Genomic DNA, 287,958 nt, shown 5'->3' with positions numbered 1-287,958 from the left:
GCTAGCATCCATCATTTTTCTGCAGTCCTGCCTCAGCTTGCTGGGCTGACTTCTATTATAAAGATAGCATGTGCCAGTGAAGCCACCTGGAGACAGCCACACACCACCACTCATGTGTCAAAGCCACCAGCTCCAAGGCAACAAATCCCCTGTACTGTCAAGCTCTCCACGCCCTGCCAGATTCTGAGGAACAAGTCACTTGGGTTTAACTCTTTCCTTATTGCAGCCCTTTCTCCCTAGGACTCAGATACCTATTCTTAGTGCTGAGAGGGAGAACCATCTACATTTCTCTGCACCTTTCACATGGACCCAGGTTTGTATGACCCTGCACGTCACTCCTTAAATTGAGCTCTTTCCTGGACGGCCCCTGCCAGGCTTCTCCAAACGTGCCCAAGGATGTCTGAATCCAAAGTGAACGAGGTTGAGGTTCAGGTTGAGACCCTGTCACTCCTTCAGGTGGACACACGTGGGAACATAAGACATCACCTGGCGGTTCTGAGAGGCTCACGGATATTTCCTTGGCAAAGCAGAGGAACACAGGGTAGTTTCCCGTCTGTTCTGAATCAAATCTTCAGATGGAGCTTTTGTTATCCAGGTGAAGAAAGAGTAGAATATTATAAGAGGGAAACAGGACAGCGGAGATCTCTAGTATCAATACTGTTAATGAGTGTGGCCACGTCATTTCTTCTCCGTCGTCTCACGTTCCTTACATATAAACCCAGAAGGGTAGGTACTCTGTCTAGATCAAGGCTCAGCAAACTTTTTGTATAAAGGCCCAGATAGTAAATATTTAGGGTAAATATTTAGGGGTTGTGGTCTCCTCAGCTCTGCCCTTGTAGCATGAAAGCAGCCAGAGACAATATGTGGCTGTTTCCGTAAAACTTGACTTACAGAGACAGGCGGTGGACTGGATCTGACCCCCACGCCATATTTTGTCATCTCCAGGATTGGGTGATCTCTAACGTCCCTTTAAGTTTCAACCACTCCTTTAGATTAGAAGTGAATTGCTTTGATACCACACACACAATACATTTAAATGTAAGATTTCAACACCAACAATTTACTCGTTTGTTGGTTGGTTTTTTTTTTTTAGGTAAAACCTTTTCTTTTTTCTTCTCCAGGGATAAACTGAATTTCAGCAGCATTTATTAAGAACCTGAACGTGCCAGATGGTGCTCTTGCTGTGGAGGAATCTAACAATACAGATGATTAAATCGTACACCCTCCAGGTATTCGCAATGTAGTGAAAGAGACATGTAAGTAATTACATAATTACAAAGCATTACAACTATTTCTGTAATTGTGCTATCATCGATTATCAAAACTTAAATCGCTCCATCCCGTCCCAGTTTCAGATGCTGGCAGGGGCCAGGTTCAAGGACATTGCAATGTCACATGTGTAGGCTATACCAAAAATTGGGTGGGCCATCTGAAGGGCATTCCGATGAGAACTGACAGTTAGGACTTCTCAGAGAAGCCCTGATCAGACCCGCAGAGCAATGAAGGGGGTCAGGCCTGAAGGGGGTCAGCTGTGGTAAAAATCAGACCATTGCTCAACTGCAAAGAAGTATGGAGTAGCTTATGGTGCAGCCCATGTGAAGAGAGCTTCTGGTTCTGCAGTGTGGCACGTTGCCATTCTGTGCGAATGGGAAATAGTGGTGCAAACTGTGTGTGTGTGTGTGTGTGTGTGTGTGTGTGTGTGTGTTTTTTATTTTTTTTTTTTTGTATGGGGGGAATATTGGGAAACAGTGTGCTTTTCCAGGACCCATCAGCTCCATGTCAAGTCATTGTTTTCAATCTAGTTGTGGAGGGCACAGCTCACTGGCCCATGTGGGAATCGAGCCGGCGACCTCGGTGCTATGAGCACTGTGCTCTAACGACTGAGCCACCCAGCCCCCCACAGGCAGCTCAGCTCCAACGAGCTGTGTTTTAACATTCACAAGGCACGATCCCCAGCTCCCCAGAGCTTTGTATTTCTTGTTATATTTGTTTTTTCAAGGGAGATGAAGTGTTAATCGAGGAGATGCTTGGACCACTCGCAGGTTATTGTGTCAAGAATGTTGTCATTGACATAAAATGTTATCATGACTTGATAGATCGTTTCCCTAAAACCTGCAATAAACTTAAAGTTCCTTTAACAGTATGGCTAGATCGATCAAAAGGCTTAACTTAGTCAAGTCTTAGGTAGCCACATGGGTGTCACTGGGAGAGAAATTACACAGGTACTTCAAAAAAACCCTCAATCCATTTCTAGTTGACTTTGGGATGTAAGACATTTTGTAGGAATGAATTTATTAATGACATTTTATGGAATCACAGAAGCTTAGAATTTTACCAGAGCCCTTCATTTGACAGATGCTGAAAGTTTAGAGAAGGGACATTAAGTACTTACTTAAGGTCACATAGTTAATAGAAGAACAAAAATTAGAGCCTCAGTCTTCTAATGCCAAATTTAGAGTTCCATAAACTGCAGTTAAGAACTACATTTTACATTGTGACCCAGTGTGCGTGCAAGAGCACACCTACAGTCATAAGCTGGTGTTTTCCGTTCTTTTCTGTTCCATTATTTCCTTTTAAAATGTGCTGGTCATGACCCACTCAATTGACTTCACAACCCGCTGAAAGGTCTCAGCTCAGTTTTCGATAAACACTGCTCTAGACGACAGTATTACTCACGTGCCATCATGACCCTACACCAAACAAAGAGGAACGCTTTCTCACAGCAGTGGGAACAAATATTTCCCTTTAAAAGCTTGTATTTCTATGCCACTTTTCATAGGTGATTAGAAGGAATTGGGGGCTATGTGGTTTTCTTGGACAAAAAAAGTTCAAATATGCATAAAGGGAGCCACAGATCTGTCAAATATTTTCAAACTACGTTCAAAACTCACTTTCTCCATGAATTCTTTCCGGACTAGACTAAGCGAGCTCTGATCCTCTCAACACTGATGTACATTTTTGTAGTACATTCAGCCACTAGTCCTAAACCTCATCCTTATCCCCTTCTAGGAAAATTGGAAGAAAAAGAAATCCCATTGGTGCTTAGGGGTCTCTCGCCCTGCTTATCCCTGGATCTATGAGGGGGATGGAGGCTCCTCTGAATGACAGAGAATGATACATCATCTCTACAGATCAAAATTTTGTGTATTTGAGTGCTCAAATTGTGATGGGAATGCAAAAACAATGTCAAAATCTTTAAAAAATAACCAGATTTCCATGCAATTTTAGAAACTTTTCAGCCTCTAGACAGTAGAGACCTCACTGGATTCTACCTCTTTCTAATCCTCCACCTCAGACAATCCTTCAGCTTTATATACTCCCAGCAAGGATCCCTTTGAAATTCACTTTGTGTTGTCAGCCACCAGGGCTGCAGGAAGTAACAGCTAGGGGCAAGAGCAGGAGGGAGAAGTACAAAGAGCCAAAGGCTTTAAAAATCCTTGTGCTGGAGAGTCAGGCTACAAACTGGAGAATCACAGCCTGAGAAGGTGGGCTCTCGGAAGACCTTACAAACTGGCCCTCAGGCCTGATCTGTCTCATTGCCCAGCTCAAACAGTTCCTTCCTAAAGTGCTTTCAGTGTCCTCCTTCTCCAAGAGGCGGCTGCAGAAGGGAGGGAGCCAAAAAGGCAGAGGCCAAATGGTCTTCTCAGTAGCTGCCCCAGCTGAGCTCTGACAACCGAGCTGATGGGAAAATGGCTCCTAATTAAATCACTTCATAAAAAACAGACCGTGTTCCATCTGAATGCAGTCCGCAGTTCTCATGTGGGGTAATTTGTTGTTTTAATAAGCTGGAGAGGTTGAATTCCGAGGTTGCAGCCACTGATGGTTTACGGGGGACCATGTTTTGGCAATGCCCTTGGCCCTGTTGAGTATACTGAGGAAAGCTGACAAATCGTAGTTCCTTATAATAATTCTGTTCGCTGGAGACCTGGGGCCTGAGATTTGTGTTTCCCAGTCTGTAGGTTTAGGATAATTTCATGCCACTGAAATAAAACAAAAACAAAGTAGAAAAAGTCCCCTGTGCCTTTTGTTAATTGAAAAATAAGCAAGGGAGGGCTCTCCTTTCATGGATCTTGGTGTGATGGGGAAGGAGCATGCTCCTTGAGCTGTCGGTGAAAAGAAACATGGAAAATCTCCATCTTTGTTCAGCTCTGCAGTTTTCGGACAGCCAGAGTGGCAATGCCACCCAGCTTGAGGCTGTGGACTCTGACGTTAGACCAAGCGTCCATTCCAGCTCTAACACTTTCCAGCTGTCTGACCAGCACAAATTGTGGCAAGCTCTCTAAGCCTCATTTTCCTGATCTGTCAAAAGACAATAATAATACCTCTTTGGGTGGTGGCAAAGAGTAAAACAGATTGTATTTGTAGAGTACACAGTGTCTAGCAATAGAAAACACTCATTAAATGGTAGAGAGAGAGAGAGAGGGAAGGTTTTTTTTTTCACTTTACAGATGAGGAAATGGAAGATGAGAGAGATTAAGTAGCTTGACCAAAGTCATAAAAGCAATGAGTGGTCAAGATTCTGTTTGCCACTACACCCAGGCATCATGGTTTCATTGTTGGTACAGACGAAAGCAAGCTTTAAATGCATACAATTTTATTAGCTGTGAACTGAGCAGAATTATTTCTGATATACTTGTCTAAAGCAGGCCAATCCCAGAGTATACAGCGTATACTCCCTAAGGTGTATCTTGGCAAAAATGAATGCCAGTTTCCTTTGGTTCTTGGGCCAATCTTCCTCAAGGATTCCATTGCTCAGAGTAGCTGAGCCCATTTCTTTCTGAATTCTGGAACATTTGGTCTCTTGGGTTCCCTGTAGCCAGAGTCTGCTGCTTTACTTTTCTTCTTTAGCAACTAAAAAAGATTTCTTCTTTTATTTCCTGAGACCCAAAAAGAAAGTGGTGGGCCTGGCTCCCTGCCTTCTGACCTCCACTTCTCTGTCAAGTTTCCATTTTAGTTTGGCTTCAGTGGAAAATTCCACTGCAGCCTTCTACAGATGAATGCAGACTCTTTAATTATATTGAATCTACAGAGATCAATTTTTATAAGCCTAACAGGGTTAGTTCCTGAGTTCCTGTGATCGTTAGATATCTTGGACCTGTTTTTCTGGGTACAGGGGCCTCTTAGGAAGGCTAATTGACAGTGGCCAGTCATCTGTCATGAGTCATTTATATTGGGCTGGAAAATAGAAATTTATGGCTTTGATCAATATCTTTCCTTAGGGCTTGGCCTCTTCTGGCTCCATTCTCTTGGTGGCAGCAGTCATTTTTTTTTTTTTTTTCCCTTTCCTTTTCTATTGGAATAAATTCTTCCTTGCTACAGTTTCTCTTGAGGGCCTTGACTGCAAAAGAAATCAGAAACTATACCATAATTTGGGATGTGTTTAATTCTCTTTCTCATTCTGATTTCCTTTCCTCTCCTTTCCTCTCTTTTCTCTCCTTTCACTCCTCTTGCTCTCTTTTCCTCTCCCTCCTTCCTCCTATCCTATCTCTCGGTATTTCTCTGTTCTTCTTAATTCAATAAATGTTGATTAGGCACCGAATTGATTGGGTTATATAACAGCACCCAAAAATGAGATGGACTCTGCCCTCAAGGAATTCACAGCTTACAACCTGCAGTGTTTCCCCGAAAATAAGACCTAGCTGGACAATCAAACCCAGTCTTATTTTGCTATAAGACCGGGTCTTTAATACAATACAATACAATACAATATAATATAATATAATACTTGTTCTTATATTAATTTTTGCTCCAAAAGACACATTAGAGCTGATTGTCCAGCTAGGTCTTATTTTCAGGGAAACAGGGTAGTAAAAACTTTTCCTATTTCCTTCTTTTTTCCAATTTATATTGAGGACTGAAAAAACTAGATATCATTTATGGTTAGTAAAGATTCCCTTACAAACACTCTTTGAGGATTACGTGTGTTAGTTATACACACATTTGTATGAATTAATTCAATAAAATTACTTTCTCTCTCATACCTGGTTAAGCAGCTGCCCTATAAGAATAAAGATTCTGGTGGGAGAAGGCGAAGGAGGGGATTTGGGTTCATAAAATAATGTAGGAGGTTGGCAGCTTTAGGAAAGCATTTTGAATAGCATAAGGGCACTGTTCATCAAGATAGAGATTCTTCTCACCTAAGGATTGTCAACATCTCTGTGACCTATAGTTATAATTTGAACCAAGGACGAATCAGAGAATTTGAAGGGCTTATCATTTTTACTTCTTCAGCTGTAAAAACATTCTATTCTCAGCAACAATAGGTAGAACCTGTTTACTAAAAATCTTCCCCCACTAGACTGTAAGCTCCACGAGATCAGGACATTATTTGTCTTGTTCATAACTGTCCTCACTGCCTAGAATAATGCCTGGTCTACACATAGTAGATGCTCAATAGATATATCTTGAATGAATGAATGAGTTAGTAAAGAATGAGTGACACAACAGTAAGATACAAACTGATATAGAAGAACAAAGGAGGGGAAAGCACATCAGGTTGTAGGGTTTCGTTTAGAAAGAGCTGCATGGAGGAGTTTTCAATGAAGAATTAGTGGACTATTTGCCTGGAGCCAGGGACAACCGAAGAAGAAAATAACTGTGCTGAGAACCAATAGGGAACAGAGCCAGTTGGAACCATAACACTTTGAAAGAATGAACACTCTAACAATTAACTCTTTTTTGAATACAATGGGAAGTACAATCAGATGTATGCATGTGTGGGCTTATGAGATGATTCAGCCTCTCTTCTGACCAGTCTGAGAATTGTCAGGAAAATGGAGGTAGCTTCAGCCCAAGAAGGGATTGCCAGGGGAACTGCCTGGTGGCCTGTAGGGTCACTTTATGCTCCACGTGGCAAGTCATCTCATTGAGGGCTCCACTGACCACTGGAATGCTCACAGGTGATCATCGGTGCTGTGTTTTTCTCAAGGGTTGTCACTCCTTGAATCCAGGAACCCTTCTCAAATTTGTTCTACAGGGGTTATTCCCACCCAGAATGAGGGACAAGGTGACTCCGCAGTCTCCTTTCAGGGACGTTCTTCCCAAGCCAGGCTGGCATGGGTGTGGAGATGACTTAGACCCAAGGTAGGGAGGAGACCAAATGTCTCTGAGTGAGCCCATTCAGCCTGAGAATCCAGGGTTACCAGATGCAACTGGCTGCTTACTGATGACTCATTTTCCAGCTTCCTGAGTGATGGCAGGTTTGGTTAACTCCACGATCTTCCATCTTCTGCTGTGTATTACCCTCCTCTCTCCCAACTTTTAAACCTAGAGATTATTCCTTTCTGTTTTCCTTTTTTCCGTTTGTGTCAAAAATAACAAGATGTCATGAGTCTGCCATACATCACCCTGTCAGCAGCAAGTGGCGACTTCTGATTAGTGGGGACACCACAGGAGCAGCGGGAGAGACCGTGGCAACACTGGCTGCTCCGCCTGGCAGCCCTGTCGTTTCTCAGAGACTGGTGTTCTGTCTGTGTCAACAAGACTCTGTCTGGAGATTATTCATGTAACTGGACATAATGAATTCAGCTGTTTGCTGGTGCAGCAAATGGGTTTCTTGCCAGTGATGTTGGGATCCAGCTGAGTAATAGGATGTGTCCGTACCAGAGTAATGTCCATTTATTAGCTTCCGTGGAAACACACACATTAAGAGAATCACATTTTGTGTAGCTCTGTAGCTGAGAGAACTGCTCATTAAAAATTTCCACTCAAGCAACCTCGAGCTAAGGATTTGTATTTCAAAGAGCTGGATTTATTTCACCAAAAGTATTAACTTGAGAAGTAGGAAAATCCCACAAGCTCAGTGAGCACAAATGACTGTCTTATGTAAAATCTCTACAGAAAGTTAACCTTAGTGGAGAAAAAAAAAAGCTGTAGGTCTGCAGAGAGGGCAACCCAGGGCAAATGGCTGACACATGCCATCCTTCACATCATGGCAGTTGGCATTTTTTAAATGACAACATGGGATTGGCTTTAGTTGCCTATGAGGTTACATGGGGAGCAAAACTAGCCTTCTAAGTCGTCTGGAGACGTAGCTGTCTACTTGATTTCAGGGACTGAGGGAAGTTTCCTTTGGTCCTTGGAAACCTCTTATCTGCTCAACTGATGCCTAAAATCCCACCATTTCAGATTTATCCCTCAGCTTGAGAGTTGCCTTTGCCCAGGGAAAACTATCACCAGGAAGCATTACATATTAAGCCTCTTAGGATTGTACAGTGCCAGCCTGCACAGCTGCCTGTGGTGGCTCTGTAACGCATTATCATCAACATGAATGCTTTGAAAGTATTTCTTGTGGATGAGTTTTAATGGAAAGCTCTGGAACTTACCTGGTAGACAGGAAGAAGAATGTAGACATGATAGAGAGGGGATGAGTATTGTCCCAAAAAGCAAGAAAACAAGTAGATTTGAAGACAAATTTTGCCTGTTTCATAGTCCTTCAAAGGATAAATTTAGTAAGAAGTCCCAATCTCTGTCATTAGGGAGCTTACAAGTCTAGGATACTTTTAAAGGTATTACTATACCTCATGCAGCCTTGACAGCTAGCTGCCACAAAACTGAAATGATAAGCTTAAAAGTGACTCAATGGTGTATTTTCTCCGAGCTGGGAAGGAAAAAGCAGACGTGAAGGTGAAAGTTCTGAGATGAGACAAACCCACCTCTTCTTCCCCAACAAAGAGGGCCTAAGTCAGTTTTAGGGGAAGCAGATTCCATGTTTCTCCATGAGTCTATCAAGCCCTGTCAACCAGAGAAGGAAGCCCCTTGGCACCAACTTGGCATTGGTAGCCGTCAGTTTATTGTGACCTGGTGACATGTTCCCTGGAAGACAATAAGGCAATTCCTTCAGCTCAGTGGTCTCCTGCCAGGCCAGCACTTCTCTCGGCCCAGCCCCAGTGGCCTTGGTTTCCCTTCCATCATTCCCTAACGAGTCCCTTCAGGGACCAGATTGTGTTCTTCCCCTTTACAGATGTTCCTCGTACCTACCCTTCTCAGACTCTTCTTCTCAAGACTAACTTCTGGGTAGGTTATTAGCTCATCAGCTACCCTCTTCCTTGCTATCCTCAAAGACAAATATAAGGGCCTTTTGTGTTTCTAGCCAGTTGCCACCAGGAAGAAACAGCCAGGATGCAAAGATATTTCAAACACAGATGCAGATGTTTCAAACACAGAGTGAACACAGTTCTCCTGGGTGTTGTCCCACTTTGCAGTTACCAGCTTATCCTCCCCTCTTCTGCTCCGTCCTTGGCCGTCTTTTCTTCTTAGACCTGGACAATCACATGACCCTACTTCATCTCCAGCTCTAGTCTCAGCTCTTTCTCTCAGCACAAATCCTCCATGTCCAACTGCACGATCAACAGTCTTAGTTCATTGTTCTCCATCCAGGACCGACTCAGCGTGTACAAAACGGAATTCATTAAGATTTCCCTCAGAGTCTTCTCTTTCATCTGATTATTTTTATTGGCTGCAGTGTCAACCCAATCGCTTAAAGCCTGGGAACCTTCCCAGACAACTTCTCCTTCGTCCCCATGACCCCTTATCTCCCTACAAAATCTTACACCTTCTGACTGTCTCTGTTCCTGACCACTCCTTTTTTCTCTATTACTGTCCCCAACCTCAATTTAAGCTCTCATTATCTCTACTTTGCACTGGTTCTGTAGTAAGAGTTGTCCCTGATCCATCTTTTGCACTGCTAACTCTCCAATTTTATCTGTGGTGAAGACCCCTACCTGCCTTATCCCACTTCCCTTGGCCATCTTCCAGGCCATCCACCCTTCTTTCAGCACAAAAAGTGTTGATGAAACAAAAAGTGATAACACTGAGTGCCTTCTGCCAAGCAGTGTTATCACTTTTTCCAAGAGGGCCTCCTTTTCTGGCAGGTAAGTCTGAAATTAGATTTGGGGTGCAACAATAACTGTGATGTAGCTGGCTAATAGCTCAGGACAGTTCAACTACCTTCCCAATCTAAGGGCTGTTATGATCGTTAGGCGTAATGAAGGAAGGCGAACCCTCTACTTCTACTATAAATAGAAATACACTTTAGCTTAGCTAACGTAAAGGTAAGGAAGCAATCTCTGGAGTCAGAATACTCAGGTTCTAATGCTCGTAACTTAACCCTTAGTTTCCTCATCTAGGAAACTAAGGATAAAATGATAAAAAACCTACCTCATAAGGTTGCTGTAAGAGTAAAGAAATTAATGCAAGTAAAGATCTTAGATTTTAGAACAGTGCCTGACAGAGGGCTTGGTAAATACAAGCTGTTGTTGTTATTAGTAGCGGTAGTAAGATTTATGGAATTCCATTTCTCTATCAAATCATCAAAAGGGTCCCAGCCCATAACTGTTGGCAAGATTATGGGATGGCTGGGTGATTCAGCTGTCATGTTTGCATTCTGATTGATGGCAGAAACAGATTGACAGGTGCAGAGATGCAAATGGAAACACACAACCCATTCCTCCCCACCCCGCTCAGCTTTATATTCAATGAAGGGAATTCATGGCCTGGCAGACCTAGTGTTGGGTAAAAGTACTTCCTGCCTATTTAGGCTTATGTGCACCAGGCTTCCACAGTTCAGCCAGAAGCCAGGCCACTCGGAATCACGTCATGGTCCTCCATCTCTGTAGTCTCCAGTCTATAAAGCACTTCTATCTCAGTCACCTCCTGTGATTCCCACGTGTCCTCCCCACCCACAGGCAGACTCTGTCACATGCCTCTGGAAATGCTCTCATTGCTGCTCTGTGATGGACACTCAGAAAACACCTCTTTTTGATCTAAAATATTTTCTTTGGTGGTTTTGTGCAGACACACCGGGAGATGCTTGGCAAGTAGGCTTAATGCAAACCACTGGGCAGGGAAAATACCTGGGAATTTGGTCTGGCTTTATAAGAAGAGGCATATTTTTCAGCTGAATAGGAAGAATCGTAAAAAGAGAATAAAGGAAGAAAAGCAAGTAATGCGATTCCTCACAGATAATGGGGGCTGCTCACCAAGTAGTCTGCAGTGGCTATAGCATCCATTACACTTCAGCGACAACCAAATGCCTTGGAGATAAGGCAACAATTATGAGACCTGAGAAGAAATGAAAGAAAACCCAGTAGCAGCCAAATAACACTGCTATCTATTAACAAATTATTATAGGCTGAGGCAGGCTTTAATGAGATTTTAACAAAAGAAATCTAGTCATGTTCCTCTGGGGCACAGAGATTTTATTATGATGTGAATGATTAAGCGGGTAAGAGGCCCTCCCTCGGAGCTTCAATAAAGAGGAAATGCGTGAGCCTTGTGCCCTGGGTTTCCAAGGGCTCTTACATGCATTCAAGATGAAGAGCTCTTGGAGGAAACGACCCACGGAATACTGTTCCACAAGAAGTTCCTTTTTGGTACCTCGCCTGGTGCTAAGCGAGTCTTCAGGAAAAGTGTTCTAGACATTTGTATTGTGATTCCAATACTTTGTCGTGCTTTTGGCTATCTGAAATGACATCATGAAATTCTTAACAGATTCTTAAGTGAGAAGGCATAGTGGCAGCGTTAATTTGGAAGAACAATGAGGCTGTCTAGAGTCAGGACCTGCCTGCCCGTGACCTTGTAAAACCACCAGGTGTCAGAAGAGAAGGTGATGAGTCTACTGGTTTAAGAGAGGAAAGAGAAAATAGGTTGCATGGAGTAGGTCAGAGGGAGGGAGGAAAAGGTGCAATTCCGGAAGTCTGTGTGCACTCTGCTCAGATGTGCTGGACCGCTTGCATGGAATGGATTTTTCCTTTTACTTCTATTATCCCTTTCATTTATCCACTAAACGAAAACTTATAATATTGGGGAGAGGTATAACCATTTCGGTACTGTCAACGTAAGAATATCCAAACGTGTAGAGAAATTTAATGAGTTTATTTGAGCCAAACTGACGACAATTGCTGGAAAGCAAAATCTCAACAGATTAAGAAAATGCTCCAGAGAATGGCAGTTTTGCAGCTTATTTAATACATTAGAATCAAAGGAGGAGACGTAAGGAGGGTTACACAAAATCCATTAGTGGTAGATTAAGGGGGCGCGAAAAAGCAAAGTGGGAAAATCTCTGGGATTGGATAAAAAGTAAATTGGAGAGACAGGTACTTCTTTTACATTGCTGAGTACAGGATAGTTAGCAATCAACATTTTACAGCGTATAGAGATGCTATTCGGGAAACAAGATAAAGATAAAAATGAGGGGTTCTGTGGTCTCTCCTGCAGTCTCTCATACTTTGGTGCAGTAGGCTGTGTGTGCCCTGAGGGGTCCAGAAAAGGGGATTTTTCTGACAGTTCCAAAGGTATGTTATCTTAGATACAGAAGGACAATAGACAGGCTCACTTAAGGTAAAGAGTGACCTTTATCAAGGAAGCTACAGGCCTAGGATGTGACTACCAGCCATGACCCACTTTTACTTAGGAGTTTTTATGTTCAGACCATCTTGTGTGGTTCATTTCGGTCTCTGAGTCTGTAGGGCCTGCCATGCGGGCCTCCCCTGAGCTTGTCAGGATTAGTATGTGGCCCCTTTTTCGTCCGTAATACTAATATTTCTGTTAGACAGGAATTTGTTTTGTTTGAAATGTGTGCTTCCAATGCCTCATTGAAGGAAATTGAGGAACAATTGGAATGATCTAATGATGCCTGGACTATTAAAAGGCCTAATTTTGAGGAAAGGGACACTGGACCACAGAAGGATAGTGAAGGAAGCAGTCTCCTTCTGACAAAGATTCTTTGCTTGACCAAACGTCAGTCAGACTCCTAGACCTTCTCCCTAAGTCCATCTGTGTACTTCCTGGTAAAATCCAGTTTTATTAAGAATCCCTGCCCCTTGATATCAGATCCGGTTCCTCATCTTCCACATCCCCCAGGTGTTGTCTGGTCCCCCTGGCCTGTGTTCAGCAAGATCCTTGTTAGGTCCATTTAGCCAGAACCCCCTTACCCATGATGTTGCCTCTTAGTAACTTTTCATCCACCGACTTCTAAATTCCCACTTGCTCGTGTTGTATTTGGAATTGAGCCTGGTTCTATGCTGTCATCTCTTTTCCCTGATTTCAATAATCCTGAATAAAATTGGTTTGGGCCACTTTAACTCCTGTCTACCTCTGGTTTTCTTTGACACCTACCTGATTAGTTGATGATGAGTCAGGGAGACTGATCCAATGGCAGCGGGGCACAGTGTAAGACTGTCACCTTTTGTGGCAAGGTAACAACCAGAATAGCTATATGCTCTGCTGGTTATACTCCCCTTGGGGCCAGTGGCAGACACTGGCTGTTAAAATATTTAGTGTCTGATAATATATGATAAATGAGTAAGGAGTATAGTAGCACTTCCCTTAATGGCTTACACTGTAGGAAAGAGATTTAATAGAATTGAAGATGAACTTAAAATGACATGGAAAATAAATCTCAGGAACATACATCTTTGGGATAGATAGCTCATTTTGTTAGAATATAGTGCTATTATTACTATTAGCTAACATTTATTAAGCACTTGGTAAATGCCAGGTGCTTTTAAACTGTTTGCACATGTTAACTCTGTGGTTCCCATACTATCTGTGATGATAAACCAATATATGTATTTTTAATTTCCTATCTGTCATGGACAAATACTTTTGTTGAATTCAATAAAAATTAATTACTACAAAGTGAGTTTTTTTAAAATGCAAAATTCAAGCTCACTTGTTTTTCATTCTTTTTTTTTTTTTTTTTTTTTTACTGTTAGATTTAACATACATAAGATTACTCTGGAAAATTGCTATAAAAATTTCTAAATGTTTATTCTTAATTGCTCTACTTATCTCCCCCATGGACCAGTAACAAACCCTTACAGACTGGCACCTGTTGGAAAACACATATATTGAAGAGTTGTATTAATTCATTCAGCCCTCATAAAAATCCTACGATGTAGTTAATGGCGCAGTCTACAGATTAGGAAACTGAGGCACAATGCACTTATCTTGCTAGTGAGGCCAATTCAGATCCTTTAGCAGGTCAGTTAGCTTTGCAAAGAGAAAAAAAACAACACCTATTTTATGACCATAAAAGTGTAGCCCATGTAGTCATTGTAAAATTAGGAGTAGCTTAAGAAAAGGAAGCCTTAATGGGAAGATGTGAATGGAGTTTTACAATCTCCTCTATCAGGAAAATCGTTAAAGGAATAGACCAATTGTAGGAGTGTCATCTTTACTATATTGAACAATATGGTGAGTGTTTAAGACTGTGTCTTAGGAGCGAGGCTGTCTGGCGTGGCCAACTACTTGCTATGTGAACTTGTTAGTTCCTACCTATCATAAAAGGGTGGTTGGGAGGAATAACTGTTAATATTTGTAAAGTACTTAGAAAAATGCTTAGCGCGTAGTGAGTTCTCAATACATGTTATTATTTTTGCATTTGGAAAACAATCCACTACAAGAATTGCAGATTCCCTAAATGCCTCCATCTATAATGGCCTGACTTCTGACTGAACAAGCCAGTTCTCCCTGCCTTAAACTAGAACCATTGGCATAACTCAGCGATGCTGCAGTGGTTGCTGACAGACCAAAGGTACACAGTGGGGTTTCCTAGCCGTGGCACTACTGACATTTTTGGGGGGAGGGGCGATGCTGTGTGCGTTGTAGGATAGCAGCATTTTTAGCCTCTACCCATGAGATGCCAGTATCATCCCCTTCTAGTTATGACAACTACAAATGTTTTCAGCCATTGCAAATGTCCCCTGAGAGGAAAAATTGCTCCCAGCTGAGAATCACTGTTACAGAGCAAAGAGAATATTAGTAATTGTCTCTTGTGTTTCTATAGTTTTTCAGTTCAAAGACTCTTCTGCACGTTTTAACGCAGTCGGGAAAAAGAAAAAGAGAGAAAGGATGAAAAAGATTAGAAGAGGAAAAGAGAGAGGGTAGGAAAAGAGGAAGGAGGGAGGGAGGCGGGAAGGAGGCAGGCAGGCATGGAGGGCGGCACAGAGGGGATGCATAGAGAGCACAGAAATGGAGAAAGGACAGGCGCTAAGCACAGGCAGGGATGACTGAACAGAGGTGCGTTAGCGTGATCTCCCCCGAGCGCATCCACCTACATCTGTACATCCTGCCAGCACCTCCAGCTCAATGTGACCAAACCTAAACGTGCTCCTTCTTTGTTGTTTCAGTTTCTGTTACTGACCGCACACCATCCACCTGATCACCCAGGTCTGGAAATGTGTGTCCTCTTCAAAGGATACCTCCCACTAGCCCTCCAACACTTAGTTGATAGGTTTGCCGATGTTACTTCTGGTACCTCCCTAAGGTTCAAACACTCAGGCGTGCCCCGAATGTGACCGCCAAAAGGAACCTCAGACCTGGGCCATTACTCTCATTTCATAGATGAGGAAACTGAAACCCATGGAGGTCGAGGGCGTGACCTTGGACAGACTACTACTCTGAGTCTAGTTTCTTTGATTGAAAAATGGGGATAATGCCATGGGCCTTACAGGGTTGTGAGCTGGCACAGAGCTGTCTCCTGGCTGGAGCCAGAGCTCTTGGTTCTGTACCACACGGCCCCCTGGAGCATGCTTCCATCCCTATCCTGCACCCACTGCACCTGTCTATTTACCCCACCATCCTGTCCCCTTGTACTGCCTCGCTCACGGCCAGCGCTCAGGACTGTCCACCTAATGTGCTGTGAGAGTCCTAGGTGGACTTCCTGGCACCAACTCACCCAGGTCAGTCCGTACACACTGCTGTCAGGTGAATGTCCTAAGACAGTCCTGGGATGAAGTTGCTCTTGTGTTTTAAATTCTCCACTGGTTCCCATCACAAAGCCTCAACTTCTCGGCTTGCCATTAAAAGTCATCTTCCCCTCTCCTCCCCACTCTCTGACTCTGACCTAGCTTTGTAATCCTCACTGTCCGTTTTGCTTCTTACCTCTTATCATGCTGAAACTGCGGCTGGTTGCTTTTGTACACCCTCTGCTTCCCTGCCTCTGCCGTTTGCTCGTGCTGGATACCCTCCTACGCTCGCCCAGCCCTCAAGGCCTGTTTCTCCTCTTTTCCTTCATGGTCTAACCTCACCTTCCTGGTGAACACACACTCAGTTCCTCTCTTCTCTGGATCCTTACAGCATGTTGTCCACTTCTATTGTATGGCATTTATGTTTTTCCACCTGGTGTCATAAATATCTGTGTACTTATTTCATCCCCCCCACCCCCCGTTTCCGCCACAAGCTGGAGGCCCCTTGAAGACCCAGTATGTAGAGATTGATTTGTCTTTGTGTCTTCCATGGGGTCTACTACTATAAATATCCGGTATATATAAGCCACATAAATGACATGAACTGTCACATTTATTTATCCTTTACAGAACCCCTACCTATTTACCTATCTATCTAACTAAACTTGGCAGTGGTTAAAAAAAAACAACAACAGAAAACAAACTTAGGGTACCGTAGCAGCATGAAAAGAGTCCCTATGAAAACAGATTTATAAAAGAGACATGTGTAAGTCAAGAGTTTGTGCATCTCACTTATATGTGGAATCTAAAGAACGAAATAAATGAGCAAACTAATAAAAAAAAAAGGTTTGTGTCGTATGAACAACCGTGTATGTGTGAGTGCATGCGTGTGTGGTAGTACAGGGCTCTGAAATCATTCAGGGCTGGTTTCCATTCTCAGCTCTAATACTTGAGAGCTATGTGACCTCAGATAATTTACTCTGCATGTCTAACTTAATTTCCTCATTTGCAAAATACAGATAGCAATATATACTTTATAATGTTGTTTTGATCATCATTATTCATTTCATCAACAAGTATTTACTGAGTCTTCACTAGGTGCCAGGTTCCTCGTAGAAACAAAATAATATACATAGTATAATAACCAAAGTACCTGGTACATACTGAATACTTCAGTGTGTTTAGCATTCAGCGTTAGAGCAATCAGGGTGATATTACAGCAGCTACTTTCTTAAATATACATGTAACATAAGCAGAGAGAGCTGCAGGTACTGATTAAGGGTCTTTATTTTAAAATCTAGACAGAGTGATATACAGTTTTATTCTCTAGTCAGATTTTTTTTCTTCTCCGGTTATCTTGAGTATGTTTTTTCCCTTTCATTCTCTTAGTATCCATATCCATGGAAAAAATCAGGAGCCGTTAGTAATGCTGTTTATTGAGTCTGCTATGTGCTATTAATCTTGCAACAACTCTCTAAGGTGCATTAGCTGGTCTCCATTTTATGAATGAAGAGACACACTCAAAGAGGGTAGTGTTTTCCAAGGGGCACACAGCTTATAGCTAGTGGAGACCTTCTCCAAATTCCGCGTTTCATCCTTGGTTCTTCTGGTGAGACATCCCTAAAGCCACGGCAAGGTGAAAAACTATCATCCGCTCTCTCATTTCCCCAGGAGTTTCCATCAATAATTCTTCTGGATTCAGAATTCTCTGAAATACTGAAATAATGTAGATTCTAAATCCTGTCTAAAGAGGAAACAACATTTTCAGTTGGAAAGAGACTTCATATTACTTTCCCTATGTTCTTTCTTACCTATTCCTAGAAGAGGTAACTTCCATCAATGGTTCAAGTCTCCACTCTCTACTCGTCCTTCCCCAGATGGGGAAAAAGATTAACTCCTGACTTTATAGCGAGCAGGGTTATTGCCCTCAAAAACGGGAATAGTCCGGGCATGTCATCTGGTGCAGGCTTCCATGTCTGTCTTCCCAGAGCCCATTGCATCGCCCTTGTTCATGTAATAAAGAGAATGGAGTTTGCCCTGCTGGTAGTGCTGTGTGGCATCTACAGTGCTCAACCTGTGGCAGTTTGCCTTAGTGGGTTCACTTTCGACCCACAACCCCCCCACCCCCACCTCACCTCCCGGATCCTCCTGCTTATCCCAAGGCCCAGATTCCAGTGCAGAGGTGAAAGTCCGCTTCTGGCATTAGTTCTAGGCAGCTGGTTCTAGTCTAAGTTGTGCCATAGATTCCCACGTTGTGGAGATTATAGGGCACTTGCCAAGCCATTAATAAACCTGATATTTTTGTCCCTTTTTTGGCTAGTGGCACTTATATGTATTACCTAACAATCAGACTGCAGAGGGAGAAAGAGGGTCATTTTAGGGCCAGAACTCTTGGCTCTAGGACTAAGTCAGAGTCTTCCTGCATCGCTTTATGCTTCTTTGTTCTATATCGAAGCTAACCTTATTTTCACAGGTCAGCTCAGCTGCAGGACTCTTCAGTGATTTTAAGCCATATACATAAACACTATCTAACAACCCTCTAAGATGGCCTACCATGGCAAATCTATTTATTTTACAGTTAACAATGAGTGGGAGGATGGAGACCTTTGGGTGATTTTTGTTTAGGGGCTCAGAACTCCAAACTAAAAACCACTTATTCTAATTTTGTCAGAAATAGCTCATACGTGTTATCCAACTTAAATCTGACTAAAGTCGGATTATATTTCTATAATCCGTCACTTATATTTCTACTTACCATCTTAAAAATAAAGGTGTAGCTCCAACCTCGCCATCCAATTCCTGTGACTTGGACACAAGGCCTTTTTTTGGGCCTCAATTTCCTCCTCTGAATAATGAGGGCTTTGATCCAGACCATCACTGACACCCGTCCTGCTCCCATATTCTATTTATATTCAGAAGTTAGTATTTGGGCCTGGATTCCTTCAGGGTGTGTTGGTGGTTCTGAGAGGTTTTAGAAGATGAGTGAGTCTAGAGGAAAAAACCCTAACAAATAAAAAGGGAGAAGCTTGCCAGATGCAAAGTGGGAGTTAATTCTAGGCATATTAAATTATCATGAAGCACATCCATCTACATTTATTAAGAACAGGAAACTCAGCTCTGCTTGCCTAAAGCCTTCATTTCCAAAGCACTAACAAATTATTCATTTCCCTCATAAGTTCTTCAGTCCTTGGGGTATTTAACACCAGGAGTTTGACCATGATATTACTTATCCTCATAACATGTGATAAAGACGATACTAAATATTTCACACAAATGACAGTGGATAAGGCTTATGGGTCCTCATTAATTTATTTTGCTTTTAGCAGAATAGCTTAATACTTTACCACAGACATTTTTTTCCCCCACCCGAACCAGAACTGGTATGTCTTAGATTTGCAGTATTTTCATAGATAAATACCGCTGACCACATAACACAAACATTCTTTTTTTATTGCAAACTTGTGTCAAAGATTATTCATATGAGAAAGCATTTTGCTTTCTAAGCCACTTAAAAAAATAAGACTTTAAAATTGGCAAAATAATACTATTTAGCTGTGTACTCTGTATTAGTTTTCTATTGCTGCATAACATATTTCCACAAATCAGCTGCTTGAAGCAACAGTCACTTATCAGCTCACACTTCCGTAGGTCAGAAGTCTGTGTGAGCTCTACAGAGTTTTCTGCGTAGCGTCCGACAAGGCCAAAATCAAGGTGTTGGCCATCTGACTCTTGTCTGGATGATCTGAGGAAGAATCTGCTGTGAAATCTACATTTCAGTTGTTGGCATAATTTGGTTCCTGTGGTTGTAGGACTGAGGTCCCATCCCTTGCTGGCTATTGGCAGGGAGCAGCTCTTAGTTCCTTAAAGTTCCTTAGCATGTGACCCTTTCCTTCTTCAAGCCAGCAATGGTGTGTCGAATCCCTTTCATGCTTTGAAGTTCTGACTTCCTGTTTTGCTGCTAGCTAGGGAAAACCCTCTGCCTTTAAAGGGTTCATCTATTGGATCAGGCTCACCCGGATAATCTCCATATCTCAAGGTTAACTGACTTGGGACTTTAATTGTGTCTGCAAAAGTCCCTTCTCAGCATCATCTAGATTAGTATTTGGCTAAATAACCAGGGCACCAGAATCTTTAATGGCAATTTTTCGAATTCTGTCTATCATATCCTCTAAGACAAATAAGCAAATTACCGAATCCCTACAAGCCCCTGTTGTTTTAATATCCTACTCTGACAGTTTCGATGACTAGGTCTTCAAAGGGGTTATACCTACTATGACTTTACAGCACCGGCTAATTAAAAACAAAACAACTAAAAACAAACAAAAAAAACCCCTCAGACAAGGTCTACCAGACTTCAACACATGAATGAAAAACAATCATATTTAATTATTATTAGTTTTACTCATGGCTGTTTACCTTCCCTTACAACAGTACCTGCCACAAAGTAGGTGCTGATTAAATATAGTGTTTGCTGAATGAATGACTATATAGCACTAAATAGAACCCTTTAGTCAACTCTTTATCAAGTGCATTTGTGCTGAGTTCAGGGACGAATACAAAGATTCATAAGGCCCCATCCTCACCTGTGATGGTAGTTTTATGTGTCAACTTGACCAGGCTATGGTACCTAGTTGTTTGGTCAAACACTAGTCTAAATGTGGCTGAGAAGTTATTTTTAAGATCTGATTGACACATCAGTACACGTTAGAGACGAGAATGGTCATCGAGAGGGGCTGGGGGGAGGGGGAAAAGAGAGATGTCGGTCAGAGCACAAACTTCCAGCTATAAAATGAATAAGTTCTGGAGATCTAATGTACAGCACGGTGATTATAGTTAATAAGACAGTATCATATACATGAAAGTTGCTGAGAGACTAGATCTTAAGTGTTCTCACTACAAAAACGAAATGGTAATTAGGTGACATGATGCAGATGTTAGCTGACACTATGGGGGTAATCATTTTGCAACATGTACACGTAAAGTGCATCCAATCAACACTTTGTACACCTTAAACTTTCACAATGTTATATGTCAAGTATATCTCAAGAAAGGTGGAAAACATTAATAATTCAGTAGACATTGAGTATGTTATCCTCCATAATTTGGGTAGGCCTGATCCAATCGGTGGAAGGCCTTAAGAGAAAAGACTGAGGTCCCCCAAGGAAGAGAGAATTCTATCTCCAAGCTTTCACATTCAAGACTGCAACATCAATCAACTCTTCCCTGGGTCTCCAGCCTGCCGGCCTCCTCTGCAGACTTCAGACTTGCCGCTCCTCAACACTGTGTGAGCCAATGCCTTAAAATAAATCTCTTAACCTATGTACATACATATGTACAAACATCCAATTGGTTCTGTTTTCCTGGATGACCTTGACTAATACACCACCCTTAGAGGTCAGAATAACATTGGGAATACTGAAATGTGTACAAGGGAAAACAACCAAAACCATGTGATGGCTCATAAATGGATGGGAATAAACTGTGTTGGAGTTAGAAGGATGGGTGGTCAAAGAAGGCTTTATGAGCAAAGTAGGATTTAATCTGGAGCTTAAAGAATGGATGAGAGATGAACAGATAGAACAAAGAAAGGAAGGTGTCGCACATAAGCAAACCGGGGAGGTGGGCAGAGAGTGTTGTGTTCTGTTGCAGGGAGGAGAATAGTCCAGCTAAAGAGCCCTAAAGGCTAGAGGGAAATGCTCTTAGAAGGAGCAGAGAGCCCTGATAAGCCCTGAGCAGCACTGGGCATAGAACAAAAAACAGCAATGGACCATAAAGGCTCTCCTTTTAAACAAACAGCATGAAGTGCCTCCCCTGCAGCAGGCTAGAGTTCACATCATCAAGTTTCCTTGCAACAAGGAAACTGAGACCCAGGGTGACCGCTCTCAGGTCACACAAATCATCAGCAGCAGAGCCTGAGGGAGAATGCAATCTCCCAATGCCTCAGCCAATGCCCTGGCTACCACCTCTTTCTGCTTCCTACTTCTCCAAACTCATCTCCTACCCTCTCCTCATCGCTTGTTGCATTCCACCCACACTGGCTCTCTTGCTACCTCTCCAACACTCCACATCCATTCCCACCTCAGAGCCATTGCACTTGTTCTCTGTCCAAAGGGCCTTGCCTCGGGATTTCATGGGCTGGAGCTTGTGTCAGATCTCGGCTCACCTGTTCTCTTCTCAGAGACGCTTTCCCTGACCATCAGTTCAAACGACACCTCCTCCAAACCTGTCCTATTACCCTGATTTCCTTTCTTTACAGCACTTATCAATATATACAACTCTTCTTATATTTTTCTTCTCAGTTGTTTGTCTCCCCAACTAGCCTGTATGTCCCGTGAGAGAAGGATTCGTTTACTCATGTGATTTGTTTACCACTTTAACTGCAGCACCTTGAACAGTGTCTAGTGCACATTAGACACTCAGACGAACTGAATGAATGAATGTCACATATAGACCTCAGTACATCCTCGCTGAGTGACTGAAATGGGGAAAGGGATCGAGAGACACAAAGAGGCATGCTCACAGGATAATGTACAGCGGAGGTGCCTATAGCCATCCCATCTGGGCCCAGAGACTTGCTCTTTGTCTTCTTTGACTTTTTCTCCAAAGCAAATGCCTCTAGATTGTACTGCTGAGGTAAAATCTTGCCAGTAACATAAAAAGCCTTAATAGCACTGATTTGGGCAGATCACTCAGATTCCCCAGGAGGCCAGTTTCACACCAAACTGCTTTCCTCCTGTTTGTTTCTTACTAGAGAACTTACAGACCATCTAAAATTAACCTCTGGGCTTCCCTCGCCTCGCTTCACTTTTCTGTCTCCTTTATCACCGACTCTTTTTTCCCCACATAGTTTTTTTGGAACACAGCTGTGGTCATTCATGACAAGTTGTCTACGCTGCTTTCACACGACAACAGCTGAGGTGAGTAGTTGTGACACACACTGTATGACCCGCAGAGCCCAAAGTATTTACTATGGGGCTCTTTACAGAAAAATTTTGCAAAACTCTGAAGTTGAATAAACTAAGGAGTTAAATCTGAGAGGACTTTTACTGTCTTTATCACCAACTCTTCATTTTTCCCTTTCCGCCTCAAAGGAAGATGTGCCCTACTTCCTTTCAAAGCCTTTCCTCTTCACCCCTTCCCAGTGACCTTTCCCTGGCCCCCCTACTCTTCACATTGCTGTCCACGGAGCCTCACTGACCCACATCTCCACATGTTGCTCTAATATCTTCATCAGCTCCTCAGACTGAAATTCCTGAGTACAGCCTGCAAGGCCATCATGGTGGGCAAAGCCCACTTACCTCTTCAACCTTGTTTCTTCTGCTTTCCAGGCGTACGCTGGTGTCAAAGCACACAGGGTATAACAAATCACCTGCAGTTTCCATGGAGTGAGCTGTGGGCCTGCAGCTGTGACAGGAAAAGACATTTGGCCACAGAGCATCTGGTGCAAAGGCGTTCTAGAAAAGCAAACGCCACCACCTCGGCTTTCCTGTTTCCCATGACTATCCAAGCCGCCCTTCAGAGGGTCTGAATCAATTGACTGCTTTCTCAAAAGTCTTCCTAGTAGTCTAGCTGTTTGTTTGTGGCTGTGTGACTACATTACTGAGTATACAAAACCTTTCCAATACAGGAGTTTGGGCTTCAGAACAGTCAATTATTTTAGAGGAGCCGAAACCTCCTCTCCCCTCCACTAGCATGGGTAACTGGAACCTAAATGAGTGTTAGAGTTGCACAAATGAGATAGTCATTCAACAAAAATTCAGCAAACCCTTGGTAAATACCTAAGGTATGCTATTGATGGGTAGCAGAATATGCCATCCCCAAATATACCATTTTGGTATATTGATTGTATTGAACAAGAAAGGTGCTCTGACCTCCCCTTTTCTTCCTAAAAGCAGGAAATCAAACTCACATGTGAAAGATGCTCTCCCTATACCAGGAGGAAAAGAACATTCTTATCACCGGAGATGGGGAGTTGAGGCTGAGAGAAATCTGTACTAACAAGTCTTGTCAAAATAGCCCTTATCTTCCTTTAATCTCCCCATATATTTCCGTTACTTCCCCACAATTACTGCTCTTTGTTCAACCTAGTATATAAACACTTAGGCCTAACTGCCTAAGGGTCTTCGTTTTTCTGTGAAGATGCCCAGGTTTATGTAAAAATATTAAAGAAAATTTGTATGCTTTTCTCCTGTTAAACTGTCTTATATCAACCTACTTCTTAGGTTCAGGTGCCCTAGGAGGGGTAGAGGTAAACATTTTGCCTCTCCTGTACTACCTTGAGAAGCTCATAGTGTGGAGGGAAATAAAAACATGTAAGCATCATTACTTTGAAAGAACAACTACTGTAATAAAGGTTTGAGCAATAGTATACACGCTGGGGGAGCTCAGAGACAGAGCTTTTCTCATAGGGTGTAGAGGACAGCGAAGGCTTCATGGAGGGACCAGGACGTGGAGGGTGTGACTTTGAGGCAAAGCTAGAAGGGGAAGTAGGTGTTGTAGATTTCAACCATATCATCAATATAATTTGAGTAATGTTTTCAAGCTTCATGACAGAACAGATTTTTTAGTGCATTGCTTTGGCCATGTGCAATGATGTCTGCATGCCTTTCTGCTCTTCGACCAAAGTGCGGGCAGAGGTTTGCAAACAACAGCGAAAAGGACGTTTACAGTATATCAAGATGGAATTTTGAATTAGAGGCTTTCAGGCTGTGCGGAAGCTCGTGGTCTTGTAAGCTGAAAAAAACACGTTGCTAAAGCTGTGAGAGAGAAGCAGAAGGAAACACAGCAGGGCAAAAGGCGGAAAGCGCCCATAGCAGCCGTAATGCTGCAGAATTATAGGGCTGGAGCCGGAGTCTGAGTTATTCAGGGATTTTTTAAAAAAGCAGATGCGTCATGCTGTTTCTGGAAGAGCATATCATTTAACTGAGAGCCCGTACACTTGTGAATTGTAAGGCTATGATTAACCACACAGACGAGGAGCTGGAGGAAGGGTGCCTTCTGTTAGAGATTGGCTCTGGAATGCCTATGTAACAAAATGACTATTGGTTCTTTCGCAGGACTTGGGGTGAAAAGTAAGAACAAGAGCTCATGAAACATGGCTTCTGGGTCAAACTAAGTTTGTTGCCAAAGAACGCTTCATGGCATTAGTACTAGCTGTCCCTAAGGTTATCGTCTTGGGTCATAGAGGTACCCTGTACATTCCTAACATCTTTCCATGAATTTCAATTTTTAAATTACTGAGTCAAAAGCAATAAGCATTTAAAACATTTTTTGGTAACTATCCCATATGGCGTTTGAAAAGGGCCATGTGGGGACAGAGCCCCAGAAAGCAGTTTCCAGGCTCTCGGCCTCACATGGAAAGGTGTTGGCTCAGGTAGTAAATGGCAATCAACTGTGATTGGATGGCCAACAGCTGTGGCTAGTTGGCCGTCAGCTGTAACCAGTGAGCCATTGGCCACTAATATAACTGCTGTGGCTACGCTAGCAGCAAGAAAATGGGGGGCTAGCGAGAAGATGGTGGCTGAGCCTACAAGCGACGCAGTGAGGATTGAGAATTGTGTGGCTCCTGTTTCCTGTTTCTCCAACCCAGCCACCAGCGAGAATATAGTGGTATGACTCCCCCATCTATGGCTCCGTGGGTGTTCCTTTTTGGCCTCACCATATTCTGCGTTCTTATGTCGGGAGCGGGAGCAGAGACCCTGCAGGCCACCCCACATGACAGACCATATTCATTCACCGTGCCACCAGCAGTGGACATGTACACCAGCTTCACCACAACCTTGACTGCATTTAGCGAAAGTAAGTTGTTGAGTGAATAACGGATGGTTAAATATATTTAAAACAATAACGAACACTGGTTGAATATGTATTTCTTTGGTCACTGGAGTTATCTCTTTGGGCTGGTACAAAGCCACCAAACGTTTTCATGGGGAGACACGAGAGTTTCCATTTGAATAGGGTACCTCTTGAACAATTCCCCTGTTTGATGATTTCTCCCTTTCCTTACCATGTTTCCCCGAAAATAAGACCGGGTCTTATATTAATTTTTGCTCCAAAAGATGCATTAAAATCATACTATTTTATGATTTTTCCAGTTGGGTCTTATTTTCAGGGAAACACGGTAATTCATCCTCCATAGGAATCAACACATGCAGTCATCAAGTTCTTATTCTTTCTGTCAAAGGGCTCTGACATCTATCCATCCATTATTTTTATTCTCACTACCATCAGCATAGTTCAGGTCTTTAAAACTTAAATCCTGGGCTGCCACATGGTCTCCCACAGGTCTTCCTGTCTTTAATCTTTCCCATGGTAATAATCATAACTCATTTACCGAGCAACCTCCGTGAGCTAAGCAGACTGCTAGGTGTTTTATAGACATTATCTCAAAACAACTCGATAAGGCAGGTGCTATTAATTCCATTTTGAGAAAACTGAAAACACAGAAAATTAAGATAACCACCAAACTTTATAACCACTAAGCAGAAGACAATTTTAACCTGAGTCTCACTGATTGCAAAACCTGTGTCCATGTTGGAACACTTCTGAAATAAGTTCTTTAATCTATCCTGTGCATTTTTGTACTCATTATTAAGTCATTGTCTCTTAGCTCCAAACTCTAGCGTTTACACTCTACTTTGTGTTGCTGGAGCTGGGACCCTGCAAACCCATATTCTGCCTTGCCAGGTGTCTCTGTGCTGGGCTCTGTCAATAGGGGCCCTAGAGAGAGAACCCAAGGCCGGAGGAGGGAGAACTGTCTCCTTCCTGCCTGTGAGAGCGTTAAGTCCCTGCGAGCTTCACCCTCGTACCATTTCTTCACTGTGGCAGCAGCAGGTCCTTCCTACAATAGCAGTTAAATTTGGTTTGCAGTCTTCTGAGTAAGTTTCATCACATCCTCCTCAGAGACTCCAGCATCAGCCAGCAGGCACCCCTTTTCTGAGGTTTGGGTCCCAGCCCCACAGAGGCCCTCATCCTGACTCAGAGACCCCAGCACTAGCCAAGCAGTGTCTCCTCCTCAAGGTCTGAGTGTTTGCTCCTCAGAGCTGCTCCCCTTGTTTCTAAGATTTAACAATTCCCATCTCTCTCTTCCACTTGTTTCCTTAGCCCTCGGGGTGGTAGTGCTTCCGGCCACTGCTCACGTCATAATACCTTAGTGTCCTCTTCTACCTAGTGAACAGCTTGATACCTTGTTAATTCCAGAGAAGCTGTTGCCAGGGACAACTCACTCTAGGAAGCAAGTGAACCCGAGGGATGCAAGGAGTGAGGTGTGTTGGATGCTCTGTTGCTCTACCCAAAGTCCGCCTTCAGGGTCAAAGCAGCCATCGTCCAGCTGCTGGGAATCTCAGCTGTTGATGTCTCAGCGCCATGGCCCCACAGGGAAAGTGCCCTCAGCTGCAGGGAACTCACTCACTCAAAGCTACATCACTTGCCAAAGCCGGCTCGTGGCCAGTGATTGGCTGAAGGAGGGGACATAAAGGCCAGCCCTGCCTTGACTTAATTTGGGCTCCAGGTTCCCTGTAGGATCAGCTGAGAACTCAGGAGCTACCTCATTGTGTGTCGCTTTCTCCCTCTGCCCCATCCTGCTTTCCTCAGTTTCTTCTAGGTAGGTCTTCCTAGAGCACTGAATAAACCTTCTGGAGGCAACTGTCCGTTCAAATTTCCCCTCAGGTACTTCCAGTATGCCAAACTAAATGAATGATGCTTGGCTCTAGGGTCTGCAGAGATTCAGATGGGCACTATGATTGAGCTTGGCGTGGTGGAGGCAAATAATGAGAAAAAACTACAGCTGCAAGAACAGCTCGCAACTGCAGTGCCATAAACCCCAAACAAAATAAAAACAGAGCATAGGGTCGCAATTCCTAAAAAAACAGCGTAATACAGAGAGGGTGTAGGTAGTCGCACTCCAGGAGTACTCAGGATATTTTTGTTGTTCTGTTTTCACTTACTTTTTGGCCCTAACAAGTCACATTGCCTTGCTCCCCTGGGGCCAGTCCAGAATGCATATGCCAAACGGGCACTACAGAACATGTCTTCTTTTTCTTTTCCACTGCCGATAATTCTATAACTAAAAGGGAAAATAATGGATACAATTGCTATTTATTTTCAATTCATGTTACAGAGAAAAACGTTAACTTTTGTGAGAAGGAATCATTTAAAATTATTAAAACCCTAAAAATGCTAATGAATAAAAAGAGTCATCTCCCATAACAATATGCAGTCTCAAAATTTGCTACTTGAGTTTTTCAAAGGGTTATTCAAGAACTAATTTTCTTAGTTTACAAATAAATGTAAGTGTTCATAAATGTCATGAGAATTATATCCTGCAGTTTTGAAACAATATTCAATTAGGTGTTTTTTTTTTAAAGTAAAGTTTATTGGGGTAAAAATTGTTAGCAAAGTTACATAGAATTCAGGTGTAAAATTCTGTATTACATCATCTATAAATCCCATTGTGTGTTCACCACCCAGAGTCAGTTCTCCTTCCATCACCATATATTTGATCCCCTTTACCCTCATCTACCACCCGCCCTCCCCTTACCCTCTGGTAACCACTAAACTATTGTCTGTGTCTATGAGTTTTTGTTTCTCATTTGTTTGTCTTGTTCTTTTGTTGGTTTTGGTTTATATACCACATATCAGTGAAATCATATGGTTCTCTGCTTTTTCTCTCTGACTTATTTCACTTAGCATTATAATCTCAAGATCCATCCATGTTGTCACACATGGTCCTATTTCATCTTTTCTTATATAGTATTCCATTGTGTATATATACCACAACTTCTTTATCCATTCATCTATCGAAGGACATTTTGGTTGTTTCCATGTCTTGGCCACCGTAAACAAAGCTACAATGAACATTGGAGCACATGTGTCTTTATGTATAAATGTTTTCAGATTTTTGGGGTAGATACCCAGGAGAGGGATTGCTGGGTCATACGGTAATTCTATTTGTAATTTTTTGAGGAACCTCCACACTGCCTTCCATAGTGTCTGCACCAATCTGCATTCCCACCAACAGTGTATGAGGGTTCCTTTTTCTCCACAGCCTCTCCAACCCTTGTCACTATTTGTCTTGTTGATGATAGCCATTCTAACTGGGGTGAGGTGATATCTCATTGTGGTTTTAATTTGCATTTCTCTGATGATTAGTAATGTTGAGCATTTTTTCATATGTCTATTTGCCATTTGTATGTCCTCTGTGGAGAAATGTCTCTTCAGGTCGTCTGCCCATTTTTCAATTGTGTTGTTTGTTTTTTTGTGTTGTTGAGTTGCATGAGTCCCTTGTATATTTTGGATATTAGCCCCTTATCGGAGGCACTGTTTGCAAAAATCTTCTTCCATTCAGTTGCTTGCCTCTTTATTTTGTCGATGGTTTCCTTTGCTGTGCAGAAGCTTTTAAGTTTGATATAGTCCCATTCATTTATTTTAGCTTTTACTTCCCTTGCCTTTAGAGTCAATGCTCTTTGAACCCAAGGTCCGTAAGTTTTGTACCTATGTTTTCTTCTATGCAGTTTATTGTTTCAGGTCTTATGCTTAAGTCTTTGATCCATTTTGAATTAATTTTGGTACATGGTGACAGATAGCAGTCCAGTTTCATTCTTTTGCACATGGGGCTTCCAATTCTGCCAGCACCATTTATTTAAGAGGCTGTCTTTTCTCCATTGTATGTTTTTTGCTTCTTTGTCAAAAATTATCTGTCCATATTTATGTGGTTTTATTTCTGAGTTCTCAATTCTATTCCATTGGTCTACGTGTCTGTTTTTCTGCCAATACCATGCTGTTTTGATTATTGTTGCCCTGTAATACAAGCTAAAGTCAGGGAGTGTGATACCTCCAGCATTGTTGTTTTTTCTTAGGATTGCTTTGGCTATTCGATTTTGTGGTTCCAAACAAATCTGATTTTGTGGTTCCAGATTTTGCAGTTCCAGATCTTGTGGTTCCAAACAAATCTGATGATTTTTTGTTCTATTTCTTTAAAACATGCCATTGGGATTTTGATGGGGATTGCATTGAATCTGTATATTGCTTTGGGTAATATGGCCATTTTAACTATGTTGATTCTTCCAATCCATGAGCACGGAATGTCTTTCCATTTCTTTGTGTCTTCTTCAATGTCTTTTAAAAATGTCTTATAGTTTTCAGCATATAGGTCTTTCACATCCTTGGTTAAGTTTATTCCTAGGTATTTTATTCTTTTTGCTGCAATTGCAAAAGGAATTTTTTTATTTATTGCTTTTATTGAGATTTCATTGTTAGTATATAGGAATGCAATGGACTTTTGTATGGTGATTTTGTAGCCGGCAACTTTACTGTATTCGTTGATTGTTTCTAATAGCTTTTTGGTGGAGTCTTTAGGGTTTTCTATATATAGCATCATGTCATCTGCAAAGAGTGACAATTTAACTTCTTCATTCCCAATTTGGATGCCTTTTATTTCTTTCTCTTGCCTGATTGCTCTGGCAAGGACATCCAACACTATGTTGAAAAGCAGAGGTGATAGGGGACAGTCCCGTTATGTTCCTGAACGTAGAGCAAAGGGCTTCAGTTTTTCACCATTAATTATGAGATTAGCTGAGGGTTTGTCATATATGACCTTTATTATGTTAACGTATTTCCCTTCTATACCTATTTTATTAAGTGTTTTAATCATGAATGGATGTTGTATCTTGTCAAATGCTTTTTCTGCATCAATTGATATAATCATATGATTTTTGTCCTTTATTTTGTTTATGTGATGTATCACATTGATAGATTTGCAGATGTTGAACCATCCTTGTGCCCCGGGGATGAACCCCACTTGGTTGTGATGAATAATCTTTTTAATGCATTGTTGCATTTGATTTGCTAGAATTTTGTTTAGGAATTTTGCATCTGTATTCATCAGAGATATTGGTCTGTAGTTTTCTTTTTTTGTGCTGTCCTTACCAGGTTTTGGTATCAGGGTAATGTTGGCCTCATAAAATGAGTTGGGGAGTACTGTCTCTTCTTCTATTTTGGAAGAGTTTGAGCAGGATTGGTATTAGATCCTCTTTGAAGGTTTGGCAGAATTCACTAGTGAAGCCATCTGGTCCAGGACTTTTGCTTTTGGGAAGGTTTTGGATGACTGATTCAATTTCGTTACTGGTGATCGGTCTGTTTAGATTTTCCAGTTCTTCATGGTTCAGCCTTGGAAGGCTATATGTTTCTAAGAACTTGTCCATTTCTTCTAGGTTATTGAATTTGGTGGCATATAGTCCTTCATAGTATTCTTGGATGATCCTTTGTATTTCTGGGGCATCTGTGATAACTTTCCCTCTTTCATTTCTGATTTTGTTTATTAGTGTCTTCTCTCTTTTTATCTTAGTGAGTCTAGCCAAGGGTTTGTCAATTTTGTTAATCTTTTCAAAGAACCAGCTCTTTGTCACATTAATTTTTTCTATTATCTTTTTGTTCTCTATTTCATTAAGTTCTGGTCTGATTTTTGTTATTTCCTTTCTTCTGCTGACCTTGGGTTTCATTTGTTCTTCTTTTTCTAGTTCTTTAAGCTGTACCATGAGGTTATTTATTTGGGATTTTTCTTGTTTCTTGAGATAGGCCTGTAACGATATACATTTCCCTCTTAAAACTGTTTTGCTGCATCCCCAAAATTTTGGTAGGATGTAATTTCATTGTCATTTGTTTCTATGTATCTTTTGATCTCCTCTAATTTCTTCATTGACCCAGTTGTTCTTTAAAAGTATGTTGTTTAATCTCCATGTGTTTGTGTTTTTCCCGCTTTCTTTTTGCAGTTGATATCCTGTTTCAAAGCCTTATGATCAGAGATTATGCTTGGTATGATTTCAGTCTTCTTAAATTTGCTGAGACTGATTTATGTCCCAATATATGGTCTATCCTTGAGAATGTTCCATGTACACTAGAAAAGAATGTATAGTCTGATGTTTTAGGATGAAGTGCTCTATATATGTCAATTATGTCCATTTCATCTAATGTGTCATTTAGGGCTGCTATTTCGTTATTTATTTTCTGTTTGGATGATCTATCCATAGCTGTCAATGATGTATTTAAGTCCCCTAGTATAATTGTGTTTTGGTCAATTTCTCCCTTTAGTTCTGTTAGTAGTTGCTTGGTGTATTTCGGTGCTCCTTGATTGGGGGCATAAATATTGATGACTGTTATGTCTTCTTGTTGTATAGTCCCCTTTACCATTATGAAATGTCCATCTTTGTCTCTTGTTATCTTTTTCACCCTGAAGTCTGTTTCATCTGATATCATTATGGCTACACCTGATTTTCTCTGGGTACCATTTGCTTGGGGTGTCAATTTCCACCCTTTCACTTTGAGTCTATGCTTGTCCTTGTAGCTGAGATGTGTCTCTTGGAGACAGCATATGGTTGGGTTTAGTTTTTTGATCCAATCTGCTACTCTGTGCCTTTTTATTGGTGAGTTCAGTCCATTTACATTTAGGGTGATTATTGATATGTGAGGATTTCCTGTCATTCTATCTTTAGTTTTCTGGTAAGGCTGTGTCTCCATTGTTTCTTTGCCTTTTTGTTGTTGTCTATTGTTTCTGTGTGGTGGTATTCTATGATGTTTCCCTCTGTTTCTTCTTTTATTACAGTATATATTTCAGTTCTGAATATTTTTTGTTTTTTGAGTGTTTGCCCTTAAGTTTATGTGAAAGAAAGTTTGATATTTAGAGTATTCCATCTTGTTCAGCATGCTTACTTTCTCCATTCCCATATTCTGGTTCAGGCTTTTACTCTCCCACTTTTTATGTTTTGGTTGCCACAAATTGTCCCTGATGCTGGTGGTCAAATAGCCTCCTTTAGTATATCTTGTAGTGCAGGTCGTGTATTAGAAAATTCCCTCAGCTTCTGTATGTCTGCAAGGGTCTTTATTCCTCCTTCATATCTAAAGGATATCTTTGCTGGGTATATTATTCTTGGTTCATAATTTCTCTCTTTCAATAGTTTGAATATTTGGTTCCACTCCCTCCTGGCTTGTAGAATTTCTGCTGAAAAATCTGATGATAATCTAATGGGCTTTCCTTTGTAAGTTATCATCTTCTTTTCCCTGGCTGCCTTGAGGATTGTTTCTTTGTCGTTGATTTTTAGACAGCTTGCTGAAAAAGGAGTACCTTGTCTCCTAGAAACTGATCTACGTTCCTGTCCTATCCAATCACTGGCAGGAGAAGCCTGTGGGAGGTGTGGTCTCAGTGCAAACATGGAGATGGCTTTCAAAGTGCAGCAACTGGGGCCCTTAGTCAACTGAGCATTCTCACGGCTGCATTCATTCCTCTCCAGAATCATACAGCTGGTGTAGGAGATGGGCAGCTCCTCGAAAGAAGGGGTAGATTTTTCTGGACAGATAAAACAATAATGTCTAGTACATTAAGTGTTGTCAAAATCCTTCTACCATGCCTCTCCAAGCCAACTCTTTCTTTCCATTCCCACAACTGCTATCATCGTCCCTACTTCATTATCTTATTCTTGGACTACCAAAGGTTCTTCTATTTAGTTTCTACCTTTAGTCTCAAACTTCTTCAACTAATCCTATGCTCCGTCTTATAATTTTCTGAACAGAACATTACTGTGAACATATTACTTTGTTCCTAAAAGCACTATAAGATTTTGGGGGAGTCTCAAATTCTCCATATGGCATTCAGAGCCTTCTAATATGACTCACACTATTCCCTAATGCAACTTTTGTATCTTGCAAATATCCTTCATGCACTCCATGTTTATTCCCTGCCCCCACCCCCCCAAGCTTGTCTTAGAATCATAGAATCTCAGAGGTGGAAAGTCTCAATATGAGCATCAGTTGTGTTCCACTTTAGCTTCTTGACTTAAGAAGATCAGAGGTGAATCTTTGGGGATTAAAGCAAAAGTATAAATGAAGAGGAGGGAGTGGTAAGATAGAAAACGATGAGGGGGGCGCAAAATCTAAGAACCTGTCTATGTGACAAAACCAGCGTGTGGTCCTTAGGATTTTGCTAGCCAGTGGCTGGAATAAAATGAAGGCTACTGGAAAGCTGGACTGTGGGAGAGGAAGGGATGGAGAAAGTATGGGGTGGGTTCCAGAAAGAGTCTTGTGGCAAGAAGAAAGCCCACCTAGGGAAACATCATCATCTTCAGTTATCCTAAGAGCTTCTACCAACACAGGGTGAAAAAGGGGGGGAAAAAGAAAAGAAACAGAAAAGAAAAGAAAAAAAAGCCAAGTGAGTAAAAGGGGAAAGGAATGGAAGGAAGGAGGGATGGCAGCTTCCCAAATCAGCCATCTATCTAATGTTTTTGTTGACTAGGCCTGTTAGCATAATTCTGTTCCAAAAGAGCTTACATGTAGGGTATCATTACAATCTGGCTTATTGTGGTTAAAAAAATCCAATTATTTTACACACTAAACCAAGAGGGATTATCTGTAACGATAATACTGGTCACCAGTGTTTATCACAAGCCAAGATCCATTTCAGTGAAGCTGCCAACCACCCACTAGTTTTGGCGCTAACCCTTATTCTGATCATACAGAATAAGTCTGACCCCTTTTCATCTGGCAACGATTCAAACATTTGAAAACAGTTCTCATGGAGTCCTTGAGTCATTTCTTTTTCAGACTAAACGTTATGAGCTTTTTAACCTTTGTTCATAGAATATAATTAAGAATATCTTGCTGCTGAACTACTGCAGGTAATTACTACCAGGGCAGAGAAGAGTAGGATTATTGCCTTCTTTGTGATAGATAATAAGCATCTAAAATTGCAGTCTAAAATCACATTAATAATTTTAGTAGGTCCCCTATATGTGACAATTAAACTTATTCTCAGTGAAACCTCTAGGTCCTTTTCACTTGTACTGCTTCTAGCCTACGTCTTTTCTATTCTGTTTGCATTCATTTATTGGAGGACTTTATGGAAGACTTCTCATAAATTAAATACATTGTTCCTAATAAGGAACCACTGTGGGCTTGACACCAGGAGTGGAAAAGATTGATCTCTACTGAGATCCTCACCCATTACTGTGACCCAGGGAGGCTAGAGATGGCAGAACCCAGGGCCAGGACTAAGGGCAAGGTAAGCAAAATGTCTAGGGTGCAAAACTTAAGGAGGCACTCAGTCCCCTGTTTGTACAAGTGTATTCTGGATAGAGTTTTTATCTAGTCCTCTCTCTGGTTTACTGCTTTGGATGATCCAAGAATATAGATCAGGTAGGCTAGTACAGGTATTGGCCATTTTAACTACAAAATAAAGTTTTGTATATTCTGTACAAACAACCACGGGAGCATATAGTCTTATTTAATACATACTGGGGAAAATGATAGTCATTATGTGGTATATGGTCAGAGTAAGGGAGTTCAGAACACAAGATTGGGTTTTTTCTTGGATCTTCCCATATAGTAAGGAGGGAGAGAGAAGCATACCAATTCAACCTTTGCCCCTAATTTGAAGGTGTTTATACATAGGGGTTTCCTTTGGGCTGTGGATCTTTAGTATCATCGTCTAAATTTTTCCTTCAAATTATCCGCTGAATCCAGATTCTCCCATTCTGCAGAGATATAGCTCAGAATATTAAATGACTCCCCAATGACCAGCACCAAAAGAAAAGCCCTACGTAGGAAATTTGGAGAAAATAAAGAGCTTTGGCTCTGATTATATAACTATGCCTCAGACATAAAAGGAACCTAGATCAAAAGAGAAGGCTCCCTAGCAGCGAGCAGTAAAACCCTTTCCAGGAAAACAAAGAGAAGGAGGGCACAGGCAAAAGTGGGTTGGATACATACCTCCTCCCACAGGTTAGGTTGCCCTGTCTAGCTCAAACCAAAGCTATTTGAGGAACTCCCCATTTTAGCCTTCTCGGAGAAAGGGGACCAGGAAGAGGAATGAAACAAAGTCTCTGTGTGTGCGCTCATTTAGGATTCAGTCTAGGGCCCTTGCAATTATGAGGAGAAACTCTAAATTTTATTATATATGTAAATGCAAAATATCAGGAGAGTTCTTACCTCTGATTTGGATTGGAAAAGCATCACAAAGAGGGGGAGGAGCAATTTGAAAATTTATTTTCAAAATATAATTATATGCTTTTAATTTTAAGTGCTATCCTTGTTAGTTGTGAAAAATTCAAAGACCACAGACTGATAAAATGAAAATGAAAGCCTATTCCATGCTTATGGCCCCCAGAGGAAACAACTGTTAACAGTTCGGTATATATCCATCCAACACTCCTGTGCCTTAAAAATGCTTTGTGTCGTATGTGTTAATCAAGATTCTCCAAAGAAAGAGAACCAAGAGACAAAGGCAAGAAAAGACTGATACCCCAGCTCAAGGCTGTCAGGCAAGAGGAATTCCCTCTTCCTCAGCCTTTTTGTTCTATTCAGGTCTTCAGCTGAGCAGATGAAGCCAACAAATATGGCATCTGCATATACAGTAGATTCTCAGCCACTAAATTCACTAAAATACTTTTAGTGGATTGAGTTGAAGCTCATCAAGTAAAATTCAGGCTTACATATGTAGATTTAGCTATGGAAGAAAATGAAAATTGTGGCACAAGAATATCTTGTATGGTTGATATTTTTTTTTCTTTTCTTAGAACAGTATTTTGATTTTGTGAATTTGGTTGGCAAAAGCCAGTTTCCAGGAAGCTCAGCAAATTTGTATATATTAACAACTGATTCTCTGAACTTAATTATAAAGATGCCAGGCCCTGAAATAATGTGTTAGAAATGAGGAAGCTGTAACATAAAAAGATCAGTAATTATTATTAAAGAACTTTAAATGTAGGCATGATGGTTATAGGAAAGAATGTACATGTTTAACCTTGAAATAGATGTCATATAATAGTAAAATAGTAATTTAATGAGATAGGAAAAAAACCACTGAGCTTAACAGCAATTTTAGAACTGAGGAATGGGGCAAGAGGGAGATAGAAGCTTAAGTGAACTAATTTTCAAAACAGAGTCTATTGATGGTGCTTCATTTTGTAAATAGATAAATAATTGTAAAAGAGCTGTAAGTATTTTTTTAAGACAGTACGGTAGCAACCCAAATAACCAAAAAAAGTGGTATAAACTTACCAAATTATTAAAAAAGTAAAAAGTGAAAGTTAAATGCGTATAGCAAAAGTCGAAGACAAAGAAACAACGAAATACTTCCTAAAACAGAGACATAATGAATTTTGATGATATATTTAAGCCCAAGCATATCCACTTCTAAAGAAAATAAATTATGTAAATTAGAATTTTAAATTATCAGGTCTATAAAACCCTCCAAGTATATACTATATACACATTTACTCACATAAAAATTAAAAAAATATTGTTAGAAAAAAAAAATCACATACAAAGGTGAAAGAGGAATGACGAACTGGGTAAAATATTCACTACATGTAATTTAGATTAGGACTAATTTCCTTACTATACTGAAAGCTGACATAAATCAATAGCAACACTATTTTAAAATGCTTTTAAAAATGAAAAATGGTAGAGGTTGTTAAGATTTAAGGGAAAAATAAAGACAAATTGTGAAGAAAAGCTGGAGAGATGGTTAGCCTCCCTCATTATGACAGGGATGCAACAAATCACAATGGGATGCCTTATTTTATTCCTTAGATTACAAAAGACTTAAAAATTTGCAACTACATATGATCGGGGTGGACAATCTGCTTTACTCAGTCCAGCAATTCAAATGTTAATTTCATCCAGAAACACCCACACAGACACACCCAGAATGATATTTGACCAAATATCTGTGCACCCCGTGGTCTAGTCAAGTTGATACATGAAATCGCAACATGTGTTTCTCATATGTAATAAATAGGCTCAGAGCATATGAACTGTGGCATTGACGTCAAGAACATGGGCTTCAGCGTTAGTGGGCCTGGGTTTGCATTGTGAGCTTGGTAAGTCACCAGATGGTTATGAACTTTCGTTTCTTTATTTGTAATACTGATCTAATGACATGATAGAACTTACAGAGTTGTGATGAGAATTAAATGAAATGTTGCAATTAAATTGCCTGGTGGAGAGTAAGCCCTCCAAATGCTAGATTTAACAAAAAGAAATCCTAATATATCATAAATGTCTTTGTATGTCAATGTGGCTCTACTTACCCATTTTGGATAAATGCATGACATTCTACTATAGGGATGAATCCTAATTTATGTAACTGATTCTTATTGATGGACATTTAGGTTATTTTTAATTGTTTGGTGTTCTAAACAAAAAGAGATAGTCTTGCCAATTTATTTATTTCGGAAAAATTCATAAAACTAGAATGGCTGGTTCAAAAATATACTATGTATCTTTAATTTTCATTAATATTGCCAGATTGGTCTCCAGAAATGTTATACCAGTTTTTCCCTGCCACTCCCCTTCCATACCCCCACATGCTCCTTTCCTGTATTTTTGCCAAAACTAAGCACTACCAATCATTTAAACATCTGCCAATCTGACATTTAAAAGAGGTCTCATTTGTTTTAACTCCCATTGCTTTTATAAATGGTAAAAGAGCAATTTCACATACATATTATATAGCCCATTAGTACTTCTTTTTTTTTTTTTATTGGGGAATAGTGTGTACTTCCAGGACTTTTTTCCACCTCAAGTTGTCCTTTCAATCTTAGTTGTGGAGGGTGCTGTTCAGCTTCAAGTTGTTGTCCTTTCAGTCTTAGTTGTGGAGGGCGCAGCTCAGCTCCAGGTCCAGTTGCCGTTTTCTAGTTGCAGGGGGCGCAGCCCACCATCCCTTGAAGGAGTCGAAACCGGCAACCTTGTGGTTGAGAGGACGCGCTCCAACCAACTGAGACATCTGGGAGCTCAGCGGAAGCTCAGCTCAAGGTGCCGTGTTCAATCTTAGTTGCAGGGGGCGCTGCCCACCATCCCTTGCGGGACTCGAGGAACCGAACTGGCAACCTTGTGGTTGGGAGCCCACTGGCCCATGTGGGAATCGAACCGGCAGCCTTCGGAGTTAGGAGCACGGAGCTCTAACCACCTGAGCCACCGGGCCGGCCCCCCATTAGTACTTCTTTTGTGAATTGACTCTTCATAGCTACAAACCCTTTTCTAGTGAATGCTAACATATTGTTTTCTTATTGATTTTAAATGTTCCTTAAAATTCTCAACAATATAATAATATCTAAAACTTATATGCCACTTAGCATATTCCAGGTGCTGCTCTAAATGCTTTACATGTACTAATTTATTCCTGAAAAACATTCTGTAAAGTTGGTACAATTATTATTCTCATTTTATAGATGAAGAAACTGAGGCACTTGCAAGTTAAATAACTTGCCCAAGATCTTGCAGCTGTTAAGTGGTAGAGCCAGTTTTTAGGCGGGCATTTTGGCTCTGGAGTCCATGCTCTAACCACTTCCTCTACTGCCTTTCAACCCATTGTCATATATGCTGCAAATATTTCTTTTTCCAATTTGTATTCATCTTTAAACTTTGTTTACAGTGTCTTTCTTCCATACAGAAGTTTTAAATTTTAATGTCGGATTTAAGTTTCTTCTTTTATGATTTCTTGCTGATTTTATTCTTAGAAGATGAATAGAAATTTCCCTGGCAAAGAAGATCCCTATCTTCTATCTCAAGACAGAAAGATATTCATGTGCAAAAGACATGCACGAAGTAGTGAAAGCAGGGCACATGCAGGAAAAAGGTGATCAGGTGTATGAACTTTGGGAGACAAGCTTGAAAAGGTCATTGGAACTAGATCGTTAAGAACTTTGTAAGTATGGATTTTGTTCTGAGGGCAGTGGAAGTGGGAGCCACTTAACTTAATGTTTTTGTTTTTCATAAAAATAAAACATACTCAGGTATAGAATGGCATAAAACAAAAACACTCACTTTCCAATTGAGATTTTCTATATACCTCACATATTTCCAAGAGGTAAGCTCCTTCTTCATGTTTCTGTTTTGTTCTTGCAATTATCACCATACTTCTAAAGAATATACTTAGAATTATATTTTTTGATTTATAAGTTTAGACAATACCTATTGACTCCAGGTTATGAAGGAAGAGGAATTTGGCTCATACATTCTATTTCCCACCTCTTCTCCTTTTGACTTCTCCAAATAGATAGATAGTAGATAGATGACAGATAGATAGATAGATAGATAGATAGATAGATAGATGGATGGATGATTGATAGATAGATGATAGATAGATATAGATGAAGAATATATATACTTATAAAATAGAAGAATGTATGTATATATTCTTCTATTCATTTATATCAATTAAAATATATAAAACTTCTATTTATATTCCATCAATTTTTTAAAAGTGACTTCTTAAGTCTTCATTAGGTAAGATGAGAGAAATTACCATTCCTAAACTATTCTTTATCTCTCATCCCTTTGCTTCATTTCTTAGCCTCTGATGGCTATGTCCTTACTTTGATGTCATCAGGATTGATAACATTTATATACTTTTTCTAACACTTTAGAACAAGCAAGTGGTATTTATAATATTATGATTAAGTAAATATTATTTACTGTGATCCAAGTTGTATGATTGGAATCTTAAACTGGAAAATGTAGTACTATATGCTAAATCAGTGCTGCGCCAAAGAGACCATTCCAAATGTCAAGGTCAAATGGATTTTATTGCCTTAAACTCTGACAACTACTCAAAATCATGCCATATTTAATTTGCTTCATATGTGGACCAGATGGCTTTCCCACTCTGCAGTATCCCATTGCCTTTCTTTTTTCTACTGAGAGAAGAAATATATTCCTTTTCCATGACAACAGTAACATCTTGCAACTTTGTTGTTGAATGGAAAGACTTTTTTTTTTTCCTGAACACGTTCTTCAGACTTTCTTTTCTAATTTGAATGTGTTGCTTTCTAGGCCTGCTGCCCAACTGTCATCTATGATTTCTTTTCATTGTAGTCATTGGTTAGATTCACTATTTCTTGGATCCATATCTCCCTCTTCCTTGGATTCTGTTCTCATTTTGTTGGGCTATATCATCAAGTCAAATTTAAAAAAATCAAATGTGCACGAGAGTAGATATTTTTGAATTTTTTTTGTTTAAAAATTATATATTTTATTAAATTATATACTATTATTACTAAATTAGATTAAATTGTATACATTATATTAAATTATATACTTTAAATAACTGAATTTTGTCCTCATTCTTGACTGAGTTTGATTTACGTGGAATTCGAGTCTCGTCATGTTTTCTTCAGTGTTTCGTGGGCATTGCTCCATTCTCTTCTAACATCCAGTTTGTTGTTGAGATTTCTGGTGCCGATTTGATTCTCATTATTTTTGGAATTGACATCTTTGTTTTGATTTTACTTTTTTCCATCTCTGGAACTTGTAAGAATTTTCACTATTCTTCTTGACATTTTGAATCTTGATGGGATGTATCTAGATGTGGGTGTTTTTAAAAAAATTTTATTGGGGAAGGGGAACCAGTGCATATTTCCAGGACTTTATTGGGGAACAGTGTGTTTTTCTCAGGACCCATCAAGTTGTTGTCCTTCAACCTTAGTTGTGGAGGACACAGCTCAGATCCAAGTCCAGTCACTGTTTTCAATCTAGTTGTGGGGGAGCGCAGCCCACCATCCCCTGTGGGAGTTGAACCAGCAACCCTGTTGTTCAGAGTTCACGCTCCAACCAACTGAGACATCCGGCTGCCCCTTGGCAGCTCAGCGGCAGCTCAGCGGCAGCTCAGCTCAAGGTGTTGTCTTCAATCTAGTTGCCCAGGGCGCAGGCCACTGGCCCATGTGGGAATCAAACCAGCAACCCTGCTGCCCAGAGCTGGCGCTCCAATCAAGTGAGCCATCTGGCCGCCCTAGATGTGGGTTTTTATTCATTCATCTTACTTTGCTTTCAGAGGTCTCCTTCCATTTGAAGTCCAGGGGCTTTCTTTAGATCTGGGAAATATTTTTCCGTTGTTTCTTTAACCATCTGTGCTCCATATTCTCTGTTCTTTCCCTCTGGAACTCTTATCACCTAAACACTAGACTTCCAAGATTGATCTATGAATTTTAATTTCTTCTCATATTCGCCATTCATTTTCCTTTTTTCTCTTCTAGCTCTTCTTTTTATTTCCTTCATATTCTGTTCTTATTTTTTTGTCCAAACAGTTTTATTGAGACATAACTTACATATAATTATAATTGAAATGTAATTGACATAATTATTTTTTCATATTTAAAGTGTATGATGTGATAAGTTTTGACACATGTATACACTCATGAAACCACCACCACAATCAAGAAAAGGAAAATATCACCACCAAAAGCTTTCTTCTGCCCTTTTATAATCTCTCCCTCCTGCCCTTCCTTAGATCATCTTTCCCCTTTCCCCCCAGGTAACCACTCATTTGATTTCCATCACTATAGATGATGTAATTTGCATATTTTAGACTTTTATATAAATGGAACCATATAGTATGTATTCTTCTTTCTCTCTGACTTTTTTCACTTAGCATAATTACTTTGAGATTCATCCATGATGTTGTGTGTATCAATAGCTCATTCTTTTTAATTGCTAAGTATTATTGCATTGTATAGATATACCACAGTTTGCTTATCCATTCACCTATTGATGACCATTTCGGTTGTTTCAGTTTTTGGCAAATAAAACAGCTGTGAATATTCATGGACAAATGCTTTCTTTTCTCTTGGAAAAATACCTAGCAGAGGTATAACTAGATCATATGGTAGGTGTGTGTTTAACTTTTTATAAAACTGCCAAACTGTTTTCCAACATCCTGATGTCATTTCCATCCCTTTTCATAACAACCATATTTTAAAATTTCATTAAGTCTTCCTTGTTCTTGTATTTCTCTCTCTCTTTTTTCTTTTAAATAGCCTTTGCTTAATGGCTTGTAATATCTTTTTGGAACTCACTGAGTTTCCCGTGGGATCATTTATCCAGTTGTTTACTTTTGTCTACAGATCCTTGCCTCTTTAATCATATTTTAAAATAAAGAGCCAGGTTAAATAATATAGGTAGCTAGTATATCAAAATATGGAGGGCTTTATTTTGGGGTGCCAACACTAAGAGCCTTAATGCTTCCTAGGCAGATTTTCAATTTCTCTATAGTTCACTGATTTTATCCTAAGTGCAAATTCCACCTCTGAAGTTAAATTTGATGAATATTTAGTGATATAGGAATAAATTCAACCAAGTATAATTTGGTTGGGGAAGGAGTCTGAGGGAAGAGGGAAAAAAGGCTTAGCATCTGGAAGTACATATTTTTCCCATGTAAATTGATAACAATGAGATGCAGTAGACAGAAAATGGTAGAACTAGCAACAATCCTAATAGCATATCTATTATTTTTATATCATCTTCTCTATTGAAAGTTAAGCAAAATATCTGTGCATATTGGTTTAGGAGATAAATTGGATTGCTTAAGAAGTTACTAACAAGTATTTTTCTAAGCTTATTTTTTTAAATTCAATGAGCATTTTCATGAAATAAAAACTTTACCAGATGAGATAGATAGTATAGTAATAGAAACATATATTATGTTTAGAGTCTTTACTTCCAAACCTTAGCATATCATGTAAAACTAAGAAATTGTGCTCTTATAAATCATCATCCTATAATTGTTTGTTGTGGCCCATCTTTCTGAATCCTCAAAAGACGTTCCATAATTTCTTTAATAAATTGCTTTACCGTAAAGTAAAAACACAAATTTTTTTTTGTATGTCAAAGCATGGCATATCATACTATACTAAACTCTATGGAAATGTTTCCCTTTTATTCATAACAGTATATAGTTAAGCAAAGAGAAATTCTATATTAGGAAAAATAATTGGGAAGATGATAATGAGAAATATGGTTGAGAGATATGGTTCTAGATAAAGAATTCTTTAAATTTCTTAAATAATTCTTTTATGTTTCTCTTTATCACAATCATCAATGGCATCATCAGTGGCATTTTATCTCAGTGTTGTGTAGATGAACACATCAAATTTAAGGACTACTGACATAGCTTTTCCAGCTCTGGACCCAGATGCAGGAGCCATAGAGATGTGAGTGCCCAAGAAGAACCGGATTGCCATTTATGAGCTCCTTTGTAAGGGGGAGTGACGGTGGCCAAGAGGATCCTCACAGGCCTACACACCCTGAGCTGGCAGACAAGACTGTGCCTGATCTTCACGTCTGTCATGAAAGCCATGCAGTCTCTCAAATCAGAAGCTGTGGGAAGGAACAGTTGGCCTGGAGACATTTTTTTAAAAAAAACACCTTTTATTTATTTTAAGTGTGTTTTTCCAGGACCCATCAGCTCCAAGTCAAGTAGTTGTTTCAATCTAGTTGTGGAGGGCGCAGCTCATAGTGGCCCATGTGGGGATCGAACTGGCAACCTTGTTGTTAAGAGCACCGCGCTCTAAGCAACTGAGTTAACCGGCTACCCTATGCCTGGAAATATTTCTCCTGGGGCCTTACCAATGAGGGTATCCAGTATTTTTGCGATTATCTCCACTGCCTATCCCCTTACTCCCCTACTCCTTCTCGGCAACCGTGCCTGCCACGTTGCGCTACAGCGGGCCTGAGACAGACAGGCCAAGGCCCAAATGTCTGGAGGGCAAGCGACCTGCAACACTCACACGAGGGGAAGCTGACAGAGACACCTACAGACAGAGCACTGTGCGTTCTGGTGCCAACAAGAAAGCAGAGGCTGGCGCTGGGTCAACAATTGAATACCAGCTGGGAGATGGATTTGGCTGTGGACGTGGCCAACCACCTCAGTAAAGCAGCAGCAATTATTAGGTGTTGAATAAACTTGTGGCGAGAAAATAAAAAGAACTACTAATATAAAGGATCCATGAACCTAAACCTATTATGATTTTATAAAATGATTTTATATAAACCTATTATATGATTTTATATAAACCTATTATTCATTTAACAAAAATTTATTGAGTATCTACTTTTATACAAAGAATTATGTTTGACATGCTTGTATTTCATGAATGTAAGCAATTATATAAACTAAGGAGATTTGAATGACTTTTTTGCAGAAAATGATTTTTCTCATCTAAGATCATCAGTGTATTTTCTTACGTGTAGGATTCAGTTTCCTTCCTACATATGTACATTCTTGAGGCTTTCTACAAGTTGCCTCCTGCGTTGTACATGATATGTAGCTGGTTTATCGATGTGTGATATATTATGTGATTTAAAAGGTTTGTGGCATATTTTTTGACCTTTAAGTGAAAATTATTGCATAACTGTCCCTTGTCATTATCATGGGACCATCCAGCTGTGAAAAGGGTTTTAAATATAATCAAGTACTCCTACTAGAACAAAACAATGTACTTCTTTCTTTTGAATAACAATGGTTAACTACTGTAGTTTGTATCCTACGAAGTATGTACTTGTTGAACATTTTTGAGTTAAATTGGTCTGTATGTTTGGAAATTCTGTTCACTCCTTCACACTGACAGGCCAGTATTATGCTGTGTTGTAATTGGGTCAACAAACCACAGTGTACTGCTCTAAGCTTTCAGCTAATAGAAATAACTTCATTGATCAATGAGAAGTTATAGCAGAGATTATACAGGAGCACCTCATATTTAGAGAGGAAAAGGAAGAGAGGTGAAGGGCCATTCCGCTTGCATGAAAGGCTCAGGAAATACAATGGAAAGGAAGTGTAAGGTACAACATTAATGTCTGTGCTACTTGCTCTCTTTTTTCTTTTCTTTGTTAGAGCTCATGCAATCTCTAAAGCTTTAGGTGGCAAGAAGGCTATCTACCACTTGAGCTAAATGAATGAAAACAACTCTAGAATGCACCATGTTTAGTTTTTCTCTTAGCTATTACTGTGCTATGTATAGTGGGGGAAGTGACGAGTCTTAAGGAAAAGAATTGCTGAAGAAAATGGAAGAGAAATAAGAATTATTCTGATTGTTTATTCTCTTCCTATTTCAATCTTTAATTACCCTCACACAACATGATGGATCCATTTCTTACTGTACCAGGTCATCAGATAGAATATCCACACATGGGAAATTACTACTGTTCTCCTCCCACTAGAAACATTACAGTGTATCCCACTAAGAACCTATTAAATAATCTTTGACAGTTCCTTCCTGAACACCTCCATGCCATTTCTATTGCTCTAAGACTGTGCTGTCTGATACAGTACATACGATCAGTGGCCACTGTATGACAAGGCACAAATATAGAAAGTTTTCATTATCACAGACAGTTCTTCTGAACAGCTCTGTTCTAAGGGAACCTTGGGGAAATGTGCTGAGGTAGAGTGCCCTTGTCATCACTTGGCTTTTCTCTGTCCAAAAATCCCCTTTTGGGAACTTTTTCCCTCTTCCCAGTTTATCCATACAGGTCCCAGGGGGCTGCTGTATTCTTCCATAGCCCCGCCATTATGGCCACAGAGGTTTTGTCAGAGGTATGCATCTGACTGGGGCTGGACCAATTTTAGTACCTGGCCTTCTGATTGGTCTGGGGTAGGATACCTTATTTAAGTAGAGCCAATGACAACCCACCTTTTTTTGGAATTTATAGACTTGGGGTCCAGAAAGTTGGTAAAATCTGTGAGCTGAATTTTTCAGGGGTCAAACAAGTAGAGATGAGGTAGAAAGTATAGTAACAGCATTCAGGTTCCCAAGTTAGGCTGATACTGAGGCCTAGGTTTATTTCTGTACTTATATCTTTATAATTAACTTTCCATTTTCCTTAAGCTAGTTTGAGTTGCTCTAACTTACCAGAATAAAAAACTAATATTATAACTGTTTACATGACATTATGATTCATGAAAGAAATGCATTATTAATGGTTCTAAATAGATTTTTTTCATTAGATCTTTACATCCAGCTACGTCTTCTCAGATAATTGTAACTGCTAACAAAGTTTAAAACTGTCTCTTGTACTCAAAGACTCAACATAATCTAACACCTACTGAATTTTCCAAAGTGTAAGTTTTGGTACAGGTACTTGTTAAGTCTTTGTTTTTATGTATGCAACTATATATTGCTAGAAAGTATTTTTTAAATTCTTTTAGTGATTTTGATCTTTTTTCAATTGAATAGCTTAAATAAAGGAAGGTTCCAACTTCAAAAATCATTTGTTTCTTAAAAGTACGTTGGTTCTCTCATATGTGGGATATAAAACTGAAAGCAGCAAATGAACAAGACAAACAAACAAAAAAAACTTCATAGACACAGACAACAGTTTAGTGGTTACCAGAGGGTAAGGGAGAAGGGGGGGTTGGTAGACAAGGGTAAAGGGGGTCAAATATATGGTGATGGGAGGAGAACTGACTCTGGATAATGAACGAAAAATGCAATACATAGATGATATATGACTCGCATTATAGAAATATATACTTGAAACCTATATAATTTTACTAACCAATGTCACCCCAATAAATTTAATAAAAATTAATAAAAAGAAAAAAGTACATAGGGAACTTTTATAACTTGAAACATACTATTCCATCAAGATAGTATCGCTATTAATGATGGAGGGTTTTTTTTTTTGATTAGCACATGAAAACTACTTAACTAGTGCAGGTAAGATTACTTTTCACTTTCCCTTTGACTTGGTCTTCCCACATGATTCACCTTCAGTGCTTTCTTTTTCCACTGATGTTTTAGCTACACCACTGGGTAATTAAACTTTGTGGCCTCTCTGAAAATCAAACTATGATTTAAAATCACACTTCTATAAAATATTGAGTTGAAACTTAAAATACCAAAAACACATTTTCATTTCCTAGTCTCAGGAGAGGGAATTACTTTGACTTCTTTTATTTCTATTTCCCCATTTCAGCCCCTAACTATCTCCACAACACATGGTGGGCAAGTTAGGAAACTGTTTTGCAAATAATTCATTAATAAAAAACTAAAATCACAGCCCTTCTTGAACATCCCCTGGTGCATAAAGGTGTATACGAGGTTGAAAAATTAAGTTCGCAAACTTGTTGCAACGATATTGCTAAACTTTTTTGATATCAGAGAAATTGTTCATTATGAATTTGTACCAACTGGACAGTTAACCCAGTGTACTATTTGGAAGTGCTGAAATGGCTGCATGAAAAAGATGAAAACAACCTGAACTTTTCGCCAACAATTCATGGGTCTTGCATTACAACAATGCACCAGCTCACATGGCACTGTCTGTGAGGGACATTTTAGCCAGTAAACAAATAATTGTATTGGAACATCCTCCCTACTCACATGATCTGACCCCCAATGACTTCTTTCTTTACGCGAAGATATAGGAAATATTGAAAGGAAGACATTTTGATGACATTCAGGACATCAAGGGTAATACAATGACAGCTCTGATGGCCATTCCAGAAAGAGTTCCAAAATTGCTTTGAAGGGTGGAGGTGGCGCTGTCATCAGTGCTTAGCTTCCCAAGGGGAGTACTTGGAAGGTGACCGTAGTGATATTCAGCAACGACACATGTAGCACTTTTCCTAGGATGAGTTTGTGAACATAATTGTCAGATCTCATACTAAAGATAACTTAGAGGTATAAGACCAAAGTTAGAAAAAAAATTGTGTCATAAGTAAGATGTATAATTAATAAAATGTAAAACTTTTAAATGATAAATAATTGACACTCCCCCAAATTGAAAGTATCACCCATAGCATATTTTAAAAATAAGCTAAATCTTACCTCCAAGTGGCTACTAAGCAAACTCAGAAGCTATATGAAATATTACAAAGTTAAGGTAAGCCATATGACATTGTCTCACACTAGTCACATAGAAATTTTCCAACTAGCATTTGCACAGCACAGTTTTCTTGTTGTTGTTGTTGTTGGCAGGGAGAATTTTGCATTCTAATCTGGGGGGAAATGTCATCAGTATTGAATAGCCTTGGCCTAAATTCCCAGTTTTGACAAGTTTGAAGCTCAAATTCACCACACACACACACACACACACACACGCTCATTTTCTGAGCAAACTGTGGTAATAACCTGGGTTATGGAAGCTCACATAACTTGGGCATATATATAGCAACTTACATAATTGGTGATGAAATGATAATTAAGTCTTTCTGGCTTTCAATACAAAATTCTTACAAAAGGTTGAACAATTGGATTATTCAGAGCCAGCCAGAAACCACAACCCAGAACTGTGGTTTCCAGTTTAAACCAATGCCTTGGAGTTCAAGTTTTAAGGAAGGTTGCCTGTAGGAAATATCTTTGGCACTATACGTATTTTGCCTGAATCACATAGATATCTGTGGTGAACACACACACACACACACACACACACACACACACACACCTTCCTAAAATACAGATATTTTAATAAATATTTTCTGAGTAGAACGGTATTTCATTTGATCCTTCAAAAACAACTCTTGCTTGTAGCCAGCTGTTAGCACTGTGTCCGGGTCAATAAATATTCACTGAACTAAAGAAAATGGTAAAGAATGAATGTCTATTGAACATAAACCATTCCTGAGGGAGAGATTATATAAAAACACTGAAGACAGTTCCTGCTCTAGATTTACAGTCCAACTTCGCTTATGTAAGTGCAAAATATTTTCTTTTGTGTTACTCCCCAATGTAGCTATTCTGCACTAGGAGTTAGCATTTTCTTCATAAGGAAGAATCACTAACTCCTTTTTCCTCCGTTGCTTATGCCATTGATTGGCTAGGTGCTCAGAGTACCAAATGCTGTTGAGTGGTTGAAGTAGCTCAGGTAAAAATTAAGGGGCCAATTGTTGCTGTGTTCAGGGTTGGTTTATGACTATTCATAATGCTCATAGGTTTGTGAATTTTTTTTTTTTAAAGGCATGTGTCATGCTTCCAGGTCCATTTGTCAAACGTTTGTCTGATTCCTACCCTTGTATCGCCTCAAATGCGTGTTTATAATGTGTAGACAAATGCATGCCAACTCATTTTTCTGAGCTCAGGGTGGTGACAAGCTTTATCAGGATCACGACTAAGGGGTGAAGTGTGCGTGTGCCTCTGTGAGTGTGTGTGACAGAGGAGAGAGGGGAAAGAAGGAGAGAGAGAGAGAGAGAGAGAGAGAGAGAGAGAGAGAGAGAGGAGGGAGGTAGAGGGAGAAGGAAAAGGAGAGAAGGCTCTGTCCTCAGGATGCCTCTCTCCGTTTGCTGTTTGCCAACTAGCTGTCTCTCCACCCCACAGCGGAGGTCTAAGGCGAGTATGTGGCTGATTCTGGCAAAGCAAAACAAAAACAGAACAGGTTTCCCGATTACAGAATGTGAGGATGTCACTGGGTGGGAATCCTTGAGCCCAGTTTTTAACCGACGAGACCTGTCCATGGTCCTGACCACATCCTTCCGTAGCGGACGCCTCCGCCCGGGGCCCGGGGCCCCGGGAAGCTCGGGGCCGAGAGGGTCGTGCCGCCCGCACATGCTCAGTGCGCCTGCGGCGGGTCTCGGGAGCAGGTGCAGGTGCTCTCCGGTCTGGGCACCTGTTTTGAATCACCGCGCGAGGCTCTGTGGGGGCGGCAGGTGGGGGCGGGGTGCATCACGTGCCGGCGGCAGCAGCGGCGGCCCCGGAAGGTTCCATTGCTTCCGCGCCGGCGGAGCTCGGAGCCCCTCCTCCGCCCCACCCCAGCGCGCCTCGCCCGCGGCTCCTTCCACGCCGCGCAACCCGGCGATTGCGGGGCCGGCCCCGCCTCTCCCGTGGGCGGCCTCGGCGCGTCCTCTGCTCTCTCGCCAGCCCGCCGCCCCCGCTGTCCATTTGGTGCGGTCCATGGCGAGCACATCATGGCGATTGAAGGTAAGTGGAGGCCGACCGCGGTTGGGGAGGATGGGGGCGCCCCGGGAGCTGGGACTCGGGGGCGCCCCGGAGGCCCGCGGCGGCGGCGGCGCTCTCCTGAGGGCGGGGAGCGGACTGGGGACGCGCAGGGGTCCCGACAGCGTCTCGGGAGGGGACTGGGCGGTGCGGCGCCGCGGCTCCATCGGCCTGGACCGGTGGCCCGGCGGGCAGGTCCAGTGTCGGGGCCTCTGCTTCGTCCCGGAGGCGCGGAGTGGGGCTCCGCTGCGGTCTGGTAGACCCCGCGGGACGTGCTGGGGGAGCCAGGGACCGCGGCGTGTACCCCTGTCCATTGACCTCACCTCCGCAAACCATCCTCCCGCAATCCCGCCTTCCTGCCAAACTGGGAGTCCAGTTGTGCTGTCCCGTTCCTAACCCTCCTTACTCCCTACTCTGGAGCTGATGTTGGGCTGCGCTCCCGTCCATCCCCCTTCTGTTTGATGTTTTAGGGGACCAGGAAATTTGGGGTGAGATTAATTTCCTCTTCAAGTGTTTTTTATCTTCCAACACTCAAAACTGCTTTTTCTCTACGGAAGAGAAGTAAATACATCTTTATAAAAAATACTCTTATAATCCTGTTTGTATTTCAGTCCATTTAGTACTCGTATTTTAAAAAGTAGTTTAATAAATTAAGTTCCTAGATAAGGTGGTTGGCACTAAAGTGTATTTTTTTCTTGTTTCAAAAACATGCAACTGGAATGAAGTGTCTTTATTTTGCTTTGTTTTTAAGGAGGATATTGTGAAAATTAATATCACATGTCTAGACTGCAGCACCTTCCAACTGCTATCTTTTAGATGAACTGAGACAGTGCAAGTAGTTTGTAGAATTGCCCCGCTTGTGTGTGTGTGTGTGTGTGTGTGTGTGTATTCAGCTGTACAAATGTGCAAAGGACCTATAGCTATATCGTTATTAGCCTAAATTTTATGTGTGATCCTTTAAAACTTTTCATAGCACTTTCCATCTAGGTGACCAATCACTGGTAGTCTGCATCTTGGGGGCTCCTTTTTGTCAGATCCTGTGGACTCTAAAATTGCTTTAGCTGTGTGTTTACATTTATCTTATTTGTTTAAGAGGTTGATTGGACATTCAGACAGTTTTAAATACCTACGTTAGCTAAAATGATGGAGAGCACCAGGGAATAAGAGCTACCTGTAACCTGATATTCCTGTTATTCAGAGCAATAATTTCAACCTCTTTTCCTTACTCGACTTTTTAGCAGAGGTTAAAAATCGAGAAACTAAATCCACTGATTTACGTTTTATACTTTATTTCCACAACCAAACTGGGGTGGAGTTTTTTATGTGATAAAAGGTAAAAAGGTTTATGCAGAAGGTGAGGAGGAATTAGCCAAATAACATCCAGATATGATCCTATAACTTGTAATTTCTTAAAATATTTTGCATTTTTCCTTCTTTTTCTCAGTCCTTCCCTTCTTTCCTCGGCAGTTAAATGTAATTGATTCTGTTTTCATATCAACTGATGGCATTTTGCTCTGTGTGCTACTGTTTGTATGTTTAAAGAAAAAGATTTTTAAAATTCTCATATTCTAGAGATTCTTTTGTGTTTGAGGTATTCTTGTAAATAATTTCATACTTAGGCATTTGTACTGCAGCCTTTTCCATATTAAAACATATACTTTATGCTGTGTTAGGAAGTAAAATAAGCTTTGTATTAGGGACATCTTAAAATTTTAGGGGCCCGAAGGGACATCTCATTCAACATTCTCCCCTATGAAGTAGTTCTTAAAACACCCAATTACCTTATTCACCTGTTCATTCAATAGACTTGTTGAGCACTAGTTGTACTGAGTGTTCTGTGCTAGGCACTGTGGGGATGAATGAGACCACATTCCTGCCCTCAAGGAGCACATGTTCTAGTGAAGCAGATGCAATTATTTTTTTAACTTTTATTTATTTTGTGTGTTTTTCCAGGACCCATCAGCTCCAAGTCAAGTAGTTGTTTCAATCTAGTTGTGGAGGGCGCAGCTCACAGTGGCCCATGTGGGGATCGAACCTTGTTAAGAGCACCGTGCTCTAACCAACTGAGCTAACCGGCAGCTCTCCGGCAGACGTAATTTTAAACATGCAGTTACGTTATACTGTGAACACCAAGAGAGAGATCTTCTTTCTTTTGTATAAAAACATTCAGTGATGATGAGTTCATTGAACTCATATGCCCGTGAACATTGAACAGTGTATGTCAGTGTGGAACTATAACCCTTATAGTTCATAAAGTCTTTGTGTTTGACCCAGAATCTGCCATTAAGTAACTGCTCTCTCTCTGCTCACCTTAGTTCTGCTTTCTGGAGCAATAAACTACAAATCCACTATTCTCAGTGTACGTGACATCCCTTCTACCATTTGAAGACAACTCTTGAGTGTTTTCTTTTCAAGACAGAATAGCTAGTTCCTCCTCCGGATGGCCTGTGGATGTATGTTTTAAAGTTTGGAACATGGTATTCCATTCCAGATGTATTGTTGAATAGCATACATTAAAACTTAGATCACTCCCTGACTTGTGCATAATCCTGTTGTAGCTTAATATTAGAATAGCCCTCTTGGAACTTTATGTTGGCTCAGGATGAAGTTGTAATCAACTGAAACCACAGAAAGAGTCTCTTTCACCTGGACTACTTTCAAGACATGTGTCTTCAGTCCTTTACACAGCCAATCATTGTTGTGAATTGTAAAACAGATTATTTAAATCTGTTAAGCATACTCGTATTAGCTCTGGCCCAACATTTTAGCCCAAGAGTTTAGACTTTTAAGTACTAAGGGTTACTTTTAATTTCCTCCTCTGGGTAAAGCCCTTGTTTCACAATACCAAATAAGTATTCATTGTCTTTTACCAATCAGGCAGGTAACCGCTAATCTGTACTTCAGACAAGTAGGATGGTGTTACAATACTGAGCTAATGTAATTCTAGTCAGAGGTGAAGAAGTTTGTCCTCTCTTAGGGAAAGGTACCGTTTTTAGAAAACATTTTGAAATAATAAGAGTAGTTTACAGAGCCTTATTTTTACCCTAAAGGTTTAGTGATACCAGGTTGGGAATCATTGGTCTAGCGTAGCCTGTCAAGACCTGTAATTGTTATCAAGCATATTAACCTTTCCAGTGTTCATTTCTGTCAGTCTGACATTGTTCACTATTTCCTGTTTTTTGAAGTTTTCTCCTCTCTTGATTACTTCTCAGTCTTCTTCTTCCTAACTTAATGTTCCTTGTGTTTCCATTCTCAACCCTATTTTCATTTTCTGTACATACTACTGTAATTGCACACATTGAATAATTTTGTAATAACTTGTTTATAAATTTGTCTCCCCAGTGTGACTGTAAATTACTAGGGGATAATGTCTTACTTGGTTTTGTACTCCTTAGATTTTGTACCACATCTGAATGTGGTATGTACACAACAGATGGGTTTTGAATTGTTATAATGGAATTCTGTACATTACCTCCATGAGTTGCTTCCACTTACCAGAGGTGGTTTGACCAAAAATCTGCCATTCAGTAACTTCTATCTATCTACTTTTCCTAGTTCTGCTTTCTGGAACAATAAATTAAAAGTCCACTATTAATAAAAGTACACAGAATTTTCCGAGTTTATATTTCCAGATAGTAGCTAGATATCTTGGGTGCCCCATAGTAATCAAAAATGTTTTGCTTAAAACATTCAGAATGTCCTAAAGTAAAGTTGTCATCACAGCCACCAAATCCAGCCTCCGTACTCCCCACTCCATGCAAATTTACCATCTGAGTGGCATTTTTCAATAACCAGACATCTGAGTTAGAAATCTGGAAATCAACTCTGTCTTATAATTAATCTCTCCACATGTTGTTGATCACTAAGTTTTGCCAAGTCTACACCTCAAATTATAATGTTTAGTTCATTCCCTTATTTAGGGAGTTTTACTCATTTTCTAGGTCGTCTTCTTAGTGCCAATCTTAAGGTTGCTTGCAATCCATTTTCTAAACTATTGTTGGTTATCTTTGTAAAATGCAAATCTAACTTATTTAAAACCTCAGGATAAAGCTGGTCTTTAATGATCTAGCTTCTGCTCTTCTTTTATCTAGTCCACATTTTTCTCTCTTTCATAAGGCTATCAAAAGACTCCTTGCAAAACATTTTGCTGAAGTAAAATTATTCACCTTTATTGTTAATTTGCTATATTAATCTCTCTGGGTAGTGTTTTTTTTAAAAACGGTAGAAGAAGAGTAATTAGAGAATCTCTCTCTCTGTGTGTATACACTTTTCATTCATAATGCATCCTATAGTTAACCACACACTTGCACATATATTACATTTTTAAAATCATCAGTATAATTCTGAGATGCTCTTGAAGACTTGCTGTGATTCTAAGATTTCTAGGTCAGAATTTGGACTTCCAAAAGCCATTTGAAATATTAAATTAAAATCCCAATACAAACATGTTACATTATTGGTCTTGAGGGCGACTGTCACACTCCTTTTCTGCTTTCTGTGTTTTTGTTAGAGAGAGATCATTACAAGGTAACGGGATAATATAATTAGAGCATCACACCTATCCACATCCTGTGGCAGAGTGAGGACATTTATTGAACAGTTTATTTTTGAAGGATTTACAGTTCAGTTTAATCAGTGATGTTTCTACGAGGGGTACTTTGACTTTGAGCAGGAATAAAATTTCTAATATTTCACATAGATTTAAGACGTGGATATGAGGTAGATTTGTTCAGAGACCTCTGCAAGTACTTTTGAGTAATTTACAGTTCATTTAAGGTTCTTTTTCTAATTCACTAAACAAAATTAGAAAAAAGTAGGGAACACTGGAGAAACAGTTGTATTTCATTTTTTTGTTGTTTTAGGTAGTATTAGCATGCAACAGTGTATGCCAGTGTGGAAACCAAAGAGAGCCACATATTAATTTATTTATACAATTTGTTGAGTAATACTATTTGCATTATTGCTTTCTTTGTAACGATTACAATGTTTCTACATAGCATATGTATAGTAGTATAGTAGGTTGTCTTCATGGATTTGTTTTCCATACAACTGACTTCATTCTTTCCCCCGCAAATCCTAGCCAGTTAATACCTAATATGAAAATGCCTGTATAGGGTAACGTAAGATTGGACAAACTACTATAAATAAAGCATTACAAGATTTTGACTGAAATGATTTTATGCATATATTTACCCCCCCTTTTTTTCGCCTCCCCCCCACTCCGGTTCAAGCCTTTATTTCTCAGTCTTGTTGTGAAGGACACACCCCCTACTGCTGGGATTATGAGCCTTGCACTCACCACGGCTCAGGTCGTAGGTCGGCTGGCCACTCACAGCTGCTCAGGGCAGCTCTCGCGGGCTGCTGGCTGCTCAAGCTGGCTGCTGGCTATATGCATATATTGTATGTACATGTAGTAAAATCTTAATTGAAACCTGACCAGTTGGAACCCTTGACGTACCATATTTTGGAAGGAGAAAATAGTGATAAAAACAGCAAGCTGATACTAGGAATTTATTTAAAAACAAACTTCTAGGATCCATATGTATATTCAAAACAGTTTCTTATTTTCACACTTTGAGGGCTGTATTAGAATTAATATTTACAGTAATATTGTGAGTCATCAAGTAGAGGATTTTAATGAAATATTAAATTATCTTCAGTATTGTAAACTTACTAATGCAGTAATATATATTAGTAGCTTTAAAAAATGTTCTGGTGCAGTAATAAAGGCAAAAACGTGTTCTCAGTTCTCTAGAAAATTAAGTAGAACACCTTTTTGTGAGCATATACTGGGGGTGCCAAAAAAATGTATACAAGTGGACACTTTGGTCAGCGTTTCTCCAGCAGTAGTTTGCCATAATCAGAAGTGTCTGGATGCTGATGGTAACCACTTTGAGCACCTCTTGTAATTGGAGAAGTCAAACGTGACTTGTATTCATCATTTGTTATCGGTATATATCGAGTATTACAATTTTAATACAGTTTTCTTAAAATGTGTATACATTTTTTTGGCACCCTCTGTTTATTCAAGGTTTTATGGTATTAATGAGCTTCCAACAGTCAAAAACATAATTAATTAAAATACTGAATTAAAAGTGGCTCAAAAGTGGGAAAAATTGATTACATTTGTGAACAGTAATTTTATCTGATAAAACTTACACCTCTTAGAAAAAATCATTAAATAAATTAATAGGAATGTAAATGGATTAAAAGAGGTACTTAAGGATCAAAGAGAGCATTTAGTATGCTTTGCAAATTATAAAGTGCTCTAAGATATTGTTCTGAAAAGAAATATAGTTGGTTATTCTATGTGATGCTGGATTGGTGGTATGTGCCTCAGAATTTAGGTTATTGGATAAGAATGTTACGTGGAAAATGAGTTTGTAAAAGTAAATATAGAAAAAACTAATTCAGACTATTCTAACTCTACAGTAATTGCAGAGTAACAACGACAACAAAAAAAATAGAGGAATTCTAATTTGGGCGGATAACTCCCAGACAGTTGGAAACCTGAAAGATTTTCTTAAGAAAACATCTAAAAAGAGGACAAATTAAGAAATATGAAAAGATTAACATTTATTTTGCAATATTTACATGGAAGAATGTTTGAAATAAAATGATACATGATGCTGTGGAAGAGAACTAAACATATGGAGTCTTCTCTGTTTCCAGGGTATAAATGTAAATTTTCATTGAATTTTGTGTTCTACTTGGTGAGGAATACAAATGACATTCACATATTTTGGGTGCTCACCATGGGCCAGGCTTCATCTGTCCATCATTTCAGATGTGGGATAGCAAATGGACGACACTACGTCTCCCTGTCTTGACTGGAGCAGACATCTGCTTTGTTAAAATATGTTTTTTCCTACCTGTTTTGGACTTGGTTTCAGAAGCCTTCTCAACATTGCTCTCCACCCCACTCTAGCAGCTACTTTTACAGAATTGGTATATAGGATGAAAACTGTTTTCTATCCTGGGGTGGTTATTATTACGACTTTACAAATGACTTAGTTATTTTTATTTATTCTTACTCCAAAGATTAAGTAACATGACTCTAAAATTGAAGAAAACCATGATCTTTCCAAAACACTGTGTTTTTCAATTAAGAACTAAGTATGGTTATTATTCCTTGAAAGTCTTAATTAGGAACAAAACTAAAAAATGTCCAGAAATTATTGACTAGTCTAAATGGGTTAAGTTGGTTGGGGGCAGTTGGCAACATTAATAGGAAATATTTTTCTTGGAAACTTTTCAGATTTAGAGATTTAAAAAAAGCATTTGTACAAAGTTCACTGTATTGCTGGCTGAAAAAGTATTTAAGTCTTTTGACTCCCAAACATATACATTAAAACATACACGTTTAACATATAGAATGCATATATTTTTCCTTCTATTCTTCTTGGTCTTAGGTAGGATTGGGGATAAAAGGAATATTGATTTCAGTGTTTGATACTATAATGAAGTTTATTTAACTTTTTGTGGGTTTTTTTTGTACTTTTAAAAGTAAGGGTTCCCCCCCCAAATTTTACTTCGTTGTCTGGCATTTATTTACCTTTAATATTCTTTTCCATTTCAGTGATAATAGTGATTGCTCTTGAGTGCCACATGTACATCAGTGAAATCTCACTTACTTGGAATTTTCAGAACAAATATAAAGAATAGTAGAGCACTGTCTTACTGCTTTTTCTAGTTATGTGATTTTTATACATACTTTGGCAAATTTGACAAGTATCAAATTGGCTGTAAATTAAAACAGTAATTATTTAATTGGGCTTCTTATTTATGCGGTTCTTTCATTTGATAAATTGAATACTTTTGAAAATGGGAATTAGCTTTCATTGTCATTCTGCAGTGTTGAAAAAAATCTTAGAATATAATAATTGTTATTGTTACTGTTAATACTAAGCCTTGAAAAGACTATGCAGTTATGTTTAAGATTAGATGTATGCAGTGAAACCTAACCAATTTATGTTAAATGTGGGGGGAAATCTAGTTTTAATTACAGGCTTTAAAAACTGCAGTCTTGTTACATGAATTAAATGCATAACTCAAACTAAGCTACAAGTGGTCCTGCTAGAGAACAGGCCTTAATAACTGTGAGAAATGCTTCTAAGTGTATGCAGATGTTAGTGATAGCATCAATACACATTATTGTTGTGTTATTGTTATTACATGATTCATCTACATTTCTTGAAAATAGTTTCGTCTTATAATTCGGTAAATATTCTCCTTCCAGTCATTTGTGTCTTCTCCATTTTAAAGGTATGTGGTATATAGGTATAGTTCATTCTAGCCCTTCACCAAGATGAATGGTTGCTCATTGGTAATTTTATAGTTAATAAGGTCTCACTGTATTTACACACTGAGGTTTGCTGCATAGTAATTATTTTATAATCATAGCTAAGTTAGGTGCTTCTTGCCAAATTTGTATCCCGGGTAACCTGTGATTAGTCTGTAATGTTGATAATAAAGACACAATGGCACTGTTACAACCAAGTTAGAATGTAGATCTAACCTACTTTAGTGATAGAAGTACTGTTTTCTAGTTTTTTAGCTTGCTTCCGGGATGACCTACTTTTTTCCTTTTTTTAGTGAATATCATGCTTTTTATTTCTCATTGCTGTAAGAGATTTCTATTTCTTATAACTCAACTGTTCATAAGGAGCTTTATAATAAGCAAGATGATTAAATTATTTAATATTTTTATTATTCAAAGTTTAAACAATTTACAGTAGAATTATAAGGTCATGAATATGTAGAACAATACAAAATTTTATTCAGCTTGCATTCATTTAAAGTAGTGGCACTATGTTTCAGGGTGGAGGAAGTATCTTTGTAGTAACTAATAAATAATATTACTCTTATTATAAAGTAATTTTTGATAATTATGATAAAATAACTTTTTGGTTAAATTTATTTATCATATTATCTATAAAATGTGTCTTATTTTAGACTTATAATAGTGGGTTGCTAGAGAATGGGGAAAGGATCACATTTCATTTTATGCAATATGGGTGTATGAGTATGTGATAAATTATAACTAGTGTTTTTATTTTATAAGAGAGTTGACCCTTCCATAATGACTTATCTGTATATGTTAAGGCTCAGATACAAAAGTGGGGCCACCCTTGCAGTGCTCCCTTCTAGTTGATGTGAAGAGGTGCTTAGGAAATGATGATATGCTTTCTGCTCTTGAGAAGCTTGCCATTTAGAATAAATACTTGAACAAAGCTTCTTCACTCCAAAACTTTATAAGATCTTAATTTATGGCTTCAGGGAAATTCTGAATATCAGGTTACCATATTCATATACTAGTTAAGTTTAAAGAGAAGAATTAGGAAACTTTTTTCTTGAGGTAATTTCTAGAAGCTGATTTAAAAGTGTTCTTTGTAACAGTCAAACTCAGGTTATTTTTTGTTTTTAACCTTTAACAAAATTTTTCTTTTTTTTTTTTTACAGGTGGAGAAAGAACCTGTGGAGTACATGAACTTATCTGTATTAGAAAAGGTAAGTCAATGCTCTGTGTGGATATTTAAATACAAAATGAACACTTAATAGCGTATGATAAATTTTAGTAATATGGCAGATAATTTGGACTTATGAAGTATAAAATTTAATGAACATTAATATTTATTATTTGTGTTATAGATTTAAGCATCCGTAAAGTGCATATTGCTTCTTACATGGTTATTGAGAGTTGTTACTATGTATTTCGTTTTGATGGGCTGATAATGCCTGGTTTCTAGCATATTGGTTATTAGACATGGTGAAGAGGCAAAGAATGGAGGGTTTGATTTTTGTTCCCTTTCAGAATCTGGAATCTGAGTGCATGCTGATCTCCCATTGACTTCTGTTCTATTACTGTCCCTTATCAGAGAGATGTGAGGAGTTGGTTGAAATTCAAATCGGGAACGTGTCCAAAGACCACAACATCTTTTGACACCAACAACTGTCTGTGCTTCCTTAGAAGGAGCCACCTGACATCCGGGTGGTTCAACAAGGTGGTCCCAGGAAAGGTAATGCAGTTATTAGGTGGGAGGCAAGGAATCAGGTCTTCTCCTTATTTGGAAGAATCAGGAGAAACTTGGGAGTCCCCACACTCATAAGGAATCACAAATCTATGAAATGGTGTGAAGAAAGGAAAAGATACACCCGGGGAGGACGGGGAAGAAATCCTCGTAAATTGAGTACTTTTTTCTCTTTAACTTGGGGAACGTTTTTTTTCTTGCATCTTTCTTGAAAACTGACTTGACCCTCCTGAGTCTGGCCAACTAGCTGCACTCCGCTTCCTAATATTTTATCCTAAGGAGGTTTGAGATGGTGTCAGTATATGTGGTACATGAGTATGATTGACACGCCATAGAAATGGCAGCAAATTTTCAGTAAGTCTTCAATAGGTCTGAAAAGCCTCAGCTTCTTCAGTGTCAAAAAAAATAATGTTATCATTTTTAGGTGAATTTGACATGGTCAGACTAGTTTATGCCACTGCTTGTAATTGCTGTTCATTTAAAAACAATCTCTTTTCTTTAGTAAAGTGTAGTTTATCTATGTACCTTTTCTCTGGTACCACAAAGGAGAAAATTGAAATCAGTTCCCTGAAATCTCAAATTTAGGATTGTGATTTTCATGCTATAATCACTGTTGATTTGTGCTTCTTATCTAAAATGGGACAGAGAGGCACACATTTATACAGTTTTTTTCCTTTATGGAACCATTTTTAATCTTCTATAATATATTAATCTGGAATTAATAAAAATGTTTTAAATAATTTTATAGTTATTACCTATCTCACTAAAACTTCTTTCTTCGTCTCCTTTGCTGGCTTCACTCCTCTGCCAGACCTCTGAATACTGTAATGTACCAGAGTTTGGTCTTGGGTTTGCTTTATTTTTCCATCTTTCCCCTCTGTTTGATTTTATCTAGTTCTGTTGTTTTAAATGCCACCCAATTTATAAATCCAGCTTTGAGCTGTCTTTGAACTCTCTGCTCTTAATTCAAACTACTTGATATTTCTGTCTGGATATCTGTGAAAATAACAACTTGGCATGACTAAAATGCAAGTCTTTATTTCTTCGCATGAGCCTATAGCTTCCTCAGTTTTCACCATCTCAGCTGGTAAATAGAACAGTATACTCAGTTGCTCAAGTCCTGTATTACTTTCATTCTCTTTATCTTCCACATTTAATTTATTAGCAAATTTTGTCAGCTCTACCTACAAAGTATATTTCAGTGTATCCTCTTTTTTCCTTCCTGCTGTTTACATTGTAGTTTGGGTCCTATCTTCTCTTGCCTGTACACTGTAATAGTTTTCTAACTGGTTTCCCTGCTTCTACTCTTATCTCCTCACAGTACTTACCAATGATCATTTTAGATGGTGATGTCTCTTTGCTGGTTGGAATTCTGTTGTGGATTCCCATCATGCCTGGAATAAAATAAAAGTTCCTTACTCTGATCTACAAAGTTTTATAGCATCAACTCCAAGTCCAAAATGTCATCTAAATACCATCTGGAAGTCTCATTGTCTAAATCATTTACATCAAGTATGGGTGAAACTCATGTGATCCATCCTGATTTCAAAATTCCTCTCCATCTGAAGACCTGTGAAACTAGGAAGCAAGTTACCTGCCCTCAAAACACAATGATGGAACAGGCATATGTTAACAATTACAGATATTTTCATGCCCAAAGTGAGAAAATGGAAGGAAGGAAGGAGTCACTGGTTCCAAGGAATTTTGGAATCCAACTGGGAAAAATCTGCCAGCTTTCACAGCCTGGAAATTGTACTCTGTGGCACGTGGTCCTGATTTCTGAGGCTCCGTCCTCGGGGTGTAGAACTACCCTTAGAGCCATCTTTCCTTTCTCATGAAAGGTGGTTATATTTGCACCTAAGTAGTTTTTTTTCAGCCTGTTTCCTGCCAGTAGAATTTTGGTAGCCTGTCAGTCTTCTTTCATTTTATCCTCTCTCATCCCTTTCAGTACAAGCTGGCAGTGTTTCTGCTGGTGTAATATTCTCAAAAATGATTCTTGCGAGTCTTCTCAGTATGTCATGGGGATTGAGTCCATTAGACAAGATGCTTCTCCACAGGGCTTTCCTAGATAATTCCCTCTCTGTTTTTGGCTTCTGCTGAGATGGCTGAGGAGAATCCATGAGTCACATGTCTAATCTCTTCAGAGAGCCCTCTGTGTCACTGAATATTAGGACCTTTTTTTTATTTTGAGGCAGTAGCAAAAGGTTGTCTAGCTACCAATCTGGTAGATTTTAGAATGTCCGACATTCTGGGTTTGTTTAATGTTTATACATAATTTAGAAAAAATATATATAAATATATATATAAGAAATATATAATATATATGAATATGAGGTCTGACAATTAAGAGCAAACTTGTCACCATACGCTTACACTGGCAGCCCTGTACGAACAGCTCTGTAAGGTTTCATAACCTTGGTGTACCAGTGTCTCACAGCTGTGTTTGTGTCGACGTGTGGTGGTGTCTTGCTGAGTGGCGTTCATTTTTGTTGTTGTGTGTTTTTGTGTGCTGTCTCCATAATATCTGAGTTTGAATTAGAGCAATGAACAACTATTAAATTTCTTGTTAAACTTGGCAAGAGTGGAAGTGAGATCAGGGACATGTGAATCCAAATTTATGGGGATAATGCCATGAAGAAAATGGCAGTGTACAAATGGATTAAACATTTTTCTGAGGGGAGAGAACGTGACACTCACTGATGAAGAAAGGTCAGGGTGGCCAGTAACGAGCAGAACTGATGAAAACATTGCAAAAATTCATCGAATTGTGAGTCAAAATCGTCGGCTGACCATGAGAAGCATAGCAGACCTAGTAAACATCGGTAGAGACAGGAAAATCTTAACTGAAAATCTTGGCAAGAGAAAGGTGTGTGCGAAAATAGTCCCGAAGGAGCTCACCAGTGAACAAAAGCAAAGGAGAGTTGAAGTTTGCCAAGACCTTTTGGAGAGGCAAGATGATGTTTTGGGCCATGTTATCACTGGTGATGAAACATGGGTATACCAATATGACCCTGAGACAAAGCGTCAAAGTGCACAATGGGAGTCAGCCAGTTGTCCACAACCAAAAAAGTTCCATTAGTCCAAAGCAAGAGTCAAAACTATGTTACTAACCTTTTTTGATATCAGAGGGATTATTCATTATGAATTTGTATTAACTGGACAAACAGTTAACCCAGTTTACTATTTGGAAGTGCTAAAAAGGCTGCATGAAAAAGTTAGATGAAAACAACCTGAACTTTTTGCCAACAATTCATGGCTCTTGCATCACGACAATGCACCAGCTCACAGGCACTGTCTGTGAGGGAGTTTTTAGCCAGTAAACAAATAATTGTATTGGAACACCCTCCTTACTCCCCTGATCTGGCCCCCGATGACTTCTTTCTTTACCTGAAGATAAAGGAAATACTGAAAGGAAGACATTTTGATGACATTCAGGACATCAACAGTAATTTGACAACAGCTCTGATGGCCATTCCAGAAAAAGAGTTCCAAAATTGCTTTGAAGGGTGGACTAGGCACTGGCATCAGTGCTTAGCTGCCCAAGGGGAGTACTTTGAAGGTGACCATAGTGATATTCAGCAGTGAGATATGTAGCACTTTTTCTAGGATAAGTTCATGAACCTAATTGTCACACCTCATATGTATATTCATATTTCTCCTTCTTTCTACAAAAGGTGAAATACTACATATTATTTTGTATCTTGCCTGTTTTTAAAAAGCAAACAAACACCTAATTGTATATCCTAGGGTTAAATTCAAATAGGTAGAGATGTCTCTCAGTCTTTTTTTTTGGCTGAATTGTACTCCATTATGTGAACATACCATAATTTGTTCAAGTAATTTCCTACCAATGGAAATTGCTTTGTTTTAAATTTTTAGCTATTAAAATAATGCTGCGACGAATACCTTTATGCATGCGTTATTAGTGGTCTGTTTTTAGGTAGATTCTGAAAAGTGGGTTGCTGAGTCAATGTAATTCTTACATATTTGTATTAGAAATTGCAAAATTCCTGTTCTTATGCATTTTGCATTCCCACCAGAAACATATGAATCCACAGCCCTGCCAACAAAGTGTATCTTAAACTTTCGAATTTTTTTGTAATCTGGCAAATAAAAAGTTGTAGTTTGGTGTCATTCAGATTTTCATTTCTCTTACACGTGAGGTTAAGTATCTCTTTAACCTCTGCTTATAGAGTATACAAATGTTTGCACGGTATGATTTGAAGGACAGTAAAAGAACTTGCTTCTTCTGAAATGTCTTTCCCATCACTGTTCCATGGTTTCTTATCCCTTGATATTTACTACAATTAGGATCTATCTAATCTTTAGAAATTCATTTAAAAACACATTACGTGGGAAGAGAAGGTGGGGAGTTATTCCTTGGTCCTCTAGCATTTTCATCGAAACACATTAGCATAGTGTATCAGATTATTTTACTTTCATTGTGGAAAGTGGGAAATTAGAGACCCGAAGGCATGATACATAGGACAATATGTTAGGTGGGTGAAAAGCAGAAGTGAGACAGTATAGGACAGTGTCCAGATGGGCAAGTTTTAGATGCCAAGGTCAGTCTAAATAGAGGACACTAAGACACATTGCATCTGTACTGTCGTTTTCCTGCGAGTTGCTTTTCCTGCGAGTCTCTTTTTTCCAAGTATAGAGGAGACCCAAACCCCCCTGGGTATTCTCATCTCTTTCTTGTCTTGGGGTGAAAAAGGGAGTCTAAAGTTTGAAGAGAAAGGCTGTATTAGGCATGGGGTCCTATTGGTTGTGTGTTATTGTAACCTCTCCAACCCTTTCTCAACAACCTCGAAGTCTAAGACCCTAGAATTGCAGGTAGGGCCTGGCCTTTCTTCGTTTTTTTTTTTTTTTTTTAAATCTTGCTTTCCTTTTTGTAAGTTGGCTTCTATGGCATGTTATTGTATCTTCTACCCTCCAGTAACATTTTACTCTTTGGTGGAAGAGGTGGTGGGGTTTATGGGTTGTAGTGCATGAAAGAGGCAGCAGTGGCGGGCAGGGAGCCAGTTCAGAGGTAGCCAGCCATCTCTGTGTGTAGTGGCTGGAAACCAAAAAGCCTATAGAATGCCTACTGGTTATGCAGACGGGAATGAATTTCTTGGTTACCTTTCTCTTGTGTGTCTGTATATTCTTGTATATTTAACCTATTCAGCAAATGGTTAAGTGCTAGGCAGTGTTCTAGGTACTGGAGATATTGGGGTGAATAAGACAATTTACCTGCTTTCAGGTAGCTTATATTCTTGGGGCTGACAATAAACAAGTAGCATAATCCTAGATAACCATAAATGCTATGAAGACAATAAAACCCAATGGTGTGTGTGTGTGTGTGTGTGTGTGTGTGTGTGTGTGTGTGTAAGAGAGGGAGTTCAGATAGAATAATCAGGTAGGAAAAGCCTCGTTGAGTGAGGCTAACATTGAAGCTGTTATCTGCATGGTTAGAAGGAGCTAGAATGTGAAGATCAGGGAAGGTCATAGTTACAGAAGAGGGCACTGCAAAGGCTCTGAGGTTTGAATAAGGCTTGGCCTGTGCAAGATGCTGAAAGATGTATGGCTGAGGAAGTCGTGAATGAGTGTCAGGAGTCTCACAAAATGAGGTGGGAATGGTAGGTACTGCCCAGATCAGTATGGGCTTACAGACCATGGTAAGCGGTTTGTGCTTAATTCTAAACACAATGGGATGCTAAAAGAGGGCTTTAAGCAGGGGAATGATGTGTGGTATGCTGGTAATATATGATCTGTAAGAGGTTTCTAGTGGAAGTAAGGAGACCAGTTAGGGAGCTGTTTAAGTTGTCTAGGTGAGAAATGATGGGGCTTGGGTTACGGTGTTTGTAGTGAAGAATTGAGAAGTGCTTAGATTTAGGGTATATTTTATAGGTAGAACTGACAAAAATTGAAGATAGATTAATGCTGGGGAGGGGTTGAAAGGGAAAGAGAGGCAGACCTTAGGTTGTGGTGTCACTTCTGAATGGTGGTGCTTTTTGAGATGGGAAAGACTAGGGGAGGAGCTGGGGGAGCTGGGGTGATGGTGCATAGAAATCAGGTCCTCTGTTTTGGACGTGTTGACTTTGAGATACCTATTTATTGAAGATGTCAGGAAGGCAGTTAGTTGGATATTTAAGTTTGTAATTCAGGGGAAAGGTCAGGGTGGGAGATACAAGGCTGCGGGTATATCATATTTAAAGCCATGAGACTAGTTGAGATCACCCAGGAAGTGTGGCTCAGTAGAAACGAGGTGACCAAGTACAACATTAGCATAAATATAGATTTACATGTAAAAATTAAAAGGTAATTTATGTTGTAGTTGTTGAACATGAATAGTTTATCTCAGTGAATTTATTATCTTTGGAATTAATTTTAAAAAGATAAGTAATGGTTGTCTTGCATTCTGCTAGGGATAATTGTTTGAGTTTTCACTGACTTTCTCATCTCAAAGCATCTTGCAGGAATAAGTGTTCTCAGTTGATTTTAATACAGAGAGTAGGCAAGGTAAGAAGCTATATAGTTTGTGTACTAAGAGAATAGAAATGGTATAGGAGCCTGTGGTGTTGGTTTGTCACTAGATCCACTTTTAAAAGTGAAGTTGTAGAAGGTCCACACTCAAGCAAAATTATGATGTAAGTAACATTTGCTTTAATTATCTCTTTTCTTTAGAAAAAGTGAAAGGTCTGATTTTTAAACCAGAGTAATACTTACATAGTTAATAAGAGCATCCGTTCTTCATACCATTCCCGTTCTCCAGAGGCAAAGCCTTTCCACCCTTTTAGCTGTCTTTCTTTCTGCTTACCTTCACATTCTAAATAAAGCTGCTCTGCTCGTTCTTGATTTTGAAAATATTTTTCAATCTGTTGTTTTCCTGCTACGGTAGGTGAAGAGTTCTAGCAGATTAGCGTAGTGGTTAGGTAAGTGGTTCTGGAGACAAGATTGCAGGATTCTGATACTGGCTTTCTGTCGCTTATTGACTGTGTGACTTGGGCAGGTTACCGAGCCCTTCTGTTCTCAGCCATAGAATGGGAGAACAGTAATATCTTCCTCATGTGTTGTTGTGAAGATTAAACTAGTTAATATATATGAAATAGATATCAGCACATTTGTTATGCCGATTGATGAAAGTAAATAATAAAATTTAATAATATTAATTATTAAAATAATAAAACTTTATTTCATCCTCCCCATGCATTTGTCCATATCCCATTTCCCCAGTATAGTTGTATTTCAGTTTTGGTTATGTCAATTTTCAGAATTTAATTTTTTATGGTTAGTATTGTTTGCAGTAAAGACATATTGTACAATACTTATATTCCCTTTTTTTGTACAATTTTCACCTCTCCTTTTAAAATATCCTCTCTCTTTACTGACCAATTTCAGGCACCCACCTCAGCTCCTCATTAAGCAGGGTTCAGAATCCATGTTGGTTTCTCTGTCATTCAGATTCTACTTCTGCCACCACCCTTCTCATACTGATGTATACCTTTTCTATATCGTATCATGGCGTTTTTCTGCTTCCCAGGGAAATAATTAGCCGGCATATTGTATTACTTAAGATACTGTTAGCTGCTGGACCAGGCAAACCCCAAACAGACAGTCCCCTGAACAAGGCAAAGGTTTCTTTCTCCCTGGGCTGAAGCTCAAATCAGATGTAGCCAATTGCCACATGGCAGTGCAGCCGGGGCCCAGGCTCCTTCTGTCTTGTGGCTCTGGCATCCTCAGTGTGTGGCTTCAGAGGTTGCTGGGTTCGTCTGCATCAAGCAGGGGGTGCACAAGAGGGACAGACGATTGTGCCTAGGAGATTATTATGGGCTGGGCCTGGATGCAATGCACATCGCCTAAGATTCATATCCCATGTTGATAATTCAGTCACATGGCCACATCTAACTTCGAAACAAGCTGGGAAATGTTAATGAGCCAGTGAGCCCAGAGTACAATGAGTTACATTCTCTCATTTATCAGTTAATCCCCCTAATACAATATGCCCACCTCTCCTTAGTTTTACATGTTCCATTTATTTTAATGGTGATCATCTAGATACATTCTCTCTAGATGGAGTTGTGTAACTTAAAGGTGTGACTTCAGTGAGAGAATTTCAGGCTAGGTAGAAGAGGAGGGTGACATGGAAAGATACAATAGGGGTTTGGGTTGTATTATGTTTTGTCAATCCTGTGATTCTCTTTTGTCAGGCAGGACTCTATCCCATTTTGCTTTTTTCCCCTTCTGTACCCAATTGCAAGAAGACCGCCTCCTTTCTTGACTTTTTTCTTGTCCAGAAACTATGAGTTACAAGGACTGTTCAATTACCCCTTTAAATCATACTTACCTCTTTAACTCATATGTACTTCTAAGTTCCTTCCCTGTTCTCTAATCTCGTTTATTTATTTTTTAGTATTTTCAGATTTAGGATGGACTTACCTTTCTGACAGTAGTTTCAGATCAACCCTTGGACCCCTTGCTATTTTCTTTCTTCTGTCTTCTCAGCCTTTTGTCTTCCTGTGTTGGCAACCAAACCTTTCAGTGGGGTTGGATTGGATGGGAGCATGAGAGATTGTGCCCTACAGTTAGGAAGTTTTGTCCTTTTACTAACAATTATTTTGAAATTTCAGCATTCTCTATACTTAAGTTATTCTGAAGAAATAGTTTTATGTAGATTTACCTTTTCCTTCTTGTTTTGTACAGTTTGGGGAGGAAAGGTTGGGAGGCATGGAGCTTGCGTCGCTTCTATTTTCTTCAAATACTCAGAAGTGTCAGTAGTGTTTTGATGAACAAAAGTCTTAATATTAGTTTAGTCTGACTTTTAAGTATTTTTTTTTCTTTTTCTTTTCTCTCTCTTACTCTCACTCTTTGAGACTTCTTGAGGAAATAGCAGTATGTTATTTTAAAAAGTTTGAAGTCTTGCCTTTGACCCCTAAAGTCATATTAAGTCATTAATCCATCTAAATTTGTTGTGTGTGTGAATGGTTAATATGTCCAAGTCATATTAACCTGAAAGGTGGTGTCCAGTTTTATGATACAGGACTCCCTCTTTCTGTCTGTATGGTATTTTCTATATACTTTGTCTACCTTTATTTCCTTACTGAATTGAGTGTACTTAGTACAGTTGATCCTGGAACAACAATAGGGGTTGGGCTGCCAACTGCCCACGTAGTCGGAAATCCACATATAATTTAAATCAGTTCCCCACATACGTGGATTCCCAACCACGGATCAAAAATATAGTTGACCCTTGTACAACGTGGGTTTTTGAACTGTGTGGGTCCACTTAAAGACAGATTTTTAAAGTACATGTGTAAGTGAACCTATGCAGTTCAAACCCGCATTGTTCAAGGGTCAACTGTACATGCAAATCAACATATAATATGCCAATGACATTGCAAATAACAATTTGTTTAGGAAATTATACAAAAAATTCTTGTAGTGACTAGAGTATAGGAGATATAAGTGGTTAACATTTTTTTACTTTAAAAATGAAAATGGCTTTATTGAGTCCATGGGGAAAATGTATAGATGTTCAAATTTATTACCTGGTATATATTTTTTTGACTATAAGAAAATCACTTATTTAAGTCAGTAAATTATAAATATCTGGTCATACTTGACAAATAGTAACAGAGACCAACTTTCTAATCTTCTATCCCATTTGAACCAAAGATTGTCTTGAAGCTAAGTGGACACCTGTTGTTCTTTGTGTGCTGCTCGTCTCGAGTCTGGAAGATTTCTTCCAAATATGATCCTAAATAATAACTTAAACCTCATCAATTTACATCTTAGGGGGAGTCGTTATCACCCATCAGAGAGCAAAACCCTAGATGATTGTTGACATAGGGTTATGCTTGGTAGCGGTAGGTTACAAATTCTCAGGCTGAATTAAACAATGTTTATATCTGTTCAATTGTCATAGTTTATTATCCTAGTAAAGTTGTAAAGAGAGTGCAAGATGTAAGAGATAAGAATTTGCAAGCAATAGGTAGAATGATTTATAGTCAATAGATCTGGTGGGGAAACTGAACTTGGTGCTGCTTTTCCCAGCTTATGACAGTTAAAGGAGTGTTGCTGTATGTGTTATCCTTTTTTCTTTCAGTTGGCTGCTATGGCTTTGTGGCTTAATGATAATCCAGTTAGTTTTTAATCCTTTCCTGCCTGTGCCTTTAGAATTCTACCTTGTAGCTGGGTAGACAGATTTGTTCTCTTTCTTTCTCTGTCCCCTTCAGTGCATCCTGGGCTTTTCTGTCTTTTGGTGGTGGTTTTAGATGTCTTTTTTTGGGGAGAACATTAGTTATCTGAAAACAAAGGTGATAATTTTGAATATACACTTTGCACTCCCAAAACTATACATATATATAGGGGAGTGAACAACGTATAATTTGACATTTTGGAGGCTGGAGTTTGGTAGGAATATTTTGGTTAGTGACCAAACTTCACTTTTTAATCTTTCGTAGTTGTAATGATCCAGAGTATAAGAACAATAAAGTACTTTTTCTTCTTTCTATTATTTAGTAGAAAGAATACAGGATTTGGAATCAGGAGACATGGCTTAAGTTTTCTAATTTGCTTCATCTAGGCACAGCCACTGAATAAGTCACTAAATTGGTTGTCTCAATTTCTTACATGTAAAATGGTAATACAACTAATCTCACAAAAATTTATGAAGACCAAATGAAATAAAGTATATGCCACCCTTTGTAGCCGCCAGTAAGTTGGTATATACATATTATTATCTTGAGGGAGGTAGGGAACACGCTTGGAACTTGTAGTCTCTTAGGGATGGGCCAGATGTACTCTGTACGTATGATTTTGCGAGGTACGGTCTGATTGTTTCTGTTGCTCATTCTTTCAGTGGTTTAACATTCAGGATTTTGAATATATGAAAATTAACAGTGAGTTTGTAATTTGAGCTTTCCAAAAATGTTGCAGTAATTCATTTAACTGATGGACTATATATGTAGGAAGCACTTTGCTGATCTTTGAACAAGGAAGTGATTCCTAGCATGAAAAATTCTGACCACTAGTCTTTGGATTTTGGCATATAAGCAGACCTCCATGTTCATGTTCATGTTCAATGCAAATCCAGTAAAATCATTCTTCTATTGTTAGATCAACACTCAAATATGAAATAGTAAAAATTATGTAAAAATCATAATTCTGTCCTATTCCTCTACTTGTAAATTTTTTTGTTGTGGCTAAACAGTATGTTATGAATAATGTGCTCTTTTTTCAGCATGTGATTTAGTTTCAATTTGTTTTTAAAAAATAAATTTGTGACAACATGGATGGATCTTGAGATTATTATTCTAAGTGAAATAAATCGGACAGAAAAAGTCGAGAACCATATGATTTCACAATAATATGGGATATAAAACTGAAAGCTTTAACAAAGGAACAAGACAAACAAATAAAGGAATGAAAATTCATAGACATAGACAATAGTTTAGTGGTTACCAGTAAGGGGGAAAGGGGTGGTAGATGAGGGTAAATAGGATCAAATATATGGTGATGGAAGGAGAACTGACTCTGGGTGGTGAACGCACAATGTGATATATAGATGCTGTATTACAGAATTATACACTTGAAACTTATGTAACTTTACTAACCATTGTCATCCCAATAAACTTTAATTAAAAATAAATAATTAAATTTAAAAAATAAATTATTTTTTTTACTTTTTAAAAATCTAATGTATTTCTCTCCATTTATAATATTTTCAGTTTGTCTGGTTCTTAGGGTAGATATCTTTCCTTTTGATATAGCTCAGTGACAGCTAAGTACCAATAAGAAATTTTCTTGAATTGAGGGGACGGATATATTTCAGCAGCTCTATTGAAGTAGACTTTAAGCTTTTTTTTTTTTTTTGCTCAGGAATTTTCAATTAGGTTGTGAATTTATAGAACCTCGATGGTAACAAAGAATAGAGCTTTTGCTACTATAATTAAAATGACACTTTCATTTACAGTTTAATAGAAGGTGGAAATCGTGGAGCTGTATTTTCTTTGATTCACTCCGAGCTTCCTTGAACTTCTTAATGAGAGGTTCTTGTGCACCCAGAGGGAAAAGAGCCTACCGCATTGACTCATGCTTGTTATTTTTAGTTTTATATTCCAAATCGAGGCTGCTGTAAATTAATATCAGCATTAAGTAAGGCAGACCCTCAGATTTGAAAGGGTGGGGGTCTGCGAAGTTCAGGACATAAGGGGAAAGAATATATTGTAAAAGTCACAGAAGTACCGAATCTGGAACAATCATCATAAAAATGGAGAAAGCAAAGTCGTGATAAAAACTCTAAGAGCCAGTCCTGTACTTCACTAAGTTCTGCCTGTCTCTGAAATACTTCCGTCTAAAAGTACCATTTTCTCTCTCTCTCTCTCTCTCTCTCTCTCTCTCTCTCTCTCTCTCTGTCTCTGTCTCTCTGTCTCTCTGTCTCCCAGAGCTCACAGTGGCCCATGTGGGGATCGAACCAGCAACCTTGGTATTATTAGCACCACGCTCTAACCAACTGAACTAACAGGCCACCCCCTCTTTCTTTTTCTAAAGCCTGTATTAGTTGGAGTTTTGTGAGTATAAAACTAAGGTGTTTTGCAGAATTATCTGTGGACTAGCTTCAGAAAATTAAAGCCCATTTCAGTTTATCCTAACCCTTATGCATTATTCACTTCTATTACTTACTCTTTAATAACTGACACTGAAAAAGGAAAATAAGAAGTTCATTTATTGGTACTAGGACAGAAGGACCAGAATGCCAGAATGTTTTTAACTGTCCAGCCCTTGGTCCAAAGGAAAGTGGTCTGTGCATACTTTTGCTCAGAATAGATGTCTCACTGATCTGAAGCTGAGATGGCCAGGATGTGTGTATCTATTCTTTTTCACTTTTGTTTTCTAATCCTTGAGAGAAGATCAGGGATGGATTCCTGGTATCCTGACAGCATGGAGTCTACGCATTTTACAGAACACCCCATTACCTATTTAGTTGGTTTCGCCTAACGTTTTATTCCTATTAGAAGCAGGGTAGGGGAGAAGGGAGAATTTTTTTCTTTATGGGCCTATTTTATCCTAAGACCCAGGCAGCAGAGTGGGATATATACTGATTAATATTGGCCTAGGTACTTATTTTACTTAAATGAATTTCATATATAAAAATACATATATGGTTGTGTTCTTTTGATCAATAATTTGATTTTCTGGTTATTGCTGGCTTATAACCATTTCAAGAGGAAGGAAAATATTTGCAGAAGACAATTTCTATATATCAGCTGAAACATGCTTCATTTTTTTCTACCTTTCAATCCCCAAACCACAAACAACCTTTAAGAAATATATCCACAAAGTTAGAGCAATGTATCTGGTGATCTGGCTTAGGTTTGGAGATTATTTCCCTAAAGAATTGGTTGTTCAACTCAGTGAATCTCTAATTACTGTAAAGTGTGCGCATCATTAAACATTTAAGTCTTTAATCCACTTGGAATTTATTTCAGTCTAAGGTATGAAGGAAGGATCCAGCCTTAACGTTTATCTCTAAGTGATTAGATAGTTATACAAATACCAGATATTGAATAATTCATTCTTTCCTTGATAATTTGAAATGCCACTGCTATACTAAATTATTATACATATGTGGGTCAGTTTAAATTTTTTCTTTCACTGATCGGTCTTTTCTGGAACCACAAGTACACTGCTTTTATTACTGTGGCTTTTGTTATCTGACAGAAAAGGGTTTCTTGCATTAATGTTTCCTTAAAAAACTTCCTGGTATTCTCTTATTTATGTTTCCAGATAAACTTTGGAATCACCTTGTCAAGTATCTCCTCCTACAATTTATATTCCACTTCCTTCCCTTAAAATAACCCTAATGGGACAAATTAAATTCCTAAATATATTTCTTTAGATTCAGAAACATGGCAACTCTCTATGTTTTTTCCTTATGTCTCCCATTAAAGTTTTATAGGCAGGCACATTTTTTTTCCCTTAAGATTTTATTGGGGAAGAGGAACGGACTTTACTGGGGAACAGTGTGTACTTCCAGGATTTTTTCCAAGTGAAGTTGTTGTCCTTTCAGTCTTAGTTGTGGAGGGCACAGCCCACCATCCCTTGTGGGAGTCGAGCTGCCGAACCGGCAACCTTGTGGTTGAGAGTCCATGCTCCAACCAACTGAGTCATCTGGCCACCCAGGAGCTGAGCGGCAGCTCATTGACTTCATTCTAGTTGCGGAGGGTGTAGCTCGCTGGCCCATGTGGGAATCGAACCGGCAGCTCCGTTGCCCAGAGCTTGCGCTCTAATCAATTGAGCCACCCGTCCGCCCCACATTTCTTATTAAGTTATTTCAATTGCATTTTATTTGTTTTGTTGTAAATGGGACTTTTTATTTCTACCTATTTTTTGCGTATAAAAAGTTACTGATTTATATATTTATTTTGTGACTGACCTGGCCTGTGGATAAATACATGGTTTAGTTAGGGAACTCTAACAGCATGCTATGGTGTTGATGTGATATTTTTGTGTTTATAAGGTTTTGAGGTTCCCCAAGACCAACTCCTGTGTTTGAAGATTTTCTAGAAGGACACCTGGGACTTAGCATATACATTTGACCCCTGAACAACACTGGTTTGAACTGCGTGGGTCCACTTATATGTGTATTTTTTTTCAATAAATAAACAGTTGGCCCTATATATCCTGGGGTTTTGCATTTGCAGATTCAACCAAACGCTATTTTCGATCCATGGTTGAGAATCCACGGATGCTGAAGGCCAATTCTATGCATTGTTCTGTGCTGTTTTATGTAAGGGACTTGAGCATCTGCAGATTTTGGTATCCGCGGGGGTCCTGGAACCAAATCCCGTGGATAATGAAGGGCGACTGTGGTTAAGTTTTTGAGTAGTCAAAAGTTATTCATGGATTTTTGATTGCGTGGTCGGGGTCAATGCCCCAACCCCCACGTTGTTCAAGGGTCAACTGCAGTTTACTCATGGTTAAAATTTATTGCAGTGATGTAATAAAGGTACACACTTGGATTATAAGAGGAAGAGACACAGGTGGAATCGAATTCATGTGCAGGCTTCCTTATGCTGTCCCTCACATGAGAGGTCATATACAGGACATACATCCCAAAGCAACAACAGAAATGCAGCAACACATGTGCTGTGTTTCTTTTTGTCTGTTAAAAACTCCCTTAAAGACTTAGAACCTAAGGTTTCTATTTGTGATTGGTCACATATGTACCCTCTATCTAGCTTGTAGCAAGAATCCAGACTTTCAGAAAAAAAACAGAGTTCAGCATAAAGCCCAGTGTCTACACAGTCTTAGCACAGGGCACCACTCTCATCAGGTAATTGTTGACCGGGAACACTTAAAGAACCAAGTTCCCAGATCCAGCCAAGGGCCAACCTTGCAAGCAGGCCTTTGTAAGTCCTGCTATGTTAACTCTTTTCTACACAGAAGGTCAGTGCCAAAGGGCGTATTTTGAAGAAAGCCATTCTGAGTTAATTTTTATATATGATGTGACATATGGATCAAAGATCACCCTTTGCATATGGATATCCAACTGTTTCAGCAACATTTGTTGAAAAGATTATCCTTTCTCCATTGAAATGTCTTTGTTTCTTGGTAGAAAATCAATAGATCATATATTTATGGGTCTATTTTTGTACACTGTCCTGCTCCACTGATCTATTTGCCTGCCTTGTTTCCAATGTTTTGATTATTGTAGCTTTATTATCAGTCTCTTTATAAATTGCGATGTGTGGCGAGCCAGCCGCCACGAGTCGAACAGTTCCTGACAAGGGGAGTGGGAATGAAAAAAGGCACTCACACATATGCTAATGCGGCCGGTCTTCAGTGGTCCTGAAGCACCAGGTTTATTTTCTCTGCTGAATTTATACCTTTTGAGTACGTGCAAGCTCACAATCACAAAAATGCATTACATCATTAACAGTTGATTTTTTAACTTTTTCACAGAAACTTTACTTAATCACTGAAACTCCCCAAAACGATTGTCCCATGACAGAATCCATCAATTACCCTGATTAGCATCACTATGTCTTGAAACTGGTTGTTCCCACTTCATACCTTAGCAGTTCGTAAGCACCCTCCAGGTGCAGGCAAAGACAATGCCTCAGGAGCACAAACCGGTTATGCATTAGCAGAGCCATTAAGGCTTGCAATTAGCTTTAACCATGGCTCCCCACACGATGTAATAGACATATGACATTGTATTAGTTTCAGGTGTACAGCTTTATGATCATTATGTATATGTTGTGAGGTGATCACCACAGTATGTCTAGGTAACATCTCTTACCACACAATTTTTTTTTCTTGTGCTAAGAACTTTTAAGAGTTACTCTCTTGGCAACTTTCAAATATACAATACAGTGTTATTAACTATAGTCACTGCGCTGCATATCACATCCCCAGGCCTTGCTTATTTTATAACTGGAAGTTTGTACCTTTTGGCCACCTTCACCTATCTCGCCCAGTCCCATTCCTGCCTTTGTCAACCACTGCATTCTATGTATCTATGAGTTTTGGTGTTTTTTTTTCTTTTAAGATTTCACCATGTGATACATAAGATCCTCCGAACTTATTCATCTTACAGCTGGAAGTTCGTTCTAACATCTTTGACTAATATCTCCTCATTTCCCCCACCCTTGAGGCCCTGACAACCACCATTCTCCTCTCGAGTTCTATGAGTGTGACTCTTAGATTCCACACATGAGTGACATCATATGATATATGTCTTTTTCTGAAGTTTCACTTAGCATAATGCCCTCAAGGTTCATCCGTGTTGTTGCAAAAGCAAGATTTCATTCTTTTTTTATGGTTGAGTAATATTCCACTGTATATACATACCCCACATTTTCTTTATCCATTCATTCATTGATGGACACTTAGGCTGTTTCTGTGTTTTGGCTACTGTAAATAATGATGCAGTGGATATGGGGTGCAGATATCTTTTTGAATTAGTGTCGTCATTTCCTTCAGCTCAATTGCCAGAAGTGGAATAGCTGGATCATTCGGTAGTTCTATTTTTAATTTTTTGAGGAACTTCCATACTGTTTTCCACAATGGCTGCACCAAGTTACAGAAAACTGGAGTTTTCTTTGTGGGAAGATTTTAAACTACACGTTTAGGCCTATTCAGGTTATCTATTTCTTCTTCAGTGAGCTTTGATTACTTGTGTCTTTAAAGGAATGTGTTCGTCTTATTTGTTGGATTTATGGACATGAAGTTGTCCATAATATTTCTCATATCCTATTAATATCAGTAGACTCTCTACTAACATAATCTTTTTATTCCTGATATTGGTAATTTTTGTCTTCTCTATTTTTTCCCTGATAATTCCAGTTACAGGTTTATAGTTTTCTTGGTGTTCTCAAAGAGCTAAGTTTGGTTTCGTTGATTTTTCTCTAGTGTGTGTCTGTTTTTTCAGTTCATTGATTTCTGTTGTAATATTTACTATTTCCTCTCCTGTTTACTTTGAGTTTTATTTGCTCTTTTTTCTGGTTTTCTACGGTGAATGTTTAGGTTATTGATTTGAGACCTTGTTTTCTAAACTAGGCACTCAATTCTATAAATTTTCCTTGAAGTACTGTTTTAGCTGCATCACACAAAATCTATTATTGTCATTCTCTTTCAGAGAAAGACTAATTTTTGAGTTCTTCTTTGACGTGTGGGTTGTTTAGAAATGTATTTTTTACTTTCTAAATACTTGGTTATTTTCCAGATATATTTATGGGTTTGATTTTTAATTAAATTCCATTGTGGTTAGAAAATTTATGATTTGAATCTTTTTAAATTTATTGAGAATTTTTTGAGTAAGGATATGATGTATCTTGGTAAATATTTTGTGTGTGATGGAATAGAAAGTGTATTCTGCTGCCGGGTGGAGTGTTTTATAAATGTCAGTTACAGCAAGTTGATTGGTAGTGTTCTAGTCTTTTGTATCTTTAATGATTTTCTACTTGTTCTGTCAATTATTAAGAAAGGGTGACTGAACTCTCCAATGATAATTGTAGTTTTGTCTGTTCCTTACAGTTTTGTTGTTTCACGTATATTGAAACTCTGTTATTAATATAAGCAGGATTGTTATGTCCTTCTGATTAATTGACCCCTTTATCATAATGAAGAGACCCTTTTATTTCTGGTGATATTCTTTGAAATGTTCTTTATCTGATATCAGCTGTTTCAGTTTCCTTTTGATTATTATTATCATGGTATATTTTTATTGTCATTTTACTTTTGAACCTATTTTTTAACTTTAAATTAGATTTATTGTAGTTAGATCTGGCATTTTTATTTAGTCTCATAATTTCTGCTTTTTAATTGGAATGTTGAGACATTTTCATTTAATGTGGTTTTTATAATGGTTGGCTTTAAAGATCTATGATTTTGCTATTTGTCTCATCTTTCTTTTCTCTTTACTCTTTTTTGCCTTCTCTTGGATTAATCAAGTATTTTCTTTATTCTTTCATTTTATCTAATTTTTGTCTTGTTAAATTTTTTTGTATTATTTTAATGCCTCCTTTATGATTTATGGTATTAATATTCTTATCACAGTTTAAAATTAGCCTGAAATTTTATTACCTCATGAGTAGCACAATAACCTTAATACGGTATATTTCTATTCCTCCCATCCCAACCTTTGTTCTATTATCATATATTTTACTTCTGCATACAATTTTGCATTACATTATTATTTTTTTGCTTTAAAGAGTTTATTATCTTTTCTCCCATTTTTGTGATAAATTTTTTGAGATGTGATAAAAAGTATGGTGAATATTTAAATTTAAAAAATTTATTACAGTAAAAGACACATTGCCATGTAATCCCCCCAAAATATTCCCCTTTGCTTCAAACACACTTATCGCACATCATTTTTGCCACTTTCTGAAGCAGTTCTGGAAGTCCTTTTTCATGAATACCTTGACTTCATCCTCTATCGTGACAACGCTCCATGTCACACCCATGTCGTACCAGAATCTCTTCTGGTATGGCAGTTTCTGTCAAATAGAAACATTATGGTGTGTCCTCATCCACCTTATTCACTGGATCTGGCACCGTGCAACTTCTGGCTCTTCCCAAAGTCAAAATGACCGTGAAAAGAAAACATTTTGAATTGATTCAGGACATCGAGGCAGCCACGACAGCGCAACTAAAGACACTCACTAAAGAGGGCTTCCAGAACTGCTTCAGAAAGTGTCAAGAATGATGGGATAATTGTGTTCAAAGCAAGGGGGAGTATTTTGAGGGGGATTAATGATAATTTATCTTTTGCTGTAATTTTTTATTTAAACATTCACCATATTTTTAGATCACACCTCGTACATAATTTAAAATTTCCTATTAAAATGACCTTTAAATGTATAATTCACTGGTCAGAAGTATATTCACAGTGTTGTGCAACCATCACCAGTTTCCAGAACTTTTTCATTACCCATTAAGTAGTGACTCCCAGTTCTTCCCTTATAAGCCCCTGGTAACCTCTAATCTAGTTTCTGCCTCTCTATATGCCTATTTAGGTATTTCATGTCAATAGGATCATAAAGTATTTATCCTTTGGTATGTGGATTATTTCACATTACGTAGCGTTTTTCAAGGTTGATCCGTATTGTAGCGTGCATCAGAACTTCATTCCTTTTTATGGCTGAATAAGATTCCATTGTAAATATGTACTACATTTTGTGTATCATTCATGCTCTAGTGGACACTTGGCTTGTTTCCACCTTTTGGCTGTTGTGGTTAATGCTGCTATGAACATTGTAGGGAGGTATCTGTTTGTGTCACTATTTTCATTTATCTGGGGTATTACTTAAGTGGAATTACTGAGTCACAGTAAACTATCTCTAAACATAGAGATAATTCTATGTTTACCTTTTTGAGGACCATCAAACTTTTCCACAGCCGCTGCACCCTTTTATAGTCCTACCAGCAATGCACAAGAGTTTCAGTTTCTTCATATCCTTACATACACTTGTTATTTTCTGGGTTGGTTTTTGTTGTTGTTTTGTTTTGTTTTGTTTTTGGTGTGCGGTAATAGCTATCCTAGTAGATATGAAGTGGTATTGTGGTTTTGATTTGTATTTCTTTAATGATTAATGATATAGAACACCACTTCATGTGCTTGTTAGCTGTTTGTATTTCTTCTTTGGAGAAGTGTCTTTTCACGTCCTTTGCCTATTTTTTAATTGGGTTGTCTTTTTGTTATTGAGTTATAGGGGTTCTTTATATATCTTGGATATTAAATCCTTTTTATATATTATTTGCAAACACTTTCTTTCATTCTATGGGTTGTCTTCTCACTCTCTTAATAGTGTTCTTTGATGCACAAAAGTTTTTAAATTTTAATGGAGTCCAGTTTATCTATTTTTCCTTTTGTTGTCTGTGCTTTTGGTATCTTATAAAAACCGTTGTCAAATCCATGGTCATGTAGATTTGCCTCTATTCTAAGAGTTTTATAGTTTTAGCCCTTAAGTTTATGTCTTTATTTTGAGTTAAGTTTTATATATTGTGTAAGTTATGAATCCAATTTTATTCTTGTGTTGTATGCAGTTTTCCTAGCACCAGTTGTGGATGAAACTTTGCTTTTCCCATTGATAGGTCTTGGTGTTCTTGTTAAAATGAATTGATCATACACATGGGGGTTTATTTCTGGACTTGAATTCTGTTCATTGGTCTATATATCTATTCTTATGCCAATACCACACTGTTTTGATTACTGCAACTTTGTAGTAAGTTTTGAAATTGGAAAGTGTGAGTCTTCCATTTTTGTTCTTCTTTGGAGTTCCGTGAAATTCCATAGACATTTTAGGATGGGTTTTCTATATTTGCAAGAACAAACAAAGAAAAAGTCAGTTGGATTTTTGATACAGATTTCACTAATTTTGTAGATTGCTTTGGGTAGTATTGTCATTTTAATATTAAGTCTTTAAATCCATGAACAGGGAATGTTTTTCCATTTATTTCCATCTTTAATTTCTTTCGTTTTCATTGTACATGTCTTGTGACTCATTGGTTAAATTTATTCCTAAGTATTTTTAATCTCTTTGATGCTTTTTTCCCTCTGGTACTCCGCCATGCCAACTTTAGTCCCCTTGGCTTTTTTGTACTCTCAGGTTCATCTCCTCCGCTCAGGAGATTATTAAGCTCTACTTGCATTTCTCTTCTCTTTGCCGCACAATCTGGAAACTTTCTCCAGCCAGTAAGTCTTTAAAATAATAACTCATTTTTTTTCTTTCATCAGTGATCACTGCTGTTTTTTGCCTATGTCGAGTGTCTTGTGTCTTGGTGCCATTGTTTCATATGTTTTCTCTGATGTTTTAGTGTTTTTGGGTGGTAGGGTAAATTTTATCCCTCCTATGTTAACTGGAAGTGTAAAAAGTGAACGGGGTCATTTTTATGTATATAAAATGTATATAAATAGACAAAAATCTGGAGCACAGGATTTTAGGATAGAGACAGGGAAACTAAACTTTAAATTGATAGGAATTGAGAGAGTCTTGGATAAGAGAATGAGATAGGATGAAATTTATTTAAGAAGAGTAGACAGAAATTTGATTATTGAGAAGAATTAGAAGAAGGAAAAGGAGGTCAAATATATGGTGATGGAAGGAGAACTGATTCTGGATGGTGAACACACAATGCAGTGTGTAGTTGATGTATTATAGAATCGTACACTTGAAACCTATATAATTTTACTAACCAATTTCACCCCAGTAAATTTAATAAAAATTAAAAAAAAAGAAACTGGACAATGTAGATTTATGAATGAAAAGAAGTAAAAAAAAAGAAAATTTATTAAGGTACAAAATTAGTTTTAGCTTAGATTGAGCCTAAGGGAAGACATTCTGTAGCTGGCTGACATTTAACTTTTGAATAGTTGTCTTAGAACATTCTAGTTTGACTTCTGAATTGGATTATTTATTTTAAATTGTAATGTGATGCAAATGTAATTGCTTATATCATTTTTCTTCACTTTAAAAATTAAATTTTAACTATCGTAAAAGATAATGTGTATCATATTACTTAAAAGTTAAATATACTTTATAATACGTTTTAAACATGTTGGGGAAATTAGTGCAAGTTATGTTAACTATGTAGGTATATGGTGCCATCTAATGGCTAATATGAAAATCGGTTTAGTAAATAGCATAATGCTTAGCAGTTTGTTTATATGCTGATTAAATTTAACACTAAAATGTTTGGTGCTTCAAATGTCCAAGGTACAATTTTTATTTAAACACTAAGGTATATGCATATTTTTATTTCAGTTTATAGTATTTTTAAAATTCAGCTACATCAGTGTTTGATTTTCATCACATATACAGGCATATGTATGTAATTAGCTTATTGTAAGTTATATTCAATATAAATTTTGCATGTAAAAACCAATCGTAAACAAGCAAGTCAAGTTTACAAGTCTTGCCATTTGCTATCTTCTTTAGTTCTTTTACTCTTTTCCGAGTCCCAATATATTATAAATTAATGCCACGCAGAACCTCACCTCACTTACAAGCAGAGAATTCATTCTTCCTCTCTCCCTCTTTGTCTCTTTGTATGTTTTATAAAATATGCCCAGAACATGGTAATGAATAATTAGATTGGCAAGTTTTAAGTGGTTCTCCAGTTTCTTAGGTTTCTGTGGCGCCAACTCCAAGAGCTGTCATGGAGATGTCGCAAGTTAGAAAAATCAGAATTTTGAAGGCTCTAGAAGCCCTGCACTGAAGAAGACTATTCAACTCTGTTCAGCCCAGTATTTCCTGAATATATTTCATTATGGAACCCTTATTTTCCCTTTTTATATATAATAAAAACATACATATATATGTATTTGTTTTAATGGAATATAATTTTTTTTGGTTTTTATCTGTTCATACGTTTGTTCATTATCAAAAATTTAGAAAATGCAGAGAAATGTTTAGAAAATGTATAACACATAATTCCACCTGCCACAGATGACAACTATGAATATTTTACAATGTTAGCATGTAGCATATGTATATGTGTGTGTGTATACACACACATATATAATTTAAATAAATTGGGTATCATATTCTGTAGATTGTTTTGTATCCAGAATTTTCACTTACCTAATTTTAAAAGTATTTTCGCATGGTATTGACCATTTTTCACTTTATTTTCTTATTGTTTATCTGATTTGTTAATGATCATCCGGTATTCTATTGTACAGGCATACTATTATTTAATAGCCAACCTGCTATTTCTGGATTTTTAATGTATAAATTCTTGTACTGTTACTAATAGAGCTTCAGTGAGTACAAAAAATTTACAATTTTTGTGATAGATTTATTTCCTCAGGAAAAAATCCTTTATATTGACAGAATGGGTCAAAGAATATCCTTTTTTTTTTTTTTTTTTTATTAGCCAACTCATTTTTTTTTTGTTTATTGGGGTGACAATTGTTAGTAAAATTACATAGATTTCAGGTGTACAATTCTGTATTACATCATCTATAAATCCCGTTTTGTGTTCACCACCCAGAGTCAGTTCTCCTTCCATCACCATATATTTGATCCCCCTTACCTCATCTCCCACCCCACTCCCTCCTTACCCTCTGGTAACCACTAAACTATTGTCTGTGTCCATGAATTTTTTTTTCTCATTTGTTTGTCTTCTTCTTTTGTGGTTTTTGGTTTATATACCACATATCAGTGAAATCATATGGTTCTCTGCTTTTTCTGTCTGACTTATTTCACTTAGCATTATAATCTCAAGATTCATCCATGTTGTCACAAATGTTCCTATATCATCTTTTCTTAACGCCGAATAGTATTCCATTGTGTATATATACCACAACTTCTTTATCCATTCATCTATCGAAGGACATTTTGGTTGTTTCCATGTCTTGGCCACCGTAAACAAAGCTGCAATGAACATTGGAGCACATGTGTCTTTATGTATAAATGTTTTCAGATTTTTGGGGTAGATACCCAGGAGAGGGATTGCTGGGTCATATGGTAATTCTATTTGTAATTTTTTGAGGAACCTCCACACTGCCTTCCATAGCGGCTGCACCAGTCTGCATTCCCACCAACAGTGTATGAGGGTTCCTTTTTCTCCACAGCCTCTCCAACACTTGTTACTATTTGTCTTGTTGATGATAGCCATTCTGACTGGGGTGAGGTGATATCTCATTGTGGTTTTTATTTGCATTTCTCTGATGATTAGTGATGTTGAGCATTTTTTCATATGTCTATTTGCCATTTGTATGTCCTCTTTGGAGAAATGTCTCTTCAGGTCCTCTGCCCATTTTTCAATTGGGTTGTTTGTTGTTTTGTTGTTGAGATGCATGAGTTCCTTGTATACTTTGGATATTAGCCCTTTATTGGAGGCACTGTTTGCAAAAATCTTCTCCCATTCAGTTGGTTGCCTCTTTATTTTGTCGATGGTTTCTTTTGCTGTACAGAAGCTTTTAAGTTTGATATAGTCCCATTAATTTATTTTAGCTTTTACTTCCATTGCCTTTGGAGTCAAATTCATAAAATGCTCTTTAAACCCAAGGTCCATAAATTTAGTACCTATGTTTTCGTCTATGCAGTTTATTGTTTCAGGTCTTATGCTTAAGTCTTTGATCCATTTTGAATTAATTTTGGTACATGGTGGCAGATAGCAGTCCAGTTTCATTCTTTTGCACGTGGCTATCCAATTCTGCCAGCAGCATTTATTGAAGAGGCTGTCTTTTCTCCATTGTATGTTTTTTGCTTCTTTGTCAAAAATTATCTGTCCATATTTATGTGGTTTTATTTCTGGGTTCTCAGTTCTATTCCGTTGGTCTATGTGTCTGTTTTTCTGCCATACCATGCTGTTTTGATTATTGTTGCCCTGTAGTACAAGCTAAAGTCAAGGTGTGTGATACCTCCATTACTGTTCTTTTTTCTTAGGATTGCTTTGGCTATTCTGGGTCTTTTGTGGTTCCAAACAAATCTGATGATTTTTTGTTCTATTTCTTTAAAAAATGCCATTGGGATTTTGATGGGGATTGCATTGAATCTGTATATTGCTTTGGATAATATGGCCATTTTAACTATGTTGATTCTTCCAATCCATGAGCATGGAATGTCTTTCCATCTCTTTGTGTCTTCTTCAATTTCTTTTAAAAATGTCTTATAGTTTTCAGCATATAGGTCTTTCACATCCTTGGTTAAGTTTATTCCTAGGTATTTTATTATTTTTGCTGCAATTGCAAAAGGAATTGTTTTTTGTATTTCTTTTTCTGAGATTTCATTGTTAGTATATAGGAATACAGTGGACTTTTGTACATTGATTTTGTAGCCAGCAACTTTACTGTATTCGTTGATTGTTTCTAATAGCTTTTTGGTGGAGTCTTTAGGGTTTTCTATATATATAGCATCATGTCATCTGCAAAGACAGTTTAACTTCTTCATTCCCAATTTGGATGCTTTTTATTTCTTTCTCTTGCCTGATTGCTCTGGCAAGGACTTCCAACACTGTGTTGAAAAACAGAGGTGATAGGGGACAGCCCTGTCATGTTCCTGAACGTAGAGCAAAGGGCTTAAGTTTTTCACCATTAATTATGAGATTAGCTGAGGGTTTGTCATATATGGCCTTTATTATGTTAAGGTATTTTCCTTCTATACCTATTTTACTAAGTGTTTTGATCATAAATGGATGTTGTATCTTGTCAAATGCTTTTTCTGCAACAATTGATATAATCATACGATTTTTGTCCTTTATTTTGTTTATGTGATGTATCACATTGATGAATTTGCAGATGTTGAACCATCCTTGTGCTCCGGAGTAGAACCCCACTTGGTCGTGATGAATAATCTTTTTAATGCGTTGTTGTATTCGATTTGCTAGAATTTTGTTTAGGATTTTGCATCTGTATTTATCAGAGATATTGGTCTGTAGTTTTCTTTTTTTGTGTTGTCCTTACCAGGTTTTGGTATCAGGGTAATGTTGGCCTCATAAAATGAGTTGGGGAGTACTGTCTCTTCTTCAATTTTTTGGAAGAGTTTGAGCAGGATTGGTATTAGATCCTCTTTGAAGGTTTGGTAGAATTCACTAGTGAAGCCATCTGGTCCCGGACTTTTGCTTTTGGGAAGATTTTGGATGACTGATTCAATTTCATTACTGGTGATGGGTCTGTTTAGATTTTCCATTTCTTCATGGTTCAGCCTAGGAAGGCTATATGTTTCTAAGACTTGTCAATTTCTTCTAGGTTATTGAATTTGGTGGCATATAGTCCTTCATAGTATTCTTGGATGATCCTTTGTATTTCTGTGGTGTCCGTGATAACTTCCCCGTTTTCATTTCTGATTTTGTTAATTAGTGTCTTCTCTCTTTTTATCGTAGTGAGTCTAGCCAAGGGTTTGTCAATTTTGTTAATCTTTTCAAAGAACCAGCTCTTTTTCACATTAATTTTTTCTATTGTCTTTTTGTTCTCTATTTCATTTAGTTCTGCTCTGATTTTTGTTATTCCCTTTCTTCTGCTGACCTTGGGTTTCATTTGTTCTTCTTTTTCTAGTTCTTTGAGGTGTAACATGAGGTTACATATTTGGGATTTTTCTTGTTTCTTGAGATAGGCCTGTAATGATATAAATTTCCCTCTTAACACATTGCGTACGGCGGGGTTTAAATCCCTCATACCCCTCTGTTCTGGCAGGTTTTTAAAAGAAACTACTTTAAAATGCACTCTTCTCTTTAAAGCGTAAATGCTTCTATGTCATTTATTATTTTTCTATAAATAATAGATTCTATAAATAAATTATTCTATAAATTGTTCTATAAATATTCAAATAATTCAATAAAATATGCAAAGTAAAAAGAGTCAACAATAAAAATGAGAATTCTCGTTATCTGTCCCTAACGCATGGCTCAGAAAAAACGAAGATTCTCGTGATCCGTAAGCAACGTGTTAAAACTGCTTTCGCTATATCCCCAAAATTTTGGTGGATATATTTTCATTGTCATTTGTTTCTATGTATATTTTGCTCTCTCCTCTAATTTCTTCTTTGACCCGGTCGTTCTTTAAAAGTATCTTGTTTAATCTCCATGTATTTGTGTTTTTTCCTGCTTTGTTTTTGCAGTTGATATCCAATTTCAAAGCCTTGTGGTCAGAGAATATGCTTGGTATGATTTCAATCTTAAATTTGCTGAGGCTGATTTTATGTCCCAATATATGGTCTATCCTTGAGAATGTTCCATGTACACTAGAAAAGAATGTATAGTCTGATGTTTTAGGATGAAGTGCTCTATATATGTCAATTATGTCCATTTCATCTAATGTGTCATTTAGGGCTGCTATTTCGTTATTTATTTTCTGTTTGGATGATCTATCCATGGCTGTCAATGATGTATTTAAGTCCCCTAGTATAATTGTGTTTTGGTCAATTTCTCCCTTTAGTTCTGTTAGTAGTTGCTTGGTATATTTCGGTGCTCCCTGATTTGGGGCATAAATATTGATGACTGTTATGTCTTCTTGTTGTATAGTCCACTTTACCTTTATGAAATGTCCATCTTTGTCTCTTGTTATCTTTTTCACCCTGTTCATCTGATATCATTATGGCTACACCTCATTTTCTCTGGGTACCATTTGCTTGTGGTGTCAATTTCCATCCTTTCACTTTGAATCTATGCTTGTCCTTGTAGCTGAGATGTGTCTCTTGGAGACAGCATATGTTTGGGTTTAGTTTTTTGATCCAGTCTGCTATTCTGTGCCTTTTTATTGGTGAGTTCAGTCCATTTGCATTTAGGGTGATTATTGATATGTGAGGATTTCCTGTCATTCTATCTTTAGTTTTCTGGTAAGGCTGTGTTTCCATTATTTCTTTTTCTTTTTGTTGTTGTCTATTATTTCTGTGTGGTGGTATTCTATGATGTTTTCCTCTGTTTCTTCTTTTATTACAGTATATATTTCAGTTCTGGATTTTTTTTTTTTTTTTTTTGAGTGGTTATCCTTAAGTTTATGTAAAAGAAAGTTTGATGTTTAGAGTATTCCATTTTCTTCAGCACGCTTACTTTCTCCATTCCCATATTCCAGTTCAGGGCTTTACTCTCCCCCTTTTTATGTTTTGGTTGCCACAAATTGTCCCTGTTGATGGTGGTCGAATAGCCTCCTTTAGTATTTCTTATAGTGCAGGCCATGTATTAGAAACTCCCTCAGCTTCTGTATGTCTGTAAAGGTCTTTATTCCTCCTTCATATGTAAAGGATATCTTTGCTGGATATATTATTCTTGGCTTATAATTTCTCTCTTTCAATAGTTTGAATATTTGGTTCCACTCCCTCCTGGCTTGTAGAGTTTCTGCTGGAAAATCTGATGATATTCTAATGGGCTTTCCTTTGTAGGAATGAAAGTCTTCTTTTCCCTGGCTGCCTTGAGGATTCTTTCTTTGTCGTTGATTTTTGACAGCTTCAATACAATGTGCCTTGGAGAAGGCCTGTTGGGGTTGAGGTAATTAGATGTTCTATTTGCTTCTTGGGTTCGAGGATCCAGTTTTTTCCACAAGTTTGGGAAATTCTCATCGACTATTTGTTTGAATATACTCTCTGTTCCCTTCTCTCTTTCTTCTCCTTCTGGTATGACCATTATTCTTATATTGCTCTTTCTGATGGAGTCAGAAAGTTCTTGTAGCGTTCTTTCATTTCTTTTAAGTCTCAAGTCTCTTTCTTCTTCCATCCATGTCTTTTCCAGGTTTCTATCTTCGATGTCACTGATTCTTTCCTCCATCTGGTCAACTAAGCTGGCTATTTCATTCTTAATTTCTTCTATTGAGGTCTTAATCTCCAGAAATTCTATTTGGTTCTTTTTCAAAATTTCAATCTCTTTCATAAAACGCTCATGTTGTTCTTTGATTGTGTTTCTGAGTTCATTAAACTGCCTTTGTGTGTTTTCTTGCATCTCGTTGAGTTTTTTCAGAACTGTAATCTTCAATTCTCTGTGATTTAAGTCACATATTTCCATATCTTTAAGTTCCTTTTCTGGAGACTTTTCACTTTCTTTCTGAGCTGTCTTGTTGCCTTGGTTATTCCTGCAGAGATTCACCCAAACAGGTGGGGCCAGGGGCAGGTGAGTTGTGAGAGGTGGCCCAGAGCAATGGCAGGGACCACCACCACAGCCAGTCCTGCTTCCACAGCTCCCTCCCCTTTGCCGGAACTAGTTGGGCTGCAAATCTGTGTCTGCGGTCCACAGTTCTCAGAATAGCAAACATTCTGTTCTTTTGCTCTGACACTGCCACTGTTCCACTTCTGGCACCAGGCAGGTGGGGGCGGGGTGAGCTCTGGGAGGGTAGGGAGAGGGCGGCTAGTCTCAGTGCCTAAGGCTTCCATTCTCTGCTTGGCAGTGAGGGCTTAAACCACTGTTTTCAGCCTTCTTCCCTCAGTCTTTTCTCCGAGGTCTCTGCCATGAGCGTTGGGTTCAGCCATGTTATATGCTGTCCCCTCAGCTCTATGGGCCATAAGCGGAGCCCTAGTAGTCGGAGTTCTTCCCTCTCCTGCAGCTGCAGTAGTTCCGGGATGCAGCGAGCTCAGAGCACTGAGCTAGGTCTGTGTCCTGCGCCCGTGCGCCTCTGTCACCGCGCTTCTCCCTTCCCCCCTCCCCCACTCCTGCGATTCGCCCACCTTTAGGTGAATTCAGTATGGGCCTCTTCGTCTTGCCTGTCTGCTGTGCATGGAGTCCTTTGTGGAGTTATTGTTGTTCCATTTGTTGTAAATTCCAAGGGAGATTTACAGAGGCTTACCTCACGCCACCATTTTGATGATGTCTAGAATATCCTTATTTTTAAAGGTCTTTTGTGAAAGTTTTAGCAGTTTACATTGATGATAATCTCATATAAGACTGGTTTTTTTTTTATCTTGGTGGGAAAAAACCTTTTAAATTGGTGTATTATTGTTTTACATTACATTTCTCTGATTATTGTGCAGTAATTTTTCATGTTTCATGGTGGTTTATGAAATTGCTCTTGTAGGTTTATTAATTTTCTTTATTTAAAAATATTATTGTGTTAAGATTGATACATTTTTCTTTTTCTTTTTTGCCATATGTTAATTTTTGCCCTCTCTTTATTGTTTAACTTTGAATTTGATTTTGGCTTATTTTTTTAATTAAGCATTGCAATATTTTTTTATCAGTTTCCAGTACACAAAACAATGTTATAGTTAGACATCTATCATTTATATCCCTCACACTATATCAACCCCCCTCCCCCGATCCACTATGCCTCTGACATCGCACACAACCATTACTTTTCCACTGTCTCTTTTCCTAATGGTGTACTCCGCTTCTTGTAACTACACACACACACACACACACACACATATAAACTTGTAGTTGACATTCATTATCGTTCAACTTCAGCTTCAGGTGTACAGTGCAGTGATCAGGCATCTATATCTTCCCTTAGGTGGTCTCCCTAACGAGACAGGAGTTGATTTTGGCATATTTTGATCATAGGGTTTTCATATTTTTTATGTAGGGAGAAAGTATTAATCATTTTATTTATGGTTTATTTGTTTTATTTTATGTTTATATAAATTTTACCTAAAATCAAAATTTTTCTTAACAGTTTTCTCAAATAGTTGATACATTTTTTTCTGGTTATAAAAGAACTATAAGTTCACTGTCATCAAACATTTGGGAAACAGATTAAGAAAAAATTGAAAATGACATGTATTATCCCTGTATCCAGAAACGACAACACTATTTATTGAATATCAGCAAATTAATTTTTCTCTACTGATAGGAAATTCCTTCTTTATTATATGCCAACTTACTATGTATACTGAATTATATTGAACTTTTATATTGTTTCACTGTTTTATCCTTTTGTTACTATAATTATAATTTGGTAATATGTTTCAATATCTGGTTTAATGAAATCTCATTATATGGCTTTTTAAATATCTGAAATTGATTTATATGGAAACTCATTTCCCCCCTCAGAGTCCTGGTTTCCCTACAATGTATTGAAAAGATGATTTCTCTCTACTTCTCTGCAGCCATCACTGACATATATCAGAATACATATGTGCATGTGTCGGTTTCTGACGTATCTCTTCTGTATTATTGGTCTATTGTCTATCCCTGTGCCAGGACCACTTCATTTTAATTCTAGTTTTAAAAGAATTCTTTATGTCGGGTAGAGCATCACCAGACAGGTTTTTATTTTATGCTCACCAAGCAACTTTTTAATTACTGTTTTAGCTTTTTAGGTACTCTTATACCAGGAAGAGTATCCTCATTTGACATTCTGTTAACAGTGCTGTTATTCTAAAAGAGTTTTCTCCAGTGTATGTTTTAAGAGTCATTCATATATCTTCTTCCCATTTGGATTTGGCTACTATGTACCAGAATCTGAAGATAAATTGATTGCTTCTATGCCTAAATTCATTTTCCCCCCCATATACATCCTCTGGGCCCTGATAAAAGACAAGTTTTTGACTTCTAACGGTGAGGACAAGACAATGCTATTCTGAAAAGCTGCTTGCTGGCCAGTTGCTTGCTGGCAATGCTCCCTTTGAAACCATTACATTATACTTCTTAGGGGTGTTAGGATTTGTAAGTAAAATGTCTCAATGTGGATTTTTTTTAACATAGAGTATGATTTTGTTTATGAAACAAAGTTGTTACTTATTCCTAAAACAAATACTTATTGAGTACTACCATATTCTAGGTCCTGTGTTAGGGATTGGGAAGGGAACTAATGATGTATTTGAAAGTTCCTACTTTTATGGAGTTCTCTTTTGGAGGAAGCAGACAAATAACTGGACGGTTTTGATCCATTGTGATAAGTCTTATGAAAGAGTATGTTCAGTGCACTATGAGGGCATGTAGTTAGGGCCTCTCACCCATCCATAAAGTCTGAGAGGGCTTTCTGGAGGAGTCCACATCTGAGCAGGCTCCTGAAACATAAGAGATTTGAATTGGCAAGGTCAAGTGAAGAGAGAAGGGAGGCAGAGAAGGGCAGTTCAATCAAGTATGTGGGAAAACCTGGAGTTTTGAAACCTGAAGTTTCTTCTTCACAAACAAGAGCCTGGGACATGCTGGAAACATTATAATACTTTATATGAATTAGCAACTCTGTCTTAGAAATTTTAATTCCTGATTTATAAGGAGTAATCAACAGTTTATCTTGGATAATTAGTAAAAACTGTTAGTTTTAACAGTGATTTTTCAGGGGTTCCGATTCCCTTTTTTTTTTTTAACTGTAAAAGATGATTTGCATGTAAAGCATGCAAAGGAATTACTATACAATAGTATTCTACAGTCATGTGCCACATAATAACATTTCAGTTTATGATGGACCGCATATATGTGGTCCCATCAGATTATAATGGAGCTGAAAAATTTCTGTTGCCAGGTGATGTTGTAACCATTACAAGCCATCATAATGTTGTAGTGCAGCGTGTCACTCACGTTTGTGGTGACGCTGGTGTAAACCTGCGCTGCCAGTCATACAAAAGTATAGCACATACAGTTACGTCCGGTGCCTAATACTAGATAGTGTTAATAAACACCTGGGTTACTGGTTCATGTATTTACTATACTGTAGTTTTTATCATTATTCAAGCGTGTACTCTTTCTACTTACAAAAACAAAACACAAAAAACTTGCTATTAAACAATCTGTCACGTTACACTGGCATAGCCTCATGCATGTTATACGGAGGGTGCCAAAAGCATGTATACACATTTCAAGAAAGGAAAGCAACTGTATTAAAATTGTAATACTCAATATATACCAATAATAAAAGATGAATACAAGTCACGTTTGACTTCTGTGCAATTACAAGAGGTGCTCAAAGTAGTTGCCATCAGCATCCAGACACTTCTGATTATAGTGACCTACTACTTGAGCAACATTGACCAGAGTGCCTACTTGTATACAGTTTTTTGGCACCCCCGGTATTATCTCAGCACTCACTCAGTACACAGCTATTTGCTATTCCCTGACTTCAAGTTGCTGGGCCAGAAAACAAGAACATTCGGTTAGGGAGGGAGTGACTCAAATAGCCTCTTTGGCCTTAGACCTAGTCACCAATAAGGGCAAATGTGATAACCAGCGAGGTTGGCACAAGGCAAAAAAGCAAAACTGGCTCTAACATCAGTATGTGCCCGAGAGATATCCTAGGTTGTACAGCTTGCCAAGAAGCCTCGTGGCTTACTTGTTGGGCTTTCCAATCTTAATCTAGAATCTAGATCCTATCTGTAAATTTGAAGTTTTATTTTAGAAAAAATTGTGAGATTTATTTAAGAAAGCTAGATGTCATATACAAGTATGTTTTCCTTGTCTACATAACTAGCCATTCTTGCATGGAAAGAAATTAATAAGTTATCTTGACATATTTTACTGAGACATAAAGATTACTCCTTGGTGTCACATGTTTTTCTAGATAATTGGAAGGTGGTATTTTCATAACTTGTATGAGTATTTTCTCATGTAACTGCCATGGTTGTTTTTTAAAAAAATAATGACATTTGGAACCTACAATCTATATTCATTTACTTGAATATCAATATGATCTCTACGGAAGGAAGATCTTTTGGTAAAACGTGAATGAACTTGAACTACTGCCTTTTTAATATGTTCACAAAATCAGTAAATAATTTGTTTCGTTAGATGATTGTGATACAGTGTCATGGATTGGAAGGTCTCTGTCATTGGAAATAGAAGCATTAATGGAGCAAGTACAGAAACAACATTTAAAAAATTACTATAGGGTATGATATGTGTGTTGACACCTTTACGAGTTGTATATGTGAGACAGCTTAAAAGGTCAGCTCCAAGAAGAGCCTCTATCTTCCAGCCGGTTCAGTTGAGCTACCCAGCATGTCAGGCTGTCATCATTTCTTGCTTGAATTATTGCAGTTACCTTATAAACTGTCTGTTACTAGTTCTCCTCCATTCCCATCCTTATTGCTACACAAGAGTGATTTTATCACTTCGATACTTAAAATACTTTATTGAGTGCCCCTCATCGTCAGGATAAAGTTCAAACTCCTTAACAATTTTTACAAGGACTTCCGTGGTTTTGGCCTTGCTTACTATCCAGCTTCATCTCTTGCCATTTTACACCTTTTGTTCTGTTCCCTTTGTGTGTCATTATCTCTTGCTGGCCCTTTTTACTATAAATAATCTTCTTTCTTTTTGTTTTGCCCCTTCCTCTTATTCTAGAATCTTCCTATATTAGTTTAGGGGACACTTTCTTCAGGAAGTATTCTCTTATCTTCCAAGTCAAGGTTAGGTGCCCCTGTAGCATTTTATTACGTCTCTGAGTTCAGGGACCAATTTGTTTGTTCAGGCCTCACTCCTATTGCTTGGTGTTTATTGAATAAATTAATGTAAAGTTAGTACCTCTCAGACTTTTCCACTGACAGAAAAAAGAACGTCTATCCCCTATGGGTACACAAAAATATCTAGCTGCTAAAGGCACCAAAGTTTCTTAAGGTTTCGCGTTTTATTTTGAAATTTCAACAATTTTTTTAAAATTTGGTTTTATTTTTATAATTTAAAATATAAAGACCTGTCCTTATTAGTTAAGTTATACAGTATTTCCTTAAATTTCCAATTAAAATAGACACTACTGAAAGATGTGTCATGGTACACCACCAAATTTTCTCTGAATTTTATCATTCCAAGCTTTTCTTTCTTTTTCTTTTTCTTTTGTTTTTTGATTGACATAGTCTTTCTTCTGCTATGTGATCAATGCTGATTTTGTTACGGGTGATCTGGTTAACCTGTAGCACCACTACTTATTTTATAAAACAATTTAACTTGAAAGTAGTCCCTGCTTCAAGGACTTAAAATTTATATTTACAACCTCTAAAGACCAAGACTCATGTTGCTTCCTACTTGATTCTGTTCTGACTCTGTCATGCTTGTTCAGTGATTGTTCAGTAACTATATTCACAGCTGAAATTAGAGGGAATGTGTTGGAACTCTTGAAAGCTTTTAAGTTTTCTTTAAAATTTTAAATATTTTTGCTTTCATTATATCTGTTGATATATATATATAAACAAAAAAGGTAGAAAGACATCACTTTGCAAATGGAGCTCCACAGTCTTTATTTTCAGTGTGCATTAGGAATTCAAGTACATAGTTCTTAACATTTAAATTGCTGTATGGAAGTAGGATCACAATATGATGTTGAGCTCTTATCATCAGTATTGTGTGCTGGACCTGTTAGTGGTAATAAGAAAACATGTGTTTTTAAGGTAGATGGACTTTTGATTGCATACTTCAGACACAGTAAATCCACATACCTTGAACTGTGCTGTATTTTCAGCAGAGGCTATGTTTTTCAAAATGGATCAAGTTTAGGGCAAAAAAAGATGTTTTAAGGGTGAGCAAAGGATATTTTAATCACTCCAGAAAGAAAAGTAGTTAGAGAGTGACATCAGCAAGATGACAGACTAGGAGGTCCTAACACTTGCCACCACCCCCCCAAAAAAAAAAAAAGATTAAGGAACTAATGATGAAAATAGTTGTAGGACAGCTCTGGAATGCAGTGAAGAAGCTGCAGCAATCCTGTGGCGCACAGAAACTGAGAACAGCTGCATAGAAGAGCATAGGAAGCATTTTACCTGCACGACCTCATCCTTTGGTCTTGCAGAGCTTGACACCAAGAGGGATTCCCTTGGCCATGACCTCCCCTTAGCCGGAAAAAGAGGAGCAGGAAGACTCCAGCAGCTTTCACCACTGCCCTGGAGAAACCCAGAAGCTTTTACTACTGCTGTGGACACCTATAGCTTTTGACACAGAGGACTTCCACTGCCTTTGTAAACACTGACTTCAGCTGATGGAGCTATCCAGACTCCACCTCACTAAGCCCCCCCTCTCCCCCGGGAGTAGCCACCTCTGTGTCTCCCCCTTCCCCACTTCAGGAATACAGCCACTGCAGCGCCCCCACATGGGGTCTGGAGCCATCTCTTTGTCTCTCCTCAATTCCAGGCTAGAGTTGTCATCATCTCCCTCATCCCCCTATCCTGGTGCCACTGTGTTCTTGCCCCAGGTCCTGATTCCATAGCCATTCCACATGTACCCAGACACTGGGCGCTGCAGCTGATCTGCCTGTGTCTGTACCTTAGGCACTGGCATTGCTGTGCAGGTGGCTGGCACACCCATGCTCTGGCCACTGGTGCCACCACTGAACTCATGTGCATGCCCTGGTGCCAAGAGAGATCCTTGGACACAGCTTCCCCCTTCCCCTCACTGCGGAGAAGGACAGCAGAAGGACCCCAGTTGCATTTAAAATTATCCAGTCAGAAGAGAAAAATGACCCCCCCCCAAAAAAAAAATAATGAAAAATGATGAAGAAAGCCTATGGGATTTATGGGACACCATCATGGGAACTAATATATGCATTATTGGAGTGCCATATGGAAGAGGTGGTTGGGGGAGGGGACAGAAAGCTTACTTAAAGAAATAGTGAGTAAGAACTTCTTAAATCTGAGGAGGGAAATGGGCATCCAGATTCATGAAGCTCAAATGTTCCCATACAGGATCAATGCAAAGAACAGTGTATTGAGACACATTATTATCAAATTGTCAAAAGTCAAGGACAAATAATTTTCAAAGCAGCAAGAGAAAAGCAACTTGTCCATACAAGGGAACCTCCACAGAACTATCAGCATATTTCTCAGAAGAAACTTGTAGGCCTGGGGAGAGTGAGATGATATATTCCAAAAGCTGAAAGAAAAACCTGTCAACCAAGAATACCATACCTGAAATGAAGCCAGGATAAAATCTTTCCCAGATAAACAAAACTCAAGGGAGTTTGTCACCCTTAAATCTGCTGTAGAAACCAGCAGAAAACCAGAAGAAACCAGGAAGGGCTATACTTACATCAGGCAGAATAGACTTTAAATCAAAAACTGTCTCGACAAAAATTTTGTTACATAATGATAAAAGGGCCAATTCAACAGAAAGAAATAATCATTATAAATATATATGCCCCCAATATCAGAGCACCAAAATATATAAATTAAATATTGACAGATCTGAAGTCAGAAATTGATAGCAATACAATAATTGTAGGGGACTTGAATACCTCACTTACTATAAGGGGTAGAAAAATCAATGAACAGCTAGCTTGAGCAGTGCTACAAATCAAATGGACCTAACAGACATATACAGAACGTTACACCCAACAGCAGAATAATTCATGTTCTTAAGCACATGCAGACATTTTCCAGGATAGATCACATGTTAGGTCACAAAACATGTCTTAACAAATTTAATAAAATTGAAATATCAAAAATCTTTTATGACCACAATGAAATAAAACCAGAAATCAGTAACAGGAAGAAAATGGGAAAATTCACAAATACGTAGACTAAACAACACACTCATGAAAAACCTTTGGGTCAAATAGGAAATCAAAAAGACATTTTAGGGGGCAGTCGGATGGCTCAGTTGGTTAGAGCGTGAGCTCTTAACGACAGGATTGCTGGTCCGATTCCCACATGGGCCAATGAGCTGCGCCCTCCACAACTGGATTGAAAGAATGACAAGTTGGAACTGATGGGCCCTGGAAAAAGAGTTTCCTAATATTGCCCATTAAATAATAAAAAGATTTTAAAAGTATCTTGAAACAAAGGAAAACAAACCACAACATACTGAAACTTACAGGATACAGAAAACGCAGCTAAGAGGGATGTTTAAAAATGATACATGCCGACATTAAAAAAGCAGATGGATCTAAAATAAACAGCCTAATTTCACACCTCAAGGAACTGGAAAAAGAAGATCCAAACCAAATTTAACAGAATAAATGAAATAATAAAGATTTGTGCAAAAATTGAGAATAAAAACAATAGATAAGTAGGAATAATAACGCTAACAATTATTTTTTGAAAAGATAAACAAAATTGGCAAATCCTTAGCTATAATAAGAAAAGAGAGAAGACAAATAAAATCAGAAACGAAAGAGGAGACATTACCACAGAGCCTCAGACTGTTATTACTATTATGAATAATTGTACACCAACAAACTGTATAACCTAGAAACATGGTTCAATTCCTAGAAACATACAATGTATGAATACTGAATCAAGAAGAAATAGAAAGCCTGAACAGACAGATAATAAAAGGAATTTGAATCAAAAATCTCCCAACAAAGAAAACCCTAGACCAGATGAGTTCATGGGTGAATTGTACCAAAAATTCTAGGAAGTATTAATACCAATCTTTCTTAAAGTCTTCCAAAAAGTAAAAGAAGACTGAATACTTCGCACAAAACTCATTTTGTGAAACCAGCATCCCCATGATACCCCTTGACACAGACACTTCAAGAAAATAGAACTATAGACCAATATCTTTAAGGAATATAGATGCAAAAAAATTATCAATAAAATACTAGCAAACTGAACTCAACAGCACTTTAAAAGGATGCTGCACCATCACCAAGTGGGATTTATCCCTGGGATACAAGAATGGTTTAACATACACAAATCAATCAGTGTGGTACAATACATTAACAAAAGGAGAGAAAGAAACCACATGATCAACCCAACAGATGCAGTGAAAGCATTAACAAAGTCTGTATTCGTTCATGATTAAAACTCAATAAAATAGGTATAGAAGGGATTTACCACAATAAAGGCCATATATATAAACATATATATATATATATACATATATATACATATACGTATATACATATGTATATATACACACACACACATATGTATGTGTATATATATATATATATATATATATATATATATATATATATATATATATATAATCCACAGCTAACATTATAATCAATGAGGGGAAACTGAAAGGTTTTCTTCTAAGATCTAGTATAAGGTACAGGGGCAGGATTCTCAGTTTCACCACTTCTTTTCAACATAGTACTGGAAGCCCTAGCCAGAACAATTAGACAAGAAAAAGAGATAATTAGTATTCAAATTAGGAAGAAGTAAAATTATGTTTATTTTTAGATGACATGATCATGATCATATACATAGAAAACCGTAAAGACTCACCATCAACAAAAAAAACTTTTAGAACTAATAAAGTAAGTCAAATTATGGTATACAAAATCAACATACAAAAATCGGTCATGCTTTTATCACAAAAAAAAGAACTATCAAAAAGGAAATTAAGAAAACAATCCTATTCATAATCACAACTAAACAAATACAATAATTAGGAATAAACTTAACCAAAGAGATAAAAGACATGTACACTGAAAACAGGTTATTATTGATGAAGGAAAATTAAAGAAGGCACAGATAAATGGAAAGACATACTGTGTTCATAGATTAGAAGAATTAATGTTGTTAAAATGTCCATACTACCCAAAGTGACCTATGCATTCATTGCCATCCCTATCAAAATCTCAGTGGCATTTTTTACAGAAGTAGAAAAAAAGAATCCTAAAATATCTATGGAGCCGCAAAAAAACCCAAATAGCCAAAGAAATTTTGAGCTAGAACAACGAAGCTGGAAGCATCATACTAACTAATTTCAAACTATATTATAAAGCTACAGTAATCAAAACAGTATGGTACCAGCATTTAAAGGGGGGGGGCATTATTAGACCAATGGAAAAAATAGCCCAGAAATAGATCCATGTACATCTGCAGTCAGCTGTTCTTCAGCAAGGGTTCCAAGAACGCATAATGAGGAAGGATAGTGTCTTCAGTAATGGTATTGAGAAAACTGGATATCTATATACAGAAAAAGGAACTGGGGCCCTTATACAAGAATCAACTCATTATCGATTTAAGACTTACATGTAGGACATGAAACCATAAAACTGCTAGAAGAAAACAGGGAAGAAGTTTGACATTGGTCTGGGGAATGATTTTTCTTCAGTATGACACCAAAAGCACAGGTAATGAGAGCAAATATAGACAAGTGGGATTGCATTAAACTAAAAAGCTTCTGCACAGCAAAATAAACAGTCAACAGAATGAAAAGGCAACCTATGGAATGGGAGAAAATATTTGCAAACCGTATATCTGATAAGGGGTTAATATCTAAAATACTACAACTCAATAGCAAAAAAAAATCAAGATTGATTTAGAATTTTTTGTTGCTGTTAATGATATTTGAATGAAATTTCAATTTATTATATCATACTTATAAGACATATCAGTTCAACTTGGTTTAACGTTTGAAGCAAGTTGGATAGCATTTATCTTACTAGCTTCCTCAGGTAACTTTTTCCTACAGGGCAGTTTTATTTCTAAGATCCTAGGTGATGTCCTGCATCACTACTGCCATCTGTGCCTTTCCCTCTGTTGTCTCTTTAAGCTACTCAACAGGGAATTATATCACTTCTAAATAAATGCTTTTTTTTCTGTTCTTTTTTTTTTTTCACTGATTTTTATAAATAAAATCGAGTGAATAGTTTTATATTACTATATTCATTTCTTCGATTTATGTTTTTCCAGCTTTGTGTAACTTATATCATAATGTAAAAATTCAAGGGACATTTTATTTATGGAAGTAACTGAGATGTTACAAAAGAATATTTAAACGTCAAAATAATCTTTTGTTTTTCTACATTGTTTCTTGGAAATACTGGTAAATTCTCTATTTTATGTCCAAAGCAGAGCAAAACAAATTGTGGAGTTTTTCTGATTGGAATATCAGAAAAAATATTTAGGGCTATTAAATAGAAAGCAAGTGTTTCTTTTAAAATGAAAATTGAGCTTCTTATATAGTTCACATTTTGTTCAAGAGATAGAATTGCATCTATTAAATAAATTATTAAAGTCCCCATGTCATGTAGTTAGAGGATTCGTGTTTCATGCCCAGCAGAACAAGTCAGCAATACAGACTTTATAATGTAAATTGTAAGTTGTTTCCTTTTATTCCTTTTTTAAAAGAATTATAAGAAGCATAGATACTTTTGTTTAAATTTACATGTAAAATATAATAGAACAGTTTTGTAAAATTTATTTTATAATCGTTTTGATACAGATAAATTTTATTTAGAGAAGAATATTGTACAAAAAATAATATTTTTCTTATTTTTATGTATATCCTAATGTTTTCCTCATAAATTTTATATAGAAAATGTTCTTTTGTGGCAAAATGCAAATAGAATTAAGGTGGATTGTGCAATACTTTGAAGTCAAAATGGATTTGCTCTTGCCTTTATTTTGTAAGACTATAATTTTGTCATTTTCTTTCCATGACCAATTTATCTGTAGACATTAAAATGAATTTTACTTTTATTGTTGAAGGTTGAATTTTGACAAAAATGGTATTTCTACAAGTTTAGGTTTTTAAATATATAAATATTCATTTCTAAATATATAGTAAAGATAACTACTGAAGCCCGTTAAGTATATATAACATAAATAATCATTAAGCTAAACTTTTTGTTATTTTTTAGTGAGATATTATACCTGTACCCTTTTTTTCTTTGCAGTATTGTCTTTAGATACTTTATACAGAGGATCATGTTGCTCACAGAAACCTTACCTACATTTTATCGAGCATTACTAATGAACGTCGACTTATGTTTTATAGAATACTTTTAGTTTTTAAACCGTTATTTATTTTATTAACTTTTCAAACATGGTATATTATATAAGGACGTACCATTGATTTTGGTTTCTAAACATAGTGCTAAAATTAACTTTAGATTATTTTGAAGAGTATCTCGAATAGAAAAAAAATTAGGATTCCAGTATTATAATTTATATATTTATTTTGAGAAAGCTGAATTTACTTGCTGTCTTTTAACGTGTAAAAGCTAACCTATAACATAGTTTCTCATATTATATGTAGTAAATTATGTTACTTTGATCACATAGCTTTGCCGTCTTTTCTATATTGCAGGTTGGTAAATAAGGAAGCGATATTGGTGTTTAAGACCATGGGCTCTGGCGTCAGAATGTCTGGGTTCAAAATCAGGTTCTATCATATCCTAGATTTGTGACCTTAGACAAGTTATTACTCTCTGGGCCTCAGTTAAAGGCTAAGATAATATATAGTACTTAACTATCATAAAGTTGTTTTGATCATTAAAGTTTAAAATGGAAGAGATTATAACAGTGCCTGGCAAATAAGAAGCAATAAGGATTACTGTTTAACATTTTGGGCTCAGGAGTCAGTGTGCTGCATTCAAATCAAGATTCTATCACTAAATAATAATGTTAAGGTCTGGAAAATTCTACTTATTCTGAGCTTGAATACCCATAGCTGTACAGTTGGATTGTATTGAGATTGTAGCTGTGTGCTGTTAAATAGAGATTGTGAAGGTCCTCCTGAAGAGGTAATATGCATTTTTAAATAGCATTTACTTGCTTGCCATGGATGATCTAGAATGTTTCAAAAAAGTAGGTTTATGTGTAGATAAATTAACCATAATCTTAGAAATACTTATGTAGAATGGCTTTATAAGCAAATTCATAGTATAAATAAGATTTTAGGGGTAAATTCCATTCATATCTTGGATGAAAATATACTCTATATTAGTGAGATCTAAGTTAGTATAATTTTATTTATTTATGATGCTACAGCATTCATGTCTTTAGTTTAATTTCAGTTTATTTCCATTGCAGTTTTATGTACAAGTGGGATTTATCAAATGCTTCTATACTTAAAACTATTAACCAGCTAACTTCTGGTATCATGCCATTTAAAATAATAAATATTGGAGTGGTCCGTTACCTCAGTTGGTTTGAGCGTGGTGCTCGAGGTTGCCAGTTCAATCCCCACCTGGGCCACTATGAGCTGTGCCCGCCTTAAAAAATATAAATAAATAAATAAATAAATAAATAAATAAATAAATAAATAAATAAATAAATAAATATTGTTTTAATACTGAGATAAAGATGAAAAACAAATTTGAAGCTTTTTAGTACTTTGTGTTAGAAAATATGTTTATTTCTTGTCTACAACCATATTACTGTTTTAAAATTATAAATACATAAAATATTTTCAATGAATGTAGACAAGAGGCGTTTAGTCAGGTATTGGATGCGAAGGGAGTTGTGTGAGTACTTCATTTACATTAGGCATCGTTGACCTTTTCCTAGTGGGAAAATATATTTTTTTAAATTTGTCCAAAGTCACAGTATATATTTATCTAAAAATTAGTTAAGTAAGAGATTTACCATTAATAAAGCCTCTCATTTGCCAGTTTGATTTGTATTTAGTCACTGAAATCTTTCACATGGAAGAGGATAAGCAAAAGGGAAACTCCCATCTTTTATAACTAACGTGACCTTCGCCATAGCTCTATACTCACACTATATTTCCCTCTCTTTACTAGGCATCCACACTGAAATATTCTGCTGGCTTTTCTAATGTAACATGGCAGACACTAAACCCATTGTCTACCTCTCTCCTTCCACTTCCCTCCCTTGCCCTAACCCGCATGCCTTTCTTCTGTTCTTTCATTTTGGTTAATGGTGTTGCCATTCACTCAAGCCAGACACTTCAGAATTATCCTAAACGTCTCTTCATCCACATCCTCTACATCTGTTTGATTAGCTTATTGTCAGTTTTCCTTGAACAAAGACTAGAAGTCACCCCCTTTCTGCCACCACCGTTAGCTGCTTGATTTAAGAACTCATATTTTGCCACCATCCACTCCCTACTGTATTCCAGTTTTCTAGTTGTTTTTTAAAAAATAGTTCAACAAGCACAAAATCTTTAGGAGGGCGTTCAAGTTTCTTTGACATTTTGGACCTTGCTTTCATCTCCATTCACAGCTCCTCTGGTGTGTCCTTGATCTTTTCTGAACACACATTCATTCATTCATTCATTTCCAAATGTTTATATAATGTCAGCTATGTGCCATGGTGCTAGGTGCTTTGAGAATACAGAGGTAAGACAGCCATGGCTGCTGGTCATTAGTGCTTATAGGATGCATGCACGTTGTTTCTGTGTCTTTGACCATGCTGTTTCACCTGCCCTCTCAGTGGTTATTAATTTTTCATGCCCTACTCAAGGGTCATCTCCTTTCTGAAGTGTTTGTAACTTCCCCAGGTAGTATTGTTCTTTGTGTTCCAGTAATACGTTATAGTCATACCTCTATTATAGTGCTTACCATATTATATAATACTTGTTTATAGTTGATCTTTCCCCCTAGTTTAAAATGGATGGGAGGGAGATGGAAGAGGATCACAAAACTAAGGATTGAGGTACAGGATAGACAGAGGCAAGAAGGGAAGGATAGAAGGAGAAGCAGTATGAACAATAGGTAAGCACACAGATTCTGGAGCCAGAAGGATTTGAATCCTGACTTTGCCCCTTACTAGCTGGGCACATTGTTTAATATCTTCACAATTCATAATGGGGATAATAATAGTATACTTGTGGACATTAAAAGGGTTAACAGATGTAAAGTGCTAAAGCAGTGAATAGCACATAATATATGCTGTACGTGTTTATTGCTACTTTTATTAGCAATAATTAGCTTTCTTAGGTGAGCTATGTTTTCTATCTCATTTAGTTTTCTGAGAAGTGGGAGATTCTCACGGTGCATAATATCTTACCCTGTGTGTTCTCTTAAGGCATCAAATTTCTGAGTGTTTTAGGCCTGGACTAAAAGGAGAACTGTACATATTTCCCATTTACAGTGTAATATTGAATATAAGTATGTTGAGCATTTTGATTCTTCATAAAATACATTGAGCATTTCGCCTCTTTGTACCAGATTCTATTCTGCTTTTGACCTTTCTAACTTTTAGAAATCATGATGATAATTCTTCTGTTTTCATTTTTACCTCATCCTTCTAGTTTGATACATACCACTGTATTTATGTCCTGTACCTGAGATCATTTGATTAAAATTTTATTCTCTTTCCTGACTGTTCTTCAGCCTTAGAATGAGATGGGCAGTGCTAACACCTGGGCGTAACTTCTTGGTTCTAGTAGCAGGAACTGTTCCTCAACACCAGCCTGATGTTCAGATAGCACTTGTACCATTCCTGCCACCTCCTCCCCTCACGCTCATTGCCTGTCCCTAACAGTGTCACTCTGCTCCATCCTCTACCACAATACTGTTGACCCAACTTTGAATAGATACGTCGTAGCGTATCTACGACAAAGCTAGGGATGCCTGGCTTTCGCAAGTAATGCAACGCTAGGAGATTAAAGCACTCATCATTGACTGGTTGGTGACTTCATTTTAAACAAATGAGTTAGATGCTAATTGCCATGGATCTTCTGATTAAAGAAAGAATCTTGGAGGAGATGACATCTTAGTTGCTGCTTGAGCAGTGGAGGAAGAAACAGTAGGTTACAGAGGGTATTTGAGGCTTAGGATTCATTCCCAACTAATACTTGAGTATTACCATGTTTCCCCGAAAATAAGACCTAGCTAGACCATCAGCTGTAATGCATCATTTGGAGCAAACATTAATATAAGACCCAATATTATATAGTATTGTATTATATTATATTGTGACCTGGTCTTATATTATGTTACATAAGACCAGGTCTTATATTAAAATAAAATCGGGTCTTATATTAATTTTTGCTCCAAAAGATGCATTAGAGCTGATGGTCCGGCTAGGTCTTATTTTTGGGGAAACACAGTGTATATATATATATATATATATATATATATATATATATATATATATATATATATATATATATATATATATATATAAGGCACTGGGGAATACAAAAATTTAGTTCCTGTTAACTCCAAATGACCAGTGTGGTGACAAGTAATGCAAATGTTGAAAGCAAAGAGAGATTGCTGAGGAGTGGAGAAGTTGGAGAAGATTTTGTCTGTTCTCACTCTACAAAATCTCCATGAGTGATTTCATGCAGTCTCTTGATACCAGATTCAATCTGGGAGTTCATCATAACAAAATTTCATTGAGTTTCTGGCATATCTGTCTCTGGACCGTTGCACATGCTGTTTCTCCTGCCTGGAGTGGTGTTAACTTGGCTAATTTTTACTAATTCTTAGAATATAGTCATAGAGACCATAACTTTCAGGAAAGCTTATTTGATCTTTCAACACTGGATTAAGTGTTTCTAAAAGGTCTCACAGTCCCTGTTCTTCCCCAGTTGTAGCTCTTATTAAGCCATGTTGTAACTGCCTTCACCAGACTGTTCAGGGAAGACAGTAAGTGTGTATATGATGATACCTGGCGTATGGCTGCTGCCCCAAAAATATCGGTTGGTTGAGTGGATGAGTGGGGTATGATAGAAAGGAGACTTGGTCAGTCTAGGCAATGGGAAGAGGATGAACAAAAACAAGGTGTGTGGTAATACATATAGCTGATTCTGAGGCAATAAGTGGAACCATTTGGTTGGAGTGTGATAATTGAAAAGAGACTGGAGCTTTGAATGCCAGGTTAAGAAGCCCAAAGTTTATTTAATAAAAAAGGGCATTGAAACTTTTAGAAATAATAATATACATTCTCACAAATTTGATTAAGTAATATACTTATGCACGGAACATAATATTTTGTAATTCTTGTGTTAAAATTTTCGTAATGTCCTTCAATTAATAAAACATGTAACTACCTATTTTGTAAACTCCTGTCTTTTAAGGTTGTTCCAACATAATGTGTAGGGAAACTTTTAGAAGATTTCAATAAATTACAATAAATTACTGTTGAATGAATTGAACAACTCTTTAAAAGGTGCAGTTTGTTTTTCTTATAAACAAAACTCTTGTGAACTATGACAGTTTAAAAATATAATTCAAATAAGGCAGTAATCTAACATTTCTATGGGGGTTTCCTTCTTATTTGTAGCTTAAAGAAGAATAAATGCTTACAGCTGTGACTTTTTTTTCTCTAGTATCTCCAGAGGCATTTGGATTTTTGTCAGCTGTTGGGGTGTTTATTATCTTGATGCTGCTACTTTTTCTCTATATTAATAAGAAGTTCTGTTTTGAAAATGTTGGCGGGTTTCCAGAGCTTGGTTCAGGATACAGTACAAGGAAGAATTCACAAGATAAAATTTGTAAGTATCATTATTGCTTTTCTTGTTTGTTCTCTATATCTGTGCTACCCTATTATTTTTTTAAATATATGATAAAAAGGTTGGTTTTGACATACTGTAAACTAACCTTTGAGCCAGATTCTGTGAGACTAAAAGATTTACTAAGTAAATTATGTTCAATTATCTTTCTGTTGCCCACAAGTTACTAATATATTGCATAAAGATTAATTGTACACTATCATAACACTTTTGTTTTTCATATGTAAGATTTGCTTTTTAGATTAAGAGTAGACGTGATTTAAGAAGAGGGAAGTATCTTTTTGCTTTATATAGCTTAAATCTATTGTCCAAATAACTCTCTAGAGAGCTTTTTCCCCATGTCCATAGAAGGCTTTTGAAAGTATTTACCCCTTTTTTTTTTAACCTACTGTTGAATTCTCAGCTGATAGATAATTTTATTGTTTGGAGCAGGTGGTTTTCTTTAGTAGCTTAGTGTATAGTTAAAGTCTGGTTATAACAATTAGCGTTCCTCTCCCTTCCTTGGTGTCATAGGCATTATATCACTTACTATTACTTGATACTAGGAAAGATGACGGCTATAATATTGTTCGTTCTCTTATGGAAAAGTTTTCCATGGAGTTATTTTTTAAAAATTTTATGAGTTCTTTATTTGCTATTTCCAAAGACTGGTTTATATAAATGATAGCAGGAGCAGGTTGACAATTGTAAAAGAAAGGTGTTAATTTAGTAGAATTTTGAGGAGCTATAGCAGAGAAACTTTGCATTTCTTGTCTATGTACATATGCTGGAGAGATGTTTTTCTCTTACTACTGATAACTTAAAAAGTGGTAGTCTCATTGATAAAAAAAAAAGTCTATTTGTTATTGAATTACATCTGTGACTTGCATTAGGGAACTATAGTACTTGATGTGGTTTCGATTTGATTAAGTTTGTGTTTCTCATACTTAAGCCTTGCTTTTTGATCATTTGTATAGAATGAACTGTTAAAGAGGTCTCTTTGGGGAGCCTCCAATAATTCAGCATTTCTGGTGTTTCTTTGGTCTAATGACCCCTTTACACTCTTAAAAATTATGGAGGATTCCCAAAGAGCTGATGTTTATGTGAGTTGTATTTATTGATATGTAGCATATTAGAAGTTAAAACAGGAGTTTTAAAAATATTTTTATCAATATATTTGTAAAAAAAAAAAAAGACTATTACATGTTGGTATAAATAACATTTTTTAATTAAAAAATATTTGTTAAAACAAAAAATGTTTGGAGAGAAGAGTGGCATTGTTTTACATTTTTGGAAAATATCTTTAATGACTGGCATAGTAGAAAAACAGCTGGATTCTCATATCTGTTTCTGCATTAATTTGTCATGTAGCCTCATGTAACTTTTTTACTTTCATTGTGAGCAAATGAAAGTGAAAAAGTTAAATATCTTCTTACTATTATTATAAAAATAGTTTTGACCTTGAGGACCAATGGAAAGGTCTTGCAGACCTTCTTCATTTTTTCTAAGCCTTGTTTTTCTTTCACTTATTAAATAGGAATAATACTTACCTCCTAGAGTTATTGTAAGATCAAATAAGATAAAAATTTTAAATCACAGTGCTTTGTATATCACAGCTACTTAGCAAGTGTTCACCCTCTGCCCTCCCCTGTTCGTCCTCTATGCACAATTGTTTAGATGTTTTCCCCTTAATATTTTTCTTAATTTGAAGTGATATTGGCAGTTTGTTAATAAGATAGAGTAGTTCCCCTACATAAGCTACTAATAAATGAACTAAAAGTATATAATAAAAATCCTTTTTATACTTCTTCTTGCAGGTATAGAATTAAAAACCAATAATATTTGAGGGGAAAATATTGCCTTGCTGCTGTTATGATAGCTATAGAGTGGGAAAAAATGTCATTACATTTAAACCACGTGGTTTGATTTTTTTTTTTCTTTTTTGGAAGAGTCTTTGCTTCAACTTGTTTCTTTCAATACATAATACATTTACAGAAATATTTAAAAAGCCACAATGTGAAATACTAATATCAAGCTCATGAGTAGCAACATTTGAGTAAATGTTTAATTCAGATTCCACAGTGGTTATTTTAGAAGAGAAAATGTAATTATTGCACCTTTTAGGGACAAGGAAATAGAAAATGGCATTTTTCAGAACTTTTCAGCAGAATCTGCCTTCAGTGTCCTCTCTGGTGGACACAATCAGTAATGCTGTAGAAGATTTGACCAGTGCTGTTGGGGAAGTCAGCTATGCTTTGACTGACTCAGTTGCTGAACAGGTAACAAGTATGATAAATGGCTTTCGCTCAGAAGAGGAAAGGTCAGCAGCAGAAGAAGTAGATACTTCTCAACCAGAAAATGCCATGTTACCGGAAGTCTCCCAAAACATTAGTTGTCAGAAAACACAATCCAATTTACAGCACAGAACAAATCAAAGAAATTGTAATACTTCAGTTTCACAAAAGCAAGATCAAGGACTAAATGAAGAAAGAGTATTTAAACATATTAGTGATAGGCAACAGACTCTATCAAAATATCAAGAGACCAATAATGCTGGTGATTCTTCTCTGAAAGACCATGGGAGGGATGGCAGGATATCCGCTATCAAGCAGAATGCAAGGACAGGATCTGCTTCTCAAGAACTTGGACATACTGACAGTTATAAAAAAATTGGATTAGGAATTTCCAGTAATGGTACGAATGATTTAAAGGAGGTAATGTATCCAGAAATGAAAGAAAAGCATTTAAAGAAAGCTGAAAAACATATGAAAAGTAAGAGATCCAAAGGGAATGAGTATTCAGGAAATGAATGTTCTCCAAAAGGTATTTTATCAAGCAATAGACGTATGATACAGAAATCTGTTACGAAAGAAGACATACATCCAGCCCGATCAACTAATTCTAAAGATGAGTTACGTGGAAGAATAAAAGAACAAATAAATCCAACAAAATGCTTCAAAGTAAAAGGAGACATAAAAAGAAAGAAAAATGAAGCCATTTCTTCCAAGAAAGGAACAGCAAAGAGTAAAGATGAAAAATATTCTAAGATAATACCAGAAAAAGGTGAGGTCTCCTAATATGGGTTTGAGTGATAAAGTTTTTCTTACTTTTTTTTTTTTAATTAGGAAAACACTATCCAAATTTATGAACTTTCCTATACATGCCTGTATATCTGTTATAAGACTTTCTTGAATTCTGTTTCTGGGAGATGTTTTTAAAGTCATTCTTTTCTTTTATCCCTCACAATCATTACAAAAGCATGTATGTTATTTGTACAACTCTTTAAGTTCAATATCGCCCTTGGTCCCTGCCTTATTTGGCCAATTTTTCAGCAGCCCTGATTTTTCTTAATGTCCATTTATTTTACAACCAGAAAATCCATGGTGTGCTGTAGTAGTTAGTATGCATGTGTAAGTTGGAATTTATTTGGTGTGCTGGAGTTGCATTTTAAAATTCTGCGTTTGTGCAACCCCTAAGTCCTTTGTACAGTGTTGCTCAAGTCTATCCCAGTAAGTGTCTATATCAAATGTCTTATATTTTTCCTTGAGAGCAATACGTTTTCTTTTATTGAGTAACATGCTTCCAGATATGTGTCTGTTCATTTAGCCATACATTCAGAATTTTATGACTGTTCTGTGTTTACAATGAGTAGACATGCACAATCTATAATTAGTTATGAATTCTCTGTGTAGAATTAAGAGTCTAACTAAGTTATCTATAGTTTTCAACCACAATGTTTTTGACAATTTACAAAACAATTAGCCAACAGTTACTTGGTTTTGGTTGCAGAATTGCTTCACACTGTTAATGACTGGTAACACCTCAGTCATTTCCACTTATTGCTGATTTGATCACAAGGCCAGAAGTGCACTGGCTTTTATTTATAAAACACGCATGTGGAATTTTTCTGTAAATTTAGATTCTTATAAAATAAAAAAATCTGAGTAGCAGTAGAAATGAGGGAGACTTTTTCAGTTCTGCTACATGACTTTATATGCAGTTTTCTGGTTGGGGTCTGCTATCTATCAATTACATAAATGCTTTTAAATGATATAATAGAGGCTGATTCAGGATGAATGAGCTAAGTCATTCATCTTGAACAGAAAAGGAACACCAGTTTTTGGGAATATAGTCAGCCCTCAGTATCTGTGGATTTCATATCTGCGGATTCAACCAACCATGGAACAAAAATGTTTTTTAAAAAAATTTGTGTTCTCACTAATATGTGCTATGTATGTAGTTAGGTCTATGGTGATTGCACTGAACATATACACTTTTTTTCCTTGTCATCATTCCCTAAACAATACAGTGTAACAACTATTTACATAGCATTTACATTGTATTAGGTACTATAAGTAATCTAGAGATGATTTAAAGCATACAGGAGGGTGTACATAGGTTATAAACAAATGCTATGCTATTTTATGTTAGGGACCTAAGCATCCTTGGATTTTGGGATCTGCGGTGGTTTTTGGTAGCCTTGATTTAGTTTTGGTAGTCTTATTACTTGAAGTAGCAGAAATAAATAAAATTAAATAGAATAGTTCACATATTATTTTTATTCAGAAAATAGCAGTAAAATGCATGTTAGTAATAAATACTTCACAAGTAGCAGCACAGAGTTTTTAATTTTGTTTTGATTTGTTTTCCTTAAGAAGCATGCTGCTACCCAAAGAAACCAAATACCTCTCAAGTATTCTAGATTGTAGTCAGTACTAAACTGAAACAAGTTCAGTTCTAAAAATCATTTTAAAAATTATTTGACCCATAGATTATACTTTCATATAGCTGAACTGTAGTATCACTAGTTCCTGGGTTGTAGGTTCTGACATAGAGCTTATAAAGCAGAAAGAGGAGGGAGAGTTTCCTTCTCTATTTCTGAATGCAGGGCTACTTTCGGCAGTATTTTATAATAGTTGAAGTGTGACTATAGAATTTCTAGTTATTGTCCTCAGTGCTGATCTGCTGCCGTGGGACCACCACCATGGTACCCTACAAAGTGCTGAAAGCTCTGAACTGGGAGTCACAATGCATCCGTTCTAGACCAGATCTGCCATCATCTCAGCACCATCCAGCAGAACTGTCTGCATGAGGGAAAAGCTCTGCATATCCGTATGGCTCCATATAATAACCACTAGCCCCATGTGGCTATTGAGCACATGAAATGTGACCAGTAGCACTGGGGCACTGGATTTTAAGTTTTATTTTTTTTTAAATAGCTGCATGTGGCTCGTGACTGCATACTGGGCATGCAGAATATGTTTTATCCTTTTATGGTTTTATTTTACTGAACTAAAAAGTAGGACTTAGATTGTTGACTTAGAAGCTCCCTTCTTCTAACTCTAAACATTCACTTTCTATCCCGTATTTTAAAATTACTTATTCTATGTCCCCCCACTTGAATTTCAAACCTTGATTTCTTTAGTACAGATGATCTCAACTGAGTATAAAGAGAAAAACATCTAGACTAAACTCATAAATTCCACCTGTTGTGGTCGCTTCATCCTTTTAGGTTGATTTATAATTCTAAGAGGGTTGCATCTCAGTTTAAATGCATCTCAACATGCGACTGTTTCAAAATTTTACTGTTTTAAAAGGTAATAACTAGTGCTTTTTGAAATAATAAAAATATATATATACCATCTAAAATTTTACATGAAATTTAGGTATATGTAAGGAAAATTTTCCTAGTTATTCTACTGTTCATAGATAATAAGTATTAAGTTTGGTGTTTATCTTTCCACATATTTTTATATGTGTGTATAAATATATGCTGCATGTATGTGTGTATATATTGCATGTAAGTGTGTGTGTGTGTTTAAGTGAGAATATAAATATACCTTCTATCTTATAACCCTCTCTTTTTTTTTAACATGATGTTACTCTTTCCCTGTACTTGTAAGTTCACCTCCTCATTTTTAATGCTGCATAGTGTATCATTGCATAGACATAACATAATTTACTTAACCAAGGCTCAGAGATGGATGTTTAGGTTATATTTTATTTTTGTTTTCTTTTAAACATAATACAGTGAATTGTCTCAAATATATATCTTTGCTCACCTGTTAATTATTTTGTTAAACTGAATTCTTAGGAATGGAATTGGTAAATTCCTAGAAATGGATCAAAGACTGTACAGATTTAAAAGTTTGATATGTATTTCAAAATTGCTCTCTAGAAAATTTTGACCGGTTATAATTTCATCAATAATATACATCTGCCTGTTTCCCTGTTGCACTCCCAGCACTAAGAATTGTTAGTGCTGAAAATTTTTGCCAAGATTACAACCAAAATATCACTTATAACATGAATTATTTGAATCAGGTCCATATGTACTGGCAATACTTATAACTACCTTTGTGTACTACTAATCCTTTAAAAAAATTACACAAGATAGCAAGCCCTATTTTTTTTTTTTCATGTGTATCATTGTTGGAAAATCACTGTCACTAACATTTATATAATTAGAATATAACGATTCAGTCTTTTTCTAGTAAGACATAAAATCTAAATCTTGGGCTTCTTAAATGAAAAAAATTATACTTCTCTAATGCTGAAAATTCAGGTTGTGTGTATTTATATATATATGTGTGTATATATATGTATATATATTTGTGTGCATGTGGATATCTATGACATTATATATGTATCTCGGTGAGTATATTAAATTCATCGTACTTTATTGCATTAAGATTTTGATTTGCCCTCTTTATCATTGCAAATAGATAATTCCTACACGGACAAAGATGAGCACGGTTCCTCCTCTGAAAGTGAAGATGAAGCCCTGGGTAAATACCATGAGGCCTTATCCAGGACACACAACTCCAGACTGCCGCTGGCTGATTGCAGGCAAAAGAACTATACTTGGGAAACAAGACAAAAATATAGTCCTCTATCTGCAGAGTATGATGGATACAGTAGTGAAGCATCAATAGATGAAGGTAAGACAGGCTAATTATTATTATTTTGTTTAGATGACAAGTTAATAGTATTAGATTATTTTCCCCCAAAATTCTAGGCATCTGGGGTTGCACAATAAACCAAGTAGCCCATACAGTAGAGTCACAGTTCTGGGATTATAATTTATACAAATTCAAATCTTTGCACTCAAGCCAAAAACCAAAACACCCAAAAGCAAAACACTAAATTAAATACAATAGTAACACTAGCTCTCTTTCCACAATGAACATATGCCTAGCAAGCATGAGATGTGAATCTGTTGTTCTCTCAAATGGAATCAGTTCCTAAATACCTGTTACAAGAACTGATGATGGTCTAAGTATCGAAGAGTGTTGAATGTGATTCCAGCATGTAAATGTATGCTCCTTCATTCAATATGGCCCCTAAACGTGAGCCAAATACTTCATGTGGCACATAGCAGAAGAAATGGTGGTCTGTTCTGTGAGGGAGGAAAAATTGTCTGAGATGAAATTTATTGAGGCTAGTACTGTATTATGGTTGAAGGATGATTTAAGGAATTTTCAAGGATTATTTTGTCTCTAATTGATTTGTCTTCTGTATTGACATTAACTTTAGAACTCAACCTATGTAAGAGATACAAGTCCACTCTCACATGTTTTTATGTCTTTCTATAAGAGACATAAAAGAGGTTTTGCCATTAATTAAAGCATATTTATTTCCACATTCAAGTAAGTTGTTCACGTGCTTGATACAATATATGATTACTCATACAGTAATTATTTATACCCAGATCTGAAAAAAGAACAGTATATCTTAGACAATGTTTTTTTTTTTTTAATTATTCTACAGAACACAGACTATCCTTAATTTAATAGCTGTGGTTTGTGTTTTAGGGCCTATTACGATTGATGACTTAAAGTTTTACCTCAGTACATACAGTTGTCAAAGGATCTGCATTGTCTTTGTTTGTAATTGGCTTAATACTCAGTAAAGATTGATATACTTCCTTTTTATTTCTAGTTCCTTTTTATTTCTATAGGTATAATAAGAAATTAATCAAATACTGAGTGATTACTATATAGAAAGATCATTATGTGATGCTAGGGAAGAAATACAAAATATTAGACATGAACTTTACCCTCAAAAAAACATTTCTAGCACTAGAGAAAATAAGACATGTACTTGCAAAGATAACTAAATAATGCAAAGCACTAAAGCCAGTTCCCAACTTAGGTACACCCCAGGCTCATGAATAGTAGAGCAGAAAGAGAATGGGTTTTGAAGCCTAACCTTGTTCACATTCTGGCTCTATGACTTAACATATTCGCTATGAAACCTTGCTAGTAGAGTTAATTGTTTATAGGATTTTATTGTTTTATTGTGTCTAAAATGTGGCTAATACCTTCCTGATAGGGTTGTCAACATTAAATGACATATGTGGCCGTTTTTAGCACAGTGTCTGACACCTGGTAGATAAGTGATCAGTAAATAATAGTTGTAGATGAGAGCAGTGAAAACAGGAGGCTGATGGTAGTGAGTAGTCATGAACAAGCCCTGAGTTTGTAATCTGTGGCCCTAGACACTTCCCTTTTTGCAGCTCCCATTTAGGATTTTTATTCTTCCCTATTTATTCCTCCTTTTCCCGCATCTCCTACAATTCTCTGCTGCTTCCTTGTGGTCCTGTTACTCTGTTATGGCTCTGTGTCTGGCAGAAGCTGTTAGAACAGAAGCATAACCTTAGTGTCTCTTCGATTCTTGCCCTAACTCTAGAACTGGTTGGTGAAAGTGTCCTGGAATCACTTTGTCATTTCAAGACCCATCTGTACTTTCCTACCACTTCTCCCCCACCGCAGATCATTTGCTGAAAACATCCAGGGTTGATTGATATTAGGCATTCTGAAATTAGATCTATTTATTTCTCAAACATTTGTTGAAAGCTTTTTATGTGCCATACTAGATACTATGGATTAAAAAAATGAATAAAACAAGCTTGTTTCAGAGAGCCCACAGACTGAAGGAGGAAGACCATGAGTGTATGTATAACATAATGTGGTAAGTGGCCTGTTAGTTTCATGAGCACAGTACTGTAGAAATGCAGAGGCGGTGACTCAGACTTTGGGAGGTGGGGATACGGAGAAGTCTAATTCAGTCTTCAGAGAATAGGTGAACTGGACTTAAGTGAGAACCGTTTCAACAACCATGGAATGGTGATTGCGTGAAAGTAGAAGGGTATATTTCAGTGTCTTTAATTTAGTATCTGTGTTTGGAGAATGGGCACATATTAGGATTGAATGCCATGCTCAGTAGTTTGGACATTGTCTTATAGGAAATATAGAGTTCTGGAAGATTTCTAACACGGACAGTGTGGCACTTTTAGATCAATGTATCTAAGAAAGATTATTTAACTACTGTAACAGAAAATTAATTGGAGGTAGGAGCTCTTGGAGGCAGAAAAGACCAGTCATATAAACAGTGATGAAATCCTCATTGGCAGTGAATTTAGGGGTAAAGAATTCATAGATTTAGGGATGGTTTCAGTATATCTTGGTGAATGACTGTGTGTAATGAGTGAGGAATCAAGATTTTTGTTTAGTTTAGAGAGCATTAGAGAAGTAAGTTTGTGGGAGGAGATAATTTAGGTTTGGTCATGCTAAATTTGAAGTGTCTGTGGAATAGCCAGGTGGAGGTGGACATTCTTATTGTTAAAACGCTGTCATGGGGATTTAGGATGGGGAGATGACCAAGTGATAATATAAGGTACAGTAGACTAGGAGATTGGATTTTGTGTCATAGATTATTGCTATTGAAAAATCAAAGATCACTATGAGCAATTCCGTGGAGGAGGGGAAGAATGGGAGAATTTGATTGGAGAGGGAGATTTCAGAGCTCAAGATCTTAGGGAAAAGCAATTTCAAGTGATAATAAATGCTGAACATGCGTACAGGCAAAGATGCAGACGAACTACATATAGAATGCTAAAAAGTTTTAAGGAAGGGAGTAAAATACCATCTGTTGGGGAATATGAAAGAGCTTCAGAGAAAATGGCATTTGGCCTCAGCTTTGAAGAATGGATAGAAAGTATGTGAAAAGAATAAATGGAGGTATTTTTAGACAGAGGGAACTTCACAAATCCAAAATGAAAAGTGGTAAAATGTAGGGACTATTTCAGGAACAGAGAGAATTCTGCTTGGCTCCAACATACATGTATATGAGGTGTGATCAAACAGTACAATTTAAATTTGAAAAATTTATTACAGTAAAAGACACATTGCCATTAATTCCCCTCAGAATACTCCCCCTCTCTTTGAACACACTTTTCCCATTGTTTTTGCCACTTTCTGAAGCAGTTCTAGAAGTCCTCTTTTGTGAGTGTCTTTAGTGCGCCTGTCATGGCTGCCTCGATGTCCTGAATCATTATGACTTTGGGGAAGAGCCAGAAGTCACATGGTGCCAGATCCAGTGAATAAGGTGGATGAGGACACATTGTAATGTTTTCATTTGACAGAAATTGCTGTACCAGAAGCGATGTGTGACAGGGACCCTTTCTGTTTTGATCACGAAATGCAGTGAATGCTGCTGCCGAGTACCGTCCAATGGAAAGACAAGGATATTCAGTACGGGAAGTGGTGCATCAAACCTTAGTAACAATGTGTGACAAGTTTTAACTTGTTCGGTGCAGTCAGTTGGGTGTGAGCTACGGTTGAGAGAAGGTGTGTTTTAAAGTATGTCATAAATCATCCTCCATCATGACAGCACTCCATGTCATACACCACTTCTGCTATATGGCAATTTCTGTCAAATAAAAACATTATGGCATGTCCTTATCTACCTTATTCACCAGATCTGGCACCGTGCAACTTCTGGTTCTTCCCCAAAGTCAAAATGAGCATGAAGGGTAAACGTTTTGAATGAATTCAGGATATGGAGGCAGCCACAACAGCACGACTAAAGAACTCACAAAAGAGGACTTCCAGAACTGCTTCAGAAAGTGGCAAGAATGAAGGGATAGGTGTGTTGGAAGCGAGGAGGAGTATTTTGAGGAGGATTAATGGCGATGTGTCTTTTACTGTAATACATTGTTTTCATTTAAACATTTATTGTATTGTTTGTTACACCTCATATATGATAGGTAGGATATTTAAAAAGTTGGAAATGGCTATGGAGGTTGAAATCATGATTGGGGTTAGGGGAGAGGTTTTCAGATCATATGTACTTAGAGACTAGAAACCATGGGAATGGATTAAATTGATGAGGGAGAATATGTGATGAGAAAAGATCAATGAATAATTTCCTTTCATTAACAGTAGAATCAGCCCTAATGCGTCTTTTGGAGCAAACTTAATATAAGACCTGGTATTATATTATATTGTATTGTACAATATTATTATATAATAGACTGGGAAAGAGATTTTATAATATTATATTATAGACTGGGTCTTATATTATGGTAAAATAAGACCAGGTCTTATATTAATTTTTGCTCCAAAAGAGGCATTAGAGATGATTGTCCAACTAGGTCTTATTTTCAGGGAAACATGGTATAAGACCAGGTATGATATGATATAATATAATATAATATAATACCAGTTCTTATATAAATTTTTGCTCCAAAAGACACATTAGAGCTGATTGTCCAGCTAGGTCTTATTTTCAGGGAAACACGGTAGTACCCTCCTCTGGTATATATTCGGGAAGGAGGAGGATTTGGTTAAAATATACATTTGAGTCTCCATGAGGTGGTTGTGTCTGCATAGGTGACTCAGCAGAAATATTGCTCACTTTATGGCTGGTCTCCTAAGAGGACTACTGAGTACAGGTCTCTTGGTAGGATTTGTTCATTTTCCTGAGGTACAAGTAAAGGGATGAGTAGAGCAGATTAGATTTCTCTTTACTGCTCTGACCCTGTATTTGGCATATTATTTTGCAAGTTCATAAAGATCAGACTTGACAAATGTGGGTTGAGGTAACTAAATGAAACGAAAAATATTTTTAAATACACATTTTTTATATGACATACTATTTCCTCATTAGTGCTAGTAAGGAACTGTAAGTGTATTTCTCAGCAGTGAATAATTCCAGTAGAGAAATTTTGGAATAGCCAACATTGGAAACATACAAGACTAGAGAAGAGTCAGGGAGGGCTAGAGATGAGGAGAGACTAGAGCAGGAGAACGTTCTGAGCAGGTAGTAAGATTGAGATCCTTCTGTGTGCCTGACCCTGCAAGTTTCTGTACACATTGTCATACTTAATCTTCACTGCAGCTCCTTGTGGTAGCTAAGATTATCCCCAGAAGAGATTTTAGATTGAATACGTAATTTTTAACCTAAAGTCACACCGTAAGTTATAAACACTTGTCAAGTCCACTGCAAAATGAATGTCGGTTTAGCTCCTGTTAGGTCAGCACTGTGACTTTAATATCCTCCCTAAGTCTGTTTCACTCATGATTAACCCCTTCAGTTGAGTCCTTTACAACAGTTTATATATTGTAAGTCTGAAATACAGGTATTCTAGAAAAAGCAAGAAAATGTGATGGCATATTTGTTGATCAACTTTTCTCCTCTAGATGGCCATATTAATCTTCCATTCTTTTGGAATGACATAAGAAAATTGTCTAGGAAAAATAAAATAATGTATCAAATTTCCTTTGTTAATAATTTTAATTCATTTTTGCTATGTTCTTAAAATTAAGGGCATTTTCTGATATGCTCTCTTACTTTAGGTAGTGCATATCTTGTTTAAGTTGGTAAGATAAACTAACCTCTGAAATTCCATTCACGCTAATTTATACTTTCCATTTTTATATTAGATAGGAAAAGCCCATTGAAGATGATATTATATGAAGAGCAAATTTAGTAAAATTATTAGAATGTCTTTCTATTATTTATAGCTTTTCTTTTTTAGTTCACCAAAGAGATTACCAAGTTATATTTACATATTGTGGCATAGCTATATTATTAAAATCGTGTTATTTTGGGGGTGAGTTCATTTAAAATGCTTTTAGAAAATAATTTCCAGTATCACTTATGTCTTAGGGTATGTAATACATATATGTGTGTGCACACACACACACACACACACGACATGTGTCATTCTTATATGTCTTCTTTACAAGCTCCATAATTTTGATACTACCTTTTTTTTTATGAGTATAATTTTGTTAACATTTTTAATAGTAAGATAACAGCAGTAAATCAGCTTTGTTCAGTAGGCAAAACAACTGTAACCAGGTGAACCATAAACCATTTTGTCCAAAACTGACTCCCAGGAGCAAATATGTAACAGGAAAGCTAATCAGACCTTTGCTCTTACTGTACTTTGTCACCAGGGACACTGTTTTGATATCTAAGTGCATCTCTTTCCTGGGCCCTTCCTGGTTGCTTATGCAGGTCACTAGATCTTAAGGTTTTACAGATTTTTATCAACTTATTCCTTTTGTAACATTGTTAGTGACTAGCTGGTAGTGTTCTTGTAAGATGGCTAATGACAGCGTCTCCAGCCCTCTGCCCTGTCACAACGGCAGTTGACTCAGGGGGTGGCATAGCTCCCACTGCTCTTGTGGACTGGCCGGGGTGATGCCATGTGGAACGTCAGCTGACCCAGAAACCAAGACATTAGCAATTACGGTGGTGTCAGCACAATAAACACCTGCTGGACTTCAGTGTCCATAAAGTATGTTCTTTGTACATTAGATGATCCAGTGTGTTGGCTTTTAGCTCTTGATGAAAACTACGTATCATAACCTTTCCCTTTCATATTTGCTATGGGAAAGCTCAGAGCTGAGTTTTTTGGGGGTTTGTTTTTTTTTTGTTTTTTTTTTCTTGGTTCAATCATAGTAACTAATTCCTCAGTGTCTTTAATATAACAATTTCTGTGCTCCTTCCAATGTTTTCTTCTTAATTTCAGGTATACAAAACAGTGTTAGACATTTACACCCCTCACAAAGTGATAACCCCCCAGTCTACTACCCCTCTGACATCAAATATAGTTGTTACAATTCCATTGACTATATTCCCTATTTTAAGTGCATTATAACTGTCTTATAAAGATAGCCCTATTAATTTCCACAATTTAAGTGCAAATAAATCTATATTTTTTAGTTGCTTTTAACAAAAAATATTTAGTGTCTTAAAAATAGTGAAAGTTATATATATTAAATGGTTTATTTAGATTTTTGTTAAACTTTTTCTTTGATTTCAGTTTTTTGTTCATGAGCATTTCTCTTCTGAAGACTTCTTTATTGTGTATGTGTGTGCTTTAAATATGGTCAATTTGAAGAGAAACTAATCTTGAAGACTTGTCCTGCATCTTTGTGTTTTGGAGCTCTTTTTGTGTGATGAGATCATTGCTCCCAGAAGTGTAAACTTCTTTTATTGTGCTACTTTGCAGGCCACCTCTGATTTCTAAGATGAGATAGATGTGTTTGTGCAGTTTAGGTAAAGGTATAGCCTGCTGGGTAAATGAATTAGAAAAAGGCATCACCTGTGAGCAGACACTATGCCGCGAGAATACCGTTCAGTGAACAGCTAGCACCTGTGTAAGAAGGGCAAGGCATCCCTTCCTCCAGGTGTAAGACTGGGCAAACCCACCACGGGCTGAATTTCTGCCCCGCCTCAGGCAGGTGCCTTCGGCATGCACAGACTGCATAGCCATGCACAATGCCCCTGAACACCAGTGTTTATACACTTTCAATCTCAAAGTAAGTTGGTGAGATTGCTGGGCTTTCATGGTGAACCTATATACAGTCTTCACAATTTGGAGGGGGGAGCGGGCAGGAGCTGCGATAACTTGTCTGACAGTGGATGAGTAGAAAAATAGAAATTAAATGATAGACATTAAAGGTATCCTACTTGATTGATTATAAAACTGACACCCAGAGACATGCGATTTTACTGAGACCATACAGTTCATTAGTGGCAAAACTGAGGCTGTGAGTGTTTGTAACCAGAGAACAGGTTTTTAAAAAGAACTATTTAGTAACCAAGTGAGTAGAAAGTGATACACTATAAGTTGAACATGGGCTGTATCCATTGCTAGGGGTTGAAACACGTCTGGTAAGTGGAAGAATATTGTAACTGCCATCAAGCAGCACTGGGACCTGACATTTCATCACAGGTTTCAGTTAGCAAAGTCTATAGGAGATCGATCTCAGATACATTTAGGGAGCATTATATAGAATCACAAACAAACCGACAAATAATTGTATTACCTGAGGGCAACAGTGGGTGGTTTAAACTGACTAGTGTAGCTGTATTAACTGTAAGTTCAAGCCCACCAACAAGATAGATCTTATAGAAAACTGTACCTAATGAAGGAGACAACTCTATTTGTTCTCCAGGATGTGAGATAATCTTTTTAAGGTGATAGAATGGAAAACTTGGAGCTATGTCTAAAGACCTTACATGGCTGTTAACTCTGGAGCCTCGGAAAAACTCTCACTGATTTAGAGTGAAGTGGAGAGCTGGGGGACAGCACGGCAGGGAGATCCTGAGATGAAGGAGCCCTCAGACAGAGGGATACTCGTTAATGTGGCTGGAGTAACATTTCATTTTACCTCCTTTCGTGCACTGCTAACATGCTTGTATAGAATCCTTAATGTCCTCTTCACAGAAATCTTGTGGTTTGCTTAATTAATTAATTAATTACCATGTTTCCCAGAAAATAACACCTAGCTGGACAATCAGTTCTAATGCGTGTTTTCGAGCAAAAATTAATATAAGACCCGGTGTTATGTTATGTATGTTATGTTATGTTATGTTATGTTATGTTATGTTATGTTATGTTATGTTATGTTATGTTTGTTAGATAAGACCCGGTCTTATTTTACAATAAGACCGGATCTTACCATAAAATAAGACTGGGTCTTATGTTAATTTTTGCTCCAAAAGACGCATTAGAGCTGATTGTCCGGCTAGGTCTTATTTTCGGGGAAACACTGTGTGATCCCAGTTGCTTGAGAAAACAGCAGCTTAGAGAAGAATATTAGCATGCCCAGTTTACACAGCTGTAAGAGCTGGAAGGCAAATCCAAGTTTAGTGATTCCAAGCTCAGGTGCTTGTCCACATCAGGACTCTCCTATGTAGTATAAGAACAAAGAAAGTAGTTTGTTTTTTCCTTTCGAGCATGCTGTCCCATTGTTCTAAGAGAATTTCCTGACTACTTTGGCGACTTAGGAAAAGGAAGAACCATACAACTGAGAAATAGCTGGGTTTTCATCTCAAACTCAGATGTGAAGCATTTATTATGCCTGCTGTACTTAGCAAAAAACTTGGGCAGGTTTTCTGCAGGCTGCACAGAGCAGTGAGACTCTAGAGCAGGGGTGTCCAAACTGCAGCCCGCGGGCTAACTGTGGCCCGCAATCCATTTTTAATTGGCCCGCAGCAAATTCCAAAAAATATATTTAGTTTACTTAAATAAACCAGGTGAGGCAATACATACTTCACCTCGAGTGAGTGGCCCGGCTGTTTGTGTATTTTACTGCATATGGCCCTTGGTGAAAAATGTTGAAAGAAGTTTGGACACCCCTGCCCTAGAGTTTGTATGCAGTTCTTATCGTTGGGACCCACGACATAAAGTTTGGGGAAATACTAGTGACTTCTCACTTTATCTGCTAGGCTTGTTCCAAAAAAGCCAGAAGGCGTTTATTGAGATACTACGAAAGTTCACCATGTCAGACTCTTGTTAGATTTCACTTTGCTAAGGGGAGAGATTTCAGGAGTTGGTTCCCGTGGGAAGTATTCCAGTTACCTAGGACACAGGCATCTGCCACAAGCCTCCTGTCACCTTAAGGATATCACAGCAAGGGCAAAAGCGTCTGTACCAGCAGCATACTGCTGCGACACACCTTGGCTTTATTAAATATTATTTTCAATGGCTTGGCTGGAATCTTGACAGTAGACCTCTTCTTTAGAGTGTGTGATAGAAGATTTAGGAAGCCCCACCTAAGAGTTGAAGTGTTTGCAACAGCCTCAGCATAATTAAATGTATCACTGACCATGTAATACACAAGTGTAGTTTCAGGAACAGTAAGAAGGCAGCTGTTACGACTGTGGTAAGCTTAAACTAGTCGACCAATCAAAAGCCTGCCTTACCTTGGGATGGACTGGGGGGAACTTACACAGTAAATACAAAGAAGTGAATGGCTTTCACTCATCTGCATACCACCCAGAATGAACCATCATTATTTTCATATACTTCCTTCCAGAAAACTTTTATGGTTATAATTTTAAAAAGTTTATATAACTATACATAAGTACATTTTCTTTCAAAAATTTAACCTACTAGAGAGAGCAAATGTTTCCTTGTCTTGAGCCCTTCCCCCTTTTCCAGAAGCAGGCTTTGTTACAAGTTTGGTATCTATCCTTCCAGTCCTGTTTTCATGTTTTATGTACACATATAAAGTGTTCATAGAAAGAACACTTTGGGGTGTTTTAAAACTTTCGTAAATGGTTTCATCTTAGGCCCAGGGAGGGAGAGAGGGAGAGAGGCAAGGGGGAGAGAGAGAAAGCAGTGGACTTGGGCTCTGTTGAGCTGCCTGTGTTTGCATCCTGACTCTGCTGTCTTCCCCTTTGTGCTAGTGTTTTCTTATCTGGTAAATGGACATGGTGGTAATAAATATAATACCAAAGCAAGCTAATATTTACTTACAACAGTGCCAGTCACTGAGCAAATGATAGGTAAGGGTTAACTGTTGTTTTTATTAATAAAATTAATATTATTATGCCAGCTCGGCTAGGCATTCAATTTGTTTGTGAAACTCAGCAGAGTATTAAAAGAGGGTTCCCTGTCTAGGGCATCTCCCCAGCTTCAAATTGCCAGGCTTCCATGAGGTTCAGCCCATTATGGCAATGCCTGCAGTGCAACAAGAAGACAGTGCCTACAATGACTGCATTACCACCTACCCCTCTGTAATCCTTAGATCCTTCAGAGGCAGTAAGTGCTATAGAGACTGCAGCCGGCATCAGGATGAGGGGCTACAGCTACATGAGGGGCTGTAGACAGGCAGGCAGCTGGTAGCCATGACCTAAGTAGACCAGATGGACGGTGAGCATTTTCCCGCTGGGGTGCCAATGCCAAGGCTTCTCCCGGTCTGGTGTCTGTGGGAACATATAAGGACAGGGCCTGGAGCACTGGTGGGTGTGGAGGCAGTGCTGACCCAGGGCTCCTGAGGGAGATGGATAGGAGGCCGTAGGGCAACCCTCTAGAGGCCTTGTGGTTTCCAGGAAGTGGGACTTGTAGGGGCTCCTTGCTTCGGCACCAACCAGCCTCAAAGAAGTTTCCAAATGCAGAAACCAAAGCTGCACTGGTACCACATGGCTGAGTGTCAGCCCTGAACTGGTTACTGATGATGGTTTCATTTCTCGTGAAATAGGTGAAGCCTTGTAATTGACCAAAGCGTTTTTTCCTAGAGGAGGAATGTGTGTTTCTGTGTATATGTAATATATGAATGTTTAATATTTATACTGTGAATTGAGAGATGTCTAGCATGTAAGTGGAAAAAAAAGTAAGATGCTGAAAAACTTTTGTACTATGCTATTTTTTATCTAAATAATAGGGAATATGTTTCTGTTTGCTTATATTTTAAAACAGTGGAAGGATACTTTAAAATATAGTTACATGTGAGGGAGGGAATGGGGTAGAGAGGACAGGGATGGAAACTGGACTTCTGACAAACCTTGTTTTATATAATTATAAACCAAAATTGAATTTAAAACCATATTCCCTGAAAACCAAAAGCACAGTGAAACAAAGGAACAGTTAACCGAACCATGCAGAGAGGGATGTTTAATTTTTTTTTTAAGTAGAAGTTGGGTTGATAGAAGGATGTTGTTACTCTAATCCAAGTGGCATATCATGGTTGTCTTGACTGCAGAAGGAGCAGTGGGGATCGAAGTGGGGAGATTTGAGAAGTGTTTTACAACAAGGATCATCAAATTCTCGATTCATTATTTGGGGGTAACAGGAAGTGAAAACTCTAGGATAGATTCCTGGTGTTTTGGTTAATCAATGAGGATGGTATGGAAAAACTAGGGTAGGATTAAGGATTCGGGGAACATTGAAGACAGCTTTGCGATATCCACTTCGAACTATGTCAAGCTGGTAGTATGAGTCTGATTACTCAAAGAGTAAAGATCTGGGCTAGAAATAGGAACGTAGGAAACATAACTATAGATGGTATTTAAAACCAGGGACTCCATGTTAGTAATGTTTCCTTATTATAGACTATACTGCAATCAAACCTGCATCACAGATTATTCCAGATTTTTTATTAGGATGATATTGAAAAGGTAAATTTCAGTACTGTGGACATGGAATGTGTTTGTGTGTTTTAATATTATAAAATATTGTACTCCTTTTGTATTGGCTTCTCCATTTAAAGCAGTTCCTCCTTCTCTGGGAACTATCTATCATTTCTAGGGGTGGACCCCAGCAACTGTGTCTGTATTTCATGACCTTACCTCTGTGGCTGTCGCTGGTCGATCCCATGTTCTAAAGACAAAATGCATTAACTTCTGTTTTTGGGTCTCGGGAGGGGTCCTGGTTCATGCCCTTTTTAAGACTTAGTCTTTCAGTCATTTCTTAGATCATGTGACATATCCTTGCATTTTTCTTATACATTTATTTTCTTCAACTCACTGTAGTTCTAGTTGGTTTCTGTTGCTAATGAATACAGAAATGTACATACGGGTAGAGACCCTTGTTTTACAATCTGAAGCTCTGTAATGAATTTAGATCCTTTAGAAATTAGTATTTTAGATCCTTTAGAAATTTCACCTCAATTTTTCCCCATTTAAAGTCATTTGCTGGCATCTGTTCTTCAGTGGAAAGGTTCTGTTGATTAAAACAATCTTTCAGTGAGTCAAGGCCATAGGAATCTCTTGTTTCAGTTTCAGAACTTAACGGTGCTGCTTCTAGGAAATGTGATATATTTATTCCTTCTGGATCTAATAGCACTGCTATTAAAGATACCTTGCTGTTCAGATATTTTTATTGTAAGGGTAAAAGTATCTTAAAGTTTTCCCCTTCCTTGGAATTTCCAGAAAGTGATTCTCTTTAGTAATAGTTCATTTTCTTATTGAATACTTGTAATTTTTTTCACACAGTTTAGATTTTAAAATAACAGACGCATTCACTGCTACACACATGTGGTTGAAAGTTTCTATTATAGTGGAAATTGTGGAAGTTAATTTCATTAGTGTAAATTAGTCCACAGTATATTTGTTTAATGTATTGTAAAACTTTGTCAAACTGAAGATTTGTTTATTCAAGATAGTGCTAAATACAAAGTAAATGCTTTTCCCAAATTAATTAGGTTTCTATTTTAAAAATGGATGCTTTAAATGCAGTTAATTTGAAGTTCATTTATTTTAGAACCTTATATTTCAAATTAACACATTTTAAAATTTGTAAGTTTAGTATACTGTAAGGAAGGACATAGCGTGTGTGTGTGTTGCACTCAGATACATTGAACTTTAAAAACAGAAAGAATGCTCTTTTCTATGAGGTGAAGTCTTTGAAAAAAACTTCCTCTAGCAATTTCATGTCTCTGAAGTAATAGTAAAGTTACATTAATAAACAAGGATTTTTACCAAATGAAACACACTTCTCATCTTCCTGAACTTCGGTTTTAAACAGCATTTAGATGAGCTCTACCCTCTTAATAAATTTTTTTTAAAGATCTCCTGGTTTGTTCTTACCACAAGACAAAACAGCAAAGGGGCACAAGGAAACTTTTGGAGGTGATGGATATATTTATTAACTTGATGGTCTGATAGTTTCATGGGTATGCATATGTCCAAACTCATCAAATTGTATGCACTATGTCCAGTTTTCGGCATATCAGTTATACCTTAATAAAGCTGATAAAAAATAAAAAATAGTAGAGTGGCATTTGGAGGTACCATTTTGGAGGTAATAACTAGTAGACTGTGTATATGAAATCAAAGGTAATAGTAAATGAGTAAAATCATGTTAAACAGAAACTAGTTTTAACTTTGTAAGTTTTTAAGAACTATTTAATGTTCTTTATTTCTATTCTAAGTAGAACATATTCTGTATGACTTTAGAACTTCTAAATCTTTAGAAAATTATATTTTAATTAATCTTCCAATATTTAGCAAATTTTATTGTATGTTCTATTTGTCCTTGGGAAAATATTTTTTATATTTTGTTTGCTAAGATAAGTTACAAAGAAAATTACTTGATTTATGTTAATAATTACTAAAATATATTGAACACATTTTTCCATATTTTTTTAAAAACAGCTTTTTTGAGATTATTTTACATGTAAAATGTACTCATTTCAAATGTATAATTCAGTGATTTTTAGTAACTTTACTGAGTGGTACAACTATCACCATAAATCATTTCTAGAACGTTTTCATTTCCTAGTAAGATCTCTCCTGCCCACCTACACAGTTACTCCTTACTCTCACCCTCAGGGTCAGGCCATCACTAATCTACTTCCTATGAATGCGCCTATGTGTAGTATTCCGGACACTTCATAGAAATGGAATCCTACAATATTTCATCTCGTGTGTCTGCTTCTTTCACTTAGCACCATGTTTTTGAGGTTCATCTATTGATGTAAACGTGTCAGTAGTTTGTTCCTTTTTATTACTGAGTTGTATTTTGCTGTAGCAATATACCACATTGTCTCTCTCCAGTCATGTTGGTGAACATAGAGCACGTTTCCGTCACTTGATATTACAAATAATGCTACTGTGCACATTCACGTGATTGCCAGTAACTATGCTAAGATCGTGAGTGCATTCACACACTTAATCTTCACAACATCTCTATAAATGAAATCGTGTTACAGATGAGGAAACTGTAAAATTACAGTGGGCCCAGGATGCAATCAGGCAGTCCAATTCTGTTTTTAATTACTATATTTTCTACTCTAATGAATCAATTAATATATTGGTTGATATAAATAATGATTCTAACTAATTTAGATCCACCATTATATAGTCTTTTAAATCCAGAATTTAGGTTAATATTGTGTTTTCATTGGATTTATTATGATTAGAAATTTTTATGGAAAGAATAAAGGTGGCAGGTACTTTGCCAGATTCATCTTTGTTGGCCTGTCACCTGTTGAAGAGTATAGCACACAGAAAGGTAGCCTGTAAATGTATATTGAATTAATGTAGCCAAAAAATAAAAACATTGTCTGGGTTTTTCTCTAGCTTTAGGTATAATTTTTCCACTTTCATTGTTTATTCACTCTTTTTCTGTATATCCTGATTTAAAGAATTTAATGTAGATCATATTTCCAATAGATTCTGATTAAATATCCTGAGAATATTACACACGTTTTAAAATACAAACATAGGTTGGCAAACGTGGGTTAACTATAGGTCTAGAATTGGGAATGCAAGTTATACATTATGCAAAATATGATTAACAAAATGCCTTTTTTTTCAGGTTAATATTTTTTTGCAGAAATATATGGAAATACTACAGTGTCCTCAGTGTGTTACATTAGGGGTCACATGATCTCAGTTTGTCGCTATTATTGGTGCTACTAACGTTGTTCGATTTAAATGGTGTGGTGTCCATTAGGTTGCTCCCTTTTAAAGTTTTTTTCCCTACTTCCTAATGAGTAATAATTTCTGAGGTGGTACACTGAGATTTTGTGAATATCCTGTTCCACAATACCCAGTGGTTTTAGCATTCATTGATGAGTCTTACCTAAAACAATTATTACCATATATATATATATATATATATATATATATATATATATATATATATACACACACACACACATATACATATATATGTATATGTATATATATATTTAGCATTAGTACTCATAGGTTCTTTTTGTATTCAATGTTATAATAATCCATTCATTTGGATGCTCAAATTGCCCCAAATTTGGCTGTTGATTGCTTATTCAAGCTGACCCTATGTCTTTTGTTGTTTTTTTTAAAGATTTTATTGGGGAAGGGGAACAGGACTTTATTGGGGGAACAATATGTACTTCCAGGACTTTTTTCCAAGTCAAGTTGTTGTCCTTTCAATCTTAGTTGTGGAGGATGCCATTCAGCTTCAAGTTGTTGTCCTTTCATTCTTAGTTGCAGGGGGCGCAGCCCACCATCCCTTGTGGGAGTCGAACCAGCAACCTTGTGGTTGAGAGGGCGCACTCTAACCAACTGAGCCATTCGGGAGCTCAGCGGCAGCTCAGCTCAAGGTGCCATGTTCAATCTTAGTTGCAGGGGGCGGGGCCCACCATCCCTTGCGGGACTCGAATTGAACTGGCAACCTTGTGGTTGAGAGCCCACTGGCCCATGTGGGAATCGAACCGGCAGCCTTCGGAGTTAGGAGCATGGAGCGCTAACCACCTGAGCTACCGGGCCGGCCCCCTGTATCTTTTTGACATGTCCTCATCAAATCTTTCACACTTCTTTACTTTAAATACTTTTTGACACAAACTATTTTCCCCTTGTATTTTCCCTGCCCAGCCCAAGGATCAATAATTTTTTTAAAGTAGCCCTGGTTCCTTTTTGTGAGGAATGGTATTTAGAAGCCAAGATCTAGATGTGCTTCTTACCACTGGGTGCCATTGCTTCTAGGTTCTTTCAGTGGACAGAGTTCATTCTGATACCACCGATTTGAATCCAGAACCACAGGGTTCTTCCTCTCTGGTCTCCATTCTGTGTTTATATCTCCTTTCACCCGGAGTAAGAGCTGTGGTTCCTATAGCAACATGCTTGTACTTATTTTGCTCAGTCCTACAATGCACACAAGATAGTTTGGGAATTGCTATGCTAGGACGACTTCCAACAGTAAACCTATTAAATAAAATTCAAGAATTGTTTGCATTTCATTTATTCTTGGAATACATCCCACTAATAGGGTCTATAAGTAATGTGTTCAAAAGTTACCTGGATTAATTCTTCCTGTTTTCCTCATTATGGTTAGTTATCTATTTGGTATAAATACAGTTTGGTTCATATTTTTTGTTTCATATTTTGTGTTGGGTTTGTTTTCCATCTTTTCAATTTAATTATACTTTTGAATATGTAAAACATTAACAGTTTAAAAATAAAAGCTAGGTAAGAAGGTAAACTCAGATAAATTGCATTTCCTTTTTTATTCCTCCACTTCATTCCCACTTACTTGTGTAGATAAACACTTTTCATTAGTTTCTGGTTTATCCTTCTTATGTTTTGTTTTGCAAAAATAAGTATGCATTTTGTTATTTCCCCTTTGTTGTTATATAAAAGGCAGTATACTATGTATAAGCATATGTATTTTTTTCTTTTTCATCTTCCTTTTGTTACTTAATAGTTCTTGGAAATCAGTCCATGTGAGGTCACAGAGATCTTTCTTTTTTACATCTGCAGGTTACATTCTTGCATAAGTACATAGTTTATTTAACCAATCTATGTATACGTAGAGGAAATACCTTTCAGACTACTTTCTATAGAATATTAACATCAAATTTCTTTGTAAGACTAGCCTTGTATCTGTTAACTTTGTTTCGTTTATACTTAATAGAATAGAGATTGCTAACTATATCTTAATTATTTTTAGCAGATTATTGAACTTTCTTGTTGTCTGCTATGTATGTTAAACTTCTGGACCCTTTTATGCATATGTAGTCAGATTTATTGGCTTGTATTCTGAACTGAAATCCATTAGGAGCATCTTGGTTTCAAATAAATTGATAACAGTAACTTACTGAATTCTTTTGAAGCTCTTGTCTGTTAAGTTGTTCTTTAAGAGCAATTTATTTGAACTCTAATTACAGAATTTTTAGTATATTTAGGCTCTTGGGTTTTTTTCTCCCCCATAGTAAACTGTTTGTGACCAATTTTCAATATTAAATGCTCTCTACACACAGGAACAGTGACATTCTTAGGGATTTAATGAATAATAAAGAGTTGACAAGCAGGAAGCATTATAGTTAGGGCTCCTAACTTTTTAAAAAATTCAATCCATAATGTGTTATCTTTAAGTTTTAAGTGTGTAATTAAATGCCAAGCTCATTCCGCTGGATTCTCTACATTTTCTTAATGATTTCCAATATTACCTTTTTTTTTTTAAAGATTTTATTGAGGAAGGGGAACAGGACTTTATTGAGGAACCGTATGTACTTCCAGGACTTTTTTCCAAGTCAAGTTGTTGTCCTTTCAGTCTTAGTTGTGGAGGGCACAGCTCAGTTCCAGGTCCAGTTGCCGTTGTTAGTTGCAGGGGGTGCTGCCCACCATCCCTTGCGGGAGTTGAGGAGTCAAACCGGCAACCTTGTGGTTGAGAGCCTGCACTCCAACCAACTGAGCCATCCGTGAGCTCAGCAGCAGCTCAGCTCAAGGTGCCATGTTCAATCTTAGTTGCAGGGGCGGAGCACACCATCCCTTGCAGGACTCGAGGAGTTAAACTGGCAACCTTGTGGTTGAGAGCCCACTGGCCCATGTGGGAATCGAACCGTCAGCCTTCGGAGTCAGGAGCACAGAGCTCCAACCACCTGAGCCACCAGGCCGGCCCTGCAATATTACCATTTTTTACAATAACTGTTGCATGACTACAAATTTTCTACTTTCATTTATTTACACATAAATATAGATCAGAGAAGGCCAAATTACAGCAAAACATGGGAATTTGATATCCATACATATAATACAGATAAAAATATTTTTCCCTTTTTATGTTCATACATAGAGGATATGATTATATTGTAAAGGACTCTTCTTTGCTCTTGTACTACAGTGAATCACTAATTTGTGCCACAGTATTTTTTGGCATGTCTGCTGTATACTGTGATTAAAAAAAAAAAGCTTTTTAAGAGAAAATACACTTCTTTATGCTGAGCCTGAGAAGCGGTAGGTGGTCATATGTGGCTGGAAAAGTAAAACATGAGACTGACAGGTTAACGTGGTGTGGATCATTTAGGACTTAGCTGTTGGGCTGACAATTTGGACTTTATTTTCAGTCATGAAGAACCATTAGAAGATTTTTAAATAGGAGTGCTACATGACCTGACATTTTTTCTAGGAAGATAACAAAGTCTATAAAAGTCTACAAAGTCTATAACAGATTAGAGATGTGAGAAATTAGAAGTAAGAAGATAGGTTAACTGTCCGGGCAAGAAATTTTTACGATTTCGTTTAGCAAGGGTAGGAATCTTGTCAAGTAGCTAACTGCCAGTTCCTAGAGTTCATTAGGCAATTCTGTGGATTGTGTCTGTAGAATGAGTGTCTAATGTTCAACTTCTGGTACCAATCTCATGAAAACCTAAAGCCATTAACCATTTTTCTAACCCTGGTCTTATTATCGGAACACCTTTTAGTTTTTATGAAAGTAATTCATGTGGATAAAAGTACATAAAAAAATCAACAGTCTTATTTGGTTTACTTTCCTCATTTTGGTGTGGAATGTATCTTCCAGAGAAATGTTGTATTGGAGGTGAGCTTTTTGAAATGCTGCACTTAATGAAAATATCTTTATTCTAACATTCTAGTGGCTAGGTGTGGAATCCTAATTTGAAAATCATTTTCCCTTAGAATTTTGAAGACATTGTTGTCGTCACATTTCAGTGTTGCTGTAAGAAGCCTGTGCCATTTTAGTTCTCGGTCATTTTCAGATGATTCATTTTATCTCGAAATTTTAGGATGTTCTCTTTCTCCCCTGTATTATAAAATTTTGTAGTGATGTACGTTGGGCAGAACTATATTATAAGTGTCGTCTCTGAGGCCATTCTGTTTTTCACAATAATCCTCCATTATCCTTTCGGTTGGCATGCGGTATATGCTTGACTGCCAGCGCCCTTGGAACTGAGAAATAAAAGGTAGCTGAGCATCTCACCACTCCTCAGACAGATTTGTACTAAATTCACTGTTGTCAGTACGATGCCTCTCCTGCACTTCTTCCTATGCCTGATGTGCCTTAATTGGATGCTTAGTATGGAGGATGCATTTTGGAGTAGCGGGTGTTGTTAATTGCATATTATGCAGGCTTTCATTTGCCTTTTGTTGTTTTTAGCACACACCTCACCTACTACCTTACATAGTACCTGAGCCTTTCTGGAGCGCCATGGAGTTAATTGGTTTGTTTCTCACCATAGTCCAACTTGGTCGCGTGAGTCAGGAAATGAACACACTGTGGGCAAACTTAATTCATGTTTATATTTGATCAGTATTATTTATATGACATAATTAACTTTTCTGAGTCTAATTTGTTGAAAAAAAGTGAGAGTTCATAAACTTGGAACTATCTTAAAAAAATAGGAACAGCTGACTATTTATTGATATTTTATTAGTCAAGAACGCAAAATAGCTCATTTTTTCCCTATCAGAATGTTACTCTTAAAAATTTAAATTGAGTTTCCATTTACCACTGTCACTTCACCTCAGACAAACCTTTTAGAAACCATTTCTAAACAAGGATGTCATCCTTCTTACAGAACATTTGGAAACACCATATAAGTTGTCTGATGCTATGTTTAAAATGTATTGTGCTCTTGTGCTTAATACTAACCTGGATTTTGGTAAAAGTTCTGTAATTATACAGGTAGAGGCAATGTTTGCTTACTTTAAAATCACTTAAAATATTGATATAAATTAGACCCAACCCCTTATTTTCATAAGTTTATGTTCTTTAAAGTACACTTGATAATGTTGTGTTACAAAGTTGTACTGACTTAAATGTTTCCAACATTTAACCTTCTGGAGCCGATGTCTCTCAAGAGCCTACACTGAAACCATGAGTAGAGGAATCTATAGGCTATGAAGTTCAATGAGAATTGGAGCAACTGAAAGTTAGTTGAGACTCACAGTATATTCCGCCATAGTTTTAAACCTGGGCTCCATGAGTGAGTCCTGTGGCTTGTGGGTAGTGGTTTGCTCTTGGAGTAAGATAAAAACGAGGAAAATAGAGCTGTAGCTCCTTATCTATTCTTTGATTGGTTCAAAGAAGTTAGATTTTATTTGAACAAAGGCTTCTGTAACTAGAAAGCTTTTTGCTGAAAGACATGTAGTTAATAGTATTGATAGCTGAAATGAGAAGATTGAAGGTACAGCTGAGCGTGAAGTAGTATAAATACCTAAAACAAGCTTTCCTTGTTCTCCTCCTGGGTTTAACACCTTCTCCAGTTAGTCAGTCTCTTCCTTGTTCCCTAAGGGCATCATGCCCAGTCCTGACTTTGTACCCTTGTTGATATTATACCCTAATGTGGAACATCAGTGTCTCTTTCTATCTGTTTAACTCTACATTTCAAAGCCAAAGTTAAGACCAGCTATTGCCGTGAAGGTTCCTACTAACACTCGCACACATTCATCTTGCTGTTCTCAGAATTTCTATAGCTCTTCACTATGTTGCTCTGGGTTCTTTTGTTACATTACAATAATTTATTCATTTTAGTGTGAATTTCTGGTTTTTACATAGTGCTCACTGGGCACAAATTTAATAAATGAATATTTTTTATATTGAAGCAAAGTCATGAACCTCATTTTCCCCATTAAAAGCTATTTCCCGCATCATGAAGCACTGCTTTTGTTAATGATTTATATATTTTCACTTCATGAGTATGATTCTTTAACATGCTTTATGCTCTTTCTCATTTTGCATTCATTTTGATTTGCCCACAGCATGGGATAATAAATCCTTCATGTTGGACGGCTCTACTCCTGCTTCCCTATAGGTTGACAACAGAATCCTCCTTCACATATGTAGATTTCTTGTGACTCTTTAGGGGTAAAGAGGATCACCCTTCAGAATATACCAAATACATACACTTTCTGTCCCTGTCTGTCCTCACATAGCATTTTGATCTTTTCACTTTGTGCATCAGGACCTATATGTACAATAGGTTACAGTGATGTTTGGGGAAGATAGTTTATCCCTGAATTAGGATGACTAATGGGACTTTTCTTGGGACATTTGTCATTCTGGAATTGGTGACGAGGGACCAACGATGGAATGAGGAGGTGATACTACTACATCCCCCACAACCTCCGCTAAATCTGGAGCTAACATCCACTGGCAGTCCATCCTGAGCCAGACCATCCACAAGTATTTATTCCAAGGTAGCAGGTAGCTCAGAATGGTTCTGTTACCCCCGAATATCATTCTGTCTCCCACATCTCCACACCCATCCCTAATCAAATAAACAGAGACTACAGAGGAAAAAGAAAAGAGTGTTGTAGTTTGCAAGTTAGGAGATGGTATTTTTAACAGCCCTTTCTCCCCATCCCACTTCACAGTGGGCACTTGAGTTCCTGGAGGCCTTGGGGACGTTTCTGAGGAGCATGGAAAGCAGAGGAGGAAGCAGGAGCTATGGCGGATGGGCACATCAGGCCACCAGCAAGTTAGGAGATGCCCTAGCTGTGAGGGGGTTGGGAGCCAGGAACGCTGACCACAGGGAAGCTGGGATGAAGCCGAACAAATGAAGCATGTGCTTCACCTGTGAAGGACCGCCACATCAGCAGAGGCTGCAGCGCTGAACAAACCTAGAGTGACTTTTGGGGTACCTTCCTACCACCTGCAGGCAGCTAGTACCGCAGTCCTAGCCATTTCGATGATTCCTTTTCCTTGCACATCGTAGTCATTCGAGTTGGAAGAGCGAGGGGAAGAGAGTGCCCCAGACCTAAGTTACCAGCGTGCTGGGCGAGAAGGAGGGTGAACAGTGAAGACCACCCTTTGTCTCCCACTCAAGTTCCGTGAGCAAAAGCTTAGTTGGCATTGGTTGGAAGGAGTAATAAAAGCTAGTACTTAAGAGTGCTTGCTATGTAACCAGTGCTGTGTTAAGCTTGTATGTTAATTCATTTACTCTTTTAACAGCTCTATGAACTGTGCACTGTTGTTAACTCTGTTTACATCTGAAATTTAGGTATGGAAGTGAGATTTGAGTTAGACCTGGGAATGGACTTTTTAAAGTCTACTAGCTTGAGATTCCTTCCTAACAGAAAGTGGGAATGTATGAACTCTGCCCTGCAAAGATCAAATTAAGGGCAGTATGGGGAAATTCAATATTATACAATTAAATGATAGAGATTAGACTGAAAAGTAACTGCTTCATGTTATATTCCACTGAATTGAGACTGTTTAATAAAACTGTTTGCATATTTAAAATCAATTGGACTCAGCTTTAGTGTATTTAAAATATGTGTAATAAGTATAAATATATAGTATATCATGAAAAACCACCTATGTTAATCTGAAATTAATGAAATCCAGCATTAAAGTTATATAAAGCACATAATATTTAGTAATTTGGGAATGAATTTGGTGGTTCAGAATTGATCAATTCTCTGCTGATCTGAATGAGGTAACATAAATGTAACCGAAATATTACCAAGTTTCTCCATTATATGGACATGAATAGATCACATTTACATTAATGTTCAAATCTTAATAGTGCCAGCTTCGCATACTCATTCATTAGGACACTCCAATATCTTGCATTTCCCATTCTTTCACCTATTTTAAGGAGCTCTTCAGAGGTGCCATTCTTTAACTCACGATTAAGCTAGGTGATATATGTATATATTTTTATTAGTTTCAGGTAATAGTTAGACATTTCACCCTTCACGAAGTGCTAACCCCCCTCCCTGAATCTATTGCCCCTCTGACATCGTATATATCTATTACAGTTCCATTGACTCGATTCCCTATGCTGTACTCCATATCCCGTGACTATATATATGAAATTTTAGTTGACATACGATACTATTCAGCTTCAGGTGTACAGTGCAGTGGTCAGGCATCTACACTGTCCATGAAGTGGTCTCCCTAAAAAGACATGTGCCTATCTGACACGCTACAAAATCTTTACAACATTATTGATTATATTCCTCAGTGTTGATTTTTGACAAACTTTGTTGCTCTAAACTGTTCTTCTCTGGCCAAGCCTGCCACCCAAGACAGATCAACACTGCTCTTAACTGTACTAGTTGGCCTCTGCCACCATGACACTCAGTTATCCCTGAGACATGACAGCTCAGCATTCTTTTTTTTTTATAACATATTATCAGAGATAACCTCTTTTTTGTTTTTTTTAGCTTTTATTTACTTAAGTGTGTTTTTCCAGGACACATCAGCTCCAAGTCAAGTAGTTGTTTCAGTCTAGTTGTGGAGGGTGCAGCTCACAGTGGCCCATGTGGGAATCGAACCGGCAACCTTGCTGTTAAGAGCACCGCTCTCTAACCAACTGAGCTATCTGTCTGCCCCTAGCATTCTTTTGCAAGTAAGAAAAAGAATTCTTCTCATGTGCAATGCTTAGTTTGGTGAATCCTCTATCAGAGTTGTGGACTCCAAAGTGTTAACAGAGTTTAAAGGGGCCGTTCTTTCACTTCATGAGCAGCATGTTTTCTGCCCAGAGTGTGAATACACAACCCATTGTTTGACAGGATGGGTTCATTTACTAGCCATTACCTTGTCTGAGGGGCTCTACTCGTCTCTGACTTCACGCCCTTATAGCTAGAATGGTTTTCTGACATATACCTCCTTCCCTCATTGTGACTGTCAGAGTCTCTTTATTCCTTTCAGAAATTTGGATTGTCTCATTCACTTCACCCTCCAATATGCCAGACATGTTTACATGTAGTCTTAGTTTAAGATGTTTTCCCAGGAGGATTCTCACCTCTGTATATAAATCAGTGGGTACAGGTAGGTCCACAGAGGGTGGAGCGTGGAGAAATGGAGCGTGCAGTGGGAGGTGGAAAGTTGTGGGATAAGGGTGTCGTCTAATCCATCTATGAGCTGCATTTCAGCTGTAGTCTAGCTTTGGCTTCAGCTATATCTGTATTACCTTTAAAACTTTATACAAAATTTCTTTATTTTTTTGCTTAAACTTAAGATAAATGGTTCAAGCCACCACGTATGGTTGTACAGGTCAGTACTCAGCAGTCCTATAAGTGACAAACATAGCTTCTGATTTTACCCTTCCTATAAACTTATTTTGGGCATGTCACAGGCTCTCTGTGCTTCCTTTTGCAGACATGATAGGTTTGGGCAATATGAGTTAATAATGTTCCTTCTAGTTCTCATATTCTGAAGTCCCCTGTTCCTAAGTAGAACTGTTAAAATTTCATTTTATTGCCTTCATAATTTCCAGTATCATATGTAAAGTTTGTTATGAAAAATAAATTATGTATACATTTTATAGTCTGTAATCATTCTTGTAGTTATTTTTTTTTTGTACTTTTTTATTGGCTACTTTTCTAAAACTTATCATTAGTCTCTGTCAAAATGACTATGAAGATACTCTGCTTTTCGAACTCCGTTGCTGTACTACAAATATTCTCCAAGATAGGCATGAAAATAAATGGGAAAAAAACCCTCTGAGCTAATAATGTATCTTTGGAAAGCATTAAAAATATCACTTGGTTGTAATTGTGGGCAAGAAATAATGGAAATTTAAAGGGAGATATCCTCTAAAGAAAGGGGAAAAGATTCAGCCCATTGTTCATGTTACTATTACTGGTAGGTAAGATTGAATTTCTGTTTTTAGGGTAGTTTATTCATTAGCGATTGCTATTGTAATTTTGAATTTCTGTGTATCAGTTTCTCCAGCATCAATTGTGGTTGAAGTGCTACAAAACTTTTTTTATTCTACTTTCTTGCATAGTAGTTCTTGGACAGATGTAGCTAACAGTGTTATCTATAAGGTCCTAATTAAATTCAGGTCTTAATCAATGAAGACATCTTTGATTTATCACACTTTCATTTGAACTTTGGTTTAAATTTTCCAATTCTACAAGAAAACTGAAAAGATACATTCTATGTACCTGAACTAGATTGTCTCTCTTCATTGAAAGGACTTTCATGCCTTTACCGTATTTCCCAAAGGCCTGCCATTTAATCTTTTTTTTCATTATCTCAGATACCATTGAATCTTTTCTCGCTATCCCATTAATTCATCCTTCATATTACTGCACCTTGACATTAATGGACTGTCATTGTGGAGGATATTATGTTTGGTATGTCTGTAATATTGAATAGGACTAAGATGAAATTTTCATAATTGAGTTGAGTTGCCCGAGCAATGATGTCGTTCATATCTGGAGGGTTTCTTCAAATAACGAGTCAAACTTGAAGCTTCTGAGAGGAAAAATTATCAAAATATACACATTTATTCTTGCTTATGAGAATTTTAATCCAGAAGCTAATCAATTATGTGTCACATTTCAAGTTATTGGTAAATATTTATGTTTTCAGTAGCCTCAAAAATAGACCTAATTATGGACCGAGTTATCTTTCTTTTCTTGTTTTTTAAAAAGCAAATATCCACTGTGATGGTGAGAGAGAGTAGAATCTGGTACAGTAGATATTCAGGGCTATATCTTGACATACTTAGCCAATAAACTTCAATTTAAATTTGATAGACTTTTCTAGACCTATGCCATTTCTAGACGTATCACTAGTTAGAGAACTTTAGTAAAGGAGTTTTTATTTAAGAAATATAAATGAAACTAGCTGTACTGATACTAAAACTATAATTTGAATTTAAGTGTAAAATGTACCCCCGAATTTACAGTATAACGTATATCCTTGATTTTGTAATTTTATATACATTGTGGTTGTTGGCAAAACTTCATAAAATCTATTGTTACATTGTGAGTGTTGCTGTTTGAATGTTGTTCAGCTTTATCTCTTTCACTATTTACAATTAATTTTCTAAGACTACTGTAGTTGCCTTATTTATTTTTTCAATTATCTCTTTTTTTCAATAGTGTAAAGATCTATTACATGGTGGCTTTGCATTTTTGGCATTTCATTGCAGAAAGTATCAATTTGTCACATAAAAAGAAAAATTAGATATACTTTATTCATGTTAAAGTCACACCCTAGCTTTTTTAAAGGCAGCTTTGACTTAGAGTTGCAAGCCTCAGGATATTGATTTGAATTATGCATGACTGTCTGGTGTGCAGTTGCATTAGCCTGCTGGATGGATAATGTAAACATGTTCAGAATTTTAAGTACATGACAGTATATGAGTGGCAGGTTAAAAATAGAACTAATAACCAAGTGCATATTTGGAAATTTGATTTTTACAGTGTAAAACTGTGCAGGAATGATCTTTGCAAATAGTTGACTGCCAATATAATAACTTATTTTGTATTTTCCAAATATAAAAGAGGTTATCTGATAAGTGTACTAGGTCAGTGATTTTATTTGTAATTTGTTGAACTTTTGACAGTAGAAAACAAAACTACAGTAATGTGCAAGGGAATAGGATTACCTTTCACAGATTATGAGGTGATTGTTCAGGCATGCTGTTTCTAATATATTTTTTTAAAATAAATAGGCAGGAAGCTTTTTGTTACTAGTTATAGTACTCTGCCATCAGCATGTCCATTTTGAATTCTAGAATTCCAAGTGGCTACAACTAAACATTGCAGTTTACAAATGAAATTTGAAGTTTTAGTCTCATCACATTGTGGACTCCCCTGGAAGTGGGGAAATAAGTCAATTTGAAGCACAGTCCATATCTTTGACACCTATATTTTATTTTATGTTTCTAAATACCATTTTCATCTAAACTATAGTAGCTCTTTAATTGTGAAAAGAATTGCTAGTTCTAGACTTTGGTATTTAATGTTTTGGTTTCTAATGTTTTTGTGCTTGTGTATGATGTGTGTATGTATATGTTTGTGCCTGTTGGTAAATTTGACCCATTTTTCTTTTGCATTGATATTATTTTTCATATTGATTCATAAGAGCTTATGATGCTCTTTGTTGTGTATTAACAAATATTTTTGTAGTTGGATTTTTATATTATTGATAGTGATTTTCCAACCCAGAATTTTAATATGTTACGATTTTTCAGTCTTTTCATTTATGGCTTCTGGATTTTATGTTATGTTTAGAAAGACCACTCATATTTTAAGGTCTGGAAATTCTTTTCATGTTTTCTTCTAGTATTTTTATGGTTTTATTTTTTACAGCTGGGAAATATTTTGATGCAAGGACTGAAGTAGAGATCTAGCTGCTTCTTTTCCAAATTACTTGCCATTTATCACAGTTACTTACCTAAAAATGTAATACTTAAACCACTGACCTGAAGTACTATTTTTATCATACACTAATTTTCTTTTTGGACTTTTGTTTATTTCTGAACATTATTCTGTTTCAATTACATCCTCTAGGACACTGTCTAATGATATACTATAACAACGTATTATTTTTTGACAGTTTTCTTTCTGGTTAATCTTGTACATTAATTCTTCCAGATGAACTTAAGAGTAATTCTCATGCTATTTTGATTGGGATCACTTTGACCTTATATCGAGTATGTTTCTTGATTTCTTATTAACACTGATTTTAATTATCAGTGTGAAGTTTTTCAATGCCACTTCTTTCATTTCAAAATATTTTTTATTTTTACCTATCATCTCTGTATTTTAAAGGTCAAATAACACACCTTTGCCTTTGCTACATTCTCCATTTGGCCTCAGTCAGCTAGGATCGTTTATTAGCAATCACTTATCCATTTAATTATTTCCATGGTTAACTTCCTTGTATTCTTAAACACTCTTAGGTCTCCCTACACGAGCAGTGTCCATCCTTCTGATCTTCTTCTGTGTGTCTTTATTTTTGGGGGGAGGAGGGGTTAGTATTTTTTTTTTTAAATCAACTTAATTGAGGTAAACTAATCTCTTGAGTTACTCTGTACTAAACCCTCTTTTCTTTCCTTATAAATTCTCTTTAAAGGCTAGTTACCAACACCAACATATCTTCCCTAGCCATTATTTTCAGTTACTGGAAAGCTGCATTTTTAACTCTCATTCTAGAGAAATTTTTAAAATGCAATGTTATTATTGTGGTAAAATGTACATAGCAAAAAATTTATCCCATAGAAGTAGAACCTCATATAAATGGAATCATACAATATTAGTCTTTGTGTATCTGGCTTATTTTACCTAACGTAATGTCTTTGAGGTTCTTCCATGTTGTACGACATATCAGAACTTCATTTCTTTTTATGACTGAATAATATTCCATTGTGTGTATATACCACATTTTGTTTATCCATTCATCTGTTAGTGGACACTTGGGTTTCTTCTACCTTTTGGCTGTTGTGAACAATGCTGCTAAGAACATCTGTGTACAGGTACCTGTTTGAGTCTTTGCTTTCAATTCTTTTGAGTATATACCAAAAGTGAAATTGCTTGATTCTGTCAGTTTTTGCTTCATGTACTTCAGTGCTCTGTCATTAAGTACGTATATGTTTAACGTTGTTATATCTTTCTGCTGGATTTAGCCTTTTATTATTTTTAAATGTCCCTCTTCATCTCTAGTAACTTTTTTTTTCGGTTTTGGAGTTTACATTTCTGATATCGGTATGGCTACTCCTACTTTCTTGTGGTTGGTTTGGCAAAATATATATTTTTCTAACTTTTTATTGTAGTCTATTGGTATCCTATTTTAAAAAATTTTTATTGGGGAATGGTGTGTTTTTCCAGGACCCATCAGGTCCAAGTCAAGTCATTGTTGTTATTTTCAATCTAGTTGTGGAGGGCACAGCCCAGCTCCAAGTCCAGTCGCTGTTTTCAATCTTTAGTTGCAGGGGGCGCAACCCACCATCCCATGGGGGAATTGAACTGGCGGCCTTGCTGTCAAGAGCTTGCTCTCTAACCAACTGAGCTATCCCACCACCCCTCCAGAAGCTCAGCGACAGCTTGTTATCTTCAATCTAGTTGTGAAGGGTGCAGCTCACTGGCCCATGTGGGACTCGAACCAGCAACCCTGTTGTTCAGAGCTCACGCTCTAACCAACTGAGCCATCCGGCCACCCTTGTATCTTTTATTCTAAAGTGTGTCTCCTGTAAAGAGCATATAGTTGGAGCATAGTTTTTAAATCCAGTCTGACAAGCTCTACATTTTGATAGGGTTATTTAATCTATTAATGTTAAATATTATTGATAATGATTCGGATTATGTCTGCAATTTTATTTTTCTGTGTACCTCAAATCTTTTTTTTTCTCTGTTCCTTCTTTACTGCTTTCTTTTGCACGTGAGGTACTTACAATGTAGCATTTTAATTTTTTAATAATTTTTAAATTTTTCTTATTATTTATTATTTGAGTATTTTTATTGGCTGCTGAAGGGTTTACTATATACATCTTAACTTATCCAAATCAGTTTCAAACTTAGCAAACTTAATTCCAGTAATACATAAAAATGTTACTCTTATATAGCTCAATTCCTTTGCCCCTTGCATTATTTTTATATATGTCACACTTACTAATGTTACAAACCAAACAATACACTGTCATAAATTATTACCTTACCTTTGTAGTTATTTCCTTAGCCCAATACAGTTTTGCTTCTACCTACCCCCTTTGTGCTGTTACTAGTAAATATCTTACATTTGTATATGTTATAGGCCTGGGAATATATTATTTACACATTTTACACTTTTGCTTTTTAAATAAAAGAATAAGTAGAAAATATGCATTTGTATTATCTTTTATAATCAATTACCTTTACTGTTATTCTGTATTTTTCCTTGTGGATTAAAATCACCATCAAGGGTCACTTGCTTTCAGCATGAAGAACTTCTTTTAGTAATTTTTGTAAGGTGAATCTGCCAGCAACATATCCTCTCAATTTCTGTTTATCTAAGAAAGTCTTTATTTCATTTTCATGTTTAAAAGATAACTTTGCTGGATATAGGATTACTGATTGACTGTTTATTTTCTTGGACACTTTGAATATATTGTCCCATTGCCTTCTGGCCTCCAGTATTTTTGCTTAGAAGTCAGCTGTTGATCTTATTGGGTTCTCTTGTATGTGGCAAGTCATTTTTCTCTTGCTGCTTTCAAGATTTTCTCCTTGTCTTTGACTTTCATTATTTTTACTAGTATGTGTCTGTCTGTGCATCTCTTCACCTTTATACTGTTGGGAGTTTGCTGAGCTTGCTGGATATATAGGTTGTGGTTTTCCAGTAAATTTGTGATGTTGACATTACATCTTTGAATATTTTTTTCTGCTTCTGTGTTTCACTTTTTATTATGATATTCCCATTACTTATGTGTTTGTGCACATAACGGTGTTCCACATTTCTCTTCATTTTTCTACATTCTTTTTTCTCCTGGTTCTTTAGTTTATATAATCTCTATGGATCTAGCTCATGTTCATTTATCCTTTCTTCTTCCAGCTCATATCTACTGTTGAACCCTTCTAGTGAAATGTTTGTTTCAGTTATTGTAATTTTCAAGTCCATAATTTCCATTTAATTATTTTTGATTATTTCTACCTTTTAATGATATTCTCTATTAGATGTAACATTCTGATCATACCGTCCCTTATTTCTCTAATAATGGCTTCCTTTAATTCTGTGAACATGTTTATAATGGCTGTTTTAATAGGATAAATCTGACATCTGGTCTCACTCACAGACAATTTCTGTCACCTCCTTTTTTTCTGGTGTGTGATTTATACTTCCTGTTTTTTTAATGCCTCATAATTTTTAGTTAAAAACTATGCATTTCATATAATATAGCAACTCTAGGGAGCACTCTTGGTTCAAATACCATATACTCTTTTCTTCCTTAGTAAATTTTCATAGATATTCTTAAATAGATGTTTCTTCATTTGTTGTTATTTGTAGACACTATAAATGGTCTTTAAAAAAATTGTTTTCACCAGTTTCACTGGGGAGCACATCAGTAGAGCTCCTCATGCTGTCAATGCCGAAAATTGGTCTTCTGTTAATTTGGTTTTTTAATTAAATGCTTTAAGCATACAAATAAGTATAGATAATTTCATAATGATGATTGCATTCTCTAGTTCAAGAACTTTTATAAAGAAATGAAACATGAGATAGATTTGAAGACCCCTATATACATTTCTGTAGTCTATAATTTGGTGTTTATCATTTCCATGTATTTTTTTACATATTTAAAAAATTTACCCTCCCTTAAGAGTGTGTAAGAATTGTTGCTGATCAACACTTGTAGTTGCCACACTTATGCATTTTTGGCAATTTAGTAGATGATATTAAACATTGTGGTGGAGTTCCTAGGAAGAACACGTAAGAGAAAAACTGAATGAAATGTGTAAAGTTTTGAAAGGAAGAAATAGACATTATTTGGAAATGATATGATTACCTAGAAGAAGAAAGCGATTGTATAGGCGTATTATTAGAAAAGATATGTTATCCAGCAGCTTTGCTCATTATTTCTAATAATTTGCCTCTAGCTCTGGCTAGGAACTCCTATACAATGTTGAGTACTAGTGAATGCTTCTTGTTCGTGTTTTAAAGGGAATGTTTCTAATGTTTTTCTTTTACGATGTTTGCTGTAGGTATTTGGAAGATATCATTTATTAAGTTAAGGAAATTCCTTTCTGTTCCTGGTTTTCTAAGATGACTTTTTTTAGTTTATTAATTGATGGCTTAATTGTATCAAATGATCTTTCTAATCTCATGAGATCACATGGTTTTTAACTTTTAATCTGTTTGTTTTAAATTATATTAAAAGATATTCCTGTGGTCAACCGACCTGGCATTCCTGAGATAGAATCAAATTTGTCTACTCTTTTTTTTGCAACTATGTTTCTAAATAAGCTTACTGTAAATTTTTCCCTTCTCATATTGTTCATGTTTGAGTTTTAGAATCAAGTCGCATTTCATAGACTAAGTTTGGGATTATTTCCTCTTTCTCGTTTTTCTGGAACATTATATAAAATTGAGAGTATTTGTTCTGTTAATGTTAGGTAGCATCAATCTGTATAATCATCTTACCCTATGATCTTTTTGTGTGTAGATTTTTACTGATTCAATATTTAAATGTAGGTGCAGTTACTTCTTAAGTCAATTTTGGTAAATTTTATTTTCTCAGGAATTCTCTATGTTTTCAGGATTATGGTTAAAAGTTATTAATAGTATTCTCTTCTTTGCTTAATCTTATTAGGGTTTTTTTTCCCCCTCAGTTTTTTCAAGGAACCTGTTTTGGGTTTTATCAATCCTTTCTTGAATATATTTCTTAAATTTCAACTAATTCTGTGTTCTTTATTTCCTTTTTTCTGTTTTCTTTGGACTTCACATTTCTTTAGCTTCTTGGACTAAATACTGTCTTTCAGGTTTTATTCTGTTCTATCATATACATTTAAGGATATATATATATCTCAAAACTTTAGTTTCTGTATGTTTATTGCAACACCTATTATAATTGTATGTTTCAGTTTATTTCTGCCATATTATTTTGTTTTATTCACTCCACTTTTTCTATGCTACGTTTTCTTCCTTTTTGCCAGTGTCCTGATGTAGTTTTTAGGGGCAAAATGTAATGTGCAAAAATCTTTGATGGTCTTCACATTTAATGGCATCTATATCTCTAGAAATATCTTCAGGAAAGAGGATATTTCTAAACATTCTAAACAGCTTTAGAAATTTAGAAACATTGAAAGAAAACACTGTTCACATTAAAGTTGAAATTACTCATAAGAACTAGCATAATATTATGTACTATACTTTATAATTATTAACAATTATTATAAACAAAATGTCTGCAATGTAGTGGTCACTTACATGGTTTAAACATCTTTTTTTTAAATTAAAGTTTATTGGGGTGACAATTGTTAGTAAAGTTACATAGATTTCAGGTGTACAATTCTGTATTACATCATCTATAAATCCCATTGTGTGTTCACCACCCAGAGTCAGTTCTCCTTCCATCACCATATATTTGGTCCCCTTTACCCTCATCTACCACCCCCCTGCCCCCCTTATCCTCTAGTAACCACTAAACTATTGTCTGTGTCTATGAGTTTTTGTTTCTCATTTGTTTGTCTTGTTCTTTTGTTGTTTTTGGTTTATATACCACATATCAGTGAAATCATATAGTTCTCTGCTTTTTCTGTCTGACTTATTTCGCTTAGCATTATAATCTCAAGATCCATCCATGTTGTCACAAATGTTCCTATATCATCTTTTCTTACCGCTGAATAATATTCCATTGTGTATATATACCACAACTTCTTTATCCATTCATCTATCGAAGGACATTTTAGTTGTTTCCATGTCTTGGCCACTGTAAACAAAGCTGCAGTGAACATTGCAACACACATGTCTTTATGGATAAATGTTTTCAGATTTTTTTGGTAGATACCCAGGAGAGGGATTGCTGGGTCATATGGTAATTCTATTCGTAATTGTTTAAACATCTTATTTTCAGGAGGGAGGCTTTTTTTTCTTTTTTTCCTTTACCCCTTACCTGCAATCTTTTTCCCCCCAGCTTTCCATCTCTGCATTGTGCAATCACCGTGCTTGTGGTTGTAGGATTACAAGCTAGATAGGATCTTGAGAGTTACGTCCTTATGCAGGAGAATCTACATCTCAAATATCAAAAGTTAAAACTCTGAGCAAACAGACTTCAAGGCAATTCTCTAGTACCCTTTCATAATCCATTGTATCATTACCAATTTTCACTTTAAGAAAATTAATCCCTTATTTTATACCAGTTCCAAAATGGAACTGTTAAATGCTATGGATTTATAGTACAAATTGCAAGGATCTTTTTTTTTTTTAAATTGTAAGGATCTTAGTGATCTAGCTCGCTCTCTTCATTTAATGTACACAGGACCATAGTTTAAATGCTACCTTAGTTTCTTAGTGACAGACCACGAATTCAAGCCCAAGTTTCCTCCATTCCTGTTCAGTGTTCCTTATTTATTCTCCTTATACCTGATGTGAAAGCTTCACAAATTAGGTTTTCTTCTGACGTACCTTGCATAATGCCTAGTATAAAGTAGATACTAAAATAAATACATGTTGTTTTCCATTTTCTGTGAGAGAAAGATACGTAACTTGGAATTACTCTGTTTTACGTGGTTTGTGCTTTGTACTATGTGTGCACAGAAGAGGCGCACTGAAATCAGATGGGTGCTTTTCAATATAGGTCTACATGTTACTCTCCCAGAGCACTCTTAACAGAACATGGCGTTGGGTCTCTGTGGCAATCACAAGAGAAGCTGATTGAGGTGAATACATTTTCTCTGCTATTTAACTCAATTCAGCAAGGATAATTTGAATATAATTTTTTCCACAGACTTTTGCTACAGTCCTTAGTGATAAGGAAACCAGATATTAAACATTTCCTGTGAGTCCTGATAAGACTTTCAGAGATGTATTATTTTTCTCTCAGCTAATTCTGATTTAAACTGAGTAATCCCATTTCCTTTAGCTGTTCTTATGTTTTCTATTTAGATATTTTTCAGTCTTTCAATACCTACCAAAGATGCTTTTCTGCTCTATAAATGGAGAAATTGAGGCCTTTTGAGTTTTGACTTGGAACCTCTGTATGGAATTCACTGTATCAGACTGAATTTGTATGTTGTATGTGCTGCTTACAAATTCAAGAGCTTTCCCTAGTAAATCAATATTCACATATTAGGTAATAAAAATATTTGTGTTTACCCTATACATATGATCATTGGGTCACAAATCCTTGTAAAAGGAGCTAGATTGCTAGTTTACTAGTTAATGTTTTATTACTAGATTAATGTTTATTAATTATAAAACTTAGAATAATTAAACATTCATTAAAAGGACATATCTATTCATATTTAATAATATAATTCTTGTTAATTGTTATGTCATGTGAAGAGAATGAAACTTACGATTTGTCCATGTACATTTGTCTTTAAACGTAAAATTATACGTGCTCGCTTCGGCAGCACATATACTAAAAGTAAAATTATATATCTCTGATAGGAAGTTACCTCACCAATCCCTTACATATTTATACTGTTTTTTAAAATATAAGTCACAAAAGGAGATGCTGAAAATACTTCTTGTTAGAAGTCAAATTTTATATTCAATTTCTAATTTCTAAAAAACGTTTTCCTTAGTAAATGTTTGTACGTTATTAAGAAAATTAGATTGCTACAGTAAGAAAGAAGTATAGATAGAATGAGATGATTTCTGACATAGTCCAAATACTTTTTACTGGTAATTTTGCTTGATAATAAAAACAAATGCTATTCCATTTTGCAGTGTTGTTTTGTTACAAGCAGTTAACCTTGGACATTCTATATGTTCTCATGAATGATTTCTGAAACTTTTTATTATGGGCTATTATGATATGAATGTTTCTATGAGATATTGTCTTTAATATAATTAGAAGTTTTCATTGCTGCAGACCTCAAAACCCAAGTTTATTTTGGGCTTCAGGTTTCACTTTGGACCCTATAAGTCCCTGATGGACTTTTGTATTGGTTTATTTTAATATTTGTACCTTTTCTTTTTTTAATCCCTCTTATTTTTTACCTAGTGATTTGATGTCTACTCAAATTTTTAAAATACTTTTCCAGTCAGCTAGTTTGTTTAATTTAAAAGGTACATAAACTATTTTTTTAAAGCATGAATAGTGGTACAAGCAATTAGAAATTCATAGTGTCTAGATGTCTTTATTCCTGCCATGTCAGTTTTCTTGTGTTTGATGAGACACATAAAGCAGTTGTGGGAGAATACTTGTCACTGGTATCCATGGTAACTCCAAAGATACTTTGGAACTCAGATGGATAGAGTAAGCCACAGTAATAGGTCTCATTATAAGGGCAAAACACATAAAAGGTTCAGGCATATTCTTTTAATTAGTTTCCAAAAATAGCTAGAACTGGAGAGGATGCAGTGAAATAATATTTTTCCCTGTTAGAAATAGTATGGGCGACATTTTTAATGATTGTCTTTTGCTAAAGGAAGAAAGCTGTACACTCTGAATACGCACAGTAGCGTGGTTTCTCACTCATAATTTAGACATGGGAGTGCACACTAGTATAGGGAGGCTTAGTTTCCTACTGATAGAAATGTAGAATTTGCTTTCCATTTTTAATTCCTATCCCTACAACATAGTTTATTTATAATAACACCCTTAAGGCTTTTCCTTGTAGATTCTAATGTACTTAGGAAACGTACTTTCTTTCTTTTTTTTTTTTTTCAGGTGGTCTCCCTGTACTTTGTCTATACAACGTGTAAGAATCAGTCCATGCATTTTTATTTTAAAATGCAAATAAAAGAGTAGCCAAAATTCTTATTGTTCAGATGTATTAAATTTTCGATCTCTTTTGGAACATACTAAATTTGACTGAGTTGAAATAGGATTCAGGGAAAGTAGACTATAATAATTAAGTATTTTCTGTTAGAGAATTATTATGGATAAAAGATTAATAATTCTCTTAAGACAAAATTCTTTAAAGATTTTCTTTTGAATTGCAATCTGTAAAGAATAATCTTCTATTGCTTGCAATTCAACACATTGTTTCTTCCTGTTGCTATAGAAACTAATTCTGGTGCAGCTGTGATTGCTAATCAAAATTCTAACATTATACAACCTTTTTCTCCCTTAGTGCTTCATTTTATTTTTAGTTGCAAAATAATAAATTTGAACGGTGAGTCGATAACAATGGTCAAAACATTAATGCAACGATTTTTAAGAAGTTGAGCCTTTTTCTGTGAAAATAAAGAGGTATTCTTATTGTATAGCTTCAATATGAGTAACAAGAAAACAAAGCCTTTTGCTGAATTACAAAGGTCTGTAATTGCTGTATTACATCAACATTGTGAAGCACTTAACTGCTTCATAATCCTAAATTGCTACAATTTCAACCATCTAGTTTTAAAATGTCTGGTTATTTAGTGTTATAAAAATGAAAAAATTAAAAGTCTTCAGAATGCCTGAAGTCTTTTAACACAAAATGGGAATGAAAACTGCTTTATTGTTTTATCCTCAAAGAATTATCACATTTCCAGTTTATGTCATAAGTAAGAGCTAATTAAGCGTTCTCATTTTTGTCTTTATTAGTATATCACCACCACCACCACCCCACCGAAGTACACTGCTAACATCATCCAGTGTAAATCTATGTATATTTTACAAGCCAGAACTGAATTATATATTTTGTCTTTCTAAGAACATTGGTTCTTTTCCATTCATAGAACAAATATGATAACTTCTCACCAAACTACTCATAGCAAAAAATGTAATATATAAACTCAATAGAGTCTGAGCTGATTCTGAAATTGAACCTTTGGTTACATGTTAATAGTTTTTATAGTATATTATTGCATATGTAACACTTAAAAATTTTATTTTCTGATTTGGTATATCAAATAAGGTGAAGCTGAAATTTATTATTTCAGATTATTGATTGATTTAAATTATAACTCAGACGTGAAAAAGCTATTTGTTATATGAATAAAACAATGGGAAATGTAGCAGATATGATTTAATGTAACTGTGCTAATTTTTTGCTTCCATTTACTGATGAGTGTATTTTATATGCTGATGGACAGCAGCATATAAAATTGTAGGAGCACATAAAACCTTGGAGACTTGAGAAAGAACCAGGTATCTAAAAACTTAACACTTGGAAATATAGTCAGCTATATTTTATTCGATTTGTTGCATCTTGAATATTGTAAACCCTTGGTTATCTATATCCCTCACAGATAACTGGGAATTCATTCCGTAAGCATGAGAATTCTTTAATTTTTTAATGGAAATCTTTCTGATTTGTACTTTATAGTTACCTTAATTAAGTCTTTAATGATAATTTAGGGTCATGATTAATATATTAGGTAGAACCAAAATAGAGCTGGTATAGTCAGATGCTCATGATAATGTAGATGGCATGGAGCATATTGCTAAATGACTCTGACATGAGCAGTAATCCTATATATTGCATTTTTAAAAATCCTCATTTGATTACTTTTTGTTATGTCCTCTTTCTTGTGAGTTGGAATAAGGCGACATAACATTCTGTACAATTTAACAGGGTAGAATTCCTGCAAAATTAATCTGCGAACAAATTTAGAAGTTTTGTTGTTTTTTCTTAACAACACTAAATAAGGAATGAAATATACCTGGGTCAAATTCATTTATGCTTTCTAAGTCTCACCTACCTTATAGGGTTGTTGTATTAATCAGTGCTAATATAATAACTAGAATAATATTTACTGTTACTGTGAAACACTATGCTAAACACATAAAACATTAACTCAGGTAATCCTCGAAATTTCCAGTAAGATTCGTGGTACTTTTACAATTCCTCATTTAAAGATAAGGAAATGAAGGTATCAGAGATATATATAAATTGCCCATAATCAAACGTAGTAAATGACCGAAGTAGAGTTAGAACCAGACAGTCTACTACCAAAGCCGACATTCACGTATACTAAGTATCAAGTATAAAGTTAAGTATTATTAAGTATTGTACAGACCACAAGTTAGTGTATAAGCATAAGGTATTGACGCAAACATAGGCATCTCTTTATTAGCCTTCTCAACTGCTGTTCTGTCATTCGCATTGTTTATTTATTGTGTTGGAGAAAGTATGCTACACTCTTTCAAAAAATTCTGTTAGGATGTTCACAGGTGACTTGGGTCCAAATTTTATAAATTATTTTCTATCAAAAGGAAAATGCCCCCCCCCCCCAGAAAGCAGTACATTTCTTCTAATTCTCCGTAGTGTTTCTTTTGTGTAGATTTTATGATACCAAGGGTGTATCTTTGATGTTGATATGGGACTTAATTTGTATATAGTAGTACCTGCATCATAACATTTATTTTTAAATATTGTAAAGTGTTATGTTTTATATAATTTCCTTTCCCATAGGTTCATCCCTTCAGCAAACAACTTTAAGCATTTTGATAGCTTAATGAGGCTTTCATCTTATTTATTTAATGTTGCCTACAACTAGCATATATTTGGTATTCATAAAATACTTATTTATCCATTGAGACCTCACATTTTAGACTTTGAGAGTATTAAGAGTCAGTTTCTCTACTCAGAATCTCAGAACAAGTAGGAGAAATATATTTTTAACAGCTTTATTGAGATGTAATGCACATATCAAAACGTTCACTTATGTACAATTCAGTGGTTTTTAGTATATTTAGAGTATACAGTCATCGCCATAATTTAATTTTGGAAAATTCTCATCGCCCTAAAAAGGAATCTTGTACCCATTAGCAGTCCTATTCTTCATTACCTCTCCCCGCACTAGGCAACTGCTAATCTACTTCCTGTGTCTACATATTTGTTCCCTACTGCTCATATAAATGGATTAAGACAATATGTGGCCTTCTGTACTTGTTTTTGTTACTTACCATAGTGTTTTTAAGGGTCTTCCATGTTGTAGCATGTATCAGTAAATACTACATTAATTTTTATTACCAAATAGTATTTCATTATATAGATATACCACATTTTATTTATTCATTCATCACTTGATGGACATTTGGGTTCTTTAAACTTTTTGAATAATGCTTCTGTTAACAGTTGTGTACAAGTCATTGTATAGACATGTTTTCATTTATCTTAGGTACATACAAGTGTAGGAATGGAATTGTCTGGGTCATATCATAACTCTATGTTAACATTTTGAGAAACTGCCAAATTATTTTTCAAAGTGGTTGTGCCATTGTACATTCAGTTTTTTCACATGTTGTGAACACTTATTATCTATATTTTTTATTATGCTATTCTAATGGGTGTGAAGTGGTGTCTCACGGTGATTTTGGGGAAACACTTTTTAAGCAAAGAATTACATAGTGTGTTGAATGCTATGGAAATTAGTTACAGAATGTTGGTACAAAGGATGGATTTTTTTTAGTTTCAGGTGTACAAAACAATGTAATAGTTAGACATTTACACCCCTCACAAAGTGATAACCCCCCCAATCTACTACCCCTCTGACATTGTATATGCTGTTACAATTCCATTGAGTACATTCCCTATGCTGACGTCACATCCTGTGACTATATATGTATATGTATATATGTGTATATATATGTTAAATTATAGTTGACATACAGTATTATTCAGCTTTAGCTTCACGAAGGCAACCATCAATAAAACAAAAAGGCATTCTACTGAATGGGAGAAAACATTTGTGAATGATACATCTGATAAGGGGTTAATATCCAAAAGTTATTAAAAAACTCATTGAACCTAACACCAAAAACAAAAACCCAATTAAAAAATGGGCAGAGGACATGAAGAGACATGTTTCTAAAGAGAACATACAGATGGCCAAAAGACATGAAAAAAATGCTCAACCTCACTAATCATTAGAGAAATGCAAATAAAAACCCCAATGAGATACCACCTCACTCCAGTCAGAACGGTTATCATCAATAAATCAACAAACAACAAGTGCGGGGGAGGATGAGGATGGAATTGTTAAACAGACCAGAAAGGTTTTATGTTAGAAGTGGAGTCTTGGGTATTGGAGAGAAAAAAAGGATATCCCTAGTTTGACATTGGAAACAAAGAACAATGTAGTGAACACCCTGTATAGTATCAGTATGGTATGAAAATATATGTCTATGAAATAGAAAGGGAACCATAAGTAGTTTTGCAAAGCTGGTACTTTCAAATTACATCTGGATCATGAAATCAATTCAGTGGATCTTGACAAACATTTTTAAAAATGAAATTGTCTTGACTATAAAACAGAATTTTTGCACATAGTGAGGATAAACATTATTAGTTACACATTTTCCTAGGATTTAAAACATATTTGTAAAATGTATGCATTTTGGAACCCCTGGTCTAGAGTGTATGTTGAAGGACAAGAAGATGTGAAAACATGTTTCCCTAGTGTGTACTCTGGAATTATCAAGTAATTGAGTGGAATGTCAGGAAAAAGTTTCATTGACTCTCTGGGTAAAATGCGGCACATGTATGAGTGCTTAAAGCTCTAGGATTTTAACAGTTTTTATCACTGATATTTTCAAGCCCAGTTGAATGACTTTAACTGGTCTAGATAGACCAGTGTTTTTAAACCTTTTCCCGTTGTTGCCTTCCTATACAGGTAATTTAAATTTAATTTATATAACTCAACTTAATTTGAATTTAATTTCTACATAACAAGGAAATAAATACTAAGTAATTAAGATTTTGTCAGGTAGGGTTAAATTTTGATTGGTCACAAAATTTGTGATAGCTATGATTTTTACGCCCCTCGCTTAAGCTAATTTTAACCCCCCTGAGAGTAACATTGCCCCATTAAGAATACATGATCTAACTTAGTACTATTTTATTCAAAATTAGAAGACTTGGAATTTCTACTTCAACTCATGAAAGAATAACTGCGATGGGACTTGGTTTTCTGATAAATAATTAGAACACTGGGAAAAAATAAAAGAAACAACTTTTCAGAATTTGGACAATAGACAAGACAAGTATGACAATAGCACAAAGGATAGGAGAACTATTCTGTTGTAAGATTTTGATGTTATATATGGAATTATTTGCAGATAAAGTGTGATAAGGTAAAGATATATATTGTAAATCCTAGGAGAACCACTGGAAAATAAAATACGTATAACTTTGGCTAATAAGCAATAGTAGAGAGAAAATGGAATCAAAAGTACTCAATCCAAAAGAAGTCAGAAAAAGAAAAAACACACAGAGAACAATTAGGACAAATAAAAAGCAAATTACAAAAGGGTAGACTTACACTCAGCCATGTAGACCAGGTGTTGGGAAAGTGTATTCCGTGGGCCAAATTTGACTCACAGCCTGTTTTGTATGGCTTGTGAGCTAGAAATGATTTTTACTTTCTTTTATATTGTGGAAAAATAGAACAAAATTTACCATTTTAAGTGTAAAGCTCAGTAACAGTAAGTAAATTCACAGTGTTGTACAACCATCACCACCATCCATATTTTTTCATCTTCCCAAGCTGAAACACTATATCCATTAAACTAAAACTCCTCATTCCCTGCTCCCCTGAGATCCTGCCCATCACCATTATCCTTTGTATCTCTATAAATTTGACTAAGTAACTCATGTAAGTGGAATCATACAATGTTTGTCTTTTCTTTGGCTTATTTTACTTAGCATAATGTTTTCAAGAATCATCCATGTTGTGGCATGTGTCAGAATTTAATTTTTGTGGCTGAATAATATTCTATTTTATGTATATTCCAGATTTTTGCAGTTATAAATCATAAAACACACACCCACAAAGAATATGTGGTAGATACTATATGTGGCGTACAACGTCTAAAATATCTACTATATGGTCTGTTACAAAAAGTTTGTCAGTCCCTGATATAGATAATTACACTAAATATAAATGGTTTAAATATGCCAATTACAATTGGCACATTTAATTATGCCAATTATTGTCAGATGAGAGTTAAAAAACAAGACTACATATACAATCAAGATTCAAATATATATATTGTATATGAGAAACCTAATTTAAATATAAAGGCATAGGTAATTTAAAGGATTGAAAAACATGATTTACCATGCAAACATGAATTCAAGGAAAGTTGAATATCAAACAAAGAAGACTTTAGAACAACTATTATCACCAGGTATAGAGGGACATCTTCACAGTAAAAGTCAATTCATCAAGAAGACAACCCTAAATAACAGCTTCAGTAAACTTGAAGCAAAGGAGAAATAGGCATTCACAATATTTTCAGAGATCTCAGTACTTCTCTCTTGGTAAGGAATAGGAGAGTAAACAGAAACTCAGTAAGGATACAGTGGATTTTAGCGACAGAATCAACCAACTCTTCCAATTGACATTAACAGAATACTCAATAATAGCAGAATACACACTCGTTTCAAGTGTATATATACATTTCCAGAAACACCATATTCTGGATCATTTAAAAAAAAGTCATTACATGAAAAAGTATCGAAATCCCAAAAATTCTGTCCATAGTGGAATTAAGTTAGAAACCAATTGTAGTAAGATATCTGGAAAACCTATAAATATTTGGCCATTAAATAAAAATACCTCCTAAATAATGTTCGAAGAAGTAATCACAAGGAAAGTTATTATATGTTATTTTGAACTGAATGAAGATGAAAGTACAACATACCAATATTTGTAGGATGTAGTTATAAGCAGTGTGTAGGAAGAAATTTAAAATATTAATTGCTTATAGTAGAAAGGAAGAAAGGTTGAAAATTAGTTGTGTAAACTTCTGTAAGGAATTAATAAATTGAGGGCCGGCCTGGTGGCTCAGGCGGTTAGAGCTCCGTGCTCCTAACCCCGAAGGCTGCCGGTTCGATTCCCACATGGGCCAGTGGGCTGTCAACCACAAGGTTGCAAGTTCAATTCCTCGAGTCCCGCAAGGGATGGTGGGCTCTGCCCCCTGCAACTAAGATTGAACATGGCACCTTGAGCTGAGGTGCTGCTGAGCTCCCGGATGGCTCAGTTGGTTGGAGCGTGTCCTCTCAACCACAAGGTTGCCTGTTCGACTCCCGCAAGGGATGATGGGCTGTGCCCCCTGCAACTAGAAAACAGCAATTGGACCTGGAGCTGAGCTGCGCCTTCCACAACTAAGACTGAAAGAACAACAACTTGAAGCTGAACAGAACCCTCCACAACTAAGATTGAAAGGACAACAACTTGACTTGGAGAAAAGTCCTGGAAGTACACACTGTTCCCCAATAAAGTCCTGTTCCCTTTCTCCAATAAAAAAAAATGTTTAAAATAAAAAGAAATTAGTAAACTGACAAACAATGTAAGTATAGAAAGGAAATAATAAAGAGTGGAAATCAATGAGATAAATAATTGAACAAACAAAATAGAAAACCACTGAAGCCAAAAGATGGTTCTTGGAAAATCAATAAAATTTAGAATCCTCTACCTACAATCACCAGGAAAAAAGAAGACATAAATAATCAACATCAGGAATGAGGCAGGTACATCATGGTTGATGCCATGAACATTGAGAATATTAATAGAGAATATCATGAATAACTTTATGCCAGTAAATTTTACCTAATGATATAGACAAATTCCTTGATAGACGCAAATGACCAAACCTCACTCAAGAAGAGAGGTAACTTCAGTTGCCTTAATGTTTATAGTTAAAAACCCTTCTACAGAGAAAACTCCGGACCCAGATAGCTTCATTGATGAACTCTATATATTTCAGAAGAAATGTATTTCCAGTTCAGTACAAACTCACCAAAAAAAAAAAGGAAATTTTCCAAGTCATTTTATGAGTCTAGGGTTACCCTGTCAGGAAAAAAACAGACAAGGACATTACAAGAAGGGGAGGAAAAAACAACAAAAACCGCAATGTTTCTCATATACTAAAATGCAAAATCCTTTAAAAATATTAGCAAATTAAACCCAGGAATTATAAAAAGACCACATCATGACCAAGTATGGTTTATCTTCGGAATGCAAATGTAGTTTAAAATTGGGAGGTCAATCAATGCATTTCTCTCCACATAACTGAATAAAGTAGAAAATCATATAACCATCTATTGCACCTGAAAGAAAAATACATTTGACAAAATTCACTTTCCATGCATGATAGAACCTTCCTGCAAACTTTCTCAATCTGTGATTATAGGTTCTAATAAACAATGGCAAAGTAAACAAAAATCACGTAAGGCTAACAGTGGTGAAATAGTGAATTTTTTTTTTTTTTTTTTTTGGTAAAATCTAGTAGTGTATGGCAAGGATTTTCATTCGCACTACTTTTTTCAGTGTTTTGGTCAGTGGTCTAGTGCAAGAAGACAGGAAGGAGAAAAATCACAGAGATTGGAAAGGAAAAAGTCAAACTATTTGCTGATGACTTAACTTTGTAAAAATTTCTAACAAATCTACAAGGAATTTTTTAGGATAACAGGTCAATGTGCAGATTTCAAATGTATTTCTCTATACTATTAAAAACAGCTGGAAAGTTTAGTTTTAAAAACCACATCATTTGTAGTAGCATCATAAAACAGAATTCTTAGGAATAGAATAATAAACAAGACTTTTACACTGAAAACTGCAAAACATTGTTGAGAGAATATAAAGAAGATTTATCTGTCGTGGTACAGCATGTTCATTAATTGGAAGACTCAGTATTGTTAAGATAGCTGTTCTCCCCGAGTTGGTCTATAAATTGAATATGATCCCAGTTAACATTGCAACAGCCAGCCAGCACCATGCTGTTCGGATTACGTAGCCTTGTAGTATAATTTGATACCAGGTAGTGTGATACCTCCAACTTTGTTTTTCTTTCTCTAGATTGCCTGACGATTTATAGTCTTTTATGGTTCCATATAAATTTTAGGATTATTTGTTCTAGTTCTTTGAAAAATGCCTTTGGTATTTGATAGGGATTACATTGAATTTATAGATTGCTTGGAGTAGTATGGACATTTTAACTATGTTAATTCTTCCTATCCATGAGCACGGTATGTGCTTCCATTTATTTGTATATTCAATTTCTTTCTTCAGTGTCTTATTGCTTTCTGAGGACACGTCTTTCACTTCCTTGGTTAAATTTATTCCTAGGTATTTCTTTTGATGCACTTGTAAATGGGATGTTCTTAATTTCCTTTTGATAGTTTATTATTGGTGTATAAAAATGCAGCTGACTTCTGAATGTTAATTTTGTATCCTGCTACTTTACTGAATCATTGATCAGTTTTAGTATTTTTTGGTGGAATCTTTGGGGTTCTCTCTATTTAGTGTCATGTCATCTGCAAATAAGAACAGTTTTACTTCTTCCTTTCTAATTTGGATGTCTTTTATTTCCTTTTCTTGTCTGAATGTTGTGAATAGGACTTCCAAAACTAGGTTGAATAGAAGTGGTGAAAATAGACATCCTTGTCCTGTTTCTAATTTTAAGGAAACTGCTTTTAGCATTTTCACATTAAGTGTGATGTTAGCTGTGGGTTTGTCATATATGGCCTTTATTGTGTTGAGCTATTTTCTCCATTCCCATTTTGCTGAGCGTTTTTATCATAAACGATTGCTGGATTTTGTCAAATACTTTTTTGGCATCTGTTGATATGATCATATGATTTTTATCTTTCATTTTGTTTATATGGTGTATCATGTTAATTGGTTGTGGATATTGAACCAACCATGCATCCCAGAAATATATCCCACTTGATCAGGGTGTATGATCTTTCTCATGTATTACTGTATTCGGCTTGCTAATATTTTCTTGAGGATTTTTGCGTCTATGTTCATCAGTGATATTGGCCTATACTTCTCACTTTTTGTAATGTCTTTATCTGGTTTTGGAATCAGGGTAATTGTGGCTTCATGCAATGAACTTGGGAGTCTTCCCTCCTCTTGAATTTTTTGGAATAATTTGAGAAAAGTAGGTATTTATTCTTTTTTGACTGTTTGGTGAAATTCACCTGTGAAGCCATCTGGTCCAGGACTTTTGTTTGTTGAGTTTTTGATTACTGATTCTATTTTGTTCATGGTAATCAATTGATTCAGATTTTCTGTTTCTTCTTGATTCAATCTTGGAAGATCATATGTTTCTAGGAATTTATTCATTTCTTCTAGATTACACAATTTGTTGTGTCATTTCTTATAATATTTTCTTAAAATCCTTTGTATTTTGTGGTATCTGTTGTCACTTCTCTTTCACTTCTGATTTTGTTTTTTTGAGTCCCCACTCTTTTTCTTGATGAGTATGGTTAAAGGTTTATCAATTTTGTTTGTCTTTTCAAAGAACCAGCTCTTGGTTTCATTGATCTTTTCTGGGGGTTTTTTAGACTCTATTTGGTTTATTTCCACTCTGTTCTTTATTATTTCCTTTTTTAAGATCACTGTGGGCTATGTTTACTATTCTTTTTCTAGTTCCTTTAAGTGCAGCGTTAGATTGTTTATTTGAGATTTATTTTGTTTCTTGAGGTGGACCTGTAGTGCTATGAATTTTCCTCATAGGACTGCTTTTGCTGTGTCACATAGATTTAGGGTCATTGTGTTTTCATTTTTATTTGTCTTAAGGCATCTTTTGATTTTTTCCCCCCTTGATCTAATTGTTAATCCATTCATTGTTTAGTAGCATGCCATTTAGCCTCCATGTGTTTTCTAGTTTTTTTCTTGTAATTGATTTCTAGTTTAATAGCATTGTGGTCTGAGAAGATGCTGGGTATGATCTAAATCTTCTTAAATTTATTGAGATTTATTTTGTGGCCTAAAATTTTGTCTGTCTTGGAAAATGTTTCATGTTCATTTGAGAAGAATGTATATTCTGCTTTTGGGGTAGAATGCACGAAAAATATCAATTAACTCCATCTGGTTTAGTGTGATAATTCTCTTGTTTCCTTGTTGGTTTTCTGTCTGAAAGATCTGTCAATAAGTGTCAATGGGGTGTTAAAGTCCCCTACTATGACTGTATTACTGTTGATCTTTCCTTTTATGTCAATCAGTATTTGCTTTATATATTTAGGTGCTCCTATGTGGGGTGCATACATGTTTACTAGGGTTGTATCCTCTTGTTGGATTGATTCCTTTATTATTATGTAATGTCCTTCTTTGTCTCTTATTATAGTCTTTGTTTTAAAGTCTATTTTGTCCAATATAAGTATTGCTACCCCAGATTTTTTTTTTTAATTTCCATTTGTGTGAAGTATCTTTTTTTCATCTGTTTACTTTCAGACTATGTGTGTCTTTTTATCTGAAGGGGTCTCTTGTAAACACATACGTATGAGCCTTGTTTTCATCTGCATTCAACTACCCTATATCTTTTGATTGGAGTATTTAATCCATTTACATTTAAAGTGATTACATTTAAAGTGTTACATAGTTATTGCCATTTTATTGTTCATATATTTTATCTTCGTTACTTTGTTTTCTCCTTTCTACTTAAAGAAGTCCTTTAGACATTTCCTGTAATACTGGCTTGGTGGTCATGAATTCCTTTAGCTTTTTCTTCTCTGGGAAGCTCTTTATCTTTCCTTCAGTTTTAAATGATAGCCTTGCCGGATAGAGTAGTCTTGATTGTATGCCCTTGCTTTTCATCACTTTGAATATTTCCTGTTACTCCCTTCTGGCCTGCCAAGTTTCTGTTGAGAAATCAGCTAATAGTCTTACAGGAGCACCCTTGTGAGTAAACTAGTTGTCTTTGTCTTGTTGTTTTTAGGATTCTGTCTTTATTTTTAATCTTTGCTATTTTAACTGTGATGTGTCTTAGTGTCAGCCTGTTTGGGTTCATCTTGTTTGGGACTCTCTGAGCTTTCTGGGCTTCTATGTCTATTTCCTTCACCAGGTTGGAAAAGTTTTTGGTCATTATTTTTTCAAATAGGTTCTTGATCCCTTGCTCTTTCTCATTCTCCTTCTGGTACTGCTATGAAGCGAATGTTACTGTGCTTGATGTTGTCCCACATGTCCCTTAAACAGTCTTCTTTTTTTTTTAATTCGTTTTTCTTTTTGTTGTTCCAATTGGGTGTGTTCTGCTACCTTGTTTTCTAAATAACTGATTCGATCTTCTGCTTTATCTAATTGTCTGTTGATTCCTTCTAGTGTAGTTTTCATTTCAGCTATTGTATTCTTTATTTCTGGCTGGTTCTTTTTCATGGTTTCTATGTCCTTCATTATGCTTGCTATCTCTTTGCTGAAATTCTCACTAAGTTCCTTAAGCATTCTTATAATCAGTGTTTTAAACTCTGTCTCTGGTAGGTTGGTTGCCTCCCTTTCATTTAGTTCCATTTCTGGAGGTTTCTTCTGTTCTTTTTGAGGGGTACACGTTTTTTTGTTTGTTTCCTCATTCTTGCTGCCACTGTGTTTGCTTCTATGCGTTAGGTAGATCTCCTGTGTCTCTCAGTCTTTGCTGAGTGGCCTTACATAGTATGTGTCCTGTGTAGTCCCGTTGTGCAGTCTCCCTAATCTCCTGGGAGATTGTGTTCCAGGAGTGTCCCTTGTGTGTAGTATGTATTCTCCTGTTGTAATTGAGCCTTGATTACTTTTGGCACATCATTGAGTGGGATTGACTCCCAGGCTGACTGACTGTGAGGATTGGCTACACCCACTGTGTATATGAGCTGCTGTGTGGGGTCTGACCCCTCAGAGGGGCCTTTTCCCTTGTGGGATCGTGTGCCTGTTGAGACCCCCCCTTTGATTGTGCTGCTTGTGGGACTAACCAGGTAGTGCTCTGGTGTGGTCTGAAGCTGGCCTCCGGATGTGTTGTTTCTGGTGTCTCGTGGGTGGAGCACCCATGTAGGTCAGTTTCAGCCTTGCCTGTTACTGGCCTGTGGCTATGTGATAGGAGCCTCAAAGCTATATGTGGTTGGCCACTGCCTGTGCTGGACCTGGAGGCATGTGGGGGTGGCCTTGCTCTGAACTGAGGCTGGCTTCCACCAATAGTGGATCTGAGGCAGCACAGCAAAATGCCCAGGACCCCCTAGGCCTATTGCCACCCACCAGCTGCCTGTAAAGCTCAGCCATTGAAAGAGCCTCCTTAGCTGCCCATGCTGGGCTGGTTGACCCAGTGTTGAGAGTCCTCTTGGCGATGCAGCACTGGCTGGGTAGGGTGGAGTTCAAGGGAGTCACTAGTTTTGTCACAAAGTTAATGCAAATTCATTTCTTACACCATTGCCTGGCCTGTGACCACCTTGCACAGTGCTTCCAGAAGTCTGCAGCCAGCCACTACCTCAGGCTTGCAGATTCCTGAACGCTGCCCCTGAGTGGCTGCGGTGCAGTTTTTCGGTCACTGTCCACCACCAAAATGTCCCCAGGCCATTGTGGATTGTCCACTGCTGTGAAAGGCCTCCACAGCTTGTGGGGCAGGGCCAGCCACCCAGGTGCCCAGAGTGCCACTGGCAATGCAGCTCTACGTGGGCAAGGCAGGGTTCCAGGGAGCTAAGGGGTGTGGTCGGTGTTTCTACAAAGTCAGTGCAGTCTTGGCTCCTACACCGGTGCTGCGTCCAGGACCACCCACCAAAATCCCTGAGAGCACTACAGCCAGCCACCGCCCATGTATGCTGCAGCACAGGTCTTGGGTTACAGCCCACCAGCAAACGTTTCCTGGGCCATAACAGGCCCTCCATCCACTTTAAACAGGTTTCTGTAGCCTGTGGGGCGGGGCCAGCAGCCCAGTAGTCATGAGTTTCCTGGGTGACTTGCGTAGCACCAGCTGTGCGGAGATCAGGGACCCAAGGCATCACCAAGGAAATGAGCATGCATGGATTCTTCCAGACCAATACGGTCCCAGACTTAGCCTTTTTGGGGGAGGGTTTAACACTGAAAAGATGGTGAACTCCTGTGCACCACACATGTGTAGGCTCCACGCAGGGCCAGCTGTTCCCCTTTCCTCCAGCTCCCCTGCTGAAGCCACGCAGTTGTCCTCCGCACGTCCCTGGGCCTCCCGAGCTGTCACCCTCCACCAGAGACCAGGAGAATGCCCACGAGCGAGCGAGTCCGTGTGCCAGCTCTACAGGAGGTGTCTGGGTTTCCAGCCACCTTCCACCCCACTGGGAAGGGCAGACAGAGTCCTTGCTGATTTTCACTGCCAGATGCTGTGGGATCTCCTTTTCTCAGCACAGGACCCCTGGGCTGGGGAGCCCGGTGTGGGGCTGGGGGACGCCTCCCTCTTCAGGGGGGACCTCTTAGTTATAGGGGTTCTGTTCAGCTGGTGTTCAGATGATTCTTGATGTTGATTGTTCTATAATTTATTTGTAATCGTGGTGTGATCCTGGGTTGCAGTAGGCATATAGCATTTACCTAATCTGCCATCTTGAACCTCTGAGATATTGTTCTTACACCCTCTCAGTGGACAGAGCTAGCATACTCTGTGTGTGTGTGTGTGTGTGTGTGTGTGTGTGTGTGTGTGTGTGTGTGCGTAATATAAACATTTATACTATAATGGCCTTTACCTGTTACTTAAAAACTGAGTTCATACTGATACCTTCAACACCACAGAGTTTGTTCTAGTTTCTTCCCTTTCCGTATTTGTAACTCCCTTCTCCAACACTGAAGGCCAGAGACCTGGCTTTCATTGACCTTGATACTTATTATTTGCTGGCTCTCCCTGTGCCTGCCCCCCTCACCCCATTTGGGTTCTGAGATCCCATGCAGACTTTCACATATCCTCTTGGCCCTGGTACCCCGGGCCCGCTCACCTTACATTGGATGTTCTCATCACGCTCCCTAAGCGCTGATTTCCCGCGTGGAGTCTGACACCTCCTTTTTTGCATAGTTGCCTTCCTTGCCCCACTTGGGTTCTCACACCACCTTCCAGGTAACCCTCATACGTGGGTACCTCCCTATCCTGCGTAGGCTCTGGTTTTCCTGTCAGGCACCTCTCTATGTGGATGCCTGCCTCCTTCACCAGGTACACCTCTGTGTGCGTGCCCTCCTCAGCCTTCCTGGGCTGTGACAGTCTGCACCAGTCCCTTCCATGGCTCTGATCCTACTTGGGCTGTGACTCCTCTCACAGGCTCGCTCCCCTTCCCTCACTGTAGCCATACTCCTCGCCCTGTTTGAGCTCTGTTGCCCCAGGCTAGGGTGCCTCTCCATGGGGAACCTCGTTATCCTGCTGAGGCTCTGGCTCCCCACACTGGGCTTTCTCACCCATCCTGGGCTCCAACGTGCTGCATAGGGCTGCCCATGGGTGGATGCCCTCTTTACCCTACTTGAGCTCTGACACCTCACATCTGGCCACTTCCTGAATGAAGGCCCTCCTCACCGCACTTGGTTTCTGACACGGCATGCTGTGTCTGACACCCCATATTGACATGGATAGCCTTTTGATCTCTCCTGGGCCCCGAATAGCACACTGGGCTTCCTCCACAGGTAGAGCATCACCCTTATCCCACTTGTGCTCTGAGGTAGGACTGGTCCACTTCAGCTTCCCTTGCCACTCTCAGTGCAGACTACTGCCTCCTTCTGCCCCACTCAGTAGCTTTAGGATTGAAATGTCCCGAAAGGGAAGGATAAAGGGAAAATCCTTTCAATAGTTGAAGGATTTGAAATTATGTCTTTTTCTATATTCCTGATATTAGTAATTTATACTATTTCTCTTTTTCTTCCTGATTAGTCTCTTCTAGTAGTTTATCAATTTGACCAGTGTTCTCAACACATTTTATTTTGGTTTGCTAATACTCTCACGTGTGTTTTCTATTTGACTTCTGCTCTTTATTATTTCTTTCTTTCTTTTGTGATTTCTTCTTTGATCCATGGGTTATTTAGAAGAATGTTTTAATTTATAATTATTTAATCTAGATTTCTGTGGAGTTTTTTTAGTTATTTTTTTCCCTGATTTCTAGTTTAATTCCATTGTGGTCAGAAAACATCCTCTTTACATTCCAGTTTTGTGAAATGTGTTGAGCCTTAATTTATTACCCACTATATAATAAATTTTGGAAAATTTCCACAGGCACTTGAAAAGTAAATTCTACAATTGTTGAATATTCACCACCTTTTTAGAGCTGCAGTTCTCCAACTTTGAAAACCACTGTCTCAAAACATAATGTTAAGAACTACAGGTTAGGAGTATATTCTGGTTATGTATGCATCCTATCTTTGCCTAGGGTTGTAAGATACTTTGTCTTGTTTTGTAGGTGCTGTGCAATATGCAGATGGTAAATTAAAATTCTTAAAATATATCCATGCATGAACCTTTTATGAATATATCATTTCCATAAAATAACATATGAATCAGATTGTAAAACAAGGGATAAAATAATAGTAGGGCATCATCATTTTGGTGTTTAATCATCCCCACGAGAAATTTCTCTCTAAGTTTTGATGTTTACAGTGTAACTTAATAATCATAAATTGTGTTACTTTGTAAAACAATTATCTTAAAATGTTTCCAATATCAATTAAATTTAAGCCAACTCGTAGTTACTACAGTATGTAGACAGTATAAAGTAGTTGTCAGAGAAAAAAGATACTGAAAAAGTTTTGAGAAATCCTCTTAACTGTATCTTTTTAATGAAATTTCTATTTCACATACATTTATGCCAAAGTAAACAGAAAGGGTGGTATTATTATTTTCAAAACTTTGAGGATTTATAGAACAATTTATAATTATAAATTTATATATAGCATATATTCCTACGTATAACATATAATTTTTATATTCAAAAATGACTTACATATTTCAATTCACAGCTTTTCAGTTGTTTCTCTCAAATCCAGAAACAGTGAGATGTACGCATGGAGTTTACTTAGCATCTTGAAATGTCACTAACCCTGTTTAGGGTAACTTGTACCTTGGTCTCTGGAGCACAGTTACACTAAATCTAAATTGTAACTCAGCTTTTTAAATCCTCTAGTTGGCAGGCAACTAGACAGGGAAAAGTAAACCAAAGGAAGTAAGGTGTATAACATTATTACCAGATAGAAATTAGATTGTGCTGATAACATCAAAAGGAAGTTCAGAGAACTGTTATTATAGTGGAAAAGGAAAAAGAGTCACAGTGTGAGAAGACATTTTAATAAAGATGAAAACTGAAAGCAAATTGCCAGATTGAAGGATAAGGAAGGTGAGAACTTGATCATGTTGGTTTTTCTAGCCTACATTCTATGTTCCTCCTTCCTAGACTCTATATTCTTTTTTTTTTTTTAATTTATTGGGGTGACAATTGTTAGTGAAATTACGTAGATTTCAGGTGTACAATTCTGTATTACATCATCTATAAATCCCATTGTGTGTTCACCCAGAGTCAGTTCTCCTTCCATCACCATATATTCGATCCCCCTTACCCTCATCTCCCACCCCCCACCCCCCTTACCCTCTGGTAATCACTAAACTATTGTCTGTGTCTATGAGTTTTTGTTTCTCATTTGTTTGTCTTGTTCTTTTGTTGTTTTTGGTTTATATACCACATATCAGTGAAATCATATGGTTCTCTTCTTTTTCTGTCTGACTTATTTCACTTAGCAGCATACTCTCAAGATCCATCCATGTTGTCACAAATGTTCCTATATCATCTTTTCTTACCGCCAAATAGTATTCCATTGTGTATATATACCACAACTTTTTTATCCATTCATCTATCGAAGGACATTTTGGTTGTTTCCATGTCTTGGCCACCATAAACAAAGCTGCAATGAACATTGGAGCACACGTGTCTTTATGTTTTCAGATTTTTGGGGTAGATACCCAGGAGACAGATTTGCTTCTTGGATTCGAGGGTCCAGTTCTGTCCACAAGTTTGGGAAGTTCTCATCGACAATTTGTTTGAATATATTCTCTGTTCCCTTCTCTCTTTCTTCTCCTTCTGGTATGCCCATTATTCTTATATTGCTCTTTCCGATGGAGTCAGAAAGTTCTTGTAGAGTTCTTTCATTTCTTTTAAGTCTCAAGTCTCTTTCTTCTTCCATCCATGTAATTTCCAGGTGTCTATCTTCAATGTCACTGATTCTTTCCTCCATCTGGTCAACTCTACTACCTAAGCTTGTTATTTCTTTCTTAATTTCTTCTATTGAGTTCTTAATCTCCAGAAGTTCTATTTGTTTCTCTTTTAAAATTTCAGTCTCTTTCATAAAATGCTCATATTGTTGTTTGTGTTTCTGAGTTCATTAAACTGCCTTTCTGTGTTTTCTTGCATCTCGTTGAGTTTTTTCAGAACTGCAATCTTGAATTCTCTGTCATTTAAGTCACGTATTTCCATATCTTTAAGTTCCTTTTCTGGAGACTTTTCACTTTCTTTCTGAGCTGTCTTGTTACCTTGGTTATTCATGGCAATTACTGATTTATTATTTCTCTTCCTAGACATCTACAGGAGTGGCTTCTGCAACAGGTTGATAGGAAGAGGTCTTTCTTTTGTTTTCCAGTATTTGTTGGTAGAATGTTTTATTTTCTCTCCGACTGCATCCTTTTTTTTCTCTCTCACACGGTAGTGCTATGTTTTCTCTGCCCTATTCCAGCTTCTCACACAATGGGGGGATTCCCTGGGAGACAGGCTTCTCCTCTGTTAATAGTTCGCCTGGGTCACTGGGCGTAGTGTCCGTGTGGGGATGCAGAGAGTTTTTGAAGTTCCAAAGGTCTTCCTGCACCAGATTCAGAGCCCGTGTGTTTCAGCAGTTCTGTTTACTCCTGCAGGGATCTGCCCAGATAGGTGGGGCCAGGGGCGGGGTGATTTGTGAGAGGTGGCCCAGAGCATTGGCGGCGACCACCACCACAGCCAGTCCTGCTTCCACAGCTCCCTCCCCTTTGCCAAACTATTTGGGCTGCAAATCTGTGTCTGCGGTCCACAGTTCTCAGAACAGCAAATATTCTGTTCTTTTGATGTGACACTGCCACTGTCCTGCTTCTAGCACTGGGCAGGTGGGGTCGGGGCGAGCTCTGGGAGGGTAGGGAGGGGGCGGCTGGTCTCAGTGCCTAAGGCTTCCGTTCTCTGCTCGGCAGTGAGGGCTTAAACCACCGTTTTCAGCCTTCTTCCCTCAGTCTTTTCTCCGAGGTCTCTGCCATGAGCGTTGGGTTCAGCCGTGTTATATGCTGCCCCCTCAGCCCTGTGAGCCACAAGCGGAGCCCTAGCACTCCGAGTTCTTCCCTCTCCCACAGCTGTGGTAGCTCTGGGAAGCAGCGAGCTCGGAGCACTGAGCTAGGTCTGTGTCCTGCGCTCCACGGCTCTGTCTCGGCACTTCTCCCTTCCCTCCTGCCCCGCTCACGGGATTCGCCCTCCTTTAGGTGAATTCAGTAGCAGGCCTCTTCGTCTTGCCTGTCTGCTGTGCAGGGAGTCCTTTGTGGAGTTACAGTTGTTTGATTAGTTGTAAATTCCAGGGGAGTTTTACAAGAGGCTCACCTCACGCCGCCATTTTAATGACGTCCGACTCTATATTCTTTAGTCATCTACTCTGTTGTTTTTTTTTTTTGTTTTTTTTTGCTTTTGTTTCATGTGTATGTATTTTTATACTCCCAATTAGTATATAAGCTTTTGGAAGGGAAATGATGTTGGGTCTTCTTTATTTTTGCCAGTTTTATTGAGATATAATTGACATGAAAGATTGTATTAATCCAAAGTGTACAGCATAATTTGATATATGTCTGTATTGCAGAATGGTTACAATAGGTTTAGTTAATATGAGTCACCTCACATAGTAGTTGTATTTTTTTCTTCTGATAAGAACTTTTAAGATCTACTCTCTTCGCAATTTCATATGTACAATACAATATGGTTAACTAAAGTTACTGTGCTATACATTATATCCCCAAGTCCTGTTTATCTTGTAAATGGAAGTGTATACTTTTTTGACCACCTTCATCCATTCCTCCTATCCCCCACCCCTCCTCTGGCAACTACCAATCTGTTCTCTGTGTCTATGAATTCAGTTGTTTTAGATTCCACATATACAGTATTTCTCTTTTTCTTTCTGACTTGTTTTGCTTAGGATAAGGCCCTGAAGGTCCAACTGTGTTGTCACAAATAGCAGGATTTGTTTTTTACTTAAGTTGTTTCCGTGTCCTGCATATGAACATGAGGGTACAGATGTGTTTTCAAGATAGTGATTTCGTTTCCTTCAGATAAATACCCAGAAGTGGAATTGCTGGGTGGTATGGTAATTACTTCTGTTTTTAGAGGAATGTCCACAATTTTTCATAGCAGCTTCACCAGTTTACATTCCTACCAGCGGTGCACAAGGGTTCCCTTTTCTCCACATCCAAGCCAGTACATGTTACCTCTTGTCTTCTTGATAGTAACCATTCTGACAGGTGTGAGATGATATCTCATTGTGATTTTGATTTGCATTTTCCTGATGATTAGTGATGTTGAGCACCTTTTCATGTCAATGTCACCTATTTGGACATCTTCCTCGGAAAAATGTTTGTTTAGTTCCTCTGCCCATTTTTAAATCAGATTTTAATTTTTTTTCTTGTTCTCTTTCTTTCTTTTTTTTTTTTTTTTTTGCTGTTGAGTTGTTTGAATACTGTATGTATTTTGGTTATTCACCTGTTATCTGATTATAATTTGTAAATATTTTCTCCCATTCTAATAGGTTGCCTTTTCGTTTTGTTGATGGTTTCCTTTGCTATGCAGAAGCTTTTTCAGTTTGGTGTAATTTCATTTGTTGATTATTACTTTTGTTGCCTTTGCTTTTGGTGTCAAATCCAAAATACCATTTTCAAGACCAATGTCAAGGAGCTTACCATCTACGTTTTCTTCCAGGTCTCAGGTCTTACATTCAGCTCTTCAACCCATTTTGAGTTATTAGGCATTAAAAGGTTAAAAATAATTGCAAAAACCGCAATTACTTTTGCACCAACCTAATACTTTTTTATTTGTATGGCATAAGATAGTAGTCCATTTTCATTATTTTGTATGTGACTGTCCAATTTTCCTAGCACCATTTATTATAGAGATTATCCTTCCACATTGTATATTCTTGGTTTCGCAGTCAGTAAATTAATTGACCATGTATGTGTGAGTTTATTTCTAGGCTCTCTGTTCTATGGATTTGTATCTGTTTTTATGCCAATGCCATTCTGTTTTGATTACTATAGCTTTTTAATATAGTTTGAAATCAGGAAGTGTGATGTTTCTAGCTTTGTTCTTTATCCACATTGCTTTGGCTATTTGGAGTCTTCTCTGGCTCCACACAAAATTTAGGATTGTTTTTTCTATTTCTGGGAAAAATGCCTTTGGAATTTTGATAATGATTGCATTGAATCTGTAGATTGCTTTGGGTAGTATGGACATTTTAACAATATTCTTACAGTCGAGCATGGAATATCTATTTATGTCTTAACAGTTTTTAGTGTACAGGACTTTCCCTTCCTTGGTTAAATTTATTGCTAGGTATTTTATTCTTTTTGATGCAGTTGTAAAGGGACTTTTTGAAAATTTCTTTTTCTGATAGTTACTACATAGACGTGCAACTGATATTTATATTGATTTTGTATTCTTCAACTTTACCACCAAATTCATTGATTAGTTCTAACTCTGTGTGTGTGTGTTTGTGTGTGTGTGTGAGTGTGCGCGCACGTGGGTGTGTAGTCTAGGGTTTTCTATATATAATATGTCATCTGCAAATAGACACATTCTTTTGCAATGTGAATTTCTTTTGTTTCTTTTCTCACCTTATTGCTCTGGCTAGGATTTCCAGTACTGTGTAGAATAAAAGTGGTGAGAGTTGGCATCCATGTGTTGTTCCTGATCTTAGAGGAAAAGCTTTCAGCTTTTTATTATTGAATATGACATTGGCTGTGGGTTTGTCATGTATGGCCTTTATTATGTTAATGTATGTTCCTTCTATACCCATTTTTTGAGAGTTTTTGTCATGAATGGATGTTGAATTTTGCCAAATGCTTTTTTGCATCTATTGAGATGATCATATGATTTTTATCCTTCATTTTGTTAATGTGGTGTATCACACTGATTGATTTACGAATGTTGAACCATCTTTGCATCCCTGGAATAAATCCCACTTGATCATGATGTGTAATTTTTTAAATGTATTGTTGTGTTCAGTTTGCTAATATTTTGTTGACGCTTCTTGCATCTATATTCATCAGAGATATTGGCCTGTCATTTCTTTTCTTGTAGCATTCTTTTTTTTTTTTTTTTAAGATTTTATTGGGGAAGGGGAACAGGACTTTACTGGGGGAATGGTGTGTACTTCCAGGATTTTTTTTCCCAAGTCAAGTTGTTGTCCTTTCAATCTTAGTTGTGGAGGGCGCAGCTCAGCTCCAGGTCCAGTTGCCATTGCTAGTTGCAGGGGGTGCAGCCCATCATCCCTTGCGGGAGTCGAACTGGAAACCTTGTGGTTGAGAGCCCACTGCCCCATGTGGGAATCGAACCGGCAACCTTCAGAGTTAGGAGCATGGAGCTCTAACCGCCTGAGCCACCGGTCGGCCCTCTTGTAGCATTCTTGTCTGGCTTTAGTATCAGCGTAATGCCAGCCTAGTAAAATGAATTTGGAAGTATTCCTTTATCTTCTATTTTTTGTAAGAGTTTGAGAAGGATTGATATTAATTCTTCTTTAAGTGTTTGGTAGAATTCACCAGCTAAGCCCTCTGGTCCTGGACTTTTTATTTGTTGGCAGGTTTAAACTCCTTACTAATAATGGGTCTATTTGTTTAGATTTTCTGTTTCCTCCTGATTCGGTCTTGGTTATGTTTCTAGGAATTTGTCGATTTCTTCTACATGGTCTAGTGTGTTGGCATTTATTTGTTCATAGTAGGCTCTTACAATTCTTTGTATCTGTGGTATCAGTTGTAATAACTCCTCTTTCATTTCTATTTTTATTTGTTTGAGTCTTCTCTCTCTTTTCCTTTGTGAGTGGCATCTACTTTCCCATATAGACATGAACAGTGAAACTGACCCAATCGCCAGCTTTAATTTGATGGCTTCTGGTTCATCTAAGCTACTTATAGCAATCCCATTGCCCCTACCAGAGATGGGGTTGAAAATAGATGTGTGATTCAGTTCTGTCCAGAGAGGTCTGTGGGGTAATATCCTGAGAGATTTCTGATAAAGATCATCTCTCTTAAAAAAATAAAGGAAAAGGTGGTATGCTGACTCCTAGAACCAGTGCATTATGGAATTCTTAATTGACTTCATGTTACAGTAAATATTTATGTATCACCATTCAATTTATAATTCAATAGATTAAATATTCATTTTTAATGGAGAGGAGGGTATTGATTTTAAAACTATCAGAGAATATATTTGGAAAAAACAGAAAATCCAACTATCAGTTGTTTGTTGCTGGGCTTTTTTTTATTATTAGTGTTTGTTTGTTTTTAACAAGTGGGGATTTATTTGTCTCAGGCATCAAGAAGTTTGGAGACACGGTCTTAGTGATGTTTGAGATACCCAGGCCCTTTCTATTTTCTCCTTCTGCATCCTTAGCTTTCATTTCCGTGCTTGTTACTTTATGGTCAAAGATGGCTGCTGCACCTCCAGGCAGAGGGTAGGGAGAGGCCAGTGGACAAAGGGCATCCCAGTTGAGTCTGCCTACTTTTATCAGGAAAACAGAAGCTTTCCTGGAAGCTCCAGTCTGATATTGTGTTTTATTGGCTATTACTTGCAATGTATCTATTTAACCTCTCTTCTCAAATTTAGCTCCAACTATATTCAGTAACTTTTCTATTGTTTGCTTATGTTTTGTAAACCAAAGTTAGTATCTTAGACTCACTAAGGAAGACATTTAATTTTCTTTTGCCAAAATTAGGATTTCTGAGTGAATATGTAAATTTAGGTTAAGTTCCTACAAATTACTCTTTTTCATTTGAACCAGACATTGTGATAACTTTAAAATGAGTTTTATAGTCTTGTGTAGTTTTTCTATCTGAGGAAGAACAGAAGACCCATTGAACATTTGAACTAAACGCCATTATAAGAATTATAATACAAACTGCCTTTTTTCAGGGTCCCTTTTGAGAAAGGAGATTCATAGTCCATTAAAAGGAAAACTGAGCAGTGTTTAAATTTAATATCTGATATTGCATTCAGGATTTCTCTACACAGACTTCGCTGTTCTTAAATTGTGTACTGAACTGTTCCCTTACATCCTCCTTCTGCCATCACCTCGGTCCTGGTCACAGACATGTTTATCTCAGTCATTGAGATAAATCGTTGTGGTAAAAATTCAAAGGATAATTTAAAAGTGAAAGAAAATGTGGTTTCGAGTTCACTGCTGGAGGTGGAAATGCCTGCTGTAGACAAGGTGGAGCCACGCTTGAGAAGGAGCAGGATGCAGACCAGGCTGGGGCAGGGAGTGACCTCCCGGGAATGGAGTGGGAATCGCATGGCACGCACGCAGCCTTCAGTCTTTGCTGATCGGTGGGGAGGAGGCCTTGATTCGCAGGACCCCTCATTTTAGGATTCTGGATCTAGGATAGATGTGGAAAAATAGTTTCTGGCTTTGCTAAGCTGAATGCTAATGTAAGTTCACCTCAGTAATTGAGGAAAATAAATGAAGTTTTCATGTTTGTTTTACCTCCCGCATTTTTACTTACTGGGGCCTGAGAGGCCACAGATCATAAGGGAACAGGTGAAGTGTGTATGCTTCAGGACATTTGGGAAGAAAGAACAGAATAAATATGGGCTTTCACTAATATTTACCACTCTCCCATTTTTATGGTAACAGGATCTCTCTTCGTATATGACTTTTACTCTCCTGATCTTATTGTTCAGTAGGAGAGGAGTAGGAAACCAGATTAGTTTATTTCTGCATCTGAACCAGAGAAGAAGTAAACTCATGAGTCAATCTAACAGTTACATTGCCACAGATTTTTAATCCAGTGTTTAAGAAGTTACTGACAGTTACTGTGGACTGTATTGCATGTCGAAGCTAATTGGAAACAGTGACCAGATTCTTCCTCATTATCAGGAAACTGCATTCAGAGAATGAGAAGAACACCCCCACTGGATGAATTGCAGCCACCACCGTATCAGGATGACAGTGGTTCTCCCCATCTCTCATGTACACCCTCAGAAATTGGGGACAGTAAATGTGAGTTTTCCCACTGCAGCAATAGCCCAAGATGCTCATACAACAAGTGCCCAAGTGAAGGAAGCACAGGTCATGAAATAGAAAGTTTTCATACTAAAGGATATGAAGAAGATGTGCCAAGTGACAGCACCGCAGTCCTGAGCCCGGAAGTAAGTACAAGCACACAGAATTTATTAATGAATGTTATTTGGAGGATAATAATCCTGTGCCTCAACTCTTGATTAGGAGCGGGGAGGGGGAAGATAGAAGAGGGTGAAGGAAAAAGGAAAACTGGTTTCTGACACTGCTAAGATCAATGCTAGTTTAACTATTTTCATTTATTTCCTTCAATCATCAAATATATGGTGACGGAAGGAGATCTGACTTTGGGTGGTGAACACACAATGCAATATATAGATGATGTATCAGAGAATTGTACACTTGAAACTATATAATTTTCTTAACCAATGTCGCCCCAATAAATTTAATTTAATAAAGAAGGTTTTATCACTCTCTTGTTCTTTCTGGTACCAGTTTCTATCCTAGATCTAATCTGTATCCAGCAGACTTATCAAGGGTGTCCCAACCATCTTTCAATTCCTCGCTAAAGGAAGATGGTACCCAAAACTGAGAGCAATACACAAGATATTAAAAAATTATCTTCCCCCAAGTGTCAGCCTCAAGATAGTTTTTTTCCAACATTTCATATAAAACACTGAAATTATTTACCTGTTTCTTTCATCTTGAGATTACTATTTATGTTTGTGTCTTTTAAAAAATTATTTTATTTTGGATGTTTTTACTATTGGGAGGCTTCCCATTAATGCTTTACAAGTATTTCAAAATAACATTTTTGCATTTTCATATCATAGAATATGGAAGAGATAAGTCATGCTCAGTTTTACTAATGAAATTCGAATTCATAACATCATGCATTCAGAATGGTTGATTGGTTGTGTTTTAAGCTATTTCCTTTTTTGGAGCAAAAATGTGAAAATGACAACAAAAATAGGGCTGTTACACTTTTGAAGTATTTCCATGTTCTAAAAAGGATTTGTTCTAATCTTCCTATAATGATAAAAACTATAAAGTTAATCTAGAAGTTTTCATAAGGCAGTATTTACTTTTACTGTGTTTTAGATTGCAAGTTTTTACAACTTTTGTCCCAGGCAGCATTTTGTAAAACTAGTGTGTTAGGGTTTTTACCAGGTGAATTTTCATCTGCTGCCGAAATTCAATAATGGAGGGAGAGCTGTGAATAGAATTTTCTTAATTTTTAATTTATCTTACATCATTTCTAAAAATACTTATTATCTGTCACTACTTTTCTACTGCTTCTAGTATTATAGTATCTAACTTAGAAGAAAATTCTACATTGGTATTTTAAGTTGAATACATCAGTATTTCATGATTTTTCACAAAGAATATTTATCTTGTGTTTTATATCTGAATACACTTGAGGCAGCTGTTTTGTAGGATTGCAGACTGTGTAGATTGTTAACGAGTTAATGGTGAAGCCTGGAGTTTGGAATTAACAACAATAATACCTATCACCAATTGTGGCAGAAATTTTGCTGTGAATTCATTTAATGCATAACTCATTTAATTCTGACAACCTCATCTTCAGGAAGTTATTATTTCTATTTTACAAATGAAATCATTACGATTCAGAGAGTTAAGCAATTTGCCCAAAGTGTAAGCAGTCCTTAAAAACTTTAATTCGAACCCATGTGTGCCTGACTGCAAAACAGTGCTCGTAACAACTGTATTATATTGCCTCTCTTAACCTAAATTGTGTGGGAAATTCCAGGTACACCACCAGGCAAGCTATCCCAGAGCACTCACAGACCAAATTAAGATGCTCACATTCTACTTCTGTGCGTGTGTGTGTGTGTGTGTGTGTGTTGGCGGGCGCACACATGTGCATGTTTTAATCTAGCTCAAATAAAAAGCAAGAAGTATGAGGATCATGATGAGGGAGGCTAACACTTAGGACAGGATGCCGAGAGGGACAGGTGGCAGGACCACACTATGTGAATGCGCAGCCATATGTCCTGTCTCACTCTGTGGAACGTCTCACTGTTCCATCCGTGTTACCCAGTTACAGTGAGGTAACAAGGACAAGAGTTGAGATTTGAACCAAGGTGCCAAGGGCCAAAAACACATAAGTTGTTTTATGGGAGAGATGCAGGGGCAAGTACTGCTGGTCACCAGTGAAACTTGCCAGTTAGCCTACGAAATAAACATAGGTTTTATCTGCATTTCTTAAATAGATCACATGGGTGATAGAGCTGTCAGCCCAGAGGTGACATCATGGCTTGGGCTTTTCATCGGTAATACTCATTTCTTCTATCATATTTTCTATTCCGTCTATCTTTATCCTATCTTACAAGTTATTAACTATCTATATTTTACTATCTATATTTAACACATCTTCAGAATTCTGCCTGTGTCTCTCAAGTTACTTCCTTATTCATTATCTATAGCTAACACAGCCTGTGAGTTTTGCCCACATTTCAGAAGCTGCTAACTTGCTATTTGTGTTAACAATACTTACGAGTTTCCTCTACCCTACTTGGTTTTGTGTCTTTTATAGCAGCACTGAATGTATTCAAACAATAGAACAAATGCCCATTACATAAATATTTAGATTCCAATAGCATATGTTAGCATACAATTCACTCATGTGTTTTTTCAAGTTTATTTTGCTTCCCACCATTCCTTTAATACACATTGGTCAAACACAAAATTCTTACTTCTGTCTTGGTTTCATTCAGTGTGTAGCTATCTTAGGACCTATCCACGTGCATTGTTGAACTGGGACAGGAGTTGAGGGTCCAGAAGAGCTCCCTGGCAAGGAGATCATAAACTCCATTGATGACCTGTTGCTAGCTGAAGAATGGTCAAAACTTTGATTAACACACTTTGAAAAGAAGGATTATTTTCTAATTGCCTATTTGAAGAATACAAATATTAGCTCAGTCTCCAAAGTTCCCACTCTTTTAACCCTCGGTTTCACGAGAATTGTCAGAATGCCCAGAAAAAAGAAAAAAGAAAAAAAAAAGGTGCCAAGAGAAAATTCAGAAATAGCTATCTACAACCTTATAAAAAATGTTATTGCCTTGAAAATCTTAGCTGTTGTGACACTATTTTAGAAAATATTTAATTGAAAAATCAAAGTCATGTAATTAATCATCTTTAATTACCATTATGAGTGGCATGCATTAACACATTTTGCTCCAACTGTAAATTTTTTTACAGAGTAAGACTACATTTACCTTGATTCAATCGTACTGCATAAAAGAAACCCAATTATTTTATGAGACTTTGTTCCTTCTCCCAAGTATTGTTCTTCATTTGTCATCTTTTTTTTTTTCATACATGTTATTAAATGGGTCACTGAAGGCAGACATGTAAGATTTATAAGGTCAGACTTGGGTCTTTTTGATTCTTTGCTGTATCTCTCCCACTTAAATTAGGACGTGGCACACAGGAGGTGTAATAGTTAGGGAACGTGTTAAGCTGCTATAACAAGGAATCTAGTGCAATGGCTAAAAACCACAGAAGATTACTTGTCTTTCACTAACGACAGTCCAGGGTGAGGAGGTGCTTTTGCTCTGCAGTATCATTCAGGGGCCTAGTTCCTTCTTTTTTGTCACTCCGCCATACCCTAGGTGTTGCTGTAATATACATGGTCCATGCTGACCCATACATCCCATATGTGTAGCTGCTCTTCCGTGGGAAGAGCAAGAGAGAGAGTGAAGGGCAAGTAATTTCTTTATAAACCTGATCTGGACGTTTCATACATACATACCTTCTATTTGCCTCCCATTGGCCAAAGCTGAGTCTCATGGTCATATCAGCTATAAGGAAAGTTTTGAAGTATCATCTCCTGCGAAACAGTGTGTTTCTGGCTATAACTCGAGTAGTTCTTTTGAGAACTACAAGAAGAGATGCCTGGGAGTCAGTAGTAGTGACTACTCGTAGGCATTGAGTAAAGTTAAGAAAATTTTAGTAAATTATAAAATTGGTCCACATTGGAAAAATGAAAAGCATTTAAGATTTATTAAAATACTTGAAGGAGCAAGTGGTGTAGTTGAAAGGTCAGAGGTCAAGGTTTGGCACTGTCAATAACTAGCCTAAACTCCTGTTGCATTCCAGATAGTTACATTGGCAGGAATTTGAGACAATTCCAGGGGAAATGGGTACAATTCCTTTTAATCTCATAATTAAAATGAACAGATTTGGTCTTTCTTGAACTTTTGAAATGTGTCTTCTTCTGCCATTTTCAACAGTAATTCATATTAAAAATAATATGTAGTTTACATTTTGATGTAAAATATGTTTTGGGAAATAAATATTGGGCTGCAAATATTTTTGAGGCTTTGTATTTATACTTTCATATTTCACATTTCCATTGATTTTCAAACCTAAATGTGTTTACATTCTATTATAGGTGGGGATGTTTTAGAACACACTCTGAAAATGGAACCAATTTTTTCAGTAGCATTATACATTTACGTTCTGTTTCTCCCCTAATATTGAGCTGTCAATTGCATTGTTTATAATGTTGAAAATAAAATTTAGTAGTTTCCTACAAAGGAACAGAGATACACTTTGAAGTACGTATATATTTTCGATTCTCATTGTAAAAGCATACATCCAACTTTCTCAAAATTGTGATGGTGTGTTCACCACCCAGAGTCAGTTCTCCTTCCATGCAATACACAGATGATGTGTTATAGAATTGTACACTGGAAATCTATATAATTTTACCAACCAATGTCACCCCAATAAATTTAATAAAAAATTTTTAAAAGGGAAAATAATTGTGATCGTGAATATTAAATTCTGTGTCTTAATGATATGTTTTTTAATTTAACTTACAACTTATACTACTCTGGCCCTATACGGTAGCTTTTGATTGTAGTTGACTGTTAATATTATTACTTTCTTTGTGGTAGCAAATCAAAACAGTTTTCACATCCTCCTCCTAAAAAAATATCAGGTATTTATTTACATGCTAGATTAAATAATAGCGTTGAAAACAGAACATCTTTAAATTTGTTTTTTCAGGACATATCAGCTCAAGGATCATCGTCACAGCTTCCTAAACCTTTTGATCCTGAGCCAGAAGCTAAATACGGCACCCTGGATGTGACTTTTGACTATGACTCACAAGAACAGAAGCTTCTGGTAACAGTGACAGCTGTCACAGATATCCCAACATATAACAGGACAGGTGGCAACTCATGGCAAGTACACCTTGTTCTTCTACCTATAAAGAAACAGAGAGCAAAAACCAGCATCCAGAGAGGACCATGCCCTGTCTTCACAGAAACATTCAAATTTAATCATGTTGAATCTGAGATGATTGGAAATTATGCAGTTCGGTTTAGACTGTATGGTGTACATCGCATGAAAAAAGAAAAGATTGTGGGGGAAAAGATTTTTTATTTAACAAAATTGAATCTTCAAGGGAAAATGTCATTACCTGTGATATTGGAACCTTCTTACAATCATTCTGTGAGTATCTGATCAAATAGCCTGAATACAGTTTAAGTTCATGGTATATAATGCACAATTGAAAAAATCTACGCTAAACCCGACAACTTTTTCAATCTATTTTTCACATAGTAATTATACCTTTACAACATTTCTAAGTCCTGCATAGGTAGGTACAATTTTTTTCTCATCTATGAAAGTGACCCTTGAAGATTATGTATGATTTTTAGGTTGGTGCAAAAGTAATTGCGGTTTAAAAGGTTAAAAATTGCATAAACCACATTTGCTTTTGCACCAACCTAATATTTTATGTATTTTATTTTATCCTTTAGAGTCTAGCCCAGTGTTTTAAACATTTGCTTTTTGCTAAACATTTATTAGGTGGTTGATTATGACACCATCTGAACTTCTTACAGAATTTATTTTCTTTCCAGGTTAAAATTAGGTGATACATTAAGAACTGTTTATCTCCGTATCTTCTTTGGTATACTTCCAAAATTATTTGCCCTTATAGAATATGCACTGCTGCCTAGGTTAGATTATCTTTCCAGAACTGCTATGAAATTATTTTTAAAGCTTAGAAAAAAATAGCCTCTTTTCACCCCTTTAAATAAAGATTTTGTAGTATTTCTGGGAGAATACTTAAGTTGAGTACGATGGTCTGTTCTCCTTTTTCTCTTTTTTCCTCCAGGTTCTAATCACATACAAGTCTCTCTCACCATATTTTTAACTAAATTCCCGCAAGCCATTATGGTTCACAGGAGAGCTGTACTGTTTATTTAAACCAGGGAGATACATTATGCCACATAGTTATTTAGATTATGAGAAAATCTGTGATACGCTGTAAATGTAAATTATGAAAAATTATATTTACTCCATTCTGTTATACTGACTAAAGACATTTTTATAATATAAACGCAGATTTTAGAATAGATTTCTATTTTTAAATAATGATATCATATTTCAGGGTTGTTTTAAGTTTTTAAATGTGTAAGCTTAAGTCCAAGGTTAGTCTCATTGAATTCATACCACGCAGCATTTGATCTTACAGGCCCTTCATTCACAATAGAACCATCCCATTTTAGCTAATGATCACTCAGACCAAATAATCAGAAAGTTTATAAATTATATTAGGAATGGCAGAGTATTCAATTTGGCTTTTTCCACTGAAAAATTGCCTGCACCTTTTCTTTCCTCTGATAAACTACTGATAATTGTTTTAAAAAAGCATTTCCCAAAAGTGTCAGTTCTGAAATTGATACCAAGTTGTCAATTTTCCCAATAAAAGCTAAACATTATCCTACACACCCATAGGGATGTACTATGTTTACTGTCACCTTTTAGTTTTTAATTTTTAAAGGTTGGAAATGTTTGGGGCAGATAACTTGTCTCTTTAGTTACATAGGTCCATATGTCTGAAGAATTTTGCACAGAAGTTGTGCTTAATGGATTGTATCAAGAGCTATATCCTCATCGGGTTTAGATGATTTAGGTAAGATTTTGGACTTCGAGGTGATGAGATTTAGATGCAAGTGTTGGGACTTTTTACTTTGAACTGATAATGTAATAGGATGCGACTTTTAGGAACCTTGGGCTGGGGTGAATAACGTTTTACATGTGGGATGTGGGTGAACCATGGTAACCAGGGGGCAGACTGTGGTGGACGGAATTCTAAGATGGCCCCCTTGACTGTCATTCCCTGGTATTACTCCTGTGATTATGTTATGTCACATGGCAAAGGGATTTTGAAGATGTAGTAATTAAGATAATGTATTTTCTGGGTGGACCTAACATAACCCAATTATGTGAACCCTTTAAAAGCAAAGAGTTTTCTCTGATTGGTAGCAGAAAAAATAGATTTAAAGCGTGAGAGGAATTCAACATGAAGTTCTCTGGTGCCGAGATGGAGGGGTCCATGGTAGAGGGCCTGGGAGCAGCCTCTAGGAGCTACGAGGGAGGCCTCTAAGCGCTGGCCAACGGCCAGCAAGAATGTGGGAACCTCATTCCTACAACTGCAAGGAACTGAATTTGGACAACACCTGAATGAACTTGGAAGACGATTCTTCCCCAGAGCCTCTAGACAGGAGCCCAGCGGAGCCAAAATCTTTATCACAGCCTTATGAGATCCTTAGCAGAGAACCAAGTTAAACCCCCCAGACTTCAGTCCTACAGAAACTATGAGATAATTAATGGGTGTTTTAAAAGCTACTAGTGGTAACTTGTTACACATCAATAGAAAAGTAATATAGCCCAGAGGGCCTAAAATATTATGATCTAGCTCTTTACAGAAAAAATTGGCTGACCTCTCCTCTAGAAAACTAGAAATTGAATATCAGATGTGCACATCACTTCTTTGAGGTGAATACTCATATAGTCAGATAACATTCTGTAAGTTTCCTTTCAGATTGGCGGAATGTTCTTTACCAATTTGTGAAGTCTTCAGCAAATACCTTTATAAAACTGTAAACAACTCTGGAGCTACCCCCTGCCTGCAACTTACTTACACCTCTTTTATTCTTCTCCATGGCTGCTTCCTCAGCATAGATGTATTAATTTAGAGAAGTGTCGTTTATTTAGAAAAATAACCTCTCTGTGAGGAAGGAATATTTATGTAAAGTTCAATTATTTAAATTGAGTCGTCAACATGTTCAGATAAACCTGATTATTTTAAATTCTTACTAAGTTCTGTACAACAATATCCCTTGTTAGGTACCAGTATCTTTAAAATAGCCTTATTAGGAATCTCTTAGGACCTGGAATCAAATAAGTATGCAACTCAAGGCAATTAAATAGGAACCCATCAGGAATCATTGTATTTTTAAATAATAATTAATTAGGGACATATATGCTTATGTAATTTCTCATTCAAGAGTATAATGACACAACCTCCTAAAAGTGATCAGGCTTCCTCAAGACTTAATGTAATGATCTTCTTTTAGTTACTTGTAATTTCAGCCTTTAATTTCTGAAATCCTTGTGTCTCAAAAATAATCTCTCTTTATCTTAATGGATTGAATTAATTTAGTTTGGTAGTTGTACTATTACTTTTATTTTTAAGAGAGGTAAATTATTGCTTTTATCTATAATTGAAATCTGTATCCCTCTAAAAATCATACTTTAGGCTATATTATTAGCAAATACTTTTACAAACTTAGCTTCACCTATTCACTATAATTCACATACTACCATTATCAATAAAATATACATTTTCAAAATGTAGATAAAGCATTTTAAAATAAATACTTTATGGTAAACTAATGATCACAGTTAAAAATTACTACAAGGAAGGGAAAGCTGCGTGTGTGCAATTCAGTTCCCTAGACAACAGTAATATCAGTCATGACTCACTTTAGTATAAAACTAAATGGTTACAGACCTATTTAGAGACAGTTATTCAAAAAGAAATTAAGTGAGCATGCAGATGTTATTAGCAGAGATGAATAACTAGTCTCACAAGAAGAATTGTTATTAGATAAATCTTTCAGTGAAAGGGAGAAGCTAAATTAGAGCATAAGAGGAAGTTTTTGTTTAAATGAGATTCATAGATCGCAAGATAAAAAAGTCAACTTTAAATGTTTTAAGTGTGAAGACATTTTGAAAATGTGGGGAAATTGAGTGGGAAAACTGAAATTTTTCTGACTAGAACTGTTTTTTGTTTTGTTTTTTTTTTTAATATTTAGTGTAAGGAATAAAAAACATCAAGCAACTCACTGGGATTCACTTAGTTGACCTATCCAAGTGCTAATCTGTAAACTACCAAGGGTTACCCTATACTTCATTCTTGTTTAGTGTGCATTATTTTTTCAAAAATAAACCAGAAAATTAAAGAAGAAGTTTCAAGTACAGGTATTATTTTCCTCTTCTGCTATATTTTATTTCATGCAATTAACTTTTCCAAGATACTGATCTCAGTTGGTTGTAATACTAATGAGAGAGATGAACAAAAATTTTGTGGAAAGAGTACTATTTGATCATTTTAGACTGGAGTAAGGATTGTGACACGTTGATTTGAGTCCAAATGAACAGCATATTCTATAATTAAGGACACACTAAAATGCAGTAAATAGAGCAAGAAGGGATAAAATAGTATTCTTTACAGAAACATCATGGGGGGAAATATATAACATTCAAATTCTAAACATTGATCACTATTTAAAAATGATTCCTTTGGAGGATCTAAGGATGGTGACTATCCTGAATACATGCCCTTATTACCAACAGCTGTGAAATTATATGTGTTCTACTTCAAAGAAGCACTTTATTACATTACCGTGAACAATTATTTTTCTCCTGGATTGTTTCACAGTAATAGAATAGTTTTATTTGTATCCACTGTGCTTCTTGTTTATTATCTTGCCATTTGGTGGATGGATAATAATTAATGAAGGATAACATTGAATGCGGTTGTTCTTTTGTATCCTTTACGAAAAAGACAAATAGCAAAGAGAAGCAACATTGTATCTTTTCTTGTTATTTTCCCCATCGTGTTAATATTAAATAGCAAGACAGTATCCACTGGGCAAATGTGTTTCAAAACCCAAATCCTTAATACCAGAATTTTCACATTTAAAGTTTTGAAAGATAATTTAAAATAGTAGATTCTTCACTGAAAAATTATTTAAGTAGTGCTAGTTTTGAAAAATGGTAGATATATAATGTATTTCATCAGAATATATTTTCTAAACCAACCAATAGTAATGATATTGCTTATAGTCTTTCCATCTGAATTAATAATTTCGAGGATATTTCTTCCAAAAGAATTGTGGTTATATCTGCTGACATTTATTTTAAGGTTGGTAGGGTTTAATGCAACTTTTACAAAGTAATGCCAATTTATACATGCAGTGAGAATTTGAAGAGAGCTGATAAATACTAATTACAAATTTTTTTTCTTTAAATAACTTGAAATTTAATTTAGAAAAGAAGAAGCTTTATACTTGAAGCATTTATGTTTTTATGGTAGACTGTGAGCTTAAGAAATACTGAAAACAGAGCATTGTAAATAGGTAAGATCTAGCCTATAAACAAGGAGAAGCCTAGGACAAGGAAATTTAATTTTAAAGAATTGAAGTTGAAGGAAATCTTTTATTAGTGGGTTTTCAGACTCAGCATCGCATTTGTTCTATGGATGCTGTAGGAACATGTAATGAGCCAGTAAAAAATATCTATTTGAAAGTTACCTTTTATTTTACTTTATTCAAGGCAAAGAATAATTTTGGTCATAAAATGTGTGTATATGATAACCCTGTATATAAATTCCTGATGCTGTTTATATTAAGTAGATAGATTTCAGTGATTTTTATCACTGAAAATGAGCATAGCCCTGCAAATACTCATTCACTGCCAGGAGCTCCTGTTCTAGCTAAAGAGCGTTTTTAGGTGTTGAGCATACAAAGATACTGAAAAGGCTGACTCTTCATAGAACACATATTAGCAATTGGGATAATAATGCCACCTGACCTGAGTACATCAGGTCCTCAAATAATGTCGTATCATTCAGCGTCGTTTTGTTATAACATTGATGAGATGCTACAGGAACTTAACTCCTGTTTATATCAATTAAGCAACGGTAAAATTGGTTTCATTGTTATACATCATTTTGCTTAAAGTCGCATAACCTTCCAATGACAGTAAGTGAGGACTTACTGCATTTCACGAAGTTGTGATGATTAAATGTAATGAGGTATGTGAAACTCTTTGTAGAATAGAAATATTAGTTGTTAACCTGAAATAAAATAGGTATCCTTAGTTTAATTTGAATTATTCTACCATAATTTATTGTTTTATAGTATAAAGATATTTTCTGGTCTTACAAAAAAAAAAAAAGACTTTTGTCTTTCCCTTATCTCATTGAATTGTTAACATAGGCTATATCTTACCTGTATCCAATGTTCTTTTTATAGTCTTTCACTTTTGGACAACTGATGCTTAGAATGGTACTAATTACATTTTTTTCTAGTAGAAAAGCTAGATGAGCTAATGGAAACTGAAGACTTACTAAGCTTGGTGCACATAGTTTTTAAATTATCTAATGAATAATAAAATTACATGATTTATATAGTCAATGTTATATATCTTACTATTTACATGAAAAAAGTGAGCTACTTGAACTTGAATGTAGATCCTTTTTAAAGGAATAAGACACCATGTAGGTCATGGAAAACAGCACGTATTATTATAAGTACATTTTTCATATTAGACAGTTTATTTTGAGGGGTATATTTTCCCTTGAAATGAGAGCTGACATTGTCCCTTAAGTCAGGTTCAAGTTATAAAAGTGGTTTCTTTATACCAACTCGTTTGTGATTTGTCATAACAGAGTCAGTAATTACAAGATAGTGGACGTCTACTGTTTTTAATGCCGAAATTATTAGGCTTTGAAGACCAAGCTTATATTTGCATTTAGAAGAGTTGGTGTAGCATTGAGACGGGGAGCAGGGAGGCTCTGCAGTCCCTGCTCCCACATCTTCGTTCCCTGCTTTTTTTTAGCTGTGTGTTCTTGGGTGCATAATCAACCTCTCTGTTCCTCATTTTCTTCCTTTGTTAAAGGGGATGAGAACAATAATAGCTGCGTCATAAAATTTTTGTGAGGATTAAAGGATATAATCCATGTAAATGATTTAGAACCTCTCTGGCAAAGTAGGAAGTTGGTAAATGTTAACTAATGTTGTTTATTTGGTCTTATTCATGTGCGAATAGATTTAGTGTTCTAAAGTTATCTTAGTTAGGTGCTAGTCCATGTGTTTTTCAAGTTTCAAAATTAGAAGGAGCATAGCAGTTGGAAAAGAAGAGCAAAAGTATTTAGTCCAACAACGCAAACTGTTCATTCCAACAATACAAGCAGCTAGTAAAATAACTTGTTTCAGGAACTAAATATAATTCAGGCCTTGAATATTTTAAAGATATAACGTCTTAGAAATATATTTAAGTAATGATGAAGAAATCTGAATTATAAATAGTCTGTAAGTAAGTGCAGTTTTATTATTTTCAGGCATAGAGAGTAACTCATATTATGTTAGTAAAATATATCAGACAGCACAGGCTAAATTAATCTGAGACGACAAACCCTGAAACTTTCAGTGGCTTGTAAACAGCAAAGGTTTCTTTCTAACCTGTGCTGCATGTCGTCTTCACTCTGGGATTCAGACGGATAGGGGAGGTTCTTTCTGAAATGTTGCTGGTCGTCAGAGGATACAGCAAACTAATCCTTGTCGCTTAAGTTCCTGCCCAAAATTGACATCTGCCAGTTCCACTGACATTTCAGTGACTATAGCAAGGATTGGCAAACTTTTTCTATACAGTGCCAGGGTTAATTTTTTTAGGCTTTGCAAGCCACTGGTTTCCATCGCATATTCTTTTGTGGTTATTGTTTTAGTTCCATTTTATAAAATATAAAACCATACTTAACTGTTTAAAAAAAATAGCCCACAAGTAACATACAGTTTGAGTGTGTAGTTTGCTGATTTCTGGTCTAAAGCAAGTCATGTGGTATCTACATGAGGGGCAGTGAATAATTTTGAACAGTATCCTATACAAAGAATTGCTAAGACTAATGTTATCTGTAGATTAGCATTTGTAATTTACATATCAGTAGTTTGTAAATAAAGTTTTGCTTTCGTGGTATAATAACTTGCTCTCTTGGAGCAAACATTCTCTTTTAAATCATATTTAAGTAACAAACGTGCATAGCAAAGTCTTTTCTTAAGACAGCCTTGTCCAATTATCACAATTCCCAAATCCAGGTTCTTAATTAATAAAAATACTATTGCACTTGAAAACTTAAATATATGACAAGTCTTAGTATGTATTAAACAAGTTTGCCTAAAGTGGCATTACCAGTAAAAGATACAAAGAATGGTTTGTTTATCCTTAACGGTTAAAGATAGTGGACTAATCACATACATTTATTTCCTCTTCTTCTTGCAACCGCCACTAAAATCATGGTATCATAGTTTATAAAAATAAATTCATATACACGAGGTCAGACAATTAAGTTCGTGAACTTGTTGCAATGATGTTGCTAACCTTTTTTGACATCAGAGGGATTATTCATTATGAATTTGGACCAACTAGAAAAACAGTTAGCCAAGTTTACTATTTGGAAGAGCTGAGATGGGCTGCATGAAAAAGTTAGACGACCTGAACTTTTCACCAACAATTCATAGCTCTTGTATCACGACAGTGCACCAGCTCACACAGCACTGTCTGTGAGGGAGTTTTTAGCCAGTAAACAAATAACTGTATTGGAACACCCTCCTTACTCCCCTGATCTGGCCCCCGATGACTTCTTTCTTTACCCAAAGATAAAGGAAATGTTGAAAGGAAGACATTTTGATGACATTCAGGACATCAAGGGTAATAGGACTACAGCTCTGATAGCCATTCCAGAAAAATTCCAAAATTGCTTTGAAGGGTGGACAAGGTGCTGGTGTCGGTGCATAGCTTCCCAAGGGGAGTGCTTCGAAGGTGACCATAGTGATACTCAGCAATGAGGTAGGTAGCACTTTTTCTAGGGTGAGTTCACAAGCTTAATTGTCAGACTGCGTATGTACACATTCACGTTTATACCCACAAGGTCAAGCAGAACTGGAATGAGGGCATTAGCAGATGTGAGAGGTCAGTCTCTGGAAGACTGTGTGGATGGATGGTGCAGCTGATTAAGCAGAATAATGAAAAGTGCATATAGAAGACGGAGAGAGCGACTTCCATCCGCAGAACCATATATACTTCTGAGTACAGTGGATGGTGGATAGGCTGAGTCCGGGTTAGAAGTAAGAGTCACTAACAGCCTATAAAATACGCTGTTATGTCTCCTTCTAGCATGAAGAGTAGTGGCAGGCTTGTGACTAGACCTTGGCCAGTAAATATCACAGGTTTCTTCTCTGGAAAAACAGTGATTCCGAGCAAAGACCACCTCATACTGATACTTAGGGTTCCGCAAGGAAAGTCCCTGGTCTCCATCTAATCACATGTATGCTGATCAGAGAACAAACTGTGTTTACAAGTGTAGGGTTTTGGGTCAGCTTTTCAGTAATGCATTCTTAAATATGAACAGGTAGTCATGGATCAGGAGACATTAGTGGAAAATCTCCCATGGGGGGAGAAAAACTCAGGGTAAACAAACATTTTTAAAAAAATTACCCTCCAGGAAGAGTATATAAAGCAAAGATGAGAAGAAAATTAAAAACTAATTGTAATTAGTTACTTTCAGGAAGAGTTCATGAGATATTACATACAATTTTTTAAAGTACTCTGAAAAAGAGACAATCGTAGAAGAAAGTGCATTTGTAAATTACAAATATGATTGCCAAAATAAAGCAAATAGAAGAGTCAGAGCACGGACTGGCAAACTGGCCCATGGGCCTGATCCAGCTCACCACCTGTTTTTGTAAATAAAGTTTTATTGCAACAGAGCCATGTCCATTTGTTTACATATTGTCTATGGCTGCTTTTGTACTATAGCAGCAGAGCAAAGTTGTGATGACAAGATCATATGGCTCATGAAGCCAGAACTATGTCTGTCTGGCCCTTTACAGATAAAAACCTGCTGACCCCTTAGTTACCGTGTTCCCCTGAAAATAAGACCTAACCAGAAAATAAGCCCTAGCATGATTTTTCAAGATTATCCCCTGAACATAAGCCCTAATGTGTCTTTTGGAGCAAAAATTAATATAAGACCCAGTCTTATTTTGGGGGAAACATGGTAGAAGACAGAAATGAGAAAAATCTGAAATAGAAAAGAAATAGATGGAAAGACCAAAAAAACAGAGTAGAGACTTAGACAACCTAGGAGGATTTGCTATATGACTAAAAGGTGATTCATAAAGAAAACAGAAGGAAGGAAGTTGTATTAAAATACAAAACAAACAAAATAAAACCCAAAGCTAAAAGGTTTGTCTCCATATAAAGGACCTGAACAATAAATGAAAAAGTCCAGACTTAGATGCATCAGAACACCAAGGGTAGAGAGAAGATCCTCAAAGGTCCCAAGTAACATAACAATGAATGAGGATCAGAATAGCCTCAGAATTCTCAACTACAAAGTGAGATGCTCGAAAACAGTGAAGCTAAGGCTTCAGAATTGCAAGAGTGAAGTTAATTTCACTATATTAAGTGTTTTATATGTATTATCTCCTTAAATCCTCATTACATCCCTATTATGGGTGTAACTATTTATCCCCATTTTGCAGATGAGAAAATTGCCCTTTAATGACTGACTATTCCAAAGTCACTGTGTTACATTTGGTGGCTTGGCAATCTGTAAGTATTCCCAGACCTTTCTAGTTTCTTTCCTGAACTTCAGAGGAGTACATTTCCCAGATTCCCTAGAGCTCAGAATGCTAATCAGGTTCCACCAATTAAATGCATTCATGCATGATTTACAAGGTGAAAGTGAGGCAGAAGCCATCTTCGTTCTGCTTCAGGGCAGGCAAGTCCAAGAAAAGATGTCCCCCCTCCAAAAACATTCTAATAGCTAGTTTTCAGCTTCATGGATGCAGAGATCATTGCAATGGCAGTGATAACTTCCGGATCCTTTGATCAAACTAAAATAATTATGTTTTTTTTTTAACTCGTATCTCCCCATCTTCTTGGTAAATATAGTACCGCGTTTCCCCAAAAATAAGACCTAGCTGGACCATCAACTCTAATGCATCTTTTGGAGCAAAAAAATAATATAAAACGCGGTATTGTATTATACCTGGTATTTATATTACATTATACCGGTCTTATATTAAAATAAGACGAGGTCTTATATTAATTTTTGCTCCAAAAGACGCATTAGAGCTGATGGTCTGGCTAGGTCTTATTTTGGGGGAAACACGGTAGCGCCTTTGGTGGGTCAGTTTTCCGTGTTCTAGGAGTCATGCCTGCAGACCCAGCCGAAATAGACCCTGCTTCTCCAACTCTCCCCACAATTTTGTAAGCACCTGATTTCAGAATTAAATCTCTTCCTTCTACCTAAAGTGATTTCATTTCGGTTTCCTTCACTGAACCCTGACTGACACAGCTCACAGTCAAGTTTCAGTGTTCACAGGGGAATGAGAGATCTGAGATTTTTCAGATATTTAAATTTATAGCTAGGCAGTCCATGCTATACCAGGATACTGTCAGTTATCACTAGGGTTTGAGTCTAGCAAAATAATTTAACATAATTTCTGAGAATAATTCCATCAGTAAAAGATGAAAAGGAAAAGCAACATTTATTTACTTTATTCTACTGGAATAGTGCGTCCTTGTGCTGGGTACAATTTTAAGCACTTGAGGTATATTAACCCACTTAATCCTCACAATGACCTCTGATAATGGGTACTGCTAACCTTAATTTATAGCTGAGAAAGAAAGTAGAAAGGTTAACTGAGCTGCCCAGGGTCACACACTTAGTAGGTTGCAGAGTAGGGGTTTAAATCCATCTGTCCCGCAGTCTGTACTTCTAGCTCTTCTGCACTTTGTCGTTACATCTCAGCTGACGAAATTTGACCTAAAAGAGGGTTGGATTTGTCTAGGAATGTTGATAGGACCAACTTTAAAGTATGAACATGACTTTACTCCCATGTAATTTGTTTTTATTAGATATAAAAATCTCAGAAGCTCTAAAATGTCAAGATTGTGATTTTTTTAAGAAGAAAATACAATGTAGAATAGATCCAGAAATGAAAGCCTAAAAGTACTTTTTCGTAATCAACATTGGTATCCTGCTGAGAATATATCATAACCAAAATAATTTCACAAAAAAGTGCTGGATTTCCTCTTTGTTGTTCTGAACCATTTCTTTTTAAATTTTGGTTGTTTTGGAACTGTTTGGAACTGTTACATTTCTTGAGTGTTTCTTATCATTTCCTTCTGTATCTTTTATGATTCTGACCCCTAGAATGTATCCTGAAATATGTTAACTCATTAATAATCCTAAAATCTCACTGCTCAGGTTAATTTAACAATTTATTAAACTGTGTTGATTACATATATAAAAGTAGAGGCATTTGATGATGTTATGTTCCTTAGTGAATGGAGTTCTAAGAACAGGGGTTTGAATGTTTAAAATGGGAAAGTGTGTTTTTACTGGTAGTCCTCCCCCTGCCACACTCACTTAATGAATATGTTGTTGTGTTTTGATATTTATTTATAAGTCAAAAATTCATTTACAAGTCAGTGTTTGGATAGTGTTTGGAAGTTTGGGTTGAGCCTAATATCAATTACAAAAGCACCAAAGAGCCTAGAGGGAACTTAAGCACCACTTAGCCTCCATTTCCATTGGGTAATAAGATCGGTATGTTTCCCAGCCCTACCCTCACTCCCATGGCAGTGGCTCTAGCATTCTAGAAATGGGGATCTCAGGGAGCCGATAAGGAGACCCTCCATTGAGGAATCCGGCCGAGGAGGCAGCAGTGTAAGTGTGGCTGCACTGCTGACAGCCCCAGTGAAGGCCCACAGCAGACTTCCTCTTAGATTCCATTGGCCAGGATTTGGTCACGTGCCCACGGCAGGAGAGACTAGAAATGTAAGTGCCTGGCATTTTAGTCTCCAGAGAGGAGAGCTTTTCCAGTAAGACAGGGATTGGGAATGGCTGTTGAGGGGCAACCAGTGGTCATCACTGTGGTTTTACCAGAGATTTTGGTAGCAGGCTTCAAGTTTCTATGTTCATGAGTTCACATTTATGCTTTTAATATAAACAATTTTTTTTAAAAAAATACACATGAAATGAATGATTTTTCCTTTAAATTTCTCCCCTCTTTTCAAGTATACAGTATTTTATATTAAAAACCAGATTATCAGATCCTGTATATGACCATTAATTATTTTCAAGGTCGATTTATAAATGTAATCCCTTCACTGGTGAACAGCTGTCTTATAGAGTTAAAGCAAACAAAAGTTTACAATTCATATGTAGTATTTCTTTTTCCCTTCTTTCTAATCTGTTTTTATGTTCTTTTAATAAGAACTCGGACTTTTTTACTTTTGAGTTTATTTGTTTCATATTTTTGTATACATATTAGAAATGCCACTCCAAAAAACAAATATTTAAAATGCAAAGTTAAAAGCTCAAATGTTTGTTCTGAAAAAGATCCACTACCTAACCCTCTTCTCTGCTACGGTTTAAAAGCAGAATTTCTCAGTGAACTCTACCAGCCATTTGCATCAGAATCTCCTGGAATACTTTTGAACAGTGTCAATTCCTGGCGTTCAACGCCAGATTTACTGAGTCAGAATCACTGGGATGCAATTCCCCAAGTGGTCATTAAATACACTAAAATTTCAATGCCATTGGTAGACAGTATTTTCCAAAAAAACATCGTGGGTGTGACTGAGTTGATGGTGACTGAGTTGATGGATATACTTTGGGATAAATTCAGAGGATACATTCGCTACTAGAAGGAAATGATGAATTGATGCTAGGGAGATAACCAACTAATACAAACATAATGTTTATTTAAATTTCTTGAAAATAAAGTTCACTATAATTTTAGTGATTGGACATACCATGGGTGAAATCCTCTTTTAACCAATTCCTCAGAATCAGGCATACTTTTCTGCATATCACTTTAGGAATCTTGGGTTCTGTGTTTCGCACAATTAGTATTTTTCTGATATGCTTAATTAGCTGTGAGCTAAATCCTGAAAATTGTGATTCTCAATCCTGATTACACTAGTATAACTTGGGGAGTTTGTAAAATAAAGATGTATAGGCCCCCAGTTAGACCTGTTGAATTCAAAAACTTAAAAGGAATGGGGCCAGAGTATGTGTATCATTACAGAACTCTACAGGAGACTAATGCCTGAGCAGCACTGAGTGGCATTGCCGAATGGAAGGTATCTTAGCTCCACGTCTTATTCTTCAGCTATTTTCTGGGTAACTTGGACGAAAATGAGTCATTGCTAAGTTCTGAAACATCTGTTGTGTCTGGCCATAAGATTTAACATGAAACTAACCATATCATTCAGAAAACTCTACTATAAGACTTGTTAATAATATAAAATAGTTTTCCAAAACTATATGCACAAATTACAGCCAACTGAACTGTGAAAAATCACCTCTAATACAAATATTTTTATTTAAAATACTTGTAACGAGAATTGGATTTTTGTAAATTATTTTAAAATACGCCTAAATAGGAAGAAACGATATGCAGATTAGTTATAGTTGTATTGCCTTTGGCTTCTTTCAGACATTTATATTTCAGATATATTATAAAATATTAAAATTATTTGTCTCTTTGATTCATTAGAAACTTGACATATTTTGAGAACAGAAAAGGACAAAATCAATTTAAAGGAGGATTAAAGTCATTATGGCTATAAGAAAAAATGTTTTAACCAAAAAATATTCATTATATGCAACCTGGAATATTATAGGTGACATTTTCTTTGGATTCAGTTTATTTAACCAAAGTTTATTGTATTAGAACGAAATTTTCAGAAACTGACAAATTAAGCATGCCCGGGGCCTCCCTGGTCCTGTAGGAACACAAGTTTTGACAAATATGCCACGTGGCCCCATTAACAATCCTCCAGGTCATCCTTAGAGTGTGGTCCCACCGGGACTGCCCTGAAATTCACCCTGTAAAATGATATAGGTAGGGAATGAAAATAGCACGTAAAAATTTATTCCAAAATAGTACACATCATGATAAAGGGAAATAAAAGCATTACTATTCCTACAGCTACTAGCATTTCATTTCCTGGGAACTGCTTTGAGTGCTCTGTGAGGATATGTACAAAAACGACAGTAATAACATCATGTGAAATAACTCAGGTAGCTAGAGACACCACTACTATGCAGTTGCATTAAGACGCTCAGAAATACCCCTCTATGTTCATATTTTAATGAACATATAAATCATATTTTGCTATTTCATTTGTCATTAAATTACTCATAAGATCCAAAATTTGAACCAGAACTAATATTCAAATAGTCTGTTTTGTGGCATAAGAGCATTGTTATTGCCATTTTAAAGGAAATTTGAAACTCAAGTTGTTCATAAATTTAAACTGAAATCATCATTGTCCTAATGGTACAGGGAGAGTGTCTTTAAATTTTTAGTGTAAAGTAGTTACACAGTACCTGGAACTTAGTGTGCACTCAGTAAACATTGTACTAATATCGTCATCACCATCATGTTACTTCTCCCGTCATCAGTACTACGTTTCACCTTTTCCCTGTTTTCCCACTAAAAATGGTTTAATTTGGTTTCCTTTTGGTGGGAATCCATGGTTCATTATTTTCTCAACCTATTTTGTCCCTGTTAACATCCTATGTGGAAAATTTTTTAAAATTTTTTTCACTTTTGATATGGATGGTCGTGTTAATATAAAAGTAGAACTTGTTATAAAATATGAAATAAAATGTAAATTTTTGAAGTTTTAATTTTACACTAGTACAGTATAAACCGTACTAAATATATTTCATGATTTACACCAGTTTTTCGTAGCGGTAAAACCTATGAGTATTATTATTTTTGAGTATTGTTATGACTTTTGAGTGTTCTAATTTGTGACTACCTTCTTTGATAGTGAGAAGCCTGGCTCCCATCCTCAGTGTATTAACTTACTTGATCAATCCCTTTGTACGTAACCAGCGTTGCTTTGCAGCCATCCCGTTCCATGCACATCTCCTCCCCCCCAAACTCAGGCTCCAAATCCTGTGTCCATTTGCTCCTCCTGCACGGAAGTCCTTGGGTGCAGGATTTGGGTGCTTGGCCTCTGGCACCCCCACTGCTCACGCCACCACTGCATAGAGACCTCACCCTGCGTAAGCTCCAGATTTCTGTACCAGGCTGACCCTGGTGCAGGGACACCTGCCTTACTCTCCTTGGGCTCTGACACCCCACACTGAACCACCCTTCTGTGGAAACAGCCGCCTCGCACCATTTGGGATTTGGCAACCCATGCTGACCCACCCCTCTGAATGGATGCCTTCATCCTGCTAGGGTTCTGACAGCCCATTTTATGTCACCCCTCAATGCCCTCATCAGGACATCCTCCTTAGCCAGTGGAGGGCCCTTACACCCCAGGTTAGGCCACCCCTGTGTGGGAATGCCCTCCTCGTCCTACTGAGGATCTGGCAATCACCACCAGGCTGCCCATCTGTGTTGTCTCCCCACACGAAGTCACCAGTTCATATCTTCTGTCCCACCCCCAGCATCGACACGCTCCTGATCCTGCTCAGGCAGTGTGCCACTCCCCTATGGGAATGTCCTCCTCATCCCGGACTATTGGACTTAATCGGTTTTTGTAAGTTGATGATGCCTTGCTGGTTGCTCAGTGAGGTCAGAGATGATGGTGATAATGATTATGCTTATGCCGAGAGTGATAATTAACTTATATTGGCCACTAATATAGAACATATGCCTGTCCACTGTGTCACAAACAACTGAGATAGTTTTAGTTTCCAAGTGTCTGTAAAATGGCCACCAAGTTTAAACTTCTGAGTATTGCGACTAGGTGTAATTTTTGGCCTTCTGGGATTAAAGACTGAGAGAAACTGTTTGAGCCCTGGAACTATCCATGGCACTGACGAGGCCCTGGCCTCTCTCTTGAATTCCTGTGTAGCTAGCTTGAATCTTCTCCATTGTTATAGCATAACTGTACCTTTCACCTGTTCCTGAGATTTTTCTATTATTTTTCCATCTTTGTTGAGATCTAATTGACATAAAACATGGTGTAAGTTTAAGACGTACCTTGCGATGCTTTGGTACACATGTATAGTCCGAAATGCATACCACAGTAAGGCTAGTTAACACATTCTTTACCTTACATACTTACATTTTGTTGTTACGGAAAGAAGCTCTACTCCCTACAATTTTCAAGTATACAATGCAGTATTTTCAACAATAGTCATTATGATGTATGTTAGATCCCTGGAACTTACTCATCTAATAACTGAAAGTTTGCTCCCTTTGACCAACATCTCCCCATTTCCCCCAGCCTTCAGCCCCTGGAAACCACCATTCTACTCTCTTGTTTCTATGAGTTCAGTGTTTTTAGGTTTCCACAAATAAGTGAGATTACATAGTATTTGTCTTTTTCTGTCTCATTTATTTCACTTAGCATAATGTCCTCAAGTTACAGACATGTTATCCTGACAGGATTTTCTTAAATTTTAAGGCTGTATAATGTTCGCGCGCGCGTGTGTGTGTGTGTGTGTGTGTGTGTGTGTGTGTGTTTTTGACATTTTCTTTATCCATTCATCCATCATTGGTCACTTATTTCCATATCTTAGCTATTGTGAATAATGCTACAAGGAACATGGGTGTGTAAAAATATCTCTTCAAGATAAAGATTTCATCTTCTTCAGATACAAATCCAGAAATGGGATTGCTGGATCATATTGTAGTTCTACTTTTAATTTTTTGAGGAACCTCTATACTGTTTTCCACAGTGGCTATACCAATTTACCTTCCCACCAACAGTGCACCAGGATTCCCTTTTCTCCACATCCTTGGTCTCCTCTTTTCGATAGTATGTATTCTAACAGGTGGGAGGTGGTAGCATTGTGGTTTTGATTTGCTTTTCCCTCATGATTAGTGATGTTGAGCATCTTTTCATGTATTTGTTGGCCATCTGTATGTCTTGTCTTCTTTGGGAAATGTCTATTCAGGTCCTCCATCCATTTTTAAATCACATTTTGTGTGTTTGTTTTTTGCTATTTAGTTGTATGAATTCTTTATATATTTTGGATATTAACATGTTATCATATATATGATTTGCAAATATTTTTTCTCATTCCGTAGGTTGCCTTTTCATTTTATTGATTGTTTCTTTTGCTATGCAGAAGCTTTTTAGTTTGATGTAGTCCCACTTGTTGATTTTTTCTTTTGTTGATTGTGCTTTTGGTGTCATAGCCAAAAAACATTGCCAAACCCAATGTCAAAGTGCCTCTTTCCTGTTTTCTTCAAAGAGTGTTACAGTTTCAGGTCTTACATTTAAATCTTTAATTCATTTTGAGTTAATTTTCGTGAGTGTAAGATAGGTGTCAGGTTTCATTCTTTTATATGTGATTATTCCATTTTCCCAACATCATTTATCGAAGAGACTGTATTTTTTTCCATGGCGTATTCTTGGCTCCTTTGTCAAATATTAGTTGAATGTATGTGCTTGGGTTTACTTCTTGGATCTCAATTCTATTCCATTGATCTATGTCTGTTTTTATGGCAGTAACGTACTGGTTTAATTACTATAGCTTTATATTTTGGCTCCTTTGTTCTTCTTTCTCAGAATTTCTTTGGTTATTTGGGGTTTTCCGTGGTTTTATATAAGTTTTAGGAGTGTTTATTATTATTATTATTATTATTATTATTTCTGTAAAAAATGTCATTGGAATTTTGATTGCATCGAATCTGTTTTTGGTACTGACATTTTAACAATTCTTCCAATTCATGAACATGGGATAACTTTCCATTTATTTGTGTCTTCTTAGATTTCTTTGATCAGTGTCTTGTAGTTTTCAGAGTAGAGTTATTTCACCTCTTTGGTTAAATTTATTCCTAAATATTTTATTATTTTTAATGCTATTGCAATATAGGTGGACCCAGGTGGACCTGCCGACCAGATCAGATGTGGGGGACCTCTGCTTCACATGGTCACTCCATTTTTCTTTGATTATGTTTCTCTACCACATATCCCCTAGGATAGGGGTTACAAAAGTTATCCTGTAAAGGGCCAGACAGTAAATATTTTAGGCTTTACATAAGCCACGTATGGTCTCTGTCACATATTCTTGTTCTTTATATTTTTACAACCCTTAAAAAATGTCCATTCTCAGTTATAAGCTATAGAAACAGTCCACAGACCAGATTTGGCCACAATCTGTACTTTACCAACTCCTATTCTAGGGCACTGTCATTGTGGGGTTGTTCAAAGCTTGGTCTCCATCATATCCAGGTTCTAAGTGATGAGAAAGGGGAAAAAGAAGATCGAGAGGATGCATGCCCAGTGTCTGAAGGCCTAGGCCTAAAATTAGCATCCATCTCTTCTGCTTACAATCCATTTTCAAGAGGTCAATCACATGTCTACACCTACCTTCAAAAGAAGCTGGCAAATGTATCAGCCATGCGCCCAGAAGGAAGTGGACAACAGACTTTTATGGACAATTAGCAGTCTCTGTCACAACTAGAAAGAGAGAGAAAAAAAACAAAACCAAAAAAAAGAGAGGGTGATGTCACAGAAGCCAAGGATTGATTTTCAAACAGGAAAAGGTAATTGTCTATATTGAATGTTAGTACATGGTTGACTAATATGATGCCGAAGACTAACAGATTTAACATGAAGGTCTCACTAGTTGACCTGAATGAGAATAGTTTTAGTGGAATTGTGGGAGCATAATGAGTTCAGGGATGACTGGGAGCTAAGAGTATGCAGCCAATGTAGACAACTCCTTAACCAAATTTGGCCCTGAATGAGGAAAGTGGCGAAGAAAAAATTGGAAAGAGAGTAGGGTATCTGGAGAAGGATTTGGGAATCTAAAAAGAGTCTAAAAATATGAGTAAGATGAACATGTTTAAATATGGAGAGAGGAATCCAGTGAAGAGAGATATTTAGGATATGAAAGAAGTAGATACGAGTACATGAGGTATTTTTAAGGTTTGAGAAGCTAGAATCCAGACAACATGTTGAGAAATTGGTCTGAAATAGAAGGGAGATTTCCTCTTATAACAACGGTAAGAAAGGAGAGGATCCAAATGTAACACAGTTTGTAGATCTTTGGGCAGGAAATTGAGGAAGATTCCACGTGTGTGTGTGTGTGTGTGTGTGTGTGTGTGTGTGTGTGTAGCAGCAGGCAAGAATGAGTAAGGAGCAAAGAAATGGAATCAGGTAATTTTAGGAGAATGGAAGATGTATAATCATTGAGAACATGGAAAAATAAATTTACTAGAGAAGTACTACAAGAGGAAAAGTAGAACCAGATGACGCCCCAGACAAGGTTCCAGTCCACTCCACTGTGTCATAATTTCCCCAGTACAATGACGACATTCTTAAGTTCACCCAGAGTTCGCGTTTCACCAGCCAGTCAAGTATGTTGAGTAGGTAGTGAAGCAAGAAGTTTAAGGCCAGAGAATGATTGTAATGATGGCTCTTGGAGCATAAACTTGATGGGGGAGGAAATGAGGACATGAAGGGACCAGGAGTCCAGTCAAAGGAGTGGTTCTGTGAGTGGCTGAATGAGCACGTTAGATGGATGAGGTGTTCTCAGCGCCTGGGGATTTTTACTTAGTAATTTTACTGAAGACCTAACCACAGCCTCTGGTGATGCTCAGATCCAAAAAACAATGTGACAGAGGAAGAAATCATTAGAAATGAGAACATCAATTACTTAGTGCCCAGGGTGGGGGTGGGGGGCAAGAAGGGTCATTTGTGTGGAAATTTAATCCACCTTAAATGAGAGAGAGGCTAGGGTAAAGGGGACGTGTGTGAGCCACGTGGACATCTGCAGTAAAAGAGCGGGCCTGACTAGATGATTAGTGGTTGAAAACATCACTGAGGGGAGGAGTATGGTGCAGTCAGATGGCAGGAGCTTCCAACTGAACCGTCTTCTATAGAAGTGTTTCAGGGATTATGGAATGGAAACAAATGCTTCCAAATTCTATAAAAATAAATCTGTGTCAGTGTTATAGGCAGGTTTGAAGGAACCATATCCTATTGCATATTTTTATCAGCTCCCACTGAATGCCATCTCAAGTAATAACGGGAGCTCTCAAGAGGAAGAGGGTGGGCCCTCCTTTGAGAGAGAAATGCACAGGACACAGCCTCCAGCCCTGTGCACACTTTCTTGATAAGCTGTTGATTGTCCCGACCGCCCCCCCCACACACACACACACACATTCCCATCGCCACCCACCAGTGCTCTTCCAACAATTGCTTCCCCTATTCTTCAATAGAAATTTGGGAGCTCATTTCTCTCACAAATTACGGAGGAAAAAAGTGTAGGTTTGAATCTTTGGATAAAGCCAGGTTGTAGAGGTCCTTGAAAACCAGGACAAGAGGTTTAGACTTGTTAGCAAGAAATGACTATGGGACTAAGAATCCTGAGTTCAGAATCCTGAGTCCTAGACCATTTCTTGTAGGATAGCTAGATAGGACACTTTGAGAAAACTAGTTAGCTTCTCCAGACCTGACTTTTCTCATCTCTAAGGTATGCATCGTAGATAAAATCGGTGGATTTAAACCATGTTCTACAGAAATGCTTCTAGGACGCTAGAACTCTTTGCTTCCACTTTCTTTTCAAAATGAGAGCAGAATTTAAGATTGTAAAATTCAGTAGAAAAACTTGCAAGGTACTAAATTTTAATCCATTGGAAAGTATTTACATGCTAACTCATACTACATACTCTTTTTCCCTATAGATTCACTAATAAAGCTGCTCCTGCCATATCTCCCTACATATTTGAAATCCTTATAATTGTGTCCTTGCTTAAGAATATTATAGCTTGGTATTGATATATTGCTTAATTTAGTCCTGTCCATGTCTGCCCATAACAATTTTACTCAGTTGATGCATTCATCATAATCAATACTAGTTAGTGCTTTTGCTGTGACATAGTAGTCAGGTAGTTTTAATGATTTGTGTAAATTCAGGGTAATACATTCTTTAAAATAAAGGAATTGTTAGACACAAAGCTACTAATAATTGTTAGTTAAATTCAAGTGATTTAACTTGAAAAGTTTCTTCAATTTTCCATAACTCTCTTTCACTTTTGTTGGTCAGTTAAATGGATTAATATTCTGACATTGCAAGGCAAGGTAATTTCACAATTTATCAGGACTTTATAAATATTTACATAAAGCAAAACACAAACACTGGGTGCCAAGCTAATATATGACTACAGCTGTTACAACCTTAATAACAAAGTTTCTTTTTATCAAAATAGCCTGTTATACATTAGAACTCAGTAATGAGTGTATACCAGTATAACGCTACTCCTGTTTCATGTGTTTGAGCTTGGAATAAGATTTTATTTTTTTCAAAGGGTACTGTTACTGAAGGTTTTTGAAAACTACTAGATTAAATTATCTTTGAGGTTCTTTCTAAAATATTGTTCTGAAATAGGGAACCCTTAAATAATTTTTGGTAACAACTTTATTTCACATACCATGAAATTTTTTACCCTTTTAAAATGTACAAGTCATGAATTTTTGAATATTCACAGAGTGGTGCAACCATCACCACTATCTAATTCCAGAACATTTTTATCACCCAAAAAGAAAGCCCTATACCATTTGCAATCACAGCCCCTGGCAACCACTAATTTGCTTTCTGTCCCTATGACTTTGCCTCTTCTGGACATTTTTATATGAATGGAATCATACAATTTGTGGTCTTTTGTGTCTGACTTCTTTCACTTAACATGATGTTTTCAAAGTTCACCCATGTTTCAGCATATATTCACACTTCACTGCTTTTTTAGATTCAGTAATATTCCATTGTACGGATAAATAACATTTTGTTTATCCGTTCATCAGTTGATAGACATTTGGGTTGTTTGCATCCTTGACTATTACTAATGATGGTGCTATGAACATTTGTGTACAAGTTGTGTGGACATATGCTTTCATTTCTCTTGAGTATAAACCTAGTTCTGGAATTGCTGGTAACTATATGCCATTAACATTTTTAGAAATGCCAAACAGTTTTTCAAAGTGGCTGCACTGTTTTTCCTCTCCCACCAGCAATGTATAAGAGTTCCAGTTTCTTCAAATCCTATCTAATCATTGTTATTGTCAGTGTGTGTGTGTGTGTGTGTGTGTGTGTGTGTGTGTGTGTGTGTGTCATCCTAGTGAGTGTAAAGTGGTTTTGATTTCCATCTCACTAATAGCTAATGATGTTGAGCATCTTTTCATGTGTGTGTTGGTGCTTGATGGCGTCTCATATGTCTTTGAGACTCTCTGTTCTTGATCATTTTTTCTTTCTGCTCAGACTGGTCTCTATAATCTCAGTCGACCTATCTCCAAATTCACTGATTCTTCTGCCAGTTCAAATCTGCCAATTCAAATCTGCTCTTGACTCCCTCTATTGATTTTCTCGTTTCAATCCAGAATTTCTTTCTTAAATAATTTCTATCTCTTTATAGATAGTTTCTATTTGGTGAGACATTGTTCTCATACTTTTAATTCTTTACACATAGTTTACTTGTTTGAACATATTTTTAAAAGGTGACTTAAAGTCTTATCTGTAAGTCTAATATCTGGGATTCCTCGGGACAGTTTCTATTGACTGCTTTTTCTCCGGTGTATGAGCCATACTTTCATATTTCTTTGCATGGCTTGTAATTTTTTGCTGAAAACTAGATATTTTAAAATATTATAATGTTCCAACTCTGGAAATCATTGTGTTGTTGTTGCTCTTTGGTGACTTTTCCTGGATTAATTCTATAAGGCCTGTATTATTTTTCATGTGTAACCACTAAAGTATCTGTTCAGTTAGATTAGTTGTCAGCTAATGATTGGACAGAGATTTCCTTAAATGCCTTGCATCATTAAGTCCCCTAGCCTTTGCCAAGGGGCATTCCTGTATATTGGGACATGCCTTTAATGCTCTGTCATTAAGTTTACAACTGTGTCTTTGCTTTCACTTCATGCATGCACAGAGGTTCAAGGTCAGCTAGAGGTGAGAGTTCAAGACATTCCTTTCCTAGGAATGTGTTGGAACTTCTCAAAGCCCCCTATGAACCTCTTATTCCCAAGACTTTCCTTATAAGTTTTTTGGTCAACCTCTTGTCTCAACTGGTACTGCTTTCTCAGGTGGCTACGACGTTAAGCAGTTGCCACTGATTGTTCCCAACAAATGTCCTAAGGATATAGCTGTATTGTACACTTACACCAAGCTCTGAGTAAGGTCAAATCAAAACAAAGCTTGAGAGTGGAGCTTTTCAGGGAGCTGTCAGACAAGTCAGGTAATGATAGTCCTCTGGAAATCAAGCTATGGGGAAGCTCCAAACCTTTTCTTATCCTTCCAGTGTCTGCTAGGCTGCTGGTTTTCACAACTACTGTGGTTATGAGGCTGTTGGTTTTCCAGACAACCGTGAAACTGGGGCGAGGGGATTTGGAATAGAGTAAGTTAAAAGTGTCTCAAAGCTTATTGTTCTTACTGGTATTCAGCCATTTTTCTTGAATAAATATTCCTCAGTTTATTGCAGGCATTTGGTTAATTCAGAGTTCTGAAAAGGTTGATTTTGACAATTTTTGCCAGTGTTCTAGGAGCTTTTATGGAGGAGCAGATTTTCATAGGTCCTTACTTCACCATTCTCCCCTTAAGTATTTTTGAGTAGAGGTGTGTCACCATCAAAGCCAGTTTTACAGAAGTCTAGCTTACCAGTGTCTGATATCTTTTCCTTGTCATGGAGACTGGTGATACAGAGTGTGGTAAGTTGATTCAAAATGGTCATCAGATGAAGTAAGACCTAAGAACATTATCAGAAGAAAGCTACAAGGCCAAAAGTTCAAAGAATCAGGAGTAAGTAACAGATTGAGTGGACAAGGAAGATGACCTCACTAAACACAGGAGACTTCTCCTGTGCGGCCTCTTTCCCCATCCCTCCCATCCCCCATTTTCCACTCCATACATCCATGGCAGAGTACATAGACATTGGTGGACAAAAAGCCTTAGGATGGAGAAAATCTAACTAACATGCTGTTATTACATTATAAAAATAAGCTTGTTTTGTAGTGATCTGTTTTCAAAGCACTTATCATATGTTAGCTCATGTGATCTTATAACTGGACAGGACAGGAATAAGAATCTCTATTTTATAATGAGGGAAAATGAATCTCTCAGTGGTTTAGTTACAATCTTAGGGCTTGTGATAGGTAGTATTGCTCTTAGTTCTGATTCCTTTGCACAAGTAGCTGATAAGACTATTAGAGAACTTTCATAGTAAGGATGAACCAATATTGTGATGATTTCTGGATGAAAATCACCAGGTTGTTTTTAGTTGGATATATGGGATTAAAAGAAAGAAGATGACCAAGATTTCTAGCATGGAAAGTATAACTTTAGTGCATTGCAATTAGCCAGAATACAAATGCTAGTCTAATGTGGGGAAATAATGATCAAGTTGCTGTTAATTAAAGAAAGAATCAAGGAAATAATTACTGAAGATTTAATTTAAGCCCAAAATGCATATATTTGCTAATTTTCCACAAGGTGTCAGCAGCACTTTAAATAATAGCAGTTGTAGCAGTTATTTAGAATGGGCTATCTAAATTTGTTAAATATGGCACAGTTGGGAGTATATTATTATGTCTATTTGTTCCACCATCACGTTGTTTGTACTTCAGTATCTTGACAAATTTCATGTATTATTTAGAACTACATTTAGTATTTTACCATCTGCATTATTATAGTCTTACAACCTACTGTAGGGTTACTTAACTGTAATATAGTGTAAGTTTTGACTTCCTCAGGAGACTCAAAATATGTTGGAGAAACCAGGTCAGCAGGGGGCAGCACCATCTTACAATGCTTCGATTTTGGTCATTTGAATGGACCATTCAGAAATAAAAGATTATGAAAAGTGTGGTACATGGTTTCTCAAGTATTCACACCTTTATTTCAAATGTAATATTATTTGTAACCCAAATGTAGAAAGCAGATAAAAGTGATATTTTACTAACAGAAATCTGATTTTATAATATTTACTTAAAACATCAAACACTGAAAATAATGGAGCTGTTTTGATGAACAGAAATTTTTGAGATAGTACTATTTCTGTCTTCCTTTTACAGGTAAGGAAATTGAGTCTCAAGGAAATTTTTAAACATGTCCAAGGTCACCCAGGTGGCAAATGTCAGAGATTACATATAAACCCAACTGTCACTCCAAACAAAGCACAGTACCTATAATTAAACAATTTTTTAAATGACCTGTTTTAGTCTTGTTTTAGCTCTGAAATTCAACCCAATTTATTTGGTTTTTGTTTTTGTTTCTTGTTTTTGTTTCTATATATTACACAATATATAGAAAAGTCAGCTTCACACAGATAGAGTTACAAATGGTAACTCTTTTTAAATAGCTTGCCCTGCAATCTCCAGATACTTCTCAATTAAATAGAAATGACAGGTGAATCTTTAGTCTAATAAATAATAGTGAAGTAAAACTGCAACACAAATAAATGCACTGGTGTTCTCTAATATGTTAGCAAGTGGTATGACTGCTAGAGAAGTAGATGGTTATTCCACGTTTTTAGATAAAGAAATTAAAACATGGAGATGCTAAATACCTTGCCCAGTGTCACATTCCCATGACTGACAGACCCTGGTGGTCTGACTCCAGACTTTGCTTTCCTTACCAGTATACTATACTGCCTCTATTTTAATATTCATTTATGTGCATGTGTTATTTTAGTTTTTAAATAGTTAAGACTATATTTTTAAAATGAAATTCAATAGATTTTCTCTAACCACAGTTGGAAAACCAGTAGCCAGTGGATAATAGAATATAAACTTAGAAGTCATTTAAAAATAATCTGGGGCTATTACTTTCTAGTTGTCATTCTGTATAGTTTTCCAATAATAATTTTTTAAAAATATGTTTCTGTTAAAAAGACAATCAAATCATCTCATTTAAAGCAAATTGTAGGAAACATTTCAGACATTTGGAATACACTCACTTACATAGGAATAAGTGTGATTCTAGCACTCTCTAAGCTTACTGACCAGTTTTTAAAAGCTCACGCCTCCTCCAGATGTATATTTAAGGGAATTTCTTAGGTGCAGGCTTTACTATCTTAGCAACCCCAATATATGTTGCCAGTGACTCAAATATCTCAGAGAAAAAAAAGCTTTTACAATTTTCAGAAATGTGATAGGGACGTAAACTACATTTTTTTAAAACAAAAGTCATAGTTGTTAATAAGTCCTAAAACCATTAGGTTACAAAAATCTTACATGATTATTCCCACTATAACATGTTTCTAGATCTCCAAGATAGATTATAACAAATCAAATATTTTTAAACTCTTGTGTTTTGCAACAGGTAAAAAAATTGCAATTTTTTTGTGTAAGACGTAAAATGTACTCAAAGACAGACTACAAATATTATCTCAGGAAGAGACTTACCTATCACTAGCGCAACAAAGTATATTGTGATCTCTGCCCAAGCACTCAGTCATGCCACATGTTTAGCCTTATGTTATTTTTCTAAGACATAGATCTGAGCATGGGATTCCCCAGTTTAACATGTCACTCCTGCTTTCCTGTACAGTAGGTCCAGTTTTTCTTACCACCACATTTCAGGTCTTCCGCAATGTATTGTCTTCATTTAACAATATTAATTAAATGCCGGCTAAGTCATAGGCACTATACTAATTTGGGGACATACAAAGATGAATAAAACAAAGTTTCTGCACTCAAGGGACTTATAGTCTACCAGGAAAGACAAAGTAACAGCTGCAGTGCAATATGGTAAGTCTCTGACTGAATTGTTCCCTAGTGAGTAAAATTTGGCTTCAACCTTCTTTCCTAGCTACATTTTCCACCCCGCTCCTCACATACACCAGCCACTACAGATCAATTTACATTTACCAAATGCGCTGTCCCCTTTTGGGCCTTAGCTCATACTCTGTCCAAGAAATCCTTCCCTATGACGATTGAAATCTTTTTAGGGCCAACTTCAAATATCTCTCTTCTCAGTAATCTGCTTTCTGATAGCCCAGAGTTAATCACATCCACTTACATTCTCCCATAAAACCTCTCAAGGCATTTAATTACAGTCTGCCTTGAAATCAATTCACCTCTTTCCTAGTACAGTGCCTGGCACAGAACAGACATTTCATAAACTTTTATACTACTGAGTTGCCATGTAGCTGTTTTGTTTCTTTTCTGTTTCCTTCTGTGTGATAAAATAGTATGTGGTCTATTAATTACTTTTTACAAGTAGCCTGAAGTCTGGTTACAAATAAATTAAATCACTATTGTGAGATGAATTATAACTGTTTCTAAAAATTATTAAACTGAGAATATGAATATTAGGTATGAGGGTGTAATAGACACTGTTGGTCTTCTACCAGTTTGCTGTCCCCATTACTACTTACCTTCAGTGACATCCTATTTTGTTCAGAGAGCCAAACCTAGACCATACAGAATTCCCACAGAAAAAAATACTCCTCATTAAAGATGAACTTTTAAAAAAATACATAAGCAGAAAGAAATGATCCACCATGAATGACAGCAGACCCAAAATATAAGTGTATTGTCATCTATAGGACATGAACTAATAGAACACTGTGACAGATATGATAAAATAAATATTCTTTAAATGAATAAAAAGCTAAAATAAGTAATAGAAACCACAAGGAAGAAAACATGACAATATGGGAAAAGAGGCAGATTTAAATAATGACCATATGGAACTTCTAGAATGAAAAATAGAGTCCTTAAAAATAGAATCAATGAAGAAAATGAATAAGAGGGTAAAGAGAATGGAGGGTGGAATGAGAATGTTAGTGTATTTTCTTAAAAGAACTCCAGAATGAGAGACTAGAGAAAATGAGAGGCAATATTAGAAATACATAGATTATCAGACTGAGAAAGCACAGGCCCTGAGCAGGATTATCAAAAACGAATCCACACCTATAAAAATTAAAGGGAGAGGATGAAATACCAAAGACAAAATGATAAAAGTAACCACATGGGTCAGCCCGGTGGCTCAGGCGGTTGGAGCTCCGTGCTCCTAACTCCAAAGGCTGCTGATTCGATTCCCACATGGGCCAGTGGGCTCTCAACCACAAGTTGCTGGTTCAACTCGAATCCCGCAAGGGATGGTGGGCTCTGCCCCCTGCAACTAAGGTTGAACACGGCACCTTGAGCTGAGCTGCCGCTGAGCTCCCAGATGGCTCAGTTGGTTGGAGTGCATCCTCTCAACACAAGGTTGCCGGTTCTACTCCCGCAAGGAATGGTGGGCTGTGCCCCCTGCAACTAACAATGGCAACTGGACCTGGAGCTGAGCTGCGCCCTCCACAACTAAGACTGAAAGGACAACAACTTGAAGCTGAACAGCACCCTCCACAGCTAAGGTTGAAAGGACAACAACTTGACTTGGAAAAAAAAGCCTGGAAGTACACACTGTTCCCCAATAAAGTCCTGTTCCCCTTCCCCAATAAAATCTTTAAAAAAAAAAAAAAAAAAGTAACCACAGAGAAGATACAAGAGAGCAACAATTTGTCTAACAGAAGGTCTCTCAACAGCCTCAAAGACCAGAAGGCAGGGGTATAATATTGTTGAGGTGCCGAGGCAAACGAGCTGCCAACTTAGACTATTATAGCCACCTAAATTATCACCTCGGGGAGAAGGCAATCTCCAGGTATTTTCCAGTAAAGATCAAGAGAGTTGACCACTCGTACATCGTTGCTGAAATACAATTACTACAGCATATACTTTTATCAGAAGAACATTGAATTCAAAAGAAGGAAATGAGAATGAGATGTAAGAAGTGATGATGAGCCAAGAGATTGTTAAACGTAGAAAAATCTAAATATGCAGAGACAGATCAAGCAGAAAAATACTAGTAAGGATATGGAAGGTTTGAGTAACACTTAACAAGTTTGATTTAATGGATATATGTGAAACTTCTACTTAATAAATATAAGCATATGTAGAACAGTTTCGAATGACAACCATATGCTAGGCCACAAAGGAAGTCTCCACAAATACCAAAAAATCTATATCATATAAACTTCATTCTTTGACCACATTGCAAATGCAATTAGAAGTTCATGCAACAAATACCTGTTGCACACATACATACTGCATGCCAGACATTGTACTAGTTATTTACGGTACGTTAATGAAAAACAGAAACCGATTTTGACCTGCATGGAATTTAATTCATTAGGGGAAAAGAGAGAGATACCGTAAACATAATAAATACAATAAGTATATGATATGTGAGATTAAAGGTATTACGGGGGGGGGGGGCAAGGAAAAAATGGCAAGTAGGATCAAGAATGCGAGTGGGAAAGGAAATGTAAATTTAAGTAAGAGGTCAGGGTAAAGCTCTCGGGGGATGTAACGTGAGCAAAGACTTGGAAGAGATGAGGAGTTAGCCGTATGATTCTCTGGGGAAAGAACGTTGCTAGCAGATGGAACAGACAAGCCTGAGAGCCCAGGGTGTATGTGTGTTGTTTTCAGCTGATAGCAAGGAGGCCATTTTAGCTTAAACTCTTCCATGACTGAGGAGTAGAATAGTAAGCAGGAGGGTAAGGTCAAAGAGGCAGGCCTCCTACCACTCCCATGACCCGAATCTATGTATTTGGATATTCAAACAAAAAACTTTCTAAGTTAACTCATCATGAGAGAGGAAAGCATAATGGGAATTAGAAACATTTAGAATCAAACAAAATGAAAACAGTATTAAATTTGCGGGGTACCACTATCACAGTATTACAAGGAAATGTATGTCTTTAACTATATTTGTAAGAAGATAAGAATGCAAATTGATGAGCTAAACATTCTTCAACTCAAATTAGAAAAGGGAAACAAAGAAGCTCATGAAAGAAAAACAGTAAAAAGGTTTAACAAAAACGAGCTGGTTTTTTGAAATTATTGATAAAAACACATAAACCCCTGGAGATACTGATCAGGAAAGAAAAAAAAAAGTATGTTAAGTGAAAAGGAGGACATAATCATCAATTCAGTGGAAATGTCAAAATCATAAAGAGAATAACACTAGGAAAAAATTTGAAAACTTCGATGAAATGAGCGATTTTTTTTGAAAAATGTAAATTTCTAAAAAGTGATTTAGGAATAATAAAAATATTAAAACTTTTTAACCACTGAAGAAATTCAATCAGTAGTCAAAAAGATTCTCATAAAGGAAAGAGAAAAAGAAAAAAAGATGGTTGGGTTTCAAAAGGAAGTTGTACTCAACTTCAGGGACCATATGTAACTCTCCTGGAGTAATATGTATTTGATGGGAAAAAAATACATATATACGTATGTATGTGTGTTTATATATGTGTGTGTATGTGCATATGTGTGTTTTGCTGAATTCATTTTAACAGTGCTTAATTTGGAATTTTGGCATATATGTTTATAAGTGGGATTGGTTTATGATTTTTTCTTATGTTCTTGTCTAATTGGTGTCAAAATTACACAAGTCTCAAAAGATAAGTTGGGTGCTTTTGTTTTTTTCATTTTCTGAAATAACTTACATGGCATAGGGGTTATTTGAGAGTATGAGAAAAATTTATATACTTTATAAACATCTCACAAGCATATATGCAGAAACACAAATTAAATATGTTCATATTGAATACAGAGAAAATATTACATATATATATCTCACACATGACATACATATCAGAGGTGCCAAAAGAATTTATAGAAGTGGACACTTTGGTCAGCGTTGCTCAAGCAGTAGTTCGCCATAATCAGAAGTGTCTGGACACTGATGGTAACCACTTTGAGCACCTCTTGTAATTGCAGAAGTCAAACGTGACTTGTATTCATCTTTTGTTATCGGTACATATTGAGTATTACAATTTTAATACAGTTTTTCTTTCTTAATATATGTATACATTTTGGGGAACCCCCACATATATATATATACACACATGCATACACTTTTTCGAGTATATAATACACAAATTTTGATCAGAGCTGGAATTTTTCAGGATCATTTCTACATGGTGCTGTAGTCAAATATTGGTAATACAAAATATTTTGTTTGCTTCACAATTAATTTTTTAATATCTTAAATCTTAACAGTACGTTCAGTTTTCCATGTTAACATGAAAAAGCTTTCTTTATGAAAGAGAAAGTGAGAATTTTCTACCTTTTTCCCCACTATCTGATCCCTAACCTGAATGTCACAGCTCTGTTCACAGAATCATCTTTTCCTCGTCAGTGGCTCTTGAAAGGCTAATGGCTGCAGACCAAAGCCACAGAGAGTGTGAGGGAAGTAGTCACAATTGGAGCGATGGCAGCAACATTGCCAGCTCCTTAGTAAGGTGGGCAATAGTCCTCGCTGAAGGCCAAGGGAAAAAAGCAGGGACAAACCCCTCAGTTGAATGGGCTCTGTAGTAGACATCCGTTTCTTCTGCCTGGCATCCATATCTTCTTGTGGCCACAGTATTTTGCTTGGGATACCAACCTGCTCCTGTACTTCTGATGAAGTGACTTTATTCCAAAGCCCGGGAATGAAATCTCCTGGCCCTTAGTAGCCAGTTCTGGGTTTTGGTTGGAGCACTCAGGATGCTATCTTCCTCTTTCCTACAACACCGAGCTGCTGAAAACTATCTGGCAACTAGGAGCGAAGCGTCTGCCTGAGAATAACACAAGTTGGGGAAACAAACCTGAGAAATGGAGGAGAATTGGTGCCTAGGGACACAGATTGGGGCCTGGATCAGTGAGTACCTGAAGCTGTGTGTGCTAGTTCTGGTGTTCCATAAGCCAGTGGATTCCCTTGCAGTGCTCAGGCCAGTTAAAGTTGGGTATTCTGTTGCTTGCAAACACAAGTATCCTGACTCCGATACCACTCTGAAATGTAAACTACCCAACCATGCCCTGCTCACCCCAGTAAGTTATCCTTTAGAGTCACCTGATGTTTTTACAGCTACCAAAATGCAAAATGGCTCTCCTTTACATTGGATTAGGGAGGAAGTAGGGTGGAAGGGGGGACAAGATTTACAGCAGTTCCACAATTCTTGTTTCTCTTTCCTGGAATTGCCTCTAGTTGTCTCTTCCTTACCTAGCCTGATAAATGCTCAGTGCCTTGGGGCTAGGAAAAGGCTCTGAGGAAGGAGGCCCGGCTGTGGACAGTGAAACTCTCCATTACTGCCCGCTCCAACACTGCGGTGAGGGGCTTCTCTCTTGCTACATTAGCACTCTGTGTCCTCATCGCCCCTCATCAGAAAAGTCTAACGGAAGTATTTCATGTGTAAAATAAACTGAAAACCAGAGAATATCTTCCAGCCACAATGAAAATAAATTGAACAGAAGCTATTAAACTTATAGCAATTACTGTACAGTTCAGTTTTACCTTAAAAATATTGAGTATAGGTGAAGGTGAAAGGAAGGTGAGTATTGATGAAGGAAGGTGAGATCAGTTTAGTGTCCAGCTATTTACTTTAATAGGAGTCCTTTGTATTTTTAATCTCACCTTTTTCTCTCTCTGTTTACAAGTTTCCACCGAATTGTAACCTATTAGCACCATGAAGGACCTGTAATGGCCCATACGCACTAATTCTGCTTACGGTACACATTATGTAGAGCTTATTCGTTTCTCTGAAAAATTTACTTTTTTCTATTTTCACAGAATTGCTTATAATCTTTCACCCTAGGGCAGAAGACTCAAGGGAAAGGAGAGGACGTGTTAAAAAGAAATAAAATATTATGTTTGATAGGAAACAGTTTACTTTGGGGAGCCAGTGGGACTGTTCCTGTAAGGAGACCTAATGGCTATTGGGAGCCATTTGACTTTGGGTTAATCAGCTGCAGTTGCTGCCACCGAGGCAAGCCCTCATTATGAATTAATGATGGGGTCTGCAAAGAGAGTAGACAGCGAGGCCTGAATGCACACCGAATGGAGCAGCATGCCCTGAGGAATAGTCAGAGGAAAGATGCCACTGGAGCATATCGTTCGTACCTGTATTTAATTTGTCTTTACTGCAGTTACTCTGTGTGAGCTAGTGTGTGCTGCTTTGGTTGTGCTCAGGGATCCCCTCAGATGCCACACTGACACTGTCCTGGATCGGCAGTTTCACTGATGGCAGTGGAAATGCCGCAAGGTTAGCACTTTTCCTAAGGTATAAATTCATAATGAACTTTTTTAGACCATAGTTTTTTCTTCTGTTAAACACTACTGTATTTCAAGCAAACTTACTAAAATGGAGTGTGAACACTTCTTGCTCTCCTATTGGGCTTGAAGTCAAGACAGGCCTTTCCCAGGACTTTCTTGGGACATCACTTTGTTGCCCCAAATTGGCAATATGACGTCTGTGTTGATAAGAAAATATTCGGTTCACATCTGACAGTAGGTTAAGGTGAAAAATACTATAGTATGAAAAATGTATTTCACAGTAGTCTAGCAGATGCCGCTAGTGTAATAGCCTAATGTAGCAAGTGCACCAAATGTGTGCCAGCATGTTTCTGACACGGTTTTCTTAAGCAATGATGTATCCTAACTGAAACTTACTAAAATTATGTTTTCTCCTCCAACTGTCATGCAAACATACCAAACTATGTGTTTTGTGTACCCATGATTTATGAATATGAGATGTATATTCCTTTTGGCTTTCTCCTCTGTGGCTTAGAGTTAAATTTGAAAATATGATTTTATCCCTCTGAATATTAGTCCAGTGAGTTAATCCAGTTCCCAGGTATGTATTAATTCTCCTTCATCACTCATAGAGCTAACAGTAAATTCAAACTTGAAGATTTGCATAAAACATTTTTTAAAATCTAAATCTAAAAAATTTTACATCTGAAAGTCTGTTATAAAAAATAGTGTTACAGTCTTTTTTTCAAACTCATGGAGTAAATCCCTTGAGAAATCGTCAAAGAAAGTCCTAAGTGTTTGTTTTCATCACTGTATGTTAATTTGTATATATTATATCCTTGTATCATGTAATTCTTTCATTAAACCTTTTGTGTGTTTGTGTAAAACCCAGAACATTAGAAAAGTACGGAAAAGTGGAAATATACAACCCATGTACCTGCCGTCCTGGTCAAGAAATAAAACTCTACCATTATCCCCAGAAGACTCCAGCATGCCCTTCTCTCCCCACCCCTGGAGTTAACCACAATTTTAACTTTTACATTGATCACTTTCTTGCTTGCTTTATAGTTTTACCCCCATTCATGCTTCCGAAATACTATGGCTTAGTCTTGCCCGGTGTTTGGTTTTTGGTTTTCATCTATCTTGTTGTTGAATTTACGTAAATGGAAGGATACAGCTAAGTATCCTTTTAGGTTCAGCATTTTTTCACAAAATCATGTTTGTAAATATAGTTATAGTTAGTTTTTATTGCTGTATGGTGTATATAGACTGGATGTACAGTATAGTTGCTGTATCGTATGAACTCACCACAAATTATTCTGCTGTTGGGGTCATTATAAATAATACTGATATGGACATTCCTTTGTATGTCTCTTGATAAACACTGCGCATATATCTAATGGGTATATAGAGAGAGAGGAGTGGAATTGCCAGGTCATAAGGTATGTGTATTTTCAACGTCTTTTAAAAGCCATATCACTTTACCACCAGAGGAATGTGAGTATTCCCATTGCTTTGTGTCCTCACCACTTAACCATTTATTTACTGTGCAGTATTACTCAATGGTTTTGATTTCCATTCCTTTGATTACTAATGAAGTTGGGCATCATTTCATATATTTATTGACCCTTGTTTTATGAACGTGGTGGTTCAAGTGTCTGTTTGTATATTGTGTTGTCTTTTTCTTATTGATTTGTAGGTGTTCTTTACATATTCTGAATTGGAGCTAATTATGGCACTATATGTATTGCAGACCTCTTCTCCCACTTGGTTGTTTGCCTTTTGACCATCCTAAAAGTCTCTGTTGAACCTCAGAAATTCTTAATTATAATGTTGTCAGATTCACCAAACTTTTTCTTTATGAATAATGCTTTTGTGTCCTCTTTAGGAAGTCTTTCCTTACCCTGGAATCATGAATGTAGTACCCTATGTTAATGTATAGATTTTTCACTTTATGTTTTGTATTTAGGTCCAGAATTGAGTTTTTGGCATGTTTTTATGCAGGGGTTAATTTTCATTTATTTCTGGGTGGATAATCCGTTGTTCTACCACTGTATATTTTAAAAATTATCCTTTCCCCACTGCTAGGTAGTTTCACCTTTGTTGTAAATTAAGTGTCTATATATTAGATTAATTTGTGGGCTTTCTAGTCTTTTAGTGTGTTTTACATTGTTTTTGTCACATTGTCTTAAATAATATAGCTTATATCAGAGTAAATTTTGATACTCACCAGAGCAGGGACTCATCTCTTGTATATTTTATTTTATTATTTTTATTGTGGTTAGAGCATTTAACATGATGTCTCCCTTTAACACATTTTTCGGTGTACAGTACAGTATTAACTATAGGTTATAGCAGATCTCTAGAATGATTCATCTTACGTAACTGAAACTTTATACTCACTGAACACAACTTTCCATTTCTCCCTCCACCCAGCCCCGGGTAGCTGTCATTCTATTCTTTGCTTCAATGAGTGTTACTATTTTAGATACCTCATGTAAGTGGAATCATGCATTATTTGTCGATGAATGGCTTATTTCACTTAGTATAATGTCCTCCGGGTTCATCCATATTGTCACATATGGCAGTATTTCCTTTTTTTTTAAGGCTGAATAATATTCCATGGTATGTCTATACCACATACATTGTAGAATTAGCTTGTCAAAATCCTCAAAGAAATCTGTTGAGATTTTGATTGTGATTGTATCAATTTGAATCAATTTACAGAGAATATTAGAAAATTGAGCCTTTTACTATGTTAAAATAGTATATGTACTTTTAAATATCTCTCAGTAATATTCTATTTTTCTGTACAGAGGCCTTGCATATCATTTGTTATAATTATTCCTAGATATTTTATATTTTATATTCTAGTAAACCCTAAAGTAAAGTCAATATTTTCAGATTTGTTGCTGATGTTCAGCAATGTATGGATTTAAAATTTTGATGTTTGTATGCAACTGTAACTCATCTGCAGACTTGTTTAGATTTCACGTGTTGTACATAATTGCGTAATCCGCATATGATGACAGTTTCACCTCCTCCTCTTCCAGTCATTATATCTTTTAGTTCATTTTGTTGCCTTTAGTAAGGCTAGGACTTCCACGGGCTGGAATCTCCACTAGTGTTACTAAAAGTGGTAACAGTTGGCATCATTTTCATCCCCAATTTCAAAGGGGGACACATTAAAATTTTTTTCTACTAAGTGTGATGTTACAGGTTGTCCGATTTAGTTTGTTCATCGTTATTAAGGGTTTTGAATCTAAGTTCATCAATGAGAAAACCCTGTAATTTTTTTATAATATCCTTTTCAGGTTTCAGTGTGAAGGTTTTGTTAGGTTCTTAAAGGAAACTAGGGTATGTTTCCTCCTTCCCTACTACCTGAAAGAGTTTGGATAAGACTAGCATTTCATTGGAATTCGCTAGTGAAGCCATCTAGCTAAAGTTTTTTAGTTTCGTTTGTTGTTTGTTTTGGAAAGGTTTTTCATTGCAAATTCGACTTCTATAAGACTTTTTAGATACTCTATTTCTTCTTGTGTCCATTTTGGTTAGTTATAGTTTTCTAGGAATATGTCTGTTTCATAAAAATGTCAAATCTACTTGAAGGAAGCTGTTCATACTATCCTTTTATCTTTTTATGATCTGTAGAATATGTAGTGATGCCTCATTTTTCATTCTTTATATTTGTTATTTGGGCCTTCTCTCTTTTTTTTTTTCCTTAGTTGGACTCTCCAGTGTTTATTTTTCAGTAGTCTTTTCAAATAACTTATTTTCATTATTATTTGGTTACACATGGATTATTTAGAAGTGTATCCTTAATTTCCAACATATGGGGATTTTTTTTCTTCCCTGGAAGGTAGCTTGGATTTCTAGTTGATTAAAAAACATATTCTGCATGATTTCCATCATTTGAAATTCATTGTTATTTGCTTTGTTTTTGTAAAAATTCCACTGTGAGCTTCAGAAAATGTATAGTCTGTAAGGTATATATGGTGTTCTACATATTATTAATACCATTAGGTCAGAAGATTTGTGATATTCAAATCTTCCATATCCTTACTACATTTATTTGTCTATTTGGTCAGTTACTGAAAGCAGTGTGCTGTGAAGTTCCCACTGGTTGTGAATTTACCTAGTTCTTCTTCTAATTCTGAAAATTTTGCTTTCTGTATTTTGAGCCCATGTTATTAAATGCATGCAAATTTGGAATTACTTTATCTTCCTGGTAAATTGAAAGTGTTATCAGTATTGAGTGTATCTTTATCTCTAAGTGATGGTTATTGCCTTAAAGCTAATCTTCACTTGATATTAATGTAGCTACACCAATTTTCTTTTGGTTATTGTTTGCATGGTAAATATTTTCCCATCCTTTTCAACTTTCTCTATCTCTGGGTTTTACATATTGGTTTATAAATAGAGAATTGTTTTATCTTGTTTATTTAATCAAAGTATGCCAGTCTTTGTCTTTAAAGACACAGTTAAGACATTTACTTTTAATGTAATTGAGTCTAAATCTGTGTCAGTCTTTCAAGGTCAGTAAGTCTTTAAACAACATTTTTTTACATTCAGAAAATAGTTCATTAACACCTAGGGGTTAAGAAATGTATCTTCTCTGATTTGTATATAAATATGAAGGGATTTATGAAACCTTCTCATCTCCTATTATTTGTTCGACTACTAGGTCCAGGGACTAAAATATGCTAAGAACAACATTTCTAATCTAGTGTTTTGGGTATTTTGCTTGCAACTCTGGTCTTTATTGTGATTTACCTGCCTAATTCCAATAAACATAGCATTAGCAAGGTATCTTTTTTACAAAATACTATAAAGATGCCACTTTTGATTGCAGGGCTGCGACTCCCAAGTGAGCATGTCAGAAGTATCCTGTAGTGAAAGTGCATCCTCGTGTCACTCTCTTGAACACGGCTCAGTTCCAGAAATTCTCATTGGCCTGCTTTATAATGCCACAACTGGAAGACTATCAGCAGAAGTCATAAAAGGCAGCCACTTCAAAAACTTGGCAGCAAACAGACCACCCAGTGAGTGAAAAAAAAAAAAAATCTTTTTTCATTCTAACGTTTTCTGCACTTATGAGACTTTCAGTGTGAGGGCCTTCAATCCTATCATTTAGTCTTAACCGATCAAAATGAAATGGAATAATCATCAGCTAATCTGTGTTATGTTTTCTATTTCCAGTCACTTGGGAAGTAGAAAAATTTGAAATTCAAAATATTAATTGTAAGGTGACAAGAATTTTAATTAATTTTTCATGGTGTCAGCAGAATAAATTCTTCCTATCATAGCTGTTATCTTCTAATGCCAGAAAAAGTTACAGGTTTTTTTTTAAGTTAATACTATTCCACAAATATAATCAGGAATGCTTATAGCTACTGTTGTTACCTGGAGATGAATGTTGTATTTTCTGTCTGCATGCAGTACTATGAAATAATGTATAAACTTCTATATTTTTCCTTCTTTTCTCACGTAACAATTTAAGAAGAAACTGTTTCTTCACATTTTTCCTCCTTTAAATGATAAATCCACACTGCCACCAGAGTCTTTTCCTAAAGGGAATGTGCTTTGCCTCTATGCAGACAAACAGAACAAAGAATAGTTTGATACCCAAAATGCTGAGAAAGGAATGCTAGGCGGTAAACCTCTGCCCTGCTATGTGTCTCTCACTCTTCTATCTCCTTATCCCTCTCCCAGCTCCGGGGTGTGTATAAGTTATGGGAGTACAGATAAATTACCACCCACTATACCTCCCAAACTGTTGGTTTATATCTGTAGACATATACTAGGAAAGCGGCAGCTTCTTTATACTTCTCTAAAGTTAAAGCTGTGAATGCCCTAACTAAAAATCTGAAAGGAAATCTTGAATAATAATGGCCACCTCCAATTTCTTTAAAGATTTCTCACTGACTTTCTCAAAACAATCTTTTACTCCAGGTATCAAATAGTTCTTGAAGGAGGGGAAACTTTTTCCACCCTTGAATTAAACTAACTTTACTTGTAAATGTGCTAAAAATTCTTTCTTCAAAGTGAAAAGTCATTAAGTAAAAACATACGTGGTTTGTCCTAAGTAGTTTTGGAAACCTTGCTTTTTACATGCATCATGGAATGTATCTATCCCTGAATTAAAAGTCAGAAGGCCTGGGACAGTTGGTTAGCTCAGTTGGTTAGAGTGCAGTGCTCTTAACAAGGTTGCCGGTTCGATCCCCACATGGGCCACTGCGGGCTGCGCCTGCCACAACTAGATTGAGACAACTGCTTTACTTGGAGCTGATGGGTCCTGGGAAAACACACTTAAATAAATAAAATTCAAAAAAACTTTAAAAAATCAGAAGGCCAAAACTATATTTCTATTTCTACCCTTGGACAAGTGCCTTAATTCCCCTAAGTCTGTTTCCTTGTATGTAAAATTATGGTTGTCTCTCTCACAGAGTAACTGTGAGACTCAGATCAGATAAAGGGGCATGAAAGAAGGATGGAATTACCATTGTCCCCTTTCTCTTTTTCAGAAGGGAAAATTCAGAGGGAGGCAAAAAGCAATTGCTAGAATAAACAGTGTGACTTGGTTATCTTCATTAATACACACTTAAAATGCAAACTCAAATGGCCTGAGAAGTAACTTAAATAAGCGAAATTTGTAGATTAAAAATAAGCATGGAGGCCTGACAAATGCGAGGGTGCACCCTGCCAGTTACGAAGTTCAGATTCAAAAAGTTGTTGAACACTGAGACAGAGAAACAAAATATTATTTGGGGTTGTGTTTAGCCACAAGCTATCAGTTTGCCAATCCTGCTTTCGCTAATAGCTTACTTTTTTGACACATAGTTAACTTGAGATGCTAAAAAGGAGCAGAATGAAATATGTTTGCCTTTCTGCCCTTGGTCTATCCACTGTGATAGAAACAGAGAAACACTAATGAGAACTAAAATGAAGGGAAGGGAGTAGAGGCAGGGCGAATAATAAACAGGTCGAGAGATTAGCATCCACAACGTGAAGTAGGTCTTTCAGGTTTTACTCGTAACGAGTAGGTTATAGCAATTTCCATTATTTTAGAATTAAATCTTCAGTATCAGGATGGTTAGCTGGGAGCTAGCTAGTCAGCAAATATAAGTTGACATTAAAATTAATTACATGAAGTATTTATAAAGTAAAACATAAGACAATTTTATCAGTTTGTTTTATACTGTATATATTACACAAGATTGTGACCCTTCATATATACCTGGGTTCTAAGCTTTGAGCTGTGTTTTAATCCAATTTTTATCCAAAGAAACAATGGCAGTATTCAAGAGCAAATGATAGTTCTATTTTATTTTGTATAACTTAGTTTTCTATTATATTGAGAGTAATAAAAGCATTTGAAATATTAAAAATATTAAATATTGCATGGATAAACTTTAACATTTAGTGCAATAATAATGATCCTATAATGACTTGTATTCAGTCTTTTATAGCCTGATAATTTGCATGATTCTATGTTCAATGTGCTTTAGACCAAGAGGATATCATTATAAAGATGTCCCCCTTTAAAACAGTGTAATTTTTGTTTAAGATTACACAGTGACCTTAAAAATTCTCATTCCATGAATTTTACCCAACAACCCTTTTGTTCAACCCTCTACCTGAATTAAAATGCTAAAGTTTTGTGTTTTCCACTCCAGTGAACAGTGTTTCCTCTTTAATTCTAACCTTTGACCCTCTTTCACCCAACAATTGACATCTGGTCATTATTTCTTTTACTGCTTTCCACCCCCTGTTGTCAGATGGACTGTTCTGTTGTCTAAAACACTTGATAGGTGGACAGGTTTATATAATCCGAGGTGAGTTCCTGTAGAGGCTAATTGGATGTTGTCTTTTCATGCGAAAACAAAATACCCTAAAACTTGCCAGCAGTGAAGCTGTCCACCATGTTGGTTTCAAAAAAAAAAAATGCACATTTATTATCTGTGGTACTTTAAATAAAACTAACTTAGAATTTATCTCTGATTATGGATGATGGTATTCAGAGTATCTGTAAAACAAGCAAAACTTTTTAAATTAAAGGTTTTATTTTTCATTCACTGTATTTTGATTCATACAACAGAAATAGTTACTTCATGAGAAATACTGTAATTTTCATTAAAATGAATTGAAATTTTGATACGAAGTACACATGATGGATCAACATGCTGAAGGTCACTTGCATGAGTCGAAAGAACTTGAAAACAGAGTTGTTTGGAGAGAGGGTTTATTTTCCAAATGATCAGGCAATGAACTGTTGTGTTTCACTCTGCCCACTAAACATCACATCAGTTGTGTTTTTTTTTATAATTCATGAAAATAGTTGATACCATATGTAAAGTCTGACACTGAATTGTGCCAAAAAGGAATCCTATAATACTTATTTTAAGTGTCTAAAAAGCACATTAAATGTACTCTTGCATGAAACCAGGAGAAAGTTTTACTTGATTTGCTGAACTTGGAGCCCTTAATGCATTTGGCTTCACGTTGGCCCTTAAATGTTTTTAAAATACAATTAAAAACCACATCCATGCAGAGATTTTTTTGACATTTCATCCTAAGCTGTTTTTATGTCATCTTTGCATTCTTGTCTTCCTCTGTTCCTCTTTACCATTTGCCTTCATTTCTGTTTGTTTGTTTCTTCTTACTCTCTGAAAACACAGTGGAATGCTTTACAGTGTTGTGGCTAATTGAGCTTGCTAAGTGTCTATTAATGCTATGACGTCCTGCTTAGTGAAGCTAAATGGGGATGGGGATGGGGATGGGGATGGACAGGGTGGTTGTGGGAGGTGGAGGATGGGGTGGCGGGTGGAGGAAGGAGAATGAGGTATACCTTTAAAATCTAACAGGAATGTAGAAATAGTGAGGTTCAGCTATGAGTACCCCCCAAAGATCTTCTGCCTACTTAGCATTCTCTGTACCTGTCGCTTTCATAGGCATCTGCAATCAAATGGAATTAGTTAAATTTCCATTAAACATGGTATACACCATATCCTTATAAAGTATAAATACCTAATCTCAGCAAATGTTACAAGAAAGATGTTTTTAGTTTGTTTCAAATGACATCTGTGGTATGTTGTTTTTTTCTGTAGATACATATGTTAAATTAACTCTACTGAATTCCATGGGTCAAGAGATGTCCAAATGCAAAACATCCATCCGCAGAGGGCAGCCAAATCCAGTCTACAAGGAAACTTTTGTTTTTCAAGTGGCCCTATTTCAGCTCTCTGATGTGACACTCATACTGTCTGTGTATAACAAACGCAGCATGAAAAGAAAAGAGATGATAGGCTGGATTTCTTTAGGCCTGAATAGCTCTGGAGAAGAGGAACTCAATCACTGGACTGAAATGAAAGAGTCAAAAGGACAGCAAGTGTGTAGATGGCATGCACTGCTAGAGTCATGATGAGTGGGACACACGTGCAATGGCAATCCCAGGCAGCGTGATTTCCGATGACGGCGTTACTGTTTTTACCTAGTCACCATCAGAAGAGTTCTTCTTTGAAGAATCATCTTCATTCTACCAACATGTTTTAAATTCTGTGGAAAGAACATCTAATACTGACATAAGTGAAGACAGGATATGCCTCTGGTCGAGCTTGTTGGGGAAAACGAAAAACTTATCTCGTCTTCATTAAGCTAACAGTCCTCCAGACTTTTAAGAACATGCTTTTGAAGTTCATTTCACTTGAGCAAAAGAGCCAGTCATCTCATGAAACATCAAAACTATAAACGATTTTATAAATTAGAATTTTCAGTTGCAACACGGTTTTAGCCTCACCCTACATGTTATCCATAAAACATATTTTGACTGGCTCGTCCCAGGTGTTTGAAATGAAAGTAGTTCTCCAACTCTGTCATAAGTCATATTTAATGTTGAAGGGTTTCAGCCACGTTGGAAATTGTTTTATTTCAGATGTTTTCCCTTTGTGCACTTAGTTTCATCGTGCCTCCGTTCTTCTCAGTAGCACTAAATCTAAGTGCAAGCAAGATCTCATTTTCACAAAGGAATTTTTTTTAAATGTTCTTTTAAAAACTCATTTCTTCATTTACCTCTGCTTTTGCCTGATCCAAAGAGACCAAGTCCCTGTACTGGTCCCTTGCAAGTCTTTTAGACAGGTTGTACTGTAGAACTCTGTAACTTTCTGTTGAAAGCACTTCCTGTATTCCTGTATTCCAATGTAGGAAGCTAATAGAGCAGGACCTTACTTTCAAATGTCTTTCAATGATTGACTCTTTCAAATTGTAGTAATGTGCAAATACATTTTTTACAAACTAAAAAATATAGTAGATTAAGTTGTTGAAAATTGAACACAATTCAAGTTAAAGAAAATTTTAATGATCTGCTCTGAGTATTTAGTAACCAACACTGCATAAAGCAGATAGCATTCAAATAAGAAACTGTTGTCTCTCTAAATCTTCACTTTTACTTCAGTTTGTATTTGTGATATAAAGACTCTCCAGTTCTCGGTTTGAACCAGAATATCATGTTCAAAACAGTTCTGAGATTCCTTATGAAGTTTCTAGTGACTTGTGACTAGATTTTATGAAATTTGCAGATACATTCAAGTGATGTCATCCTGTGCCTTTCATGTAAGTTAAATTTGCTTATACAGCTTGAAAGTTGTATTTGCAAAAGTAGGCCTTCGATTTTTATAAATGTAAAGATTCCTCAGAACAGTGTCACAAGCTCTTTATTTCCTCTGAAGTATGTACAAGTTGTAAAATGTGCTGTTTTTTAAATGGCAATGCATTTTCATTAGTTGTTTTTATATTTAGGAACTCTGGTTAATCAGGAATATTATAAGCTGTTTTCTTTATAGTTTTGCTTCTTACCTAATATATAATTTTATGCATATACTTTATTAAATAGAATGTTTTATATATATGAAAAACATTTCTTTTTCTCTTTCTAATTTCTAGTTAAACTAGGCAAAAACAAACAATTTACCAGTTACTAAAAAGCAGTGTGTCATTGTTCCTAGTTACAACTAAGTACTACATAGTATTGTAAGCTAGAACTTGTTATTACCATAATAACAAAACCATGCATAGATATTATTATTTCAACTTGGCTGTACTGAAAGGCCTTAAAAGAAATCCAAAAAGACAGTGAACTCTTAATATTTTCTTAGTTTAAAAAAATGGCAGCTCTATGCATTCATACACATGAATTATAAGATAAAATACAAATGCTAGATTGGGTGACATGAAGTTTCAGAATGTATGTTTAATATAGAGTTACATTAAAGGGGAAAATTCATTCTTTTATGGTTGTATTAATCAGCCTTTCCAGGGTTTTAATAAATGAGTTAGGTTATAAAGTTAGGACATGAATCAAATGGCACAATATCTGACATAAGTAAGTATTTTCAGCAGCAGTATGGAAGGAGATTTGAAGAGGGATATAGACTTTACTGAGACATTAGATTTAGGCATTTGATGCTACAAGTATCTGTTCTGGGTTTGAAACAACTGACTGCATTGCTAACTGGGATCTTCATAATAAAAAGTTACAGTCTTATTTGTAGCTGTAACAAAGCCTCATCAAACACATTATAAAACCAGCTTGGTGCTTTTTCCTTCAGTGAGGAAAAGACCTAGCTAGTTGTTTGTTAAATCTGCCTTTCTTCATGCTATGCCCAGAATTATGTGTGTGTGCTTTGACACATCCTTAGAGGTTTGCCTCATATAAGTATCAAATCCAATATGACCTAAAAATTAATTAACAATTGAAGAAACTTTCAAGAAGGACCTGACCCCCATTCCAGCTGCCAAGTCCTCAAAGACTATGACTTATGTGTATGTGTACCTGTATACACATGCACGTACCTGCACCCCCACACACACACACACACACGCACACACATGCACATGTAAAGGTAAAGCCTGGCTTTTTCAGATAACTAAATAGAAAAACATTTATGAAGTTTATGGATTATTTTTATCCTCTGTGTACTTGCTGGAAATTACATTTGGTTTGGGGTGCTATTTGTTGCCATTCTCTTCTACAGCAATATATATATTACACACATACACAGAGGGTGCCAAAAATATGTATACACATTTTCAGAAAGGAAAACTGTATTGCAATTGTAATACTCAATACATACCGATAACAAAAGATGAACACAAGTCACATCTGACTTCTACAATTACAAGAGATGCTCAAAGTGGTTACCAGCATCCAGACACTTCTGACTACTGTGAACTACTGCTTGAGCAACACGGACCAAAGGGTCCACTTGCATAGATTTTTTTGGCACCCCCGGTATATATATATATATATTTATCCTGTGGACTGACACAATTCGAGTAATTACTCCCAAAAGTTTGTCTATTCTTTTAGATAAAGATTAAATAGGGCTCAAGAGACCCACTTCACTCTACTGAATCTAACCTACAAGACAGTACTGCTGCTTTTTTGTGTGCTTGAATTTGCATAAGGTTCAAAGGTACGATCTTATATCACAGTAATTACAGCAAATAGGGGCCCACTGGTGGGCAACAGGTATTGTCTCTGTTGTCTCAGAAACTTGAGAAAGCCCACTTTCTTACCGTTCTCTTAAAACCTCCTAAGTTTTATAACGAAACAAGATAGTCCAATATGGCAGTTGACTGGCATTCATGTAATTCCTGAGCCTGGAGTGGCAGACTTTGTCTCCCAAATGAGCTACAAAATACAGTTATTTATTACTGCCCAGGAAACAAAATGTCCTTGAAATCAGTAAAGAATTTTAGTATGATATCCTCTTACCTTTCAGAAATTTTCTTCTATAATCTTAGTCTCCTATGCTGTCCACATTTTGTGTGAAATCCACTTGTATATTTTCTTATTATGCACTCAGTGAATTCTCAATAATGTTGTATTTAGTGACAAAAATAATAAATTGGCCACAATTTTGAAAAAGAAAAACCAGTGGGAAAGTATCTAAACTACCCTGATTAATACATGTGTGTTTAAGGGTAGGGCCTGGTAGGGCAGTTTCATCCAGCCTAGGGCAGATGTTAAATCGTTTTCTTGACACTGTCATCATTTTCATTTCACTTATCAAGTGAATCAGAAGCGTAACCAAGGATTACAAAGTAAGATAGCCCCAGTGGGGAAAAGACCGCAGAATTGAGGGTGTTCTTCAAGATGAAGATGGAGACCAAATGATACAATTTTTCAAGTGCACTTGAGATAAGCTAGTCAAAGGTGTAAATTTTACATGAAGTAAGAGCAGTAGTCACCAACAAATTTGGTTGAAGGTCTCTATCCAGATATGAATAGAAATCACACAAATCCACTTACATAAAATTGCCATTTTTCTGCAGAGACTAGATAATTAATTCGTAGCAATTTTTCCCATTGATATTTCACATAATTGGTTATTACTCAAAACGTTTTATTTCTTACTTTTTTCCCATTTACTGTCCCCAGTTCACCCATGGCCTACACTGGATGTAGCCATCAGTATCATCACCACCAACCAAACTAAATATCAAGCACAAGGTTAAAACATGCTACCGAGTATATATTTTTTTAATTTAAAACATTATTTGTGCCCACCAAAATGTATAATAACAGTGGTAACTGCTGTAATTTACTAAGGTCTACCACAATAATTTGTTATTTTGTTTGATTCTCACAACAATACTCTGAGGTAAGTAATAGTATCAACAGTTTATAGAGGTTAAGCAGTCTTGCCCAAGGTCATTCAGTAAGTAAGTAGTAGAACTAGGGTTAGAACCCATGTATAAATTACTCTAAAACATGAACTATGCATCTTTCATTTGCATCCCTCTTTACTAGCTGCCATAAAAACAGGACAACTATTCATCAATAATCCACCCACTTTAATTGAATGGCAGAACTAGAAAAAGAGAAGGAAAAAAACAAAGAGAGCTTGGGAAAGAAATACAAGACAAAGAAAAGGTTAGAGATTGCTTTTCTTCTCAGGACACATATGGTACTTTTGTGTTACATTTGTAGATGATTGATTTTTGAAGACTTGGGGATTTAATTTATTCTGTCGTTTTAGCCTATACTTCTGTTCTGAAAGTGTATTAATTTATTCTGGTCCTTGTCCACTTTCAGGAATCCAAGATACTTTAATTGTGTACGATCACCTTTCTGCCCTGTGAAGTGGATAGCATGTGTGCATTAGCACATGTCTTGCCCATATCAGTGGTGAGAGGAGACTCTTGTCTTCCTTTGTGTTCTCATTGCAGTTTATTTATGTTTCTTCTATACCCTTTATTAGGGTTTAACTTGGTTAAGGTTATTAAGGTTTAAAGTTAGATTACAGCTAATTTTATTGCATATATCTATTCCTCTTGGTAGTAGTTAATGCCTAGTCGTATCTTTATGTGCCCCTTACTCATAGTAGGCACAGGATAAATACTGAATTGAACTAAATTCCCTATGAAAAAGATGAATAATAATACTGTCCTATGTCTCCATTTTTATGGATTTATTTATTCCTTCATTTCACCTACGTTTATAAGAATACCTACTATGTGCCTTGTATTGTTCTAAGTGCTACAGATGCAGAGGTGATAATAAAGTGGACAGTCTTTGCCCTCGTGGAGCTTGTATTCCAAGGGAGGGAGAGAGACAGGATGATGCAGGGTTAGTAGAGGCGTAGAATACGGAGTTCAAAAAATTCTTCCTGGAGAAGGTAACCCCTACGTTGGGTCTTAAAGAACAAATACAGATTAGCCTCCCATCAAGGAACATAGTCTCTCAAAAGGGCAAAATTTAAAGCAGTGGTTCCCAAACTAGAGTGTGTTTTAAGAATTACTTGAGAGCTTAATTTATATTCCAAAGCCCCTCCGCCAGAGTCTTTCATTTGGTCGGGGGTGGAACCCAAGAATCTACATTTTGTTAAGTTCCCCAGGAGATTCTGTCTAGATTTATTGGTAGAGAATATTGAGCCCGTTACATAGAATTGTTGACAGCAGTGTTTCAGTGCCCAGAGATTGGATCTTTAAGTTTGATAGTGATAAATAATAATGGGCTTAAGACCAGCATTAGTGCTAGTGACCTTGTGTGTGCTCCCTTAGAAACAAAGATATTTAATGAAAAGACTTAAAAGTGATATTTAATTATGAGTTCCTGTACATTCATTAACATTCAACATAAACTTTTCAAAGTGTTCCTTGGTATGATAAATAAATTCTATTATGCTGGTTTTATGATTCCTGAAAATTCCTTTGGATTATTGTTCAAATATTTTCTTCCAAGCTGTCTTTACAGTCAGTGATAGATAGAAGGCAGAGAGAGAGTCTGAGGAGATATTTATCTTGTCTCTGTCAGTGTTCTAAGCGAAGTAAGACTGACCTTTAGGTAAATGTATAATAGCAGCTGTAGGGGGTGGTATTTTTCATTCTTGTGTATAGTAAGCTTTCTTGCCTGTTATCATCTTCCTACCTGGCCTCATGGTCATTTCTCATCAGATAAATGTCATTCCTGGATTCTTCACCAGGAACAGCAATGTTTCTGTCACCTGTGCCCTAATCTCTATTTCCTTGATTGCTTTGGTCTTTCTTAGGGTCTTTTATTTCAAATAACAAGTTAATATAGCAGCCTCAGGCCCTCCTCTTTCTCTAAAAATGAATGTTGTGGACACGGTTTATCCACGTTTCTATTTTCCCTCATCACAAATGTAGTCATACCTCCTTCACTGGTGCAATATTTTGCAGGAATGTATTTTACATTTTGAAAGTTCTTTTTTCCCAAACAAAGATCTGTGATTAACCCACTTGAAAATGAGGTTATTTGAATATTTGAAATAATATGGTTAAGGAATTAGGCAGTTTTTGTTACTACTGCTGTATCACTGTTTGGTCTGGTAATAGTTTGAGATCTGGTTAATTCAATCTTCATGTGAAAGAGTTCAAGAGACTGGGATTATTAGTGTATTACCAACAATGAATGTAAAAATTGCACTCTTTTCTCTCCCTATTTAGACAAGTACGTATCTCTTTTTAAATGTTCCTTTCTTCCTACCTGCCTCTGTTCCCCACTCCTATTCATAGATATTCACATTAGATAACAGAGTATTGCAGGGCTGACCCCGGTACCTGTGGAAAAGTGACGCCTGGCTTTTTTCTCTTAGTCAAATGGACTGGACAGCAGGGAGAACCTGACAGGTTTTCTCAGCGACGAGCGAGAGAGCAAAGCGTGACTAGTCAGCACGGCTTTGTTGCTGCTCCTGTAATTGTTACTGCTGTACACTCACCTTGAATGTCATGAAGTACCCTGGCATCGTGTTGTGCGGGCTCGGAGCAGAGAAGGAAACCGCATTATTAATCTAACAAAAGTTGGGCATAATTTTATTGTAGCAGTTCAACCCTTAGTACAGAAAAATTTCTAAATAATTAACTATGAAAAGAAAGTCACTGGTGTGGCAGTGGTTTTGCAAGATTTTTGACATCATTTCAATGTCAATTTGACAGTCTGTATTTTAAATTGTCCTATTATTTTACGGCCCTTTATTATTCTGATTACTGTTTGATATTTGAGTTTGTCTTTTAAATATTCAAGACTGCTTTTAAAAAAGAAAAACCTTAACACCTTTGTTTATTCCTTTAACATGTGATTGCTCACCTGACACTTCACTGTGTTTAAAATGAATACCCAGTGATGAAATATAATACTCCATTATACACTGAAAAAGTCATTTTCTGAAATTTGTTTATATATTCAGATCTTGATAGAATGCTTATTTCCATAAGTCTAAGCAGTTACTATTACATATCACCATTTTGTTTAATGAGAAAAGCCACATTTTCCCTTATCCCTGAGATTTATGGTTTCTCTTGCCTTTCACGTCTGGTTGAAGGGACATGGCTGTGACCCTCTTACCAACACTTCAGTTGTCAGTTTCTGAGGGTGCTCATTTCCCCCAGACGGCATTTTGAGTCACGATGAAACTTTTCTTACCCTCAGACTAAGTTCTCACCAGTCATTCCTATTCATAACCCCCATTAGTGTTGATGAAAGTAATACATAAGCAGCAATAAAAGAAAAGACCCCTAAAGCATAAAGGATCAATGTCTAGAGCCTTGGTATAGGGTGGCACCCTTACTACCTAAAGGTGATTTCAGTCTCAATAGAGTCTTGGAAGCCAGTTCCTTGGAAATGAGATTTTAGGTCTTTTCCTTTTGCCCTTCTCTCTTCCCCCTCAAGCTTACACATTCTTTTTTATTTTAAATTTTGTGAGGAAGCCTTAAAAAACCCTGGTTTAAAATTTTTCAAACGTTGACTTAACCAGGCAATTTCATAAAAAAGGAAAACTGAAGTAAACACCATAGAGTCTTAGGAAGCCTTTCTTTCTTGGGGGGTGGGATGGTGCTTGTTTTTGTTTGGGACGGTCTTTTTGGATAAAAATTGGGAATATTTATAACATCCTATAAACATGTCAGATTTGTTTTGTGAGAGGAAACCAGAGTAGCTTTTACATATAAATTGGCTCTCTTAGTACTTAAGTATATTTAAACAATTATTTGAAGCACCACTAGAAAATAATGGTGATTCTTCAAACAATATTTTGAAATTATAAGTTCTTTAAATTTACTAAGAAAATTTCCAGTAGTAGCTTGCATTACAAAATTAATTTATGATGTTTCTGCGTAACTTTATTGAGATAACTTGTTTTTGTGGTGAAAATAATACAGTGGCAACAATTTTGAGGAATCTTTAAAGCTGTCATAGAGGGGCAGCCAAATTTTGGATTTTTACTAGAATTTTGGAATAAGAAAGCATCAGTATTACTTTTCAGTTCAATTAGTCTTGATGAAGAACAGTTATTATATGAGTTTTAGGGGTCTTGATAAATGTTGGGATCTATTTTTTAAAAACTGATGATATTCATTACTCCTCAGTACTCTTGCGTTGTGTTGTATTTCTCAAAATAGTGTAATTTTATGGAAACTCATTAGTGGAATCTATTATTCAATATCCCCTTACTTTTCTCCTCCCTACTTCCCACCCTTCCTGTCTCCCTCCCTCCCTCCCTCCGTCCCTTCCTTCCTTATTTCTTTCTTCCTTTTCTTTTTTTCTTTTTTGAGGCAAGAAGCTTCCTTGATAGTATAGTTTCTACAGAGCTTTCTTACTTATTTTTCTAATAATGGATATAACAGTGGGATGACGTTTAAATGCTCTGTGAGCAAAACTCTATTAAACAACCTGAAGAAATGCTTGGCTGATTAACATTTCCCTTGGTCTTAAATTGTCTCCAACATATTTTCCGGTGACTCTACACCATTAATGGATCTTATTAAAATATACAAGTGTCTGTATGGTTAGCAACAGTGTTGTATTATTGTCACATATTATGCATTTTTGGTCAAAAATATAAACATGCGTGTGTGAAACAACCCATTTTATAGAATGATCATATATATAATTATTTTCATGTAATTGAAAATGTGCTGTATGTTGCATTTTATTCTCATATATACTTTTCTACTATCTATACACACCGATTGTCTCGGTGCCTTTTTCCTTTTGTATAATTGTATTACGAAAAGAAATTACTGACCTCTGTGTGAACAATGTAAAAACTGTTAAAATTATTAATCCAAGAGATTTTAATGGCAGTTTAATTTTCCAGAGAATAAACTTTTGCGTGGGTTAAAAGTTCCTTTTTTTCACCTTTCTGTAAGAAATCTCTTCACATTTTAGTAGTCACTTGGAATGGGTAAGCATCTGACATCTCTGATGATGACACACGCAAGTCAGCTCTAATTTTTATCACTGACTAATAAGTGTTAATATGACTGTTACAAAAAATAAAATAATGTCAATTGCAAAGTAAACCTCAAATAGATATATGAGGTGTGATCAGAAAATATGGTGGATGTTTAAATTTAAAAAATTTATTACAGTAAAAGACACATTGCTATTAATCCCCCTCAAAAGACTTCCCCTCCCTTCAAACACACTTATCCATCATTCGTGCTGAAGCAGTTCTGGAAGTCCTCTTTCCTGAGTGTCTTTAGTTGCGCTGTCATGGCTGCCTCGCTGTCCTGAATCATTTTGATTTTGGGGAGTCGCATGGTACCAGTTCCTGTGAATAAAGTAGATGAGAACACACCATAATGTTTTTATTTGACAGAACTTGGTGTACCAGAAGCGATGTGTGACATGGAGCCTTTCCGTTGTGATCAGCAAATACGGTGAATGCTGTTGCTGTGCTCCATTCAACGGAAAGGCAGGAACCTTCAATAGGGGAAGTGAGGCATCGAACCTTAGTAACTCTGACACGTTTCAACTTGTTGGGTGTGAGCGATGGTTGAGAGAAGGTGTGTTTTAAAGTGTGTCATATATCTTCCTCCATCATGACAGCATCCCATGTCACACATCGCTTCTGGTATAGGGTGATTTCTGTCAAATAAAAACATTACAGCGTGTCCTCATCCACCTTATTCACTGGATCTGGCACCGTGCAACTTCTGACCCTTCCCAAAGTCAAAATGTTCAGGACATCAAGGCAGCCATGACAACGCAACTAAAAACACAAAAGAACTTCCACAACTGTTTCAGAAAGTGGCAAGAACGATGGTATAAGTGTGTTCGAAGTGAGGGGGCGTGTTTTCAGAGGGATTAATGGCAATGTGTCTTTTACTGTAATATTTTTTTTTATTTAAACATTCACCGTCTTGTTTGATCACATCTCGTATGTAAATGGTATTAAGATCTCAAGTTTGAAAGAAATCTCATTTAAATGTGTTATGAGATTCTTCTATCAAATGTTTGGGTCATATTGTTTTCCTTAATTCTAAGTCAAATCTGACCTCCAAGGAAAATACACTACAAATTTAAACATTTTAAAATAATCTTCTATAAAGTCCATAAATAAACCATGACTGAAACTAAGTAGCTTTAAAATGATCTCAGTATCTTTAGCTGGAATATAAATATGTATACAATATTATTTAGCTTGCTCTTTTATTTAATGTGAATTTGTCCTAATTCATACTGGTATTGTGATTCTGTTTAACAAAATCATTTTCTATTTGGCAATACTAGTTTGTTGATTTTTAATTCTTTTTTATTAGGTGGCTATTGTATTGTTTCCCAAAGACCTTGAGTTTAGATAGTTTTCATATTTCATTGCCATTTTATTTCCAGCAATAAGGACTTATAACAACAGACTTACGTACTATTTTTCCTATTAAAAATAATTTAAACTTTTGGTGCTCTAAAATTGATAGAAATTAAAGCTGTTACATTATCTAATCTCTGATTGTCTTTGAATCTTTAGTTCCATAAGTTAGTCAGAAGCCTTTTTCAGTAAACTTTTTCAAAGAGTAGAACACCAGTGCCCAATTGGTCTGGTTTAATATTTTTTTCTTTTTTGTTAAGAGTTCTCTGTACTAAAATCATGCAAACATGAAACACTTCTGCTTAAACTAAATGGGTTCATAATTTAATCTCCAACAAACTTTAAGGAATTTGTACTCCTTCCCAGTACTTGCTGCTGAATTCTTCCTCTTCTTTCGAACATTCTGGGCTCCGTTATTAAAGCATTTAAGGTTGAATTAGCAAAAATAATAGACTTACAAGTTTACTCCAAAAAAGGTCATATTCATCTGGGTCATGGCTTACTGTCTTTCATAGAATTACAATTGGTATGAAGTGAAATTTCAGCAGAGAAAAAGGTACATGTGCATTCTTACTGGCAAATCATTAAATTATCATTTTTTTGAATTGTTACAGAGAGATTTAGGTAGTAATTCATCATACCATGTTATAGACTTAAGGTTATGTTTTAATTGCAAGTTGATTGTAACTCCTTTCATCTCCAATATGCAAAATAATACTTAAGTCAACTTTTTCTTTCCATAGATTTTCAGAATATTCCATATTTCCCATTTGAAAATAAAGTCATTCCCAATTTAGAAATAAAAGGTCTCAGTAAAATATGTGAAATATTCTGTTTGATAAAAACTTTATAATGAATTATAATAGTATAATACACTAAATATCTGCATAATTCAATGCCAAATGAATGGGGACAAGTTATATAAGGATTTTATATACTTAATTAGTTAAAAAAAAAACAAAAAACCGAAGGATTATTTTCAGTTGGCATAAGGAAAATATATATTAATATGTGGTAGACACTGCCCACTTTTTACCAAAATCCATGTTTTTCTCTTCTTCTTGGTCCAATGGCTATCTTGTATTTCTCAGCCTCTCTTGAAATTAGGTATGGCCATATTATCAAGTGCTGGCCAATGGAATATGAGCAGAAGTGATATGCTCCAATTTTGAGGAGATGTTTCAAGAAACAAATAGGCTTTCTCCATGCCTTCTTTCACTTTCTACTGGCTGGACACACGGGAAAATGAAAGCCGAGGGAATAGCAGAACCAAAGGTTGGAAAGATCCTGGGTCACTGAGTCACCTCACAGAAAAGAGATAACCAGATATCATCTGTCTTGGAATATTAACATAAATGAGAATAAAAACTCATATTTTAGCCATTACACATTTTAGAGTCCATTTGTTACTGCAAACAATTGAAACTAAGACAAATATTGGGACCTTCCACTGGGGTTCTGTGAGAATGAAAACCTCCAGTGGCGTAAGAGCCAGAGTGAGGAAATAGAGCAGGCTGAGAAACTGTGACCCATATTATGCAGTGGAAAGGGGGTCACTGTGATTACTGAACCTGTAGTTTAGGGGAAATGGATGGAATGAGCCAGAGTAATAGTGTATTTGAGATGTCTTTTGCTGAAAGATGTTACAAGAAAGCAGTTAACTCGGTCAAGAACTAAATGGTTTTCAAACATTGAAAGAAATGGAGAGACTAAGGGCCTTAGGGGTTTGAAAAGTCTGCTTCTGAACCCCAAATATTAAGATTTTCGACTAAAAAGAGTCTTCAGTCAGAAAGGCCTATTGACTGCTCAGCTAAACAAAGGGACTCAACCATGTGGCAAAGATCAGAGTGTTTAGTGTTGCCTCTTATTTCAGGGGAACTCAAGGTAAACTTGAAATGCTCATGAAGCAAACTATGAATGTTGGATAGCCCCCAAGAAGGAAATAATTCATAACACCTACTTCAAATGAAATCATAGCATATAACAGAAAAGGAAAACCTTCCCAGAGTTAGAGCATAGTACTGGTGAGAATAATGGATAACAGAGTTCTTCCTAGAAAACAGATCCAGGGTAAATCAAAAACTCCTCTACTCAAGAGAGAAATTGGGGTTTTCACTACTACAAATCAGTGACGGCTGCATGTTTCTCATTTTCTCATTCTTCCCCTTTTCAAATGACTGCAATTATCCATTCCCTGCTCTACATTGTATATTTGGTGGACATTGGGGGGCAGGTAATTTGTCTTTAAATTACCAGGTCCCTGGACTTGATGGAAAGCAGAGTGCGTCACCAGACATAAGGGATTTTGAAAAGATTGCTGTAACTGGATGGGACTTGAGGTTGTCTTATTTAGGGAGAATGAAGCTGTTTAATAAAAGCTTTGTTCTCTTCTTCCTGGACACATGCTAGAGTACATTTCCCAGCCTCTTGCACATACCTGTGGCTACGTAACTGAGTTCCAGCCAACTGGAATGTAAGTAGAAGTGATACACATAATTCCTAGGCAAAATGTCTCCTTTAGTCTCTTTCCCCATCCAGTAGCTGGTTACAGATGATGACGAGTGGCCAAGGGATGGTGGAGCCACAAGATGAAAGGAGCCTAGGTTCTTAAATCACCGCTTGGAGATCCTCTTCTTACCGGCCAATAGTATCTCTTCAGCGTGGTACATGAGCAAAAAGTAAACATCTATTGTATGTTTGAGCTATTATCCACTTTGAGCCTATTTTGTTCCTTAACACATAATTTATACTGATAGCTAAGCTCATGGATTCCAAACTAGTAACTGAGAGAAGATGAGATGGCATTATAACCAAAAAAGACGAAACTTCTATACAGTGTGAGGAAGAACAAGGCCTGACACCTGATTGTTTGGGGGCCGAAACCAAAGAATGATGTCTCAGGAATACTACCTGCCAGCACTACTTGAATAAGTTATTTTTAGGAACGGGTTTTAAGGCTATTGGATTTAAAATACTTATCTCTCCAATTTGACCACACTAAGAGAAGTGAGTTTAACCGTGACCCAAGAGATGAGAGGAGGTGACAAGCTGAAAGCCAGAGAAGGAACGAAAATTTAGGCATCAAACCTAGAGACAGAAGTGAAGAAATAAGAACACTGGAGGAATATAGGGTAAGGAGAGGAAGAAAGCAAGCAGTGAACAGATAACTCAGCAGAGTTAAGGCAAGGACACCAGAAATATGAGGGACAAGATGAGAGCCAGATTGTTAGAAAAAACCTTCAATTCAGTCTACAGGCTTTTGGACCTAACCCTATAAGCTTTACAGAAGGTGAGTGAGCTTAAGAAGGCGAGTCTATTAGGGGATAAGAATCAGGGAAGGAGATCAATTAGGAAACTATTTTTAAAATCCAGATGTTTAAAAACGTTAAATGACTAGATATGAGATAATACTGGGAGCTTAGATGAGGGTGAAGAATGTTTTTGAAAAATTAGATTGGTGTGACATCATAGAGTTTCCAGGCCTTAGTGACTAATGGGAGGGAGGGGAGAAGTGCATGAGAGAGGATGGAATTAAAGTGGTTTTGAGTAGCAGGTAAGTAAGGAATGAAGCTACCAATTAAAAGAGTTCAGAGAAGCTGGGTGTTTAGGGTTGTTTTCAGCTATGTTGACTTTCAAATGATATTTTGTGGAAAATGCTCATAAACTGGAAATGAAGGTTTGTAATTTCAGTGAGAGGTAAAGACTGCATTTTGGGAGCCATGCAAACCACTAGAATGACTACGTCACAGGAGCCAAGAGCCAACACATCCTCTCACTAGAACGTGAGTTCTCTGATGACAGAAACTACCTGCTCACCACTGCTTTCCCAGTACCTGGAACAGCACCCAGGGCATAACAGACACTTATCTTGTGTCCTGTGACCTTGCTATATTTACTTACTAGTTTCAGAAGTTTTGTTATTCTTGCTGTCAATTCTTTGGGATTTTCTACATAAATAAGCATGTCATCTGCAAACACAGTTTTATTTTTTCCTCCCCAGTGTGTGTATTTTATTTCCTTTTCCTTACTTCTTGGACTAGCTAGGACTTCCAGTACAACATTAAATACAAGTGGGGACAGATGACATACTGCCTTGTTCCCAATCTCAGAGGGATAGCGTCCAGTTTCTTACCATTAAGTGTTAGCTGTAGGTCTTTTGGAGATGTTCTTTATCAAGTTGAGGAACTTATCCTTTGTTCCTAATTTGCTGAGAATATTAATTTATTTATCTAAATATCTGTATCTAAATGTAGAATTTGCTGAGTTTATTATGACTAGGTGTTGAATTTTGTCAAGTGCTTTTTCTACATCAATTGATAATGATCAGATGATTTTTCTTCTTTAGCCCATTGAAGTAATTGATTACGTTGGTTGATTTTCTAATGTTGATTCAACTTTGCATACTTGGAACAAATCTCACTTGGTCATGATATATAATTCTTGTTATATACTTACTGGTGTATTCAATTTGCCAATATTTTGCTGAGGATTTTTGTATCTATGTTCACGAGAACTACTGGTCTGTAGTTTCCTTCTTTGTACTGTCTTTATCTGGTTTTGGTATTGGTGTAAGGCTGACCTCATAAATGTTTGGTAGAATTGATCTGTGAAATCATCTGGACCAGATGATTTCTTTTCTTGAAGGTTATTAATTATTGATTTAATTTTTAATAGATTAAAGCCTATTCAGATTATCTGTTTCCGTGTGTGAGAGAGTTTTGGTAGTTTATATCTTTCAAGGAATTTGTCCATTTTATCAAATTTGTGGGCACAGAGTTGTTAATAATATTCCATTATTATCCTTTTAATGTGCATGGGATCAGTAGTGGTAGCCCCTCTCATTTCAGATGTTGGTAATTTATGTCTTTCTCCCTCTTCTCTCTCTCTCTCTCTCTCTCTCTCTCTCTCTCTCTCTCTCTTTCTCTCTCTCTCTCTCGTTCCTATGCTAGCTGGGCTAGAACTTTATCAATTTCATTGATGTTTTCTGAGATAATCTTTTGTTTTGTTTTTTTTTAAGATTTTTATTAAAAATATAGCTAACATACAATAATACATTAGTTTCAGGCGTACACCATAATTATTCAACATTTATATACCTAAAGAAGTGATCACCATGATAAGTCCAGCAACCGTCTAACACCACACTATGCTATCACAATATTATTGACTATGTTTCCCATGCTGTACATTACATTCCCATGACTTATTTGTTTTATACCTGGAAATTTGGACTTCTTATTCCCCTTCCCCTTTCCCCTCCTTTTTTAATTTTTCAATTACAATTGATATTCAATATTAGTTTATATTGAATGTTTCAGGTGTACAGCACAGTGGTTAGACATTTATATAATTTAAGAAGTGATCCCTCTGACTAGTTTAGTACCCACCTGGCACTATACATAGTTATTACCCTATCATTGACTATATTCCCTATACTTTACTTTACATCCCTGTGACTATTTTGTAACTACCAATTTGTTCTTCTTAATCCTTCACCTTTTTCACCCTGCCCCCCAACACCCACCCATCAATCACCCCAAAAAATCTAGTACCTGTGTGACAGCATAGTTATTACAATATTACCAACAATATTTCTTATGCTATACCCTACATCCCCATGACTACTTTTCTCAATTCCTTCCCCTTTTTCACCCCCATCCCCAACCCCCTCCCACCTAGCAACTATCAAAATGTTTTATGTATTTATGAGTTTGTTTCTGCTTTTGTTTTTTTGTGGGGGTTTTTTGCTTATTTTGTTCTTTAGTTTCCATGTATAAGTGAAATCACATTGCATCTGTCTTTCTCTGTCTGACATACTCCACTCAGCACAATCCCCTCCAGGTCCATTTATGCCACCACAGATGGTGAGAACCCATTCCCTTCCATGGCCAAGCAATATTCCATTGTGCATACAGAGGGTGCCAAAAAGATGTATACACATGTTAAGAAAGGAAAAAACTATACTAAAATTGTAATACTCAATATATGTATACCGATAGCAAAAGATAAATACAAATCACGTGTATACATTTTTTTGGCACACCCAGTACGTACCACCTCCTCTTTATCCATTCTTCCATTGATGGATACCCAGGCTGTCTCCACACCTTGGCCATTGTAAACAATGCTGCAATGAACATATGGATGCACAGGTCCTCTCGAAGTAGCATTTTGGGTTTCCTCAGATAAATACCCAGAAGTGGGATTATGGGGTCCTCATTTGTCTCTTGTTATAGCCTTTGTTTTAAAGTCTATTTTGTCTGGTGTAAGTATTACTACCCCAGCTTTTTTTCTGTTTCTTTTTTCATTTCCATTTTCATGAAATAACTTTTTCCATCCCTTTAATGTTCATCTGTGTGTGTCTTTCAATCAGAAGTGAGTTTCTTGTAGGCAGCATATGAAAAGGTTTTGTCTTCTTATCCATCTAGCCCTCCTATGTCTTTTTGGTGGGGCATTTAATCCATTTACATTGAAAGTAATTATTGATAGATATGTAGCTTTTGCCATTTTATTATTTATAATTTTGATCTTTTAATTTTTACATCTTAAAGAAGTCCCTCTAACATTCCTTGTAATACTGGTTTGGTGATGAGGAACTCCTTTAGCTTTTTCTTATCTGGGAAGCTCTTTACCTGTCCTCCAATTTGAAATGATAGCCTTGCTTGTTATAGTGCCCTTTGTTGTGGGTCCTTGCTTTTCATCATGTTGAATATTTTGTGCAAATCCCTTCTGACCTGCAATGTTTCTGTTGAGAAATCAGCTGACACTCTTATGGGAGCTCCCTTATAAGTTACTAGTTGCCTTTCTCTTGCTGCTTTTAGGATTCTCACTTTGTCTTTAACCGTTGCCATTTTAATTATAATGTGTCTTGTCATGGGCCTGTTTGGGTTCATCTTATTTGGGACTCTCTGTGCCCACCTTGATTGCTGTTGGCATGTCAGTGGGGGGATTGGCCCTCAGGCTGACTGGCTGTGGGGTTTGACCACATCCACAGCTTATCGGCTGCTGTGGAGGAGGCTGACCCCACTGAGTGGGATTTGCCCCAGTAGTCTCTTGTGCCTGTTGAGACCACCCTTTACGTGTGAACTTGTGGAATTCATTGGGTGGTGCTCTGCTGCATTCTGAAGCCAGTCTCCAAGTATGTTGGTTCTGGGGCCTCTTGGGAGGAGCTCTACTGAAGGCCTAAGTCACCCACTGTCTGTGATCAGCCGGGGACTACTTGGTAGGAGCTATAAAGCTATCCACAGTTGTTTGCTGCCTGTGCTAATGTTGGAGGCACATAGGAGGACACACTGCAAACTGAAGACAGCTACTACCAGTACCAGGCCTGTGGTAGCTCCACAAAAAGCCAAGACACCCCAGACCTGCTGCCACCTGCTGGCTACCATAAGGTACAGCCACTGATAAAGCCTCATGTGGTACGCAAGTTGGGTGACACAGGTTCTCAGGGAGTCACTAGAGTGGGAAGAGTTGTGGTCACCAGCTTGGGAGAGTTGGGTAGGGCAGGTTCCCAGTAAGTCAGCAGGGTGGAGCAGCAGAGCTCACCAGACCAATCAGATTCAAATTTGGCCTGTAGGAAGGGCTCAACACAGGAAAGATGGTGCCTGCCTGCCAGCTACCTGCCAGCTACACAGGAGAAAAACCCCTCACAGAGAAAATGCTGACTGTCCTCCAGCCCTGACCCAAGCCACACACCTCACTCTGCCCCCTGTATGCCTCCAATGCCTTCCGAGTCACCGTCCATCTGCCAGAGCCCAGGGTGAGTGCCTGGGGGTGAGAGAGTCTGTTTAAATGGCTCAGGCCATTTAAGAGGATGTCTGGGTTTCCCACAGCCTTCTGCCCCATATGGATGATCAGAATCCCCACTGTTTTTCACAGCCAGATGTGTGGGAGCTCCTGTTCCCGGCACCAGTACTTTGGGCTGGGAAGCGTGGTGTGGGGCTGGGTGGGATCTCTCGCTCCTTTTGGGGGGAACCTCCATGGCCAAGATATCCCTCCAGGTTCTCAACCACCACACAAAGGTTTGAGGCCGGCCCATTTCACCTCTTCACCCCTCTTACCAGTCTTGACATGGTTTCTTCTTTATATCTTTAGTTATAAAACTTCTGTTCAGCCAGACTTCAGATGGTTCTCTGTGTTGACTGTTCTGTAATTTATTTGTAATTCTAACTCTTTCCTGGAAGGAAGCAGGCACAGTATTTACTCCGCCATCTTGGATCTCTCCATCTTTTGGTTTTATTGATTTTTTTCTATTAATTTCCTGTTTTCAATTTAATTGATTTCAACTCAATTTTTATTATTTCTTTTATTCTGCTTGCTTTAGACTTAAATTGGTCTTCTTTTTCTAGTTTCCTAAAGTGGAAACTTAGATGATTGAATTTAGATCTTTTTTTTCTAGTATGTGCATTTAAAGCTGTAAATTTTTTCTAACTACTGTTTTCTCCATATTCCATAGATTTTGGTATTTTTCATATTTTCATTTTCATTTAAATATTTTAAAATTTTCTCTTGAGAATTCTTCTTGGCCATGTGTTATTTAGAAGCATGTTGTTTAATTTCCAACTCCAGAAAAATTGTTGATTTTCAGTTTGTTCAGCCTTTTCTTGTTTTAAGAATATGAGAGACAGTTTACAAGCTCTGCATGTTAGAGCTGAAACCAGAAGTCCTTAGAAAAGTTTGTAAGCATTTGAGCTTATTTCCTCTTCTGGAGATATGGCTTACTCAGCAAAGAGTTATAAGTTTGAAGTGGCTTGACTGGGGCTTAGTTATGGGACTTAGTGGTTATGTAGTTTTATTTCTTTATTTCCATCTTATCCTGCTCAGTGAAAGGAAACCCATTAGCTTTAACATAGTAACTTCATATAATTGAGGGACATTATTTTTGTTTTATTTTATTTTAAGGAGGGCACAGCTCACAGTGGCCCATGTGGGGATTGAACCGGCAACCTTGGTGTTATCAGCACCATGCTCTAACCAACTGAGCTAACCCGTCACCCCCTTTAGGGACATTATTAAATCAACTACCTTTACTCTAAATAATACTAATACCTTCCATAAATCCTATTTTCCAGCTTTTCCATCCTGTAGATCCTTTTGAATTATCTTAATATCCTCTTAACCTGTGAAATCTGAGCCACAACCCAATTATTTATGAAGGGTCAGAACACAACAAGGGCTTCCTTTATATCTCTACATTTTATACCACTCACCTTACTTTTTCTTTATTTTTGAATCACAAAATGATGATGAGAATTCCATTTTAATTATTTATAGGCTTTTAAACAAAACTTTTATTTAAACAAAACAAAAAATTTGAGAATTATTTTTAACCAGTAGACAGTATTTTGCTACAGTTGTTCTTAACCTATGCAATACAGATGTTCACCCAAATTAGTTTCACATTTTGTTAACTGGGAATTGCAATATATATTGCATACCATACATGCATATAACTACCCAGAGAATTTGAAAGCAACAAAAAAATATTTTAAACTTCAGTGGAGATATTTTTTAAATGAATCAGAAACAGTACCCTAGAATATTTATTATGGATACCAGCTTTACAAATGATAGGATTTCAGCCTTGATGTGTGAGTGTGAGTGATACTTGCGGGGAGAGACAGAAAGACAGAGACAGAGACAGAGAGAGAAAGAGAATAAAATCTTTGTGGAAATCTTCATAGTTGTTAGAAGAATTTAACCGTTTATAATCTGGATCTATACTATAGATTTTGTGATACTTTTTCTTATTATTTGCCCCTTTTAGAAAAGTAGAATATCAAAGAAAATGTCTTTATTTGGGCTTTGATTAATTTAACAAATAATGATTAAATGCCTGCTATGTGTTAGGGACTGTATTCATCTAAGGGACATAAATACAAACAGGATATAGTTCTTTCCCAAATGAAGACTGTGGTTTGGTAGATGGAAACAGACCTGAAAACAAAACGAGGCCAAAAATTGTTAAAAATGCAATGATAGAAACCTGTCAATGGTACTGAGAGCTCCCAAATACTGTACTGGTTGGTTCTTCTTCGGGATGGGAGCACATCAGAAAGAACTCAACAAGGATTTAATACATGAGTACAATCTGAAAGAGGAGGACATATTTTCTAGGGAATTGGAAAGAGAGGCTGCAGATTGAACACCGGCATGAAGACATAAGGCAGCATGCTTCTTTATGAGTGCCAGAGGTTATTTATCATGGCTGGAACATAACATGTCGGGGCAGTAGAATGAACAATAATGCTGAAGAGACAGACAACGAATGGATCATAGACAGTTTTGTTAGCCTTGCTAAGAATCTCACCTTTATCCCTGAGAAGTTTTAAACTAGTGAAGAATCCCTGAGGAATTTTAAACTAGACAGTAACATGATGAGATTTTCATTTTATTATTTGGACGATGGGTTTAAGCAAAAGGAAAAACTGGAAGCAAAGCCTCCTATTTTAAATAGGCCATTGCAGAAAACTAGGTGAGAAATGTTGGGGGCTTGAACTAAGGTGTAGCAGAGGGAATGCAGGAAAAGAGAAAGAGGAAATGCTCAAGAAGACAGAACAGGCCTTGGTGACTTCAAGATGTGGAGACTTCAAGAAAGGGAGAAGTCCGGGGAGATAGTTTCTGGTTTGGACACTTGGATAGAGGATATTGCTGCCTTTTAAGGGAGAGAGAACAGAGTGGGCTTCTCTGAAGGAAGATATACTGAGCAAGTTTGTTTCAGGTGCCTGTGGGAATATCCCAGAGAAGATTTCCAATAGATGGTTATATAATGAAGGTCTGAAGCTCAGAAGAAGAATCTCAGCTGAAGACATGGATCTGTGGTTCATCAAATTTCAAATAATTTGGAGTCTGGATAAATGGGGTTTGTTATATGCCCATCGTATATAGTATAACCAATATGTATTACATAGGTGAACATTTAAAAGATCATTTAGGCAATACTAAACCCAATGGGGAACTGTCCAACACTCCTGCCAATCATTAAAAATGATTATAAAATAATTTGAAGAGATTTCTAATAAATTAAGAGACACCTGAAAAGTTCTCTGTAGAATGTAAAGAGCCACCATAATTAATGTTATCCTTACTTAAGTTGCTGTTGTCCCTCTACCAATTCGATTATTATCGGGAACATTCTTTTTTCTTTGTTTTGTTTGTGTTTTTTATTTTGTTTGGAACTAGTTTCTATCGCTAATGTTTTAAAATGTGGGATGGATAGACGTTAACTACTAAATAAATAATGAAAATTTTATGAGCTATTTAACATAAAAGGTTGAATCATGTAAACTAATAAAACTGATTTTAAAAACAAATATTTACATATTGCAATGAGCATGGTGCTTCAATAATCTTAAAATATGGTGTGCTACTCATCCACTTAAACAATACTGCCTTATTCTTTTGGTATTATTTTCAGAGACTCCTTAGCAGCCATATAAAAAATATCTCAGCCTTATTCTTTGGGTATTATTTTCAGAGACTCCTTAGCAGCCATATAAGAAATATAAAGCAATATACATTGCTTTATAGCCAGACCTCATTTCTGACACAAATCAGTACTGTTCTTTCTCTTTTTTAACTTTTTATTATAGGAAACATATGCAAAGTAAACAGAATAGAAAAACGAACTTTAATGTACCGCTCACCCAGATATAATATTTACCAACATTTTGTCATTCTTATATCATCTATATTTTTGCATACTCCCTACTCCCACTTAATTTTCATTTGTTATTTATTTAGTTTTTAAGGTAAATTTTACATACATTGAAATACACAATTGCTATCTATACAATTTTGACAAATAGATGTACCTTTGTAACCCACACCTCTATTGAGACATACACCATTCCCATTTACCAAGAATGTTTCTCTGTGTCCCTTCTTATTCAGTTGTCCTCCAAAAGCAACCACTATTCAGCATATGCATCTTACATTAATTTTACCTGCTCTAGAATTTCAAACAAATCGACTTATATAGTATGTTCTCTTCATGTCCAGCGTCTTTTTCTCAGCATAAGATCTTTGAGATTCATTCGTGTGTTACATGTATCAGTACTTCATTCTTTTTATGGCTGGATAATATTCCATTATATGAATATACCACCATTTGTTTATCCATTGTCTTCATTCCAGTTTTCTTTTAGTCCATAACAAATCACTCCAAACTAAGTGACTTTCAAAAACTGACAACCATCTATTTCACTCATGAGTCTGCACCGTGAGCGTGGCATGGAGAGATAGGCTCTCCCTGTTCTCCCTGGCATCAACTGGCATGGCTCAAAGACTGGAGATTACTTGATGGCTAGCAGCTAGAATTATCTGAAGACTTACTCATGTACCTGGTGGTTGATGCTGGCTGTCAGCTGGGGCCTCAGCTGGGGTCTTGGCTTCCTCACAGCCTGGCAGTTGGGCTCCAAGAACAAGCATCGCAAGAGAATAAGGCAGAAGGGTAGGGGCATTTTTATGAACTTGCCTCAGAAGTCACAGAGCATCATTTTCTTCACACTGTATTGGCCATCACAGTCATAAACTTCTATCTAGGTTCAAAGGAATAGAGCATAGACTCCGTGACTCAGAAGGAGTAGCAGTGTCACACTATAGGAGCACGTGGGATAGCACATTACGATAGCCATCTTTGGACAATACTTTCTGCCACGGTCTCCTTTCTGGCCACAAGAGTTAACATCCTTCCCACATACAAAATACACTCAATCCCTCTTCCAAGAGCCCTAAGTCTCTTATGACATTAACTTAGAGTCCAGATCTCATCATGTCAATTAGGTGTAATTGTCGATGAGGCTACTTGGGAGCAGTTCCTAGAGTTCAGCTCCTCGAATAGAATTCTGAAGAGCTGTGAACTAAACAAACATGTTATCCCCGCAACATACACCCATCATACAATGATGGGACAGGCAGAAGATGACCACTGGAACCCCTACTGTTCAAAAAGAGTTTTGTCCTCTGAGTATTCCTTCTGTTTCCATTAAATGTAGCCCATGTTTGTTGAGTGGTTCTATCAGACTGCTTTCTGCCCGTAGAAGTTTAGGGGTCCAATGTGTTCTTTTCATTTTGTCCTGTCTTTGTGTAAGTAGTTTAAGTATGACTTTAGAGAAACACTGACAGAAGATTTTCCTGTTTATTATGGGAGCCATCTTTAGGAGGGTAGCGACAGCCCCTCAGCTTTCTCTCTTAACTTAAATATAACCTACTTTAAAAGTCATAGATAGACTTCTCTTTTTGTTGATTCTTCAGTTGTCCCTATTTTGTGTTGAATTTTCTAAACAATAAGGCTTTAATACTGTACAGATTATCAGTAGGCTATAAGAAATCTTAAAACGTGACCATGAATTTGGTTGTTCATATTATTCAAGGTGTTTTAGTCTTCATTTCTTGAAAGCCATTAGTGGCCGGTCATCATTACCTACTCATCGCCACTACAAATACAATCACTTTGCTCCCCATAAACTTATTTCTGATTCTCTCTTGATTTTGATTTTGTTCTAAATGGGTCTCTCTTTGGGAGCAGCAGAGCAAAATGCCTTGTAGGGGAAATTGCTGCATAGATAGTTTTGAAATAAAATTCTTGCCAAAATTGATTGATTGGGGCTCTGAATGCAGCAATATTAATATTAAGTGAAGAAGATATTTTCCATGAAAATCTTTGGGTGAAATAATATGAGTCATAGGCCTATATTTCAACATGTCAAGTAGGAGTTCATGGTATGAAAATGAAATGTTAATTAAAATAATGCCAAATGCACTAGAAGATCTAGAAGTGTTCCTAGGGCTTGAGGCATAGACAAGGAAAGAAAAATCATTTGGATTAGTCAAGGCTTTTTAGTCTTTATTTCTTGAAAGCCATCAGTGCTGGTCGTCATTACCTACTCATTGCTGCTACAAACATAATCACGTTGCTCCCCATAAACTTATTTCTGATTCTCTCCTTGATTTTGATTTCGTTCTAAATGAATCTCTCTTTGACAGCAACAGAGTAAACTATCTTGAAGAGCATTTGGGAGGTTAGGTGGTTGTGGGGATAGAGCCCCAGAGAGCAGTTTCCAGGCTCTCGGCCTCATATGGAGGGGTGCTGGCTCGGGTAGTAGATGGCCGTCAGCTGTGGCTGATTGGCCGTCAGCTGTAACCATTGAGCCATTGGCCACTAATATAACTGCTGCGGCTATGGAGGAGAGGAGAGGAGAGTAGAGGAGCAGATTCGAGGAGAGTGGAGGAGAGTCGTTGGTCGGTTAGCAGAAAAGCGGGCAGCAGGTCGCCCGTCCTGTGAACCCAGCCTCCAGTAAGACCATAGTGGTATGACTCCCCTACCTATGGCTCCGTGGGTGTTCCTTTTTGGCCTGGCCACATCCTGCGTTCTTATGAGGGGAGTGGGAGCTGAGACCCCGCAGGCTGCCCCGCACGACAAATGGCGCAGCGAGCAGGGTATGGTGCCAGCCAAAGTTCTCCGAAGGGCGGTGGAGCAGTTTGTGCGTATGAACACTCAGTCTCAGGAAGACCAGGAGGAGCAGCTGCCTGAGAGCTGGTCCCCCGTGGAGGTGTGGGAAGACGTGGACAGTTCCCCAACCAGCAGAGGCCAGAGAAAGAGAAGGTCCTTGCGGCCCTGTAGGCTGGGAAGTGCTTGCTGAGGCAGCCGGGATGCAGGACTTGTCCCAGGAGGAAAGGCTTGCTGAGTCCTCCATGGGAGATGAGGGTGAGGTCAAGGTCGTCCCTCACCCCCAGGATAGCTCTGGTGAATGACTATGGACTATGGGGAATTGCCTTCCATCCCTAATTTAATGGACCGCTTGACTGTTTGGGAACATACCACCATGTAGTGGAACTGGCGGATGTTTGCTTTTGTGTCTCGACCAGCGGCCATCGAGAATATGTAAGTACCTTGACTGTGAGTCGATGTTTTTCCAGCAGGGTACCCTGAGAGGCCCAGAGAGAATGGCAGTGCCCTGAGAGCCCTGGATGTGTCCAGGAAGTCTGGCTGTGCCCAGAGAGAGTGGCAGTGCCCTGAGAGTGGGCCCTGAGAGTGGCTGTGCCCAGGGAGACTGGTGGTACCCTAAGAAGCCCAGGAAGTCTGGCTGTGCCCAGAAGCACTGGTGGTGCCCTGAGAAACCCTGGCTGTGCCCAGAGAGCCTGGCTGTGTCCAGGATATTGCATTCACCTCCAGGCTCCTCGCACAGGGCCCCTCGCGGAAGAGACTTGTCACGTAGATTGTGAGGCGAGAGCCTGTAGGGGTGGAGTGTGGGGACAGAGCCCCAGAAAGCAGTTTCCAGGCTCTCGGACTCACATAGAAAAGTGCTGGCTCAGGTAGTAAATGGCCATCAACTGTGACTGGATGGCCGTCAGCTGTAACCAGTGAGCCATTGGCCACTAATATAACTGCTGTGGCTATGCTAGCAGAAAATGGGGGCTTGCAAGAAGATGGTGGCTGAGCCTGCAAGCGGCGCAGTGAGGGTTGAGAATTGTGTGGCTCCTGCTGCCTGTGCCTCCAACCCAGCCGCCAGCGAGAATATAGTGGTATGACTCCCCTATCTATGGCTCCGTGGGTGTTCCTTTTTGGCCTCACCATATCCTGCGTTCTTATGTGGGGAGCTGGAGCGGGACCAGAGACCCCGCAGGCCGCCCTGCATGACAGTGGTGGAGGGAATCATAGGGAAAACACTCAGATTTCTCCGTTCTTCTCAGACTTCATGTGCTTAAGCTTCACCTGGGGAGGGAAATGTGTAAGAAATACAGATTTTCAGGCTTCCTCCTCACACAGGCATCTCAAGGCACCCCAAAGATCAATCAGATTTACCTCTAGGGCCATCTGAGTTCCTCTTGACTGGATCTATGCATCAGTTCCTCTCAACTTTGTAGAATTACCTTTTCTGGTTTCTTGCTCTGAAAACACTTTAAGTGATTCTTCTGAAGTCGCCTGAACCTGGGGCTAAATCCTGATGTGACCTAGAAACTTCTAGTGCGTAATCCACTCGCTGGCATCTTCAGGGTTTAAATGAATGTGTGGTCTCTGGAGGTCTAAAAATTGTTACCTGGCTTTAATGTTTGTTGTAGACCTAAATGTATTTATTATACATTGAATGTTGTTTTAAAATTACTTCAGTAATTTGTATGTTCGTTGACTATGTTTGTTCCTAACAGAACATTTTTGGAGGGCAGGAGCTTCTCTTTTTACCCCTCACTGCTAGAGTCTTTCTTGGGCTGAGCCTAGTTCATAGGTACTAAAGTGTGCGTTCAGTCAGCTTAATTTCCACTGAATGGCTTTGCATCTACTGATTTACACTTGAACTGAGGAGTCCCCTTGATGGGGAAAAGCGCAAGACTAGAACTGCCATCCACTGGGGCTTAAGAATAAAATAATATTTCTAATGAACTGAGATAGACCCAAACCAACTCTGGATCACAGAAAATGGCCATGGGATGCCTAAGAGTACAGAGGGATGTTTTACTTATCTATTGCTAAATAATAAACAACCTCAAACCTTAATGACTGATAACAAAAAAAGCGTTTATTTTGCTCATTAATCTGTGAGTCAGGAATTCGGACAAGGCAGAGAGAGAGCGGCTCATCAATGCTCCATGATGTCTGAGGTCTCAGCTGGGATGATCTCAAGGTTTTGGAGCTGGAACCCCATGTTCCTCTCTCTCTTCTCTCTCCCTCTTCCCTCTTCCCCTCTCTCTTCTCTCTTCTCTCCCCTCTCTTCCCTCCTCCCTCCTCCCCTCTCTCCCCTCCCCCCACCCCCTCCTTCCCCCTCCTCCCCCTCCTTCCCCCTCCTCCCCCTCCTCCCCTCCTCCCCTCCTCCCCTCTCCCTTCTCCTGTCTCTCCCACAGCCTCTCCATGTGGGTAGCTACAGCATCCTCAAAGCACGGCAGCCTCATTGTTATCAGGCTTCTTATATGGCAGTCAGGACTCCAAGACAAGTGTTCTAAAGATCTGGGTGGAAAATGCAAGACTTCTTGTGACCTAGCCTCAGAAGTCCCAGAATGTCACTTCTGCTACATTCCATTAGTCAAGTAGGTCACTAAGACCCATCCAGATTCCAGGAGAAGGAAATAGACTCTGCCTATCAGTGGGACCAATAGCAAGGAACGTACAGCCATCTTTAATCGTCTGTAGTTTGTTCTTGGCCACAATTATTTACATTCATCTCATGAAGTGCCTGGATTCAGTTCCTTAAATACAGTTTCTCGCTATCTGAAGACCTCTGGGAAAAAAGATACAAGTTCTCTGCCTCCCCCACACACCCAGTATCCAATGGTAATGCAAGAGGAAGGTAACTGCAATAAACACTGCCATTCAAAAAAGCGGAGGATGAAATAAACGGTTCATATTAGTCACTGGTCCACAACATTCATGAAATCCATCTAGACACATATCAAGAGTTCCTTTGCTCTGAAGCCATTTCTTACATTGATAATCTTTTGCTGAAAGAGATTGGGGATACGGCACAGTGTTACTTTCAAACTCAAAAAGTCCTGATGCTTTACTATGTCCTCTAGATTCTAAAAAATGGAATTGAACAGTTTCATTTAAAATTTAAAATTTTTCCCTCACTTCTCATATTTTATAATAGGCAACAAAAAAAAAAAGCCAGCTATCACGGTCAGCATTCTGCCTGGAAATCCACTTAGCCAGATCCTCCATCTCTTTCTCTTTCCCACATTACCACAGGCAAGTTTGGCTAACCATTCTGCCAGGACATACCTTGCCTGCTCTTTCTTCCCACCTCTCATGACATTTTCCTCACCATCCTTCCTGGCCTTATTAAGAATGTCAGGGGGGCCTTCCAGTTTTTATGAGTGGTCTCATAAGGAACCTTCCAGTTTCCACCTACCACCCAATCCTAAACCAGCCTCACGTTTTAGGTTTTCTTAAGGCAGCACCTCACTTGGCACCAAAATCTGTTTCAGTTATCTATGCTGCGTAACTGCTCAAAGCAACAATCGTTTGTTTTGCTCATGAATCCATGGGTCTGGCATTCAGACATTGCACAGTGAGGATGGTTCATCTCTCTACTCGGTGATGTCTGGGGCCTCAGCTGGTAGGACTTTAGTGGCTGGAGGCTGGAACAGGGTAGAAGCTAGCTTCGGTGTCCTTATAGCATGGTGGCTTCAAGGTAGTCAGACTTCTTAAATTGGTAGTTCAGGGCCGAGGCAGAAGCTGCAAAGCTTTCTTAAAACCTAGCCTCAGAAGTCCTAGGATGTCACTCCTGCCACGTTCTATTTGTCAAGCAAGTCACTATAGCCAGCCCAGATTCAATGGGAGTGAAATTAAACTCTGTCTCCTAAAGGCAGGAGTAGCAGAGAATTTGCAGCCATCTTTGTTTGAGGAGTTCTACTTTTGTAATATGATTTCATTACTTGAAACATAAACAATTTTCTATATTGCAACACCAAACAGTAGCAACTAGTGTGGGAGCAAATGGAAAGTGAAATGGGTGACTGACTGTAATCAAGAAAAAAATCAAACCATTGGAAAGAAGCAGATATAGTCACACATTAGGTCTCATATTCAGGTATTTCTAGCTTTGCAAAAGTTCTCTCAAATATATTTAGACACAAGGTGTCAGCACAACCTTGAGCTCAATTAAGTCTCATCAAAATATCCAGATAATTGGATAGGGAAGATTTGGTCTAAAGACGGCAGTGTAGCTTAGTTTTTCTATTTTGTGTTAGGTACTCTGCCTAGTTATTTAGTACTGATGATTTTTAAATGCTGTAATATAAACTCAAAGGGGTGCTCAAAAGTAATAGTAAGACAAAGCACAAAGCCATAGGAGAGCGATGAAATGTATCCAATGGGATTTTGTAATAAGTCATACGGATTTTACAGAAATAATTTATATGGTAGTAAAACCCCTAATATGATCATGAACAGTGTGTAAAGTTTGCTGTTGTTTGTTTTATTCCTAATTAGAAGTCATGCATCCCAGACTATTAATAATAAAAAGCTATCTTTACAAAAAATGTGTTATCACTAACATGTACCTACTCAGGCTCAAACAGAATCCAAGTAACTGTTTTTAACAGTAAGTTAAAGAATATATTTTTCTAGATTTCCACTTTTTATAATAGAAATTTATTTATTTGTGTCCCTTCATCGACTGACAGAATTACTGACTTACTCTGCCCAGAGTGTTGATGAATAAAGTGGGACATTATATATATACTGACGAAAGGGTCAGGTCCCCACAAAGATATAACCATCCTAAATGTGTGCACATGAAAAGCTGAATCTTCACATTCCTCCTCAGTTATTTTCTTAGGATAAATTTGCTGGATCCAAGGATGTATATTTTTAATTCTTCTGATAAACCGTGCCATAATTGCCCTCCAGAAAGGTCTTACCAGTTTTTCACTCCTAGCTGGGAATATATGAAAAATGCCTGCCTCTCTTCATTTTCACCATTTCATCTAAAATGGTTTTTAAATATGGTTTTATTACTTTTAATTTCTATTACTAATAGCAGATACAAAAGTGTAGGGATTTCTTTAAAGTATGGATTCTTGTATCTGCTTTCTAAAACAATGATAATAATGTTACTTGTATGTAAACCTAGTGCTTCAAAAATGCTTAAGAGTGGTTCACAGTTTTTCTTTAAAATTTGATGTGGAATGGTCATTTCAAACAAGTGTGTGTTTCACTACCAAGGTCAGTAAATTCTCTCCTCAGAGCCTGTGTATATTTCTATCACTAAATTGTCAATTATTTTATAATTATCAAATTACATGTTTTTCCTGATAGATTGCGACCCTCCTAAGGACAGGGATTTTTGTTTTATGTTTTTGATTTATCATGCAATTACAGAGTCTGGCATAGTAAAAAATGTTTGGTGAGGGAAGGCTGGAATGCAGGAAGAAACAAGGGAAGGAAGGAGATGTAAACTTGAACTTGGCCTTACCCCCAGTATCACACATTTTAATTAACATAATCCTATTAAAAGAGGTTAACTATATTATTTTTCTTTTAATTAATTTGTTGGCTTCTAAATCAGTCAACTGTAATGAAATCCACATAGACTACATTGCATACGCCTACCTAGAGCCCGCTGAAAAACTTTTGTCTAAATTTTTTATATATAAACAGGTGATAATTTGCATTTCACACTAGTGAGAGTCTAGACTGGTTGTCAGTTGTCAGATGCTATATGTGAAATTCCTCAACCCATGTAGAAGGGATTTACATCCTTTTGTTTTTCCTGGTTAATTGCAGAGTTAGGTTTTGTTTTAATAAAAGGAGGGTAAAATTTTTATTACAATTAAATTTGATATTTGTGTAAAACACTTTAAAAGCTAACTTGATGAGGATGCCATCATTCTGAAACCTCAACTGAACCAGAACTTTGCTGGGCATTCATAGTGGTGACTCTAACGCACTGTGTTTTGAAATGCATTCTGAATTATCAACGATTTCATTATATTTAATATGGGTTTATACATCATATTCAAATCATTTGAAAATTAATGTTGCATGCAGAATCAAATGATTTTAGAACTATAGTTGATTTTGGAGATTATCAAATTCAACTGCATCATTGTACACATAAGAAAACTGAGGCCTCAGATAGGTTGAGTCACTTGTCCAAAGTCACACAGCTTAGTTAATGTCACAGTGGAGCTGGATTCCAAGTCTACTGAGCCCCAGCTGATACCCATATCCATTGATTGGCCAGATTGAGTAACTGACCGTTTTTTTCTTACCTAAAAGCTATTTCTATAATAGTATGTAAAAGAATGATAGGCCAGCGGCCAATCACATAAAAGATATCAGACCTCCGTGAGGAAGAAAAATTCAGTGACTATCCTAAGGTCTGAATATGTTGAAATGGAATCTCTCAGAATTAGCTCTAGGAGTCTCCTTATCTTTTTATAATGCTAGTTTTGGCACAATGCTAAGCATCTGGTGTCTACTTGTTAGTTAACAATGAAGAATGATAAGAATTAAGGAGAAGTAACTCAATCCTCATTCTTCTCCACCTTAATGATCAAGCTGAGCATCTTTATCTCATTAATATCCGACTGTGAAATCCCTTGACACCCGAAAAGACTAGCAATTTATTTATAAGGTTATGGTACCTGATTGTGAAGCTCTCTGCCAGCAGAGATTTTTCAAAGAGTTTTCTTTCTCCTGGAGTAAATATCATATTTTTAATTATTCATAATGTTTCTCCTGTTTTACCACAAGCTTCCTCAGAGGACAGAGTGCATTAAGGCTTATCTGTTGCTATAAGAGTGTGAAGTGTGAATAGAATATATATATATATATATATATATATATATATATATATATGATCATTTCATTGTTATTCTGGGCAGACAAAATTAAACATGATTTGCAAATGCTGACATCAGAAACAACAAAAGGTATAAAGTGATGCGACAGAATTTATGTGGCATGCACACCAGAAAATCTAAATGAAACATGCTCATAGTTGAAGTGGAAACTGGAAAGATTTCATATTCTTAATGGCTATATTAGGGAGGTAGAAATGGGAGCATACCTATAAATATGATCAGAAGAGCTTTATTTAGAATTATGCTAAAAAGATACTCTTCAATTACGAGCATCTTCGATAAAAGCTGAGTTCCGTATCCTTCCTTTTCTCATATGGAATACTTACTAGTCAAAAACAGATAGTTTCTGGGGGCGGCTGGATGGCTCAGTTGGTTACAGCCCTAGCTCTGAACAACAGGGTTGAGGGTTGAAGACAACAACCTGAGCTGAGCTGCAGCTGAGCTGCACAGGGGCAGCCGATGGCTCAGTTGGTCAGAGCGCCAGCTCTTAACAACAAAGTTGCCAGTTTGACTCCCGCATGGGATGGTGGGCTGCGTCCCCCCCCAAAAGAAAAATGGCTACTAGACTTGGAGCTGAACTGCGCCTTTGCAATTAAGATTGAAGGACAACAACTTGACTTGGAGCTGATGGGTCCTGGGAAACACGCACGCGCACACACACACACACACACAACAACAGATACTTTCTTCGTATTGTAAGGTTACTTGGAACCATTAGGTTACTATCTTACCAATAAATGTTTAAGTTGAAAGTAGTAGTATAGGCTAGTCTTTCAGGTTCATTGATGGATAATTTACACACAGTAAAACTCATCATTTTTAGTGAATGGAGTACAGTCCTATGAGTTACAACACTCGCGGTCTCATAACCAGCACTAAAGTCAAGATGCACAGCGTCTCCCTCTCCCCAGAACTCTCCTCATGATTCTGTATATTCAACGTCTCCCCCCAGTGACGTTGAAACCCCCAGGGCCACCAATCTGTTTTCCTATGGTTTTGTCTTTTTGAGAATGTCATATAATTGAAATCGTACAGTGTTTAACCTTGTGAGGCTGGTTTCTTTCACTTAGCAGGATGCATGTGAGATTCACCCACCTTGCTGTGTTTATCAGCAACCTGTTCCTTTTTACTGCTGAGCCGTGTCCCATTGTGTGGATATACCGATTTGCGATTTACCACTCACCACCTCATGGCCGTTTGTTTTGTTCTGAGGTTGGGCAATTATAAATAAAACAGTTATAAGCACTCACATACAATCTGTGTGTGTGTGTGAACATAAGTTTTTATTTCTCTTGGGTTAATATCTCAGCATGGGATTTCTGAATCATCTGGTAGATATATATTTAACTTTATTAAAAACTCTTGAACCGTTTTCCCTAGGCTCTGTACCATTTTGCCAATGTATGAAAGGTCAAGTTGCTCTGCATCCTTGCCAGCACTTGCCACTGAAAGGTGTTTTTGTTTGTCTTTTTAACATTAGCCATTCTAGCAAGTATGTAGCCATTCTAACATGTTATGATTTTAATTTGCATTTCCCTAATGACTAATGATGTTGAGCATCTTTTAATGTGCTTTATTTGCCATTTGTATATCTTTTCTGGTGTGGTGTACTCATATGTTCAAATCTTTTGCCCAATTTCTTATTGGGTTATTAGTTTCTTCATTATCTTTTAAGTCCTTTATATATGTAATGTGGTTACCAGTGCTTTAGGAAATACATGTTTTGCAAATTTTTTCTCCCAATCTGTGGCTTTCTTTTCATTTTTTTAACAGTGCTTTTGAAGAGCAGGGTTATTTAGTTTTGTTTTTGTTTTTGTGGTGGTGTTTTTTTTTGTTGTCGGTTTGTTTGATTGGTGTTTTGCCTATGGTTGTCCCATTTCTAGCACCATTTCTTGAAAAGACTGTCTTTTCTCCACTGAATTGACTTTGCACCTCTGTCAAAAATCAATGGACCAGATAAGAGTGGGTCTATTTCTGGACTCTGTTCTGTTCCATTGATCTATATGACCATTCTTTTGCCAAATATCACACTGTCTTGATTATTATAACTTGATGGTTAGTCTTGAAATCAGGTAGTGTGAGTCTTCCAACTTAGTCAATAGGGAGTAATGAGAAACATGAGTAAAATGGAGGCTGCATGACCAATCTATACACCTTCAAGTTTAATTTTTAAAACTTTGTGCAGGCCAGCAGTACATACCTGCAGGCTGAATTCAATCTGTCGCTGCCGGTTTGTCTAGAGGGAGAAGACTTCGTGCTGAACCTCTTGTAGAGCACGAGCCCTGGCAGAAGTAAATCTTCTTCAGCCTTCACAGCAAGCAGGCTTGACCTCAGCAGCATTTGCCAATTTACCCAAAATAGAAAGAACTGTGTGGCACAGAGCGTGCATGGCCCATCTTCAGTAAGGGCCTCAGGCACTCTACAAATTATCCTTAAAGAATGAAATTGGAGTTTGCATTGCTTACTGATGTTTGGATTCCTTTAATTGAGGGAAAAGACAATAAATTCATATTCAGAGATGAGGCTAAAAATGCAAGTACAGTTGACCCTTGAACACCAGTTTGATAAGCACAGGTCCATTTATACATGGATATTTTTCAATAAATATACAGTCAACCCTCTGTATCCCCATGTTTCACATCCATGGATTCAACCAACCACACATCAAAAACAGTATTTTTGATTTGCTGTGGGAATCTGCAGATGTGGGAAGCCGACTATATGCATTGTTCTATGCCACTTTATATAAGGGACCTGAGTATCTGTGGATTTTGGAATCCACAGCGATCCTGAAACCAATCTCCCGTGGATACAGAGGGATGACTATTTAAGTTTTGGGGGGAGTCAAAGTTATCTGTGGATTTTGACTGTGAGAAGGCTGGTACCTCTAAGCCCAGCATTGTTCAACTGTAGTTGTTTCTTAAAAAGTTAAACATAACTTACCATATGAGCCAGCAATTCTCCTCCTAGATATCGATTCAAGAAAAATGAAAACATATGTCCACACACGGACCAGTCTGTGAACGTTCATAGCAGCATTGCTCATAACAGCCCAAAAGTGGAAACATCCCAAACGTCCACCAACTAGTGAATGGATAAACAAAATGTACTCTAGTCACACAATGGAGTACTTATTCAGCAACAAAAAAGAACGAAGCAATGCATGCTACAACATCTCAAAAACATGATGCTAAGTGAAAGAAGCTAGACACAAAAGACCACATACTACCGGGTGTGCCAAAAAAAGTATGTAAGTGGACACTTTGGTCAACGTTGCTCAAGCAGTAGTTCTCCATAATCAGAAGTGTCTGGACGCTGATGGTAACCACTTTGAGCACCTCTTGTAATTGCAAAAGTCAAATGTGACTTTTGTTCATCTTTTGTTATTGGTATATATTGAGTATCACAATTCTAATACAGTTTTCCTTTCTTAAAATATGTATGCATTTTTTGGCACCCTCTGTATATGATTTCATGTATGTAAAATATCTTGAAAACGCAAATCCTTAGAGACAGCAAGTAGATTAGTGGTTATCAGGGGTTGAGGGTAGCTCCGGGAATGAGTTACAAGTACATGGCAGTTAATCACACTCTATCACACTCTGAACTAGTATAGATGGTTGTAGAGCTTGCCCTCTTTTGTTTGGGGAGAGGATGAGGAGAGCAGAAAGGCTGTGGGTGAGGGTAGAAGGGAAGAGGAGGGCACGGGAAAGAGGCAGAACTGCAGAGGGATGGCTACTAAGAGCTTGGACAGCTAGATCTTGGTTCCTATCCTGGCTCCGACACTTACTAACCCTGGGCAAGGTATTTATCTTCTTTAAATCTCTATCGTCCCTCTATGAAATAGTGTTCCTTATAGAACTGTGTACTGTGAAAAAACAGTGAGATAATCCATGCAAAGTACTTAGCATAATGCCTGGCCTATAAAAAGAGCTTTTAAAATTACCTATTATTATTTAAAATAACAGTTTACCCAAGGGTAACTCATGGAAAGCTTCTTTGTATGTCTTAGAAAACATACCGTGTTAGGAAAGATGGTGGAACATTCAAAAATATTTTTGAATAAAACCGCAGGAGATGTGTTCATTCTTCACTGTTAGGAGATACTTAAGAATAAAAATTAAGAACTGCTGCTAGAAATTACTTTAAGGATGGGTAGAGATTTGGATTAATTTAACTGCTGAATTATACCCATGGTTACAATGTCATCAGAGCCTTTTGGATGTGTCTTCTCTCAAGAGAGCTTGCCCCTCTAGCTCTTTCCAAGTTTGTTACAATTCAGTGTGTCAAATACATACTGAACATTTAATATGTGTGTTATGGGTTGAATTGTGTACCCTCAAAATTCATATGTGAAGTTCTAACCCTGGTACCTTAGAATGTGACCTTATTTGGAAATAAGGTTGTTGCAGATGTAATTAGTTATGATGAGGTCATTTTGATAGGGCCTAATCCAATATGGCAGGTGTTCATATAAAAAGGGGAAATTTGGACATAGAAACACACACAGGGAGAAGTCTGCCTTATGATGCTGAAGGCAGAGATCAGGGTGGTTCTTCTACAATCCAAGAAACATCAAATATTGCCAGCCAACCACAAGTAGCTAAGGGCTTGATGTGGAACAGATACTGTGTCACAGCCTCAGAAGGAACCAGACTGGGTGACACCTTGTTCTCAGACTTCTGGCCACCAGAACCATGAGAAAATATATTTCTGTTGCTTAAGCCACCCAGTTGGTGGTACTTCCCTATTGCAGCCCTAGCAAACCAAGACAGTGTGTAATGTGCTTTCTGTATTAAGTAATGGTCTATTCCCCAGATGATTTCTCTTTCTGTTGCAAATCTTTTCAAGAGAGTCAATTTAGTTATACTGTATCTTTTAACATAATTGCATCATCAATTGAATTAAATTCCTCTGAAGAGTTACATTCGTATAGTTGTGTATGAAAAGTTGTTGGGGGGGGGATAGAAAAAGAAAATGTAATTACTGATTTTTTTAGACTGAATGAATAAATTTACTTTTATATCAGAGAGTGGAAGGGGTCAGAGTCACTAAGGCTTTCCAGTTGCGTGCCTTTGGTTGTCTAACTAATTCATGCCCTTCCAGTTTACATTTGGTTTATATGTGTATGGATGCACATAGTTGTGTATAAATTGCTTAGAATCTTAGGATCTTAGAAGGCAAGAGTCAGCCTACCTTTCCATTTAAAATCTTCCCCACTGCTCAGAGTCTAACTAGGCAACATGGTCCTAAGACACATGTATTACACAGACATTCAAGTGGCTTAGGGATCTGTAAATACAAATGGAATTGAAAATGGTTACCTAAAACAGAAGAAATTTCTAATTAATGCTATGCATGTGTCTTGATGCATAGTCATCCATGGATGTCTCTAGAACACATGAGCTATCTCAGTGTGCACATTTGGAGTATCTCTAAAATAGGAGCCAGAAAAAAATTGTATTCCTCTTAGTATTAAGAACTTCAATTCTGGCACTTGTAGACTGGAGAATTGTGATATAGCTATGCTGATAATTCAAGTTAAAAACACATTTTCTTTTATTATCTGGATGTCGCAGGCAAATGTAGGAACATATTAGCATGAATAACTATCCAGAGAATTGACTCAGTTTTCCATTCCATTTTGTTCATGTAAGCATGGTCTAAATCATTGAGTGAGAAATATTTCTAGCAATGAACTGCGTTTAAAACCTTGGTAAAAAGTCATTTTTATCTAATGGCCAGACATAACAAATAATAACTGATTCCTTACACGTATGTGGTTTTGTATTTACAGGCATTTCCCTATGCGTTATCTGATTTGATCTGCTCAGATTTCTTTTTCCCTCTTTCTGTTTTTTTGAGGAAGGCATTGGTAAGAAATATGAGGAACCTAAATGTCAAGGGGTTTGATGGAGATTACACAATTTAGGACTCATGACTCCTGGTTCAGTGTCCTTTTCACGCATCAAGGGTTCTTAAGCTTTTTGTACCATGAGCTCACTCTTTGGGAATCTGCAGAAGCCTTTGAACCTCTTCTCAGAAAAATGTTCATAATTATATTTTAAAAGCATCATAGGATTACAAAGGAAATCAATTATACTAAAATACAATTATCAAAATATTTTAAATGCTTGATACAGTATACATATGCTTCTTTATCAATGCATTAAATATCAAGATACAGTAGCAAATCTAATAACTGCTACAATTTCAAAGTAGTGAGGAGTGTAAAGGATATTTTGAAGTATCTACAACTGTAATGTGTTATGCAAGTATCTGTGATTTCTATTGGTTGCAGTCACTGGTACTACAACACGTAAGACATTGGGAGTGCCCAATAAATAGAAATCCAAACAGGATGTGGTATTAGAGTTTTGAATTGACATAATTGTTTGATCAATTTCTGGAGTGATTCGGGAACTCTTGCTGGGTTCTGAAGAACGAGACTGACCTTGAATAGCTTGGTAATGGGCTGGGGCGCAGGGGGCCTTCACTGAAAGGTCTGGAACCCAAGCTGAGCTATCGGTACCTAGAGCCAGAAAAGCTCCTTAAGTGTACGCTGAATAAATGGCATTTATTTGTTCAACATGGATTATCTGCTGGGAACCAGGAATGGAGTGCACCCTTCCCTGGCAGCCTGATCCTATCTTCAGATATTCAAAAGCCAGTCATAAAAATCCAAAGATCAATAGGAAACAAAACTGCATTAATTCAAGAAAAAGCTATTCATCTTGATTTTTGGATCAGTCCTTTAAGACGGGGACATATATTAATTATACTTCTAATCATGCCATTTGTTCTCTCAATAATCTTGGTCAATTCGTGTTTGTGTGTGTGTGTGTGTGTGTGTGTGTGTGTGTGTGTGTGTGTGTGTATTGTTTGATAGACTATTTTTAGAACTGTTTTAGATTTACAGAAAAATTGAGACAATAGTACAAGAGTTCCCACACACCCTACACTCAGCTTCCCATCTTCTTAACATCTTACATTAGTACGGTGCATTTGTTACAATTAATGAACCAATATTGCTACATTAGAATTAACTAAAGTCCACGCTCTGTTCAGATTTCCTTAGTTTCCACTTAATATCCCTTTTTCTGTTCCAGGCCCCCACATTACATTTAGTCACCCTGTCTCCTTAGGCCCCTCTTGCCTGTGACAGTTTCTCAGTCTTTCCTTGTTTTTGATGACCTTGGCCATTTCAAGGAATACTGGTGAGGTGTTTTGTAGAATGTGCCTTAATTGGGATGTGTCTGATGTCTTTCTCATGATTGAATGAAGCTATAGGTCTTGGGGAAGAAGACCGCAGAGGTGAAGTGCCATTTTCAATACATTGTATCAAAAGTGCATGCTCTCAACATGACTGATTACTGTTGCTGTTTGCCTAGATCACCTGGCTGAGTTCACGTTTGTTTGTCACGTTACTTCACAGTAACTTTTTTCCTCCTGCCAATTCACTTTTTACATGTCTGTAATTAATTAGAAGAGAACATCTTTCTCATAAAGCATGGCAATCTATTCCTTTATAGAAGCATGGACCTAGAAGAGATTTGGGGACATTAGTTAGTCCAGTTTCTGGGACCAAGCCATTGTGCACAGATGGGTTTCTGGCTGGCCTACTTTTAAAGATGGAAAAGGAAGGGGACTCACAGTGAAAGAATTCTGAACCCTCGACAACTGATGTTCTACTGCTCAATCAACAAATTAGTAGAATGTCCTGACTGCTTAGATATGTGCACAGCTCCAAGGCATTTACCCCATCCTAAATAATTTCTGGAACAAGGTTGTATATGCATCAATAAATATATACATGAAGAGACAAATGACTGAGTAAAATATAAGGCAATATAACACAGTGGACATCAGTACTGTAAAAACGCAGTGGCTATCAGTTTTTGGACTCAAGATCTAAGAGTATGTTCCGGGCCCACCTAATACGACTTTAGACCTCAGTTTCCTTAACTGTAGAATGGGGCTGATCATACCCACAATGAAATGTTGTACAAATCAAACAGCACCCAGAAAGCATCTGTATGGGTAGGCCCTCAGTACACTAGGAATTTTTATTATACAAGGAATAATGACCTGAACCCCCTCTTACAGTCACTCTAAATTAAATGGGATCTGTTTTAGATGGGTCCTCTGCTGAAACAGTTTAAGGAATGCACTCTGTATAGTCTTCTTAGCTTTCTTCTCACTTCCCACTTTCCTCCACTCCCTCTTTTTTTTCTGTTTTTTACATTTCTTTGCCCCTTTCCTGTTCCCTGACTGCCTGTGCCTTCATACCGTTCCCCCACTGCCAAGCTCCCGTTACACTGGTATTTCTGAAGCAGCAGAGCGTTTTCACGATTGAAGAATTCCGTCTCCCCCAGCTAGTCAGAGAGAGGCAGAGAGCTGAAGAGAGGGGGGATGTGTTTCTGTTTGTTTGTTTTGTTTTAAGTGGTTGCTTTGCTGATCCTATTACTGTAAAGGGTAATGATATTTGGGAATAAAAGTCTATGAATAAGTAATGATAATAGAAGTTAGAACCAGAACTGTGGGATATAAAGCTTGTGTTAAAAATAGTCTGTCATTTTCAACTCTGCCTGCTAAGCCTTCTCCGAGACTGAAAGACACAGACACAGCTTCAGCAAGAGAAGCAGACAGCATGGGAGCCGTTCCACAACCAAAGGGAAACCACGCTCCAGAGCAAACCAACGTCTCTTGTGGTCCGATTCTATCTCCAGCACCACTGCTGGGTTTCTCTGATGCAGGCAATGGAACTTTCTTATTCAAAGCCAAGTAACCAGAGTAATAAATGTTCCATTCTTATATCAAATAACTATTGATTTAAGAATGGAAACTACAAAATGAGAACATTTGGGTCTGCTTTGAGAACTTTGTTTCTTGAGATTAGATAGTTTTCTGCAGAGCATCCATTGTCATGTACACTGCTGTAACAGGCAGGCCACCCAGGGATCCAATTAAAGCACAGAAATGAGCAAGGCTGAACTATAAGGAAATATGAGGAGAAGAGACTGCAGCTCAGGATGAGAATTCAAACCCGAGCATCTGAGACATGGTGCATTTTATTACCTAAGAGACGGGGCAAACTGAAGTCCTGAAATCTCAGCACAAATGGCTGCCAAACTCTGGTTTCAATGAACTCAGAGGAAACAGACAACTATGCAAGCAAAGACTCTGTGCTCAAGACACCCAGCCCCCGTCTAGGAAGCCCAGGTCCTAAGACTACCAGCCAAGACATTACGACTGCTGTGAGCAACTGCTCTGGTGCCAATCGTGGCCTCAGATATATTGCGTTCATGGCTAAGGTCACAGGCTAAGACGTTCTCCAGATGCTGCTGTTGAACACGACACCGCCGCCCCTCCTGCCTCCCCCCATCAAGCACCAGGAGTCTGTTAGGGCAGAACTGCACAAATGGGAAACACCCATCAAATGCAGCAGGAATATTAACTTCACTCGGAAGCCTTTCTATGCCATTACTTTAGAAAGGATTCCTTGTTAGTCCTACCATTAAACAATTAAATTGTCAGAGATGAATTCTGTGCGTGTGTGTGCAGGCTGTGTAATTTCCCACTCAGGTGATGTCTGCTGCAGGTCTCTCTCTCCTCTCCTAACCCCCCCCCTTTGTATGCTTTGCCCTTTACATTGTTGAAAACAAATACATCTTCCTGATGGCATAAGCAGTTTTTGATGTGCCTACACATTTTATGACACTCAGAAGATAGGAATACAAAGTGAAATGCTCAAGGATGGGTTTGTCTTTAACTTTCCCCCTCAGAACATGGTTTCTTATTCCCCTTTCCTGACACCAGTTATTGATACAGTCAGTCTACTCTATTGGCATTGTGTACATGGCCCTTATATGAAAAGAGCTGTAAATCCAGTCGAAGCCAATGTCTGTAGATGGGACGAATGATTACCACGTGCTAACGTTCCCTTAGATTTTCATTCTAATTAGAGCTTTATGACCTCATAATACTTACTTATCCTAGTAGGTCTCTATTATCAGGTTGGTGCAAAAGTAATTGCTGTTTAACGGGTTAAAAATAATTTTAAAAACCGCAATTACTTTTGCACCAACCTAACATAAAACTTTTGACCTCTGAAAATCAAACATGCTTGTGAAAAGTACACACATTTCATGTAAGCCCAGTATTGATTGTTTTAGTAGAGAGCATACTACTTAAAACAAATTGAATAATATTAATACATGTGATAAGGGTCACACTTAAATCTCTATAATTTTATAGCTTAGATGTTTACTTAATTAGATGATATTCTTGCCTTTGTCAGCTACCAAAACTCTTCTTTGAGGCTTCAATCTTTTAAAACATTCAAAAAACAAAAATAGAATAGCTATACACTAAGATGACAAGACTTTGAGAAATTATGTGTATATGGCAAAGGTCGAGGCCAAGACAATACTGCCGATACTTACAAATATTCCAGCTCCTGCAAGAACTAGGTTGAATTAAATTTCTATGCACCAATGCAACTATTAGTCACTTAAATGCTTCTTGATGTGATGACCTAGTGTCATAAATATAACCTGCTATTCTAATGTTCTAATGCCTCATAAAATACTTAGCTCACTTCTTTTTAAAAATGTACAGATAAGGCAAATAGGGAAGAAAAGGGGTTTTGAAATAAAATGACAAATAGCTACAGTTTCCCTGCAGACTCCTCTCTTTGGGATCTCATTCCTGTTGGCTTATGTCTTTTTTTAACAGGATGACAAAATTAGGAATTTTGGAGCCTACCCTTGTTACATGGTGAGATTTATATTTAGGCTTAAAATTAGTTAAGTTACACTGTGCTGTCTCGCTCTGGGTCCTCTCCCACACCCCGTATTGCCTCTCCCTGGCCTCATCAAAATCTGTCTTCAGGTTTTAGATGAAACACTGCCGCTTTCTATTCAGTAATTCATATTTCTGAACTAGTGCCCTGGCACAATGTCGACCTATGTGTTTTGGTCAAGAAAAAACTGTACAGACTTTTCCTCCCCCAAAAAAGAAAAGGATATGGGTGGGGAAAATCTCCTTGGAATATGAAAAGGAAAATAGAACAGAAAAAGGTGATGCTTCCAGAAAAGTATTTTTCTTATTTACTTATATTTATGTTTGTTTCTTTGTTTATCTCGGTTCATTTTGTAAAAAGCTTAAACTTGCCCCACCCCAATACAACAGACACACACACGCAGACACAAGCAACCAACACACTTTGAGCCTATCTTGCTCAAATAATTCTTTCTGCTACTTTCTGTGCTTCTGACAGCAGCACTGCCATCTTTCCAAATGTCAGATTTAAGCCTTCATCCAGTCCCTCATTCTGTGACCCCTGTCTGTTTTTGCCCAAATGCATGATCAGGGACCACTATCCCTTAACCCTCGTGGAGGGTTCCTCCCTCCTCCTCTCTCGTTATCCAGGTCCCACGCAACTTTCATGCTTAACTTCTGACTGGTCTTTTCCCTGAAGACTTGGGATGAGTGTTGGGATTGATGTCACCCGGTTACCACACTTGTTTAGCTAATACACTATTAACAGCATTAAAAGTATTTCAATAGAAATTTTTTAATTGCACAAATTACCAAGGATGTTAAAAGACATCTCTTTACCAATAATTGGTATGTTAACTGCAAACCATTCCTACCTAATCACTAATATAGGCCCTCCAAAATAGTAGCCTGAGCAATTGTTGTGTGGTTTCCATTCAGAAATAATACTTATTGGCTTGAATCACATCGGAAGTCATGTCATTAATTATTAACTACTTTGATTGAAGTTTTTGTGGCTTTTAGGAGACTCCTATTAGTATACAAATATCCCAGAGAGAGATAACACTCCAAACTCATTATCAATGATTTACATATTTTCATGAATTCTCTGAAATATCAAATCCCTTTTCCACCTGTGATGCCAAATCAGGAGGTAAGCCACACGAGGAGGCATATGACTACTTCTGTGAGGCAGTCAGAGGAGACTGCCTGCTACCCAGAATACATTGCCCCATCCCAAATTTCTTCTTTTAAATTTAAGCCAATTAAATACAGATATCCCTGACAGAGGTCACACATTAAGCCAAAACATTATTTTCACCTCCGAAAAAATGCATTTATCAGATTCTTCAAGGTGCTGACCGAAGCCCTTCACCCTTAAATTCTCGGTAAGGTCTTCAAATATTTCATTAAGTCCTAAGACTTCCACCCCAATATTTATTGAAATAATCCTAAATTTTTGTAATTTGCTCTTAAATTCTATGTTCAGCTAGACCAGAATACTCGGCTGTGTATTGGACAGCTCTCTCTGTCTGTGCCACTAACGTCTCGTACTAGATATAACCAGAATCAACACATTCTATTCCTTTCAACCTTGCCTCTTCTCATTATTTATGAGTTCACTCAGCCATGTGCTAACGCAAGTAGGAACTTCAGAGTCGTCTTTCACTCTTCCTTCCCCCACTAATGGTTATATCCTAAAGATGCCCAATCTGTACTATTTCCCACCTGTGTCCTTCTCACCATTTAGGGGCCATCACTCCTACAGAGACCAGCGTATCCCTTCACTTGGCCGGATGAAAGACCTTCCCAATACCACTCTCCACGGCACGTTACTCTTCCTGAAGCTCGGCTTTGGTCGTGTTATTCTCCAGTTCAAAAACCTTTAATGCTCCCCAATTGTTTATTAAAATCAAACTCGTCTTGTTTTTCAATGTTTATTATCATATGCCTTCATCTCCCGTTTACTTTCACACACTTTACACCATTAGCAAAACTGGAATACTCACTGTCCTCTAAAGATGCCCTTTGCTTTCTAACCTAGATGTGTGTCTCAAATGATTGCCTCCACTGGAAATACTTTTCATCCATTTGCATTTCCACCCATTGAAAGCCTACCTATTCTTCAAGGTCAACTTCAGATTTTACTTTCTTAAATAAGTCTTTCTGACTCCCCCCAGCTGGCTTTGATGTGCCCCACCACAGAACTCCCGTGGCATCTCCTATGCCCTGAATTACTAAGCAGTACCATTATTTCTATGGTTGTTTTATGCTACTCATTCTATTGGCAACTCCCTAAGTCTAGGAACAGTGTCTTATTCTTCTCTACTTCACCTGCAGTGCCTAGCTCAATGCGTGCATATAAAATGCACATAGTTACTGAAGTGTTTCTGAGTGACTTTGAAGAAGAATGAAAAAGACAGTGGAGGAGTTCCTGGATTCTGAAAGGGTGGCTTTGCCAAGAAGTGACATTACAGGGTCCTGGAGAGTGACTTTACATACTTTATAATTTTAAGACAATAGTTTAGGACAAACATCTCGGCAATGAATGAAAAATCTGTGTTGGAGAAAAGGAGGGCTGGTCCCGAGCTCCAGCACCCACTTAGGTAAAATTGGGGACTCTCGGGCAGGCAAGGCAGCATGAAACCATTGGGTACCCGGGGAGCTTAGGAATGTCTTCAGGTCTTGGAATACTGTAGGTCAGATCAGAGCACTGGGCCAGAGAATTCTACAAGAGACAGATGAGTTGGTGCTAGGACAAACTGCCTGTTTCACCATTCCAAATACACTAGACTAGACAGAGTAACTATTAGGTTGGTGCAAAAGTAATTGCGGTTAAAAAGGTTAAAAATAATTGCAAAAACTGCAATTACTTGTGCACCAACTTAATACATATACTTCATACACTTGAGTATCTCTAGTAGCCTTATTCAGGTTTGTGTACATATGTGAAACTGTCAGTCAATTGCTCAATCAATTATCACATATTTATAGAGCGCTTTCAATACGCCAGGCATTTCGCTAGGTGCTGGAGCTATAAGAGTGAATAAAAAAGACAAAGTCGCTGCCCTGGTGGACCTTCCTTCCTATGGAAGGAGATAAGTGATAAATAGAATAAATACATAAAATATAGAGTTTATGAGATGGTGATACATTCTTTGGATAAAAATGAAATAAGATGGAAATGAAGTGCTAGAATTTTAAGCACAGTGGGTAGGCCTTGTTAAGAAGGTAAAATTTAACAAAGACTTGGAAGAGGTGAAACATTGATACATGCAGCTATCCGGGGAAAGAGTATTACGGCCAAAGGGAATAGCCAGTGCAAATGTCCTGAGGTAAGCACAGGCCTGACGCTCTGGAGGAACAAAAAAAGGAACAGAAGAAATTGGGAGGTAAGCACAGGCCTGACACTTTGGATCCAGAGTAGCTGGAGACAGAATCAGGTCAGAGAAGTAAAGAAGACTTCCAGTCTGTGTAGGCCATTGTAAGGGTTTGGCTTTTACAATGAGTGAACTGGGAGTCTTAGGAAGAGTCTTAGCACAAATTGAATCATTGGCTGTTCTGCTGAGACTGAACTGTAGAAAGGGCCAAAGACTGAAGCAGAGAGAGCAGTTAGGAGGCCTTTGCAATATTCCAGGCAAGTGATGATGATGGCTTGGACCAAGGCAGTGACTTAGAGATGATAAGTGATCAGTCTAGACAAATGTTAAAGGTAGATCCCAAAGGATTTTCTGATGTAGTCAATGTCGGCATAAAAGGAAAAAAGAGTCAAGGATGACGCCAAAGGTTTTTGCATGAGCAACTAAAAAATACTGTCGTTTATTAACTGGAATGGAGAATATTAAGCGTGGCATAGCCAGAGGAGAGAGGAAATCAGGGGTTAGGTTTTGGATTTGTAAAGCTCGCGATATCTAATAAACATCCAAGTACAGCCTGGAGGTCAGGAGGGAGGTCTGGACTGGAGATCTAAATTCGGGAGTCAGAATACAAATGGTATTTGAAGCCATGAAACTGGATGAGATCCATGAGAGTGGCTAAAAGGAAGAGACAAAATTCAGGAACTGCACTTGAGGCTCCAACATTCAGAGGTCATAGAGAAGGGAAGGAACCAGTAAAAGAGACTGAACAAGACGAACCAGTGAAGTAGGAGGCAAACCAGGTGAGTATGTTGTCCTGGAAATGGAATTAAAGGTGTTTTGAGAAAGAATGAGTGATCAACTTGGTCAAATGCTGCTTACAGGTGAAGGGAGACGTGAACCAAAATCTTTGATTTAGTGACATGAAGGTCATTGGTGACATTCACAATAACAGTTTCAATGGAGTGATGGGATAAGAAAACCTAACTGGAGAGGGTTTGAGAATGGGAGGAGAGGAATTAGAGCGATTGACTATAGACACCTCTTTTTGTTGCAAAAAGGTTGCCCTTTATTTTAAAAGACAGTAATTCTGACTTTTTACCTATTCGAATGAGCATTGTGTGCACAGCAATCTGAATTAGTCAAATTTTATTTGAGAAATTCCCCTTTCAAATGACAAAAAGTTTTTGTGAAATGGGTTTCAGCAGTTTTAAGTCTGGCACTCTCTTTGTTAACTGAAGAAAAACAATCACTGCCTTCAGTGAATTTGCAGCTCAAGGGATTTTAAGTTTTATAATCAATTTCTATCTTGGAACTTCATACACACACACACACACACACACATAGCATCATAATTCTCAGGTTGAATATTGAGACTCATTATAAATACATTTGTTCATTCCAACTATTTCACTATGGATTTATAGTTAGTTCTTTTCTTGTGCCATAGCCACCACTTACTCGCTTTAAAATTTTAGACGTTTTTCATCCCATGGACATTTGAGTGCCTTTTCTACTTGTAGACATTGGTTCGTGTTGTCAACAGCTGGGCACTGAATAGCAGAAAGCATTAAGCTTGAGATTAAGGGTAGGGTAGGAAAAGTTGTCAGTAAAACATGCTAACATAATGTATCTATACAGGGCAAGGTGAAGTTCATCCTCAGAACCACAAGGCTGCTGTGAAGTACAATGATTTCATATTTGTGTTGTGATGTCATTTTGTGGTAACATTAAAGCCAAGAGTCCTCCCCACCCAAGGTCAATGCCAATTTCCCAGAAGGCGCATGTCTTAGAGCCAAAGCTCCAAAGATGCCAGTGTAACCCATGCTGATACGTTGTCTCACGTTATTTCTCAATTTTATGCTTAATTTACTCCTTTTGGTTTTATGTATTTGGAAATCTCCAAGTGTATGTGGAGATTTCCCCATAGTCCTTTAAATGCTATAAAACTTTAATATAGGGAGATAAAAACAATAGTAAGCCATGCCTCCAAGCCCTCACATTTAGTTCTTTATTTGAGTTGGGCACTAACCACTTTTAGATACTGAATTCGATTTTCAAGTACTTGCATGGCTTCAAATGCCCTTGTACCTTTTCTTTGCCCTGTTCCCCCACCCAAATGAAAATTATATTCTACCCATAACCTGGGCATGCAACACCCATTGATTGCACAAAATGCCATCTTTACAATTCTTAAGTTATCATCATAATGGCTTATATCATGCATGAGCCAATACAATTTAATGTGATTCAGAATAAAGCCAAGATGAATGTCCCACTCCCAATTTTAGGCATGCAACCCTGAAATGTCTTTTGGAAAAAATGAAATAATGCTCCTGGAAGTCTGTTGAGTTCATCTGTTTTCAGCATAATTGCCTTCTCTCAGCTTCCTAATACTCTTAAAACCTCTGAGAGTCTTTAATGTACAAAGTTCAACAAAAATACCTTCAAAACAGATTAGTTCTAATTATGTTTAATATTTGTTTGCTGCTTTATTGAATAAACTACATTTGCTTTAAAAAAAAATTCACTTAACTGCATGTCAGTCACCCAAATTTTAAGTGTACAAATGAAATGGAAAACATTTATTACACAAATTTAATTACAATTCTAAGAAATAAACATGCAAATTAGATAGAGTTCAATTTGCAGATGCTAATCCTCGTCCTTGATCTTGCTCCTTTCCTCTTTGACTTTCAGTCAGTGCCTCTCCTTTATTCCTAGGGAGCCAGCCAGCCAGAGGTTTGCTTTTTTATAGTCGGAGGATCACTGTTTTAAAGAAGTGTTATATTTAGCACATCTGGCATAGTAGCAGTAAACAAACATTACAGTCTTTGTAACACTTTTGCGCAGGTGCCTTCCCCCCGATTTTATTAGGTCTATGCCTTGCAAGCCTCTGCATTCATTACACCTGAAATGACCCATCTCGACTACAGAGGGGTCCCTAGACAGAAGTTATGAATTAATGTTCCAAAACACAAACTCCAGTTGAGCCCAATATAGAGGAAACTTACCATTTGCAAAATAATGTGATTCTGGGGTGGTTTACGCTACGTTCTCTTGACCAAGGACAATCTCCATTATTACTATTTTATTTCCTGGAGCTTTCCCCTTGAGGCTCCCCACCCAGAAAGTGCTGCCAGTTGAAGTTGCAGCAGGACCACGGTTGCTTTTGTATACACTCGGGAGGGGACTGGGCGGGGGCAGAAGGCGAGGGGGGAATAACTGCTTGGTCCTGCAAAGACATCTGTTTCTCATCTCCGTTTGCTGTGGCAGAGGAGAAGAAAGTCTTTTGCAAAGGGTGGGAAAGGCATAGATTTTTTTTTTTTTTTTAAATCACACGCACACACAACAACAACAAAACTAAACCAAATTAAAAAAGAGAGAGAGAAGACATCTCAGAAGGTTGCCGAGTGAATACATTATTCTGCTGGAACTGAGCCCCCCGGGCTAGGGCGGGAGCCGGGAGCGCGTGGGGTCTGGGCAGCCGGCTGGAGCTGAGCCCGCGTGTCCCCGGGCACCGGGAGGGGAGAGGAGGAGAGGGGGGAGGGAGGGCGGGAAGGAGGCAGGGGGCGGGCTGGGGTGGGGGTGAGGGGAAGGCGCCCCGTGTGCTGCCTGAGGAGCGGCGGCGGCAGGAGCAGAGGGAGGGAGGGAGAGCGGGCGCGCTTGTCATGTTCCCTCTCTCACCCTGGGGGCATCCTGCACAACCTCTCCTCGGAAATCCACGGGGAAATGGCAAACAGGATTGACGGGTTTCACACGCTCCTCGCTAGACAGAGCCGCTCATTACCATAACCGTCTGCAGCGACGGCAGCACGGCGCCCCAGTCGCGGCGGCGGGACCTGCCCGGACCCTCGCCCGCCGCGCACCAGCGGCCACCGCCGAGCGGGCCGCGGGGCGGGACCCGCGCGACTGTGCACTGGCGGCCGGGCTGGCGCCGAGCCCGGAGCGGACAAACAGCAGCTGGACCGCTGCGGCCGCCGCCTCCCGGCTGACCCCGCGGTAAGAGCCGGGCTGCTCGCGGGCAGCGAGGGCGGAAGGGCCCAGGCCGATCCCTGGGCGTCTGCTCGCAGGACTGGCACCCACGCGGCCTCCCGCGCGCCCTCCTGGCACCGGGACTGCGCTGGGGTCACCGAGTGTACTCGCGCCGGCCGGAGCAGGACCCGGGGCGGCGTGGGGCCAGGGCACAGCTGGGCACGTAGGTGGCGCGGGCTTTTCGCGGGGCTGGGGTGCGCCGCGGGCGCCTTTCCCGGGGCGGGAACCGCCGCCTCCCTGGCTGCTCCGGCTGCCGCCCTCGCGCACCGGGCGGAGTCCAGGACCGGGTGGGGACCGCAGGTCTGGTGAGACCCCAGGGTCTTCGGTGGCCACTCAATCCCTTATCCTAGGGGACGAGGGTCAGTCGGTAGGAGGGATGCCGCCAGGTCTGGACGCCGGCGCCAGGCAGGTGGGGAGGGAGAGATGGTGGATGTCAGGAGCGCGCGTTTGTAAGAAAAAGGAATAGCTGCAGGAGCTGACACCTTCTGTCCTCCGCCACCTCCGCCCCCGCACCCTCCTCGCCGCAGCCGAGCCGAGCCGCGCTGCGGGCGGTGGCGGCTCCTCTGTCCTCAGCTCACCTCCCCGGCGGGCTCGGCTGCTGCCCGCCTGGTCCACGCCTCCGCCTCTCTCCTCCCTTCCTCCCCTCCCGCCTCCTCCTCCCTCGCAACTTTCCCGAGTGTCCGGCTGGGGCGGCAGAGGCTGGGGGTGGCGCGGACTGGGCGGACGCCGGCGGGAGGTGCGGCCGTGTCCCCACAGCCCCGGTCCTACGGATGCGCAGGGCGCTCCCGCAGCCGCGGGCGCGGAGTGGGCTTGGCGGGCGAGGGAGGGAGGGCCGGGCGGGATCCGCTGCGGGCTGGAGCGCGGGCCGGGGCCAGCCTCGCCCGCTGCCCTGAGTCACTTCCTTGGAATCCTACCTTTGGTGTTTATTTCCCTTAGAAGGAAACTTGGTTTTAAAAAAAAAAGGAGAAGAAAAGAAAGAATAATAATAGCTCTTATTCTTCAGGAGAGACGCAGGACTCGAGCACCGCGGAAAGACAACTTGCCTTTGTTCCCAGACACTTGGTGTGTTGTTTACTTTTCTCCTGAGGCCGGTGGCAGGCAGGGCTCTGCTTGCTGCCCCAGAGCGGGCGTCAGAGGCTTCCGCACGGACCCCCGGGGGGGTGTCTGATGCGGGAGCAGGGACCTGGTGGCTGCTGCCAGCCTGCAGGGTGTCGGTTCTCCAAACCTCCCACCTCAGGCTTTGGGCCTGGGATGGAGAGACCTGGGGCCGGGTCTTGGACACTCGAGCAGCCCCCCCCCCATCCCCACCCCACCCCTGTCCCCCTCAGGGCCAGGACCCGAATTCCCAGCACCAGGACCTGACCTAAAGCTCCTGGCCTCTCTGAGCTACAGCTGAGAATGTACTTACTTCCCAGGGCAGACAGGTGTATGCAGGGACTGGCAGAAAAGAGACATCTGTGTATTAAGAAGGGTTGAAGGCTTTTATTCCGCCCATCCAGCCCCTTCCACCACCACCATCACCAAGGGCTGGTTGAGTCGTTGAGATCTTACTAGGAACAGTGTCGAGGTCAGGGGTGTGGTTCCACGTGGGCAGGACATTTAAGACGGGTGGCATCAAAGGTGCATTGAAAATAGCAGCCCTTTACTTCCTTGCTTTTCAGTACTGGAATAAGACCTCTAACTGCTGCAATGCTCTTAATCAAAGGTTCTCGAATTTCCAGTGATAGATGGGGGAGGGATGGGCAAAGAATGACCAGGAGCCCCTGTTAAGTTCAAGGTGCGGCTGAATCTGGACCTACTCTGTTCTATGTGCCAGCCACTCCTATTAGCATCAATAGGGCTCCTAGGGAAGAACAAGCCTAAGTCATCTGGAAAAACCAAATTGCATAGAAAGAAATGCCTGGTAACTTTACTGTGAGTATTTGCTGGGGAAAAAGCTTGACATTTTAGCCCTCAGTCTTCTGGCAATGCTTGAGGTGTCATTCCACTACATCTACTTGGCTGACAAAACAGACACGCAGGAGCCTGAGGATAAAAGATTAGGACCTTTTTATTTTTTAAACCCATGTGTAGACAAAACACACTTGAACACCCGTCTTTTGAATCCTTTCACCTCTGACGTTAAAAAAAAAAAGTTTACCATTAATGTATATCTTTTTTCTATATCTAATATTAACAGCACACAGATTTGTGAATTTAAACATCTGAATTCAGTAGTAGAATTATAAGGTAAATCTTATCATACAAAGAATAATGACAGTTTGGATCTGTACATATAACACAAATGAAAAAATCATGTGACATGTTGGTGCTTAGCGCCACACACTCCCAATTCTTCATGAACGTTAAACTTGCCCTCTTAATTTGTTAACATCCAGAGTTAAGTCCTAAATAGACTAGGGGGACTCAATTTCAAAATGTCCTCCCCACTCCCAAATAATGACAACTCATTTATATTTTATTCAGACTTATTAAATCACTTGTGGAACTCAGCCTCTCCAGGTTAAGATTTTGTGTGTAAAAGTTTCCAATTCAGAAAAGAAAAATTTAACTGAAATTGGGTGTCATAAAGGGGAAAAGCCAAGATAAAAACAGTTCTGCCATGTTTCAAGTTCAAATGGGTAATGATAGAATTTCGTGTACTGGAAACAATACTAACAAATAGAAACCCTGACACCCTTAACAACCAAAACAGCTACAAGTCATTAAAATATAAACAAACTCTTACTAACAAAGAAGAGCTCAGGGCCCACATAATGTCCTATTAAACAAAGGTAATTGCTTCTAGGGGCCTGCAAAGGCTTTGCTTCCTGAAGGGGCATGAATTTGTCAACCTGCTTTGGTTTAGATGTAATAAAAGTTCAACACAGGCAAAAAGCTTGGATCTTATTCCCAGAATCCAGCACAAAAAGGAGTGTAAATTTCAAGGTGGAAAACATTGTTACAGTCTCTAAGAGAGGGCTACTGACGCTGAGAAGAAGCTGTAATTCATTTGTTCCTGGCAATAGCACTTCCGGATACAATTGTCTTAGAATAGGTTAAGAATTTCATTTTGGACTATTTCATAAGAGCCTCCCAGGGAATAAATTATCATGAGGTTTGATACCTTGTTCGGATGCCAAGTTTGAGGGGTGATAGACAGAATGGTGTAGTTTGTTAAATTAATGTAGTCTAAATTTTGTGGTTGATGAGTCAAAGAGCAAAATTAATGACATGTCCCACCATTTCTTTTTAGGGAATTAATTGAAACTCTTTTTTGTTTCTCTTGTAATAAGATTTTCTAATAAGTCTTAGCTGCTGCCTCTTTGGAGGGCATTTAAAAAGAGAAGGGGTAGGTGATTTAGAAGCCCCAATCAGCTGGGTCCTAATTCTAGCCACTGACCTGGACACCTCCACTGTTTGTCAGAAGGCCTTGCTTCATTCTTCAGTGGTTGGGATGGAATTTAGGGTCTCAGAGAGAAGCCTGGTGAAGGGTGGAGTCATGCTGCCAAGAGCTGCTCTGTTAGCCAGAAGGATATTGTCCCTTTAATGAAGCTGTTTCCCCTTCTCCTGGTGTCTTTCCTCCTTTTACCTGGAAGTGGACCCTTGGTATAACGTGTAGGTAATAATAGTCTCCCACGAGACAATGGGAGATTCACCCTTTCCCCAAAACATTACAAGCTATATACTTTGGAGAAGAGAGCATGAACTAGACCCTTAGTGTCTACTTGAAAGACAGTCAATCTGCAGAAAGCAAGCCTGACATCACTCTTTGTGACAGTTCTTTGTACTGCAAAGTGAGATAGTGGAAGTTTGGCTCTTCTAAAGGAACTGGCACCATTTTAATAAGATACTGAGGCTACTCTGCTGTCACCGCTGATCTATGGCCCCCAGGTCTTTTTACTTTAGTATCAGACCCTCTTCTCCCTTGAACTCACTCTTGACCCTACCTTGAGCCCTACTTAGGACCAAGTTAAGACTCTGGTCCACCATTGAAATGCCCCACCCCCCACCTGGATTACGGAGGAGCCCAGAGCACATCATAGAGAAGAGAGGTTCCCAGTCTCCTTAAAGGCCACAGGGAAGAACATGAACTGGGGAGAAGGGCAGTGATGTGTTGCCTCTTGGAAAGTTCCTGCCTTGTGTCTGGGCTTTGCAGTGTAAAGAGTTGTTGGCTGCCTCTGGCCCTGAAGCCCTGGCTCCTGTTTAATATTCTGCCTGCTCCGTTGATGTTGTGCTTGGCTCCTGTGGGACTGCAACTCACGGCTTGAAACTGGAGCCAATTTTCTGTCTTCATCTCTCAGTGTTTTGACTGGAGGCAGATCCAGTTCAGGCCGATCAGGGCTGGTGGAAACAACTACCAAGTGTGTCTCTGTCTGCTTCGCTTTGGGAGAAGAAAGTGGAGGGAGCCCCAGAATGTTGTAGAGGAACTGGCCCTGCGGAAACGAGAGGAGGAGGGCAGCAGAGCAGACCAAAGCTGAGAGCGTCAGTAGGGATTCCGGTGGAGATTTCTGCCTCCCCTACTCTTTGCTTTTGATTGATTAGCAGATTTCATCAAAGGAGACTCCCAGGGGATTGACTAGAAAATTGATTTTGCCTTATTAATAGAAAGGAAGCGCAAGGGTTTTGGCCTTGCCTCCTAGCGGTACATTTTCTGCAGGAAGGTCAGAAGGAAAATGTGTTTAGGAGGCAAAGCAGCTGTCTGGAAGAGGGCTGAAGGGAATCTGAGAACAATAAGAAAGGGGCTTTTAAAGATCCGCCCATGAAATGCAGATTGCTGAACATAGAGGCTGAGCTAATAGCAGCAAGAAGAGTTTGCTGAGGTTTTCTTTGAAAAAAAATAATAAAATATTTCAGGGTGAAGGGGAGGACCAAGAATTAAAAGTTTCCCAAAGCAAAGGGACGGAGATGCGAAGACCATCCCCTGGCTTGCTCTTGATTAGGGCTGTTTTCTGTTTTTTCAGATCTGAGGCTGTCAGAGATGACTCTGGTTCTGTCCATGAATAGATTCTGCGAGCCCATTGTCTCGGAAGGAGCTGCTGAAATTGCAGGGTACCAGACACTGTGGGAGGCTGACAGCTACGGAGGCCCAAGCCCCCCAGGGCCAGCCCAGGTTCCTCTGCAGGGAGACCGGGGAACCGGCCCCCCACTGGCAGGTACTGCTCTTGACCTTTCCCCTGCTGCCCTCTGAGGCCAGACTGGTGGGATGGGGTGGTGTCTGGTGCACCCCTCTGAGCTGAGCCTTGCTCTGGGGACTTCTCAGGGTGCCTGTGCACCTCTCTGAAGTGAGCCCAGGGCTCCAGGGAGAGGACCACAGGTGATATTTAAATTGCATCCAAATCTGAGTCTGGACATGTACGGCTGCTTCGTGTGTAGGTCATGGGTCTGTATTTTTAAGAGAACTGAACCAGATTTTGAAACTCTCAGTTGGAGTTTTGGTTTTCAACCCTGTGGAACTGTATGGTTCTCTCAGAGCTGCACAAGCCCTGGTGAGCTCGACAATTAAATCTTCATCTCACGAGACAAAAAGAATCTGCACTTTGGACCCGCAGCTTATGTGTCGCTTCTTTTTATTAAGCACACAATTGGTGTTTGGTATTCTGGGGAAAAATATCTCACAGCAGAAAATAGAAATATGTTCTTTTGCATTCTTTATTCTTGTGTTTTAAGGTAAGTTCCTTTGGTTATTTGTGTAGTACTAACAGTTAAAAAAAAAAAAAAATCCTGCAACGTAAAATAACTACTTGTGATGTCTGTTCTGCTAAAAAGCATGAAAAGCTGTGGTCTTTAAAAATTAGACCCTACTTGAATTCATGGTTGACCTGTTACATTTTTGAGAGCAGAAAGGACTTTAGTTACCCAAAATTTTAATTTAAAATTGCATATTTTGAAAGAAAAAATTATAACTCCAGTGTACAGATAATCATTTGTTTCCTTACCTAGAGCCAATAATATTTTAAACTTGTTTGATTTTTAGTGCTTACAGCTTAATATGTATACATTTGAACAGAGGTGTTATAGTATCATGGATTTAATTAAACAATTTGAATAAATACTAATATTTCGGAGTTGTTACCCTCCTTCCCTTTATGAATTTTGCTGTTTGCCTTTGCATAGAATTAAGGGTCTGAGTATTTAGTAAATGCTGAAATATGTCATTTTCCTCTGTAGTTGTCTAGAAATCCTTGCCTGGCCTGGGTCGCAGGATTCTGTATGATAGCAACTATTAAAACAAGTGTTTATTTTTAATCACCACATGTACAGACAAATACGTAGCCAAGTTATCTCCTAGAAGAAAAGGAAAGTATTTTGTTTGGAGAACCTCTGGCAAACCGCATGTCATTTGTCATATCTGATTTATTACCACAGGATCACATTACAGGGGAATTTCAAATCCTATAACAGCATCCAAGATCACATACTTTAAGAGGAAGTATGTGGAAGAAGAGGATTTTCACCCACCACTCAGCAGCTGTAGCCATAAAGTATGTTTTTTTAATAGTCATTATTTTTATTAAGAGTTTAAGATACTTAGTAACAGTTGCTTGATCCATTTCCAAAAATTAAATTGTTCCACCCAAGCAATGAAAATGAGCCACTACTCATCAGAGCCATATTAATTGTTGTCACTTTTTTGGGTCCTGTGTTATTTTTCACAAGGAGTTGAAGAAAAGAGCCAACGGGAGCTCCTCTACCCAGAAATAACAAAATTATATAATCCAAAGAACATCTTTTTTACAAATGACTTCATTTTTCTCAAGTTGTGTTAAGGGTTATGGTTATTCCACGTTTTCACATGTCCCGAAATACACTAGCTCTTCTGCGAATGGTCCCCACTCTGGGCTCTCTCCCGTGGCCAGTACCACTTCTGTGTGCCCACATGGGGGTGGTTACGCAGGGCTTTTCCCGACCCCTTAGGGGTGGACTCACCCTCCCTTGAATGTGTGCATGAAAGCATGCACTTCATTGTACACGCATTACATATGTTTAGTTTGTTAAAAATACATAATTCATTTCCGAGAAAAGACCAAAGCTAACTTTTTGCACGTGTTAGAAGAAAATAACAGGATCCGAAAAGGATATAGAAGTATGCAACTGGACACCTAAGCTTTTCAAATACCAGTTCTTTTTCCTTATGGTTGTCTTCCTTCAAAAAATAGCTGATGATTTCATCAACCCAAGACCATCGTTGTCTGAAATGCAGAGAGCATTTTTAGTTTTTTGATTCATCTAGCTGTCTCCTCTTAGCCCCACCCCCACCCCCATCCATTAGATGCTGCTTTGTCCCTACTCATCAAGACATTGGCAGGGGCCGGGCTTTGCCCTGTGTGTGTAGTCCCTGCATTTGGTCAGCCTGCGCTGGTTTAGTTCACAGCTCCTCAGGTAATGCTACCAGTTGGCTTTTTTATGAGCTGGAAGAGCTGGCTCCCAGGGCACAAGCAGTTCATTTCCATTTTAGTTTCTGTGTGGTGGTTGTAGCAGTTTCCCAATTGCCACTGGATTTTACCAACCATCACACAGTGATGTGATGGTATCACCCAGCTCAGGAGTGAGTCCTCTGGTTTTCTCTCTGAATCTATTCTCCTGCCTGTCCCCAGAAGGACACCAGCTTTGTTCCTTCAACTGACAGATCCTTCCTGGTTCTGAGCTTGCTTCCTTATCATTGTCCCCCTGTTGAGCAAGGACAATTGCAAGTATGAAACCCAGAGGATGAAAAGAGGGACAGCACTGAAAGCCAGATCTCATGCTCCTTGATGGTGAAGCCAGGATTTGAAGTATACTCATGAGGACTTGCATCTTGGCATCTCTTTAAAAACACTTGTTGATGTACAATATGAGTGTGTTTGTGTGTGTGTGTGTGTGTGTGCATGTATTTGTATATGCACCCATAAAAGCACAAGTATCTTAAGAGCACAGCTTGATGAATTTCACAAAGTGAATAGATCTATGTCACTAACATCTGGCTCAAGAAGCAATATGACCAGGACCCAGAACCCTTCGTGGTGCCCCCTTCTAGTTACTAGCTCTCTGCCCGCCAAAGAAACTGCTCTCCTGACTTCTGACCGCGTGCTGTTGTGTGTTTCGCATCCCCCTCACTGCTCCTTAAAAGAGACAACAGCCTGACCTGTCCTTGCTGAGGTCTGCATTGTGGCCGGATTCCATGGTGCTTGGCCAGGCGAGTGAGTCAGGAATGGGGACATTAGCAGCACGAGGGACAGCATCTCTAAGTGAACGGGGGTGGGGGAGACACACAGGACCACAACATGCCCAGACCCAGAAACTGCCAGGAAAGAAACAGGCTGTGATGATAGTTTTATGTAGTCCATTTCCTAAGCTTTCTCTTCCTTTTTTGATTTTTAGACCATCTCAATTTTTGAGGAACGAGCCCACATCCTTTATATGTCCTTAGAAAAGCTAAAGTTTATCGATGATCCTGAAGTGTACCTCCGAAGATCTGTCCTTATAAACAATTTGATGAAAAGGATCCATGGAGAAATTATCATGCAGAATAACTGGTGCTTTCCTGCCTGCTCTTTTAATGGCACCTCTGCCCAAGAGTGGTTTATGGCTCAAGACTGTCCTTACCGAAAACGACCGCGGATGGCCAAAGAGGAGTGTGAGAAGTTTCATGCCTGCTGCTTTTACCAAGAATGTGGTGGTCACTACCTAAATTTACCCCTTTCGGTTAATGCTAATGTCGGAAGTGCCTCCACCACTGCCTCCCCTTCCTCTTCCACCTCTTGCTCCTCATCTTCCTCTTCCGCTCCCCCTCTGCCTTTACCGAGTTGTTCCCACCAGGTGGATTTTGGTGTAGGCAGCGCACCTATTTACAAGGGTGATGGCCAGATACCTGCCAACGAAATCTTTGTTACTAATGTCAGGTCACTTGGTGTTCAGGAAAAGGCCAAACTAAATGATGAGAAAGCCAATAATGACACCGGCAGGGATGGTGGCCCCCTGAGCCATGAACCTGTGGGAAATGACCTTGCTTTTGAGTGCAAAGGCCAATTTTATGATTATTTCGAGACTGGATATAATGACAAAAACAATGTAAGTGAGTCTTGGAAAAAGTCCTTACGGAAAAAGGAGCCGTCACCAAATAACAAACTGTGCTGCAGCAAAAGGAAATAGAACATGAGCCGTCTTATCACCGAAACTTTGAAGCATGCCCAGCATGATCAATTAGCTCTCATAAATTTTACTTTGAATGGATTTTCTAGTTTTGTACAACTGATACAATTACGCCATGAACATGCCGTGCCATTGTAATACCTGGAAAGCAGATTGCATAAAATATCTGTATAGTAGGCATCAGCGAGCTACTTACAAATGTGGTGATTTTACCAAGATAACAGTTGACTTAATATTTAAAAGTCTATCCTGGTTTTCTTACAGAAAAGATCAGTAGATTAGACTGAGGGACAATGTGCCCTTGTGATATTTTCATTACCCCCAAGGAGCCTGTCACTAGCTGAGAAACTTCAACGTTTGCCAATTAATTGGGTAGTTATTTGGTAAACAAGTCAATATAACCAGCAAAGGATGTCTGCTTCGTCTATATGATACAGTATTTTTTTCTGAATACATGACTGAAGACAGGGAGCTAGGTGAATAGCTTCGTGGTGCTGTTAAGTACTTGTACTTAACAGTCTGTGTGACAAATGAAAATAGGATGTACCGGAAATGAAACACACCCGTCTAGGGGCGAGGACAGCACTAATTGTAGAGGGTACTCTGCAAGTTTCCTCTTGCCTGTGGTGTGGGGTGAGGCTTTTAGACAAGTGTTATACAGGGCGATTTTTGGTGCCTTACTTTATCTTAATTTTTGCCAATGTGAAAATTAAGGATAAATCAGAGTTACAGCAGGGATTTAACAAACAGGAAAAAAACAAAAACAAAAAAAAACAGGGTGGATCAATATTGTTTGGATACCGTTACCTTCGAACTATTGCGTTGAACTTTTGATTCGACATCTCTATTCTTCCTTTATTTTTGATGCCCAATTGCTTTTGAATTTGGCATTTTTAGAAAGGGATGGAGGAAACAAAAGAGAGCTGTTGGAAATCAGCACTAGCTGCTTGAGCTTTTCTATGGCAACGGTCTGTTGCTGGGGTTTGGGTTTTTTGGGTTTTGGGTCATTTTGTTTGGTTTTCTTGTCCAATGAAGTTCATGAACCAGTGGCATGCATTATATTTTAATCTGTTTTGCATCATTTCACTTGTTTAGATTATAAAAGCATGTGGTTTTTTTATATATGACTTTGGCTGTTGATTAAGAAGCACAATGTTAATAAATGATGTGGTGATCAATAAGGTTTTTTTATCTTAAAGAATGTAAAGATTTTAGGTTTTGGAAAGTTATTTTGGAGAAATGGGACTCAGTCAGCAACAGCTAGTGTATATTTAGTCAGCATTTTCCTCAGTAATTTCTTTGATTTGTACATTTGCAAGAGAGTTCAGAGTGCCCCTCTCTGACCATTCTTCCTTCCACTCTAGCCAATTCTTCCTGCTAAGCTGTGTTCCAATTCCCAAGGTTACTGACTGACTTGGGCTTCCTTAGACAATACTTCACAGGAACCAAACGCCAAACGGAGGAAATAAGTAAGTCCTCCCAGTTTCTCCAAGATAAAGCTTTTTTTTTTATTGCTATTAATATTAAATATAGGTCTCATTCATACAGTGTATGAGTAGGATCATAATTTGGACAATGTCCTCAAGGACCAATTTTTAAAACATGTTCTTGTGTTAATGGCTAAATAGTCTAGTAAGGTTTTTGTCCTTTATTTTCAATATTTGATAAACATTTGATGTTCAAAACTTAGATGATAGATGCTTGTATATGAATGTGTTGTTGTAATAAAGTGAGGTTTTCTTGATATATATTTATTAAAATGATCAAAATTCATTAAGATTTTCTTATTTTAATGATTATCGGCTATGCTTCTCTTTTCCATTGTTCTTTCTCCTTTAAAAAACTCAAAACATATAAAAATTGAAGTGGGCAGTGACCACACAAGAGTTTTCGCAACAAAAGCGTGCTTGAAGAGGTCAGTCTGATAGGTGTTTTAGAATGGTCCTAGTTTGTAAGTTTAGATTTCTGTGGATTAAGAACATAACGTTAATAAATGAAGTAGTTAGTGATCAATAAGGTTTTATCTTAAAGAATCTAATGATTTTGGTTTTTGCAAAGTTTCTGGGGAAAAAAAAATAGCATAACGTGAAGCTGTAAATACTGAATCTTAGTTGATTCCTTTAGGAAATGTCAAATTGTCAAGAAGATGACCAGTATGTAAATGGTTAAAACAGCTGCAGATTATTGCTAGTAGTATTCCATACAATTCTGGATTAATGTTATTCTTAGAGGTTAATATCTTATTTGATAAAAGGGGAAAGCTAGTTGGAAGCCAATTAATTTGTCAAATGTGGCGTTCTTATTATTATGAGTGTAATGCATCATGGAAATTTAAATATGAAAGAAAGGACTTATCCTTTTGCTTTTCAAAAGCCCCAGCATTACCAGATGTTTTTCTTGATGGCCAAATCTGTAAATGATGGAGTTGGTGATTTTCCGCAGCATTTACCTGAGCTGTGGGCACACGCCATGTGCTCAGTAGAACCCAACAGAGCTTCTCTGCAGGAGAAGTGGTGAGTCTGAATCCAGCCACATTAAAATTCGTAATTTTCAGTCATCAAGTTTTTGTTTCTAGACATTTCCGGCTTACTAAAAGAAATACTTCTTCGTCACCAAAAAATAATAATAATAATAATCCCTAAACATCCGTCCAAATAACAGAAATGTTCATGTTGTTGGTACGAGAACATTAGGGCCTCGTGTGTGCCTGCGTTGTCATTTCTGCTCAGGAGATATTAAGTTAGGTTTTTCCAGAGTGGCCAAGGCACCCCTTGGTAGTAAGTTAAATCTATAAACTGGGTTCTATAGTTATAGCCTCAGAGATCGGAAAAGCTAAGACACCTTCCACACCACCCTGTCTACCCACCTTGAAGTAGCACTTTTTCGCACTGCTGTGCCAGCTTTAAGGAAAACCTGATGTAGCAGAATCCAGACTTTTAAAAGTTAAACGAGGGGAAATTTTCACTTAAGAAAATGGCCCAGCTCCCCAAGAGTGCCTTTAATAGCTACTCCCATAGGTGTCTAGGTGCATGTCATTAACCAAATCATTAACCTTTGTCTCTGGTCCTTCCTCTGTAAAAGCAGGTGATGTAGAACAAGGTCTGTAAAGGTATTTGAAAAAGGCCAAGGTAATTGTCATATCCTTCCACTCTTAAAGCCTGGTTTTTCTATACTTCACCTTGAAGGGGTTCTGGGGACAAGATTGCGGGGACGGGGACCTGGGAGGAAGGGAGAAAAACACAAAACTGGTGGAAGTGATTATTTGACAACTAATCAATCAACCTTTAGGGTAAAATATCTTCGGCGTGATCTTGTAAGACAATAGAAATTTAGACCATTTTACACGCCACTTCACTGAATAAATGCTGAAGCAAGTGAATGAAGGTGTTTATTTTTAGAGCTCATAGATATAATTCTGTCAAAGCACGGTTACCCACCCCTCCAGTCGTGAACTTCTGTTCCAGCTCCACTTGATTACTTCCTTTCTGTGTATTGAGGAGAGCCAGACAACACCTTGCAGAAGACATGGGAAGTCATGCAGCAGAGATGTCACCCTCACAATAGATCTCAGACAAGGATATCAGGATTCTTACGTGAGGCAGCTAGGCTTTTATACCCCTCAAACAAATTGTGAGCAGAAAACGTTTTTGAAAATAATTAGCAGTTTGCATCCATTTTTATGACAGCCCCATAAATGTGAAGTCACTTCATAGTTAAGGTTATCACATCCCTGCCGGTTTGAAAAACAAGGATTTTGCATGGTATTAACAATGATGGTTGACACTAGAT

General features: G+C 37.5%; 1 protein-coding gene across 10 annotated transcripts; it reads left to right on the top strand.

Moving 5' to 3' along the window:
- The first annotated feature begins 50,209 nt into the window (after positions 1-50,209).
- Positions 50,210-285,942, top strand: SYT14 (synaptotagmin 14). Of its 10 annotated transcripts, XM_074322502.1 has the most exons (10): positions 50,210-50,362; positions 59,840-59,887; positions 107,119-107,283; positions 114,006-114,221; positions 176,165-176,436; positions 181,343-181,792; positions 220,324-220,513; positions 280,002-280,193; positions 281,407-281,522; positions 283,399-285,942. In XM_074322502.1, the coding sequence occupies exons 1-10, from the start codon at positions 50,350-50,352 to the stop codon at positions 284,167-284,169; spliced, it is 2,433 nt and encodes an 810-aa protein (XP_074178603.1). In that variant the 5' UTR covers positions 50,210-50,349; the 3' UTR covers positions 284,170-285,942. The 10 variants fall into 10 exon arrangements, with proteins under 10 accessions (XP_074178603.1, XP_019570047.2, XP_019570048.2 ...); XM_019714488.2 differs by lacking the exons at positions 280,002-280,193; positions 281,407-281,522; positions 283,399-285,942 and adding exons at positions 223,250-223,306; positions 224,579-234,117; XM_019714489.2 differs by lacking the exons at positions 280,002-280,193; positions 281,407-281,522; positions 283,399-285,942 and adding an exon at positions 224,579-234,117.
- Positions 285,943-287,958: the final 2,016 nt, after the last annotated feature.

This window comes from Rhinolophus sinicus, linkage group LG17 (genome assembly GCF_036562045.2).
Source record: "Rhinolophus sinicus isolate RSC01 linkage group LG17, ASM3656204v1, whole genome shotgun sequence".
Lineage (NCBI taxonomy): Eukaryota > Metazoa > Chordata > Mammalia > Chiroptera > Rhinolophidae > Rhinolophus > Rhinolophus sinicus.
Note: the sequence above shows the minus strand (reverse complement) of the source record. Positions and strands in the feature narration are given on the sequence as shown.

Bases quoted from the DNA above. Each gene is read 5' to 3' on its own strand.
- SYT14 (XM_074322501.1), top strand. From the start codon at position 109,422: ATGGCATTTTTCAGAACTTTTCAGCAGAATCTGCCTTCAGTGTCCTCT. The intron at 114,222-176,164 runs GTAAGACAGGCT...CCTCATTATCAG, and splicing joins TGAAGCATCAATAGATGAAG to GAAACTGCATTCAGAGAATG. The intron at 181,793-220,323 runs GTGAGTATCTGA...TTTTGATTGCAG, and splicing joins AACCTTCTTACAATCATTCT to GGCTGCGACTCCCAAGTGAG.